Raw genomic sequence first — 275,214 nt, forward strand, 5'->3', positions numbered from 1 at the left:
TTGTTCCAGGGGTGCCGCCTGTAGCGGTGGTGCCAGGGGGGCCGCCTGTAGCGGTGGTGTCAGGGGGGCCACCTGGAGCGGTGGTGTCAGGGGGGCCGCCTGGAGCGGTGGTGTTAGGGGGGCCGCCTGGAGCAGTGGTGTCAGGGGGGCCGCCTGGAGCAGTGGTGTCAGGGGGGCCACCTGGAGCGGTGGTGCCAGAGGGGCCGCCTGGAGCGTTAGGTGGTGGCAGGGGTGCCGCCTGTAGCGGGAGGTTGTGGCAGGGGTGCCGCCTATAGCGGTGGGTGGAGGGGTGCCGACTGCAGCGGCGCCGACTGCAGCAGCGGTTGCAGGGGCCCGCCAGTAACGGCGGTGGCATGTGGCCCGCCAGTAGCGGTTGTGGCAGGGGTGCCGCCTGTAGCGGTGGTGGGAGCGGGGCCCGCCAGAAGCGGTGGTGGTAGGGGGCCCGCCAGAAGCGGTGGTGGCAGCGGGGCACGCCAGTAGCGGTGGTAGCAGCGGGGCCCGCCAGTAGCGGTGGTGGTAGGGGGCCCGCCAGTAGCGGTGGTGGTAGGAGGCCCGCCAGTAGCGGTGGTGGTAGGGGGCCCGCCAGTAGCGGTGGTGGTAGGAGGCCCGCCAGTAGCGGTGGTGGTAGGGGGCCCGCCAGTAGCGGTGGTGGTAGGGGCCCCGCCAGTAGCGGTGGTGGCAGCGGGGCCGCCGGTTGTGGTGCTGCCCCCCCTGGTACCTTACGTTGCCGGTTGTGGTGCTGGTGCACCGAGTGGTGATGCTGCCGCTGCTGCTTTGTGCCTGTGGTGCTGGTGCCCCCAGGGATTATGGGGGTGATGCTGCCACTAGGCCCACGTTGCGGGCGGTGGAAGATGGAGGAGCTCCCGGTTGCTGCTGCTGCTTTCCACGAGGTCCCGCCAGAAATGGCGCCAGTGTGATAAAATGGCCGCTGTAGCACTTCCTGCGAAATTTAAGCAGCGGAACCGCGCCAAAAACCGCAATACAATAAGCTACTGCGGATTTTATTGCGGTTTATGCTGCTATCATGGGGTCCTATGGAGGAAAGAACGCTGCGGATACGCTGAAAGAATGGACATGCTGCGTCTTTAGAAACCGCGCCACCATTGCTTATCCGCATTGCGGCTCAGCGGAAAAAAAAAAAGCCCTGTGAGAACAGCATTTTGGCCAAACTCATTTGTGCTGCATTGCACTGCAATCGCAACGGTTTGGCCGCAATGCGGATATGCAACGGCAGACCGCAGCAAATACGGGGTAAATCCGCCCTGTGTGAACCTAGCCGTACGTCATACTGCAGGAGCGATCAAAGCATCGCTGGTTGTAGTTCCCCAGGGGGACTTCAAAGTAAAGTTTTAAAAAAAAGTTATAAAAGTTTAAATCACCCCCCTTTTGTCATATCTATTATTAAAAAATCTAAATCATAAAATAAAAATATGTATTTGGTATGGCCGCATCCGTACAAGTCCGATCTATCAAAGTAGAGCATTATTTTTCCCGCACGGTGAACGTTGTCCGAAAAAAAAAATAAAGAACGCCAAAAATGCAATAAAAAGCTATCAAAAAGTCGTATGTATTCCAAATTGATACTAACGGAAACTACAGGACATCTTGCAAAAAACGAGCCCTTGCTCATATATGTCGACGAAAAAATTAAAAAAGTTATTGCGCGCACAAAATGACCGCAGAAAATAATTGAAAAAAATTAAATTTCTTTGAAAAAAAAGAGTAGTACAGTAAAAAAAAAAACCTATATAAGTTTGGTATCGTAGTAATCGTACCGACCCATAGAATAAAGTTATCATGTCGCTTTTGTTGCAGTTTGTGCGCCGTAGAAACAAGACGCACGGAAAGATGACGGAATGTAGTTTTTTTTAAATTTTACTCCACTTAGAATTTTGTAAAAGTTTTTCAGTTCATTATATGGTACAGTAAATGGCATCATATAAAAATACAAGTCGTCCCACAAAAAACAAGCCCTCATATAGCGACGCTGATGGACAACTAAAGGAGTTACGTTTTTTTTTTAAGGGAGAGGAAAAAACGAAAATGGAAAAAGAAGGGGTTAAAGGGGAACCTAGAAATAACATCTCGTTCCATTAAAGACTGACATAATGCAAAAAGAGGTTCTGGTACAGTGTTAGCCAGTAGAGCAAAATGTGCTTGTTCTCAGGAAGATAAACTAGTAATCCCGTAGATATAATACCTTTTAATTGCTAACAAAAATACATGATGCTACAGCGAGCTTTTGGATCCTTTCAGTACCCTTCCTCGGGCATAATGAAACAAATTTGAAGGGGGCATACATAAATACAAATGTGCAGACATGACAAAGGCACAGAAAACTGAGACTGATTTGTACTTAAAACAATACCAGGCAAGATGGACAGAGAGGTTATCAGTCCACTGCTAAGGAATGTGACAGCTTTATGATCTCTACATCAGTGCTAGGGAGTGAAGGCCTGTGTATTATCTCTCCTTCAGACCTGGACATAAGGAGCATGAAACAATACCTCTGCTGCGCCACCGATTGGAAGGCAGCATTCCTTCAAATCAATGTATGGCTTTTTACCGAGTTAAAAAAATTATTGGGAAAAGATCCCCTTCTGGGTGTTCCCCCGGTGAGAGACGATGCCATCTCCCGACACCCCCCAAGGAGATGGCACCCTACCCAAGGACACCCCTCCTGACCTCCTTCAGACCTTTCATCTTTTCCACAGATTCAAGAGCCCTGCTCTGAGGTTCATTCCATTCTTGAGGGTATCAAAAATGGTCATAAATTTATACTCCCAGATTCTTCTGTAACGCTGCGACTTGAAGTTGCGCTTCAGTATGATAACTCTCATCTGTTATTTGTTGTGTTCGTGACTAGAAAAAAGTTTTTCTACAGGTAATTCCATCTTTTCATCTCTAATCATGTGCATCCGACCCAAGGAAACCCCTTCTGACCTCCTTCAAATCTTTCATATTCTCCACTGATTCCGACAACCAATTGATTGACCCACATACTTGAAATGGGACAGTTTCCATCCTAAGCACATCAAAAAGTCCATCATCTACAGCCAGGCCGTCAGATATAATCAGATCTGCTCCAACCCAACAGACAGAGAGGAACATTTACACAATCTCAAAAAGCACATTTTTAAATCAGGGCTACCATCCTACCTCAGTTGATGACGAAATCACCAGAGCCACCAGGATACCCAGGAATCAACTACTCCAATACACAGAGAAGGAAAGAAATGGTTGTGTACCTCTAGTAGTGACCTACAATCTGCAGCTAGAAGTACTAAGGAAAACTGCAAGGAAACTCCATCATACCTACACAAGGATGACCATCTGACCACCATATTCCCGGACCCTCCGCTTCTGTGTTACAGGCAACCTCCAAGTCTGAGGAACTTTATAATCAGGAGTGCATTGTCCTCTGACCCAAAAAGGAACTTATCTATGTAATGTAAGGAGATGTAAGACCTGCTCACATGTACTGACCACAGGTACATTCACATGTTCCACGTCTGATGTTGTGTACATGATCCTGTGCAGTAAATGTCCTGTTGGAGGGCTTTATATTGGGGAAACGAGACACAAACTGAGAGCCAGGATGAGATCTTATCAGCACTCAATTAGAGAGGTTGGCGCCCTTTACTCTTGGGTGTGTAAGGATGGGGTTCGGCTGACCCAGGAGCTGGCACTCCTTTCCATGTTCCCAGGCTCGCTGGCACAAGCCAAGAGATCACTACTGAGGTTCTTTGAGCCTGGCCTTTTTCTATGGCTTTCTCCACCCATAAGGGGAGATAAATAGTTTCTAGCATGCGGCTAGATTATATTTAACGTATAAAGAAACGGAGAATGGTTTATGGAAATCTGTTTTATTGTTCAGATAAATGATTGTGGCGACAAATGGAAATCACTGGATTGTTATGTAAATTCTATATTGTCAAAGAAATAAAAAACTTTTTGAACCATACAGAGGGATAGACAGAATTACCCGTGGCAAAACATTTTTCTAGTCACGGACACAACATTGAACAGATGAGTATACTTGGATTAACACCATGTATTTTTGTTAGCCACTAAAATCACATTAGACTGATAGAATATCACAGAGCATCCTGGTTGGTGTCACAAATGATGGTTTATGCCAATGGATTCAAAACCAGCTTAAGGAATACCAGGAAAGGTCCAAACAAGAGCACTTTATTCAACCATTTCTGCATATGCAAGCATAAAGAGAAATTAGAAAATTGGGAAAGGGCCCTTTAAGAGCTCCTTACACTATAAACAGGAGATACATAAATCATGCAGAGATAAATGACATCGGAAGTATAATTCATCCTCATTTATAAAGTTCTCTATTGGGTTCTAGATGTCTAAGATGAGCTCAGAGCTTCTTCTCACAAACCCCATAGCTGTTTCCATAATCACAGGGAACATCATTCCACTCTCCAGAGGTCCACAACAGGGCACAATCTTCATCATTCACATCATTTGGCTCTCCTTCTGTCCAATGCCTGATAAAGAAATTGAGCATTATTAAAGATATTGCATATCACATCCATATGTCAGTGGTATACATTGAGAAGTATCCACTGGCCTCTACTGTTAATAGAATGCTATGTTTCTCCCTCAATATAAGGAGAATGGAACAATACCTCTACAGCGCCACCTATTGGAAGGCAGCATATTTGTAAATCAAGTCTTTATGACAATGACTGAGAATTGAAAACCAAAAGCCAGAAAACCATACACATACAGCTGTTCTGGTTTTTTTGCCCCTCATAAGTGTGCAATAGTTTTATGGCTTGGCTAGTGAGAAGCCTATGATGGGTCGGGAAGGGTAGAAGAGATGATACGCTTCCCAACCCACGTCATAGGCCTTTCACTAGCGAAGCCAGAAGCTACTCTCCCATTATAGGAAAAACAAATCTATACATATTGCATGGTAATGGTATACATTTTTTAACTAAATTGTGCACTCTGCTACGTTATTTCAAATGGCAATGAAGTTCTACCAATGCACACCGGCCTGGAATATGCTAATAGGACACTTATTAGAGCAGGTATTTCAGAAACCCTACAGACCTTGTACATTTCAGATAGGAATGGAGGTGAAATAGGACAACCACCTGTTGTCCTACTCTTCATTCCCCACCATTTGAAGACAACCAAAAAATCTGAGACTTTATTTTCTTCCTTAGAGGAATTTCCATTTGAATAAGTTAGGATGAATGGAAAACTCACTGATGTATTTGGTAAAAGCTAAGATCCTTTCTGCAGGATACATTTAACCCCTTGAGTGGCGGGTTTCCTACCACCCTGTCGGACCCACCAGGGCAGGTTTTTTAAATGGTCTAATCATTGAATTTCAACTAATTTTGCAGTTGCGTTCCAAGAGCCATAACTTTTTCATTTTTCCATTGGTACAGCCATATGAGGGCTTGTTTTTTGGGGGACAAGTTGTACTTTTTGATGGCATCATTTTTGGGTATATATAATGTACTGCATAACTTTTGTAAAAAAATTTGTAGGGAGATTGGGGGAAAAAAAGAAATCCTGCCATTTGTTTTTTGGATTTCATTTTTACGGCGTCCAACATGCAGAATAAATAGTGTGGTAAGATTATTCTCTGAGTCAGCTCGATTCCGGCGACACCAAGTTTATACAGTTTTTATGTTTTTGCTATTTTTGTACATTTAAAACATTTTTTTTCTTAAAGGTTTGCTTTTGTGTCGCCACATTCCAAGAGCCGTAGTAATTTTTTTTTCCCATTGCCAGAGCCCTAGAAGGCCATGTTTTTTGCAGGATGAACTCTAGTCTTCATTTATCTATTTTTTTGGAACATGTCAAATTTTGATCACTTTTTATTCCATTTTTTCTAGTGGCAAGATTAACAAAATCTGTAATTCTGGCATGTTTTTTATTTTTATTTTTCACTGCATTCTCTGAGCAGTATAAATAATATATTAAAGTAATTCTACAGGCCGGTACGATTATGCTAATACCAAATTCTAATAGTTATTTTTCTTTTTCATGACTTTTTCACACTTAAAAAAAAAAAGTTATAAAAGTTTAAATCACCCTCCTTTTGCCATATCTATAATAAAAAAATCTAAATCCTAAAAGAAAAATAATTTGGTATCGCCGCATCCGTAAATGTCCGATCTATCAAAGTAGTGTATTATCTACCCCGCACAGGGAACGTAGTGCCAAAAAATAAAATAAAGATCGCCACAAATGCACTTTTTCAGTCACCCTGTTTCCCAGAAAAAATGCAATAAAAAGCGAACAAAACGTTGTATGTATTCCGGATTGGTACCAACGTAAATTACAGGCCATCCCTCAAAAAATGAGCCCTCACTTAACTACGTTGACGGAAAAATAAAAAAGTTATTGTGCGCACAAGATGCAGCAGAAAATAATTTAAAAAAATTAAATGTCTTTGAAAAAATACAAGTACTACAGCAAAAAAAAAAACTGTACAAGTTTGGTATTGTAGTAATTGTACCGACCCATAGAATAAAGTTATCAGGTCATTTTTGTTGTAGTTTGTGCGCCGTAGAAACAAGACGCACTGAAAGATGACGAAATGTAGTTTTTTTTTTCATTTTACTCCACTTAGAATTTTGTAAAAAATTTTCAGTACATTGTATGGTACTTTAAATAGCACCATTGAAAACTACAACTCGTCCCGCAAAAAACAAGCCCTCATACAGCGATGTCGATAGATAAATAAAGGAGTTATGATTTTTTAAACTGGGGGAGGAAAAAAAGAAATGGGGAAAATAGAAAAAAAGGGGCCATGTCATTAAGGGGTTAAATAATGTACTAACTTCCTTCTCAGGGTCATTATGACGCAGGGATACCACATGTGTAATTTTATTTTAAAATTTTTACAAAGTAAAGGGAGACAAGTGTTTTTATTTTTATTTTTTTATATAACTTTTTTTACTGTTGTTTTTTTTTTACATTTTTGTCCCTTTAGGGGACTTCCACTGGGACCCATCAGGACCCCTGATCACATTCCGGGGGTCTGATGGTGACAGCCCTTTACATGCTGCAGTTACAGCTCTTAACATGCTGCAGTCACATAGACTACAGCATGTAAAGGGTTAACACAGCAGAGATCGGAGGTTTTCTCTGATCTCTGCTGTAAGAGCTGGTGCCTGGCTGTCCTCTGACAGCTAAGCACCAGCTCTCCCTGCCATAGAGACCATCAGCTTGCTTCTGACAAGCCGATGGTCTCTATGGCAACCTGTAAACAAAGCAGGACTTTAGAAGCAGGAGATTGCCGGCAGATAGGCAGTATCTTCTGCTTCTGTTGTTCAAAGCCCTTGCTTTGTTCTCTGTATGGGTCTGTGCAGGCAGAGCACAATGCCACAGCTTGTGGCATTGTGCTCTGCTGCTCCCATAGTGATACATAGCCCGGAAATCTTCCGGGCTATATCGCTACGAGCAGTGGAGCTCGTCCCGGAAAATTGCCGGGCGTGCCACTCAAGGGGTTAATGCTCTGGAGACCTTACTTGTAAGATGTTTCATAATTGGTTCCATCGATCCATATCCAGGTTCCTTCTTCATCCATATCATGGAGTCCAATCCAATAACGTTTGAATGAAGAAGCACCAGTTAAAATTGCAAGAAATATCTGAAAAAGAGAGAGCAGCTATGAGCAACGGAAGCAGACGGTCCAGACAATCAGGGGGTGAGGCCAACCACACTCTTCACACCATATAGAAGTTAATGCGCCAGTACAAAATCCAAGAGCTTTCACAGAAATTATTTATTAGCGATTCCTTCAAACTCCCAAATATGTCACTTTTGGATCTGCTTTGTTTGCTAGAAACACCCCAAAATGCCCTTAGCACTTTGGCACCAAAACCAAGTAAAATAACCACTGAAAATACTTGGTCACATGGAGATCATTGAAGTCTAACAACCACTTATTAAGAGGCTGTGGGGTATCAGGAGATGCTTTTTCATGTACTTTTTTTTGCCTCTCATAATTGAAAGTTTTTTATATGTATTATTGCAGAATGACCACTAAAGTTGCAGGTTTACATCACTGGGTGGTCATATTTCAGGAAAATCATCAGGAAGGAAAGGGTTTTCTCTGCTTTGGAGCTGGCAAACTAGGCTAATTATGCTCCACCTGAGAGGGCTTGTTAAAAAGTTTTTCTTCTAATGTAATTTAAAAAAAGTGTGAGACTCTCGGTATGGGTTCTCAACCTAGGAGAGAGACAGCTCTGGGCAAAAAGCTTGTGGGAGCCATATGATAGTGGCCGGGGTGCACGACAGGGTATGAGACGCACCCCGTGCAGTACTAATTTTTGAAGTACTGGGGACTAGGCCCGACAAAGGAATAGTAAATGTGTAGTGACTGGCCAGATGGATAGAGTTCATTTTATCTTCTTGCACTCTGATGTTTAAAATGAAGCATAAGGCTAGCAAGAAGCAGGTTTGAACATAATCCAGTGAGTTGGAAGTATTCCTTGTGTGTGCCAACGATCTTGCTATAGAAGAAGGCAATCCCAGTGAGTTGACATCTCCCAAGTGTCACAGTATTATTAGAGGAGTTAACATGAACAAACTGGATTTTGTACCCAACACACTTCACAACCAAACTGGCAAATAAACAGATTGAAGAAATATCAATTATCACACTCCAATGGATTCTAGAATGAAGTTTAGAGCCCTTTCACATTTGCATGCACTTCTTCCGTTGTTTGGTTTCTAGGATGGAGCCGATCAAGAGAAAACTGAAGGTTGAGATCCCGCATATGCCTGATACGAATGTGCTGGACAGACCCCAGTCACAAAAGTGGGGTCTGGCTGGTATTTTCCTGTATGAAACAGTACTGCACGCTGCGTTGTGTCATTCAGAATTTTATGTCTGATCTGTCCTGGAAGCTCCAAACAGCCTCCAGTACAGATGTGAACATAGCCTTAGTTTCATAGATTCAGACTTTGAAGAGTTCAGAACCAACCAGCATGATAGGACTATGGAACAGTGATGTAAGCTGATGCAATTTTGCTGTATATGCAGTTTGATCTATAAGAAGCAATGAATAAGATGGCCCTCTAAGGTTTCCACAGGGTTGCATTAAGATAGCATTTTTGAGTGCAATTAGAATGCACATAAAAACTGCTGCCTAAACACTACAGAAACGTGTAAAGAACATTGTGGAAACCCAGACTAATATTCGGCATGGCACTCACATGTTGTACCATTATCTCACCTGCTCCCGATCACTGGTGATTACAGCGAGGTCAGCTCCTTTCTTGAGACATGAATCTCTGGTCTTTGCCCAGGTAGCTTTAACTACAGTAAGGAAGTAGCAACTGTCATCAAGCTGCTTCCATCCTTGCTCACAAGTCATCTCTGAAAACCAATATATACAATTAGATTTACATGTTCCCATGAAATGCAGTACATTTATAGAATGTAGATGGCCCAGGCTCAGAACTTGAGCGCTCCTAGTTATGTGGCTGCTGACACAACTGGAGGCCAAGACACAGTATCTGAGCGTATAAACAGAGGCATAGTCAAAGGAGTCCAGGATCAAGGCAGACAGTATATACTTCAACATGAGACAGTCCAGAAGTCAAGGCACACAGAGCAGGTTCAGCACAGGATGAACAGGCCAGGAGTCAGGGCAGTTAGCAGACAGGAGGATGGTCAATACAACAAGCCAAGTGCAGAGCAGTCAGGGTAAAGCCAGAGTCGAAAACCAAGAAATTAAATCAAATAAATAGCACCTTCGGCTGGACAAAGAGAATAGAAGCTTAGTTGGAAGGTGCTTGAAATACTCATAGGAGCTCAGGAATTGGAGGGAGGACAGAAATACAGGATGCACACTGGACCTTTAAGACTACGGGCAATTTGCTTGTGCGCTCTCCATGGAGCAGTGAGATTGACCGTAGGTCAGAGCACGGCATTTGCCATTGACAGGGGGAGAGTGCATGCCATGGCCGGCAGCGGGGCAAGCTGAGGGAAGATAGTGGAGCCACTGTGACTTGTAAGACAAGTCATATAATGGCCAAATACAGTATTATTATTTTTCATGGACACACATAGTAGCTTAGTCTGAGAAGTCACTAAGAAAGTCAAGTATGCTTCAACATTAAAACATTTGCTAATATCACTTCACTTGTTGACTTACTCTTTAATGACGTATGTAGATCATCCATAGCTGAAGAAAGGTTATGTACTGCAGGGAAAAAAATGTTGGTTAGGATTTTATTGATGTGATGTGAAGAGCACCGTGCAATGTTTGTACATTATTAATGGGGGCCTAGGTCGGGTGTAACCATAGATGGTGCAAAAATTGTACATAAGCCCCAACCCTGGTGGCTAATTGGGCATGAAGTCTTTTTACCACATAGTGAAACAGCAGCACTGGAAATTAAGTGAGTGGGGGTCATTAAGAGAACAGTGGAAAAAAGCAGAGGTGGAGCAACCCCCAGAAAAAGTTAGGCAGATCCTTTTGTCATAACTGTCACGATAAGAGAGAGGACAGAAGGGTTGGCCCAATCGATCCCACCTCTATCACCGATTTGTCTCAGATTGAATAATCTGAGCACTCTCACCATTGCGAACACTTGTCACAGCAGAGCGTAGATTGATCGCTCTAGAGGAATTGCAAGCGCAGAGTCGTTAGAATACAGGCAGATCTGTACCCAGCTTTCACAGGTTTCTGCACGCAGGCAGATCGAAAGCTCAAATCATCCCCTGATCGGGTCTAATGACTCCAGAACTCTATAATACCCGCACATGCTCACTGCCACCACCAAAGTTTGTTTCCCAGGTAAGCTGAAACCCACACTTATGAATTATTAACACAATCTTCAGAGTTGAGGGTCATTTCAAAACAGACAAGGTTTGACTAATAAATTGCAGATGTATTCTAAAAAAGATTAGCAGTGCTAAATATTTATACAAAAATATACAGAAAAAGATGTTACAGTGGAGATAAGGTTTACAAATATACACAACAGACAGTACTTAAAATAAAACATTTAGGAAATAAAGAAGATACCAGATTTGGGATGTTCGGCCCAAAGTTCTGATTGTGCGGAGTCACTGGAAGCAAACGGGAAAGTCTTTACACTGTGGTGTTTCTCTGAAGATCTGACATCTGGTCACTCTGACCCCCTAGTTTTTAAAGTTTTCCCAGAGCAAACTTCCCTCCACCCTCTCTGAGGTCATTCAGAGAGGGATGGGGTAAATGCGTATGTACCTGTGAAAAAACATAATTTCCCATTTCGGCCATATCTATGGTAATATATGCCTGATTTTTCTATTCATTGATATCAAACATGACACATAAATTATAACCAGATATGCGGATACGCCATTTAGGGGTGTTCCAGGGCTTGCACCTCAATGGGATTAGATATGTTTTATTCAGCTGGCCCACCCGATTCCAAAAATAAAATTCATATTAGGATAGGACCTTTACACGACCAATAATCCTTATTAAAAGATTTTTCCCTAATTTGAATCTAGGAGCCAAAGCGTCTGTGAGAATCCAGCTTCTAGAAGGATAATTCCCTTAGACTTCATTATTAAGTAAATGGTTACACAATTTGGGTTCCTTGTGCTAATTCTAAACTAAACAGATAAGTGGAGCCAGGAGATCCAGAAGAATGGAAGAGGCTTATTCACTCTTGTCCAGGGGAATGTCAGATAATTGCCTTTCTAAATGCAAATATTTAAAAAGCAGGGAGGACTGAGAAACTTATAATTGCATTCTAACTACTCAAGGTCTGATTGAGATTGGATTAAATGGCTGTGATTGGTTCATCGAGTACTGAAGTGATTGGCTGAGCTGCGGTTCTTGAGAACCAATCAGAGCAATCACTTGCTGAAGGCGGGGTTTACAAACCCTGTTACCAGTAAGTGATCTTCTGTCGGCACTGAGAACTGCAAGGAATCGTGCTGGAACTGCAGAGACCAGCAGGAGGGACCAGACATCGCCTGCTAGATAAATATGATAAGACATTCCCAAAAAATAAGACCCTGTGCCTGTTTTGGGGCAAGAATTAATAGGAGACAGGGTCTTATTTTCAGGGAAACATGGTATCCAGGATAAACAGATGCGTTTTGAGGCTAGAACACCCTTCCTCAGTAATTGCTGGAGATAGGTAGGTGATGTCCAAGGTGAAGTTGAACAATCTTTTGGTAACTTAATTCCTGTCCATCCTTGGTGGGTCCTTTTAGGAGGACCATTTTAGTTGAAAACATGAGGCAACTGGATGAATTGGAGGGTTCTAGTACTGTCGGCCCTGAAGGCTGGAGTCAAACGCAGAGTCCTGCTACTTTATTATGAATGTGTTATAAATCCCCAGTAAAATAATGCAGCAAACGTCAGGTGTGAATGAAGCCTGATATCAGTTACCACATGCAGTATATTTATATATACATATCGTCTGTATACGATGGCTGGAGGCCCTAGGCATAGTAATCATTTTACAGCCAGCATAGTCCTTCCTTCTGAATACTATATCTCTAAACATGGTCAGCAATTTTAGTATATTTTAAACAGTGTAATATTTATTATGTGGTTATTGAAAGATCATTTAGAATGAAAGATGAAATGCCAACTGTACCGTTGGCACTAAAGAAAATAACCCACCCTAAAAGTGTCAGCCTATTTATACCAATCAGGGTCCTTTGGGGAAAATGGGATAGTGGTACGGATGTAAAATGTCTTTATGCAACATCACATGAGGGAATTGCACTCCTCTGTGGTGAAGACACAATTTTACAATATAGGCTCATTTGCTTCTGGGGTATCTTATCCTGCATTTTCATATTGAGAAAGCAGAATTGGGGACATATGAAAAAGTTGATCCACTATTCGAAGTTTCATAGTTATCTATTTGTCCTCATATTGGTCTCCAACTACTCTATCTGGCTGTGTATTACAGATTCATGATTTTATGGCCCGTTTGCCTTGCTATATTGTACATGTCTGAGAAGAGAAGGAGTCTATATCCTATATGGCTTTGTCCCTCCTTCTCCTAATATTCGGGACCTCCGCTTCTGGACTCCATATCATGTTCACCTATTTCTTTATTTAAGCAATCATCATATATATTTTTTGTCTTTAAGGATAATGGAGCAGAGACATTAAATCGTATACTATTCTCTTTATTGAAAACCAATAAAACTACTGAAAAAACTTTTTGTTACGGTTTAAGACTGTTTCTCTACTGGGAGATATAGGTGAGTGGCGTAGCTATAGGGGTTGCAGGGGTCGCAGTTGCAACCTGGATCCTTATCACAGGGAGACCTGCACTTTTAATAAACACGTTCTTCATCCCTCTGACCGCTCACATTCTTCCAGCAACAACAGCCTCTTGCTATCACAGGTTGCCAGTGCTTTTTCCTCCCCGGCCCTGTCTCCTTCACTCAAGTACTGCAGAACACCAGACAGGATGGAGGAGACAGGGTCAAAGAGGAAACGGCACTGACAGATGATGATATTAAGGTACTGCAGTTATGGAAAGGATGTCAGAGAGGTGAAGGGCTCAAAGGGTACAAAAATTATATTATATTAACCTCTCTGGCTATCCCCTGCAATCTGTTCTGGTCCGGTTCCTCCTCTCTCTAGGTAGTGGTCCTATGATAAAGGTCACATGACCACTACAGTGTCTGAGGCCAGAGATTAGAAGGACAGAAGCTGAGTAGATAAACAAGAGAAGCAAGAAGCAAGTATACTAGCCTATTGTTTTACAGCAGAAACAGGCATGTTTACACATGGGAGCATAAGAGGGCGTATTATTACAGACTGGGCCAAAAAGGGGTGCAGTATTTCAGATGGGGACATAAGGAGTGTATATTTACAGATAGAAGCATAAGGGAGTACATTATTACAGATGGGGCCATAATGGAGCACATTATTACAGATGGTGGATGCAGTGTTATAGAAGGAGTATAGGAGGGAGAATCAGTATGATATGGCATAAAGGGATGCATTATTACTGTATAGAGACATTAAAGAGGGCACTATTACTGTGAGAAGGGGACTAAAAGTGGCCCAAACTGTGTAATTACTATATTAGGCACAGTGCATGAAGAGATTGTGCAGAGCTGTGGAAAATATAGGGAAGATGCTGGAAAAGCAAGAAGCCAAAGATATCTGTATGTCAGTTTCTGTAGAGACAAATTAAGACCAGAAGTTGTCATGGCTGCCTGGATGGAATATAAAAGAGAAATTCAGAGGGAACGTCATCTGTGATCACTGGCTATAACGGCACCGTGATCACTTATACAGTCTTCACTATACAGTGTAGAGCTGGTAGTTAACCCTTTGCAATCCAATTTTGGATTCAGGGTTTCCTAGGGGGCTTTCTCTTTCTGCCATTATACAATGGCGCCATCTGCTGGCTAGAGCCAGTACTGCGGTATGGGACATGCTAAGGAGGCCCCTGACAACAGAACAGCTAGTAATCTACAGTAAGAATACCATGCCGGACGTCTTCCGACATCGGAGCGGTACAGCCTTCAATCAGAATGTCTTTAGACGTCAGACAGTGGATTGGAAAGGCTTAATAATATATGGTCACTGTATGGAGGTAATATTGGTCCTTGTATAAGTGTTTTTTCACCTGGACATTTTTTTATTCTTAATTTTTTTTACCTTTTTATTTTCTGTCTCTGCGGGGACTTGAACTGTCAGTCTATGGTTGCCAGGAGTGAAGAGAATTTGTTAAGGGAGTGGAAAAGGCCCAAGATGAACTTTCGCATCCAGGCCCATGAATCTTCAGCTACGCCCTTGATATAGGTAGAAACTCCCCAGTTTGGAGAATAAGCAAAGATAGCCATACACATTAACCCCGTAGCATGGAAAAACACCAGAAAGGTTTTGCATATCCAAGTGATTCTGACATTGTTTTTTCGCCACATGTTGTACTTAATTTAGGCAGAAAAAATAGACCGATAGAACTTGTGTTTATTTATTAAAAGCGCCAAAATTGGGAACATTTTGAAAAAATCGTCATTTTTTCACATTTCCAACTGCAATATCTTAAATATGTGCAAACATAATATAGAATTTTTTGCTAAGATATACATTTCCACCCGTTTACCTTAATTTGGGCGCACATTGGAAAAACTTTCGTTTTTTTTAACCATTTAGGAGACGTACAAATTTAGCATTACTTTTTAGCATTTTGAGGAACACTTTGTTTTCCTACACCAAGCCAAGATTGGAAAGGCTCACGAGTGTCAGAATAATAGATACCCCCACAAATGACCCCATTTTAAAAACTACACCCCTTAGTGTTTTTTTCAGGAATTAATTCAATTTAGAGGTGAAAAAGTAAAATTTCATATTTTTGCAAATCTGTCATTTTAAAGACATATTTTTTCCTATAGTTTACATGAAAATGAGGATTTACACCCCAAAAGGGTTACCCCTGTTTCTCCCGTGTTCAGAAATATACCCATTGCGGCCCTAATGTTATATCTGAGTGCACAACGGGGCCCAAAATGAAAGGAGTAGTCAGTGTCTTTCAAAACAGAAATTTGGCTTGAAGTCCTTTTAGGTCCCATAGCACACATGTAGAGTTCTTGAGCGCCCAAAACCATAGAAAACCCCCACAAATGACCGCATTTTAAAAACTAGACCCTTTAAGGAATTTATCTAGGGGTGTACTGCATATTTTGACCCCACAGTTTTTGAATGAATTCAAGCCAAGCAAAAGGAAAAAATTGTGATTTTCGTTTTTTTGGCAATGCTGTAATTTTAAAAACAGCTTTTTTTGTACAGCACACATATGAAGGAAGACTTGCACCCCAAAGTGGATACCCCTGTTTGTGCTGTTTTCAGAAATATACCCATTGTGGCCCTAATTTTATGTCCGCATGCACAACGGGGCCCAAAATGAAAGGAGCAATTGGTGGCTTTCAGAATATAGATTTTCTTGATGTCCTTTTAGGCCCCATTGCCCACTTGTAGAGTTCTTGAGCGCCCAAAACCATAGAAAACCCCCACAAATGACCGCATTTTAAAAACTAGACCCTTTAAGGAATTTATCTAGGGGTGTACTGCATATTTTGACCCCACAGTTTTTGAATAAATTCAAGCAAAAGGAAAAAATTGCGATTTTCGTTTTTTTGGCAATTCTGTCATTTTAAAAACAGCTTTTTTTGTACAGCACACATATGAAGGAAGACTTGCACCCCAAAATGGATACCCCTGTTTATACTGTTTTCAGAAACATACCCATTGTGGCCCTAATATTATATCCGCATGCACAACGGGGCCCAAAATGAAAGGAGTAATCGGTGGCTTTCAGAACAGAAATTTGGCATGAAGGTGATTTAGGCCCCATTGCCCACTTGTAGAGCCCTTGAGCGGCCAAAACGACAGAGAACCCCCACAAATGACCCCATTTTGAAAACTAGACCCCTTAACGAATTTATCTAGGGGTGTACTGTGTATTTTAACCCTACAATTTTTGAATAGATCTAAGCAAGCAGTAAATAAAAATTATGATTTTCATTTTTTGGGCTATTGCGTCAATTTAAAAACAGTTTTTTTTGTACAGCACATGTATAAATGAAGACTTTCACCTCAAAATGAATACTCTTGTTTGTCCCGTGTTCAGAAACATACCCATTGTGGCCCTAATAGACTTATAGGACACATGGCTAGGGCTACAATGAAAGGAATACCCGTTGAATTTCAGGGTACAACTGAATAAATTCCAGGCCCCATTGCCCACTTATAGAGCCATTGAGCAGCCAAAACTATAAAGAACCCCCTCAAACGACCCCATTTTAAAAACTAGACCCCTTAACGAACTCATCTAGGGGTGTACTGCGTATTTTGACCCCACAGTATTTGAATGAATCTAAGCAAAGCAGAAGGAAAAAGTTACGATTTTCAATTTTTTTGGCAATTTTTTAAATTTAAAAACAGTTTTTTTATACAGTGTACATAGGAATGAAGACGGTCACCCCAAAATGGATACCCCCGTTTGTCCCGTGTTCAAAAACATACCCCTTGTGACCCTAATTTACTTACAGGACCCATGGCAAGGCCTAGGAGGGAACACCCGTTGGATTTCAGGGCACGCCCTTTTCGGCGTTCGCAAATCTTAGATAAAAGTAATAATGTGAACTGTGTGGTATTTCCGAAGACAGGGGTAATGGTTGGAATGGGCCCATGGGGCAATAAAACCGTGTATCCCCCCTCCTCTCATGCTTTTTGGGGGTCATTTCTTGACCTCAGTGGCGGGTATGGGGTGTAAAAAGTGGTGCTCTGTGAGTCTCCGTAAGCCTGATGAGGTGTGGCGGTCTCACACAGAAGACGCTCAACAAGGTGCTCCTGGAACTGCAGGAAGGCAAGAGTTCCCGGGGCTTCTTGTAAAATACGTATTACTGGTAGCGGTCTGAATAACGCCGGGCTCACGCAGCCGTAGGCGGAATCCGTTTGCGGAGGCCCACAGCGGATCCCATCTGTGAGCCCGGCTGTGACCCTGCGTACGGCCACGTAATGTACTGCGCATAACTGCCTACTCACACAGGCGGTCATTCGCAGTACAAATTTTTTTTTGTTTGGATTTCCTGCACTGTTGCTTAGCGATGACACGGGTACCCGCAGCCCGTATACAATGTAGTTGCGTATGGGCTGCGGGTATATCCGCGACCAAGGAGCACAATAGGTTCTATGCTGCGGATAGCTGCAGTAAAATAGAACCTGCTGCGTTCTCTTTTCTGCGAGTGGATTACGCAGTTCCGACCCCACTAATGTGAGCAGATTTGTGTAATCCAATGCGATTGATCTGCGTAATACCGCGGATCAGACGCATGCGGAATCCGTAATTCCTATCCGGTCATGTGAAACCGACCTAAGGTAGATCGCTACCTTTTTATGACGTGACCGGGGACCACTCAACGAGGCCACCCGTCAGTGCTCCAGGCTCTCGGCGACCATTGGTCGCCGAGAGCAAGGAGATTTTCAATTTCCTGGGCTCCCCGACTCCTGCGCGTATGTCCGGTATTTTGCCGGCGGTCGTATGCGCAGAATCCGGGAAAGTTCACGGATGAGGATCGAGTCGGGATGCAAATACGGAGGCCTCCGGTAAAAAGTTTCATCTCCTCTCACCGATCGCATCGGTGAGGGGAGATGAAACTAACTTTTTTTAAAAACTTTTACGTGACCGCCGTTATCCATTGGATAACGGCGAACACGTGATCAGGAACCGCTCACCGCGGCCCCCCGTGAAATTTCCAGGCTCTTGGCTAAGTTTTGTAGCCAAGAGCAGGGAGATTTTAAGTTATCCTGACAATCCACGGTTTTTGCGCATGCGTCTGCCGCTTTGGCGACGGACGCGTGCGCAGAAGTTGTGGTAAGTTTCGCGGATACATCCGGGGGCCTTAGGTACGTAATTTCATCCTCCCTCACGGATATGATCCGTGAGGGGAGATGAAATGTAAGCGTTTTAAATAGAGATGAGCGAACGTACTCGTCCGAGCTTGATGCTCGTTCGAGTACTAGCGTGTTCGAGATGCTCGTTATTCGAAACGAGCACCACGCGATGTTCGAGTTACTTTCACTTTCATCTCTGAGACGTTAGCGCGCTTTTCTGGCCAATAGAAAGACAGGGAAGGCATTACAACTTCCCCCTGCGACGTTCAAGCCCTATACCACCCCCCTGCAGTGAGTGGCTGGAGAGATCAGGTGTCACCCGAGTATATAAATCGGCCCCTCCCGCGGCTCGCCACAGATGCGTTCTGACAGAGATCAGGGAAAGTGCTGTCTTGCTGGAGTTGCTATAGGGAGAGTGTTAGGAGTATTTTAGGCTTCAAGTACCCCAACGGTCCTTCTTAGGGCCACATCTAACCGTGTGCAGTAGTGTGGAGGCTGCTTTTTGCAGTGTTGCACTTTTTTTTTTTTTTGTATATCGGCCGTGCAGAGCATTGCGTCCTGCAGTAATTATACATACTCCAGGGCCAGTAGTGGTGACGCAGAGAGAGAAGACATATTTAGTGTATATAGGCAGTGAGCCTTTCCAAAAACATTTGGGAAAAAAAATCTATTTGGGCTGCCTGTGACCGTCCTCAGTGTACTGGGTCTGTGCTGGGGGTAGTTGTCCTAATTCATACGCAGCCAGCTAAGTGTTCCAGCAGGCTTGCGCAAAATTATTTCCTGGCTCTGCTGTGCGTTCCGTAAGCGAAGTCAGCCTCCAACCACAGGCCAATAAGCGACACATTTAATTACAGCATTCTGTTTCAGCACTACTGGTAATACACCATGCTGAGGGGTAGGGGTAGGCCTAGAGGACGTGGGCGAGGACGCGGAGGCCCAAGTCAGGGTGTGGGCACAGGCCGAGCTCCTGATCCAGGTGTATCGCAGCCGACTGCTGCGGGATTAGGAGAGAGGCACGTTTCTGGCGTCCCCACATTCATCTCACAATTAATGGGTCCACGCGGTAGACCTTTATTAGAAAATGAGCAGTGTGAGCAGGTCCTGTCGTGGATGGCAGAAAGTGCATCCAGCAATCTATCGAACACCCAGAGTTCTGCGCCGTCCACTGCTGCAACTCTGAATCCTCTGGCTGCTGCTCCTCCTTCCTCCCAGCCTCCTCACTCCATTACAATGACACATTCTGTGGAGCAGGCAGACTCCCAGGAACTGTTCTCGGGCCCCTGCCGAAGCCCACCTGCATTAAACATGACATTACCTCAGCTGTGATGGGCAATGCAATGGGATATATTTATGTGCCGCCGGTGGCTTCCTGGCACCCACCCATGCTGTGGGTCCACAGGGACTTCACAATAGGGAGTTGTACCTGCCTGTGTCTATGAATTAAAAAGCCCGGTCAGGTTGGGGCATGCAGTGTGGGCCGAAGCCCACCTGCATTTAATCTGACGTTAGCTCTGCTGTCCAGGGCACTGCAATGGAATACATTTATGTACAGCCGGTGGGTTCCAGGGAGCCACCCATGCTGTGGGTGCACACGGAATTCCCATTGCGGAGTTGTACCTGCCTGTGACTATTTATAAAAAACCGCGGTCTGACTGGGGCATGCAGACACCTTGACAGAATGAATAGTGTGTGGCACATAGGTTCCCCATTGCTATGCTCACGTGTGCAGCTCCTGATGGTGGTGGCACAGGATTATATTTCTCATTGCTCCTGTACAGCATTGTGGGCTATCGCCCCGCCCCTTTTAAAGAGGGTCGCTGCCTAGCTGTGCCAACCCTCTGCAGTGTGTGTTTGCGGTTCCTCCTCATGGCAGACGCACTTATAAATAGACATGAGGGTGGTGTGGCATGAGGCCAGCGTGTGGCATGAGGGCAGCTGAAGGCTGCGCAGGGACACTTTGGTGTGTGCTGTGGACACTGGGTCGTGCAGGGGGGGGGTTGGGCAGCATGTAACCCAGGAGAAGTGGCAGCGGAGTGTCATGCAGGCAGTGATTGTGCTTTGTTGGGGGTAGTGTGGTGCTTAGCTAAGGTATGCATTGCTAATGAGGGCTTTTCAGAAGTAAAAATTGTTGGGAGGGGGGGCACTCTTGCCGCTATTGTGGCTTAATAGTGGGAACTGGGAACTTGAGATGCAGCCCAACATGTAGCCCCTCGCCGGCCCTATCCGTTGCTGTGTCGTTCCCATCACTTTCTTGAATTGCCCAGATTTTCACAAATGGAAACCTTAGCGAGCATCGGCGATATACAAAAATGCTCGGGTTGCCCATTGACTTCAATGGGGTTCGTTATTCGAAATGAACCTTCAAGCATCGCAAAATTTTCGTCCCGAGTAACGAGCACCCGAGCATTTTGGTGCTCGCTCATCTCTAGTTTTAAACTTTTTTTTTACTTTTTAAACTTTTTTTTTTACTTTTTAAACTTTTCTTTTTACTTTTTTACACTTTTTTTATTTACTTTTTTTACTTTAAATGATCACTGCTATCCATTGGATAACAGTGATCATCTCTGCAGTGACATCTCTCTGCTTCTGGCTACACATGGCAGCCAGGACCAGAGGGATTTTAAATTTCTCGGGTCCTGAGCCCCTCTGTGCACGCGCCCGATGTCAATCATCGGGCGCGCATGCGCAGAAGGGGACTCCGGTCCCGGAAGACCGGGGCACCGCTGAGGACCGGGGGTGAGTATTTTCACCTCCCCTCATGGATCCGATCCATGAGGGGAGGTGAAATTAACTTTATTTTTACTTTTTTTTTAACTTTTTCGCGGTCCCCGGGGACATCTCCTGGTTCCCGGCTACCTTCAGGAACAGGAAACCAGGAGATTTTAAACTCCCTGGGGTTCCCATTCTTCTGCGCATGCGCGTGACGTCATTCGTCTGGCGCGCATGCGCAGAAGAGCCGCGCCGGGTCCCGGAGGACCCTTTTACCTGCAGCAGACATCGGGGAAGCCGGGTGAGTAATTTCAGCTGCCCTGATGGATCCGATCCATCAGGGCAGCTGTACCTTTAACTTTTTTTTTCACTTTATTGCGATCGGCGCTATCCATTGGATAGCGCCGATCGCAATGCCAGAGGGGGGTCCCCGCAGCCCAGGATGACAGCTCCATGCTGTCAGCTACCTGCGGGCACCGACAGCATGGAGCTGTCACGTCCATAGCCCACGGGGCTTAATTCTCTGCCGGACGCATGTTTTTACGTCCTCAGAGAATAAAGCCCACTTGGGCAGGACCTAAAAACACAATGGGCTGATCGTTAAGGGGTTAAACTAAGGTTGGCCAAGCCCAAGCGACTGTCTAATGTGTTTTAGATGTTCAGCTGGTGTTCGTTCAGCAGATGTCTTGGGGGAACAAAAGAAAATCGGGCATGTTGAATTTAACATGCGTAATCCTTTTTTTTTCTCTGGGGAGATAAACCGCCAGGAAATCTGGCAATGGCTTACTCCACTCTTCCTATTGAAAACACATGCATGAGTGGCCAAACTGAGCCCGCATGTGTATGAGGAGATCAGGAGGAATGGCTGTTGGATGAATGAGGGTTCAGCCCACCATTGAAGGTGTATGGCCACCTTGTAGACTTCGCTCTTACAATGATGAACACACAAACATTATATATTACCTCTCTCCCTAAAGGCATTCATCTCTTTTAAAGTAACCAAATGTTTTCTGGTACTGGAGACATTGTCTGTAAAATAAAGTATAATACTTAAATTAGTTAAGACCTCTAAGGCAGTGATTACAAACTTTATTACTATATAAAACATCTTAACAAATGTCCACCCTCAGGCTACCTTTACTCCTCTCATCAAAGAAACCTTATGTAGGGGCAGGTAAGGCATTTGATAATTCGTAGTATGGACCAATATGACAATACATGGACCAAAGACATATATCCTGTATAGTCAGCCCACGTAGCTATTATTGAAAGCTTCTAGAAAGGAGCCCCAGATTTGGTTGGCACCATGCCCTTTGTAACTTTGTGGACTCTGCAGGACTTCCTTCAAAAGGAAGAGCAATATGAGGAAAGAAGGGAATGGGGAAACTGTAGCAACCCACAAGGGCACTATGAAACACTGTTGTAACATAAAGGTCAGTGCAGACAGGTACCTCATACCCTTAGTGGAGCTATTTCTAGTCCCTATTAGGAGTAGAGGTAATCTAATGCATAAATCTGCCCGGGAACTGGCCCACTTTGATTGGCTGCCTTCACTCTACTTCTTTTCCTGTTGTCAAACATATTGTTATCGGCTGAAGAAGATGGGGTGATGTGGAGAGAGGAATGAGAGGAGTGCTGTAATCGGCCGACACATTGCTAAGGAGATGGAGAAGGCAAGTATGGAGGATGACAGAGAACGCCGTTAGGAGCAGTCAGAAAGCTGAGTCGGCAAGAGGACAGAAGGTGGAAAGAAAAGCCAGTACTTGAGAGGACCTGAGGAGAAGCAAGCCTGGACAACCTTAGTCCAGAGGGATCCTCATGACAATAGAAGTAACCGTTAACTATAAGTGGAAACGCCATATTGTTCACAGGCCTAGTCAATACCCGGGATATACACAACCCAATGAATCTAGAGCTAAACACAGTCGCGTTGGCAGCTAATATAGCAAAACTAATGGTCTAATCACTCATAGATAGATCTCCATATCACTACCAGAGCTATTGCTGTCACACAGATTCATATAAATAATTACCTAGCAGCAGTACACCAACAGTAACGATTACCTCTCCAAATCGCCCATCTTTCATCAAACCAGCGAAAGTAATTTTTTTCTATGCAAGTAAATGTCACTTTATACAGTCTGAAATTGATTCATAAAGTTATGTTCAGTGAAGATTCAAGTAAAGTGTTTCTTCTCTCCCACGACTCTCAGTCTCCTCCTGATTGCTTCTCTCTCCAAATACTGTTGTGCTATATAGCACGGGTGTCACAAGGGACAAACACTCCTATTTTTTCTGTGGTGGTAGCATGTGGGAGGTGGTAGTGAAGAGCACAGCAGCCACTGTGACAGGAGCCGCAACTACTACTCCCATCATCTCACCTCCACAGCTCGAGCATGCCACAGAAATTGGCATCACGAACAGGATATAACTCCTCTGTGACCTTACAAGAGACTGTGAATAGTACTAAAAGAGTTAATCTACAATATAGGGATTTGAAAAATTACAACTGCTATTTTGTACAAATTTGAACTGTCTGTCTGTTGCTACATATCTAACCATGTCTGATTCCAGTGTCAAGGAGCAGACCCGTGACACTGGGTCATCAGCTACCGCTTCACCTACCATGATGCCTCTCAGCATGCCATATTACTTAGAAGCCCCATGGTTACCACACTATGGGGGAGAACTGCACACGCTCAGAGACTTTAAAAATAAGTTATGCCCCACCTATACCCTATTGCTACCAAACAAAAAGCAAAAATCCTAATAGGGGAATTACCAAAGAGAAGAAGAGAAGAACTGAAAAGAAAACAGTAGTGACTCCAAAGCATTTTTGAAACACATACTGCTTCTACGGTGAAAAAGCAAATGTTAATAAAAGACAGCATGTAGAGGCGTCTTTAAGAGACTATGCATTTTCCTTCCAAGAAAGCAGTCGTCTATGCCGACCCACATGAACCAGATTGTGCAGATCAAGTTCTAAAGGCCCATTTAGACGCAACGAACGAGCGACTTTTGAGCAATCATTGTTGTGTCATTTACAGCTCAAGATGATCACTCAAGATGAGCGATTACCTTGCACTGCCAGCGGAGGATGCAGAAGACAAGCGGGGTGTCCCTGCTTGTCCTCTGTATCCAGCTGTTCCCCCGCTCCCAGTGCCTGGCTGTTATACAGCCCGGCGCTCGGAGTGGAGGATGCAGAAGACAAGTTGTCTTCTGCTTCCAGCTGTTTCCCCGCTCCGGAAACAGCTCTGCCCATTTCCGCCACATGTAAACATACCCCAGCAGTAATATTGACTCCCCCCAGCGGCCCCCAGTGTAATAGTGACACCCCCCCAGCGGCCCCCAGTGCAATAGTGACACCCCCCCCAGCGACCCCCAGTGTAATAGTGACACCCCACAGCATCCCCACAGTATAATAGTGACATCCCACAGCAGCCCCCAGAATAAAAGGGACACCCCACAGCTGCCCCCAATATAACAGGAACGCCCCACAGGGGCCCACAGTATAATAGTGACACCTCACAGCACCCCCAGTGTAATAGTAAGATAATAGAACTAAAAAACTGGCAGTGGAGAAGGCGCAACACTCCAGGTTAAAGCAAATAGGAAGTGACCAAAGGTTTGGGAAACTTCTCCGTTTATTCAATAAAGTATGTGATTAGCTTATGAAAACGCGTTTCGGGGATAACCCCTTCGTCAGTTCAGCTGGTGTTTAAAACATACAAGCAATTGGTGGGTCCCAAAAGGGTTAATGATTAGATCTGTTTGCCTGTGGGGTGGGGGTCAGCCAGGGCAGAAGCAGGAGACTAGGTCCTAAAAATTCAAAGTGGCTGTCTAAATATGTAGGACTCTGTCTAGAAGTAACTATATACTTGAACGGAGTGCCTTTCTCTGCCTTACTGGACACTGGTTCACAGGTCACCACAGGAAGCCGAATTGGAGAAATAATGGAATTATGACATCCTTGTCCAGTCTCCAGAACAGTTACTGGATATTATTGCTACTACTGGACAGTCTGTGCCCCTAGTTGGATACTGGGAACCCACTGTATATGCTGTAAGAGCTGAATTACGTCATCAAGCAGTACTGGATGTAGATGTGAAAGATAATAATGCCCCTTCTGTCATCTTAGGGATGAATGTTCTAAGGAACTCTTATGATAAAATGTTAGAAGCTCCGCAAAAATCTGTGCCCTTAGTTTCGCAAGCTCAACAGAGAGTTTTACAAAGAACCATAAAAGCTCTATCTGCTCAACAGAGATTCACCAACACCAAAGAACAAGTAGGCTAAGCATGCATCAGTGATGTAAGACCTGTTATCTTACACCCTGGAACAGAAACTTTACTTCGGTGCCAAACCAGTGACAGTGACAGGTTACTGAGGCCACTATAGGAATCATTATTATTACTGGGGTCACTGTGGGTGCTACTATTACAACAGGGGCCACTATAGGAGCGCAATTACTACTGGGGCACTATGGGAGTCATTGTTATTACTGTGGCCACTATGGGGATTATTTATAAATAGAGCTACATTAGGGGTCACTATCACTACAGGGGCCACTATGTGGGACCCTAGTACTACTGGAGCCAATATGGGGGTCACTATTATTACTGGGGTCACAATGGTGGTCACTATTAATACTGGGGCCATTATGGGGGCCAATTAGTACTGGGGCCACTATGTAGGACCCTATTAGTACTGGGGTCACTATTATTACTGGGTCAACTATGGAGGACTCTATTACTTCTGGGATCACTATTACTACTGCAGCCACTATGGGGGCCACTAATGGTTAAAATGAGTTTGACACCACTGCTCTAACCTGTCAAAAGTTTTTAAATTGTGCAGTTGGTCTTTAACAATCCCATCAGAATCCAGTAAATCAAGTTATTTAATAGCAATAAGAAACCCTTATTACCTCCAGAATATACAGTAATAAAGAGGACCAGGATGAGAACATACAGTAGGGCCAGCAGCCCATAGGAAATCCATTCTGGTTTCCGGGTGTGAGAATTGTACCACCTTCTGCCTGTAATGAGAAGACGCAGTAATGTAATATATACTGATATTTACCAGCCTGGTATATTGTGACCTGACTTCATAGTCGGCCCGGACTGTGCAGGATATCCTTACAGCCATCTATGTACAGGACTCCTCAATTACAGTCCTAATTAGTTCCAGGATGACCAGTGTAACTTTCCAGAACTCCACATAGAAAACTATTTAATTGGTTCTGAAGTTACCAAAATATCAACCCAAATACTAAATAAACTACAAGTAAAATGATCATCTATAGGACAGATACATTCTGTATATCCAAGAGTTAGAAACCACTGCCGGCCAATGGGATTGCACTTTACCAGTAACTACCGTACAGTCAGGGTCACACAACGGATTTTGGGGTGGATTTAACGCAGAATCGTTTTTACTGACTGCTGCTTACTTACAGTCGTCAGTCACTAATCTGGAGAACATAAAGTGGAAATAACATAGAAAACAGAAAATACTAAAAAAAATAAAAATAATCCAAGCAGAGAAGTTAAATGAATGTACCTGACGGTCTTTCATCATCATCATCATCATCATCATGATGAAGTGTTTCATGTTCAATGCTGCTTTCGGAGTCCATAGTCAGAGATGAAATGGTGACTGTGATCTGATGGTTTTATGCTTAGATTTGCTGAATCAGGCAGGAAGTCTTTGGAAGGACAACATGTTTGTTCCATATCCGCAGCCAGATAAGGGTACTTGTAAAAATTCTGTAACTGTATTATACATCATGTGACTTGTTTCTATGTAATATCCGTGGTGCCGATCCTGGTCGCAAAATGGCCGCCTGCACCATGTGTGGGTAGATAGAATGTCACAAGTGTGATCAGCCTAGAAAATGTATCTGTTAACATCCAGCACACAACTATTGTACAGAACATGGATTTTTGGATAAAACTTTTTATATTGTAGACTTTGTTATTATCAGTGCGCCCGTTATACGCAGTGAATAGAAACTATTGATTTGCATGGGTTCGTTCACATGAGCTTATTTTATCATGCAATGTGTGTTTGCGTTTAAAATATGCAGCATGATCTATCCTGGTGTGCAGGATATTGGAAATCAATGGTCATCGGTAAATCCGTACAGGCTTATTTTCGCAACCAAAATGCCCGTATAAATGAGCCCTTACAGCGGGATAAGAAAAAAAAATAAAAACAATGGAAGAATTGGTGTTTTTTTTTTTCTTCTCCCCAAAAATATAAATAAAGTTATACAATGCATTATCTGTACCCAAAAAATGGTAGGAATAAAAGCTACAGCTTTCCATGCAAAAAACAAGCCCTCATATGGCAACATGGAAATAAAGACGCTATCCTTTAGGAAGGCCGAGTTCGATCAGCTTAGTGATGCCTTTAACCTTGACTCAAATGTCTTTAAAAATAAGAGTAGAGAAATAAATGAGAAACGTTTAAAAATATCATAATTACTTACTGTGAGAGGTTCATACCTTACAGGAATAAAAAGGTAGTAATTGGAGAAAACCAGTGTGGCTCAATAAAGATGTACATAAAGCAGGCAATAAACAGCAAAAATAGAGCGTTTAAACTACTAAAACAAGAAGAAGAAGCACTAAAAACCTAGAAGGAAAAAAATTTATCATTTAAAAAATTAGATAAAGGCCGCCTGCAGACGGGCGGGTTGGATCCGGCTGTGAGGATTCTCGCCGCGGGACCCGACCCGAGCGCCTGCAGAGAGCGGCGCATACTCACCCGCGCTCGCGGCGCATGCACAGACTGGAGCCGACGGCGGGTGAGTGACATTTCTGTGCGGGGCTCTGCGAGCCCTGCACAGAAATAGAGCATGCTGCGATTTGTTTGCCGCGCGATATTTTGCAGCCGTTTGCATAGGATTGCGTTTGTTAACGCAATCCTATGGCAGCTTTCAGCGGCGGAAATTCCGCCGCGGAATTTCCGCTCGTGTGCAGGCGCCCAAAAGCAGGAAAGACGGAGACAGAGAGACTTATTGCCACAGAGAACAAAACTAACTACATAAATAGTAAAAAGATTAATACTAATAGAGTTGGCCCTTTAATAAATAATGTATGAGAGATTGTAGAGGGCGATGAGGAGAAAACAAATCTATTAAATGGCTTTTTTTCCAGTGTATTCACAGAGGGAAATGAAATGTCAGATGAGATGAAGAGTGATAAAATAAACTCTCCACTAAATGTTACAGTCTAACCCAGGAGGAAGTGCAGAGCCGTCTTAAAAAGATGAAAATAGACAAATCGTCGGGTCCTGATGGCATGCACTCCCAGATTTAAAGGGAGTTAAGTCATGTGATAGACAGACCCTTGTTTCTTATATAATATACATAACATGATAGGCTGAATGAAGACAATGTCCATCTAGTTCAGCCTATTTCAACCCCCTAGTTGATCCAGAGGAAGGCAAAAACCACAAGAGGCAGAAGCCAATGTACCGCATTTGGGGGAAAATTCCTTCCCGACTCCATAATGGCAATCAGAATAATCCCTGGATCAACCTTGATAGTTCCTACCTGACTGTAAGACCCGGAACTACAAACCCGCTGGTCACTTAATGTCTATATCCTGTAATATCCTTCCACTCGAGAAAGACATCTAGTTCCCTCTTAAACCCCTCTATGTACTTTGCCATCACCACGTCCTCAGGCAGAGAGTTCCACAGTCTAGCTGCTCTTACAGTAAAGAACCCTTATCTGTGTTGGTGATGAAACCTGCTTTCTTCTAGACATAGAGGATGCCCTCTTGTTACCGTCTCAGTCCTGGGTATAAACAGATCATGGGAGAGATCCTTCTATCGTCCACTCATGTACTTATACATAGTTATTTGTTCGCCCCTTAGCCATCTTGTTTCCAGGGTAAATAATCCCAATTTGGATAGCCTCTCTGGGTATTCCAGGCCTCTCATTCCGTTTATTAATTTAGTTGTCCTTCTTTGAACCCCCTCAAGCACTGCAACATCCTTCCTGAGCATCGGTGACCAGAACTGTGCGCAGTATTCCATGTGGGGCCTGACAAGTGTCTCATATAGTGGGAGGATAATGTTCTCGTCCTTCGCCCCTATACCTCTTTTAATGCACCCCAAGACTTTATTAGCTTTTGCTGCAGCTGACTGGCATTGGTTACTCCAGTTTAGTCTACAATCCACTAATACCCCCAGGTCTTTTTCCATCTCCCTTTTCCCTAGCAGTACCCCATTTAGTGTATATTGGTGACATCCGTTTCTCCTGCCCATGTGCATAACCTTACATTTATCCACATTAAACTTCATTTGCCATTTTTCTGCCCCAGCCCCCAGCTTATCTAGGTCCGTTTGTAGCTGCACATTGTCCTCCGTTGCATTAATTATCTTGTATAATTTTGTGTCATCTGCAAATATTGATATTTTACTGTGCAGCCCCTCTATCAGGTCGTTGATAAATATATTGAACAGAATGGGTCCCAATACTGAGCCCTGTGGCACCCCACTAGCGAGAGTGGCCCAATCAGAGAACAAATTATTTATTACAACCCTCTGCTTTCTATCTCTGAGCCAGTTTTTACCCAACCCGAGCTGTCTCATTTTATATATCAGCCTATTATGTGGCACGGTATCAAATGCTTTAGAGAAGTCCAGATATATGAGATCAATAGACTCTCCCAGGTCCAGCTTAAGGGTGCGTTCACACGAACGTATATCGGCTCGGTTTTCACGCCGAGCCGATATACGTTGTCCTCGTGTGCAGAGGGGGGAGGATGGAAGAGCCAGGGCCAGGAACTGTGCTCCCGCCCCCTCTCTGCCTCCTCTCCGCCCCTCTGCACTATTTGCAATGGGGAGAAGCGGGGCGGGGCGGGGCTAATTCCCGGCCCATAGCCACGCCCCCCATCCTGCCTCCTCTCATTGCAAATAGCGCAGAGGGGCGGAGAGGAGGCAGAGAGGGGGCGGGAGCTCAGTTCCTGGCCCTGGCTCTTCCATCCTCCCCCCTCTGCACACGAGGACAACGTATATCGGCTCGGCGTGAAAACCGAGCCGATATACGTTCGTGTGAATGCACCCTTAAACTTACTTCCTCGTAGAAGCTGATCAGATTGGTCTGACATGATCGACCCCTCATGAACCCATGCTGGTGAGAGGTTACTCCATTGTTCTCCTTGAGGTACTCCAGGATGGCATCTCTCAGAAATCCCTTGAATATTTTTCCAGTTATTGAAGTGAGACTTACTGGTCTGTAGTTAACAGGCTCTCTTTTGGACCCCTTTTTGTAAATTGGAACCTTGTTGGCAATGCGCCAATCCAATGATACAACCCCGGTCTTGATAGTGTCCATGAATATAAGAAATAGCGATCTAGCTGTCACATCACTTAGTTCCCCTAGAACCCTTGGGTGTATTCCATCTGGACCCTGCGATTTATCGATTTTAATTCTCTTTAACCAGCTCAGCACTTCCTCTTGTGTTAGGTATGCAATATGTAGTGGGGGGTTCGTTTTATTCCCCTGCATCTCTTGTGACATTTCCTTTTCGTTCGTGAATACACTGGAAAAGAAACCATTTAAGAAATTTGCCTTCCCCCCCATCGTTTTTTATCATTTCTCCTGCATTATTTGTTAAAGGGCCAGCGCTCTCAGTGCAAATCCGTTTGCTGTTAATATAGTTGAAGAATAGTTTAGGGTTGTTCTTGCTCTCTTTGGCAATCAGTCTTTCTGCCTCCTCCTTAGCAGTCTTGATCTTTCCTACATATTTTGCTTTTTTCCCCATATGATTTTAGTGCTTCTTCGCTTACTTCTTGTTTTAATAGTTTAAACGCTTTCTTTTTTTCGTTTATTGCGCCTCTTACAGTCTTGTCGAGCCACATTGGTTTCCTTCTGCTTGATGTTTTTTTTTTTTTTAAGGGTATGAACTGCTCACATCAGGTAATTAGAATGTTTTTAAACTTTTTCCATTTGTTGTCTGCACTGATATTTTTGAGGATGTTGTCCCAATTAATGTTACTGATAGTAGTTCTGAGCTGATCAAATTTTACTTTACTAAAGTTTGGTTTTTTTGTCGCTCCCTGATAAGGTTTCTTATTGAATGACAGCTGGAAATTAATTATATTGTAGTCACTATTTCCCAAGTGCCCCTCAACCTGCACCCCCATTATTCGGTCTGGTTTGTTGGGTTGTGCCAGTTCAGGACTGGCCTCCCTGATTCTCTTCCCTCTACCCCTCCTTCTGTCACCCAGCTAGCTGCCTGCTCCCCCTGCTCTTCTGTACTACCATGCGCCCCCGCCTCTACCACAGCAAGTGTCTGCTCGGTGAGCAGCAAACTCCTTTCCATGATGTCAATGGCTCTCAGTGTTGCCAGTCGTTCATTCAGATCCAGAATTTGGGCTCCTAAATGTGCGATGAGCATGCATCTTGTGCAACAGTATGCACCCTCGATTGGCTTATCAAGGACCGCATACATTGCACAAGTAGCACACTGGATGACATTATCAGGCATGGAGCTCATCCTAATGGGGATCTACAATTTACTTGTGGAAGTAATGATGTAGTGAAGATTTACTAGATTACACACCTCCGCCCCCGCGCAACCGCTCACACACCTCCGCTAGTGCGCAACTGCTCACACACCTCCGCTTGCTCTCGTTCAATCACCCAATTATGCTTCACTTACACCCCACACACAGACACTTACACTGTTTTTCTACACTTGCACACTCACACTCTTGCACCCCCTCACTTAGTTACAGTCACTTAGACCCCCACACACACACTAAGACACACTTAGTCGTGTTTGTGCTGCAGAGAGAAGGGCAGCAATATTGTCCTGGGCAGTTCGGGAGTCACAGAGGGACAACATCTGAGCATCTGTTCTGGTTGCAGCGGGAGGAATCATCGATGGAGACGACGATGAATGACGTGAATTGTCTCGTGCCGGCTGGTGGGCTCACAGCTCCCATGCAGCCTGGTGAGCATGTCTCTATGTTGGTTTGTCCAATACTAATTTTGCTATTTATTCTGGGGAAGACAATAGTGTTCCAGTGAGGGGGATTCCCATGGAAGGGGGTATTGTCAGGCATCAGGAGGGGGATATACAGGCATTGTCGGGTAGTGTGCGCAATTTATTGGGTCATTGCGAGCAGGGGATGGGGGTAGGGATACCGCTCTATCCATCGCCAGTGGTGGTCATTTTGTCTTCGGGAATGTCGGCTAATTTACAGGATGGGAGGTCCGTTTTGGGTAATCAGCGGGTGTCGACTGTTTTAGCAACTTCGAGGGTAACAGTAGCAGTACAAACGGAGAAGAATGGGGACGAGATTCAGTTAGACGACAAGGCAATAGGGGAAATTTGTGTGCGCTTTGATGGACCGTTGGGGACTCATTTAAAGAAGGAAGTTAAAGGGGTTGTCCCGAGGCAGCAAGTGGGTCTATACACTTCTGCATGGCCATAATAATGCACTTTGTAATGTACATTGTGCATTAATTATGAGCCATACAGAAGTTATAAAAAGTTTTATACTTACCTGCTCCGTTGCTGGCGTCCTCGTCTCCATGGTGCCGACTAATTTTCGCCCTCCGATGGCCAAATTAGCCGCGCTTGCGCAGTCCGGGTCTTCTTCTTTTCTGAATGGGGCTCCGTGTAGCTCCGTGTAGCTCCGCCCCGTCACGTGCCGATTCCAGCCAATCAGGAGGCTGGAATCGGCAATGGACCGCACAGAAGCCCTGCGGTCCATGGAGACAGAGGATCCCGGCGGCCATCTTCAGCAGGTGAGTATGAAGACGCCGGACCGCCGGGATTCAGGTAAGCGCTGTGCGGGTGGTTTTTTTAACCCCTGCATCGGGGTTGTCTCGCGCCGAACGGGGGGGGGGGGGTTTAAAAAAAAAAAAAAACGTTTCGGCGCGGGACAACCCCTTTAAAGAAAAGGTGTGGTGTCAAGATTTTTTCACTTTTTATTTTGGAAAAAATCAATTTGGATAAGGGAAAGGAGTTTGGTTTATGATTGAGGGTGATGGCTCCTGCTCGTTACTGGTATCCCTTTCAGGGTGAAGCCGGTTCCACCGTCTCAGTTAGCGACACTGGTAATGGGCAACAGTCAGGACAGGCTACGGAAAAAAAGCCAGGGGTATATTGGCTGTTCAACGAGGTAAAGTGCAAATTTGTATCTACGTGCCGATTCAAGCACGTTTGCTTGGTATGCTACGGTATGATGCACAGTTCTTCCTGTTGCTTCAAGCAAGAAAAAGGCAAAGACAGTGGGCGCACTGAAAAAAGGGATGACGCCGGTGAATCTTCAAAGTATGGTCGCTTATCAAATTAGGTACTCAAATTTGGATAAACCGCAGATGTTGTTTGGGGGTTTTAAGGGAGGTTTTCAGATCCCTCCTCTGGCACACCAGGTCCCTTTTTCGATCAAGAATTTGAAATTGGCTGTTCAACACGAGAAGGGAGTTAGGGAAAAATTAAAGAAGGAGGTTAGGTGCGGACGTATGTCGACCCCTTTTTTTACCCCTCCTTAGAGTGACCTTGTTGTTTCCCCATTGGGGGTTGTGCCTAAAAGCGAGCCAAATAAATTTTGTCTGATTCCCCATTTATCGTATGCGAAAGGGGCGTCAGTGAATGATGGTATAGACCCAGAACGTCTTTCGGTGGTTTATACGTCATTTGACGCTGCAGTAAAATGGGTACATACATATGGCACAGGGGCGCTGTTGGCAAAAAACAATATTGAATCAGCTTTTCATTTGCTTCCGGTCCATCCTGACAGTATTCGATTGTTGGGCTGCTATTGGGATGGTCTGTTTTTTGTGGATAGGTGTTTGCTAAAGGGACGTTCGATTTTGTGTGCTATTTGGAGACTTTTAGTTTGTTTCTTGAATGGGTGATTTGTGATAGTGGGGGTCAGTCGGTTTTACATTATTTGGATGATTTTTTGTGCCTTGACCCTGCAAATTCGCCCATTTGTGATTCTCTGTTAACTACAGTGCAATGGGTCGCCAAACATTTTTGTGGCATTTGCCCCTGAAAAACCAGAAGGGCCAATTCCAGTTGCCAGGGAATAAATTAGAATAATTAAGGCAGGACCTTAAAAAGGTGAACAGTTTCAACAAAATTTCCCCTCGAAAATTTGCAGTCATTGTTAGTTAAATTGAACCTTGTGTGTCAAATCATGCCTATGGATCGTGTTTTCAGCCATAAATTGGCACATGCTACAGCAAGGGTAGAATCGGCACATCATTTAATTAGGCTCACAAGGAGATTGAGGCTGATTTAGAGGTGTGACTTACATTTCTCGATAAATATAATGGGAGGTCCTTGTTTATATCTGAGGGGATAGACAGTTTTGATTGCAAACTTTTTACGGATGCAGCTGGTAGTACAGGATTTGGATCATTTTTTCAAAGGCAAGTGGTGGGCAGCTCCCTGGCCTAATAAGTGGAAGTTGGTTTAGTAAAAAATTTGGTGCTGCTGGAGCTGTTTCCAGTTGTGGTGGCGGTGACGTTTGGGGGGAGTGGTTTCGTAACAAAAAGGTTAAAATTCACTGCGACAATCTGGGCGCTGTACAAGCCATTAATTCGGTGTCCGCTCACTCTAGTAGTAGACTTATTGTGCCACCTGGTGTTGTTATGTCTGTGGCTAAATGCATGGGTGGTTGTCATACATGTTCCCGGTGTTGAGAATTCTATTGCTGATGCACTTTCTCGGTTTCAGTGGGAGCGTTTTTGATCACTGGTGCTGGAGGCAGAAATGGACGGGAGGCAGTGCCCTCTTCAACTTTGGAGTCTGGTCGACCTGTGGCGGGTCATCTGATTCAATCGTTGCTGGCGGCGGGCACATGGGCGGCTTATGAGGCTGTGTGGCATGAGTGGGAACAGTGGGTGTAAAACATAGGGGACATAAGTTCAGGTGAGGACAGGACCGGGGCGGTATTGTTGTTAATTGGGGAAGTTTCTATTGGTGGTTGGTCTACGGCAAAAGTTAACCGGGTAATGGTGGTTTTAGACTTTGGTTTGAAAATGCGGGGGATACGGGATGTCACTAAAACATTTCTGGTGAGACAGACCTAGAAAAGCTGTATCCCCTAGTACAAAATGATGGGGGGGGGGGGCAGAGGTCGCTTAGTGGGTTAAGTCCTGCAGTGGTACAAAAAATTGGGTGGTGGAAATCTAGCCATTTTAGGTAATATGTGTGGCCAGAGGAGTGGTTCAGGGGTTTGGACTGAGTTAAATTATGCTACTACATAGGGAAAGGGGGGTGTTTGGATAATGGGAGTTTAGGTTAATTATTTATCTGGAACTGTTGTCCATGGTTTTGTCTGTAACCCCTTCCCTTCCCATGACGTAAGGGTACGTCATGGGAGCAGGGTACTTCCCGCAAAATGATGTACCCTTACGTCATAGGGATAGCACGAGATCATAGCAGACCTCGCGCTATCCCGCAGCGGGAGCCGGCTGTCACTAGTAGCCGGCCTCCTGCTGCGCCACCGCTGTTAACCCCTTCCCTGCCGCGATCCAAGTAGATCGCAGCAGGGAAAGGATTCACAGACGGAGCGCACTGTGACTTCAGCCGGCTCTCGCGATGTTATTGCAGATGCCCGGCTGGTTGCTATGGCAACAGGATGCCAGATACCAGCGTCCTGTATTGCCATTGCCTAAGATTGCTGTAATAAGCTATAAGGAATGGCAGGAGAGAAGTCCTGCCATGCCTTATCGTAGCGATCATCAGTGCTGCAGTGTAAGTCCCTCAGAGGGACACAGATGGTGTAAAAAAAAATCAAAATAATGTACAAAAAGTAAAAATGTAAAAAAAATGTTAAAAAAACATTTTTTTTATGCTTTTTCTCATATTAGCATAAAAAAATGTAAAAAAATCCCATATATTTGGTATCATTGTGTCCATAAAGACCCGTACAATAAATCAAACACGCTTTTAATCCTGCATGGCAAAAAGCGTTTAAAAAAATGCAAAAAAACTGAGGCAATTTTGCTTCCCAAAAAACGCAATAAAAGCGATTAAAAAAAATTATGTACCCCAAAATGGTACCAATAAAAACTACAGCTCGTCTCGCAAAAAATAAGCCCTCAGAGAGCTCCGTCCATGGAAAAATAAAAAAGTTATAGGACTTTGAATGCAGTGATTTCAGAAAAAAATAATAATTTCCAAAAAAAGGGTTTTTATTGTGGAAAAGTGGAAAAACCTAAAAAAAATATAAGAATTTTGGTATTGTTGTAACCGTACCAAACCGCAGAAAAAAATGTATTGTGTCATTTATGCTGCATAATTAACACTTTAAAAAATAATGATCTGGGTAGTCGACCAGCAAGGGAGGTGCGCAGCGACATCCAACACAACTTTCTGAGGTTGAATAGGTTGTTTCCAGGTATGGTCATGGTATGGTCTGCGATACTTCCTAGAAAGTCGTGGAGGATGGCCAGGTCAACCCCTTTTATTTCATTGTGGTTGGGTCTGGTACTTTGGGTAAGGCCAGGGAAGGGATCCTGGGTGGCCTGGATCATTTTTTTTATATTCTAGCCTGGGGGTGGCTAGTGATGTCCCTAAGCCGGGTGTACGGTTGGAGGCAAGCTTCAGTTTTTATGGGTTAATGGTGCCTTCACACTGGCGATAAAATCGCACCATTTCCCAGCGCTGCGACATTGATTTTCGAGGAAGGGCTTGAAATATAAGGCCTTCTCTGAAAGTCCTCTCTAGCTGTAGAGAAAAGTAAAAAAAAAAAAATTAACTCACCTAGAAGAGCCATTTGGCTCTTCTCTCTGGCCCCGGCAGATGTCTTCTGTCTTCTGGAGGCCGGGATTGAAAAATCCCCACCCCCAGAAAGCACTGCCCCTGATTGGCTGAGCACTGTAACCAATCAGAGGCAGCACCCAGGCGTCATTGATTTACAGGTGAGCGCTGCCTGTGATTGATCACAGCGCTCAGTTAATCACAGGCAGCTCTCAGCAATCAATGGACAGATGGCTCTTCTAGGTGAGTTAATTTTTTTTTTTTACTTTTCTTTACAGCTAGAGAAGATTTTCAGGGAAGAACTTATATTTCAAGCCCTTCCCCAAAAATCATCACTGTAGTGCTTGCCTGCAACTCATTGCTTTCATTTAGCCTCATTGAAAGCAATGGATAGCATCGCGGACCTCTGCTACAGCTGTGACAGCTATGGTAGAGGATTCCTTTATCCCCGCAGTCCCCGCGGGGATGAAGGAATTCCCTGCCATAGCTGTCACAGCTGTGTCAGGGGAGCGCAATGTTCTCCCAATGTTTTCAATGGGGCCAGTGCTGCTGGTGCCGGCCCCATTGAAAGCAATGGGCGATAGCGCTGCTTTTTCTTAGCAGTGTGAGTGTGGAATGAAGGGATCGCTAATGAGAATGAAACCATTGAAAATCATTGGTTTCATTTTCATGCGTTTTTATTCACTCTCGCAATGCAAAATAGCATATCACCAGTGTGAAGCCGGCCTTATGGAGGGGGCCAGGAATAGATGTACTCGGCCACTACACAGAAAAGTGGCAAATGACGTTTAACACTGACAAATGTGCGTTTCTGCACATGGGCAGAGAAAATACATGTCACCATTACACACTAAATGGGAAACCACTGGGGAACACTGACATGGAGAAGGAATTGGGGGTTTAGTTAACAGTCACACTCCTGGGTATAATAAATGATGAGAGAGATCTCTGTATTTTCCCCTGATATATAATACATAGGTATTAGGTCGCCCCTTAGCCATTTTTTTCTAAACTAAATTACCCCAATTTTGATAACCTCTCTGGGTATTGTAGTCCGCCCATTCCACTTATTGCTTTAGTTGCCACCTTTGTACCGGCTCAAGCTCTGATATGTCCTTCTTGAGTACCAGTGCTCAAGAACGGTCCACAATATTCCATGTGTGATCTGACCAGTGACTTGTAAAGAGGAAGAACAATGTTCTCATCATGTGACCCTAGACCTCTTTTGATGCACCCCATGATCCTATTTGCCTTGGCAGCAGCTGCCTGACACTGGTTGCTTCAGTTAAGCTTACAGGTAACTAAAACCCATAAGTCTTTTTCCATGTCAGTGTCCCCAGTGGTTTCCCATTTAGTGTGTAATGCTGACATGTATTCCCTCTGCCCATGTGCAGAACCTTACATTTATGGATATGCAGAGGAGACCTGACAAAAGCCTCTGTCTGCCACGCAACTCAGTCTATTAGGCCCTGCCTCTGTTTGGGTCTAATTTGCTGCTGTCATAGGCTTAGCAAATTGCACTACAGTACTAAATAATGTGGTGTACTATCCTAGTGATTAAACAATTGCATCTTCAAGTCCCCTCGAGGGACTAAAAAATGTTGTCCAAAAAGCTCAATAAAGCTTAATTTAAATTTTAATAAGTCCAATTAAAAAATAAATATGTATTTTCCCCACAAAAACTCGTTTTAAATAAATAAAACACCAATTCGTAACGGCCCAAACAATTACTAAATTTTGTTTTTCATCCCGCATGCTGAACGCTGTAAAAATAATTTTAAAAGTAACGCCAGGATTGTTGTTTTTCTTTTGCTCGTCTCCCAAAAAGCATAATAAAAAGTAATCCAAAAGTCACATGTACCTCAAAGTGTTACCAATAAAAGCTACAACTCTTCCTGCATAAACACGAGCCTGTTGCCGGAAAAATTAAAAGTGTTATTTGTCTTAGGCCTTAGTCAGACGGGCGTTTTTTCGCGCGATTTGCGGATCGCATGACGGATGCGCATCCGCTAATCGCGTGACCGGTGCGCGCAAGTCGCCCGCAAATCACCCAAAAAACTGCTCCTAGCCGCGTTTCATTAGAAATAGGCCGGAGCTGTCCAGCGCATTGCATTCAATGGAGATGGCAATAGAGCCCGCTCCATTTAAAACAATGCGCTGCGGGCGAGCCCGGGATGAATTGTCGGAAAGGGCTTAAATATATAAGCCCTTCCCTGCAATGCATCCTAAAATGTGTAAAAATAAAAAATATATATATACTTACCTGCTCCCGGCAGCCAGAGTTCCGCGCGGCCGTCCTGCTGTGGGTGTGAAGGGGGTGTGAGTCAGACCTGCCCCCTGATTGGCTCAGCGCTGAGCCAATCAGAGGCATGTCTCACTCACATCCATTCATGAATTCATGAATGGATGTGAGTCAGACCTGCCCCTGATTGGCTCAGCGCTGAGAGTCAGCAGTCACTCACCCATTCATGAATTCATGAATGGGTGTGTGAGTGAAACCTGCCTCTGATTGGTCATGGCTGTGACCAATCAGAGGCAGATCATTCAGCAGGCGGGGATTTTAAAGCCCCGCCGGCTGATAGTGCCGAGAAGCAGTTCAGGAGAACTGACAGCAACCGCGGCTGGACTCCGGCTGCAGCGGAAAGGTGAGTATACAATTTTTTTTTATTTTAACACATTTTAGGATGAATTGCAGGTAAGGGCTTATATATTTAAGCCCTTCCCGACAATTAACCCCGCGCACGCCGGCAGCCCATTGCTTTCAATGGAGCGGCTGTATTGCCGGCTCCATTGAATTCAATGGGCAAAAATCGTTCTTCTCTGTCACAGCTGTTACAGCTGTGGCAGAGAAGAATGATTTGTATTCTATATGTTCTCAATGGGGTCGGCGCTGCTGCCGCCGGCCCCATTGAGCGCATATAGAGAAGAGAACAGGAATCGCAGATCGCAGAAAGGTGCGATCTGCGATTTCTGTTCTATAATTTATCGGACGAGCGCATAAAAAGCGCTCATGTGTCCGATACCATTGCAAAGCAATGGTTTTATAAAATCGCCGGACGCATGCGCAAATCGCGGCTAAAAACGCCCGTCTGACTAAGGCCTTAGAATGCAGCGATGCAGATTCAATTGCTTTTCATTTAAAACGTATTATTATTGTGCAGAATAGTAAAAAAGTTTTAAAAACTATATAAACGCGGCATTGCAGTAATCCTACTGATCTAGATAAGAAGGTTAGCATGTTACATCTGCCCAATGATGAACACTGTAAAAACAAAACCACAAAACAACGGTAGAATTTCTGGATATTTTTTCCAAATCAGTAATAAAAGTGCTATAAAACATGATATGTACCCAGAGTGGTCCCATTAAAATATACAACTCGGACCAAAAAATAAACCCTCATATAACTATGTCAACAAGTTACAGCGCTTGCAATGCAATGATGAAAATCGCTTCGTCCTTAGGGCAAAAAATAGGCTCAAAACTCAAGACTGAAGACTTTATTAAATTGTATCTTCATTCTTACAAAAACATAAAAGTAATGTGGAAAATGGGGAAGGGCCCTTTAAGAGCCCCTGACCCTATAAACAGTGGAGAGAGAAATCATGTAGAGATAAATGACATCGGAAGTATAATTCATCCTCAGTTATAAAGTTCTCTGTTGGGTTCTAGATGTCTAAGATGAGCTCAGAGCTTCTTCTCACAAATCCCATAGTGCTCATAATGACAGGGATGGTCATTCCACTGTCCAGACGTCCACAAGTGGACACAATCTTCACGATAGTCCCAATCATCTGGCTGTCCTTCCGCCCAAAGCCTGAAAAGAAATTGCACAGTATTACAGATATTGCTGGGCAGTCATACCAGTAATGCCCCATTTACACGGGACGAGCTGTCTGGCAAACGATGTCCAACAGTTCATCCCAGCGATGCTCACTCCTGTGCTGTTACACAGGAGCGACTATCTCTGGCATCGCTCAGAACACCACCAGCATGGGGTTGGAGCTGGCCATAGAGAGTTCTCCCCCCGCCTACCTCTTTAAACAGATAGCGCATCTATCAGTTTTCTGCATGAAGAAACTGAATGATTGAACACTCTCATTCAGTCACTGCAGGCCTTTGCACGGGACAAATATCATTCAAAGTCCCGTGATAGTAGAGAAATTCAATCAATTCTGAGCTATAATCATCCCATGTAAATGGGCCATAAGGCTCTGTTCTCATGTTCACATCAGTGGTATACATCGGGAGAATCGCTTCCCACTGCTTAGGCATACAATGGGATAAGTCATGAATAGGTTTCCATTATATAAGTCAACTGTCTTGTATCTTGCAGGACAGTCCTGGATTATGACGGCTTTCCCTTAGAGGCATGTCCCACCCTGCCAGACCCCGCTACTTCCTTCCAAACCTCAATTAGTAGAATGTCTACTGCAACTGTCTAGTCTGAGTTTAGACCACGTATTAGTTTACACCAAAAATTGTGCCAAAATTTGTGTGCAATTCATTGAAACTTGACGCAATTTAGCCCATGCCCTTGTTTAACATGTCAGAAAAATTATCTGAAAGCAACCAAATACAGACACTGAATTTGGCACAAAGCATGTAAGACAATTTTCTGGTGTTATCGTTTCATAAAATGGGGGCACTTTACCCAGAGCCACAGAATTGGGCATTATATCCACTTGGGTCATCACCAGTACTAAAGGGGAGGGGGGGGGGGGTACTGAGAGGTTCATTGGGTGGTAGTGGCAGAATTGGGAAAGTGTGCAGAGATGAGTAGTGGCTGGTCATGGTGGTCTGGGCCTGGATAAAGAAGAAAAAGCAGGTGTCAATCAGAGAAAACATCAATTGGCATCTATTATTTAGAGGTATACTAGTACTTTAAAGGGGGTCACTGAGGGCACTTATTTTGCCGAAGGTCACTGGAGGGCACAATTAGTGTGAGCAAGTCACTGAGAGGAAACTATTACTGTGAGATGATACAAGGGATGCAGCTAAGTGTAAAAGTGGCATAGTCTAAAAAATCTGATATGGCGCTCTCGCACACCGCACAGATTGTCTCTCTTTTTGATGCTCCAAAGTTGGAAGGTATGGTGTAGACCACTACATTTATGTTGATATAACAAAAAAGTAAGGTCAACGCATACCACCCTGGAATATGGCAAAAGGACACTCCTTTGGCATATGCCAGCCGAATGGGAACCTATAGAAACATTCTGCATATATCCCAGGAGCTTTCCCACCACACACACCAAATGTCGGGTCTAAAGGTGATGTGACCTATCCCTACATAACAATGTTACAGATACCACAGTAATGGGGTATGTGATGGAAGAGGATAAAACTCTGCATGCCTCTTTATGTAATCAGAGGCATATAGAGATGAAGTTGAGCCTGTATTATGGCTGTGTAAATGAGGCGTTACTCTGTGTCTAATACAATATCTACATTAATCTGATCTACTTTGTAAATAAGCTATGTATATAATAAGACATAACTCACAGAAAAAGAAGCCAAGAATGCACCATCTGATAAACTGCAGGGCGGGTCCAATCAGCAGTAGATCCTGGTAGAATGCAATATAAGTAAGCTAAATGTTCACGTGAAGACTAATGAGCAGTCACCCAGCTCAATCCAGCCCGGATGGGGGGAGGGGTGACTGCTAACAGAGTCTGCACATGTGAACTGATACCAAGGATGTCAGCCATAGATAAGTGCGACACACCATAGAGGATTACAAACCCTAGTGACAAAGCTGTGGATTGCCCTGTATCACCACAATGTGCCACACTGGCTGGGCATCCTGGGCTTGCTCAGCATCTATAGCAAATTGCATAAAAAAATAAATAAAACACACACTAATGCGGATATTAGTCTCACGTGAGCATTTAGGTTGCTCATATTGCAATCTGGCCCTCTGCATTTTACCAAGCCGCCCTGCAGTTTATCAGATGGTGCATTTTTGGCTTATTTTTCTATGAGTGATGTCTTTGTACATTTTTTATCTCATCTCTGTGATTTCAATTCTGTATATAATAAGGGCTTAAGCACAAGGGAGAATGTCTGATAAAAGGACAATCCCTTTAAAGGAAGTCTGTCACCTATACTATGGCCTACAAGCCGACTATACTATACAATGTGCTCTGTTATGTGGAATCAACACGTACCTTTATTTCTGTATCATTGCTTCACCTTCTAGATATAAGTCTTTAGATTTATTTCGCACCACATGCAACATGGCAGTGAGCTGTTCGATGGGTGATCCACCACTGCCTGTGGTCCAGAATCTCTCCCTCCTCATTGTTTAAGAATACCCATTCTACACATAGGACAGTCTCCAGCTCCTCCTGCTGGATACGTCATGTTTCATCTTTACTGCGCTTGTGTAGTGGCCCAGAGTTAGGGACCTTTTAGTTCTGTGCCTGTCCACCCTGTATGGATTTGTCCTTGTGCATTCACGTGTGTTTGTGTCTAAGTGGTCGTTGGTTTTGGTGTCATTTGTGGTGATCTTTCGGGGGCAATGTCTTGCGTTAGTGTCACCAATCTTGGTGGTGTCCACATGCCTGTCTTCCTAGCCTGCTCTATGTGATGTGATTGGTAAAGTGGTTGGGGATGGAGTTATGGAGTTGGAAGGAGAGAGATAGATGTAGTCGGAGGAGGAGGACGTGTGAGCAGGAGGCTCAGGCTTGTCTCATCTAGCTTTGAGATGCATCCCCTCAGGGGACCTGAAGTGAGCATCAGTTTTTGGAGTAGAAGTCAGTGGAGAATGCTACACATTTCCCTGCCTAACTACAGAGTAGAGGGGCAGTACCGATTCCGCTACTGCAAGTCGGAAGACAAGTCTGGCATGAGTGTCTTGCCCCCATGAATGTTGCTTGGTCAGCGAGGAAAGAGCATAAGAAGTAAGAAAATACTCCTTGTGTTTGTCTCTCCATGTCAGGAGAGCTCTCTCCTCAGAATCTTCCATCAGATAAATTAGACTGATGATGACTATCTCAGGAGAAGAGTGTTTGTCTAACACAAGTGTGTTGGAAGGTGGTGAAAGGAAAAAAGTGCCTGGAGTATTGTACTTAAGACTGTTGCAGTATTGTACTTGGAAAATTAAAGTTGGAAATCTTCAGTAAAAAAACGCGTGCCTCCGGTTTTAAAACTACACTTTGACTGTGGACTCTTTATGTGGTTTCATCGATTCGTTACTGAAAAAGGGGCACTGGCATCACGTGAACAGATAAGTTATCATTTCTCTACTGGAACGGCTGTTAGTTTTTACCCTCACATGCTGCTGTTACAGACTGTGCTTTGGGATGTGACGAGAGGAGATGGTACAGCAACCGTGACCCACTATTTTGTTTCCCGCTGTCTCCCTCCCCAAAGGTTTGACCCTGGCAGCTTCACTTGCACTGGACGAGTTGGCGCATGTGCTGTCTGTTCTTCTCAGCCTGGACTGATATCACACATGTGTGTCGCAAGTGCAGTGATGGTGGAATGCACAATGTCTCCAGCGAGCGTCCTTAAGCATGGAATGGGGCAGTTTTTCAAATAATGGGGAAGGAGAGATCCCGGACTGCAGTTAGTGGTGAATTGCCCATTGGATAGGCCTATTTTAGTTTGCATATGGCTCAGTTAAAGACAAAGACTGATATCTAGACAGTGGAGCTATGCTGCAAAAAAATAAAAGGTATCTATGGATTCCACATAACTGCACACATTGTATAGTATATCCATTTTGTAGTCCAAAAAATAGGTTACAAAAGAGCCCTGCCGAAAAACAAGGTTATTGTCTCAAAAAAGGCGGCCCCATGTCCTAAGCCTCGGCCAATAACTTCTTACACCTAACAGGAACAAAACAAACAAATAACTCAACTTAGCATTAACGCATTCATAAGCAAAGAAAACTGCTGAGCTTGTAGTAGCAGAGCTACAAAAGGCACAACCTCACTGCACCAGAGCTGAGACAACAATCAGTAACACCTAACTCCAGGAGCTGACTTAAATAATGACCAATACGATGTTATTTGTCAGGCAAGACTCCAGAAACATCAAGGCAACACCCACCTGCAAATTAGTGATAGGGGGAATACAAAGGGAAAACAGACAAATCACCAGGAGAAACAAAAAGGAGGGTTAAGCCCCATAAATATAACCTTAAATAGTCGGATTAACAGGATCAATACAGCCAGTCCATTAATGCGTCATGGCCGCCGCACCATGACCCTGTGGCAGTCCACGGCCTGTGATAGCACCAACCCTCTGAGGAGGGACCATCGGACTATTAAGTCCCAGTTTATCAGCGTTTCGCCAATTAAAAGCCCTAACTAAGCATTCAGTGCTAACATTGGTGGCTGGTACCCATGTCCTTTCCTCAGGCCCATATCCCAGCCAATGCAATTCCTAACCTGAACCTCCCCATCTACAATAACTGGAGGAGGAGGGGACTCTCCACTAACTGGACAAATGTACCTCTTAATCAGTAATTCATGGAAAACGTTAATTTTAAGAGAGAACCCGGAATGTCTAGTTTAAATGATAAGGGGTGAATGATCTCCTTGATCTTGTATGGACCAATACAACGCAGACCCCATTTAAAAGAAGGTTTTTACAGCTTGATATTTTTGCTAGATAACCACACCAGGCCACTAACACAGAAAGTGACCCCTCTGACCGTCTACTATCAGCCTCCCTCTTGTAGTCTTGTACAGACCTCTTAAGATTTCTCTGTACGTACACCCAAACATTCTCAAGCTGTGAAGAAAATGCATTCTCTTTAAGAACCTCAGAAAGAAATTTCTAAAAAGAACCAAAATATGGATGAAATCCATAATTACAAGAAAAGGAGAAGTGCCCGTTGACTCAATGCAAACTCTGCCAAAGATAAAAACCACAACCAATGCCCGTGAATGAAACAGAATACTCCAAAAATTGCTCAAGATTCCGATTACATCTCTCAGTTTGGCCATTGGTTGACGGATGATAAGCCGAGGAAAAAGACAGTTGAATTTTCAATCGATGGCACAGGAAACGCCAGAATCTAGACCCAAACTGGACATCCCGATCTGAGACAATATCAGGCGGTAACCCATGTGATCTGACCACAGTCAAGAACAGTTTAGCCATTTTAGCATCAGAGAGACAAGGCAAAGCAGTCAAATGACACATCTTGGTAAATCCACCATCCACTTCTTAGCACAGCAGATCGTTAATGAAATCAATGGACAGGTGGGTTCAAGTTTTCTCTAGAAACGGCAAAGGCAATAATTTCGAAGTCGATAGATTTCGGAGAGTTTTAGGTCCAGCTCAAATCTCGCAGGAAGAGACAAAACTAAATAAAATTGCATCCAATGGACAGCCACAAGACAATTCTACATATTAACCTCTTAGTACTGTTAATGATTCTCAAAAATGGAGCTATGCATTTCAGCAATAACTAGAGTCTTAAATGGATAGGAACAAAAATACTTCCCTCTGGAAGGTTTGGAGGGGCAAAGTCCTGTGCCCTACGAATCTGATTCTCCAGATCCAAGAAACTGCAGACACCGCAACCCCTCTAGACAAAATGGGCGTGGGGCTCATCAGAGACTACTGGGATAGAACTCCTAGAGAGAGCATTTGCTTTGACATTTTTATGACTAGGGTGATATGTGACAAAGCGAGAGCGATTAAAAATAGAGACCACTGAGCCTGTCTACAGTTAAGTCTCTTCGAAGACTTCAAATACACCAATAAAAACTGTCACTTGATGTTGAGCCCCCTCCAACAGATACCGCCACTCCTCAAAAGCCCATTTAATAGCCAACAGTTCCCTGTCTCCAATTCTGTTCCGCTGCAGCAAACTTCCACGAAAAGAAAGCACAGAGATGGAGATATTTCATGTCCTCAGTGCCTTGGGACAGAACTGCTCCCACTCCCATCTCCGAAACAACCACAAAAGGAATAGAAGAATCAGGTTGAATAAGAATGGGTGCAGAAGAGAAACATGTCTTAAGGGTATTGAACGCTTTCACTACGCTAGACCACCACTCAGAAGAAAAGGCACCCTTCTCGGTCATGTCTGTCAAGGGCTTTACTATCACAGAAAATCCCTGAAGAAACTTTCAGTAAAAATTAGCAAAACCCCAAACTCTTTGAAGTGCTTTCAAATTCATTGGCTGCACCCAATATACAATGGCCCATACCTTCTCCGGGTCCATTTTAAAACCACGTGGTGTGATAATGTGACCCAGAAAACAAATCTCCTGTTATGCAAAACAGTTTTCTTTTCTCGCAAGAAACTCGTTCTCTCAAAGGGCTTGCAACACCTGACAGACCTGACAAACATGCAAAGAAGAATTGTGAGAATACATAAGAATATCATCCAGGTACACCGACACAGAGCGTCCAAAAAATCATGAAGGACCTCATTGATAAAAGCCTGAAACACTGCAGGAGCATTGTTCAAACCAAAACACATCACTAAATTATCAAAATGGCCCTTTGGTGATTCAAAGCGTCATAGCAAGCAAATGCAATTACGTACACCACAACCTGAGAGGCCCCACCAGGCCCATAGGAGGCGTTGAGAGTGACATGAACATATTTTAGACTCTTGGGGGTAAGGTGGGGAGGAAAAGTTGGGGGGGGTGAGAAGGGAGGAGGGGGGGAGGGGAATAGGACTCTGATTACTGAGATAGAACGTCTAGGAGCCTCAGGTTACGACATGGATGCCATATTTTTATAAATTTGTCATGTGTATTGTTCTGCCAACTAGCCAGCTCCTCAAGGTTGTAGATCAAGTCGACCTTCTCCTTCCAGTGAATTAGGAGGGGAGGTGCCTCACCTCGCCAGTACAGCGAAATCAAGGCTTTAGCCACGTCAATCAAGTGGGCTATCAACCTATATCTCAGTGGGTGAAACGTGTTAGATGGCCTCCACAAGAAAACCATCTCAGGCGTAAGAACAAAATTCTGTTTGATCTTACTCAGCACCATACCCACTCCCCTACAGAAGGTAGCCAACTTCCCACAGTTCCACCAAATATGCAGATAAGAGCCCTCCCCTGCATCACATCTCCAGCATCTGCTATGTGGAGCCAATTTGTATGCAAAAAGCCACTGTGGTGTTTTGTACCAGCGTACGAGTAATTTATAGTGAGATTCCTGGGCTAAAATACAGGGTGAGAGGCCGGATGAGGTGACCAAGATTGATTTAATGGTAGATGATGACAAGGAAAGACGTAGCTCTTTTTCCCAGGAAATGATGAATGAGGGTTTGATTATGGTTTGGGGGACAATGAATTGATGCCGGAGCTGTGAAATTTTCCTCGCCCAGGCACCCCTTAATTGATTGAATTGGTCAGGTATGAGTGGTAACAGATATGGATTGCGTTTAGTAATCTTGTTAAGCTCTCTGAAATCCAAACATGGCCGAAGACCCCCATTCTTTTTTAAACCAAAAGGAAAATACAGCTGCTAAAGGCGACTTTAAAGGTCGTATATGTCCCTTCTTGAGATTGTCATTTATATAATCCTTGAGAGCCTGTCTCTCTGGACGCGGCAGGTTGTACATAGGACTCTTAGGTGACTTACAATCTGGGATAACATTAGTAGCGCAATCACCTCCCCGATGGGGAGGTAACTTATTAGCCCATTCATCAGCGAAGATATCTGAAAAATTGCTAATAAACTAAGGAAATCCAATTGTTTGCAGAAGAAATATTAATTGACATACAACTTTGCTAACATGACGAATTCCACTTGATAATGTTCCCCCTACCCCAATCAATTACAGGATTGTGTAACTTCAGCCAGGGCACTCCCAACACCACCGGTACAGGGAGAGACTTCATAACAAATAAATAAATCTTTTCAGTATGAAATACCCCTATCTTCATACAAACCTCCGGGACACAAAACTCCAAACATCCTTTGGAGAGTGGAGTGGAATCAATAACAGACACAGGAATGGGATAGGTTAAAAGTTTTAAGTCTAGTCCCAAACTCTTGGCCACAAAAATAGTAACCACTAGCCCACTGCCTTCCTCCATGGTCGTATCTTCTAGATAACGAACCCAATTGCATTTGGTTCCTTAGGAATAAAGGATTCAGCAGATGCTACCATAGTAAACGCAGAACTTCATTCCCTTACTCGCCGACCAATATGGATGAACAGAGACATACGGTAGCAACATTCAAAGTTTACAAACTGGATGTGAAAGCATCAAATGTTTTATGTTATCACACGAAGCAAAACCAAATTGACTCTGGAAAGCTGGATCATTCCATTGTGTTTCTGTGGCCCAATGACAAAACTCAGCACAAAAGTCTTTAATGGATAACTTTCCATTTCCTCCTAATTTTACTCTCAGCCAGGGAAGTTCTTTTAGGGTTATCATATACCAAACCCAAAGCAGAGAAAAAAATTATCCACCAATGACAAAGGCCAAGAGGTGAAAGACAAGGGGAAGACCGAAGCCTGTGGGTCACACTGTGATCTTGAGATGATGAGGCTCAAAAGATGGGAATTATAACCTGAAGAGACGGGGTGCAATTTAAAGTAAAGTTTACCGGATTCTCTGAAAGTCACAAACTCCTTTTACCCTAGAAACAATTGAGTAGATCTAATTTGGATTCCTTCACTGAGCCCCTTCTACCTGCATACTACTGTTCGATACCAGCTACCTCTAAAGAGAGGGATCTGAGCTGAAGAGATAATTCCTCTATGGTATCCATGATGAAAAAAGAAAAAAGTTAATTCACAAAGAAAAAATGGCTAGGGTGATTATTCTGTAACGTTTGTACTGGACGGTAAATGCACAACATCCAGGATAAACGTGAGGCTGTGTTCACATAGCGAGCAAACTGCAGCTCAGAGTGCAGATATAACAGGATACAAAACAAAAGGGAGGAATAACCTGGCCCTGACTTCTAGGAAGTAAGAGCCCTGCCTAAAAGCGAGGTTATCACCTCGAAAAAGGCGATAGCCTCCCAAGCCTCAACCGCTCACTTCTTACATCTAACAGGAAGAAAATGAACAGATAACTCCACTTCACATTAACACAGACATAAACAAAGAAAACTGTTTAGCTTGTAGTAGCAGAGCTCCAAAAAGCACAACCTCACTGCACCAGAGCTGAGACAATAATCAGCAACACCTAAATCCAGGAGCTGACTTAAATAATGACCAATGCGATGTTATCGGTCAGAAAGTCCAAAATAAAAAATATCCAGTGTAGCGCTTCACGGGATGAAGGATAAATGAGATGTATCTTCCTACACCATAAGGTGAAGTTTTATTGCAACGCGTTTTAACCCTATAAAGGGCCTTTTTCAAGCATGTTATCGGTCAGACAAGACTTCAGAAACATCAGGGCAACACCCATATGCAAAGAGGAAAAAGCCAAATGAAAAGGAGACACAAAAACTGGGGACAAGCCCCAGAAACAAAAACCTGAAATAGTCAGATTAATGGAACCACGTGGCCAGTCCGTTTATGCTACATGGCTGCTGCACCACGAAATCCCATTGTGCTCTACGGACCTTGACAAATCTATTTGGCACAAAGTTTACTTCCTTTCTACAGTATACATTGAAAGGTTAATTCAACCTCATCATCTTCTTGGGAAGCTTACTTGTAAGATGTTTCATAATTGCTTCCATCGACCCATGTCCAGGAGTCTTCTTCATCCATATCATGGAGTCCAATCCAAACGCGTCGGTATGCAGAAGAAGTAGATAAAGCTGTAAGGAATATCTGAAAAAGAGAGAGCAGATAGGAACAACGAAAGCAGCCGGTCCAGACAATCAGGGGGTGAGGCCAACCACACTCTTCACACCATATAATAGTTAATGCTCCAATACAAAATCCAAGAGCTTTTACAGCCATTCTTTATTTGCGATTTCTTCAAACTCCCAAATGAACCACTTTTAGAACTGTGGTGTTTGCTAGAAATACCCCAAATAACATTGGAACTTTGGCACCAAAGTCAAGTAAATGACCACACTGAAAGTATTCAGTCACATGGAGATGAGTGTAGTCTTACACCCACGGTCTGCAGTGGTGTGTAGATATGGCTGCTTCCATGTAACCGAACATAGTCATAGGCCTCCGCTTACCCAATGGAGGCCAAAAAGTATTCTTTCATGATGGTATTTGTTGTCAAACCTTTTTTAACCTGCCCACCCCAAGACACTGTCATTTTCTTTTTTTCATTTCTGTTTTTTCCCGACTTTCAAAAGGTTGTATCAATTTTATTTCTTTGTAGACATAGACATCTGAGGGCTTGTGTTTTGATGCACAAAGTTATATTTTTCAGTGGCACCATTTAATGTACCACATAATGTACAGTACCGTGCAAAAGGTTTAGTCAGGTGTGGAAAAAACACTGCAAAGAATGCTTTCAAAAATAGAAGTTATTTGATGGACTCCAAATTTGTTCTGCAGCAGGACAACAACCCCAAACATACAGCCAATATCATTGAGAACTATCTTCAATGTAAAGAAGAAGAAGGAGTCCTGGAAGTGATGATTTGGCCCCACAGAGCCTTTCATCATCATCCAGTCTGTCTGGGATTACATGAAGAGAAGGATTTGAGCGAGCCGACATCCACAGCGGCCTGGCAAGCAGTTGATCAGAGGGGGTCCCATGTGATGGACCCCCACCAATCTCCTATTGATGACCTATGCAGAAGACAGGACATCACAGCTTTACAACTGGACAACCTCTTTAAGTTTCTTCATGGCAACTTCTCTATCAATACTTAAGACATTAAAGTTATACATCGGGGCTACTATATTTCTTTATTAGGATTAGCTAAAAACACTCACACATAGGGCTGAACACATACAAGCTGTGGAGGGGTATTACACCAGAGGGACTGAATGCAGATTCCCCACAGCAAACAAGACAAGACAGCTCAGAAAGAAACAAAAAGATCAAAAAAAGAGTAACCTCCAATTGATGTCAGCATAAATCCAACCCAGTGCAGATATACACCAGGCGTGTACTCAATTCAGGTTTGCTCAGATAGAGGTTGCTTGCTGACACAATTGAGAGAACTGACTGTAATGATGCAGTACTCCCTCTGATAAAGCTCGATTAATTCCCTCTCTCTCAACGCGTTTCACTGCCAAACAAGCAGATCCTCAGAAAATTTAGAGAGCTGAATATCTGAGACAGATGGGGTCTGTCTCAGCTTAGGAGTAACAGTGCTGTATTGAATCCTTAGATTAGTATCTGAGAATAAGGTCGTTTAAGGGCTTGTGGCAGAGGGTGTGCCGTATGTAGTCACCCTTGCTCTCCAGATGGAGCTTAGGGTTGCATTCCCTGTCTGGGATCTCTTTGAGTATTAGGTACCCTCTATGTAGGTGCTCACTGCTCCAAAATTCTTTAGGAGATGATATGAGGGAGATTTCCACCTAGCTCTTTCCTAAACCTATAGTTCAGATGCCCGTGCGATCCCTGGGTTGGCCAACGAACTTCCAAAGCGGTAATAGTCTCCCTATCTAGACCCTTCCTCTCACATTAGCCCCCTAGCAAGCCCAACAAAAATAAAAAATAGCGTGACCCGTGACCTGGATGGTAGGTCTATTAATACTTAAGACATTAAAGGGGTTGTCCCGCGGCAGCAAGTGGGTCTATACACTTCTGTATGGCCATAATAATGCACTTTGTAATGTACATTGTGCATTAATTATGAGCCATACAGAAGTTATAAAAAGTTTTTTACTTACCTGCTCCGTTGCTGGCGTCCTCGTCTCCATGGTTGCCGTCTAATTTTCGCCGTCTAATGGCCAAATTAGACGCGCTTGCGCAGTCCGGGTCTTCTTATCTTCTCAATGGGGCTCCGTGTAGCTCCGTGTAGCTCCGCCCCGTCACGTGCCGATTCCAGCCAATCAGGAGGCTGGAATCGGCAATGGACCGCACAGAAGAGCTGCGGTCCACGGAGGAAGAAGATCCCGGCGGCCATCTTCAACCGGTAAATATAGAAGTCACCGGAGCGCGGGGATTCAGGTAAGCGCTGTGCTGTTTTTTTTTTTAAGTCCCTGCATCGGGGTTGTCTCGCGCCGAACGGGGGGGGGGGGGGTTGAAAAAAAAAAAAAAACGTTTCGGCGCGGGACAACCCCTTTAAAGTTATACATCAGGACTATCCCCCAATGTATACCTCTGGATGGAACTAATGCCATTGTATAGCCATACATTGATAACCAAACAAACCATTAAATTTAATACACAACGCAGTATGCAACCAAACTCACAAATAAACAAATTGCAGAAATACTAGAAATCAGACACCAATGGATTCTAGAAGTGATCGTTAGTTTCATAGGTACAATTTTTCACTTATTGACGCCAATAATAATAAAACAAAAATATATGTCATAGTAACATAGTATATTAGGCTGAATGAAGACAGTGTCCTTCTAGTTCAGCCTGTTTACACCCCCTTGTTGATCCAGAGAAAGGCAAAAAGAAAAAAAACAATTCCTTCCCAGCTCCATAATGGCAATCAGAATAATCCCTGGATCAGCGTTTCAAAATTCCTACCTGACTCCAAGACCTGGATCAACAACACTGCTGGTTATTTAATGTCTATATCCTGTAATATCATAGTGCTCTAGAAAGACGTCAAGTCCCCTCTTAAACTCCTCTATCGGTTTTGCCATCACCACGTCCTCAGGCAGAGAGTTCCACAGTCTCACTGTTCTTACAGTAAAGAACCCCCTTCTGTGTTGGTGATGAAACCTGCTTTCTTCTAGACGTAGCGGATGCCCTCTTGTTACCGTCTCAGTCCTGGGTATAAACAGATCATGGGAGAGATTCTCCAATTTTGATGCCTCTCTGGGTATTCCAGTCCCATCATTCCATGTATTAGTTTAGTTGTCCTTCTTTGAACCCCCTCAAGCACTACAACATCTTTTCTGAGCACCGGTGACCAGAACTGTGCGCAGTATTCCATGTGAGGCCTGACTAGTGCCTTATATAGCGGGAAGATAATGTTCTCGGCCCTCGCCCCTATACCTCCTTTAATGCATCCTAAGACTTTATTTGCTTTTGCAGCAGCTGATTGTCATTGATTACTCCAGTAAAGTCTACCGTCCACTAGTACCCCCAGATCTTTTTCCATATCGCTTTTCCCTAGCAGTACCCCATTTAGTGTATATTGGTGACATCCGTTTCTCCTGCCTATGTGCATAACCTTATGTTTATCAGCATTGAGCTTCATTTGCCATTTTCTACCCAATCCCCCAGCTTATCTAGGTCTCTGTACATTGTCCTCATTTGTATTAATTACCTTTTATAATTTTGTATCATCTGCAAATATCGATATATTACTGTGCAGTCCCTCTATCAGGTCATTGATAAATATATTGAGCAGAATCAGGTCTAGTACTGAACCCTGGGGCACCCCACTAGCAATGGTGGCCCAATCAGAGTACAATCCATTTGTTGCCACCCTCTGCTTTCTATCTCCGAGCCAGTTCTTTACCCAAATACACACGTTTTTGCCCAGACTGAGCCTTCTCATTTTATATATCAGCCAGTTATGTGGCACGATGTCAAATGCCTTAGAGAAATCCAGATATACAAGATCAATACTCTCTCCCAGGTCCAGCCTAGAGCTTACTTCACTGTAGAAGCTGATCAAATTGATCTGACATGATCGACCCCTCATGAACCCAGGCTGATGAGGAGTTATACTATTGTTTTCCTTGAGGTATTCCAGGATGGCATCTCTCAGAAGCTCCTTGAATATTTTTCCAATTATTGAAGTGAGACTTACCGGGTCTGTAGTTACCAGGCTCCTGTGATAGAACTAATGAATAATAATGTAAACGAATGCCTTTTGGCCGTAATGAGGACATTAGTTTGGCAATTTGAGTTGTAGAAATGAATAGCATCTCTCAATAGATAAGGTGGCCCTTTATTATTCCACTTAGCACTTCCATGTTGTACCATTATCTCACCTGCTCCCGCTCAGTGGTGACTGAAGCTAGGTCAGCCCCTTTCTTGAGACATGAATTTCTGGTCTTTTGCCAATTAGCTTGAACTGTAGTAACGTAGTAGCAACTGTCATCAAACTTCCATCCGTCCTCACAAGTCTTCTCTGAAAACCAAAATAATATAAGATTTACATGCTGGAGGACATTGTTTTCCCCATGCCATTCACAGCCCTCCCCTCCGGTCTAGAACAGCATTCAACCCATCCCAGTTACCTTCTAGGAAGGGTTTCTCAGAAGCTGGAGGCACAGTAGCCATTTATCTTCAATTCTTGGAGAAGCCTTTTTAATCTACTGGACATTCATGTGTTTGTCTGCTCATACCACTGTGTTATTACCCTGTGCCTTTATTGTTATCATCGTGTTTCTACTTACATCGGACATGTTGAACTGGCAAGGTTTCTGGTCATGTGTAAGAGAGGTATTCTGCATATCTTTCTTAGGTGGCATTTTTTTAGCTTTTTAGGCTCAGAAATTATGAATTAAACAATTCCCCAACCGTTCCCTGATGTCACTTCACTTGTTGACTTACCCATTAATGACGTATGTAGATCATCCATAGCTGAAGAAAGGTTATGTACTGCAGGAAAAAAATATTGTAGTTAGGATCTTATTGACATGAAGAGCATCGTGCAGTGTTTGTACATTACTTAATGGGGTCCAAGGTCGGGTGTAACTATAGATGGTTCAGAAATTGTAAACCTGAGGTCTAAGGGGGCACAAAGTCTTCTGTACCACATAGAAATACAGAAGTACTGTAAATGGTTTGTCACCAAGTGGATGTCCCAGCACAGGTTTTGCATTGGGGCCCCATTTGCTTCCAGGGTATGTTCTCATATATATTCACATTGGAAAGGCAGAATTTGGAGGATATTGGAAAGTTGATCCACTGCCAATAGGAAAGCTACAATGGAAGACCTTATTAGAGAGTTTCTCTTCTGGGAGATAAAGGTAGAACATCTACCAGTTTGGAAAATAAGTAAAGGTGGCCATATACATTAGATTTATGTCACCTTCACACGGGCATATTTGCATGTGCAATGCTTGGTGAATAGAATCCATTTATTTCAATGGGTTTGTTTGCATTTCTCTTTTTTCCACGTGCAAAAAAAGGCAATATGCTCCACTTTTGTGCCCAATGGAAGTATATGGGGAGTATGCAAATTTTCGCGCAATATACAAGAAGATGCACAATATGCAAATCCACAGAAAAAAGAGCACATGTGGAAGTCATTACACTAAATAGCCCTTTAAATCGAGGCTTGTTTGTCTGCCACACGTAAACAAACATGCCCTGCATGCGCAACAAGTAAAGTAAAATATGCTGCCATTCATGCAAAAAAGCCTCCTTCATAGAGGAAACACATTGCACTGAAGCGAGCACAACTGCATATACGCCCATGTTAAGCCGCCCTAAGGTTGGCCAAACCCAATCGACCATCCGATGTGTTTTAGATGTTTGTCTGACGTTGGTCCGGCATATGTATTGGGGAAATATAAAATTGAGCATACTGAATTTAACATGCCAGGTCCATTTGTTCTCATGATTCTGGGAGTAGCTTAGTCGCCTCTCATTATTCATAATACATATGTAATCGGCCAAACTACTACTTAGAGACTGATGGGGTGCAACACGAACTAGAGCCTCAGGAAGATAAATTGCTTATTCCCTGTAAATATTGTGAAGAGTAAAGAGTCGGTGAGAGTGGGATGATTGTTGCGTTTAGCGGGGTCTAGCTATTTGGAGGACATTGCCACACCATGGGCCTCACAATGCACAACTAGTAGCCATATGGTGAGCTGCAAATTATGCTATATGTTTACAGACCTACTAGAGGAAAAGTCAAACTTCACCTGTCAAAAATGCAAGCTTGTGTCTCTATTGGAAGAAATGTTGATAGCTCTTTATAGAATAGCTACATTGAAATTGATTTAAAAAAAGATGAGGATTTCTTTGACATAGCAGAAGAAAATTAAATTTTCAGTGTACCTACAGAAGCAGAGGAATGAAAGCATGTGACCCGAAGAAACAGAAGCATCTGTGTCAAGACTTGAACCGAGGAACCTCCTGTACTCCAAGCAGTAGCCCTTCTTATTGAGTCTTCAGCTCTTTGGACAGTTCCCTTACATACCTGTTGCCTTGTTCCCAGATCCTGTTAACCTAGCCCATGTCTTAGCTATGCCCATCTCTTGGTTAGACTTCCTATAAATACCTTGCCCTGCCACTGCACCAGCACATAATAATAATAATAATCTTCATTTGTATAGCTTTAACTTATTCTGCAGCACATGATTAATCTCCACGTTGCCTGCTTCTATTTCTGCAAGACCTACTGATATTGACTTCTGGCTTCTACTCTTACTCCGTAATCCTCCTCATATCCTTGTACTGCGAACCTTGTCCTGTTGATGACTTCTGACTTCTTCTCTGACGACGTTACCTGCCTCATTCATTTGTACTGCAAACTACATTTCCCAATAACAACTCCTGGCTATCCTGACTACTGACTTGCACGGCTACTTCACCCACAGCTTCTTTTCAGTGCCGATAAGACATCAGGAGTAAGTTAGCAGCCATACTGCTCAGGTGCCAGTACCAGACTCTCACGCAGGTGGACAACGAAGAGGTACATCTAGAAGTGACTTTGCCAGCAAAGAACAGTTTAGTAAGCACTCAGAATCCTCTTTTCGGATGAAGAAAAAGAAGTGCTATTGTGAGGTACATAGACAAAGTGGTTGTTGTGGGGGATTCCCTATTGAGAGGAACAGAGGCAGCTGTCTTCAGACCTGACATAACCTCATGAGAGGTGTGCTGTCTTCCAGGTGCACAAATCAAAGATGTGTTTGATAGGCTATCAAGACTGTTCATTCTACAGACAACTACCCTTTCCTACTAATACATGTAGGGACAAATGACACTGCAAAAAAGGACCTTGCAACTATCTGCAGAGACTGCAAAGACCTTAGCAGGAGAGTGAAGGAACTAGGAGCAGAGGTGGTCTTTTCTATTTCAGTGGAAAAAAAGAACAAAGATGAAAAATTTCAGAAGGAAAGTAGGGGAGCAAGAGACACCGATCACAAACTAAAATGTTTTCACACAAATGCACAGAGCATGGGAAACAAACAAGGAGAATTGGAGCTCCTAACACAGGAAGAGAAATATGATGTCATAGGCATCACGGAAACCTGGTGGAATGATACACATGATAGGAATACAAGGCTTGAAGGATACAACTTATTTATATGAAACAGACCAAAAAAAGGGGGAGGAGGTATTGCATTGTATGTTAGGAAAACATTTATCTCAACAGAGATTCAAGCTTCAGAGCATGGGAGTTCTGTAGAAACTGTTTGGGTAAGAAAACAAGGAGAGAAAAACAGAAAGGACACCATTGTAGGCATTTACTATAGGCCGCCTGGACAAGCAGACGATATTGATGAACTCTTTCTACATAAGATGGCCAAGATCTCAAAAAAGTACAGCATAGGGATCATGGGAGATTTTAACCATCCAGAAATTTATTGGGAATCTCTCTCAGGTAAAAGTAATGGATCCAACAAATTCTTATCTGCTCTTTCTGAAAATTTTATCTTCCAAAAAGTAGAAGACAAAACAAAATAATCTGTTGTCCTGGATTTATTTCTTGCTATCAGGGAGAAAATGGTCAAGGAAGTATAGGTGCCTGGGACCTTAGGAGGCAGTGATCATGCTAGCCTTGAATTTTGGATAAAAAGGTGAGGAAGACCTGAGGAAACTCAGACCTCCAGGTTGGATTTCAGAAAGGCAGATTTTAATGGACTTAGAAAAAGGGTAGGAAGAATCCAAGGGCTGGATGTTCTTCAGGACAGAAATGTCCAAGAAGATTTGAAAATATTGTGAAATAAGATTCTCAAAGCACAGTCGTTATCAATCCCTAAAATAAGGAAGAATGGGAAGCATTTACAGAAACCAGGATGGATGAACACAGAACTTGAATACATGCTAAAAACAAAGAAAAATATGTTTATCAAATGGAAATAGGGGGGAATATATAAAGAAGAAAATAATGCGGTCTGTAGAAACTGTAGGGCAAGGGTCAGAAAAGCTAATAATGAATTGATGCTTACAAAACAGGCCAAACTAAATAAAAAAGGATTTGGGGAGTATGTCAAAAGCAAAGGAAAAGTCAGAGATGCTATAGGATGCTTACAGGATGAAATTGGTGAATTGGTTAAAAACAATATTGAGAAGCCTTTTTAAAAGACTTTAAAATGTAATATTTCGTACCTGTTTTCTCTCAAAAAGTAAATGTCACATCAACTGATTTTCCCTGCTCTACTAGGTGTGAGGGTTCAGCGTTAGGACAGGTAGCAATCTGGGTGTAAACAGTCAGAGACAGTGACACTCTGGATAAAGTTCGTAGTCCAGGCTTCGCCTGGGTTTATTTCAGCACAAAACAAAAGCAAAAACAGGCCTTAACATCAGGCCAACATAAAGTAACTCCTGCTCGGATGAGCACTTACTAGACATAGACCGACCCTGTCTACTCACTTGCAAAAACAAATGCTTGCTGCGCACAGCCAGCCTGGCTCTCAGACCTGCATAGGTCTCCACACACCTCTCCTAGGACCGGCAGGTCCAGGCTTTATAAGGCCTGGTACCAGCCTCACCTGGTATGTGGGACTGGCCATCCCACCCTTCACTTTTCCCACTCAAGGTAAAGCCGGCCCGGATTATGCGGCTAGGAGCCACTTACACACTACAACGTGTCAGTAGCTTAATGTTACTGACACCATACTGCCGGCTTCCTCCACCGAGCCCAGGCTGTTCGGTGGCATGTATCTGCCCACGTGCTCCCTAAAACCTCATAGGAGAGCATCCTAGGCGAAATATATCTGCACTCCAGTACTTTGCCCGTCACTATCTCACATAGGGAAATAAAAGAATGCAGGCTATCTGTAAGTAGAGAAATGGTGAGGGAACACTTAACTAACTTAAATGAACTCGTCTTCAGGTTCAGATGAATTATATCCTAGGATACCGAAGGAAGCTGTGGATGTAATTGCCACTCGCCATAATCTTTGAAAATTCCCGGAGAACAGGAGAAGTCCCAGAAGACTGGAAAAGGGCAAATGTTGTCCCTATCTTCAAAAAACAGAAGAAGGTTGATCCAGGAAACTACAGGCCTGTGAACCTGACTTCTATACCGGATGAAGATCTTTGAAGAAATTATTAAACAGCATGTATGCAAGTACTTGGTTGAGAATGTAGAAATAAACCAGAGCCAGCATGGGTTTGTAACAAGCAAGTAATAGCACAGAATTTAATTTCCTTTTATGACAGAATCACTGACTGGGTTGATGAGGGAAATTCGGTCAGTAGATATACTGTAGTATATCTTGACTTTAGTAAAGCCTTTGACAAAGAATTTCATACTATCCTTATTGAAAAAAATGACCAAATATGGGATTAACAAGGCGGCTGTTAGGTGGATTCCCAACTGGCTGAGTGATTGTATTCAAAGAGTGGTCATAAATGGCTGCACATCTAAGTGGGAGAATGTATCAAGTGGGGTACCACAAGGCTCTGCCCTAGGCCCAGTGCTGTTCAACATTTTTATAAATGATCTAGTTGAGGGGAAACAGATCAAATTTGCAGATGACACAAAGCTGGGAGTGATAGCTAACACTAGAGAAGAGATACAAGATTCAAAAAGATCTACACAAGCTTAAACAGTGAGTGGTGACTAACCTAATGGTGTTTAATCCTATGAGTAATGATTAAAGGATCTGGGAATGTTTAGCTTGCAAAAAAGAAGGCTGAGAGGAGAATTAATAGCGGTCTACAAATATCTTAAGGGCTGTCACAGTGCAGAGGGATCAGCCCTATTCTCATCTGCACAAAGACTAGAAGCAATGGGATGAAACTGAAAGGGAGGAGACACAAATTAGATATTAGGCAGAGAGGGTGATCAGTGAGTGGAACAGGTTACCATGGGAGGCGGTGAGTTCTCCTTCAATGGAAGTGTTCAAATAGAGGCTGAACAAATATCTGTCTGGGATGATTTAGTGAATCCTGCACTGAGCAGGGGGTTGGACCCGATGACCCTGGATGAATGAGAGTTCAGCCCACTACTATTGAAGGTGTAGAAGGTGTATTTAGATTCTGTTCTTGGGATGACGAAAACACAAACATTATAAATTACCTCTTTCCCTAAAGTCATTCATCTCTTTTAAAGTGACCAAATGTTTTCTGGTACTGGAGACATTGCCTGTTAGGAAATAAAGAATCATTCTTAAATTGGTAACACATATAAGGCAGTGATATCCAACTTTATTACCATATGGAACCTCTTGATAAATATGCACCCTCAGGCTACCTTTACTCCTCTCATCACATATATCAGACATATCGAAAGAAAATGGAAAAGGTCAAATATACAAATAAATCAGTGACAATAACTGACCTCACTATTCCCTTATACAACTATAATGCTATACTTTATGGCACTTCGGTACTTTTCACATGTAACCTGATGAATGGTGCTGCTCTCTGCCCCCAAAACCAGAAGAAAAAAACTACCATTAACACAAGGCACAATACTGTATCTATCCCATTATGTAATGTTAGCATTGACTTCTGCCACACAGAAAACTGCATCTGTATGGGTAGAATAATGTGAGACTGATGTATATGTGTGTCCGGTTGCATCCTGTTTTAGGGGAAAATTGAACAATGGGCTAAATAAATAGCCAGCAATAATCTGGCGGCTGCTGCTCGGCCGGTAAAGCATTTTATAATCTATAGTACTGACCAATATGCCATTGGATGGACCAGGGCCATGTATACCATAGAGGTAGCCCATGCTGCTGCTGTAGGGAGCTTCCAGAAAGGAGGCCTTAGTTGGCAAGATACCCTTAGGAACATTGTGGCCTAATAAAGATTATTATGGGGGAGTTGGCCCAAGAGCTATGAAAAAGGCATTTTTGGGGCAAGAAACAGCAGACCCTTCTGTCCTGACCAATAATATTTGTTCCCAGACTGAGGGACCCATCTGATCTTTGCTATAGAGCCCACTCTGGTAAGACATTCTGCAGGCTATACAGGCTTCACACAGTCTGCTGTCTGCAGGACGGCTAAGGGCCAATAAATCATTCCTTACAAATGTGTACCCCGACTCAATGCTGAACGAGAATTTGTTTGCTTCTCATTCATTGTTCAGTTTCTGCATGCAGAAAAGTGAAGATAGATTGGTCCGTGAAAACAGGCAGTCATTTACTTCGTCTCCATTCACCAGCATTGATCCTTCCAGGTTAAAATCACAGGAATGATCATCGCTGGGATGACATGTCTGGCATCTGCTCCCAACAGGTTGTCCCATGTAAAATGGTCCTAAGTGTGCCTTTACGTGGCACGACTGTCGAGTTTTACACAGAAGCGATCATCATTCAAGTGAATAGAGGCGGAGGCAGAACGATCCCCGGCCGCATTCACGGCTAACAAGAGTAACTGAAATGTTCTTCATTCACTGAACTTCTGTGTGAAAGTTAAAGCCCCCAACAATTGTCCTATGTAAAAGGACCCTAATGGCACTTTTTAAAATACATTTGACATGTCAGAACATGTCAAAAGTTTGGATCACTTGGGGTTCAAAGTCCAGAGACCTCCACTGATCACTGGTACCAAGGGGTTGCAGCGCTCACACGAAAATCATGTCCCTTTTCCTGTCTGTGCTGCCTATTGGCGCCTCTCAGCAGTGAAGATGGACACATAGCTGTCTATAAAAGTCTATATGTCCATCTGCAGGTGCCAAGGGTTGCTGACAGGCAATAAAGACAGCTGAAGGGGTCATACTACTCAGAGTTCTGCAGCCCCTGGAGTTCAGAGATCAGCAGAGGTATCAGCAACATGAAACCCACTGACCAAAACCTTTGACATGATGCTGTAACTCACACGTCAAACAAAAGACCCGCAGGCCGAATCCAGCCCACCAACTCAATATAATTGGCTTGCCGGCTGTGCAGCAACTTAATAGGCACTCCACCCACCCAGCCTGCAGCTGCGGTCCGGTGGCGGCAGTGCAGAGTCTGTGACTACTGATTTCTCCAACCCCCCTCCCGGTGTCTGAGTGCACAGTCCTGTATGCCGGGCAGACGACAAGGGGAGAGGTCAGCAGTCACAGACACAGAAGTGACTGCCACTGGATCGGAGCTGCAGGCTGCTGCCCAGCCAGAGGCCAATAGGAGGATTGCTATTACTGGGACTAGTATCGGTGTCACGTATGGGGCCAATATAGGGAATACTATTACTACTGAAACCACCAATATTGGGTCACTTAATACTGGAATCACTACGGAGGTCTCTATTACTACTGGGGCCACTATAAAAGGTTACTATTACTACCAGGACAACTATGTCAGGTCACAATTACTAGTGCCATTATGGGAATCACTATTATTACTGGAGACACTATGGGGATCACTATTATTATTGGAGTCACTGTACTACTGAGCCACTATGGGGGTCACTATCCCTACTGAAGGCACTATGGGGGACCATATTTCTACTGGGACCAATAATGCTGTCATTGCTATTACTGGGGTCACTATGGGGGTCACTATTATTATTGGGTCCATTAAGGGTGACCATATTACCACTTCAGCCACTATGGGGGTCACCATTACTATAAAGTCTTACAATTACAATAGGCCCTTTGAAGGCAACCGTAAGGGTGATGTGGCCCTCGGTGAAAATGAGTTTGAAACCCCTGATCTAACCTGTCAAAAGTTTTTATAAAGTGCAGTTCGTCTTTAACAATTGCATCAGAATCCAGTAAATCAAGTTATTTAATAGCAATAAGAAACCATTATTACCTCCAGCATAGACAGTAATAAAGAGGACCAGGATGAGAACATACAGTAGGGCCAGCAGCCCATAGGAAATCCATTCTGGTTTCCGGGTGTGAGAATCGTACCACCTTCTGCCTGTAATGAGAAGACGCAGTAATGTAATATATACTGATATTTACCAGCCTGGTATATTGTGACTTGACTTTATAGTCAGCCTGGACTGTGCAGAATATCCTTACAGCCATTTATGTACAGGACTCCTCAATTACAGTCCTAATTAGTTCCTGGATGACCAGTGTAATTTGCCAGAACTCCACATAGAAAATTATTTAATTGGTCCTGAAGTTACCAAAATATCAACCCAAATACTAAATAAACTACCATTAAAGAAAAATGATCATCTATAGGACAGATACATTCTGTATATCCAAGAGTTAGAAACAACTGCCGGCCAATGGGATCGCACTTTACCAGTCACTACAGTACGGTCGTGGTCACACAGCGGATTTTCGGTGGATTTCACGCAGAATCGTTTTACTGACTGCTGCTTACTTACAGTCGTCAGTCACTAATCTGGAGAACATAAAGAGGCAATAACATAGAAAACAGAAAATACAAAAAAATATAATTAAAATCCAAGCAGAGAAGTTAAATGTATGTACCTGACGGTCTTTCATCATCATCATCATTAAGTGTCTCATGATCAATGCTGCTTTCGGAGTCCATAGTCAGAGATGGAATGGTGACTATAATCTGGTGGCTTTATGCTTGGATTTGCTGAATCAGGAAGGAAGTATCTGGGATGAAAACATGTTTATTCCGTATCAGCAGCCAGAAAAGTGTACTTATAAAAATCCCGTAACTGTATGATACATCATGTGACTTCTTTCTGTGGAATATCTGTGGTGCCGGTCCTGGTCCCAAAATAGTCGCTTTCGAGTAGATAGATGGTAGCAAGTGTGAAAAAATACACGTCATGACCTATCTTGGTGCGCATTTGTGCACTGCAAGAGCCTAATGAAATCAATGGGCATGGGTAAATGCTGACAACATATGCAGAGAGCCGGCTTATTCATTGCAATATATCTAATATAAAAAAACCTACAGGTCTCTCTGTCTGTCTCTTTCTCTCTGTTTGTCTGTCTGTCTCATTGTCTGTCTCTCTATCTGTTTGTCTCTCTCTCTATTTGTCGCTCTCTCTGTCTGCCTTTCTCTGTCTCTTTCATTGTCTGCCTCTCTCTGTCTGTTTCTGTCTATCTCTTTCTGCCTCTCTCTTTCTGTCTCTGTATCACTGTCTCTCTCATTCATTCTCTTTCTGTCTCTCTCTGTCTGTCCCTCTCTGTCTGTCTCTGTCTGTCGCTCTCTCTGTCTCTATTGCTCTTTCTGTCTATCCCTCTCTCTGTCTGTTTCTCTGTCTCTCTATTGCTATCTCTCTCTATTTGTCTTTCTATCACTCTTTCTCTCTGTCTATCACTCTCTCTGTCTCTCTACGCTCTCTCTCTGTTTCTCTGTCAGTCTCTCTCTCTCTGTCTATTTCTCTGAATCACTATCTCTGTCTCTCTATCATTCTCTGTTTCTGTGTGTCTCTCCATTGCTCTCTCTCTCTATTTCTCTATCATTCTCTCTCTTTCTTTTTCTCTATTGCTCTCTTTCTATCTGTGTCTCTGTATTGCTCGGTCTGTCTTTCCATTGCTCTCTCTAACTGTCTCTGTATCACTCTCTCTTTCTATCGCTCTCTCTGACTCTCTATCGCTTTCCCTCTGTTTCTATTGCTCTTTCTCTCACTGTCTTTCTCTCTATCGCTGTCTGTCTCTATCGCTCTCTCACTCTGTCTCTATAGCTCTCTCTCTATGTCTGTCTCTCTACTGTTGTCTCTCTCTCTATCACTCTCTCTCTCTCTATCACTGTCTCTCTAGAACTCTTTCTCTCACTGTCTCTCTCTGTATTGCTCTCTCCCTTTGTCTCTCTATTGCTCTCTGTCTCACTATAGTGCTCTCTCTCTGTCTTTCTATCACTCTCTCTCTCTCACTGTCTCTTTCTGTATTGCTCTCTCACTTTGTCTCTCTATTGCTCTCTCTGTCTCACTATAGTGCGCTCTCTGTCTCTTTCTCTATCGCTCTCTCTGTCTCTCTATCGCTCTCTCTCTCTCTATCACTCTTGGTTGGGCAGTGTATGGTGCAGCTTAGCAGTGTATGCTGTGTTGGCCTAGCAACACTTTACTCATTCCAGGTAATGCCTGAAGCACAGCAGCGCCACCCATAGACTTAACATTGTAACTTCCAACCCGCCTGCCAGTCCCTGAATGTATTAAACTCACATTTGATAATTTTACAGCAGCGGTGAGCATGTGTGTCATCTCATGACACCAACATCACACACCAAAGTTACAGCAAAGGGGTCAAAGTGTGGTGCACGAACAAGCATGTAGGCTTATTTATATTAGATATAAACATGAAAGGTAATGTAGAAAATGGGGAAGGGCCCTTTAAGAGCTCCTTACATTATAAACAGTAGAGACATAAATCATGCAGAGATAAATGACATCGGAAGTATAATTCATCCTCATTTATAAAGTTCTCTGTTGGGTTCTAGAGGTCTAAGATGAGCTCAGAGCTTCTTCTCACAAATCCCGTTGACATATTTAGAATCACAAGAAGCGCCAATCCACCCAATGAAAGTCCAGTGGGCACAAACTTCAACTTTCCCATAATTATCTTCTCCATGATATCCTTTTATCCAACGCCTGAAAAGAAATTGATCATTATTAAAGATAATGCTGGGCAGTCATACCAGTAAGGCTCTGGTCACATCTTCACATCAGTGGTATATGTCTGGAGAATCCCACCACATAGGCATACAACAGGATACGTCACGAATAGGCTCCTATTATATACGTCTCAACTGTCCTGGATCTTAAGGGCAGTCCTGGATCATGATGGCTGTCCCAGGAGGCATGTGCCGCCCCTTCCAGACCCCCGCTCTCTGCATGCAAACCTCAATAAGTAAAATATCTACTGCATCTTCTACTCTTATCCCTCTCACAGCAGCCCTCTGTGCAGTGTCCCGTAGGGTGACCCTGGACACTTGGCATACGCTGAGGAGCTGAGAGGGTAAAATGCTGACTTGTCATAGAGGCACTTACCAGGGATACACGCAGCCAAGGCCAGGGCAGCCCTGAGCCTCTTCCGGACACCTCCGGCATGGGGATGCCCAATAAATGGGAAAACAGGTGTAGGGTATGTCACGCATGACACCACCATTCCAGTACCCTCCCCCCCACGTTTCCCTCCCCCGCATGAACATCGGCGGGGAAAATAAATGACTCACAGACAATTTAAGTACCTCAGGTCACCGGGAACAGTCAGGGACTGGAAATTACTTTACTGAGAACTCCACTTTAGTAGTACGAGGCATAAATTCAAACAATACACTAGTGCAGGCAAAAAAAGAGATTTGAGGTCCGGGAGGAAACTCAGGATGACAACGGTCCTGCAGTCTATGTTTTCTGTCAGGAACCGTTCCTGGAAGGGGAACACTCCCTAGGAGGAAGGGGGTAGGGTCACTCCACAGATTCTCTAGCAGACAAGTACCTCCACTCAGCGAGACTCAGACTGCAAGACGTTTGAGTGTGAACACGAACAAGTGAGTACCTCTGCACTAGGCCTTGACTGACTGAACTTGCGCTATGCGCGCTCTCTCTCTCTTTGGGGCTCACCTATCATTTGAACTGAAGACATGTATTTAGGGAAAACCTCTCCTCTTCTTCCATCTTCAGCACATGAGGGCTGAAGGTGCCTCCATGTGCCTCTGTGTTATAAACTCACATTTATAGCCTCTCTCATACCACGTGACAGGAACAAAATGTCAGGACAGCGTCCGGGATAATGGAAGTCCCTGAGAAAACCCGCAACCCCTGTCCCTGCCTACTTGCCCCCCTGGGCTAAATCCCAGGGCGACAACTGGGCGGTGGTCCCTTCACTAAACTAGGGAAGTGGGACACGGGAACGACAAACAGACACTGGAGACAAACAAACAGTAGAATGGTCAGACTATCCGGGTCGGCAGTAGGAGGGTATGCGGTACAAAGGGGTCAGGCAAAAACTAAGTAAAGTCCAGAGAGCAGAAAGTCAGAAAGCCGGGGTCACAACAGGAGTCAAACAATACGCGAGTGCAGCTGGATGACCAAACTAACACTGGCAGCCATTTGCACACACAGACAGGTTTAAATCCTGTCAGATCTCCCATCCCAGCAGCTATAAATGGGGCGGGGAGTCTGACAGCCACCAGGAACACCCAGCCCCGCTGGGGACCCCACCCGCAGCCCTGCGGGAGACGGAGAAGAAGATGAGTGCCGGGTTACCATGGAGCCAAGGACGCGGCGCGGTGAGGAGGAGCCTGGCGGCCAGGGGAGATGACAAGGACTGGGGCTCTCCTGAGCCGCAAGGCAGCTGCCTGTGTGATAGGACTGGTGGCGAGGGAACAGACCCGCGAGCCGCCGGTCCTGACACAAAATTGATACATTCACAGGCAGACAGCTCATATTTTGCAGATATTAACCCATCACACACTGCAGCTGTGCAATACACATAAAAGAATGACAGGACATTTTGCACAGTGCATCAAGACAAGACATTACATGTATGACATTATGGAGGGGGCCAGGAAACTACATCTGTACATAGGTTCTTCCCTGTCTTCACCGAACACACTGGGACGTGTTTATTAATGCAATCTAAAGAGAAACAGTTTTAAAATGCACCAGTTTTTCATAGTGGCTTTGCTGAATGATAAATCTGTTGAATTTTAACCCGTTAGTGACCTTAGTTTCTACGTTTTGCTTTGCTGTGCTTTAATCCTCAGAGACGTTAAAACGCTTATATTCATTCAAAAGGGGTAAAAATATGCCATACACCCCTAGATGAATTCATTACGTTTTCATAATGGGGTCATTTGTGGGGGTTCTCTATCGTTTTGCTGGTTCAAGGGCTCTACCAGTGGGCTATGTAGCCTGAAACACCTTCAAGCAAAATTTCTGTTCTGAAAGCCACCGGCTGCTCCTTTCGATTTGGGCCCCATTGTGCATAGGGACATAGGATTAGGGCCACAATGGGTATACTTCTGAACACGGGACAGACAGGGGTATCCATTTTGGAGTGTAAATCCCAATTTTCATGTGCACTATAGAAAAAAATCCTGCCTTTAAAATGACACATAGGTAGAGATGAGCGAGCACCAAAATGCTCGGGTGCTCGTTACTCGAGACAAACTTTTCGCGATGTTCGAGGGTTCGTTTCGAATAACGAACCCCATTGAAGTCAATGGGCGACCCGAGCATTTTTGTATATCGCCGATGCTCGCTAAGATTTTCGTTTGTGAAAATCTGGGCAATTCAAGAAATTGATGGGAACGACACAGCAATGGATAGGGCAGGCGAGGGGCCACATGTTGGGCTGCATCTCAAGTTCCCAGGTCCCACTATTAAGCCACAATAGCAGCAAGAGTGCCCCCCCCCCTGCCAACAATTTTTACTTCTGAAAAGCCCTTATTAGCAATGCATACCTTAGCTAAGCACCACACTACCTCCAACAAAGCACAATCACTGCCTGCATGACACTCCACTGCCACTTCTTCTGGGTTACATGCTGACCAACCTCCGCCCCCCCACGACCCAGTGTCCACAGCGCACACCAAACTGTCCCTGCGCAGCCTTCAGCTGCCCTCATGCCACGCCACCCTCATGTCTATTTATAAGTGCGTCTGCCAGTGGAACCGCAGGCACACACTGCAGAGGGTTGGCACGGCTAGGCAGTGACCCTCTTTAAAAGGGGCGGGGCGATAGTCCACAATGCTGTACATAAGCAATGAGAAATCCAATCCTGTGCTACCTCCATCTGGAGCTGCACACGTGGGCATAGCAATGGGGAACCTATGTGCCACACACTATTCATTCTGTCAAGGTGTCTGCATGCCCCAGTCAGACCGCGGTTTTTTATAAATAGTCACAGGCAGGTACAACTCCGCAATGGGAATTCCGTGTGCACCCATAGCATGGGTGGCTCCCTGGTACCCACTGGCTGTACATAAATGTATCCCATTGCAGTGCCCTGGACAGCAGAGCTAACGTCAGATTAAATGCAGGTGAGCTTCGGCCCACACTGCATGCCCCAGTCAGACTGGGGTTCTTTAGAAGTGGACACATGCAGTTACAACTCCCTGTGGACCCACAGCATGGGTGGGTGCCAGGAAGCCACCGGCGGTACATAAATATATCCCATTGCAGTGCCCATCACAGCTGAGGTAATAATGTCATGTTTAATGCAGGTGGGCTTCGGCCCACACTGCATGCCCCAGTCAGACTGGGGTTCTTTAGAAGTGGACACATGCAGTTACAACTCCCTGTGGACCCACAGCATGGGTGGGTGCCAGGAAGCCACCGGCGGTACATAAATATATCCCATTGCATTGCCCAACACAGCGGATGTAACGTCAGCTGTAATGCAGGTGGGCTAAAAATTAATTGGATTACACTGTAGGCGAGGGCCCCCAAAAATTGGTGTACCAACAGTACTAATGTACCTCAGAAAAATTGCCCATGCCCAACCAAGAGGGCAGGTGAAACCCATTAATCGCTTTGGTTAATGTGGCTTAATTGGTAACTAGGCCTGGAGGCAGCCCAGTAAAAATAAAAATTGGTTCAGGTGAAAGTTTCAACGCTTTAATGAGCATTGAAACGTATGAAAATTGTTTAGAAAAATTATATGACTGAGCCTTGTGGGCCTAAGAAAAATTGCCCGTTCGGCGTGATTATGTGAGGTTTCAGGAGGAGGAGCAGGAGGAGGAATATTGTACACAGATTGATGAAGCTTAAAGGTCCCCGTTTTGAATGGTGATAGAGAACGATGCTTCCATCCGCGGGTGCAGCCTACGTATTGCTTAGGTATCGCTGCTGTCCGCTGGTGGAGAAGAGAAGTCTGGGGAAATCCAGGCTTTGTTCATCTTGATGAGTGTTAGCCTGTCGGCACTGTCGATTGACAGGTGGGTACGCTTATCCGTGATGATTCCCCCAGCCACACTAAACACACTCTCTGACAAGACGCTAGCCGCAGGACAAGCAAGCAGCTCCAGGGCATACAGCGCGAGTTCAGGCCACGTGTCCAGCTTAGACACCCAGTAGTTGTAGGGGGCAGAGGTGTCACCGAGGACGGTCGTGCGATCGGCTACGTACTACCTCACCATCCTTTTACAGTGCTCCCGCCAACTCAGCCTTGACTGGGGAGCGGTGACACAGTCTTGCTGGGGAGCCATAAAGCTGGCAAACGCCTTGGATAATGTTCCCCTGCCCGCGCTGTACATGCTGCCTGATCTCTGCGCCTCCCCTGCTACCTCGGCCGCGGAGATGCGCCTTCGGCCACTAGCGCTGTCGGATGGGAAGTTTACCATCAGTTTGTCCACCAGCGCCCTGTGGTATAGCATCATTCTCGAACCCCTTTCCTCTTCGGGAATGAGAGTGGAAAGGCTCTCCTTATACCGTGGGTCGAGCATTGTGTACACCCAGTAATCCGTAGTGGCCAGAATGCGTGTAACGCGAGGGTCACGAGAAAGGCATCCTAACATGAAGTCAGCCATGTGTGCCAGGGTACCTGTACGCAACACATGGCTGTCCTCACTCGGAAGATCACTTTCAGGATCCTCCTCCTCCTCCTCCTCCTCCTCCTCCTCCTCTGGCCATACACGCTGAAAGGATGACAGGCAAGCAGCATCTGTACCCTCAGCAGTGGGCCAAGCTGTCTCTTCCCCTCCTCCTCATGCTCCATCCCCTCCTCCTCCTCCTCCTCCTCCTCCTCCTCCTCCTCCTCCTCCTCTGGCCATACACGCTGAAAGGATGACAGGCAAGCAGCATCTGTACCCTCAGCACTGGGCAAAGCTGTCTCTTCCCCCTCCTCATCATGCTCCTCCCCCTCCTCCTCAACGCGCAGAGATATAGACATGAGGGTGCTCTGACTATCCAGCGACATACTGTCTTCCCCCGCCTCCGTTTCCGATTGCAAAGCGTCTGCCTTTATGCTTTGCAGGGAACTTCTCAAGAGGCATAGCAGAGGAATGGTGACGCTAATGATTGCAGCATCCCCGCTCAGCATCTGGGTAGACTCCTCAAAGTTTCCAAGGACCTGGCAGATGGCTGCCAACCAGGCCCACTCTTCTGTAAATAATTGAGGAGGCTGACTCCCACTACGCCGCCCATGTTGGAGTTGGTATTCCGCAATAGCTGTACGCTGCTCATAGAGCCTGGCCAACATGTGGAGCGTAGAGTTCCACTGTGTGGGCACGTCGCACAGCAATCGGTGCACTGGCAGATGAAACCGATGTTGCAGGGTCCGCAGGGTGGCAGCGTCCGTCTTGGAGTTGCGGAAATGTGCGCAGAGCCGGCGCACCTTTCCGAGCAGGTATGACAAGTGTGGGTAGCTTTTCAGAAAGCGCTGAACCACCAAATTAAAGACATGGGCCAGGCATGGCACGTGCGTGAGGCTGCCGAGCTGCAGAGCCACCACCAGGTTACGGCCGTTGTCACACACAACCATGCCCGGTTGGTGGCTCAGCGGCGCAAGCCAGCGGTCGGTCTGCTCTGTCAGACCCTGCAGCAGTTTGTGGGCCGTCTGACTCTTCTCTCCTAAGCTGAGTAGTTTCAGCACGGCCTGCTGACGCTTGCCCACCGCTGTGCTGCCATGCCGCGCGACACCGACTGCTGGCGACGTGCTGCTGCTGACACATCTTGATTGCGAGACAGAGGTTGCGTAGGAGGAGGAGGGTGGTTTAGTGGAGGAAGCATACACCGCCGCAGATACCACCACCAAGCTGGGGCACGCAATTCTGGGGGTGGGTAGGACGTGAGCGGTCCCAGGCTCTGACTCTGTCCCAGCCTGCACTAAATTCACCCAATGTGCCATCAGGGAGATATAGTGGCCCTGCCCGCCTGTGCCTGTCCACGTGTCTGTTGTTAAGTGGACCTTGGCAGTAACCGCGTTGGTGAGGGCGCGTGCAATGTTGCGGGAGACGTGGTCGTGCAGGGCTGGGACGGCACATCGGGAAAAGTAGTGGCGACTGGGAACCGAGTAGCGCGGGGCCGCCGCCGCCATCATGCTTTTGAAAGCCTCCGTTTCCACAAACCTATACGGCAGCATCTCTAGGCTGATCAATTTGGCAATGTGCATGTTTAACGCTTTAGCGTGCGGGTGCGTGGCGGCGTACTTGCGCTCGCGCTCAAACAGTGGCGCTAGCGACGTCTGGACGCTGCGCTGAGAGACATTGCTGGATGGGGCCGAGGACAGCGGAGGTGAGGGTGTGGGTGCAGGCCAGGAGACGGTAGTGCCTGTGTCCTCAGAGGGGGGTTGGATCTCAGTGGCAGGTTGGGGCACAGGGGGAGAGGCTGTGGTGCAAACCGGAGGCGGTGAACGGCCTTCGTCCCACCTTGTGGGGTGTTTGGCCATTATATGCCTGCGCATGCTGGTGGTGGTGCCTCCCCAGCTGATCTTGGCGCGGCAAGGTTGCACACCACTGTTCGTCGGTCGTCAGGCGTCTCTGTGAAAAACTGCCACACCGTTGAGCACCTTGACCTCTGCAGGGTGGCATGGCGCGAGGGGGCGCTTTGGGAAACAGTTGGTGGATTATTCGGTCTGGCCCTGCCTCTACCCCTGGCCACCGCACTGGCTCGGCCTGTGCCCACACCCTGACTTGGGCCTCTGCGTCCTCGCCCGCGTCCACATCCTCTAGGCCTACCCCTACCCCTCAGCATGCTGTATTACCAGTAGTGCAGAAACAGAACGCTGTAATTAAATGTGCCGCTTATTGGCCTGTGGTTGGAGGCTGACTTCGCTTATGGAACGCCATGAAATAATTTTGCGCAAGCCTGCTGTAACACTTAGCTGGCTGCGTATGAATTTGGAGAACTACTACACCCAGCACAGACCCAGAACACTGAGGACACTCACAAGTAGCCCAAATTTTTTCCCCACAAATTTTTTTGCAAAGGCCCACTGCCTATATTCAATCAATATGTCTTCTGTCCCTGCCTAAGCACTTCTGTCCCTGCCACAGAACTGCAAAGTGTTGCACTGTGAACTGCAATACAGCGGTGATTTCAGAGCCCAGACAGAGCCAGGAAATAATTTTGCAGGCCCACTGCCTCTATTCAATCAATAATATGTCTTCTGTCCCTGCCTAAGCGCTTCTGGCCCTGGAGTATTACTGCAGGGCGCAATGCTCTGCACAGCCGATATACAAAAAAAAAAAAAGTGCAACACTGCGAAAAGCAGCCTCCACAGTACTGCACACGGTTAGATGTGGCCCTAAGAAGGACCGTTGGAGTTCTTGAAGCCTAAAATACTCCTAACGCTCTCCCTATAGCAGCTCCAACAAGATAGCACTGTCCCTGATCTCTGTCAGAATGCATCTGTGGCGAGCCGTGGGAGGGGCCGATTTATATACTTGGGTGACACCTGATCTCGCCAGCCACTCACTGCAGGGGGCTGGTATAGGGCTTGAACGTCGCAGGGGGAAGTTGTAATGCCTTCCCTGTCTTTCAATTGGCCAGAAAAGCGCGCTAACGTCTCAGAGATGAAAGTGAAAGTAACCCGAACATCGCGTGGTACTCGTTACGAGTAACGAGCATCTCGAACACGCTAATACTCGAACGAGTATCAAGCTCGGACGAGTACGTTCGCTCATCTCTACACATAGGCAAAGATATTACATTTTATTTTTTCTCCTCTAAATTGCATTAACTCCTGAAAAAAACAGTGGGGTCAAAATACTCCTGACCCCTCAGTGAATACATTAAGGGGTGTAGTTTTTATAATAGGGTCATTTGAGGGGAAATCTATTATCCTGACACCTATGAGCCTTTGAAATCTTGGCTTGGTGCAGGAAAACAAAATGTTCCTCAAAATGATAACCCTGCCCAACAATGATTTTGTTTCAGGCTCAAACGATCATATTCTTATGTATTTCCATCTGCTGAATTCAAAAACCACCATAAAAATGACCGATTAGCTCTTGTTTTGGAGATACAGTGACATGTTATTTTTTAGAGTTTACATTTTTATTTTGCGGGAATTTTTTTTTTTGGGGGGTGGGTTGTCACACCTCTCAACTGACATGATACAACGTTCTCCATATGTTTGTAGGCTATAAACATAATAAATGTTGCTATGACTGAGTTTCATATTGTTTCTGTTTTCCTTTTTTTCAGAATTTCTGGTTTTGCAGTGCTTTTCAAGTGTAAAATTTGCTATATTAAAATGTCACAAAAATGTGCAAATTTAGTGAATAATTTTTGTTACATTTGTGGTGAAATAACATTTTAGTCACAGAAACACAATCTGATGACTCTTCTGAAGACTGCCTATCATCATTATTTTGGTATGAAGGTAGGGTACCGGGATAAGTCATGGGCTCCACATCTATGTTGCAACTCTTGCTCAGTTAAACTACGAGAATAGCTAAAAAATAAAAAATGATCTATAGCTTTTGCTGTACGTATGGTTTGGCAGGAGCCTACAAACCATACAGATGACTGCTATTTTTGCTGAACCCCGACTAAAAGGTAGGAAGGCCAATGAAGAATACAGGAACAGTTCAATACCCAAATCTTACATCTGCTATTTGACCTAAATGAAGAAAGTGTTAAAAAGAAGAACCCAACAAGCCTTCCACATCCCATGACCCTGACTTTGAGGTAATAATAAGAAGAAGAATAATAAACTTTATTTGTATAGCGCCAACATATTCCGCAGCGCTTACATAGACAGGGGGGATACAGAAAGACAAAAGTACAAACATTACAGAACCACGGTTACATAGTAATCAATTGATGGAAACAATAGGGGTGAGGGTCCTGCTCCAACGAGCTTACATACTACAAGTAATGGGGTGATACAGAAGGTAAAGGGCTGGAGATGTGCACGGTATGGTGAGGTGGAGAGTGAGTGATGTTATACACATAGACAATGGTCAGACATTTAGCCGTGTGACGGCAGAATCGGTATGACTGCAGGAGCGGTATATGGTGGCTAGCAGGGATTGCAGTCGGTAGGTCAGGGAGCATGTTATCAGGCGGCATACAAAGGGGTTTGTTTAGGGAATGCGGTATGCCAACCTGAAGAGGTGCGTTTTTAGAGCACGCCTGAATTTCTGCGAGTCCTGGATTGCTCGGGTAGCCTTTGGTAGTGCGTTCCAGAGGATCGGTGCTGCTCTGGAGAAGTCTTGGAGGCGGGAATGAGAAGTTCGAATTAATGGGGAGCTCAGTTTGGTTTCGTTAGCAGAGCGGAGAGCCCGGGCTGGGTGATGGATTGAGATGAGGGAGGCGATATAGGGGGGCACTGCGCTGTGGAGAGCTTTGTGGATGAAGGTAGCGAGTTTAAATTGAATTCTGTATTTAATGGGCAGCCAGTGCAGTGACTGGCACAGGGCAGAGGCGTCCGAGTAGCGGCTGGACAGAAAGATGAGCCTGGCTGCCGCATTTAGGACCGATTGGAGAGGGTAGAGTCTGGTGCAGGGGAGGCCGATCAGCAACGAGTTGCAATAATCGAGCCAGGAGTGGATGAGGGCAACAGTAAGCTTTTTTAACGTGTCCGCAGTGAGAAAAGAGCGGATTCTTGCGATGTTCTTGAGGTGCAGCTGACATGTTCGGGCCAGAGATTGGATGTAGGGGTTAAGAGAGAGATCAGAATCGAATATGACCCCAAGGCATGTTGTCTAGGAGTTATGGTAGCGCCACTCACTGAGATGGAGATGTCAGGAGGAGGTCGGTTAGTGGAGGGTGGAAATACCAGTAAGTCGGTTTTAGAGAGGTTTAGTTTTAGGTAGAGAGAGGACATGGTGTTAGAGACAGCGGACAGACAGTCGGTGATGTTTTGGAGGAAAGGTGCAGAGATGTCACGGGAAGAGGTGTATAGCTGGGTGTCGTCAGCATACAGGTGGTATTGGAGGCCAAATCTCCTGATGGTTTGTCCAATAGGGGCTGTGTAGATAGAGAAAAGGAGGGGGCCGAGGACCGAGCCCTGGGGGACCCCAACAGCAAGGGGAAGAGGAGGGGAGGTAGAGCCAGCAAAGGAGACACTGAAAGAGCGGTCAGATAGGTAGGAGGAGAACCAGGAGAGGGCAGTGTCCTTTAGGCCAATGGAGCGTAGCATACTGAGGAGGAGTTTGTGGTCAACAGTGTCAAATGCTGCGGAGAGGTCGAGGAGGAGGTAAAAGATGGTACACCACACAGACTAAGTCAAGGGGAATTGAGTGATCTCCTTCGAGACCTTGAATTATCAAAGGAGAAGGTAGGACTTCTAGGGTCAAGACCACAGCAATGGAATCTTCTCCAACGTGATGTCAGTGTCTCAGAGTACAGAGAACATCAGAGGGAACGGCTTCCTTTTTTTGAGAAGAAAAACAACCTGATTGTTTGCTGCAACATTAATGGCTTCATGAAATGTTTGAATTTGAACCATGATTCAACTGAATGGAGGCTATTCATAGGATCCTCCAAGCTTAGTTTGAAAGCTGTTTTACTTAAAGGGGTTGTCCCGTGAAATCAAGTGGGGTTATACACTTCTGTATGGACATATTAATGCCCTTTGTAATATACATCGTACATTAAATATGAGCCATACAGAAGTTATACACTTACCCACTCCGTTGCTGGCGTCCCCGTTTCCATGGCTATTTCTGCATCTTCTGGCTTCTTTAGACGTGCTTGCGCTGTCCGGTCTTCTGCTCTGTTGAATGGGGCCGCTCCGGCGTGCTCGCGCCGGAGAGCTGGTCTGTGCATCGTCATCGTAGCTCCGCCTCCGTCACGTGGTGCCGATCAGTCAATTAGGTGGCTGTAATCGGCAGTGGAATGCAAGACAGGAGAAGATAATCGACGGTGCACCATGGGAGAAGACCGCGGTGCATCCTTGGGAAAGGACCGGCGGCCATCTTTAAAAGAAGAAAAGAAGAAACTGCCCGAACGGGGATGCAGGTAAGCGATTTTTTTTTTAAATAACAAAGGGATTGTTTTTAACGGGGCACAATGTGGGGGTATGTAGAAAAAAAAATTTTTGATTTCGCCACGGGGCAACCCCTTTAACAACGGCAACTGTCTTCATTCTATTCCTGTTGATCATGTAGTTCACATGAAGGAGATTTATGCAAACATGACAGCCATCCTCGACTCAATCAAATATGCTGAACACAAGTGGAAAATCTGTGGCGATCTAAACGTCATCGCTGTATTCTTAGGAATGCAACTGGGGTACACTAAATACTGTTGCTTTTTATGTATGTGGAACAGTAGGGATCACATTACATTCAAGCAGATTGGCCTGCAAGAAATCTTGACTCTACCGAGAAAAATGTCATTGCCGAGCCTCTCGTGGACCCAAAAGATGTTCTTCTTCCACCCCTTCATATAAAGTTGGGTTTAATGAAAAATGTTGACAAAGGTATGAACCAGGAAGGACAGGCATTAAGTACTTAAGAGACAAATGTTCTAGATTGAGTGATGCAAGGGTTAAGGAAGGTATTTTTGTTCAAATTCGACAACTTGTAAAGGATCTTGCATTCGACCAAGATTTGGAGGGAAAAGAAGAAGAAGCTTGGCAAGCCTTAAAGGGAGTGATTCATTGATTCTTAGGCAACAAAAGAGATGATAAGTACACTCATAGTAACATAGTAACATAGTTCGTAAGGCCGAATGAAGACAATGTCCATCTAGTCCAGCCTGTCTATCCTCCTGTCTTGTTGATCCAGAGGAAGGCAAAAACCCCCAAGAGCAGAAGCCATTTAGCCCTTTTGGGGAAAAAATTCCTTCCCGACTCCCTAATGGCAATCAGACTATTCCCTGGATCAACCCCTAATAGTTCCTACCTGCCTGTAAACCCGGATTAATAGTTAACCTTAGATTTATAACCTATAATATCCTTCCTCTCCAGAAAAACATCAAGTCCCCTTTTAAACTCCTCTATGGATTTTGCCATCACCACTTCCTCAAGCAGAGATTTCCACAGTCTAACTGCTCTTACAGTAAAGAACCCCTTCCTAAGTTGGTGATGAAACCTGCTTGCCTCTAAACGTAATGGATGCCCTCTTGTTACCGTCGCGGTCCTGGGTGTAAACAGATCCTGGGAGAGATCCTTGTATTGTCCCCTCATGTATTTATACATAGTTAGTCGAGTAAATAATCCCAATTTTGATGCCTCTCTGGGTATTCCAGTCCCTTCATTCCATGTATTAGTTTAGTTGCCCTTCTTTGAACCCCCTCCAGTACTGTAACATCTTTCCTGAGCATCGGTGACCAGAACTGTGCGCAGTATTCCATGTGAGGCCTGACAAGTGCCTTATATAATGGTAGAATAACGTTCTCGTCCTTCGCCCCTATACCTCTTTTAATGCACCCCAAGACTTTATTTGCCTTTGCAGCAGCTGACTGGCATTGGTTACTCCAGTTTAGTCTACAATCCACTAGTACCCCCAGGTCCTTTTCCATATCACTTTTCCCTAGCAGTACCCCATTAAGTGTATATTGATGACATCCGTTTTTGCTGTGCATGTGCATAATCTTACATTTTTCAACATTGAACTTCATTTGCCATTTTTCTGCCCAAGCCCCCAGCTTATCTCGGTCCGTTTGTAGCCGTACATTGTCCTCCGTTGCATTAATTATATTGTATAATTTTGTGGCATCTGCAAAAAATGATATTTGCTGTGCAGCCCCTCTATCAGGTCGTTGATAAATATATTGAACAGAATGGGGCCTAATACTGAACCCTGTGGCACCCCACTAGTGACTGTGGTCCAATCAGAGTACAAACCATTTATTACCATCCTCTGCTTTCTATCATTGAGCCAATTCTTTACCCATTTACACATGTTTTCACCCAATCCGAGGTGCCTCATTTTGTACATTAGCCTATTATGTGGCACGGTGTCAAATGCTTTAGAGAAGTCCAAATATACGAGATCAATAGATTCTCCCTGGTCCAGCTTAGAGCTTACTTCATCGTAGAAACTGATCAGATTTGTCTGACATGAGCGACCCTTCATGAATCCATGCTGGTGAGGAGTTATTCCTTTGTTCTCCTTGAGGTACTCATCGATGGCATCACTCAGAATCCCCTCGAAAATGTTTCCCATTACTCAAGTGAGACTTACTGGCCTGTAGTTACCAGGCTCACTTTTGGTCCCCTTTTTGTATATTGGAACCAGGTTGGCAATGCGCCAATCCAATGGTAAAACACCGGTCTTGATAGTGTCTAGAAATATTAGATATAGCGGCCTAGCTATCACATCACTTAGTTCCCTTAGTTCACTCGGTTGGTGATAATACTTCTGGAAAATACCAACAACTCAGATGCAACATGTCCCTTAAAATCCATTTTCTCCACTCCCACCTAAACTTTTTCCCTCCTAGTTGTGGAGCTGTCAGTAATGAACACGGAGAAAGATTCCACCAGGATATTTCTGTAATGGAACAAAGATATCAGGGCCGTTGGAATGAAGCAATGCTTGCGGATTACTGCTGGTCTGTGTGCAGGGATGCTCTGGAATTCCCTTACAAGAGGCAGGCTAAAAGAAAACGATCTCATGAAGACACCACATGATTCTCTTCACACCGAACTGCCTGCCAGGAATTCTTCCATTAATTTAGAACTCTTAGAATGTAACCGTCATTAAAAAGAATTTCAAATTCCAATTTTTCTTTGTCATATTTGTTTTTCTCACCGCAAAATTAGTGTAATGGATGGGCCAAATTTATATCTGAGGGGATAGACAGTTTTGATTGCAAACTTTTTTTTACGGATGCAGCTGGTAGTACGGGATTTGGAGCATTTCAGTGGTGGGCAGCTCCCTGGCCTAATAAGTGGAAGTTGGTTTAGTAAAAAATTTGGTGCTGCTGGAGCTGTTTCCAGTTGTGGTGGCGGTGACGTTTGGGGGGAGTGGTTTAGTAACAAAAAGGTTAAAATTCACTGCGACAATCTGGGCGCTGTACAAGCCATTAATTCGGTGTCCGCTCACTCTAGTAGTAGACTTATTGTGCCACCTGGTGTTGTTATGTCTGTGGCTAAATGCATGGGTGGTTGTCATACATGTTCCCAGTGTTGAGAATTCTATTGCTGATGCACTTTCTCGGTTTCAGTGGGAGCGTTTTTGGTCACTGGTGCTGTAGGCGGAAATGGACGGGAGGCAGTGCCCTCTTCAACTTTGGAGTCTGGTCGGCCTGTGGCGGGTCATCTGATTCAATCGTTGCTGGCGGCGGGCACATGGGCGGCTTATGAGGCTGTGTGGCATGAATGGGAACAGTGGGTAAAAAGCATAGTAAAAGCCTCGCATCCAGGGCTGCGGAAGGATTGCAAGAGTGATATTGGGGCATCAATGAAATCCCAATATCGCTCCTGCCAGTGTGCAGGGGCCCTTAAGCACCAGAATTTTCTGGCCCCAAGGACCTCCTTTCTATATACATAAAGGTGAAAGCCCTCACTTACTGACTGACTGACTTCCTACTAATTCTCATGAAATTTGGAAGGAGCATTTTTTAGGTCCAAAATAGGAAAAATAAAGGGTTCTCAACTCGAAAAATTCAATGCGAAGTGTAAAAGGATTGGCACCCCTGTGTAATGTACCTAATCTAATTCTCTAACTTCCCAATATCGTACAAACATGAAATTTGGGATGATCATTCCTTAGGTCCTACATAGGAAACGTAAAGGGGTCACAACTTGATTATTTAATGCTAAGTGCAAAAGTATTGGCACCCTTGTATAATGTACCAAATCTAATTCTCTAACTTCCCGATGTCGTACAAACATGAAATTTGGCAGGAGCATTCTGTAGGTCCTAATAGGAAAAGTTAAGGGTTCAAAACTCTAAAATTCACTGCTAAGTGCAAAAGTTTTAGCACTAGAGATGAGTGAGCGTACTCGCTAAGGCAAATTACTCGAGTGAGTATTGCCATTTTCGAGTACATACCCACTTGTGCAAAAAGATTCGGGGGACAGTGGGGGAGAGCGGGGAGGAAAGAGGTGGGGGAGAGAGAGAGGGCCTCCCCTTGCTCCCCCATGCTCACTCCCGCCGGCCCCCCAATCTTTTGGCTCAAGCGGGCATGTACTCGAAAATGGCAATACTCACTCGAGTAATTTGCCCTAACGAGTATGCTCGCTCATCTCTAATTAGCACCCCTATGTAATGTACCAAATCTAATTCTCTAACTTACCGATGTTGTACAAAACATGAAATTTGGCAGGAGCATTCTTTAGGTCCTAAATAGGAAAGGAAAAGGGGTGACAACTTCATTATTCAATGCTAAGTCTTGGCACCCCTATGTAATGTAACTTCTTAGTGTCATACAAACCTCAGTGTCATACAAGCGTGAAATTTGGCGCAAGGATTCTTTAGGTCCTAAATGAGGAGAGTGAGAAGGGTTGCACATTCTGTAGAGGGACATCGGTACATGTAGCCTGAGGAGAATCTCATGCTCCTCCATGTGTATTCATATTTTATTCCTCGGTTACTTTAAAGTAACCTTGACTTCATGAAATTTTCTGTGCAAACACCACATAAAGACCTGTATCAAATTAACTCGGGTATATCATCTAGTCCTTTTATAAAGTGGTTAATGCGTATTGTTAATTTGCTTAAATAAAATGGCTGCTGTGTTTAAAATATCCCAAAATTTATATGGTCTCAATGTATCATTGTGGGTATACAATAATAGGTTGGGATGAGTCACAGCAGATGTGACTTCAGCTTACCCATCTCAAGTCTTACTTCCATTGTGGGTAAAATGTTTGAAGGTGTTTCTAACAGATGCCCTCCCTGAGGACCTCAAGGAAAATATCTGTATAACTCCGTATCAGCATCAGTTTATGAGAGATCGCTCCTGTCAAATCAACCTGATCAGCCTCTACGAGGAGGTAAGTTCTAGACTGGACTGGTGAGAGCCATTGAATATTGTGTATCTAGACTTTTCCAAAGTGTTTGATACTGTGCCGCATAAAATGTTGTATACAAAATGCGACTGCTCCATCTTGGCAAAAATGTGTGTAATTGCGTAAGTAACACGTTCAGTGATAGAAAGCAGAGAGTGGTTATAAATGTTGCATACTCTGATTGGGTCATCCTTATTAGTGGGGTACCACAGGGGGTCAGTTTTGAGGCTTATTCTTTTTTATTATATTTATTAATGACCTGGTAGAAAGATTGTACAGGAAAATATCAATATTTGCAGATGATACAAAACTATGTAAAGATATTACCACAAGAGAGGATGCAAGGAGATTGCAAGAGGATCTCGATAAATTAGGTGCAGATGCAGCATCCTGTAGGGTAACCCCAGACACAAGGCACATGTCGAGGAGCTGGGAGGGTACAGTGGTCACTAGTCACAGTGGCACTTACCAGGCTCCCTCGCAGAAGGACACATGTAGCCTCAGGCAGAGCAGCGCTGGGCTTCTTCCGGACACCCCTTGGATATGGATGCCCAATAAACTGGAGAACAGGGATAGCGGATGTCACAGGTGACACCACCATTCTGTTACCCACTGGTATGACCCTTGGCGGTAAATAAGTGGAGCTACAGACAGAAGAAACATACCTCAGGTCCCTGGGAATGGTTAGGGTCTGACAAAATCTTTCCTAGAACCACTTTTTGTAAACAAGGCACAAATTACCATGATTTGCAGTGCAGGTATTAGACAGACTTGAGAGTACCACCACCTGGTGATCCCAGACTTCAGGACGGCCAGATGTGAAAAGCAAATGGGTGTAGCTCTACATGGTGATCCCAGACTTCAGAACGGCTGCGTAGAAAAAGATGAATATAGAGCACCTCTGCACTAGGCCTTGGAGGCAGAACCTGCTTCTTGCTCACTCTCTCTCTCTCTTTGTCTCCTCAAGTGGGGCTCACTCTTCTCTCATCTCTGGAACATACACTTTCAGGGAACCTCTCTTCCTCCTCCATTCTTCACCACATGAAAGTTTAAGGTACCCCCATGTGGCTGGCACTCTCAGGAACCCACAAGAATCTCTCAGAACTCTGAAGAATGGAATCTCTTTCCAGCTCTCACACACTCCTATTTATATCTTCACTCATACCGCATGACAAGACAAATTGATAGATTGCAAGCACCACCCACACTCGTGCAAACACTTAACTCCTCACTTGCTGCAGCTGTGCAATACACATAACAGAAAGACAAGACACTTTTGCACAGCGCACCAACACAAGACATGACATGAAGTGGCAAATGATGTTTAACACTGATAAATGTAAGGGCAAGGAAATACATGTCACCATTACACACTAAATGGGAAACTATTGGGAAACATTGACATGGAGAAGGACTTGGGGGTTTCACTTAACAGTCACAATCCAGGGTATAAATAGATGGGACAGATCTCCATATTGTCCCTTGATACATTTATACATAGTTATTAAGTCGCCCCTCAGACGTCTTTTTTCTAAACTAAATTATCCTAATTTTGATAACCTCTCTGGGTATTGCAGTCTGCCGGTTCCATTTATTACTTTAGTGGCCAGCTTTGTACCCGCTCAAGCTCTGATATGTCCTTCTTGAGTACTGGCACCCAAAACTGTCCCCAATACTCCATGTGTGATCTGACCAGTGACTTGTAAAGAGGAAGAACAATGTTCTCGTCATGTACCCCTTGACCTCTTCTGATGCATCCCTTGATCTTATCTGCTTTGGCAGCAGCTGCCTGACACTGGTTGCTCCAGTTAAGCTTACAGTTAACTAAAACCCCCAAGTCCTTTTCCATGTCAGTGTCCCCCAGTGGTTTCTCATTTAGTGTGTAATGGTGACATGTATTTCCTGCCCATGTGCAGAACCTTATTTGTTTCCAAATTTTCTTTTGAGATGCAATGAATAAAAGTTAATTATTAACAGAAGTGCTGGGATTTTTACAAAGAAAGTTGGGACGACCCTTTGGGTATCTACTCTTGACCCATGTAAAAGGACACTAATTGCTGTCTCTACACTCTCCATGTACCTATTGTGTTACTTCTCATAATACTCAATTTGGATTCTAGAGCTGGTTGTATATGGCTAGATATTTCCCTGCTAATTAGTGCTGACGGACTATATGCAGTTAGTTGGCCCTTGTTATGGTGATTTTACATGGGCAGAGGATCACTAGTATGGAGATAAACCATCATTACTACGATCATTTATTCCTACATGGATGGCATTTATCTACACCACATCCCCTCTTTACACAGGTGTATGTGCTGCTGACAAGCAAGCATTCTTATGCCGCATACAAGGGCCAATCAGCCAACTAACGGCATGGGCCGATGATCAGACGAATGATCGTTAGAGCCTGATTGGCGGCCTGTTCATAAGGCGTTTAAAGGAGATGTACAAGACCCATATGTGGTATTAACTGAACTATTATAGTGACCACTAACTTTATAATAATATACTCACCATTAAAAAGTTGCTCTATTCAGCTGATCCTCGCAGTGGATCCCTCACTGTCCAAAGTCCAGAACGTCCACTGACCTCCTAAACACAGACTGGGGGTCTCTGCAGCTCAGTGTGTACATCAATATCTGCACCCCTGGTGGTGAAATACACAAGTACAGACGTTCTTCCGAAATCGGTGCATGGACATTTATAGTATTTGATATTAGTCCTAGGAATAGCATCCCATTCCATTTGGAGACTGACAGAATATCACACATCACCCTGATTGGTATTACAATTATGGTTTCTGACACTGGGGTCAGAACAATCTTAACCCCTTAGTGATGGCCAGTACAACTTTTTTTACTGACCTCACTAATAGGCTTTAAAACTGTACATAAGACTTTTTAGGGTGGTGGCTTGGCTGACTACTAACGGCCAGCTTCCTGCTCTGACTGTTGGGAGAGGAGAAACCTCAGATTCTTGCAGTTCAAACTCTTTCATGCCACAATCAATAGTAATTGCAGAATGTAAGCCGATGACAGGGGAGGGGGCTCTCATCAGCGGCCTGCAATACTATCACAAGGTACCATTGGCAGGTGGAGGCCTGACAAAAGCCTCTGTCTGCCACGCAACTCAGTCTATTAGGCCCTGCCTCCGTCTGAGTCTAATTTGCTGCTGTCATAGGCTTAGCAAATTGCACTACAGTACTAAGTAATGTGGTGTACTATCCTAGTGATTAAACAATTGCATCCTCAAGTCCCCTTGAGGGACTAAAAAATTTTGTCCAAAAAGCTCAATAAAGCTTAATTTAAATTTTAGTAAGTCCAATTAAAAAATAAATATGTATTTTCCCCACAAAAACTCGTTTTAAATGAAAAAAACACCAAAAATGTTCTGTTTTGTTTTTTTTAAAAAAAAGCAATGCCACATTCGTAACGGCCCAGACAATTACAATATTTTGTTTTTCATCCCGCATGCTGAACGCTGTAAAAATAATTTTAAAAGTAACGCCAGGATTGTTGTTTTTCTTTTGTTCTTCTCCCAAAAAGCATAATAAAAAGTAATCCAAAAGTCACATGTACCTCAAAGTGTTACCAATAAAAGCTACAACTCTTCCTGCATAAACACGAGCCCGCTGCCGGAAAAATAAAAGTGTTATTTGTCTTAGAATGCAGCGATGCAGATTCAATTGCTTTTCATTGAAAACGTATTATTATTGTGCAGAGTAGGAAAAATGTTATAAAAACTATATAAACGCGGCATTGCAGTAATCCTACTGATCTAGATAAGAAGGTTAGCATGTTACATCTGCCCAATGATGAACACTGTAAAAGCAAAACCCCAAAACAACGGTAGAATTTCTGGATTTTTTTTCTATATAACCCCGAAAAAAATCAGTAATAAAAGTTGTACAACACATAATATGTACCCAGAGTGGTGTCATTAAAATATACAACTTGTCCCAAAAAACAAGCCCTCATGTAACTATGTCAACACATTACAACGTTTGCAATGCAATGATGAAAATCGCTTGGTCCTTAGGGCAAAAAATAGGCTCAAAACTCAAGACTGAAGACTTTATTAAATTGTATCTTCATTCTTACAAAAACATAAAAGTAATGTGGAAAATGTGGAAGGGCCCTTTAAGAGCTCCTGACCCTATAAACAGTAGAGACAGAAATCATGTAGAGATAAATGACATCGGAAGTATAATTCATCCTCAGGTATAAAGTTCTCTGTTGGGTTCTAGATGTCTAAGATGAGCTCAGAGCTTCTTCTCACAAACCCCATAGTGCTCATAATGACAGGGATTGTCATTCCACTGTCCAGACGTCCACAAGTGGACACAATCTTCACCTTCCGCCCAATCATCTGGCTGTCCTTCCGCCCAAAGCCTGAAAAGAAATTGCACAGTATTACAGATATTGCTGGGCAGTCATACCAGTAATGCCCCATTTACACGGGACGAGCTGTCTGCCAAACGATGTCCAGCAGTTCATCCCAGTGATGCTCACTCCTGTGCTGTTACACAGCAGCGACTATCTCTGGCATCGCTCAGAGCACCACCAGCATGGGGTTGGAGCTGGCCGTAGAGAGTTCTCCCCCCGCCCACCTCTTTAAACAGACAGTGCATCTATCAGTTTTCTGCATGAAGAAACTGAATGATTGAACACTCTCATTCAGTCACTGCAGGCATTTACACGGGACAAATATCATTCAAAGTCCCGCCATAGAAGAGAAATTCAATCAAATCTGAACTATAATCATCCCATGTAAATGGGCCATAAGGCTCTGTTCTCATGTTCACATCAGTGGTATACATCGGGAGAATCGCTTCCCACTACTTAGGCATACAATGGGATAAGTCATGAATAGGTTTCCATTATATAAGTCAACTTGCAGGACAGTCCTGGATTATGACGGCTTTCCGTTAGAGGCATGTCCCACCCTGCCAGACCCCGCTACTTCCTTCCAAACCTCAATTAGTGGAATGTCTACTGCAACTGTCTAGTCTAAGTTTAGACCATGTATTAGTTTACACCAAAAATTGTGACAAAATTTGTGTGCAATTCATTGAAACTTGACGCAATTTAGCCCATGCCCTTGTTCAACATGTCAGAAAAATCTGAAAGCAACCAAAAACACACAGTGAATTTGGCACAAAGCATGTAAGACAATTTTCTGGTGTTATTGTTTCCACAAAATGAGGGCACTTTACCCAGAGCCACAGAATCGGGCATTATATCCACTTGGGCCATGGAGATGGATATTACTTTGTGGGGCCACAAAGGATCACCAGTACTAAAGGGGAGGGGGGTTACTGAGAGGTTCATTGGGTGATAGTCGCAGAATTGGGAAGGTGTACAGAGATGAGTAGTGGCTGGTCATGGTGGTCTGGGCTTGGATAAAGAAGAAAAAGCAGATGTCAATTAGAGAAAACATCAATTGCATTGAGCTGGCATCTATTATTTAGAGGTATACTAGTACTTTAAAGGGGGTCACTGAGGGCACTTATGGTACCAGAGGTCACTGAAGGGCACAATTAGTGTGAGCAAGTCACTGAAGGGGAACTATTACTGTGAGATGATACAAAGGATGCAGCTAAGTGTAAAAGTAGCATAGTCTAAAAAATGTGTTATGGCGCTCTCGCACACCGCAGATTGTCTCTCTTTTTGTTGCTCCAAAGTTGGAAGGTATGGTGTAGACCACTACATTTATGTCCATATCACAAAAAAATTAGGTCAATGCATACCAACCTGGAGTATGGCAAAAGGACACTCCTTTGGCATATCCCAGCCGAATGGGAACCTATAGAAACATTCTGCATATGTCCCAGGAGCTTTCCCACCACACACACCAAATGTTGGGTCTAAAAGTGATGTGATGTGTCCTTACATAACAATGTTACAGATACCACAGTAATAGGGTATGTGATGGAAGAGGAAAAAACTCTGCATGCCTCTTTATGTAATCAGAGGCATATAGAGATGAAGTAGAGCCTGTATTACGGCTGTGTAAATGAGGCGTTACTATGTGTCTAATACAATATCTAATGCACCATCTGATAAACTGCAGGGCAGGTCCAATCAGCAGTAGATCCTGGTAGAATGCAATATAAGCAAGCTAAATGTTCACGTGAAGACTAATGAGCAGTCACCCAGCTCAATCCAGCCCGGATTGGGTGAGGGGTGACTGCTAACAGAGTCTGCACATGTGAACTGATACCAAGGATGGCAGCCATAGATAAGTGCGACACACCATAGAGGATTACAACCCCTAGTGACAAAGCTGTGGATTGCCCTGTATCACCACGATGTGCCACACTGGCTGGGCATCCTGGGCTTGCTCAGCATCCATAGCAAACTGCATTAAAAAAATTGAATAAAACACACACTGCTGCGGATATTAGGCTGCATGTGAGCATTTAGCTCGCTCATATTGCAATCTGGCCCTCTGCATTCTCCCAGATTTAAAAATCTATATGATCTGACAAACCGATAAACAGACAATTAACTCTATGTGGACACCTTAGTGGGAGCACAACGATAAGAATATCTCTTGTTTATCCCATAGACTGTAGATGAAACAACCGTAGGTACCACTAGATTAAGAAATAACGAAGCCACCGAGTACAGACAGTTGTCAGAATATGTAGACCAAAGGAATACTGTACTACGAGGCTCTAGACCGCCATGTACAAAAGAGTTGTCGAGATGTGTAGACAGTAGGCTACTGTACTAGTGGGCTAGACTCTTTAGGCACGAATAATCGAACCATGACTAGTCTAGCCCGCTAGTACAATAGCCTACTGTCTACACATCTCGACAACTCTTTTGTACATGGCGGTCTAGAGCCTCGTAGTACAGTATTCCTTTGGTCTACATATTCTGACAACTGTTTGTACTCGGTGGCTTCGTTATTTCTTAATCTAGTGGTACCTACGGTTGTTTCATCTACAGTCTATGGGATAAACAAGAGATATTCTTGTCTTTGTGCTCCCACTAAGGTGTCCACATAGAGTTAATTGTCTGTTTGTCAGCCCATATAGATTTTTAAATGATTATTAATAAAATTTAGTTTTAGTTAGTCTATTCTGTGAAGGGCGTTCTTGACACGATTATAGACTATTTCCTATCCCTGTGACTTGTTCTGCATTCTACCAGGGTCTAAAGGTGATTGAGCCGCCCTGCAGTTTATCAGATGGTGCATTATTGGCTTCTTTTTCTGTGAGTGATGTCTTTGTACATTTTCTTTATCTCACCTCTGTGATTTGAATTCTGTATATAATAAGGGCTCAAGCACAAGGGAGAATGTTGTCTGATAAAAGGATAATCCCTTTAAAGGACGTCTGTCACCTATATTTTGGCCTACAAACCGACTACACTATACAATGTGCTCTGTTATGTGGAACCCACAGATACCTTTATTTCTGCATCATGGCTTCCCCTTCCAGATATTAGTCTTTAGATTTATCTTGCACCACATGCAACTTAGCAGTGAGCTGTTCGATGGGTGGCCCACCGCTGCCTGTGGTCCTGAGTCTCTCCCGCCTCACTGTAAAAAAAAAACCCATTCCACACTTAGGAAAGTCTCCAGCTCCGCCTGCTGGATACGTCATGTTCCATCTTTACTGTGCTTGTGTAGTGGCCCAGAGTTAGGAACCTTTAGTTCTGTGCTTGTCCACCTCATATGGATTTGTCATTTTGCATTCATGCGTGTTTGTGTCTACGTGGTCATTGGTTTTGGTTTCATTTGTGGTGATCTTTTAGGGGGCAATGTCTTGTGTTAGTGTCGCCAATCTTGGTGGTGTCTGTGTGCCTGTCTCCCTAGCCTGCTCTACGTGATGTGATTGGTAAAGCGGTTGGGGGGGGGGGGGAATTGTGGAGTTGGAAGGAGAGAGATAGATGTAGTCGGAGGAGGAGGACGTGTGAGCAGGAGGTTGAGGCTCGTCTCATCTAGCTTTGAGATGCATCCCCTCAGGGGACCTGAAGTAAGCACCAGTTTTTGGAGTAGAAGTCAGCAGAGAATGCTACACATTTCCCTGCCTAACTGCAGAATAGAGGGACAGTACCGATTCCGCTACTGCAAGTTGGAAGACAAGTCTGGAATGAGTGTCTTGCCCCATGAATGTTGCTTGGTCAGCGAGGAAAGAGCATAAGAAGTAAGAAAGATTCCACTGACACCCCTACGAAGTAAGTCAGCTTCCTACCAATCACTTCTTTCCAAACCTACTGGAGCACCAAGGTCTTTTTCTTTGTGTATATAAGAAGTTAGAAAAGACTCCTTGTGTTTGTCTCTCCATGTCAGGAGCGCTCTCTCCTCAGAATCTTCAATCAGATAACTGTTTGTCTGACACAAGTGTGTTGCAATGTGGTGAAAGGACAAAAGTGCCAGGAGTATTGTACCTAAAACTATTGCAGTATTTGGAAAATCAAAGTTGAAAATCTCCAGTAAAAAATGTGTGCCTCCAGTTTTAAAACTACACTTTGACTGTGGACTCCTTATTTGGTTTCATAGATTCGTTACTGAAAAAGGGGCACTGGCGTCACGGGAACAGAAAAGCTATCATTTCTCTACTGGTACGGCTGTTAGTTTTTCCCCGTCACATGCTGCCGGGACAGACTGCGTTTTGATATGTGACGAGAGGAGATGGTACAGCAATTATGACCCACCATTTTGTTTCCCGCTGTCTCCCTTCCCAAAGGTTTCACCTTGGCAGCTTCACTTACACTACACTGGACGAGCTGGCGCATGTGCTGTCTGTCCTTCTCAGCCTGCACTGACATCACACATGTACACAGTTAGCCCATTGGATAGGCCTATTCTAGTTTGCATATGGGTGTTGGTAGGTGGCGCTCACTATTCAGATCTCTAAAGATGTCGTAATGGCTTGCAGTGAAGTAATAGAGATGTAGCTCTTAATCAGGCAGATGGTGATTCTGCCCAATTTATACAGGCCACTAGTGCACTGTAGAGCAGCTTGAGGAAGCTCCAATCATAAGTATGATGGAGTAAATGCAAAGGAAAATAGAGAGAAAAGATCCTCAGCGCTCGCAGGAAGGCTTCAATTGACTGGATGATAAATGAAAGTAGGCAAAAAAGAGGCGGACTTACTTCACGGAGGCGTCCTTGCATAGACCCCAATCCCAGCAAGCGTAGCAAATTACCGTCGGCGACAGCAGTAAAGGTTCCACAATTTATTGACGCATTTCGGCCTTACAGCAGTTTAGGCCTTCATCAGATACATAAAACAATATACAGCACATACACTATTTATATTTATTTATATTAATGTACCTTCCCAAGTAATAGGTTCCCATGTACTGGATGACTTCCGGGTTACGGATGGTCACATGGGGGCGTCAGTCACGCGGCGTGATGATGCCGCGGGTCCCGGGTGGTCACATGGGGGCGTCAGTCACGTTACGTGATGACATCACGGATTTGCAGAGCATTATGGGGAAAGGTCACGTGGGTACATAACGTCGCGTGATGACGCGGCGGGCCTCCAGTACTCACATGGGGGCGTTAGTCACATTACGTGATGACGTAACGGACTTGCAAAGCATTATGGGGAAAAAGTCACGTGGGTACGTAGCGTCGCGTGATGACGCGACGGGCCACCAGTAGTCACATGGGGACGCCACGTCGCGTAGTAGCATAGGGTCATAAAGCTTGTTTGCATATGGCTCAGTTAAAGGCAAAGACTGATATCTGGACAATGGAGCTATTCTGCAAAAAAATAAAAGTTATCTATGGATTCACATAACTGCGCACATTGTATAGAATATACGGTTTGTAGGCCAAAAATAGGTGACAGAAGAGCCTTGCCTAAAAACAAGGTTATTGTCTCAAAAAAGGCGGCCCCGTGTCCTAAGCCTCGGCCTCTTACTTCTTACACCTAACGGGAACAAAACAAACAAATAACTCAACTTAGCATTAAGGCATTCATAAACAAAGAAAACTGCTTAGCTTGTAGTAGCAGAGCTCCAAAAGGCACAACCTCACTCCACCAGAGCTGAGACTATAATCAGTAACACCTAACTCCAGGAGCTGACTTAAATAATGACCAATACGATGTTATTGGTCAGACAAGACTTCAGAAACATCAGGGCAACACCCATATGCAAAGAGGAAAAAGCCAAATGAAAAGGAGATACAAAAACTGAAGACAAGCCCCAGAAACGAAAACCTTAAATAGTCAGATTAATGGAACGTCGCGGCCAGTCCGTTTATGCTACATGGCTGCTGACCACGAAATCCCATTGTGCTCCACGGACCTTGACAAATCTATTTGGCACAAAGTTTACTTCCTTCCTACAGTATACATTTAAGGGTTAATTCAACCTCATCATGTTCTTTGGAAACGTACTTGTAAGATGTTTCATAATTGCTTCCATCGACCCATGTCCAGCTTTCTTCTTCATCCATATCATGGAGTCCAATCCAAATGCGTCGGTATTTAGAAGAAGTGGATAACGTCGCGAGGAATATCTGAAAAAGAGACAACAGCTAGGAGCAACGGAAGCAGCTGGGCCAGAGAATCAGGGGGTGAGGCCAACCACACTCTTCACACCATATAAAAGGTAATGCTCCAATACAAAATCTAAGAGCTTTTACAGCAATTATTTATTAGTAATTTCTTCAAACTCCCAACTAAACCCCTTTTAGAACTGTGGTGTTTGCTAGGAATATCCAAATAACCTTGGAACTTTGGCACCAAAGTCAAGTAAATGACCACACTGAAAATATTCAGTCACATGGAGATGAGTGTAGTCTAACACCCACGGTCTGCAGTGGTGTGTAGATATGGCTGCTTCCATGTAACCGAACATAGTCATAGGCCTCCGCTTACCCAATGGAGGCCAAAAAAGTATTTTTTCATGATGGTATTTGTTGTCAAACCTTTTTTTTAACACCCCACCCCAAGACACTGTCATTTTCTTTTTTTCATTTCTGTTTTTTCCTGACTGTCAAAAGGTTGTATCAATTTTATTTCTCTAGTTTAGTTGCCCATCTGTGGACCCCCTCAAGCTCTGCACCATCTTTCCTGCGCACCGGTGTCCAGAACTGTACACAATATTCCATGTGGGGCCTGACAAGTGCCTTATATATTGGAAGAATAATGTTCTCGTCCTTCACCCCTATACCTCTTTTAACCCCTTGAGTGGCGGGTTTCCTACCACCCTGTCGTGCCCACCAGGGCAGGTTTTTTAAAATGGTCTAATCATTGAATTTCAACTAATTTTGCAGTTGCGTCTCAAGAGCCATAACTTTTTCATTTTTCCATTGACATGGCCATATAAGGGCTTGTTTTTTGCGGGACAAGTTGTGATTTTTTTAAACAGGAGGGAGGAAAAAAAGAAATGGGGAAAAAAGAAAAAAAGGGGCCATGTCATTAAGGGGTTAAATAATGTATTAACTTCCTTCTCTGGGTCATTACGACGCACGGATACCACATGTGTGATTGTATTTTTGATTTTTTACAAAGTAAAGGGAGACAAGTGTTTTTATAATTTTTTTAAAATAATTTTTTAACTTTTTTTTAAACTTTTTTTTTTTTTTTTGTCCCTTTAGGGGACTTCCACAGGGACCCATCAGGACCCCCTGATCACATTCCGGGGGTCTGATGGTGACAGCCCTTTACATGCTGCAGTGACAGCCCTTTACATGCTGCAGTCACATAGACTGCAGCATGTAAAGGGTTAACACAGCAGAGATCGGAGGTTTTCTCTCTGATCTCTGCTTTAAGAGCTGGTACCTAGCTGTCCTCTGATAGCCAAGCACCAAGCTCTCCCTCTCATCTGACAAGCCGATGGTCTCTATGGCAACCTGTAAACAAAGCAGGAGATTGCCGATATGCCGGCAATATCTTCTGCTGGTTTTTCAAAGCCCTTGCTTTGTTCTTTGTGGGTCTGTGCAGGCAGAGCACACTGTCACAGCTTGTGGCATTGTGCTCTGCAGCTCCCATAGTGATACATAGCCCGGGAATCTTCCGGGCTATGTCACTATGAGCAGTGGAGCTCGTCCTGGAAAATTTCCGGGCGTGCCACTCAAGGGGTTAATCTACCCCAAGACTTTATTTGCTTTTGCAGCAGCTGACTGGCATTTACTGCTCCAGTGAAGTCTACAGTCCACTAGTACCCCAGTTCTTTTTCCAGACACTTTTCCCTAGCAGTACCCCATTTAGTGTATATTGGTGACATCCATTTCTCCTGGCCATGTGCATAACCTTACATTTATCAATACTGAACTTCATTTGCCATTTTCTACCCAAGCCCCCAGCTTATCTCGGTCACTATACATTATCCTCCTTTGTATTAATTGCCTTTTATAATTTTGTATCATCTGCAAATATTGATATATTACTGTGCAGCCCCTCTATCAGGTCTTTGATAAATATGTTGAGCAGAATCAGGCCTAGTACTGAACCCTGTGGCACCCCACTAGCAATGGTGGCCCAATCAGAGTACGGTCCATTTATTGCCACCCTCTGCTTTCTATCTCTGAGCCAGTTCTTTGCCCAACTACACACATTTTTGCCCAGACCGAGCTGTCTCATTTTATATATCAGCCAGTTATGTGGCACAATGTCAAATGCTTTAGAGAAGTCTAGATATACAAGATCAATAGACTCTCCCAGGTCCAGCCTAGAACTTACTTCATTGTAGAAGCTGATGAAATTGGTCTGACATGATCGACCACTCATGAACCCGTGCTGATGAGGAGTTATACTATTGTTTTCCTTGAGGTATTCCAGGATGGCATCTCTCAGAAGCTCCTTGAATATTTTTCCAGTTATTGAAGTGAGACTTACTGGGCCTGTAGTTATCAGGCTCCTGTGATAGAACTAATGAATAATGATTAGAGATGAGCGAACACCAAAATGTTCGGGTGTTCGTTATTCGGAACGAACTTCCCATGATGCTCGAGGGTTCGTTTCGAACAACGAACCCCATTGAAGTCAATGGGCGACCAGAACATTTTTGTATTTCGCCGATGCTCGCTAAGGTTTTCATGTGTGAAAATCTGGGCAATTCAGGAAAGTGATGGGAATGACACAGTGACGGATAGGGCAGGCGAGGGGCTACGTGTTGGGCTGCATCTCAAGTTCACAGGTCCCACTATTAAGCCACAATACCGGCAAGAGTGGCCCCCCCCCCCTCCCAACAACTTTTACTTCTGAAAAGCCCTCATTAGCATGGCATACCTTTGCTAAGCACCACACTACCTCCAACAAAGCACAATCACTGCCTGCATGACACTCCACTGACACTTCTCCTGGGTTACATGCTGACCAACCGCCCCCCCTCCCCCCCCACAGCGCACACCAAAGTGTCCCTGGGCAGCCTTCAGCTGCCCTCATGCCACACCACGCTCATGTCTATTTAGAATTGCGTCTGCCATGACGAGGGACCGCAGGCACACACTGCAGAGGTTGGCACGGCTAGGCAGCGACCCTCTTTAAAAGTGGCGGAGCGATAGCCCACAATGCTGTACAGAAGCAATGAGAAATAGAATCCTGTGCCACCGCCATCAGGAGCTGCACACGTGGGCATAGCAATGGGGAACCTATGTGCCACACACTATTCATTCTGTCAAGGTGTCTGCATGCCCCAGTCAGACCGGGCTTTTTAATTCATAGACACAGGCAGGTACAACTCCCTATTGTGAAGTCCCTGTCGACCCACAGCATGGGTGGCTCCCTGGAACCCACCGGCGGTACACAGAAATATCCCATTGCATTGCCCAACACAGCTGAGGTAGTAATGTCGTGCTTAATGCAGGTGGGCTTCGGCCCACACTGCATGCCCCAGTCTGACTGGGGTTCTTTATAAGTGTACAGATGTAGTAAAAACTCCGTGTGCACCTACAGCATGGGTGGGTGCCAGGAAGCCACCGGCGGTACATAGAAATATCCCATTGCATTGCCCAACACAGCTGAGGTAGTAATGTTGTGCTTAACCCTTTCCAATCCAATTTGTATATGGTTTTCCTAGGGGGCTTACTCTTTTTCTGCTGTTATACAGGCTGTTTTTCTGGCTAAAGCCAGTACTGCATGAGCTGACACGTAGGATAGGCTCCGACAGCAGAGAGGCTGGCAATATACAGTAAGAGAACCCCGACGGACGTCTACCAACAACGGAGCTGTACAGCCTTAAACCCTAATGTCTTCACAGGTCACACAGTGGACTGGAAAGGGTTAATGCAGGTGGGTTTCGGCCCACACTGCATGCCCCAGTCAGACTGGGGTTCTTTACAAGTGGACACATGTAGGTTAAACTCCCTGTGGACCCACTGCCTGGGTGGGTGCCAGGAAGCCACCGGCGGTACATAGAAATATCCCATTGCATTGCCCAACACAGCTGAGGTAGTAATGTCGTGCGTAATACAGGTGGGCTTCGGCCCACACTGCATGCCCCAGTCAGACGGGTTCTTTAGAAGTGTACAGATGTATTAAAAACTCAGTGTGCACCTACAGCATGGGTGGCTCCCTGGAACCCACCGGCGGTACACAAAAATATCCCATTGCATTGCCCAACACAGCTGAGGTAGGAATGTTGTGCGTAATACAGGATGGCTTCGGCCCACACTGCATGCCCCAGTCAGACTGGGGTTCTTTACAAGTGGACACATGTAGGTTAAACTCCCTGTGGACCCACTGCCTGGGTGGGTGCCAGGAAGCCACCGGCGGTACATAGAAATATCCCATTGCATTGCCCAACACAGCTGAGGTAGTAATGTCGTGCGTAATACAGGTGGGCTTCGGCCCACACTGCATGCCCCAGTCAGACGGGTTCTTTAGAAGTGTACAGATGTATTAAAAACTCAGTGTGCACCTACAGCATGGGTGGCTCCCTGGAACCCACCGGCGGTACATAAAAATATCCCATTGCATTGCCCAACACAGCTGAGGTAACGTCAGCTGTAATGCAGGTGGCCTAAAAATTAATTTGATTACACTGTAGGCGAGGGCCCACAAAAATTGCTGTATCAACAGTACTAATGTACATCCCAAAAATTGGCCATGGCCAGCCAAGAGGGCAGGTGAAACCCATTAATCGCTTTGGTTAATGTGGCTTAAGTGGTAACTAGGCCTGGAGGCAGCCCAGTGTAACGAAAAATTGGTTCAAGTTAAAGTTCCAATGCTTTTAAGCGCATTGAAACTTATAAAAATTGTTCTGAAAAATTATTTGAGTGAGCCTTGTGGCCCTAAGAAAAATTGCCCGTTCAGCGTGATTACGTGAGGTTTCAGGAGGAGGAGCAGGAGGAGGAGGAGGAGGAATATTAGACACAGATTGATGAAGCAGAAATGTCCCCGTTTTGGATGGTGAGAGAGAACGTAGCTTCCATCCGCGGGTGCAGCCTACGTATTGCTTACGTATCGCTGCTGTCCGCTGGTGGAGAACAGAAGTCTGGGGAAATCCAGCCTTTGTTCATCTTGATGAGTGTTAGCCTGTCGGCACTGTCGGTTGACAAGCGGCTACGCTTATCTGTGATGATTCCCCCAGCCGCACTAAACACCCTCTCCGACAAGACGCTAGCCGCAGGACAAGCAAGCACCTCCAGGGCATACAGCGCTAGTTCAGGCCACATGTCCAGCTTCGACACCCAGTAGTTGTAGGGGGCAGAGGCGTCACCAAGGATGGTCGTGCGATCCGCTACGTACTCCCTCACCATCCTTTTACAGTGCTCCCGCCGACTCAGCCGTGACTGGGGAGCGGTGACACAGTCTTGGTGGGGAGCCATAAAGCTGGCCAGGCCCTTAAAGACGGTTGCACTGCCTGGGATGTACATGCTGCTCGATCTACGCACATCCCCTGCTACCTTGCCCTCGGTACTGCGCCTTCTGCCACTAGCGCTGTCGGCTGGGAATTTTACCATCAGCTTGTCCGCAAGGGTCCTGTGGTATAGCAACACTCTCGAACCCCTTTCCTCTTCGGGAATCAGAGTGGGCAGGTTCTCCTTATACCGTGGATCGAGCAGTGTGTACACCCAGTAATCCGTAGTGGCCAGAATGCGTGCAACGCGAGGGTCACGAGAAAGGCATCCTAACATGAAGTCAGCCATGTGTGCCAGGGTACCTGTACGCAACACATGGCTGTCTTCACTAGGAAGATCACTTTCAGGATCCTCCTCCTCCTCCTCCTCAGGCCATACACGCTGAAAGGATGACAGGCAATCAGCCGGTGTACCGTCAGCAGCGGCCCAAGCTGTCTCTTCCCCCTCCTCCTCATCCTCCTCATGCTCCTCCTCCTCCTCCTGTACGCGCTGAGAAATAGACAGGAGGGTGCCCTGACTATCCAGCGGCATACTGTCTTCCCCCGCCCCCGTTTCCGAGCGCAAAGCAGCTGCCTTTATGGTTTGCAGGGAATTTCTCAAGATGCATAGCAGAGGAATGGTGACGCTAATGATTGTAGCATCGCCGCTCACCACCTGGGTAGACTCCTCAAAATTACCAAGGACATGGCAGATGTCTGCCAACCAGGCCCACTCTTCTGAAAGGAATTGAGGAGGCTGACTCCCACTGCGCCGCCCATGTTGGAGTTGGTATTCCACTATTGCTCTACGCTGCTCATAGAGCCTAGCCAACATGTGGAGCGTAGAGTTCCACCGTGTGGGCATGTCGCACAGCAGTCGGTGCACTGGCAGCTTAAAGTGATGTTGCAGGGTGCGCAGGGTGGCAGCGTCCGTGTGGGACTTGCGGAAATGTGCGCAGAGCCGGCGCGCCTTTACGAGCAGGTCTGACAAGCGTGGGTAGCTTTTCAGAAACCGCTGAATCACCAAATTAAAGACGTGGGCCAGGCATGGCACGTGCGTGAGGCTGCCAAGCTGCAGAGCCGCCACCAGGTTACGCCCGTTGTCACACACGACCATGCCCGGTTGGAGGCTCAGCGGCGCAAGCCAGCGGTCGGTCTGCTGTGTCAGACCCTGCAGCAGTTCGTGGGCCGTGTGCCTCTTATCGCCTAAGCTGAGTAGTTTCAGCACGGCCTGCTGACGCTTGCCCACCGCTGTGCTGCCACACCGCGCGACACCGACTGCTGGCGACATGCTGCTGCTAACACATCTTGATTGCGAGACAGAGGAGGAGGAGGAGGAGGGTGCTTTAGTGGAGGAAGCATACACCTCCGCAGATACCACCACCGAGCTGGGGCCCGCAATTCTGGGGGTGGGTAGGACGTGAGCGGTCCCAGGCTCTGACTCTGTCCCAGCCTCCACTAAATTCACCCAATGTGCTGTCAGGGAGATGTAGTGGCCCTGCCCGCCTGTGCTTGTCCACGTGTCCGTAGTTAAGTGGACCGTGGCAGTAACCGCGTTGGTGAGGGCGCGCACAATGTTGCGGGAGACGTGGTCGTGCAGGGCTGGGACGGCACATCGGGAAAAGTAGTGGCGACTGGGAACTGAGTAGCGCGGGGCCGCCGCCTCCATGATACTTTTGAAGGACTCAGTTTCCACAACCCTATACGGCAGCATCTCAAGGCTGATGAATTTTGCTATGCGGACGGTTAACGTTTGAGCGTGCGGGTGCGTGGCGGCGTACTTGCGCTTGCGCTCGAACACTTGCGCAAGCGACGGCTGAACGGTGCGCTGAACTACACTGCTGGATGGGGCCGAGGACAGCGGAGATGAGGGTGTGGGTGCAGGCCATGAGGCGGTAGTGCCTGTGTCCTGAGAGGGGGGTTGCATCTCAGTGGCAGGTTGGGGCACAGGGGGAGAGGCAGGGGTGCAAACCGGAGGCGGTGAACGGCCTTCGTCCCACCTTGTGGGGTGCTTGGCCATCATATGTCTGCGCATGGTGGTGGTGGTGAGGCTGTTGGTGTTGGCTCCCCGGCTGAGCTTTGCGCAACAAAGGTTGCACACCACTGTTCGTCGGTCGTCAGGCGTCTCTGTGAAAAACTGCCAGACCTTAGAGCACCTCGGCCTCTGCAGGGTGGCATGGCGCGAGTGGGCGCTTTGGGAAACACTTGGTGGATTATTCGGTCTGGCCCTGCCTCTACCCCTGGACACCGCACTGCCTCTTGCAACCTGCCCTGCTGATGCCCTTGACTCCCCCTCTGAAGACCTGTCCTCCTGAGTAAGCGTTGCACACCAGGTGGGGTCAGTCACCTCATCGTCCTGCTGCTCTTCCTCCGAATCCTCTGTGCGCTGCTCCCTTGGACTTACTGCCCTTACTACTACCTCACTGCAAGACAACTGTGTCTGATCGTCATCATCCTCCTCACCCACAGAAAGTTGTTGAGACAGTTGGCGGAAGTCCCCAGCCTCTTCCCTCGGACCCCGGGAACTTTCGAATGGTTGGGCATCAGTGACGATAAACTCCTCTGGTGGGAGAGGAACCGCTGCTGCCCAATCTAAGCAGGGGCCCGAGAACAGTTCCTGGGAGTGTTCCCGCTCCTGAGCAGGTGTCATTGTAGTGGAGTGAGGAGGCTGGGAGGAAGGAGGAGCAGCAGACAGAGGATTCGGATTTGCAGCAGTGGACGGCGCAGAACTGCGTGTTGACGATAGGTTGCTCGAAGCACTTTCTGCCATCCTGGACAGGACCTGCTCACACTGCTCATTTTCTAATAACCGTCTCCCGCGTGGACCCATTAATTGGGCGATGAATGTGGGGACGCCAGAAACGTGCCTCTCTCCTAATCGCGCAGCAGTCGGCTGCGACACACCGGGATCAGGAGCTCGGGCTGTGCCCACACCCTGACTTGGCCCTCCGCGTCCTCGGCCGCGTCCACGTCCTCTAGGCCTACCCCTACCCCTCAGCATGCTGTATTACCAGTGATTTGATTTAACAGGCAGGAAATAAATTGGCGCAAGACTGCAGGCCAAATATAATTTTTGCCCTTTTGGGAAAACGAAAGGCCCCACTGCCTCTAGTGAATGAATAATCTAAGTTTAATAACTGTGCTGTGTCCCTGCTTATGTGTCACAGAACGTGAGGGTAGCAGAGTTATTATAACTCTGGCAGAGCAAGTATTTTTTTTCCCAATTAAGGAAAGCAAATGGCGAAGCCAGCAGTAAAGCGTAGCTGGGTGCGTATGATTTAGCAATGTTTTTCACGCAGCTCACACGTGTCCACAGGCGTTAGGACGGACAGAGGCTGGACAAATAGATTTGTTTTCAGTTTTTTCCCACCAAAAGGCAGCACTGCGTATATTCTATGAACATGAGAAGTTTAATAACTGTGCTGTGTCCCTGCTTATGTGTCACAGAACGTGAGGGTAGCAGAGTTATTATAACTCTGGCAGAGCAGGTATTTTTTTTCCCAATTAAGGAAAGCAAATGGCGAAGCCAGCAGTAAAGCGTAGCTGGGTGCGTATGATTTAGCAATGTTTTTCACGCAGCTCACACGTGTCCACAGGCGTTAGGACGGACAGAGGCTGGACAAATAGATTTGTTTCCACTTGTTTTTCCACCAAAAGGCAGCACTGCGTATATTCTATGAATAATAACTGTGTTGTGGCCCTGTCTATACAATTCTTTCCCTGCAGTATCAATGGAGGGTGGAATGCTCTGCAGAGGCGATTTTGAGAAGCCCAAAAAAAATGCAGCACAGCTAACAGCAGCCTGGACAGTACTGCACACGGATAAATATGGCCCTAGAAAGGACCGTTGAGGTTCTTGAAGGCTACACTCACTCCTAACACTCTCCCTGCCTATGCAGCACTTCTGTCCCTAATGCCAGGTGCAACGCTCTGCAGAGCCGATTTTGAGAAAAAAAAAAATTCCACTGCTAACAGCAGCCAACACACAGCTATCAGTGGCCCTAATAAGGACCTTTGGGGGGTCTTGAAGCCTACACTAACTACCAATTCTTTCCCTACAGCAGCTCCGGTATAAACAGCACTGTCCCTCATCTAACTCACACCGCATCTGAGGCGAGCCGCGGGAGGGGCCGACTTTTATATTAGGCGAACACCTGATCTCGCCAGCCACTCACAGCAGGGGGGTGGTATAGGGCTTAAACGTTGCAGGGGGAAGTTGTAATGCCTTCCCTGTCTTTCAATTGGCCAGAAAAGCGCGCTAACGTCTCAGGGAAGGAAGTGAAAGTAACCAGAACACCGCATGGTGTTCGTTACGAATAACGAACATCCCGAACACCCTAATATTCGCACGAATATCAAGCTCGGACGAACGCGTTCGCTCATCTCTAATAATGATGTAAACTAATGCCTTTTGGCCGTAATGAGGACATTAGTTTGGCAGTTTGAGTTGTAGAAATGAATAGCATTATCGATGAGCGAACGTACTTGTCCGAGCTTGATGCTCGCTCGAGTATTAGGGTACTCGAGACGCTTGTTACTCGAGACGAGCACCACGTGGTACTCGAGTTAATTCCATTTCCTTCCCTGCATGTTTTGCGCCATTTTCTGGCCAATAGACATGCAGGGAAGGCATTACACTTTCCTCCTGTGACGTGCCAGCCCTATCCCACCCCCCTGCAGTGAGTAGCTGGTGAGATCAAGTGACCGCCGAGTATATAAGGCAGCCCCGCCCGCTGCTCGCCTCAGACACACGCTGGCAGAGATTAGGGAGGGTGCTGCTGGTGCTATAGTGAGAGTGTTGGCGTCTTCAAAAACCCCAACGGTCCTTCTTAGGGCCACATCTGACCGTGTGCATTACTGTTGTGGCTGCTAGGAGCAGTTTTGTTCCAATTTTTTCTTTTTCATCTTGGGCTCTGCAGACTATTGCGTTCTCAGTCTGCAGCCAATTATACAGAGTATAGGGGCAGTACTGGTGAGGCAGGGACAGTGCTAGTGTAGAATCCTGTCAACAAGTACCCCAAAAAAGCTCCTTCTTAGGGCTACCTGTGACCGTGTGCATTACTGTTGTGGCAGCTGGGAGTTGTAGTGGCTCACTATTAGCCAGCTTGGCCTTTCTGCAGGCAAGCGTATAATTTTTTTCGGCCTACAGTGTGCTTTACAGTACCGCTATCAGCCTCCAAGTGCAGGCCAATAATTGCCTAATTTTTTAAAACACTCTGTGTCTGCTGTATTCTAAATACACCATGCTGAGGGGTAGGGGTAGGCCTAGAGGACGTGGCCGTGGATGCGGGCGAGGACGCGGAGGTCCAAGTGAGGGTGTGGGCACAGGCCGAGTTCCTGGTCCAGGTCAATCGCAGCCGGCTGCTGCGGGATTAGGAGAGAGGCAAGTTTCTGGGGTCCCCAGCTTCATATCACAATTTATGGGTCCACGTGGTAGACCTTTATTACAAAATGAGCAGTGTGAGCAGGTCCTGTCGTGGATGGCAGACAATGCATCCAGCAATCTATTGACCACCCAGTCTTCTACACCGTCCACTGCTGCAACTCTGAATCCTCTCGCTACTGCTCCTCCTTCCTCCCAGCCTCCTCACTCCATGAAAATGACATATTCTGATGAGCAGGCAGACTCCCAGGAACTGTTCTCGGGTCCCTGCCTTGATTGGGAAAAAATGGTTCCTCTCCCACCTGAGGAGTTTGTCGTGACCGATGCCCAACCTTTGGAAAGCTCCCGGGGTCCGGGTGATGAGGCCGGAGACTTCCGGCAACTGTCTCAAGAGCTTTCAGTGGGTGAGGAGGTCGATGATGATGAGACACAGTTGTCTATCAGTAAGGTAGTAGTAAGGGCAGTAAGTCCGAGGGAGGAGCGCACAGAGGATTCGGAGGAAGAGCTGCTGGACGATGAGGTGACTGACCCCACATGGTTCGCTAAGCCAACTGAGGACCGGTCTTCAGAGGGGGAGGCAAGTGCAGCAGCAGGACAGGTTGAAAGAGGCAGTGGGGTGGCCAGGGGTAGAGGCAGGGCCAGAGCGAAGACTCCCCCAACTGACTCCCAAAGCACCCCCTCGCGCCAAGCCACCCTGCAGAGGCCTAGGTGTTCAAAGGTGTGGATGTTTTTCAGTGAGAGCGCGGACAACCGACGAACAGTGGTGTGCAACTTGTGTCACGCAAATATCAGCCGGGGAGCCACCAGTACCAGCCTCACCACCACCAGCATGCGCAGGCATATGATGGCCAAGCATCCCACAAGGTGGGATGAAGGCCGTTCACCGCCTGCGGGTCGCACCACTGCCTCTCCCCCTGTGCCCCAACCTGCCACTCAGATCCAACCCCCCTCTCAGGACACAGGCACGAGCGCCTCGCCGCCTGCACCCACACCCTCACCTCCGCTGTCCTCGGCCCCATCCAGCAATGTCTCTCAGCGCAGCGTCCAGCTGTCGCTAGCGCAAGCGTTGGAGCACAAGCGCAAATACGCCGCCACGCACCCGCAGGCTCAAGCAATAAATGTGCACATTGCCAAATTAATCAGCCTGGAAATGCTGCCGTACAGGCTTGTGGAAACAGAGGCTTTCAAAAACATGATGGTGGCGGTCCCACGCTACTCGGTCCCCAGTCGCCACTATTTCTCCCGGTGTGCCGTCCCAGCCCTACACCAGCACATCTACCGCAACTTCAATCGTGCCCTCACCAACGTGGTTACTGGGAAGGTCCACTTAACCACGGACATGTGGACAAGTACCGGCGGGCAGGTCCACTATATCTCCCTGACAGCACATTGGGTGAATTTGGTGGAGGCTGGGACCGAGTCAAAGCCAGGGACCGCACACGTCCTACCCACACCCAGAATAGCGGGTCCTTCCCCGGTCTGGTATCAGCGGCGGTCTATGCCACCTCCTCTAAACCCTCCCCCTTCTCCTCCTACGCAACCTCTACCTCTCAGTTAAGAAATGTGAGCAGCGCGTCGCCAGCAATCGGTGTGGCACGGCGCGGTAGCACAGCGGAGGGCAAGCTTCAGCAGGCCGTGCTGAAACTACTCGGCCTAGGTGACAAGAGGCACACGGCCCCCGAGCTGTTGCAGGGTCTGACTGAGCAGACCGACCTCTGGCTTTCACCGCTGAGCCTGCAACTGGGCATGGTCATGTGTGACAACGGCCGTAACCTGGTGGTGGCTCTGCAGCTCAGCAGCGTCACACACATGCCATGCCTGGCCCACATCTTCAATCTGGTGGTTCAGCGGTTTCTGAAAAACTACCCGCACTTGTCAGACCTGCTCGGCAAAGTGCGCTGCATCTGCGCACATTTCCGCAAGTCCACCATGGACGCTGCCACCCTAAGGACCCTGCAACATCGGTTTTATCTGCCAGAGCACCGGCTGCTGTGCAACGTGCCCACACGGTGGATTTCTACGCTCTACATGTTGGCCAGGCTCTATGAGCAGTGTATAGCAATAGTGGAATACTAACTCCAACATGGGCGGCATAGTGGGAGTCAGCCTCCCCAATTCTTTACCAAGGAGTGGGCCTGGATGGCAGACATCTGACAGGTCCTCAGAAACTTTGAGGAGTCTACCCAGATGGTGATCGGCGATGCTGCAATCATTAGCGTCACCGTTCCTCTGCTATGCCTGCTGAGAAGTTCACTGCAAAGCATAAAGGGTGACGCTTTGCGGTCGGAACAGGAGACGGGGGAAGAGACTATGTCGCTTGATAGTCAGAGCACCCTCATGTCTATATTTCAGCACGTTTCGGAGGAGGAGGAGGAGAAGGGGGAGAAGCAGGAGGGGGAGGGGGAAGAGACAGCTGGGCCCACTGCAGAGGGTACCCATGCTGCTTGCCTCCCATCCATTCAGCGTGTATGGCCTGTGGACGAGGAGGAGGAGGATCTTGAAAGTGATCTTCCTAGTGAGGACAGCAATGTGTTGTGTACTGGTGCCCTGGCACACATGGCTGACTTCATGTTAGGCTGCCTTTCTCGTGACCCTCACGTTAGACGCATTCTGGCCACTACGGATTACTTGGTGTACACCCTTCTCGACCCCCTGGTATAAGGAGAACCTTTCCACTTTCATTCCCGAAGAGGAAAGGGGTTCGAGAGTGATGCAATACCACAGGGCCCTGGTGGACAAACTGATGGTAAACTTCGCATCCGACAGCGGCAGAAGGCGCAGTTCCAAGCGCCAGGTAGCAGGGGAGGTGCGGAGATCAGGCAGCATGTTCAGCGCAGGCAGGGGAACACTGTCCAAGGCCTTTGCCAGCTTTATGGCTCCCCAGCAACACTGCATCACCACTCCCCAGTCAAGGCTGAGTCGGAGGGAGCACTGTAAAAAAATGGTGAGGGAGTGCGGAGCCGATCGTACCACCATCCTCTGTGATGCCTCAGCTCCAAACAACTATTGGGTATCAAAGCTGGACACGTGGCACGAACTTGCGCTGTATGCCCTGGAGGTGCTTGCTTGCCCTGCCGCTAGCGTCTTGTCAGAGAGGGTGTTTAGTGCAGCTGGGGGAATCATCACGGGCAAGCGTACCCGCCTGTCAACTGCCAGTGCCGACATGCTTACAATTATAAAGATGAACAAAGCCTGGATTTCCCCAGTCTTCTCTTCTCCACCAGCAGAGAGCAGCGGAACCTAAAGAATCTTTTCGCTGCAACCGCACATAAAAGCACTCTTCTCTATCACCGTGAAAATGGGCCATTTATCTTTGTCAATCTGTCTCTGACATTAGTCCTCCTCCTGCTACTCCTCCTCAAGAAACAACATGTCATCGCGCTGAACGGCCAATTTTTCTGCGGCCCAAAAAGCTCATTTACATCTACCAATTTTTTATTTTTTTTTTCAAACTTTCAAAAGTATTGAGACTGTAACATGAACCAATTTTTTCAACAGGGCTGCCTCCAGGCTCTGTTACAAATTAAGCAACAGTGAGCTGTATCTTTAAAAAAATGTTAATGGGTTTCACCTGCCCTCTCGGTTGATAAATTTTTCAGAGGTACACTTGTACTCTTGGTACACTAATTTTTGGGGCCCACGCCTACACTCTTATCCAACTAATTTTTCTGGCATTCACCTACGCTCATGGTTGGCCTCAGAGGTTGGCCTATACCATTACTACAAAAATTTTACTGGGGTCTGCCTATATTGCTGCCACTTACATGTTACAGGGGTCTGCCTATACTGCTGCCACTTGAATGTTACAGGAGTCTGCCTATACTTCTGCTACAAGAATGTTACTGGGGTCTGCCTATACTTCTGCCACGTAAATGTTACAGGGGGTATGCATATACTGCTGCTACACAAATGTTACAGGGGTCTGGCAATACTGCAGCTACATAAATGTTACAGGGGTCTGCCTATACTGCTGCTAATGAAATGTTACTGGGGTCTGTCCATACTGTTACTAGGACATGGCGTGTGGGCCGCAGCCAACATGTATTTCCTCTAACGTAACCGCAGCTATCCGGGGCACAGAAATGGGATTTATTAATATTCCTCCTAGCCACCCATGCTGCGGGTGCACACAGACTTCCCACAGCGTAGTTGTACCTGCCTGTGACTATGAAAAAAGGCCAGACTGACTAGGGCATGCAGTGTGGGCCGAAGCCAACCTGTATTTGATCTCACGTTAGCTCAGCTATCCGGGGGAACTGCAATGGGATTTATTAATGTACCGTCAGCGGCTTCCTGGGACCCACCCACGCTGTGGGTCCACACAGACTTCCCATAGCGGAGTTGTACCTGCCTGTGACTATTTAAAAAACCCAGTCTGACTCGGGCATGCAGTGTGGGCCGAAGCCAACCTGTATTTTATCTCACGTTACCTCAGCTATCCAGTGCACTGAAATGGGATTTAATAATGTACCGTTGGTGGGTTCCAGGCAGCCACCCATGCTGTGGGTGCACACAGACTTCCCATAGCGGAGTTGTACCTGCCTGTGACTAAGAAAAAAGGCCAGACTGACTAGGGCATGCAGTGTGGGCCGAAGCCAACCTGTATTTGATCACATGTTTGCTCAGTTATCCGGGGCACTGCAATGGGATTTATTAAAGTACCATGGGTGGGTTCCAGGCAGCCACCCATGCTGAGGGTGCACACAGACTTCCCATAGCGGAGTTGTGCCTGCCTGTGACTATGAAAAAAGGCCAGACTGACTAGGGCATACAGTGTGGGTCGAAGCCAACCTGTATTTGATCTCACGTTAGCTCAGCTATCCAGGGCACTGCAATGGGATTTATTAATATACCGTCGGTGGCTTCCTGAGACCCACCCATGCTGTGGGTCCACACAGACTTCCCATAGCAGAGTTGTACCTGCCTGTGACTAATAAAAAAACCAAGTCTGACTCGGGCATACAGTTTGGGCCGAAGCCAACCTATATTTTATCTTCCGTTACCACAGCTATCCAGGGCACTGCAATGGGATTTATTAATGTACCATCGGTGGGTTCCTGGGAGCCACCCATGCTGTGGGTGCACACACACTTCCCATAGCGGAGTTGTACCTGCCTGTGACTATGAAAAAATGCCAGACTGAGTAGGGCATGCAGTGTAGGTCGAAGCCAACCTGCATTTGATCTCACAATAGCTCAGCTATCCGGGGGACTGCAATGGGATTTATTAATGTACCGTCGGTGGCTTTCTGGGACCCACCCATGCTGTGGGTCCACACAGACTTCCCATAGCGGAGTTGTACCTGCCTGTGACTATGAAAAAAGGCCAGACTGACTAGGGCATGCAGTTTGGGCCGAAGCCAACCTGTATTTGATCTCACGTTAGCTCACCTATCCGGGGCACTGCAATGGGATTTATTAATGTACCGTCGGTGGGTTCCAGGGAGCCACCTATGCTGTGGGTGCACACAGAATTCCCATAGTGGAGTTGTACCTGCCTGTGACTAAGAAAAAAGGCCAGACTGAGTAGGGCATGCAGTGTGGGCTGAAGCCAACCTGTATTTTATCTCACGTTAGCTCAGCTATCCAGGGCACTGCAATGGGATTTATTAATATACCGTCGGTGGCTTCCTGAGACCCACCCATGCTGTGGGTCCACACAGACTTCCCATAGCAGAGTTGTACCTGCCTGTGACTATTAAAAAAAAACGAGTCTTACTCGGGCATGCAGTGTGGGCCGAAGCCAACCTGTATTTTATCTTCCGTTACCACAGCTATCCAGGCCACTGCGATGGGATTTATTAATGTACCATCGGTGGGTTCCTGGGAGCCACCCATGCTGTGGGTGCACACAGACATCCCATAGCGGAGTTGTACCTGCCTGTGACTATGAAAAAAGGCCAGACTGACTAGGGCATGCAGTGTGGGCCGAAGCCAACCTGTATTTGATCACAGGTTTGCTCAGCTATCCGGGGCACTGCAATGGGATTTATTAATGTAGCATTGGTGGGTTTCATGGAGCCACCCATGCTGTGGATGCACACAAACGTCCCATAGCGGAGTTGTACCTGTCTGTGACCATGAAAAAATGCCAGACTGACTAGGGCATGCAGTGTGGTTCAAAGCCAACCTGCATTTGATCTCACGTTAGCTCAGCTATCCGGGGCACTGCAATGGGATTTATTAATGTACCGTCGGTGGGTTCCAGGGAGCCACCTATGCTGTGGGTGCACACAGACTTCCCATAGCGCAGTTGTACCTGCCTGGCACTATGAAAAAAACCCAGACTGACTAGGGCATGCAGTGTAGGCAGAAGCCAACCTGTATTTCATCTCACGTTAGCTCAGCTATCCGGGGCACTGCAATTAGATTTATTTATGTACAGTCGGTGGCTTCCCGAGACCCACCCATGCTGTGGGTGCACACAGACTTCCCATATCGGAGTAGTACCTGCCTGTGACTATGAAAAAAGGCCAGGCTGACTAGGGCATGCAGTGTGGGCCGAAGCCAACCTGTGTTTGATCTCATGTTAGCTCGGCTATCCGGGGCACTGCAATGGGATTTATTAATGTACCGTCGGTGGGTTCCAGGGAGCCACCTATGCTGTGGGTGCACACAGAATTACCATAGTGGAGTTGTACCTGCCTGTGACTAAGAAAAAAGGCCAGACTGACTAGGGCATGCAGTGTGGGCTGAAGCCAACCTGTATTTTATCTCACGTTAGCTCAGCTATCCAGGGCACTGCAATGGGATTTATTAATATACCGTCGGTGGCTTCCTGAGACCCACCCATGCTGTGGGTCCACACAGACTTCCAATAGCAGAGTTGTACCTGCCTGTGACTATTAAAAAAAAACGAGTCTTACTAGGGCATGCAGTGTGGGCCGAAGCCAACCTGTATTTTATCTTCCGTTACCACAGCTATCCAGGCCACTGCAATGGGATTTATTAATGTACCATCGGTGGGTTCCTGGGAGCCACCCATGCTGTGGGTGCACACAGACTTCCCATAGCGGAGTTGTACCTGCCTGTGACTATGAAAAAAGGCCAGACTGACTAGGGCATGCAGTGTGGGCCGAAGCCAACCTGTATTTGATCACAGGTTAGCTCAGCTATCCGGGGCACTGCAATGGGATTTATTAATGTACTGTCGGTGGCTTCCTGGGACCCACCCATGCTGTGGGTGCACACAGACTTCCCATAGCGGAGTTGTACCTGCCTGTGACTATGAAAAAAGGCCAGACTGACTAGGGCATGCAGTTTGGGCCAAAGCCAACCTGTATTTGATCTCACGTTAACTCAGCTATCCGGGGCACTGCAATGGGATTTTTTAATGTACCGTCGGTGGGTTCCAGGGAGCCACCTATGCTGTGGGTGCACACAGACTTCCCATAGTGGAATTGTACCTGCCTGTGACTAAGAAAAAAGGCCAGACTGACTAGGGCATGCAGTGTGGGCTGAAGCCAACCTGTATTTTATCTCACGTTAGCTCAGCTATCCAGGGCACTGCAATGGGATTTATTAATATACCGTCGGTGGCTTCCTGAGACCCACCCATGCAGTGGGTCCACACAGACTTCCCATAGTGGAGTTGTACCTGCCTGTGACTATGAAAAAAGGTCAGACTGACTAGGGCATGCAGTTTGGGCCGAAGCCAACCTGTATTTGATCTCACGTTAGCTCAGCTATCCGGGGCACTGCAATGGGATTTATTAATGTACCGTCAGTGGCTTTCTGGGACCCACCCATGCTGTGGGTGCACACAGACTTCCCATAGCGCAGTTGTACCTGCCTGGCACTATGAATAAAACCCAGACTGACTAAGGCATGCAGTGTGTGCAGAAGCCAACCTGTATTTCATCTCACGTTAGCTCAGCTATCCGGGGCACTGCAATTAGATTTTTTTATGTACAGTCGGTGGCTTCCTGAGACTCACCCATGCTGTGGGTGCCCACAGACTTCCCATATCGGAGTAGTACCTGCCTGTGACTATGAAAAAAGGCCAGGCTGACTAGGGCATGCAGTGTGGGCCGAAGCCAACCTGCATTTGATCTCACAATAGCTCAGCTATCCGGGGCACTGCAATGGGATTTATTAATGTACCGTCGGTGGCTTTCTGGGACCCACCCATGCTGTGGGTCCACACAGACTTCCTATAGCGGAGTTGTACCTGCCTGTGACTATGAAAAAAGGCCAGACTGACTAGGGCATGCAGTTTGGGCCGAAGCAAACCTGTATTTGATCTCACGTTAGCTCAGCTATCCGGGGCACTGCAATGGGATTTATTAATGTACTGTTGGTGGGTTCCAGGGAGCCACCTATGCTGTGGGTGCACACAGAATTACCATAGTGGAGTTGTACCTGCCTGTGACTAAGAAAAAAGGCCAGACTGACTAGGGCATGCAGTGTGGGCTGAAGCCAACCTGTATTTTATCTCACGTTAGCTCAGCTATCCAGGGCACTGCAATGAGATTTATTAATATACCGTCGGTGGCTTCCTGAGACCCACCCATGCTGTGGGTCCACACAGACTTCCCATAGCAGAGTTGTACCTGCCTGTGACTATTAAAAAAAACCGAGTCTTACTCGGGCATGCAGTGTGGGCCGAAGCCAACCTGTATTTTATCTTCCGTTACCACAGCTATCCAGGCCACTGCAATGGGATTTATTAATGTACCATTGGTGGGTTCCTGGGAGCCACCCATGCTGTGGGTGCACACAGACTTCCCATAGCGGAGTTGTACCTGCCTGTGACTATGAAAAACGGCCAGACTGACTAGGACATGCAGTGTGGGCCGAAGCCAACCTGTATTTAATCACAGGTTTGCTCAGCTATCCGGGGCACTGCAATGGGATTTATTAATGTTGCATTGGTGGGTTTCATGGAGCCACCCATGCTGTGGGTGCACATAAACTTCCCATAGCGGAGTTGTACCTGCCTGTGACTTTGAAAAAATGCCAGACTGACTAGGGCATGCAGTGTGGGTCAAAGCCAACCTGCATTTTATCTCACGTTAGCTCAGCTATCCGGGGGACTGCAATGGGATTTTTTAATGTACCGTCGGTGGCTTTCTGGGACCCACCCATGCTGTGGGTCCACACAGACTTCCCAAAGCGGAGTTGTACCTGCCTGTAACTATTAAAAGAAAAATAGTCTGACTCGGGCATGCAGTGTGGGCCGAAGCCAACCTGCATTTTATCTCACGTTACCTCAGCTATCCAGTGCACTGCAATGGGATTTATTAATGTACTGTCGGTGGCTTCCTGGGACCCACCCATGCTGTGGGTGCACACCGACTTCCCATAGCGGAGTTGTACCTGCCTGTGACTATTAAAAAACCCAGTCTGACTCGGGCATGCAGTGTCGGCCGAAGCCACCCTGTATTTTATCTCACGTTAGCTCAGCTATCTGGGACACTGCAATCGGATTTATTAATGTACCGTCGGTGGGTTCCTGGGACCCACTCATGCTGTGGGTGCACACAGACTTCCCATAGCGAAGTTGTACCTGCCTGTGACTATGAAAAAAGGCCAGACAAACTCGGGCATGCAGTGTGGGCCTAAGCCAACCTGTATTTTATCTCATGTTACCGCAGCTATCCGGGGGACTGCAATGGGATTTAATAATGTACCGTTGGTGGGTTCCAGGGAGCCACCTATGCTGTGGGTGCACACAGACTTCCCATAGCAGAGTTGTACCTGCCTGTGACTATGAAAAAAGGCCAGACTGACTAGGGCATGCAGTTTGGGCCGAAGCCAACCTGTATTTGATCTCACGTTAGCTCAGCTATCCGGGGCACTGCAATGGGATTTATTAATGTACCGTCGGTGGGTTCCAGGGAGCCACCTATGCTGTGGGTGCACACAGACTTCCCATAGTGGAGTTGTACCTGCCTGTGACTAAGAAAAAAGGCCAGGCTGACTAGGGCATGCAGTGTGGGCCGAAGCCAACCTGCATTTGATCTCACAATAGCTCAGCTATCCGGGGGACTGCAATGGGATTTATTAATGTACCGTCGGTGGCTTTCTGGGACCCACCCATGCTGTGGGTCCACACAGACTTCCTATAGCGGAGTTGTACCTGCCTGTGACTATGAAAAAAGGCCAGACTGACTAGGGCATGCAGTTTGGGCCGAAGCCAACCTGTATTTGATCTTACGTTAGCTCAGCTATCCGGGGCACTGCAATGGGATTTATTAATGTACTGTCGGTGGGTTCCAGGGAGCCACCTATGCTGTGGGTGCACACAGAATTACCATAGTGGAGTTGTACCTGCCTGTGACTAAGAAAAAAGGCCAGACTGACTAGGGCATGCAGTGTGGGCTGAAGCCAACCTGTATTTTATCTCACGTTAGCTCAGCTATCCAGGGCACTGCAATGAGATTTATTAATATACCGTCGGTGGCTTCCTGAGACCCACCCATGCTGTGGGTCCACACAGACTTCCCATAGCAGAGTTGTACCTGCCTGTGACTATTAAAAAAAACCGAGTCTTACTCGGGCATGCAGTGTGGGCCGAAGCCAACCTGTATTTTATCTTCCGTTACCACAGCTATCCAGGCCACTGCAATGGGATTTATTAATGTACCATCGGTGGGTTCCTGGGAGCCACCCATGCTGTGGGTGCACACAGACTTCCCATAGCGGAGTTGTACCTGCCTGTGACTATGAAAAACGGCCAGACTGACTAGGACATGCAGTGTGGGCCAAAGCCAACCTGTATTTAATCACAGGTTTGCTCAGCTATCCGGGGCACTGCAATGGGATTTATTAATGTACTGTCGGTGGCTTCCTGGGACCCACCCATGCTGTGGGTGCACACAGACTTCCCATAGCGGAGTTGTACCTGCCTGTGACTATGAAAAAAGGCCAGACTGACTAGGGCATGCAGTTTGGGCCGAAGCCAACCTGTATTTGATCTCACGTTAGCTCAGCTATCCGGGGCACTGCAATGGGATTTTTTAATGTACCGTCGGTGGGTTCCAGGGAGCCACCTATGCTGTGGGTGCACACAGACTTCCCATAGTGGAATTGTACCTGCCAGTGACTAAGAAAAAAGGCCAGACTGACTAGGGCATGCAGTGTGGGCTGAAGCCAACCTGTATTTTATCTCACGTTAGCTCAGCTATCCAGGGCACTGCAATGGGATTTATTAATATACCGTCGGTGGCTTCCTGAGACCCACCCATGCAGTGGGTCCACACAGACTTCCCATAGTGGAGTTGTACCTGCCTGTGACTATGAAAAAAGGTCAGACTGACTAGGGCATGCAGTTTGGGCCGAAGCCAACCTGTATTTGATCTCACGTTAGCTCAGCTATCCGGGGCACTGCAATGGGATTTATTAATGTACCGTCAGTGGCTTTCTGGGACCCACCCATGCTGTGGGTGCACACAGACTTCCCATAGCGCAGTTGTACCTGCCTGGCACTATGAATAAAACCCAGACTGACTAGGGCATGCAGTGTGTGCAGAAGCCAACCTGTATTTCATCTCACGTTAGCTCAGCTATCCGGGGCACTGCAATTAGATTTTTTTATGTACAGTCGGTGGCTTCCTGAGACCCACCCATGCTGTGGGTGCACACAGACTTCCCATATCGGAGTAGTACCTGCCTGTGACTATGAAAAAAGGCCAGGCTGACTAGGGCATGCAGTGTGGGCCGAAGCCAACCTGCATTTGATCTCACAATAGCTCAGCTATCCGGGGGACTGCAATGGGATTTATTAATGTACCGTCGGTGGCTTTCTGGGACCCACCCATGCTGTGGGTCCACACAGACTTCCTATAGCGGAGTTGTACCTGCCTGTGACTATGAAAAAAGGCCAGACTGACTAGGGCATGCAGTTTGGGCCGAAGCCAACCTGTATTTGATCTCACGTTAGCTCAGCTATCCGGGGCACTGCAATGGGATTTATTAATGTACTGTCGGTGGGTTCCAGGGAGCCACCTATGCTGTGGGTGCACACAGAATTACCATAGTGGAGTTGTACCTGCCTGTGACTAAGAAAAAAGGCCAGACTGACTAGGGCATGCAGTGTGGGCTGAAGCCAACCTGTATTTTATCTCACGTTAGCTCAGCTATCCAGGGCACTGCAATGAGATTTATTAATATACCGTCGGTGGCTTCCTGAGACCCACCCATGCTGTGGGTCCACACAGACTTCCCATAGCAGAGTTGTACCTGCCTGTGACTATTAAAAAAAACCGAGTCTTACTCGGGCATGCAGTGTGGGCCGAAGCCAACCTGTATTTTATCTTCCGTTACCACAGCTATCCAGGCCACTGCAATGGGATTTATTAATGTACCATCGGTGGGTTCCTGGGAGCCACCCATGCTGTGGGTGCACACAGACTTCCCATAGCGGAGTTGTACCTGCCTGTGACTATGAAAAACGGCCAGACTGACTAGGACATGCAGTGTGGGCCAAAGCCAACCTGTATTTAATCACAGGTTTGCTCAGCTATCCGGGGCACTGCAATGGGATTTATTAATGTACTGTCGGTGGCTTCCTGGGACCCACCCATGCTGTGGGTGCACACAGACTTCCCATAGCGGAGTTGTACCTGCCTGTGACTATGAAAAAAGGCCAGACTGACTAGGGCATGCAGTTTGGGCCGAAGCCAACCTGTATTTGATCTCACGTTAGCTCAGCTATCCGGGGCACTGCAATGGGATTTTTTAATGTACCGTCGGTGGGTTCCAGGGAGCCACCTATGCTGTGGGTGCACACAGACTTCCCATAGTGGAATTGTACCTGCCAGTGACTAAGAAAAAAGGCCAGACTGACTAGGGCATGCAGTGTGGGCTGAAGCCAACCTGTATTTTATCTCACGTTAGCTCAGCTATCCAGGGCACTGCAATGGGATTTATTAATATACCGTCGGTGGCTTCCTGAGACCCACCCATGCAGTGGGTCCACACAGACTTCCCATAGTGGAGTTGTACCTGCCTGTGACTATGAAAAAAGGTCAGACTGACTAGGGCATGCAGTTTGGGCCGAAGCCAACCTGTATTTGATCTCACGTTAGCTCAGCTATCCGGGGCACTGCAATGGGATTTATTAATGTACCGTCAGTGGCTTTCTGGGACCCACCCATGCTGTGGGTGCACACAGACTTCCCATAGCGCAGTTGTACCTGCCTGGCACTATGAATAAAACCCAGACTGACTAGGGCATGCAGTGTGTGCAGAAGCCAACCTGTATTTCATCTCACGTTAGCTCAGCTATCCGGGGCACTGCAATTAGATTTTTTTATGTACAGTCGGTGGCTTCCTGAGACCCACCCATGCTGTGGGTGCACACAGACTTCCCATATCGGAGTAGTACCTGCCTGTGACTATGAAAAAAGGCCAGGCTGACTAGGGCATGCAGTGTGGGCCGAAGCCAACCTGCATTTGATCTCACAATAGCTCAGCTATCCGGGGGACTGCAATGGGATTTATTAATGTACCGTCGGTGGCTTTCTGGGACCCACCCATGCTGTGGGTCCACACAGACTTCCTATAGCGGAGTTGTACCTGCCTGTGACTATGAAAAAAGGCCAGCTGACTAGGGCATGCAGTTTGGGCCGAAGCCAACCTGTATTTGATCTCACGTTAGCTCAGCTATCCGGGGCACTGCAATGGGATTTATTAATGTACTGTCGGTGGGTTCCAGGGAGCCACCTATGCTGTGGGTGCACACAGAATTACCATAGTGGAGTTGTACCTGCCTGTGACTAAGAAAAAAGGCCAGACTGACTAGGGCATGCAGTGTGGGCTGAAGCCAACCTGTATTTTATCTCACGTTAGCTCAGCTATCCAGGGCACTGCAATGAGATTTATTAATATACCGTCGGTGGCTTCCTGAGACCCACCCATGCTGTGGGTCCACACAGACTTCCCATAGCAGAGTTGTACCTGCCTGTGACTATTAAAAAAAACCGAGTCTTACTCGGGCATGCAGTGTGGGCCGAAGCCAACCTGTATTTTATCTTCCGTTACCACAGCTATCCAGGCCACTGCAATGGGATTTATTAATGTACCATTGGTGGGTTCCTGGGAGCCACCCATGCTGTGGGTGCACACAGACTTCCCATAGCGGAGTTGTACCTGCCTGTGACTATGAAAAACGGCCAGACTGACTAGGACATGCAGTGTGGGCCGAAGCCAACCTGTATTTAATCACAGGTTTGCTCAGCTATCCGGGGCACTGCAATGGGATTTATTAATGTAGCATTGGTGGGTTTCATGGAGCCACCCATGCTGTGGGTGCACATAAACTTCCCATAGCGGAGTTGTACCTGCCTGTGACTTTGAAAAAATGCCAGACTGACTAGGGCATGCAGTGTGGGTCAAAGCCAACCTGCATTTTATCTCACGTTAGCTCAGCTATCCGGGGGACTGCAATGGGATTTTTTAATGTACCGTCGGTGGCTTTCTGGGACCCACCCATGCTGTGGGTCCACACAGACTTCCCAAAGCGGAGTTGTACCTGCCTGTAACTATTAAAAGAAAAATAGTCTGACTCGGGCATGCAGTGTGGGCCGAAGCCAACCTGCATTTTATCTCACGTTACCTCAGCTATCCAGTGCACTGCAATGGGATTTATTAATGTACTGTCGGTGGCTTCCTGGGACCCACCCATGCTGTGGGTGCACACCGACTTCCCATAGCGGAGTTGTACCTGCCTGTGACTATTAAAAAACCCAGTCTGACTCGGGCATGCAGTGTCGGCCGAAGCCACCCTGTATTTTATCTCACGTTAGCTCAGCTATCTGGGACACTGCAATCGGATTTATTAATGTACCGTCGGTGGGTTCCTGGGACCCACTCATGCTGTGGGTGCACACAGACTTCCCATAGCGAAGTTGTACCTGCCTGTGACTATGAAAAAAGGCCAGACAAACTCGGGCATGCAGTGTGGGCCTAAGCCAACCTGTATTTTATCTCATGTTACCGCAGCTATCCGGGGGACTGCAATGGGATTTAATAATGTACCGTTGGTGGGTTCCAGGGACCCACCTATGCTGTGGGTGCACACAGACTTCCCATAGCAGAGTTGTACCTGCCTGTGACTATGAAAAAAGGCCAGACTGACTAGGGCATGCAGTTTGGGCCGAAGCCAACCTGTATTTGATCTCACGTTAGCTCAGCTATCCGGGGCACTGCAATGGGATTTATTAATGTACCGTCGGTGGGTTCCAGGGAGCCACCTATGCTGTGGGTGCACACAGACTTCCCATAGTGGAGTTGTACCTGCCTGTGACTAAGAAAAAAGGCCAGACTGACTAGGGCATGCAGTGTGGGCTGAAGCCAACCTGTATTTTATCTCACGTTAGCTCAGCTATCCAGGGCACTGCAATGGGATTTAGTAATATACCGTCGGGGGCTTCCTGAGACCCACCCATGCTGTGGGTCCACACAGACTTCCCATAGCAGAGTTGTACCTGCCTGTGACTATTAAAAAAAAACGAGTCTTACTAGGGCATGCAGTTTGGGCCGAAGCCAACCTGTATTTTATCTTCCGTTACCACAGCTATCCAGGCCACTGCAATGGGATTTATTAATGTACTGTCGGTGGCTTCCTGGGACCCACCCATGCTGTGGGTGCACACAGATTTCCCATAGCGGAGTTTTACCTGCCTGTGACTATGAAAAAAGGCCAGACTGACTAGGGCATGCAGTGTGGGCCGAAGACAAGCTGCATTTGATCTCACGTTAGCTCAGCTATCTGGGACACTGCAATCGGATTTATTAATGTACCGTCGGTGGGTTCCTGGGACCCACCCATGCTGTGGGTGCACACAGACTTCCCATAGCGGAGTTGTACGTGCCTGTGACTATGAAAAAAGGCCAGACAAACTCGGGCATGCAGTGTGGGCCTAAGCCAACCTGTATTTTATCTCATGTTATCGCAGCTATCCTGGGCACTGCAATGGGATTTATTAATGTACCGTCGGTAGCTTCCTGGGAGCCACCCATGCTGTGGGTCCACACAGACTTCCCATAGCGCAGTTGTACCTGCCTGGCACTATGAAAAAAACCCAGACTGACTAGGGCATGCAGTGTGTGCCGAAGCCAACCTGTATTTCATCTAACGTTAGCTCAGCTATCCGGGGCACTGCAATGGAATTTATTAATGTACCGTCGGTAGCTTCCTGGGACCCACCCATGCTGTGGGTCCACAAAGACTTCCCATAGCGCAGTTGTACCTGCCTGGCACTATGAAAAAAACCCAGACTGACTAGGGCATGCAGTGTGTGCCGAAGCCAACCTGTATTTCTTCTCACGTTAGCTCAGCTATCCTGGGCACTGCAATGGGGTTTATTAATATACCGTCGGTGGCTTTCTGGGACCCACCCATGCTGAGGGTCCAAACGGACTGCCCATAGCGGAGTTGTACCTACCTGTGACTATTAAAAAAAACAGTCTGACTCGGGCAAGCAGTATGGGCCGAAGCCAACCTGTATTTTATCTCACGTTACCTCAGCTATCCGGGGCACTGCAATGGGATTTATTAATGTACCGTCGGTGGGTTTCAGGGAGCCACCCATGCTGTGGGTGCACACAGACTTCCCATAGCGGAGTTTTACCTGCCTGTGACTATGAAAAAAGGCCAGACTGACTAGGGCATGCAGTGTGGGCCGAAGCCAACCTGTATTTGATCTCACGTTAGCTCAGCTATCTGGGGCACTGCAATGGGATTTATTTATGTACTGTCGGTGGGTTCCAGGGAGCCACCCATGCTGTGGGTGCACGCAGACTTCCCATAGCAGAGTTGTACTTGCCTGTGACTATGAAAAAAGGCCAGACTGACTAGGGCATGCAGTGTGGGCCGAAGCCAACCTGTATTTGATCTCACGTTAGCTCAGCTATCCGGGGCACTGCAATGGGATTTATTTTTGTACCGTCGGTGGCTTTCTGGGACCCACCCATGCTGTGGGTGCACACAGACTTCCCATAGAGGAGTTGTACCTGCCTGTGACTATGAAAAAAGGCCAGACTGACTAGGGCATGCAGTGTGGGCCGAAGCCAACCTGTACTTGATCTCACGTTAGCTCAGCTATCTGGGGCACTGCATTGGGACAAACAAGAGCAGCGATACAGCGCTAGTGAGACGTTCACAGCTACGCTAGCATTGGAGTCCGCTGTAGGCCCGTGATTGCTGAGGGTTTGTGCAGAGGCCTATGTCCTGGGTGCAGTGAAAGTCCGCTTCCTGCCTACGATTGCTGAAGCTGTTGGCCGAGGCCTATGTCCCGGGGGAACTGCAACTGTGCCAGGTTGGGGCTGTGCAACTTTTTTCTGGTTAATCCAGTCTTTGGAGCGGTGAAAGGAAAGGTAACTGATTTACTGAGTCCGTTGCAGATGAACTAGCATCGAAGTCCGCTTCATGCCTGCGTTTGCTGAGGGTGTGGGCTGAGGCCTATGTCCCGGGGGAAGTGCAAGTACGCCAGGTTGGGGCTGTGGAGCTTTTTCCTGCTAATCCAGTCATTGAAGCGGTGAAAGGAAAGCTAACTGCTTTAATGAGCCCGTCGCAGATGAACTAGCATCGAAGTCCGCTTCATGCCTACGATTGCTGAAGCTGTGGGTCGAGGCCTATTTCGTCGGCGTGGTGCAAGTCTGCCATGTTTGGCCGCTCTAAGTTTAATTATTGTTCATGTCTTGGGTTGCCTAGGACCCACCTATGCTGTTGGTGCACACTTAGTTCCCATCGCGGTGTATGACCTGTCTGGCACAAAGACACTGACTGACTTGGGTAGGGGGCAGAGTGCAAATGGCTTTCCCCTTGCGGTATCGATTGAGCTATGCGACACCTAAACATAATGAATACTGTGTGGGCACATGGATTCCCCATAGCTATGTAACTCATGCCCACGTTTACAGCTCCTGAGGGAGGTGGCACAGGATTGGAATGAAGATCGAATGTCAATTTCTCGTCGATTCTCTACAGCATTGTGGGCTATCGCCCCGCCCCTTTTAAGGAGGGTCGCTACCTGGCCCTGCCAACCCTCTGCAGTGTGTGCCTCCGGTTCCTCCTCATGGCAGACGCACTTATAAATAGACATGAGGCTGGTGTGGCTATGAGGCCAGCGTGTGGCATGAAGGCAGCTGAAGGCTGCGCAGGGACACTTTTGTGTGCGCTGAGGACGCAGGGTCGTGCAGGGGGGGGGGGGGGTTGGGCAGCATGTAACTCAGGAGAAGAGGCAGCGGTGTGACCCGCAGGCAGTGATTATGCTTGGTTGGAGGTAGTGTGGTGCTTAGCTAAGGTGTGCCTTGCTAATGAGGGTTTGTCCGAAGTAAAAATTGTTAGGCGGGGGCTCACTCTTGCCATTATTGTGGCTTAATAGTGAGACCTGGGAACCTGAGATGCAGCCCTGCATGTTGCCCCTCGCCTGCCCTATCCGTATCTGTCTTGTTTCCAGCACTTTCATAGGTTTTGAAGTTTTACACAAATGAAAACCTTAGCGAGCATCGGCGATATACAAAAATGCTCGAGTCGCCCATTGACTTCAATGGGGTTCGTTACTCGAAACGAACCCTCGAACATCGCGGAAAGCTCGACTCGAGCAACGAGCACCCGGGCATTTTGGTGCTCGCTCATCTCTAAATAGCATCTGTCAATACATAAGGTGGCCTTTCACTACTACACTTAGCACTCCCATGTTGTACCATTATCTCACCTGCTCCCGCTCACTGGTGATTGAAGCTAGGTCAGCCCCTTTCTTGAGACATGAATCTCTGGTATTTTCCCAAGTAGCTTTAACTACAGTAACATAGTAGCAACTGTCATCAAGCTTCTTCCATCTGTCCTCACAAGTCTTCTCTGAAAACCAAAATAAAATAAGATTTACATGCTGGAGGACATTGTTTTCCCTGCGCCATCCACGGCCCTCCCCTCCGGTCTAGAATAGTATTCAACCCATCCCAGTTACCTTCTAGGAAGGGTTTCTCACAAGCTGGAGCCACGGTAGCCATTTATCTTCAATTCTTGGAGAAGCCTTTTTACTCTACTGGACATTTATGTGTTTGTGTTTTCATATCACTGTTATTACCCTGCGCCTTTAAAGTTATCATCGTGTTTCTACTACTTACATTGGACATGTTAAACTGGCAAGGTTTTTGGTCATGTGTAAGAGAGGTATTCTGCATATCTTTCTTAGGTAACATTTTTTTAGTTTTTTAGGCTCAGAAATTATGAATTAAACAATTCCACAACTGTTCCCTGATGTCACTTCACTTGTTGACTTACCCTTTAATGACGTATGTAGATCATCCATAGCTGAAGAAAGGTTATGTACTGCAGGGAAAAATATTGTAGTTAGGATCTTATTGACATGAAGAGCATTGTGCAATGTTTGTACATTATTTAATGTGGTCCGAGGTCGGGTGTAACTATAGATGGTGTAGAAATTGTAAACCTGAGGTCTAAGGGGGCACAAAGTCTTCTGTACCACATAGAAAAACAGAAGTACTGTAAATGGTTTGTCACCAAGTGGATGTCCCAGTACAGGTTTTGCATTGGGGCCCCATTTGCTTCCAGGGTATGTTCTCATATATATTCACATTGGAAAGGCAGAATTTGGAGCATATTGGAAAGTTGATCCACTGCCAATAGGAAAGCTACAATGGAAGACCTTATTAAAGAGTTTCTCTTCTGGGAGATAAAGTTAGAACATCTACCAGTTTGGAGAATAAGTAAAGGTGGCCATATACATTAGATTTATGTCCCCTTCACACGGGCATATTTGCGTGTGCAATGCTTGGTGAATAGAATCCATTTATTTCAATGGGTTTGTTCACATTTCTCTTTTTTCCACGCGCAAAAAAAGGCAGTATGCTCCACTTTTGTGCCCGATGGAAGTACGAGGGGGTGCTGATAAATCTTTGACATTGTGTTCTTTTTTTGTTCCTATGGTAACGAATGTTACATCAAATGAAAGCCTTATGTGTCTAATATAGGTTTTGAAAATTTTGTGTTTGTAGTTTATGGCAACAGTGATCTCGGCACGCAGGAAAACAAAACGGCGGAGTCTAAGGTGATATTCACAGCAAATGAGAGCAGAGGAGTGATAAAATTCTTGTTTCTGCAAGGAAAGTCGGCGAAGGATATTCATGGTGATATGTCGCAGACGTCGGGGGATCAATGTCCTTCATATTCTACAGTTAAGAACTGGGTTGCCAAATTTAAAACGGGCCACTTCAGCACCAATGATGAGGAACATCCTGGATGACCGAGAGAGGTTGTTGTTCCGGAGATCGTCGATGCTGCGCACAACCTCATACTGGAGAATCGGCCAATGTCAGCTGCAGGAATAGCAGACATCATGGGGATTTCTGGTGAACGTTTGTGTCATTATCCATGAACATTTGGACATGAAGAAGCGATCTGCAAAGAGGGTCCCCAAATGTTTGACAACAGATCAGAGAAGCATGCAAGTGAAAACTTCCCGGTCCATTTGTCAGCGTTTCCGGACTGATAAGAACTTCCTGGATCGACTGGTCACTATGGATGAGACCTGGATTTATTTGTATGACCCTGAAACCAAGGAGCAGTCAAAAGAGTGGAGGCACAGTGGATCTCCTCGCCAAAAGAAGTTCAGCCACTAAGGTGATGGCGTCTGTGTTCAGCAGCCCCTCGTATATGGAGAGTGTGCAAATTTGCACGCAATATGCAAGAAGATGCGCAATATGCTGTGCAAATCCGTGGGAAAAGAGCACATGTGGTATTCATCAAACTAAACAGCCCTTTAAATCAAGGCTTGTTTGTCTGCCACACGTATATGAACATGCCCTGTATGCGCATAAAGTAAAGTAAAATACGCTGACATTCATGCAAAAGAGCCTCTTTCATAGAGGAAACACGTTGCACTGAAGCAAGCGCAACTGCATATACGCCCATGTTAAGCTGCCCTAAGGTTGGCCAAACCCAATCGACCATCTAATATGTTTTGGATGTTTGTTTCATGTTGGTTTGGCAGATGTATTGGGGAAAGATAAGAAAATTGAGCATACTGAATTGAACATGCCAGGTTCATTTCTTCTCATGATTCTGGCAGTAGCTTAATCGCCTCTCATTATTCATAATACATACATAATTGGCCAAACTACTACTCAGGGACTGACGGTGTGCAACAGGAATTAGAGCTTCAGGAAGATAATTTGCTTATTCCCTGTATATATTGGGAAGAGTAAAGAGCTGGTGAGAGTGGGATGATTGTTGGGTTTAGCAGGATCTAGCTACTTGAAGGACATTGCCACACCATGGGCCTCTCGGTGCGCAACGTTTTACACTTATTACTATCTTATAGGTTATGTATCATTACGGGAATTAGTGACTTTTAGAAGTTTGGAGGGGGACATCAACTGACCATGTGCATAGTAGCCATATGGTAAACTGCAAAGTATGCTATATGTTTATAGACCTGCCAGAGGAAAAGTCAAACTTCACCGGTCAAACATGCAAGCTTGTGCCTCTATTGGAAGAAAAGTTGAAAGCTCTTTAAGAGATAATAGCTACATTGAAATTCATTAAGGAAGATGAGGATTTTCTTGACAGAGCAGAAGTAATGTTGAAGTAAAATAAATTTTCCGTGTACCTACAGAAGCAGAGGAATGGAAGAATGTGACCCAAAGAAGCAGGAGTATCAGTTTCAAGATTCGAACTGAGGAACCTCCTGTACTCCAAGCAATAGCCCTTCTTATTAAGCCTTCAGCTCTTTGGACAGTCCACTTACATACCTGTTGCCTTGTTCCTAGATCCTGTTAACCTAGCCCATGTCTTAGCTATGCCCAGCTCTTGGTTAGACTTCCTATAAAAACCTTGTCCTGCTACTGCACTAGCACCTGGTAATAATCTTTATTTGTATAGCTCCAAGTTATTCTGCAGCACAAGATTAATCTGCTTCACGGCACAGTCTAATCCATCTCCACGTTGCCTGCTTCTCCGCTATTTCTGCAAGACCTACTGATATTGACTTCTGGCTTCCTCTCTGACTCCGTTACCTGCCTCATATCCTTGTACTGCCAACCGAGACTTCCCGTTGATTACTTCTGGCTTTCTCTCTGACGATGTTACCTGCCTCATCCATTTGTACTGCAACCGAGATTTCCCAATAACAACTCCTAGCTATCATGACTACTGACTTGCATGGCTACTTCACCCACAGCTCCTTTTCAGTGCCGGTAAGACGTTACAGTCAGGAGTCAGTTAGCAGCCATATTGCTCAGGTGCCGGTACCAGGCCTCTCACACAGGTGAACAATGAAGAGGTACATCTAGAAGTGACTTTGCCAGCAAAGAACAGTTTAGTAAGCACTCAGAATCCTCTTTTCGGATGGAGAAAAAGAAGTGCTATTGTGAGGTACATAAGGAAAGTGGTTGTTGTGGGGGATTCCCTATTGAGAGGAACAGAGACAGCTGTCTTCAGACCTGTCATAACCTTACAAGAGGTGTGCTATCTTCCAGATGCACAAATCAAAGATGTTTTTGATAGGCTATCAAGACTCGTCATTCTGCAGACAACTACCCTTTACTACTAATACATGTAGGGACTGTCTGCAGAGACTGTTAAGACCTTAGCAGGAGAGTGAAGGAACTAGGAGCACAGGTGGTCTTCTCTATTTCAGTGGAAAAAAAGAACAAAGACGAAAAATTCAGAAGCAAGGAGGGGAACAAGAGACACCGATCACAAACTAAAATGTTTTTACACAAACGCACAGAGCATGGGAAACAAACAAGTAGAATTGGATCTCCTAACACAGGAAGAGAAATATGATGACCTAGGCATCACTGAATCTTGGTGGAATAATACGCATGATTGGAATACAAGGGTTGGAGGATACAACTATTTACAAGAAACAGACCTAATAAAAGAGGAGGTATTGTGTTGTATGTTAGGAAAACATTAATCTCCACAGAGATTTAAGCTTCAGAGCATGGGAGTTCTGTAGAAACTATTTGGGTAAGAATACAAGGAGAGAACAACATAAAGGACACTATTGTAGGCATTTACTATAGGCCGCCTGGACAAGCAGAAGATATGGATGAACTTTCTACATCAGATGGTCAAGGTCTCAAAAAAGCATGACATAGTGATAATGGGAGATTTTACCGATCCAGACATTTGTTGGGAATTTCACTCAGGTAAAAGTAATGGATCCAACAAATTCTTTCCATCCTTAACTGCTTTTGCTGGCAACTTTATCTTCCAAAACGTAGAAGAGAAAACAAAATCTGTTTTCTTGGACTTAATTCTTGCTATCAGGGAGGAAACGGTTGAGGAAATAAGGGTGGCTGGAACCTTAGGAGGCAGTGATCATGCTAGCCTTGAATTTTGGATAAAAAGGTGAGGAAGACCTGAGAAAACTCAGATCTCAAGGTTGGATTTCAGAAAGGCAGATTTTAAAGGACTCAGAAAGAGAGTAGGAAGAATCCAATGGCTGGATGTTCCTAAGGACAGAAATGTCCAAGAAGGTTGGGAAATATTGTGAAATGAGATTCTCAAAGCACAATCGTTAACAATCCCTAAAAGAAAGAAGAATGGGAAGCATTTAAAGAGTCCAGGATGCATGAACACAGAACTTAAATACATGCTAAAAAGGAAGAAAGATACATTTATCAAATGGAAAGTCAGAGATGCTATACGATGCTTACAAGATGAAAATGGTGAATTGGTTAAAAATGATGTTGAGAAGCCTTTTTAAAAGACTTTAAAATTTAGTATTTCATACCTCTTTTCTCTCAGAAAGTAAATGTAACATCAACTGATTTTCCCTGATCTATTAGGGAAATAAAAGAATGTAGGCTATCTGTAAGCAGGAAGATGATGAGGGAACACTTAGCTAACTTAAATAAACTCAAGTCTTCAGGTTCAGATGAATTACATCCTAAGATACTGAAGGAAGCAGCAGAGGTAATTGCTGAACCACTTCAGCCATAATCTTTGCAAATTTTTGGAGAACAGTAAAAGTCTCAGAAGATTGGAAAATAGCTAATATTGTCCCTATCTTCAAAAAACGGAAAAAGGTGGATCCAGGAAAGTACAGGCCTGTGAACCTGACTTCTATACTGGGTATAGATCTTTGAAGAAACTATTAAATAGCATGTATGCAAGTACTTGGATGAGAAAGTAGAAATCAACCAGAGCCAGCATGGGTTTGTAACAAAAAAGTAATGGCACATGAATCTAATTTCCTTTCTGACAAAATCACTGACTGGGTTGATGAGGGAAATGCGGTGGATATAGTATATCTTGACTTTAGTAAAGCCTTTGACAAAGAATTTCATACCATCCTTATTGAAAAAAATGACCAAATATGGGATTGACAAGGCAACTGTTAGGTGGATTCACAACTGGCTGTGTGATTGTATTTAAAGAGTGGTCATAAATGGCTTCACATCCAACTGGAAGAATGTATCAAATGGGGTACCACAAGGCTCTGTCCTAGGCCCAGTGCTGTTCAACATTTTTATAAATGATCTAGATGAGGGGAAACTCAAATTTGCAGATGACACAAAGCTAGGAGTGATAGCCAACACTAGAGAAGAGATACAAGATTCAAAAAGATCTACACAAGCTTAAACAGTGAGTGGTGACTAACATAATGGTGTTTAATCCGATGAGTAATGCTTAAAGGATCTGGAAATGTTTAGTTTGCAAAAAAGAAGGCTGAAAGGAAACTTAATACAAATATCTGAAGGGCTGTCACAGTGCAGAGGGATCATCCCTATTCTCATTTGTACAAGGAAAGACTAGAAGCAATGGGATGAAACTGAAAGGGAGGGGATACAGATTAGATATTAGACAGTGAGGGGGATCAATGAGTGGAACAGGTTACCACAGGAGGTGGTGAGTTCTCTTTCAATGAAAGTCTTCAAACAAAGGCTGGACAGACATCTGTCTGCGATGATTTAGTGATCCTGCACTGAGTAGGGTGTTGGACCCGATGACCCTGGAGGTTCCTTCCAACTCTACAATTCGATGATTCAAACTGAGTGTGCATATATATGGCGAGAACAAAGAAGTAGCTGTTGGATGAGAGTTCAGCCCACTACTATTGAAGGTGTAGAAGATGTATTTAGATTCTGTTCTTGGGATGACGAACACACAAACATTATAAATTACCTCTTTCCCTAAAGTCATTCATCTCTTTTAAAGTGACCAAATGTTTTCTGGTACTGGAGACATTGTCTGTTAGGAAATAAAGAATCATTCTTAAATTGGTAACACATATAAGGCAGTGATATCCAACTTTATTACCATATGGAACCTCTTAACAAATGTCCACCCTCAGGCTAGCTTACCTCCTCTCATCACATATATCAGACATATCGAAAGAAAATGGAAAATACCAAAATATACAAATAAATCAGTGACAATAACTGACCTCGCTATTCCCTTATACAACTATAATGCTATACTTTATGGCACTTCGGTACTTTTCACATGTAACCTGATGAATGGTGCTGCTCTCTGCCCCCAAAACCAGAGAAGAAAAAAACTACCATTAACACAAGGCACAATACTGTATCTATCCCATTATGTAATGTTAGCATTGACTTCTGCCACACAGAAAACTGGATCTGTCTAGGCAGGATAATGTGAGCCCCATGTATATTTGCGTCCGGTTGCATCCTGTTTTAAGGGCAAATTATAAAATGGGCTAAATAAATAGTCGGCAATAATCTGGCGGCTGCTGCTCGGCCGGTAAAGCATTTTATAATCTATAGTACTGACCAATATGCCATTGGATGGACCAGGGCCATGTATACCATAGAGGTAGCCCATGCTGCTGCTGTAGGGAGCTTCCAGAAAGGAGGCCTTAGTTGGCAAGATACCCTTAGGAACATTGTGGCCTAATAAAGATTATTATTATTAGTGGAATTTTCATATTAGCAGGCCATGGGTGGGGAGTTGGCCCAAGAGCTATGAAAAAGGCATTTTTGGGGCAAACAAACAGCAGACCCTTCTGCCCTGACCAATAATATTTGTTCCCAGACTGAGGGACCCATCTGATCTTTGCTATAGAGCCCACTCTCTTCTATGTACATCTCTGCTATAGGCATACTGCAGGCTATACAGGCTTCACACAGTCTGCTGTCTGCAGAACGTCTAAGGGCCAATAAATCATTCCTTACAAATGCGTACCCCAACTCAATGCCGAATGAGAATTCATTTGCTTCTCATTCATTGTTCAGTTTCTGCATGCAGAAAAGTGAAAGATAGAGTGGTCCGTGAAAACAGGCAGTCATTTACTTCGTCTCCATTCACCAGCATTGATCCTTCCAGGTTAAAATCACAGGAATGATCATCGCTGGGATGACATGTCTGGCATCTGCTCCCAACAGGTTGTCCCATGTAAAATGGTCCTAAGTGTGCCTTTACATGGCACGACTGTCGCCTTTTACACAGAAGCGATCATCATTCAAGTGAATAGAGGCGGAGGCAGAACGATCCCCGGCCGCATTCACGGTTAACAAGAGTAACTGAAATATTCTCCATTTCGCCTCCATTCACTGAACGATTATCGCTTCTGTGTGAAAGTTAAAGCCCCCAACAATTGTCCGATGTAAAAGGACCCTAATTGCACTTTTTAAAAAACATTTGACATGTCAGAACATGTCAAACGTTTTGATCAGTGGGGTTCAAAGTCCAGGGACCTCTACTGATCACTGGTACAAAGGGGTTGCAGCGCTCACACGAAAATCATGTCCCTTTTCCTGTCTGTGCTGCCTATTGGCGCCTCTCAGCAGTGAAGATGGACACATAGCTGTCTATAAAAGTCTATATGCCTATCCGCAGGTGCTAAGGGTTGCTGACAGGCAATAAAGGTCTGCCGGAGCCGGAAGCCCGCAGGGTGGTAGGAGGAAGGCAGCATGATAGGGTTAACGGGGAGGAGGGGGTTAATTAGAGTAGAGAATGCCGGGAGGAGGCGGGGCCTAGTAAGAGGGATTAAAAAGAGCGGTAGAGCAGGAAAAGGCCATTACAGCGAAAAGAAGAAGAGGAAGCAGAAGTTAGAAGAGTGAAGAGTGAAGAGCGAAGAGCAGAAGTTACCCCCAAAGTACCAGCAGACCTGAAGACCCCAGCGGACCTGAAGAGCACAGCGGACGTCAGGAAGGCAAAGAGGACCGAAGACCCAAGGTGCCCGGGAGAAGCAGCGGGAGCAGCCCCGAAACAACCAGCAAGAAAAGAAGAGCCCGAAGACCAGCCACTTACCGGGAGAAGATGGAGGCGATCCTCGCGAAGATCCGGGCAGAGGCAGAGGAAAGGGGTCTGGACTGGCTCGTGCAGCTCTCCGGTGAGGCCCTGGGAGCAGCGGCGGGGTCCCCATCAGCGGCAGCAGAAGCGGGAGCGGCAGGAGCCCGAGCGGAGGCGGCGGGAGATGCTGAGGCAGCTGGAGAGGTCCGGACCGCGGACCGGAGGCGGAGGACGGGTGCGGGGCCGGCGGCGGCAGCACCAGCAGGGCAAGCAAAAGAGCGGCCGCGGAGGGCGCGTGCACCCAAAAGACTGAGCCCCGAGCACGCTCCCTCATGCAGGCAGAGGCTGCGGAGTGCCTCTCCGGTCCCCCCACGTAGTAGGCTCCCCCCGGCAACTCCAACAGGCAGGGGGAGCAGGGCGGGGAGGACTCCCGCCAAAAGACGAGGTGCAGCGTGCAGCGCGAGGTCCCGTGCTGAGAGGGGGCGGGGCCAAGCGCTGCACAGAGAGCAAAGAGCCTGGAAAGGGTCGGGGGCTGCTCACCCGGAGGTGCTTCGGAGGAACAGTTCCAGAGATGGGCGGCCCGCGGTATCTCGGGGTCCGGTAGCGGAGTCATCCGGAAGGCGTGTGACAATGACAGAGGTGGCCTATGTTCCTTCGGCACCAAGAAGATCAGCGGCGGTTGCAGTCCCAGCGGAGCGGTCACAGCCCGGCGTTAGCGGAGTCCAGGAGGAACAGCGACATGGCGGGACGGCGGCTGGTGGGTCCACAGCCCCTACGCAGCCAGGCGAGTCATGCTCTATGTCTGGTGTGTCCAGCAATGTTAGCCGCCTAGCGCATGCGGGGAGTAGTAGTGGGCAGTTTGCGGGGGGTAGCGCAGCGTTAAGTAGCGCGCTAGGCGTAGGCGGCGAAATAGGGGCATTGCTGGGGGTCGTGTTACAATTATTGAGGAGGCAGGGGGTAGGCTACGCTCCGTCGCCTGTCACAGCATGGAGCTCGCCATGCAGCGCGTCGTCCAGCATGGGGGACGGTGCGGGAGGTCCGTTGGCTGGTGGCTCTGGGGTAGGACAGGCGGTTGGGGTGATGCAATCTGCCCCGCTTGCAGGACAGCTGTCCACGGGCGGTTCACAGGCGGGTGCACAATCCACTGGGGAAATTTCCCAAGTGGGGGGTGCGGCGGGTACTTTGGAGTTAGGTGGGACGGCCGGGGTGGCAGTGGCGGTCCAGACAGAAAAGGATGGGGAGGGGGTCCGGCTAGACGATAAGGCCAAAGGTGAGGTCTACGTCTGCTTTGAGGGCCCGTTGGGGGCCCACCTAAAAAAAGAGGTTAGGGAGAAGATTTGGAGGGACAAATATGTCGAGATATTCTCCCTCCTACCCTTGGAGAAATTTAATTTAGACAAGGGAAAGCGGACAGAGTACAAAAAAGAGGAGGAGGAGAAGCGTAGGTGGCGCCTTATACCCCAGACGTTCGCGAATTGGCTGCAGGCGTTTGCCATTCTAGCGAGCGTAATCAGAGAAAAAGCGCCGGACAATTGCTCCGGCCTTTTCTGTTACATGGACTCCTTTGGAGAGGCCTATCGGGTGTGTGGAGGGCAGACTTGGCTGCGATACGATGAGCAGTTCAGGCAGCGGAAGGCAGTGCGCCCATCTATCAGATGGGATCACAAAGATATAGGGTTATGGTTGAGAGTAATGGCCCCCGCACGTTTCGGTCAGCCCTTTCAGGGCTGTGGCGGGTCGTTCGGCTCGGCCTCCAGTTCAGCGGGGGGACAGGGTGGTTCAGCAGGGGGGAGTAGGACCGGGTACTGCTGGCAGTACAACGAGGGTCAGTGCAAATTCGGAACAACATGCAAGTTCCGTCATGCCTGCTCCCACTGCGGCGCGGGGTCCCATGGGGCTGCCAGATGTTTTAAGAAGGGAAAGGGAAAAGGTCCAGGGGGTTTTACAAAAAGGGATGACCCCAGTGATTCTGGAAGAGATGGTACCTTACCTAAGTAGGTACCCGGATAGAGAGAAGGCGGAGTTATTGTTTAAGGGTTTTAGGGATGGTTTTCACATCCCGCCTCCAGTTCATGGGGTCCCCTTTTTGTTAAAAAATTTACGTTCGGCGTTAGAATATCCGGAAGTGGTGACAGAGAAACTAACGAAGGAGGTTAGGTTAGGGCGCATGGCGGGGCCGTTTAAAGAGCCACCTGTGCAAGATTTTGTGGTGTCACCTTTGGGAGTGGTACCTAGGAAGGAGCCGAATAAATTTCGGCTAATTCACCATTTATCATACCCAAAAGGGGGCGTCTGTAAACGACGGAATAGACCCCGAGCTATGCTCGGTTGTGTATACATCGTTTGACGCTGCGCTTCAATGGGTTCGGAAATATGGAAGGGGGGCGTTGATGGCAAAGGCGGACATAGAGTCAGCCTTTCGCTTGCTCCCGGTAACACAAGAAAGTGTGAGGTTGTTGGGGTGTTTTTGGGCAGGGAGTTATTTTGCGGATCGTTGTTTGCCCATGGGATGTTCCATCTCATGTGCGTACTTCGAAGTGTTTAGTTCGTTTTTAGAGTGGGTAGTGAAGGACACGGCGGCAGTGCAGTCGGTCATTCATTACCTGGACGATTGTCTGTGCGTGGGGCCGGGGGGTTCGCCGGTTTGTGCGAACTTGCTGGGAACCTTGCAATGGGTGGCAAAACGGTTTGGGGTGCCTCTGGCACCTGAGAAGACGGAGGGGCCCACAACTGGTTTAAGTTTTTTGGGCATCACTATTGACTCTGAGGCAATGGTGTGCCGGTTACCAGAGGAAAAATTAAGAAAATTGCAGGAGGAAGTAGTTGCAGCACGGCTGGCAAAGAAAATCACGCTAAAAGGGCTGCAGTCACTGCTGGGCAAGCTGAATTTTGCCTGCAGGATCATGCCCATGGGCCGGGTTTTCTGTAGACGTTTGGCGGCGGCAACGGCAGGGATTCGGGCCCCCCATCACTTTATCCGTTTGGGAGTTAGTCACAAGGCGGATCTGGCAGTCTGGTCCGCCTTTTTGGAAAAGTACAATGGCAGGTCGGTAATTATGGGGGAGGTCACTAACAACGTGGACTGGGAGCTCTATACAGATGCAGCAGGAAGCGCAGGGTTTGGGGCCTATTTTCAAGGTAGATGGTGTGCGGGCGAATGGCCGGAGCAGTGGAAGCAAGAAGGATTAGTGCGGAACTTAGTACTATTGGAATTGTTTCCAATAGTGGTGGCTATCACACTGTGGGGTAACCACTTCCGTGATAGAAAAGTAAGATTCCACTGCGACAACACGGGGGTGGTGCAAGTAATTAACAACCTCTCGGCGTCATCCCCCCCGGTGGTCAACCTGCTGCGTCAGTTAGTGCTAGAAGCCTTGTCATTAAACATGTGGGTGGTAGCGGTGCACGTTCCAGGTGTCAAGAATTCAATTGCGAATGCTCTCTCTCGCTTTCAGTGGGAGCGGTTCCGGACTCTGGCGCCTGGCGCGGAGAAGGAGGGGAGGAAGTGCCCGCTTCGAATCTGGAACGTGGTAAGCGAGCAGTGGGGGGTCTGATAGAGCGGTCACTGGCTCGGCGGACTAGGGCGGCATATTGCGCAGCGTGGAGCGAGTGGGAAGAATGGTTGAGGCAGTGTGGGGGGGAGCGTTCAGAGGAGGATAGAGTGGGCTTACTGTTGAGTTGGTTGGGAAAGAGTGCAGAGTTGGGTCAGTCGGTGGCAAAAGTTAATCAGTTTATAGCAGGGGTGGCCTTCGGGTTTAAATTACGGGGGGTAGGGGACGCGACGAAGAATTTTCTGGTAAAACAGGCGCTGAAGGGTCTGAGGAGAGGGAATGGGAGACAGGACACTAGGCGACCGGTATCGTTTGATGTCTTGGAGAAATTAGGGGAGGCGGTTGACGTTATTTGCGGGAAAGAGCTCGAGCGGCGGTTGTTTAGGGCGGCTTTTTCATTGGCATTTTTCGGGGCCCTACGGGTAAGCGAATTGGTGTCACCTAGCAAGACCGCGGGGGGGCGGCCTGCAGGCGGAAGACGTAAGGTTGGTAGACGGGAGGTTGGAGTTGCTTATCCGTCGGTCTAAGACGGATCAGCAAGGACGCGGCCAGGTGATCCAATTGGGTGAGGTGCCGGGGGCCAGTATGTGCCCGCTGAGTGCTTGGGAGCAGTATAGTAAAGGGTTAAATTTTCGCACGGGCCCATTGTTGCGGCACGAGAATGGGCTGTTTCTATCGCGTTTTCAGTTTATAGCAGTGTTCAAGAGGGCCTTGGAGGTGGCGGGGTTTAATAATACACAGTTCGGGTCGCACTCATTTCGGGTGGGGGCGGCGACGGAGACGTCAGTAAGAGGCATGGGGAGGAGGCAGTGAAGAGAATAGGTCGTTGGGAGTCAGGGCGTTTTAAATCATACGTGCGACCCCACCTGCTTTAAGTTCAAGGCGGGGTCGTCTGGAGGGTGGGGGGGACATATTGGTGGTTTGTTAATAGTAGTATTGTTGTTGTTTATTTTGCAGATTGTCATCCAGCCTTAGTTTGGATCTTGGGAGACTCCTATGTTTTTTGGGGAGCAGAGAGAGCGGGGGTACGGCCGAACGGTAGGCAATTGCGTTTCCAAAAGAGCGAGGCGGTAGTTAGATGGATGGGGATTAGAGGTATGACTTGGGGCAGCGTATTGGAGGAAGTTGAAAGGAGGGTTAGGTGGGATAGGGCGCCAGATGTTTTGGTCATACACACGGGGGGGAACGATTTGGGGAAAAGGAGGTTTAGGGACCTGTCAAGGGACATAAGGTATGACTGTCTTAGACTTCAAGCGTCATACCCGGGAACGGTCGTGGTGTGGTCCGAAATTGTGCCAAGGAAAGTTTGGAGGGGGACGCAGTCTGAGAAGGGCCTGAACAGAGCAAGGGTGAAGCTCAACAGGGAAGTGTCGCGATTCCTGGGAAGCAAAGGGGGAATAGCGGCGCGGCATATAGACTTGGAGAAAGGGGTCGGCAATTACTGGAGGTCAGACGGCGTCCATTTAAATGATATTGGCATTGACCTATGGACGGAGGGATTACAGGAGGGCATTGAGCGTGCGCTATTGGTGTGGGGGGGCGGCGCAGGCTCAAGAGGGTCGAGCCTCACTTGCTGTGGCAGGGGAAGGGGAGGGGCCCTTGGAGCCTGTGTAGAAGGTTAGTGGGGGAAGGCAGGGGCTACATAGCCCCTTCCCCCCTTTTTTGTGTTTGGAATCATGGCCTGTCGCCTCCTGGGTTACAGGGCGGAGCCCTGATAGTCGGTGGGAGAGGCTAGCCAGGAGTGGCTAGCCGGCCTCGGGGTCGGAAAGAAACGGCGGCCGGAGGTTAATTGGGAGTTTGGTTGGTCTTCCGAGTCTGCCACCTGCGGGGGGAGGAAAAAGGTTTATGGAAATAGCGTCGCCTGAGTCAGCCAAGTTGCGGCGCGGGTGACCGGGACAGCTATTTCCTTGTTGGTTTGAGGCGACAGGATATTTTAGAGGTGGGAGGGGCTCCAAGGTCCTCTTCTCAGGTTTTCATTGGGGGAATGTTTAGAATGTTTATAATGTTTAGGATGTGTATAATGTTGGGATATATATTTTAAAAGGAAAATGCGTTTAAAATGTATGTTAATGTTGTTTGTTTCAATAAATGGCTGCTGTGGCCAAATTTTATCCAACAGATGGTGTCGGTGGTCTGTACGGGTAATGGTAGGTGGGGGGGGATGTAATGGGAGGGTCATAGCAGCGACGACTCCGTTATACCCGGGTCAAGGTCTGCCGGAGCCGGAAGCCCGCAGGGTGGTAGGAGGAAGGCAGCATGATAGGGTTAACGGGGAGGAGGGGGTTAATTAGAGTAGAGAATGCCGGGAGGAGGTGGGGCCTAGTAAGAGGGGTTAAAAAGAGCGGTAGAGCAGGAAAAGGCCATTACAGCGAAAAGAAGAAGAGGAAGCAGAAGTTAGAAGAGTCCTGCCCGCCCGCCCTAGAGGAAATCCGGGGGGGGGGGAGCACGGGAGACGGTTTTCGTCATAGCAGCAGGAGAAGGGGAGGGGCCCTTGGAGCCCGTGTAGAAGGTTAGTGGGGGAAGGCAGGGGCTACATAGCCCCTTCCCACCTTTTTTGTGTTTGGAATCGTGGCCTGTCGCTTCCTGGGTTACAGGGCGGAGCCCTGATAGTCGGTGGGAGAGGCTAGCCAGGGGTGGCTAGCCGGCCTCGGGGTCGGAAGAAACGGCGGCCGGAGGTTAATTGGGAGTTTGGTTGGTCTCCCGAGTCTGCCACCTGCGGCGGGAGGAAAAAGGTTTATGAAAAAGGTTTATGGAAATAGCGTCGCCTGAGTCAGCCAAGTTGCGGCGGGTGACCGGGACAGCTATTTCCTTGTTGGTTTGAGGCGACAGGATATTTTAGAGGTGGGAGGGGCTCCAAGGTCCTCTTCTCAGGTTTTCATTGGGGGAATGTTTATAATGTTTAGGATGTGTATAATGTTGGGATATATATTTTAAAAGGAAAATGAGTTTAAAATGTATGTTAATGTTGTTTGTTTTAATAAATGGCTGCTGTGGCCAAATTTTATCCAACACATGGTGTCGGTGGTCTGTACGGGTAATGGTAGGTGGGGGGGGATGTAATGGGAGGGTCATAGCAGCGACGACTCCGTTATACCCAGGTCAAGACAGCTGAAGTTGGCATACTGCTCAGAGTTCTACAGCCCTTTCAGTTCAGAGATCAGCAGAGGTATCAGCAACCTGACTCCCACTGACCAAAACCTCTGACATGATGCTGTAACCCACACGTCAAACAAAAGGCCCGCAGCTCGAATCCAGCCCACCAACTCAATATAATTGACTTGCCGGCTGTGCAGCAACTTAATAGGCACTCCACCCACCCAGCCTGCAGCTGCGGTCCGGTGGCAGCAGTGCAGAGTCTGTGACTACTGATTTCTCCAACCCCCCTCCCGGTGTCTGAGTGCACCGTCCTGTATGCCGGGCAGACGACAAGGGGAGAGGTCAGCAGCCACAGACACAGAAGTGACTGCCACTGGATTGGAGCTGCAGGCTGCTGCCCAGCCAGAGGCCAATAGGAGGATTGCTATTACTGGGACTAGTATGGGTGTCACTTATTACTACTGGGGCCAATATAGGGAATACTATTACTACTGAAACCACCAATATTGGGTCACTTAATACTGGAACCACTACGGAGGTCTCTATTACTACTGGGGCCACTATAAAAGGTTACTATTACTACCAGGACAACTATGTCAGGTCACAATTACTAGTGCCATTATGGGAATCACTATTATTACTGGAGACACTATGGGGATCACTATTATTATTGGAGTCACTACTACTACTGGGCCACTATGGGGGTCACTATCCCTACTGGAGCTACTACGGGGGACGATATTTCTACTGGGACCAATATTGCTGTCATTGCTATTACTGGGGTCACTATGGGGGTCACTATTATTATTGGGTCCATTAAGGGTGACCCTATTACCACTTCAGCCACTATGGGGGTCACTATTACTATAAAGTCTTACAATTACAGTAGGCCCTTTGCAGGCAACCGTAAGGGTGATGTGGCCCTCGGTGAAAATGAGTTTGGCACCCCTGCTCTAACCTGTCAAAAGTTTTCTTAAAGTGCAGTTCGTCTTTAACAATCCCATCAGAATCCAGTAAATCAAGTTATTTAATAGCAATAAGAAACCATTATTACCTCCAGCATAGACAGTAATAAAGAGGACCAGGATGAGAACATACAGTAGGGCCAGCAGCCCATAGGAAATCCATTCTGGTTTCCGGGTGTAAGAATCGTACCACCTTCTGCCTGTAATGAGAAGACGCAGTAATGCAATATATACTGATATTTACCAGCCTGGTATATTGTGACTTGACGTCATAGTCGGCCCGGACTGTGCAGAATATCCTTACAGCCATTTATGTACAGGACTCCTCAATTACAGTCCTAATTAGTTCCTGGATGACCAGTGTAATTTGCCAGAACTCCACATAGAAAACTATTTAATTGGTTCTGAAGTTACCAAAATATCAACCCAAATACTAAAAAAACTACCATTAAAGAAAAATGATCATCTATAGGACAGATACATTCTGTATATCCAAGAGTTAGAAACAGCTGCCGGCCAATGGGATCGCACTTTACCAGTCACTACAGTACGGTCGTGGTCACACAGCGGATTTTGCGGTGGATTCCATGCAGAATCGTTTTTACTGACTGTTGCTTACTTACAGTCGTCAGTCACTAATGTGGAGAACATAAAGAGGCAGTAACATAGAAAACAGAAAATACAAAAAAATATACAAATAATCCAAGCAGAGAAGTTAAATGTATGTACCTGACGGTCTTTCATCATCATCATCATCATCATTAAGTGTCTCATGATCAATGCTGCTTTCGGAGTCCATAGTCAGAGATGGAATGGTGACTATAATCTGGTGGCTTTATGCTTAGATTTGCTGAATCAGGAAGGAAGTATCTGGGATGAAAACATGTTTGTTTCGTATCCGCAGCGAGAAAAGTTTTCTTGTGAAGTACCCAGTAGCTGTAATATACATCATGTGACTTGTTTCTGTGGAATATCTGTGATGCGGGTCCTGGTCGCAAAATAGTCGCCTGCACCATGCGTAAGTAGATAGATGGTGACAAGTGTGAAAAAATACACGCCATGACCTATCTTGGTGCGCATTTGTGCACTGCAAGAGCCTAATGAAATCAATGGGCATGGGTAAATGCTGACAACATATGCAGAGAGCCGGCTTATTCATTGCACATATACACACAAGATCACAATGCAAATAAGTGATGCATTTGTGCACAAAAAAAACCCCAGAGCAGCCAAACACGCGGGGGTAAGCGATGTACACCCGTGGGAATGAGCCCCAATGCTGTAGTAAAAAAATGAAAAGCCAAAATTGGTATTTTTTTCTCTCTCCCCCACCCAAAAAATGTATTAAAAATGTATACAATATATTATACGTACCCAAAAAATGGTACAAATAGAAACAAGCACACATATGGCGGAAAATAAAAAAGCTTGGGCTTTTGTAAAGTAGGGATGAAAATCCCCCCAAAATCACTGCATTCTTTAACCCAAAATAGGCCTTGTCCTTAAGGGGTTAAAGACTGGCAGAATATCACACAGCACCCTGATGATGGTGTATATCACGGGATTCAAAGCAAGTTGAAGAAACACCAGGAAAGGTCCAGACAAGAAGACTTTATTCAACTTTTTCTTCATTTTTACACAACTAGATTGACTCGATGTTCGCTACGCGACCATAAAATGTTTCAGATGTGGTGGAGTGGTGGCTGTGAACCTCTACATCTGCTCGGTTAGGTGATTATTTAGAGGGTCACTTTGTATTTGGAGCAGATATCTAATATAAAAAAGCCTACAGGTCTCTTTCTATCTGTCTCTATATCGCTCCGTCTATCTCTTTATTGCTCTCTCTTTCTTTCTATCACTGTCTCTGTCTGTCTATTGCTTTCTCTCTGTGTTTCTATCGCTCTTTCTCTCTCTGTCTCTCTCTACCGCTGTCTGTCTCTATCACTCTCTCACTCTGTCTCTATAGCTTTTTCTCTATGTCTGTCTCTCGATCGTTGTCTCTCTATCACTGTCTCTCTCATTATCACTGTCTCTCTATAACTCTCTCACTGTCTCTCCCTCTATTGCTCTCTCAATAGCTCTCTCTCCCTGTCTCTCTTTCTCTTAGGGCTCCCACCCACTGGCGGTTTTTTCTCCACTGCGATGCAATTCTAAAGTTAAAGTCTCGCATCGCAGTGCGAGAAAAATGCTGAAGATAACTGAAAATCTCTGGGATATCGCTGCGACATCGCCAGTCTTTTCAATGGGGCCAACGGCAGCAGCGCTAGCCCCATTGAAAAGATATGGAGAATGCCGCGGACTTCTGCCACAGCTGTGACAGTTGTGGCAGGAGTTTCCTACATCCCCTGCCGATCCCATTGCAAGCAGTGTTTTCTGACAAGCCCCGCAGAATGATTATCGGAGAAGAGCTTGAAATAGAAGCCCTTCACCGATAATCATGAAAAAGTGGTTAAAAAAATTAAAAAGTTACTCACCTCTCCTGCTGTCAGCCGCGTCCTCCGGCTGGCTCCCCGGCACTGCTGTCCAGCACTTTCAGCAGACGGGGATTTAAAAATCCCCGCCTACTGAAAGGGCTGTGCAGATTGGCTGAGGCCCCAGCCAATAGCAGCTACTGCTTAACTATTGGCTGAGTGCTCAGCCAATGACAGATAGCTCTTAGCTATTCATTCATGAATAGCTAAGATATTGCCGCTGGCCCCATTGAAAAGACTGGCGATGTCGCAGCGATATCCTAGCGATTTTCTCGCACTGCTCTGTGAGAGTTTTCACTTACTCTCGCAGCGCAGTGGAGAAAAAAACGCCAGTGGGTGGGAGCCCTTACTGTCTCTCTCTATAGCGCTCTCTCTGTCTCTTTCCCTATTGCTCTCTCTGTCTCACTATAGTGCTCTCTCTGTCTCTTTCTCTATCGCTCTCTCTGTCTCTCTATCGCTCTCTCTCTCTCTCTCTCTGTCTCTCTATCACTCTTGGTTGGGCAGTGTATGGTGTAGCTTAGCAGTGTATGCTGTGTCGGCCTAGCAATGCTTTACCCATTCTAGCGCATGCCTAAAGCACAGCAGTGCCACCCATAGACTTAACATTGTAACTTCCAACCTGCCTGACAAGTCCCTGAATGTATTAAACTCACATTTGATGATTTCACGACACTGGTGAGCATATGTGTCATCTAATGACATCAAAATCATCCACCAAAGTTACAGCAAAGGCGGCAAAGTGTGGTGCAAGAAAAAGCATGTAGGCTTATTTATATTGGACTAGCTTACCCGTCGCGCGTTGCTGCGAAGACAGACAGACATACATACATGCATTTTTATATATCTAGATAACAACCAATGACAGCGCAGCTTTCATGTTACCTCAGTGGTATAATATATAACAACCAATCGCAGCGCAGCTTACACGTTACCACAGCTTTATAATATATAACACCCAATCACAGCACAGCTTTCATGTAACCTCAGTAGTATAAGAAGTAGCAACCAATCACAGCACAGCTTTCATGTAACCTCAGTAGTATAATATATAGCAACCAATCACAGCACAGCTTTCATGTTACCTCAGCGGTATAATATATAGCAACCAATCACAGCACAGCTTTCATTTTACCTCAGCATTCTCAATATCCAGCAATTGTCTTGCGAAACGTTCGGCGGATGCATCATTTTGTAGTTGAACACGCATCCCGTTGCTCGTAATGCCTTTTGCTTTTGTGCTTGAAATGGGAATCAAACGATCTTTGTCTGGGGGGCATAACTGCCGACGATGCTCGCACGCGCGCCACCTATCATAGGATGGATGTACTATGCCAGTAATCTTCCCAGGAGTGTACTCAGCAACTTCCCAAAGTTTCATGGCAATTGGATGAATGGTGTAGTCATGCATAAAGGACAGACAGACAGACATTCATTTATATATATATAGATGACATCAGGAAGTGAGAGAATTAGATTCCGTACGTAAAATTTGGACACTAATTCTTTTGCACTTAGAAATGAATAATCGAGTTGGGACTAGAGATAAGCGAGCGTACTCGTCCGAGCTTGATACTCGTTCAAGCATTAGGGTGCTCGAGATGCTCATTACTCGAGACGAGCACCAGGCAGCACTCGACGCAATTACATTTCCTTCTCTGAGAAATTTGTGCCCTTTTCTGGCCAATAGAAACACAGGGAAGGCATTACAACTTCCTCCTGTGACGTTCCAGCCCTATCCCACCCCCCTGCAGTGAGTGGCTGGCGAGATCAAGTGACCCCTGAGTATTTAAATCTGCCCCTCCCGCTGCTCGCCACAAACACACGCTAAGAGAGATCAGGGACAGTGCTGCTGATGCTGCTATAGGGACAGTGTTAGCGTCTTCAAGAACCACAACGGTCCTTCTTAGGGCCACAGCTCACCTAGTGCATTACTGTTGTGGCTGCTGTGAGCAGTTTTGCACTTATTTTTTTTTTTTATGTATATCGGGCGTGCAGGCTGTAGCGTTCTCAGGCTGCAGACTGTACTTGGGTATAGGGGCAGTATTGGTCAGGCAGGGACAGTGGTAGTGTAGAATCCTTTCTACAAGAACCCCAACGGTCCTTCTAAGGGCTACCTGTGACCGTGTGCATTTAACTCTGTGGTTGCTGGGAGTTGTAGTACCTCAGTATTGCACAGCAGAGCCAGCGTGCAGCCTTCATGTAAATATTTTTTGGTCCGCAGTTAGTGTAACGTCAGCGCTGTCTGCCTCTTAGTCTACGCCAAGAAACCACAAATTTTTTACACCGCTCTGTGTTACACGCGTGCTGTCTCAGAAGTGCGCGGCGTGTCAGACGCCCATAGATTGAAAGTGCAATACACACTGCATAGCCTCAGCCTGCATTGCATAGAAAAAAAAGGAAATTTTAAAAAGAAATCCTTTTTACGGCTACCGGTGACCCAGTGCATTTGCCTGCGTGGCCTGTGGGACTTCACGTCCATCCAAACTGCATAGTGCACAGCAAGGCCTGCGTGCAGCCTTCATTTAAATATTTTGTGTCCGCAGTTAGTGTAACGTCTGCGCTGTCTGCCTCCAAGTGTACGCCAAGAAACCACCAATTTTTTACACAAGTGCACGGTGTGTCTGACACCCATAGATTGAAAGTGCAATACACACTGCATAGCCTCAGCCTGCATTGCATCGAAAAAAAAGGAAATTTTAAAAAGAAATCCTTTTTACGGCTGACGGTGACCCAGGGCATTTGCTGGCGTGGCCTGTGGGACTTCACGTCCATCCAAACATTTCTACTGCTCTGTCTCTGCTTGATTCTTAATCCACCATGCTGAGGGGTAGGGGTAGGGGTGGAGGGCGGGGACGCGGGAGAGGATGCGGAGTTCCAAGTGAGGGTTTGGGTATAGGCCAAGTTCATGGTCCAGGCGAATCATAGCCAGCTGCTGCGGGAGTAGGGGAGAGGACAGTTTCTGGGGTCCCCAGCTTCATATCACAATTTTTGGGTCCACGTGGTAGACCTTTATTAAAAACCGAGCAGTGTGAGCAGGTCCTGTCGTGGATGGCAGAAAGTGCATCCAGTAATCTATCGACCACCCTGTCTTCTACGCCGTCCACTGCTGCAACTCTGAATCCTCTGGCTGCTGCTCCTCCTTCCTCCCAGCCTCCTCACTCCATGAAAATGACACATTCTGAGGAGCAGGCAGACTCCCAGGAACTGTTCTCGGGCCCCTGCCCAGATTGGGCAACAATGGTTGCTCTCCCACGGGAGGAGTTTGTCGTGACTAATGCCCAACCTTTGGGAAGTTCCCGGGGTCCGGGGGATGAGGCTGGGGACTTCCGGCAACTGTTTCAAGAGCTTTCAGTAGGTTAGGAGGATGATGACGATGAGACACAGTTGTCTATCAGTGAGGTAGTAGTAAGGGCGGTAGGTCCGAGGGAGGAGTGCACAGAGGATTCGGAGGAAGGGCCGCTGGACGATGAGGTGACTGACCCCACCTGGTGTGATAAGCCAACTGAGGACACGTCTTCAGAGGAGGAGGCAATTGCAGCCGCAGGACAGGTTGGAAGAGGCAGTGGGATGGCCAGGGGTAGAGGCAGGGCCAGAGCTAAGAATCCACCAGCTGTTTCCCAAAGCACCCCCTCGCGCCAAGCCACCGTGCAGAGGCCAAGGTGCTCTAAGGTGTGGCAGTTTTTCACTGAGACCGCGGACGACCGGCGAACAGCGGTGTGCAACCTTTGTCGCGCCAAGATTAGCCGGGGAGCCACCACCACCACCATGCGCAGGCATATGATGGCCAAGCACCCCACAAGGTGGGACGAAGGCCGCTCACCACCTCCGGCTTGCGCCACTGCCTCTCCCTCTGGGCCCCAACCGGCCACTGAGATCCAACCCACCTCTCACGACACAGGCACGAGCGTCTCCTGGCCTGGACCCACACCCTCACCTCCGCTCTCCTCGGCCCCATTCAGCAATGTCTCTCAGCGCAGCGTCCAGCTGTCGCTAAGAGAATCGTTGGAGCGAAAGCGCAAATACGCTGCCACACACCCGCACGCTCAAGCTTTAAATGTCCACATAGCCAAATTGATCAGCCTGGAGATTCCCCCCTACAGGCTTGTGGAAACTGAGGCTTTCAAAAACATGATGGCGGCGGCAGCCCCGCGCTACTCTGTCCCCAGTCGCCATTATTTTTCACAGTGTGCCGTCCCAGCCCTGCACGACCACATCTCACGCAACATTGTACGCGCCCTCACCAACTCGGTTACTGGCAAGGTCCACTTAACAACGGACACGTGGACAAGCACAGGCGGGAAGGGCCACTATATCTGTATGCCACCTCCACTAAACCTTCCTCCTCCTCCAACGCAACCTCTACCTCGCAATCAAGACTTGTCAGCAGCAGCACGTCGCCAGCAGTCAGTGTCGCGCGGAAGCACAGCGGTGGGCAAGCGTCAGCAGGCCGTGCTGAAACTACTCAGCTTAGGAGAGAAGAGGCACACGGCCCCCGAACTGTTGCACGGTCTGACAGAGCAGACCGACCGCTGGCTTTCGCCACTGAGCCTGCAACCGGGCATGGTCGTGTGTGACAATGGCCGTAACCTGGTTGCGGCTCTGCAGCTCGGCAGCCTCACGCACGTGCCATGCCTGGCCCATGTCTTTAATTTGGTGGGTCAGCACTTTCTGAAAAGCTACCCCCACTTGTCATACCTGCTCGGAAAGGTGCGCCGGGTCAGCGCACATTTCCGCAACTCCAACACGGACAGCACCCCCCTGCGGACCCTGCAACATCGGTTTAATCTGCCAGTGCACCGACTGCTTTGCGACGTGCCCACACGGTGGAACTCTATGCTCCACATGTTGTCCCGGCTGTATGAGCAGCGTAGAGCTTTAGTGGAATACCAACTCCAACATGGGCGGCGTAGTGGGAGTCAGCCTCCTCAATTCTTTACAGAGGAGTGGGCCTGGATGGCAGATATCTGCCAGGTCCCTGGAAACTTTGAGGAGTGTACCCTGATGGTGAGCGGGGATGCTGCAATCATTAGCGTCACCATTCCCCTGCTATGCCTGTTGAGAAGTTCCCTGCAAAGCATAAAGGCTGACGCTTTGCGGTCGGAAACGGAGGCGGGGGAAGACAGTATGGCGCTGGATAGTCAGAGCACCCTCATGTCTATATCTCAGCGCATTGAGCAGGAGGAGGAGGAGAAGGAGGAGGGGGAGGAGCCTGAGGAGGAAGAGACAGATGGGCCCACTGCAGAGGGTACCCATGCTGCTTGCCTCTCATCCATTCAGCGTGTATGGCCTGAGGAGGAGGAGGAGGATACTCAAAGTGATCTTCCTAGTGAGGACAGCCATATGTTGCATACAGGTACCCTGGCACACATGGCTGACTTTATGTTAGCATGCCTTTCTCGTGACCCTCGCGTTAGACGCATTCTGGCCACTACGGATTACTGGGTGTACACACTGCTTGACCCACGGTATAAGGAGAACCTTTCCACTCTCATTCCCGAAGAGGAAAGGGGTTTGAGAGTGATGCAATACCACAGGGCCCTGGTGGACAAACTGATGGTAAACTTCCCATCTGACAGCGCAAGTGGCAGAAGGCACAGTTCCGAGGGCCAAGTAGAAGGGGAGGCGCGGAGATCAGGCAGCATGTTCAGCGCAGGCAGGGGAACCCTCTCCAAGGCCTTTGCCAGCTTTATGGCTCCCCAGCAAGACTGTGTCACACCTCCCCAGTCCAGGCTGAGTCGGAGGGAGCACTGTAAGAAGATGGTGCGGGAGTACGTAGCAGATCGTACCACAGTCCTCCATGACGCCTCTGCTCCGTACAACTACTGGGTGTCAAATCTGGACACGTGGCTCCTCCTCCTGAAGCCTCTCGTAATCACCGCGAACGGCCAACTTTTCTGTGGGCCAAAAGGCTCATATAACTTTTCTAAATAATATTTATCTGTTTCAATTCTCATTAAAGTATTGAAACTTCCACCTGAACCAATTTTTATTTTGACTGGGCTGCCTCCAGGCCTAGTTAAAAATTAAGCCACAGTACGCTAAGCGATTAATGGGTTTCACCTGCCCTCTGGGTTGGGCATGGGCAATTTTTTGTGGGGTACATTTGTACTGTCGGTACACCAATTTTTCGGGCCCTCGCCTACAATGTAATCCAAGTAATTTTTATGGGCTTCGCCTGCACTCATGCTACACCAATGTGTCAGGGGTTGGCCTACACTTTTGCTACAGAAATGTAACTCTGTTCTGCCTACCTATACTTCTGCCACAGCAATGCTACAGGGGTCTGACTATACTTCAGCAACAGAAATGTAACTTCGGTCTGCCGATACTTCTGCTCCTGAAATGTTACCTTGGTTGGTGTATACAGTTACTACTGTAATTTTACTACTGGGCTCTGCCCATATTGCTTTAATGGAAATGTTACTGGGGCATGTCTATACTGCTATAACAGAAATGTAACTAATAGTGGGCTCTGCCCATACTGCTTCTACGCAAATGTTACTGGGGCCTGTCTATACTGCTACTACTGAAATGTTACAAATACTATGCTCTCCCTACACTGCTGCCAGGGAAATGGTTTTCTGCTGCTTTGCCCATACTGCTTCTACGTAAATGTTACCGGGGCCTGTCTATACTGCTACTACTGAAATGTTGCAAATACTATGCTCTCCCTACACTGCTGCCAGGGAAATGTTTTTCTGCTGCTTTTACCATACTGCTTCTACGTAAATGTTACTGGGGCCTGTCTATACTGCTACTACTGAAATGTTGCAAATACTATGCTCACCCTACACTGCTGCCAGGGAAATGTTTTTCTGCTGCTTTGTCCATACTGCTTCTATGTTAATGTTACTGGGGTCTGACTATAGTGCTACTACTGAAATCTTACCAATACTATGCTCTCCCTACACAGCTGCAAGGGAATTGTGAATCTGCTGCTTTGTCCATACTGTGTCTACGTTAATGTTACTGGGGTCTGAGTATACTGCTACTACTGAAATGGTAAAAAAAATATGCTCTCCCTACACTGTTGAAAGGGAAATGTGAATCTGCAGCTTTGCCCATACTGCTTCAACGTAAATGTTACTGGGGTCTGTCTATACTGTTAATACTACTGAAAAGTTACTGCACTCTGTCAATATTGCTGCAAATGAAATGTTACTGGGCTCAGCCTACACTGCTGCAACGGAAATGTTAAAGGGGTGTGTCTATTCTGTTACTACTACTGAAATGTTACTGGGGTCTGTCCGCACTGCTGGAACTGAAATGTTACTGGGGTCTGTCAATACTGCTGTAAATGAAATGTTACTGGGGTCTGTCTATACTGTTATTACTACTGAAAAGTTACTGCACTCTGTCAATACTGCTGCAAATGAAATGTTACTGGGCTCAGCCTACACTGCTGCAACGGAAATGTTAAAGGGGTGTGTCTATACTGTTACGACTACTGAAATGTTACTGGGGTCTGTCCGCACTGCTGGAACTGAAGTGTTACTGGGGTCTGTCAATACTACTGTAAATGAAATGTTACTGGGGTCTGTCTATACTGTTGCTACTGAAATGTTACTGGGGCCTGTCCCTAATGATACTACTGAAATGTTACTGGGGTCTGTCTGCACTGCTGGAACTGAAATGTTACTGGGGTCTGTCCGCACTGCTGGAACTGAAATGTTACTGGGGTTGTCTACACTGCTGGAACTGAAATGTTACTGGGGTCTGTCTAGACTTATACTACTGAACTGTTACTGGGGTCTGTCTATACTTATACAAATGAAATGTTACAGGGGTCTGTCGATACCGTTACTACTGAAATGTAACTGATACTGTGCTCTGCCTATACTGCAGCTACTGAAATGTTACTGGGGTCCGTCTATACTGTAACTACAGAAGTGTTAATAGGGTCTCCCTAGACTTCTGCAACATAACTGTTAGTGGGGTGTGCGTATACCTTAGCTACAGGAGTATTACAGGGGTCGGTGCATACTATGGGTGCACTAAGTATTCCCATCGTGGTGTTCCACGTACGTGGCCCAAAAAAAAATAACCCAGACTGACTAGGGCATGCAGTGTGGGCCGAAGCCCACCTGCATTTAATCTGACGTTACCTCAGCTGTGCTGGGCAATGCAATGGGATTTATTTATGTACCGCCGGTGGCTTCCTGGGACCCAGCCATGCTGTTGGTCCACAGGGACTTCACATAGGGGAGTTGTACCTGCCTGTGTCTATTTATAAAAAACCCCAGTCTGACTGGGGCATGCAGTGTGGGCCGAAGCCCACCTGCATTTTATCTGACGTTACCTTAGCTGTGCAGGGCAATGTAATAGGATTTATTTATGTACCACCGGTGGCTTCCTGGGACCCACCCATGCTGTTGGTCCACACGGAGTTGTACCTGCCTGTGTCTACTTCTAAAGAACCCCAGTCTGACTAGGGCATGCAGTGTGGGCTGAAGCCCACCTGTATTTAATCTGACGTGAGCGCTAATATCCGGGGCACTGCATTGGGACAAACTACAGAAGCAATACAGCGCTAATGAGACGTGCACAGCTATGCTAGCATTGGAGTCCGCTGTAGGCCAGCGATTGCTGAGGGTTTGTGCAGAGGCCTATGTCCTGGGTGCAGTGAAAGTCCGCTTCCTGCCTAGGATTGCTGAAGCTGTGGGCCGAGGCCTATGTCGTGGGCGTGGTGCAAGTCTGCCATGTTTGGCCGCTCAGATCAATTTTTTGTTCATGTCTTGGGTTACCTAGGACCCACCTATGCTGTTGGTGCAAACTTAGTTCCCATCGCGGTGTTTGACCTGTCTGGCACAAAGACACTTGGGTAGGGGGCAGAGCGCAGACGGTTTTCCCCTTGCAGTGTCGATTGAGCTATGCGACACCTTGACAGAATGAATACTGTGTGGCACATGGATTCCCCATTGCTATGCTCACGTTTGCAGCTCCTGACGGAGGTGGCACAGGATTGCATTTCTCATTGCTTCTGCACAGCATTGTGGGCTATCGCCCCGCCCCTTTTAAAGAGGGTCGCTACGTGGCCCTGCCTTCTGCAGTGTGTGCCTCCGGTTCCTCCTAATCGCGGACACACTTATAAATAGACATGAGGGTGGTGTGGCTATGCAGCCAGCGTGTGGCATGAGGGCAGCTGAAGGTTGCGCAGGGACACTTTGGTGTGCGCTGTGGACGCTGGGTCGTGCGGGGGGGTTGGGCAGCATGTAACCCAGGAGAAGAGGCAGCGGTGTGTCCCGCAGGCAGTGCTTGTGCTTAGTTGGAGGTAGTGTGGTGCTTAGCTAAGGTGTGCCTTACTAATGAGGGTTTGTGCGAAGTAAAAATTGCTAGGGGGGGCACTCTTGCCGCTATTGTGGCTTAATAGTGGGACCTGGGAACCTGAAATGCAGCCCAGCATGTTGCCCCTCGCCTGCCCTATCCGTTTCTGTGTCGTTTCCATCACTTTCTTGGGTTTTGCAGATTTTCACCAATGAAAACCTTAGAGAGCATCGGCGATATACAAAAATGCTCGAGTCGCCCATTGACTTCAATAGGGATCGTTACTCGAAATGAACCCTCGAGCATTGCGGAAAGTTCGACTCGAGCAACGATCGCACCCGAGCATTTTGGTGCTCGCTCATCTCTAGTTGGGACCCATTAGCTTTTCCTATTTATGACATAATCAATGCTCGTGCCAAATTTCAAGTTTCTATGACATTGGGAAGTGAGAGAATTAGATTCCGTACGTAAAATTTGGACGCTAATTCTTTTGCGCTAGAATTGAATAATCGAGTTGGTACCCATTAGCTTTTCTTATTTATGACATAATCAATGCTCGTGCCAAATTTCAAGTTTTTATGGCATCGGGAAGTGAGAGCATTAGATTCCGTACGTAAAATTTTGACGCTAATTCTTTTGCGCTGGAATTAATAATCGAGTTGGGACCTGTTTACTTTTCCTATTTATGACATAATCAATGCTCGTGCCAAATTACATCGGGAATAGAGATGAGCGAACGTACTCGTCCGAGCTTGATGCTCGGGCGAATATTAGCGTGTTCGGGATGCTCGCTACTCGTAACGAGCACCACACGGTGTTCGGGTTACTTTCAGTTTCATCTCTGAGACGTTAGCGTGCTTTTCTGGCCAATTGAAAAACAGGGAAGGCATTACAACTTCCCCCTGTGACGTTCAAGCCCTATACCACCCCCCTGCTGTGAGTGGCTGGGGCGATCAGATGTCACCCGAGTATAAAAGTCGGCCCCTCCCGCGGCTCGCCTCAGATGGCGTGTGAGTTAGCTGAGGGAAAGTGCTGTTCTATTGGAGTTGCTGTAGGGAGAGTGTTTGTAGTGAGTGTAGGCTTCAAGAACCCCAACGGTCCTTCTTAGGGCCACATCTACGTGTGTGCAGGCTGCTGTTAGCAGTGGAGAATTTTTTTTTTTTTCTCAAAATCGGCAGTGCAGAGCATTGCACCCGGCATTAGGGACAGAAGTGGTGCTTAGGCAGGGAGAGTGTTAGGAGTGAGTGTAGCCTTCAAGAACCTCAACGGTCCTTTCTAGGGCCACATTTAACTGTGTGGAGTACTGTGCAGGCTGCTGTTAGCTGTGTTGCTTTTTTTTTTTTTTTCTCAAAATCGGCGGTGCAGAGCATTGCACCCTGCATTGATACTACAGGCACAGAATTGTGTAGGCAGGGCCACAACACAGTTATTAGTCATTGAATAGGCACAGTGGGCCTTTCCTTTTAAACAAAAGGGAAAAAAAGTATATTTGCCCTGCCTCTGTCAGTCCTAAGGGCTCTGGGTACGTGTGTGCTGCGTGGAGAACGTAAAAAAATCAGACGCAACCAGCTACGGTTGAGTGCAGCCTTGCGCCAATTTCTTTTCTGCCTGGGAAATACCTGCTCTGCCACAGTTAATAACTCTGCAACAGTAAAGTTCTGTGACACTTTTGCAGGGCCGCAACACAGTTATATTAGTCATTGAATAGGCACAGTGGGCCTTTCCTTTTAAACAAAAGGGAAAAAAGTATATTTGCCCTGCCTCTGTCAGTCCTAAGGGCTCTGGGTACGTGTGTGCTGCGTGGAGAACGTAAAAAAATCAGACGCAACCAGCTACGGTTGAGTGCAGCCTTGCGCCAATTTCTTTCCTGCCTGGGAAATACCTGCTCTGCCACAGTTAATAACTCTGCAACAGTAAAGTTCTGTGACACTTTTGCAGGGCCGCAACACAGTTATATTAGTCATTGAATAGGCACAGTGGGCCTTTCCTTTTAAACAAAAGGGAAAAAAGTATATTTGCCCTGCCTCTGTCAGTCCTAAGGGCTCTGGGTACGTGTGTGCTGCGTGGAGAACGTAAAAAAATCAGACGCAACCAGCTACGGTTGAGTGCAGCCTTGCGCCAATTTCTTTCCTGCTGGGAAATACCTGCTCTGCCACAGTTAATAACTCTGCAACAGTAAAGTTCTATGACACTTTTGCAGGGCCGCAACACAGTTATATTAGTCATTGAATAGGCACAGTGGGCCTTTCCTTTTAAACAAAAGGGAAAAAAGTATATTTGCCCTGCCTCTGTCAGTCCTAAGGGCTCTGGGTACGTGTGTGCTGCGTGCAGAACGTTAAAAAAAATCAGACGCAGCCAGCTACGTTTTACTGCAGGCTTGCGCCAATTTTTTTCCTGCATGGGAAATCCCTGATCTGCTGGAGCCAATAACTTTGCATCACTGCAGTTCTGTGACACATTTGCAGGGCCACAACACAGTTATTAAACTTAGTAGTATTCATTGAATAGACGCAGTGTGGCTTGTCCTTTGAAAAACAAGGGAAAAAATTCTATTTCGCCTGCCTCTGACAGTCCTCAGGGCTCTGGGTACGTGTGTGCTGCGTGCAGAACGTTAAAAAAAATCAGACGCAGCCAGCTACGTTTTACTGCAGGCTTGCGCCAATTTTTTTCCTGCATGGGAAATCCCTGATCTGCTGGAGCCCATAACTTTGCATCACTGCAGTTCTGTGACACATTTGCAGGGCCACAACACAGTTATTAAACTTAGTAGTATTCATTGAATAGACGCAGTGTGGCTTGTCCTTTGAAAAACAAGGGAAAAAATTCTATTTTGGCTGCAGGCTTGCGCCAATTTCTTTCCTGGCTTGGAAATCACTGGTAATACAGCATGCTGAGGGGTAGGGGTAGGCCGAGAGGACGTGGACGCGGCCGAGGACGCGTAGGCCCAAGTGAGGGTGTGGGCACAGGCCGAGCTCCTGATCCAGGTGTGTCGCAGCCGACTGCTGCGCGATTAGGAGAGAGGCACGTTTCTGGCGTCCCCACATTCATCGCCCAATTAATGTGTCCACGCGGGAGACCTTTATTAGAAAATGAGCAGTGTGAGCAGGTCCTGTCGTGGATGGCAGAAAGTGCTTCGAGCAAACTATCATCCACCCAGAGTTCTGCGCCGTCCACTGCTGCAAATCCGAATCCTCTGTCTGCTGCTCCTCCTTCCTCCCAGCCTCCTCACTCCACTACAATGACACATGCTCAGGAGCGGGAAGACTCCCAGGAACTGTTCTCGGGCCCCTGCTCAGATTGGGCAGCAGTGGTTCCTCTCCCACCAGAGGAGTTTATCGTCACTGATGCACAACCATTGGAAAGTTCCCGGGGTCCGGGGCATGAGGCTGGGGACTTCCGGCAACTGTCTCAAGACCTTTCAGTGGGTGAGGAGGACGATGAGACACAGTTGTCTTGCAGTGAGGTAGTAGTAAGGGCAGTAAGTCCGAGGGAGGAGCGCACAGAGGATTCGGAGGAAGAGCAGCAGGACGATGAGGTGACTGACCCCACCTGGTGTGCAACGCCTACACAGGACAGGTCTTCAGAGGGGGAGGCACGGGCAGCAGCAGGGCAGGTTGCAAGAGGCAGTGCAGTGTCCAGGGGTAGAGGCAGGGCCAGACCAAATAATCCACCAACTGTTTCCCAAAGCACACCCTCGCGCCATGCCACCCTGCAGAGGCCGAGGTGCTCTTAGGTCTGGCAGTTTTTCACCGAGACGCCTGACGACCGACGAACAGTGGTGTGCAACCTTTGTCGCGCCAAGATCAGCCGGGGAGCCACCACCAACAGCCTCACCACCACCAGCATGCGCAGACATATGATGGCCAAGCACCCCACAAGGTGGGACGAAGGCCGTTCACCGCCTCCGGTTTGCACCGCTGCCTCTCCCCCTGTGCCCCAACCTGCCACTGAGATCCAACCCCCCTCTCAGGACACAGGCACTACCGTCTCATGGCCTGCACCCACACCCTCACCTCCGCTGTCCCCGGCCCCATCCACCAATGTCTCGCACCGCACAGTCCAGCCGTCGCTAGCGCAAGTGTTGGAGCGCAAGCGCAAGTACGCCGCCACGCACCCGCACGCTCAATCGTTAACCGTCCACATAGCCAAATTTATCAGCCTTGAGATGCTGCCGTATAGGGTTGTGGAAACGGAGGCTTTCAAAGCTATGATGGCGGCGGCGGCCCCGCGCTACTCAGTTCCCAGTCGCCACTACTTTTCCCGATGTGCCGTCCCAGCCCTGCACGACCACGTCTCCCGCAACATTGTACGCGCCCTCACCAATGCGGTTAGTGGCAAGGTCCACTTAACTACGGACACGTGGACAAGCACAGGCGGGCAGTGCCACTACATCTCCCTGACGGCACATTGGGTGAATTTAGTGGAGGCTGGGACAGAGTCAGAGCCTGGGACCGCTCACGTCCTACCCACCCCCAGAATTGCGGGCCCCAGCTCGGTGGTGGTATGTTCGGCGGTGTATGCTTCTTCCACTAAAGCACCCTCCTCCTCCTCCTCCTCCTCAACCTCTGTCTCGCAATCTAGATGTGTCAGCAGCAGCAGGACGTCGCCAGCAGTCGGTGTCGCGCGGCGTGGCAGCACAGCGGTGGGCAAGCGTCAGCAGGCCGTGCTGAAACTACTCAGCTTAGGAGATAGGAGGCACACGGCCCACAAACTGCTGCAGGGTCTGACAGAGCAGACCGACCGTTGGCTTGCGCCGCTGAGCCTCCAACCGGGCATGGTCGTGTGTGACAATGGCCGTAACCTGGTGGCGGCTCTGCAGCTCGGCAGCCTCACGCACGTGCCATGCCTGGCCCACGTCTTTAATTTGGTGGTTCAGCGCTTTCTGAAAAGCTACCCACGCTTTTCAGACCTGCTCGTAAAGGTGCGCCGGCTCTGCGCACATTTCCGCAAGTCCCACACGGACGCTGCCACCCTGCGCACCCTGCAACATCGGTTTAATCTGCCAGTGCACCGACTGCTGTGCGACGTGCCCACACGGTGGAACTCTACGCTCCACATGTTGGCTAGGCTCTATGAGCAGCATAGAGCTATAGTGGAATACCAACTCCAACATGGGCGGCGCAGTGGGAGTCAGCCTCCTCAATTCTTTTCAGAAGAGTGGGCCTGGTTGGCAGACATCTGCCAGGTCCTTCGAAACTTTGAGCAGTCTACCCAGGTGGTGAGCGGCGATGCTGCAATCATTAGCGTCACCATTCCTCTGCTATGCATCTTGAGAAGTTCCCTGCAAACCATAAAGGCAGCCGCTTTGCGCTCGGAAACAGAGCCGGGGGAAGACAGTATGTCGCTGGATAGTCAGAGCACCCTCCTGTCTATATCTCAGCGCGTTCAGGAGGAGGAGGAGGAGCATGAGGAGGATGAGGAGGAGGGGGAAGAGACAGCTTGGCCCACTGCTGACGGTACCCATGCTGCTTGCCTGTCATCATTTCAGCGTGTATGGCCTGAGGAGGAGGAGGATCCTGAAAGTGATCTTCCTAGTGCGGACAGCCATGTGTTGCGTACAGGTACCCTGGCACACATGGCTGACTTCATGTTAGGATGCCTTTCTCGTGACCCTCGCGTTACACGCATTCTGGCCACTACGGATTACTGGGTGTACACACTGCTCGACCCACGCTATAAGGAGAACCTTCCCACTCTCATTCCCGAAGAGGAAAGGGGTTCGAGAGTGTTGCTATACCACAGGACCCTGGCGGACAAGATGATGGTAAAATTCCCATCCGACAGCGCTAGTGGCAGAAGGCGCAGTTCCGAGGGCCAGGTAGCAGGGGAGGTGCGTAGATCGAGCAGCATGTACAGCCCAGGCAGTGCAACAGTCTTTAAGGGCCTGGACAGCTTTATGGCTCCCCAGCAAGACTGTGTCACCGCTCCCCAGTCAAGGCTGAGTCGGCGGGAGCACTGTAAAAGGATGGTGAGGGAGTACGTAGCCGATCGCACGACCGTCCTCCGTGACGCCTCTGCCACCTACAACTACTGGGTGTCGAAGCTGGACACGTGGCCTGAACTAGCGCTGTATGCCCTGGAGGTGCTTGCTTGTCCTGCGGCTAGCGTCTTGTCGGAAAGGGTGTTTAGTGCGGCTGGGGGAATCATCACAGATAAGCGTACCCGCCTGTCAACCGACAGTGCCGACAGGCTAACACTCATCAAGATGAACAAAGCCTGGATTTCCCCAGACTTCTCTTCTCCACCAGCGGACAGCAGCGATACCTAAGCAATACGTAGGCTGCACCCGCGGATGGAAGCTACGTTCTCTCTCACCATCCAAAACGGGGACATTTCTGCTTCATCAATCTGTGTCTAATATTCCTCCTCCTCCTCCTGCTCCTCCTCCTGAAATCTCACGTAATCACGCTGAACGGGCAATTTTTCTTAGGGCCACAAGGCTCACTCATCTAATTTTTCTAAACAATTTTTATATGTTTCAATGCTCTTAAAAGCGTTGGAACTTTAACTTGAACCAATTTTTAGTTAAACTGGGCTGCCTCCAGGCCTAGTTACCACTTAAGCCACATTAACCAAAGCGATTAATGGGTTTCACCTGCCATCTTGGTTGGGCATGGCCAATTTTTACTGAGGTACATTAGTACTGTTGGTACACCAATGTTTTGGGGCCCTCACCTACAGTGTAATCATAGCAATTTCTATGTTCTTCGCCTGCACTCATGGTACAGAAGTGTGTGTGGGGTTGGCCTACACTTTAGCTACATAAATGTAACTTGGGCCTTGGCTATACTGCAGCTACTGAAATGGAACTAAGACTGCGCTCCCACTATACTGCTGCTTCGGAATTGTTCCTGGGGCCTGTGTAGGCTGCTACTATTACTGAAATGGAACGAAGACTGCGCTCCCACTATACTGCTGCTTCGGAATTGTTACTGGGGCCTGTGTAGGCTGCTACTATTACTGAAATGGAACTAAGACTGTGCTCCCCCTATAATGCTGCTAGTGATATGTTAGTGGGGCCTGTCGCTAATGCTACGGCTGAAATGTTACTAATTCTGGGCTCTGCCTATACCGCTGCTAATGGTATGTCTCTGGGGTGTGGAAACAGAGGCTTCCCAAAGACATGATGGCGGCGAGGCCATTTCCCACCAACGCTGTTACTGTTAAGGTGCATATAACCACGGACACGTGGAGAGGACACGTAGTGCCTCCAAAACATCGCCCGCCACGGCCCACTTAATCCTGGCCACATTCCGAAAACCAACAAAATAAAACCGCGCTACTAGGTCCGCAGTCACCACCACATTACCACCAACGCGGTTACTGTTAAGGTACATATTACCAGTCTGACTGGGGCATGCAGTGTTGGCCGGAGCCCACCTGCATTAAGCACGACATTACTACCTCAGCTGTGTTGGGCAATGCAATGGGATATTTTTGTGTATCGCCGGTGGGTTCCAGGGAGCCACCCATGCTGTAGGTGCACACGGAGTTTAACCTACATGTGTCCACTTGTAAAGAACCCCAGTCTGACTGGGGCATGCAGTGTGGGCCGAAGCCCACCTGCATTAAGCACGACATTACTACCTCAGCTGTGTTGGGCAATGCAATGGGATATTTCTATGTACCGCCGGTGGCTTCCTGGCACCCACCCATGCTGTGAGTCCACAGGGAATTATAAATGCATTTGTTTCCACTTGTAAAGAACCCCAGTCTGACTGGGGCATGCAGTGTGGGCCGAAGCCCACCTGCATTAAGCACGACATTACTACCTCAGCTGTGTTGGGCAATGCAATGGGATATTTTTATGTACCGCCGGTGGGTTCCAGGGAGCCACCCATGCTGTCGGTCGACAGGGACTTCACAATAGGGAGTTGTACCTGCCTGTGTCTATGAATTAAAAAGCCCGGTCTGACTGGGGCATGCAGAGACACCTTGACAGAATGAATAGTGTGTGGCACATAGGTTCCCCATTGCTATGCCCACGTGTGCAGCTCCTGATGGCGGTGGCACAGGATTCTATTTCTCATTGCTTCTGTACAGCATTGTGGGCTATCGCCCCGCCCCTTTTAAAGAGGGTCGCTGCCTAGCCGTGCCAACCCTCTGCAGTGTGTGCCTGCGGTTCCTCCTCATGGCAGACGCACTTCTAAATAGACATGAGGGTGGTGTGGCATTAGGGCAGCTGAAGGCTGCGCAGGGACACTTTGGTGTGCGCTGTGGGGGGGAGGGGGGGCGGTTGGGCAGCATGTAACCCAGGAGAAGTGGCAGCGGAGTGTCATGCAGGCAGTGATTGTGCTTTGTTGGAGGTAGTGTGGTGCTTAGCTAAGGTATGCCATGCTAATGAGGGCTTTTCAGAAGTAAAAGTTGTTGGGAGGGGGGGGGGCCCACTCTTGCCGCTATTGTGGCTTAATAGTGGGACCTGGGAAATTGAGATGCAGCCCAACATGTAGCCCCTCGCCTGCCCTATCCGTTGCTGTGTCGTTCCCATCACTTTCTTGAATTGCCAAGATTTTCACACAAGGAAACCTTAGCGAGCATCGGCGAAATACAAAAATGCTCGGGTCGCCCATTGACTTCAATGGGGTTCGTTACTCGAAACGAACCCTCGAGCATCGCGAAAAGTTCGTCCCGAGTAACGAGCACCCGAGCATTTTGGTGCTCGCTCATCTCTAATCGGGAAGTGAGAGAATTAGTGGCAATGATGGAAATCGAACGATCTACGTGGGGGGGACGTAACTGTCGACGACGCTGACACGCGCGCCATTTATCATAGGATAAATGTACTATGCCTATAATCTTCCCAGGAGTGTACTCAACAACTTCCCAAAGTTTTATGGCGATCGGATGAATGGTGTAGTAGCGCATAAAGGACAAACAGACAGACAGACACACACACACACACACACATACATTCAATTTTATATATATAGATCATGATGGTATCTGATATTTAATAATTTGCACTGGAGACAACCTTTTGAACTGAAAGAATTTGTCAGATGATCAAAATTTATCTGAATAATCATTCTGACTAACCAGTATTATGGGATCTTGCCCTTTATGTTAACCATCTTTGCACTTTTACTGTGGATTCGATACAGTAAGTCCTCCTGGACTTGCTGGCTGTTAATGATTGAACATCTGATTGCCCTAGACCGGGGGAGAAAAGAGGGATGCAACTGACCGGGGTTGCTGGGCAACAAACCCGTAGGATCTAGCATTCTCAGAATCCTTCCCGATCATGTGACGGGATGACACAAGCAGTATGTGTCCGGTGCTGTGGGCTATGGTTACCTAGCGACGTCCTCACATAACTTGGCGTCATCAGGGACTCTGTCCAATCATGTGACAGGATGACACAATCAATAGGCCTCCGGAGACACGAGCATTCAAGGCAGCCTGGCATTGCCAAGCGACGGCCGCATATTGCCCGATGTCACAGGACAAGCCTCTCTGTGCCTCCTATGAGCACTGAGGGGGAGCTTCCATAGCTATCTAATCCGCCCTCTTATGAGTGATCAGGAAGATATGAGTTTACCATCGATAGGGGAATATTATGTCTAGATGAAGTGCATAAATATATTGGGGAGGAATTGCAAACATATGCCTTGGTAAATGGATAGCAGGAAGGGGTTACTGATGATGGGTGTGATATTCTTCACACCTCCCACGATTTGATTGGATAGATAGCCTGCATTCTTTTATTTCCCTAGTAGAACAGGGAAAATCAGTTGATGTTACATCTACTTTCTGAGAGAAAACAGATATGAAATATTACACTTTAAAGTCTTTTTAAAAGGCTTCTCAACATTGTATTAAACTAATTCACCATTTTCATCTTGTAAGCATCCTATAGCATCTCTCACATTTTCTTTGCTTTTGACATACTCCCAAAATCCTTTTTTAATTACTTTTGGCCTCTCTTGAAAGCATCAATTCATTATTAGCATTAGCTTTTCTGACACTTGTCCTACAGTTTCTGCAGACCGCATTATATTCTTCTTTAGATATTCCCTGCTCTTTCCATTTGATAAACATATTTTTCTTTGTCTTTAACATGTGTGCAAGTCCTGTGTTCATCCATCCTGGTCTCTTTAAATGCTTCCCATTCTTCCTTCTTTTAGGGATTGATAACGATTGTGCTTTGAGAATCTCATTTCGCAATATTTCCCAACCTTCTTGGACATTTCTGTCCTTAAGAACATCCAGCCATTGGATTCTTCCTACCCTCTTTCTGAGTCCATTAACCCCTTAGTGACCAAGCCTGTTTGCGCCTTAATGACCAGGCCAAATTTTGCAAATCTGACATGTGTCACTTTAACATGGAAAAACACCAGAAAGGTTTTGCATATCCAAGCGATTCTGACATTGTTTTTTCGCCACATGTTGTGCTTCATTTAGGCGGAAAAAATAGACCGATAGAAATTGTGTTTATTTATTAAAAGCGCCAAAATTGGGAAAATTTTGAAAAAATCGTAATTTTTTCACATTTCCAACTGCAATATCTTAAATATGTGCAAACATAATATAGAAATTTTTGCTAAGATTTATATTTCCACCCGTTTACTTTATTTTGGGCGCACATTGGAAAAACTTTCGGTTTTTTTTAACTATTTAGGAGACGTACAAATTTAACATTACTTTTTAGCATTTTCAGGAACACTTTGTTTTCCTATACCAAGCCGAGATTGGAAAGGCTCATGAGTGTCAGAATAATAGATACCCCCCCAAATGACCTCATTTTAAAAACTACACCCCTTAATGTATTCACTGAGGGGTGTCATGAGTATTTTGACCCCACAGTTTTTTTTCAGGAATTAATTCAATTTAGAGGAGAAAAAGTAAAATTTCATATTTTTGCAAATCTGTCATTTTAAAGACATATTTTTTTCCTATAGTTTACATGAAAATCAGGATTTACACCCCAAAATGGATACCCCTATTTCTCCCGTGTTCAGAAATATACCCATTGTGGCCCTATTGTTATATCTGAGTCCACAACGGGGCCCAAAATGAAAGGAGTAGTCAGTGTCTTTCAAAACAGAAATTTTGCTTGAAGTCCTTTTAGGCCCCATAGCACACATGTAGAGTTCTTGAGCGCCCAAAACCATAGAAAACCCCCACAAATGACCCCATTTTGAAAACTAGACCCCTTAAGGAATTTATCTAGGGGTGTACTGCATATTTTGACCCCACAGTTTTTGAATGAATTCAAACCAAGCAAAAGGAAAAAATTGTGATTTTCGTTTTTTCGGCAATTCTGTCATTTTAAAAACAGCTTTTTTTGTACAGCACACATATGAAGGAAGACTTGCACCCAAAAATGGATACCCCTGTTTGTCCCGTGTTCAGAGACATACCCATTGTGGCCCTAATCTTATGTCTGGATACACAACGGAGCCCAAAATGAAAGGAGTGACCGGTGGCTTTCGGAACACAAATTTTGCTTGAAGTCCTTTTAGGCCCCATTGCCCACTTGTAGAGTTCTTGAGCGCCCAAAACCATAGAGAACCCCCACAAATGACCCCATTTTGAAAACTAGACTCCTTAACGAATTTATCTAGGGGTGTACTGCGCATTTTGACCCCACAGTTTTTGAATAAATTCAAGCAAAGCAAAAGGAAAAAATTTGGATTTTTGTTTTTTTGGCAATTCTGTCATTTTAAAAACAGCTTTTTTTGTACAGCACACATATGAAGGAAGACTTACACCCCAAAATGGATACCCCTGTTTGTGCTGTTTTCAGAAATATACCCATTGTGGCCCTAATCTTATGTCCGCATGCACAACGGGGCCCAAAATAAAAGGAGTAATCGGTGGCTTTCAGAACATAGATTTTGCTTGAAGTCCTTTTAGGCCCCATTGCCCACTTGTAGAGTTCTTGAGTGCCCAAAACCATATAGAACCCCCACAAATGACCCCATTTTGAAAACTAGACCCCTTAACGAATTTATCTAGGGATGTACTGCATATTTTGACCCCACAGTTTTTGAATAAATTCAAGCAAAGCAAAAGGAAAAAAATAGGATTTTCATTTTTTGGGCTATTGTGTCAATTTAAAAACAGTTTTTTTTGTACAGCACACATATAAATGAAGGCTTTCACCCCAAAATGGATACCCCTGTTTGTCCCGTGTTCAGAAACATACCCATTGTGGCCCTAATAGACTTACAGGACCCATGGCTAGGCCTACAATGAAAGGAATACCCGTTGGATTTCAGGGTACCACTGAATAAATTTCAGGCCCCATTGCCCACTTATAGAGCCATTGAGCGGCCAAAACTATAAAGAACCCCCTCAAATGACCCCATTTTGAAAACTAGACCCCTTAACGAATTCATCTAGGGGTGTACTGCGTATTTTGACCCCACAGTATTTGAATGAATCTAAGCAAAGCAGAAGGAAAAAGTTACGATTTTCAATTTTTTTGGCAATTTTTTCAATTTAAAAACAGTTTTTTTGTACAGTGCACATAGGAATGAAGACGTTCACCCCAAAATGGATACCCCCGTTTGTCCCGAGTTCAGAAACATACCCATTGTGGCCCTAATCTACTTACAGGACGCATGGCAAGGCCTATAAAGGACGGAACACCTGTTGGATTTTAGGGCACAACTGAATAAATTCCAGGCCCCATTGCTTATTTGTACAGAATAAAGATTGACTCCCTAAAAATTCCCCCCCTCCCCCCCCCCCCCGCCCACACAGACACTCCGCGCCCTTTTTGGCGTTCGCAAATCTTAGATAAAAGTAAAAATGTGAACTGTGTAGTATTTCCGAAGACAGGGGTAATTACGGAGGCTGGTTGGAATGGGCCCATGGGGCAATAAAACCGGGTATCCCCCCCCCCCCTCCTCTCATGCTTTTTGGGGGTATTTCATGACCTCAGTGGCGGGTATGGGGTGTAAAAAGTGGCGTTCCGTGAGTCTCCGTAAGCTTGATGAGGTGCGGCGGTCTCACACAGAAGGCGCTCAACAAGGTGCTCCTGGAACTGCAGGAAAGCGAGCGTTCCCGGGGCTTCTTGTAAAATATGTATCACAGGTAGCGGTCTGAATAACGCCGGGCTCACGCGGGTGCAGGCGGAATCCGCTTGCGGAGGCCCACAGCGGATCCCATCTGTGAGCCCGGCTGTGACCCTGCGTACGGCTGCGTAATGTACTGCGCATAACTGCCTACTCACACAGGCGGTCATGCACAGTACACCTTTGTTTGTATTTCCCGCACCATTGCTTAGCGATGACGCGGGTACCCGCAGCCCGTATACAATGTAGTTGCGTATGGACTGCGGGTATATCCGCGACCATGGAGCACAATGGGCTCTATGTTGCCGATATCCGCAGTAAAATAGAACCTGCTGCGTTCTCTTTTCTGCAAGTGGATTACGCAATTCCGACCCGCTAATGTGAGCGGAATTGTGTAATCCAATGCGATTGATCTGCGTATTACCACGGATCAGACGCTTGCCGAATCCGTAATTCCTATCCGGTCATGTGAGACCGGCCTAAGGTAGATCGCTACCTTTTTATCACGTGACCGGGGACCGCTCAATGAGGCCACCCGCCACTGCTCCAGGCTCTCTGTGACCGTTGGTCGCTGGGAGCAAGGAGATTTTAAGTTTCCTGGGCTCCCTGACTCCTGCGCATGTGTCCGGCTTTTTGCCGGCAATCGCATGTGCAGAATCCTGGAAGGTCCACGGAGGAAGATCGCGTCGGGGTTCAAATACGCAGGCCTCCGGTAAAAAGATTCATCTCCTCTCACCGATCGCATCAGTGAGGGGAGATGAAACTTCAAATTTTTTTTTTTACTTTTACGTGATCGCCATTATTGGATAATGGCGAACACGTGACCAGGAACCGCTCACCGCGGACCCCCATTAAATCTCCATGCTCTTGGCTACGTTTTGTAGCCAGGAGCAGGGAGAATTTAAATTATCCTGGCAATCCACAGCTTTTGCGCATGCGCCCGCCATTTTGGCGACGGGCGCGTGTGCAGAAGCTGTGGTAAGGTCCGCGGATAAATCTGGGGGCCTTAGGTACGTACTTTCATCCTCCCTCACGGATATGATCCATGAGGGGAGATGAAACGTACGCTTTTTAAACTTTTAAAAACTTTTTTTTACTTTTTTTTTTTTTAACTTTTTTACACTTTTTTTTCACTTTACATGATCACTGTCATCCATTGGATGACAGTGATCATGTCCCCGGTATAATCTCTCTGCTCCTAGCTACACATGGCAGCCAGAAGCAGAGGGATTTTAAATTCCCCGGGGCTCGAGCCCGTCTGTGCACGCGCCCGATGTCAATCATCGGGCGCGCATGCGCAGACGGGGATTCGGGTCCCGGGACATCGGGACACCGCTGAGGACTGGGGGTGAGTATTTTCACCTCCCCTCATGGATCCGATCCATGAGGGGAGGTGAAACTGACTTTTTTAAAACTTTTTTTTAACTTTTTCGCGATCGCCGCTAACCATTGGATAACGGCGATCGCGGTACCGGGGACCGCTCACCGCAGTCCCCGCTGACATCTCCTGCCTCCCGGCTACCTACAGGAGCCGGGAGCCAGGAGATTTTAAATCTCCCGCGCCGCCGGGCCTTCTGCGCATGCGGCTGACGTAATGCCGCCTGGCGCGCATGCGCAGACCGGCTTCGGGCCCCGGAGCGGCAGGAGAGCGGGGAGCAGCGTGCCAGACCTCGGTGAGTAATTTCAGCTGCTCCGATGGATCCGATCCATCAGAGCAGCTGAATCTTTAACTTTTATGTACTTTTATTTACTTTTTTTGCGATCGGCGCTATCCATTGCATAGCGCCGATCGCAATGCCGGGGGGGGCTCCGAACAGCCCGGGATGACAGCTCCATGCTGTCAGCTACCTGCGGACACCGACAGCATGGAGCTGTCACGTCCACAGCCCGAGGGGCACTATTCTCTGCAGGAAGCATGTTTTTACGTCCTCAGAGAATAGAGCCCACTTCGGGAGGACGTAAAAACACTATGGGCTGGTCGTTAAGGGGTTAAAATCTGCCTTTCTGAAATCCAACCTTGAGGTCTGACTTTTCTCAGGTCTTCTTCCCCATTGTTATCCAATTATATTAGATTCCGTACGTAAAATTTGGATGCTAATTCTTTGGCGCTTAGAATTGAATAATAGAATTGGGACCTATTAGCTTTTCATATAGCGAGACTCAGACTTCAAGACGCTTGAGTGTGAACACGAACAATTGATTACCTCTGCACTAGGCCTTGACTGACTGAACTTGCGCTCTGGTCACTCTCTCTCTCTCTTTGGGTGTCACTTACAATTTGAACTGAAGACACGTATTCCAGGAAAACCTCTCTTCCTTTTTCCTTCTTCAGCACATGAGGGCTAAATGTGCCCCCATGTGCCTCTGTGTTCTCTCTCAGCTCCAGAAGATGGACCTCAGATGAAAGACCTTTTCCCGCTCTCATGCACTCACATTTATAGCCTCTCTCATACCACGTGACAGGAACAAAATTGATACATTCACAGTCAGACAGCTCATATTTTGCAGATATTAACCCATCACGCACTGCAGCTGTGAAATACACACAACAGAATGACAGGACAATCTGCACAGTGCATCAAGACAAGACATTACATGTATGACATTATGGAGGGGGCCAGGAAAGCATGTACTGGACCACTACATCTGTACATAGGTTCTTCCCTGTCTTCACCGAGCACACTGGGACGTGTTTATTAATGCAATCTAAAGAGAAACAGTTTTAAAATGCACCAGTTTTTCATAGTGGCTTTGCTGAATGATAAATGTCTTGAATTTTAACCCCTTAGTGACCTTAGTTTTTACGTTTTGCTTTGCTGGGCTTTAATCCTCAGGGACATAAAAACACGCTCCCTCTGGGAATTAAAACCCTACAGGATGTAATAGCTCCATGCTGTCAGCTACCGGAGGTAGCCAACATCCTGGAGCTGTCATATGGGGCTGTGGGAAGGTCACACGCTCAGCGCTTTTCAATGCACATAAAAAGGTTTAAAAAGTTAGATTTTCAGCTCCCCCCATGGAACGCATCCATGAGGGGGGCTGACACTACTTGCCCCACCCACGTGATCTTCTGCGTTGATCTGGACTGGAACGGACCCTCCGGTGTCTTTTGCGCATGTGCGCCAAAAGGAAAAATGACACCGCATCCGCAGAAGACCTGATCGGCCCCGTCTGTGGTGACATCTCCTGCTTCCCAGCTACTGAGGGTAGACGGGAGGCAGGAGATGTCACCAGGGACTGCGGTGAGCGCTCCCTGGGCCCGTGATCGCCGGTATGCAATGCAAAGTTAAGAGATCTTTCTCTCTGGGCCTTTTCTAGCTTTGACACAATGCACCCGTCAGCAAAATGGCAGACACATGCGCAAAAGTCAAGGATTACCTTGGAAATTTTAAATTTCCCTGCTGCTGGCTACCAAACGTAGCCGAGAGCCTGGAGATGTCACGTGTCATGGCAATAACATAAAAGTTAAAAAAATTGAAGCTTCATCTCCCCTCACTGATGTTATTGGTGAGAGGAGATGAAACGTCTTACTGGAGGCCTCTGCATTTGAACCTTGAAGCAATCCTCCTCCACGGACCTTCTCCAGCTTCTGCGCATGCGCCCACTGTCAAAATGCCGGGCACATGCGCCAGAGTCAGGGAGCCCGGAAAATTTACAATCTCCTTGTTCCGCTACCAAAAGTCACCGATAGCCTGGAGCAGTGATCGGTGGCCTCGTTGAGCGGTCCCCGGTCACGTGATAAAAAGGTAGCGATCTACTTTAGGCCGGTCTCACACAACTGAATAGAAATTGCGGATTCCGCATGCGTCTGATCGGCTGTATTATGTGAATCAATCAAATGCTTTGGATTACACAATTCCACTCACATTAGCAGGTCGGAATTACATAAACTGCTTGCAGAAAACAGAATGCAGCAGGTTCTATTTTACCATGGATATCCGCAACAAAGAGCCCATTGTGCCCCATGGTCGCGGAAATACCCACAGCCCATACGCAACTACATTGTGTATGGGCTGCTGGTACCCGCGTCATCGCTAAGCGACGGTGCAGGACATACAAACAAAAAAGGTGTACTGCGCATGACCGCCTGTGTGAGTACGGAGTTATGCACAGTACATTACGCGACCGTACGCAGCGCCATGGCCAGGTTCACAGCCGGGATCCGTTGCGGGCCTTCGCAAGCGGATTACACATATGGCCATGTAAGCCCGGCATTATTCAGATCACTACTTGTAATACGTAATTTACAAGAAGCCCCGGGAACGCTCGCCTTCTGCAGTTCCCGGAGCAGCTTGTTGAATGCTTTCTGTGTGAGACTACCGCACCTAAGCAAGCTTATGAAGCTTCATGGAGCGCCACTTTTTAAACCCCATTCCTGCTGCCGGGGTTAAGAAATAGCCCCCCAAAAAAGTGTTGGGTTTTATTTTCCCATGTGCCCATCCCAACTGGGCCTCCGTAATTACCCATGTTTTCGGACATGCCACACAATTTACATTATTACTTTTATCTAAGATTTAGGGAATGCCAAAAAGGGGGTGAGGGGATTATTTTTAGGGAGTCTATATTTTTTCTGCACAAGTGAGCAATGGGGCCTGGAATTTATTCAGTTGTGCCCTGAAATTCAATGGGTGTTCCCTCCATTACAAGCCTAGCCATGTGTCCAGTAAGTAGATTGGGGCCACAACGGGTATATTTCTGAACCCAGGACAAACACGGGGGATCCATTTTGGGGTGCAAGTCCTCATTCATATGTATGCTGTACGGGAAAAAAAAAACAGTTTTTAACTTGACACAAAAGCCAAACAAATGAAAATAGTAATTTTTTTCCTTCTGCTTTGCTTAGATTCATTCAAAATACGCAGTACACACCTAGATAAATTTGTTACGTTTTCAAAATGCGGTCATTTGTGGGGGTTCTCTATCATTTTGGCTATTCAAGGGCTCTAGCAGTGTGCTATGGAGCCTGAAACACCTTCAAGCAAAATTTCTGTTCTGAAAGCCACTGGCTGCTCCTTTCGGTTTGGGCCCCATTGTAAACACGGACATAATATTAGGGCCACAATGGATGTGTTTGCGAACACAGGACAAACAGGGTTATCGATTTTGAGGTGTAAATCCCCATTTTCATGTGCACTATAGAAAAAAATCCTGCCTTTAAAGTGACACATTTACAAAAATATGACAGTTTATTTTTTCGCCGCTAATTTGCATTAAAGGGGTTGTCCCGCGGCAGCAAGCGGGGGTATACACTTCTGTATGGCCATAATAATGCACTTTGTAATGTACATTGTGCATTAATTATGAGCCATACAGAAGTTATAAAAAGTTTTATACTTACCTGCTCCGTTGCTGGCGTCCTCGTTCCCATGGAGCCGACTAATTTTCGCCCTCCGATGGCCAAATTAGCCGCGCTTGCGCAGTCCGGGTCTTCTGCAGTCTTCTATGGGGCCGCTCGTGTAGAATGCCGGCTCCGTGTAGCTCCGCCCCGTCACGTGCCGATTCCAGCCAATCAGGAGGCTGGAATCGGCAATGGACCGCACAGAAGCCCTGCGGTCCACGGAGACAGAGGATCCCGGCGGCCATCTTCAGCAGGTAAGTATGAAGACGCCGGACCGTTGGGATTCAGGTAAGCGCTGTGCGGGTTGTTTTTTTAACCCCTGCATCGGTGTTGTCTCGCGCCGAACGGGAGGGGGGTTTAAAAAAAAAAAAACCTGTTTCGGCGCGGGACAACCCCTTTAACTCTTGAAAAAAACTGTGGCGTCAAAATACTCCTGACCCCTCAGTGAATACATTAAGGGGTGTAGTTTTTATAATAGGGTCATTTGAGGGGAAATCTATCATTCTGACACCTATGAGCCTTTGAAATCTTGGCTTGGTGTAGGAAAATAAAATGTTCCTCAAAATGATAACCCTGCCCAACAATGATTTTGTTTCAGGCTCAAACGAGCATATTCTTATGTATTTCCATCTGCTGAATTCAAAAATCCCCATAAAAATGACCGATTAGCTCTTGTTTTGGAGATACAGTGACATGTCATTTTATAGAGTTTACATTTTTATTTTGCGGGAATTTTTTTTTGGAGGGGGGAGTTGTCACACCTCTCAACTGACATAACACAACATTCTCCATATGTTTGTAGGCTATAAACATAATAAATGTTGCTATGACTGAGTTTCATATTGTTTCTGTTTTCCTTTTTTTCAGAATTTCTGGTTTTGCAGTGCTTTTCAAGTGTAAAATTTGCTATATTAAAATGTCACAAAAATGTGCAAATTTAGTGAATAATTTTTGTTACATTTGTGGTGAAATAACATTTTAGTCACAGAAACACAATCTGATGACTCTTCTGAAGACTGCCTATCATCATTATTTTGGTTTGAAGGTAGGGTACCGGGATAAGTCATGGGCTCCACATATATGTTGCAACTCTTGTTCAGTTAAACTATGAGAATGGCTGAAAAATAAAAAACACTCTATGGCTTTTGCTGTGCCTATGGTTTGGTGGGAGCCTACAAACCATACAGATGACTGCTATTTCTGCTTGACTGCACCTATAAAGGCAGGATTGTCAATGAAGAATACAGGAACACTTCAATACCCAAATCTTCCATCTGCTATTTGACCTAAATGAAGAAAGTGTGTAAAAAGAAGAACCCAACAAGCCTTCCACATCCCATGACCCTGACTTTGAGGTAAAAGATGATACACCGCACAGACTGAGTCAAGCGGAATTGAGTGATCTCATTCAAGACCTTGACTTGTCAAAGGAGAAGGCGGAACTTCTAGGGTCAAGACCACAGCAATGGCATCTCCTCCAACGTGATGTCAGGGTCTCACAGTACAGAGAACATCAGAGGGATCTGCTTCCTTTTTTTGAGAAGAAAAACAGCCTGATTGTTTGCTGCAACATTAATGGCTTGATGGAATGTGTGAATTTGAACCATGATCCAACTGAATGGAGGCCATTCATAGACTCCTCCAAGCTTAGTTTGAAAGCTGTATTACTTCACAACGGCAACCGTCTTCCTTCTATTCCTGTTGGTCAAGCAGTTCACAGGAAGGAGACTTATGCAAACATGACAGCCCTCCTCGACTCAATCAAATATGTTGAACACAAATGGAAAATCTGTGATGATCTAAAAGTCATCGCTGTACTCTTAGGAATGCAACTGGGGTGCACTAAATACTGTTCTTTTTTATGTATGTGAGATAGTAGGGATAGAAAATCACATGACATTCAAGCAGACTGGCCTGCAAGAAATCCTGACTCTACCTAGAAAAATGTCGTTGCCGAGCCTCTCGTGGACCCAAGAGATGTTCTTCTGCCACCCCTTCATATAAAGCTGGGTTTAATGAAAAATTTTGTGGCAAAGGTATGAACCAGTAAGGACAGGCATTTAAGTACTTAAGAGACAAGTTTCCTAGATTGAGTGATGCAAAGGTTAAGGGAGGTATTTTTGTTGGGTCACAAATCCGACAACTTGTAAAGGATCCTGCGTTCGACTTGGAAGGAAAAGAAGAAAAAGCTTGGCAAGCCTTAAAGGGAGTTATTCATGGATTCTTGGGCAACAAAAGAGATGATAACTACACTCAGTTGGTGACAGTATTTCTGGAAAATACCATCAACTCGGATGCAACATGTCCCTTAAAATCCATTTTCTCCACTCCCACCTAGCCTTTTTCCCTCGTAGCTGTGAAGTTGTCAGTGATGAAAGATTCCACCAGGATATTTCTGTAATGGAGAAAAGATATTGTCAGGATGTGCTGCTGGGATCTGTTGTACTATGTACTCCTAGCAGCACAGCTACAGGTGGTTGAGGGTTAATTGAGCTGGCTGGGTGTGGTACTTCCTGCTAGCCAATCTCCTGGGTCTGTACTCACATATAAACCCAGCTCCTGGTCAGTCTGGCTGGGTCCCAAGGTGAGCAGTCATGTTACTTCTGTGGTCTATAACTTGTTATCAGTCATGTTCAGCTAGTTCCCACTCTGATCTGTGTTTGCAAGTAGGTCTATTGTCTCTCTGCTTGCCCAAGACAGTTTGGACACCTGTAGTCCTTTTCTGTGTTCTATGCAGTTTCCCTTTTCAGATGCGGCCTTCCAAACGTTTAATGTCTCTCTGTGTGTCTGCTGGTGGATCCCTGACACAGTTCCCTATGTCAGCCTGGTTGGCTGTCTATCCCCTGGTATGAGGACATATGGACTTGCCCCTTTTTCGCCCGAGCGATGTGATTTTCGAGTACTTCCGTACTCGGGCGAAAAGATTCGGGGGGCTCCGTGGGTGAGTGGGGGGTTGCAGCGGGGAGTGGGGGGGGGGGGGAAGAGGGCTCCCCCCGAATCTTTTCACCCGAGTACGGAAGTACTCGAAAATCGCAGTGCTCGATCGAGTAATTACTCGAAACGAGTATATTCGCTCATCTCTAAAAACGATCTCATGAAGTCCCCACGATTCTCTTCACACCAAACCACCTGCCAGGAATTCTTCCATCAATATAGAACTCTTAGAATGCAACTGTCATTAAAAAAATTTCAAATGCACTTTCAATGTTGTTAACAAATGGAATTAAAATGTATCATTTTCTCTTAATCCGTTAAAATAACATACTTCCACCTATTGTATATCACAGAAACTAAAGCTAATAAAAAATTTTCTTTGTCATTTCTGTTTTTCTCACAGCAAAATTAGTAAGATTCGACTCTTGATGAAGTTAAGGAAACATTCCAAAATATTTTTTTTGTTGGCCAGTGTAATTAACCCCTTAATGACATGGCCTATTTTGGTGTTGAGGACCAAGCGATTTTTTGGTATTTTTCCATCTCCATTTTTCAAAAGCCATAACTTTTTTATTTTTCCGTGGACGCGGCCGTATAAGGGCTTGTTTTTTGCGTGGCGAGCTGTAGTTTTTATCGGTGCCACTTTTGGGTACATAGACAATATCGTAAAATTTTTTAATTTTTTTTTTATGATAACAGGGAGAGAAAACGCATCAATTCTGCCATAGATTTTTTTTTTTTTTTTTACAGCGTTAATCATGCAGCATAAATGACACACTAAATTTTTTCTGCGTGTCGGTACGGTAACAACGATACCAAAATTGTTATATTTTTTTTTAGGTTTTTACACTTTTTTGCAATAAAACCCCCTTTTTTTTGGAAATCTTTTTTTTCCTCTATAGCTGCATTCAAAGTCCTGTAACTTCTTAATTTTTCTATGTACGGAGCTCTATGAGGGCTTATTTTTTACGAGATGAGCTGTAGTTTTTATTGGTACCATTTTGGGGAATGTACGGCTTTTTTGATCACTTTTATTGCATTTTTTGGGAGGCAAAATGCTAAAAATTAGCATTTTGCCTCTGTTTTTTAGCGTTGTTTTTTACGCTTTTTATCGTACAAAATAAAAAGTGTGTTCAACTTTTTGTACACTTCGTTACGGACTCGTCAATACCAAATATGTGGGGTTTTAATTTTTTTTTCCCTTTTTTTATGCTAATATTAGAAAAAGCATAAAAAAAGGGTTTTTTTTTTGTTTTTTTTTACATTTTTCTTTTTTTACACTTTTCTTTTCTTTTTTTTTATACTATTTGAGTCCCTCTGAGGGACTTACAACACTGTGCCTATGATCGCTGTTATAAGGCATGGCAGAGCTACTGCTCTGCCATGCCTTATCGCTTATACAGCGATTATAGGCACAGGCAATACAGGACGCCAGTGTCTGGCGTCCTGTTGCCATGGCGACAGGTCGGGCTCTCGCGATGACATCGCGAGTTGCGGCCGGAGAAACAGAAGGAGCGCGATCCCTCTGTGAACTCTTTCCCTGCCGCGATCTACTTAGATCGCGGCAGGGAAGGGGTTAACAGCGGGCGGCGCATCTCCGATGCTCCCCCGCTGTTGCAGCGAGATGCCGGCTGTGACTGACAGCCGGCTCCCGCTGCGGGATAGCGCTGGATCTTATGTGATCCCGCGCTATCTCCAGGACGTACCGGTACGCCCTGTTGCAGGAAGTACCAGGCTGCCAGGACGTACCGGTACGCCCTGGAGCGGGAAGGGGTTAATGTTAAATTTGTACATCTTCTAAATGGTTAAAAAAAGTAACATTTTTCCAATGTGCCTCCAGAATAACGTAAACACATTGAAATATATATCTTATCAAAAATTTGTACCATATGTTTGCATATATTTGAGATATTGCAATTGAAAATGTGAATAAATGACAATTTTGTCAAAAGTTTCCCAATTTTGGCCCTTTTAATAAACATACACAAATTCAATCAGTCTATTTTTACTATATAAAGGAAGTACAATATGTGGCGAAAATAACTATGTCAGAATCACTTGGGTATGCAAAACCTTAACAGAGTTATTCTATGACAAAGTAACACGTCAGATCTCCAAAATTTGGCTTGGTCATTAAGGCACAAACAGTCTTCATCACTAAGACCGTCTAGTTAAAGTTTAGACCAGCTATTAGTTGGCTTGGAAAGTGAAAGAAAACCCCACCTCACTTGCGATCCTCAGTTCTCAGTTGTTCAAGTGCAGTAATACTCACAGACCTCTTCAACCGCCCAGTCCCAGCGGCAATCATCATGCAGAACAAACAGTTGGGAGCACGAGGTTATCTTGTGAAAGTATTCTGCTTTTATTTGTAGTGCTTGCTTACAGGATATACATCGGAGCCGGTTCCGACTCTGATGTATATCCTGTAAGCAAGCACTACAAATAAAAGCAGAATATTAGTTGGCTTGGTTTACACCCAAAAGTGTGCCAAAATCCCATCAGAATCCAATGAATCATATCATCTAATAGCCATAAGAAAAACATTATTACCTCCAGAATATAGAGTAAGAAGAGAACCACTGGGGGAGTCACTTACTACTCGGGCAACTTTGAGGGACCCTATTACTATTGGGGCCACTATGGGGTCGCTGTTACTATGAAGTCTTACAATTACAATAGGCCCTTTGGAGGCAATCATAAAGGTGATGTGGCCCTCGGTGAAAATGAGTTTGACACCCCTGATCTAACCTGTCAAAAGTTTTTATAAAGTGCAGGTCATCTTAACAATCCCATCAGAATCCAGTGAATCGAGTTATATAACAGCAATAAGAAACCATTATTACCTCCAGCATAGACAGTAATAAAGAGGACCAGGATGAGAACATACAGTAGGGCCAGCAGTCCATAGGAAATCCATTCTGGTTTCCGAGTGTGAGAATCGTACCACCTTCTGCCTGTAATGAGAAGACGCAGTAATGTGATATATAGTGATATTTACCAACCTGGTATATTGTGACTTGACTTCATAGTCGGCCCGGACTGTGCAGAATGTCCTTACAGCCATTTACGTAATTACAGTCCTAATTAGTTCCAGGATGACCAGTGTCATTTGGGTAATTTATGCTTAGAGTTGCTAAATTAGGAAGGAAGTTCCTGGGATGAAAGCACGTATCCACAGTCTGATAAGTGTACTTGTTTTATTTTTAGTTATTGTATTATGCATTATGAGGTCATACAATGGCAGCATCCGCTTAGTGTTGGTAGATAGATGGTCACAAGTGTGAACAGCATAGGAAATGTATTTGTTATATTCAGCACACAACTATTGTGCACAACAGCGACATATAACAATCATCCATGGCCCATACACAACCTGACCTGGTTACAAATACCCCACAATTTTAACTGAACTAACCAGGGCCAAATTATCACTAGAACATTATGAGCACTGGCTCCAGTTCCTGCGAAACCTGATATTCTGGGGGGCTCCTGGCTGGATTATGGGAGCAGAAAAATTAAGCATTGTTAATGATGGGAGCGGAATAGACAGCATTATTTGGGGGAGGGGGAGAATTGGGGGGGGGGGGCAGAAAAAAGGGGAATTATGACTGATGGGGGCAGAAAATGGGGCACTTTTACTGTGTGGTGAGCACTAAAAGCAGCACTTATTGTGTGGTGCCTACTTGCTATCTGGTGCACCACACAGTGTAGAGGTATGCAAAACATAGGGGGGGGGGGGTAATGGAAAAGCAAAGAGCCAAAGATGTCTGTGTGTCAAATGTTGCAGAGACAATATGTGGCTGGGAGAAGTCATAGTGGCAATCTGGGCTCAGATAGAGAAGAAAAAGGTAAGAGAATGACACCAATCAGAGATTACTCCATCAGTGATTAGTAGAGGTAATTGCACTGTAAAAACTATCACTGTGTAGAGCTGGTAGCTGACTATTTTTAGAGATATGCTAGTATTGTGCGGGATTTACAAATGGACACTATCGCTTTAAGGGGACACAAAGGACTTGGCTTATTTCTACTTAGGGAAAGCTCCCAGGTGGTATGTGGAGACTTATAAAGCCATCCATGCTCCTCTAGGAAATATGCAAATGGAAGATAGAACAACACCTCTGCAGCGACACCTATTGGAAGGCAGGTTTTCTGCAGGTCAGTGTCAGACCTTTTAACAAGCCTTGTAATAATGACTGGGAATTGTGAGCCATAGGTATACAAGATGAATGTCACACGTGGCTCTGCGATCTCCCCCCTAACAATGGCAGCAAAGGGCCTAGCTCAGTTGCGCGCAGTGGAACAGGGGCAATAACTATAAAAGTTTGTTTGAATGGGATTTTTGTCACGGTGATGCCAGTACCTTTTTGGGGTGGACTCCAGTTGACGATGATGAAATAATTTACATAAGTCCACGTAGCTTTGTTGTAAACCGAAGGTACACAGTTTACTTAGTACTTAGTAGAAAACATGAATAACAAGTACAGTTCACAGTGGTGCAGTCTTGCTTTGCATTGAATAAACGTTGCTCTGGACACATGAATACTAGAAGAGATTTATCTTAAATGCCCTCTCTGTTTAAAGGTAACTTATTAACAAATTCCAACAGTCTTAGTTATCTGGGGGTTATTATCCACAGGTTTAAGTTTAGCAAGTAATGGAGTAAGTGTGTTAGGACCGCTTGTACTTCCCTGGCTTTGTATCTAACTGGGGCTCTTACAACTTACTGTTGTGTAGACGGTTGCCAGCCTTGTTTCCCCCACTCTGTACTTAATTCTGTAGCGTTTTGTACTTCTTCTCTCCACTCCATCAACATTACTTCTCCAGCCCGCCTGCACGCCTCCTCTCTCGTTCACCTCTCGACGACCACCTCTAACTCCTCCTTCACTTCCTGCTGCTTTCCTCACTAACTACCTCCCCCACTTCCTGCCTCACCCTGCTCCCTTTCCCGGGCTTGTCTCAACTCCTCCTTCCCCTACCAATGAGAGAACTCTATGGCAAGTAGCCAATGATGAGTAAGCTGTTAAAGAGCAGAACAGATTTAGCCCGTGAAGTAGGGAAGAGACAAGGCCTCTCTCCTCCCGTACTACATCTCCCATGTCTCTGCAGGAACACATAGCCAGGTATTTCAGGACTCCTGAGTGTGTGACTATCCTGTAGAACCCTCCAGACCACTACACAGAACCCTAAAGGTCCAGCAGAAGAAAATTGCATTTGGGACTGACTTTGGAGCCAATCAATTGTCACCAGGGTCTATTTCTTATGGGCAGATTTACAAATGACCTATGGCTTATTGATATGTCCTGATTGTGCACTGATAATAAAAATGTCCGCAACAGTGTAAATAGTTGTGTGCTGGATGTTAACAAATACATTTCCTAGGCTGTTCACACTTGTGACTGACCATCTACCCACACATGGTGCAGGTGGCCATATTGTTACCAGGACCTGCATTATGGTTATTCCACAGAAACAAGTCACATGATGTATCATACAGTTACGGGATTTTTACACGTACACTTTTCTGGCTGCGGATAGGGAACAAACATGTTTTCATCCCAGATACTTCCTTCCTGATTCAGCAAATCTAAGCATAAAGCCATCAGATTATAGTCACCATTCCATCTCTGACTATGGACTCTGAAAGCAGCATTGATCATGAGAGACTTCATGATGAGGAAAGACCGTCAGGTACATTCATTTAACTTCTCTACCTTGATTACTTTTTTTTAGTATTTTCTGTTTTTTATTTTACTGCCTCTTTATGTTCTCCAGATTAGTGACTGACGACTGTAAGTAAGCAGCAGTCAGTAAAAACGATTCTGCGTGAAATCCAGCTGTTTCTAACTCTTGGATATACAAAATGTATCTGTCCTATAGATGATCATTTTACTTTAATGGTAGTTTTTTTAGTATTTGAGTTGATATTTTGGTAACTTCAGAACCAATTGAATAGTTTTCTATGTGGAGTTCTGGCAAATTACACTGGTCATCCAGGAACTAATTAGGACTGTAATTGAGGAGTCCTGTACATAAATGGCTGTAAGGATATTCTGCACAGTCCGGGCCGACTATGAAGTCAAGTCACAATATATCAGGCTGGTAAATATCAGTCTCAGGACCGACGGTGCGCAGGGCTTCTATGCCCGCACCGCCGGTCCTGCCACTCAGGTTATGGGGGTGAGGTGCAAGGGAGCCCCGGTCCTGGTGACCCCCCCTGGCCGCCGTTACACTGGTTGCAGGCTCCGGGCACACGCGTCCAAGCTCAGAGGCCGGGCGCCAAGGCAGACCGGTTGTTGGGGACACGGCGGGTGCCGCACCGCGTTTCCGTTGCAATGACACCCAGCCGCGCTCTCCGTCCCTGCTTCTATAGTGACGCCGGGGGCTGTATTTCCCAGCGTCTCCTGATTTGCCCCTGCCGCTGTCAGACTCTCCGCCCCAATCAGCTGCTGGGGCGAGAGTGATGACAGCATTTAAGCTGCTCAGTTGCATGCATAGATTAACAGTGTTTGCTAGGTCTTCTGCTGCACTCGCATTCCTTGGTTTTGACTGACTCCCTGTTTGACTTACTTGCTTGGACCCCGACTTTGCTTTCGCTTGACCCCTTGTGATGCATACTTTCCTGTTGCTGACCCAGATTACTTGACCAGCCTCTGTGTTTGTTTGTCACAGTGTTTGTTTGTAGCCTGACTCCTCGCCCCTCCTCCCTAGAGAGTCTAGGGTCTGTTGTTCAGTTGTTGCCCTGGGGCTTAGTCCAGGGGGGCAAGTAGGTAGGGACAGCGGTTGCGGGCAGTTTCAGGGACTTTCAGTACCCGGACCCAAGTTACCTGACAATCAGTATATATTACATTTATGCGTCTTCTCATTACAGGCAGAAGGTGGTACGATTCTTACACCCGGAAACCAGAATGGATTTCCTATGGGCTGCTGGCCCTACTGTATGTTCTCATCCTGGTCCTCTTTATTACTGTATATTCTGGAGGTATTAATGTATTCTTATTGCTATTAAATAACTTGATTCAGTGGATTCTGATGGGATTGTTAAAGCGTTCCTCCAGTCCTGGACAAACCAATACGACCGCACCGCTATTTAAACTATGTGATGTACATAGTGCATTGTATTTTAAGACACTCCATATGGTTTTGAGTGGCAAGCAGTACTCACAAGAGCAGTGCTGGCCAATTAGATCAGAGTCTTAAATGATCAAAACACTAGCAATGCACAACGTGAATCAGATAGTCACAGAAGTGGTGTGGCCAGCCTGACTTATCCAGTAATGGAGGTGCGGCGTCCCGAGCAGAAGATCCACCATCGTGGGGGAGACCACAGTGAAAGTATGATGGTGGTCAGGGGTGGCTTTATGATCTCTCCTAACAGCGGCATTTGTATGGCCTAGCTCAGTCATGCGCACAGTGAACATGAACAGAGCACCAGGGCTTCTGCTATTCCTGATTAGGGATGACCGAGTATACTCGCTAAAGCACTACTCGTTTGAGTAATGTGCTTTAGACGAGTATCTCCCTGCTCGTTCCTGAAGATTCGGGGGCCGCCGCGGAGCGGGGAGCGGCGGGGAAGAGCGGGGAAGAACGGAGGGGAGATCTCTCTCTCCCTCTCTCCCGCCCGCTCTCCCCTGCTCCATGCCGCAACTCACCTGTCAGCCGCAGCGGCACCCGAATCTTCAGGGACGAGCAGGGAGATACTCGTCTAAAGCACATTACTCGAACGAGTAGTGCCTTAGCAAGTATACTCGCTCATCCCTATTCCTGATCTTCACCATAATTGTCACGTGATGCCAGCACCTCTTTTAGGCCACCATTCACATGATGTGAAATAAAGAGTCCGCAGTCCAAAGTTTAAATTCAAAGAAACAACTGGAGGTGTTCGGCTGTACTTTACTCACACTTTTCCAGTTTTGACTTTCTCCAGCATAACACTTTTGGGAACTTGGGAACTGCGAGAATTGGGGTCACTACTTTGCTTTCTGGTGAACAAAAGTTTGACCTTGTCAAAGCTGTGACGTCTGAGGGCTCACACCCACTTGTGTTTTTTTTAGCGCTGTGATATCGCTGTGTTTTTTTTTTAAAGCGATTGTCAATGGGACTTTCTAATGTTAAAAACCAATCGCAAGTTGGTGCTTCGCAATTTTTGTGCGATGCGTTTTTAATATTAGAAAGTCCCATTGACAATTGCGTGAAAAAAACGCAGTGCCATCGCGTGAAAAAAAACGCCAAAGAAAAACGCAAGTGTGCAGAAGCCCTTACACATCATACAGACAGAGGACTTTGTGGAATCTGTATGGTACCAGAGATGTACAGTACTGGGTACAAGCTTTAGACAAGTGTGGGAAAAAAAGGTGCAAAGTAAGAATTAAAAAAAAATAGGTGTCTTAGTTCTTAGTTCTCCAAGATGTTTGGAACAACTTCCCTACTGATTTCCTTCAAAAACTGTGTGCAAGTGTACCTACAAGAATCGATGCTGCAATGAAGACAAAGGGCGTCACACCAAATATTGATGTGATTTAGATTCCTTTTTTGTTCAGTCACTTCGCATTTTGTTTATTAGCCAAAAACTATTAACACTTTTATTTTTGAAAGCTTTCTTACTTTGCAGCATTTTTTCTGCACCTGCCTAGATTTTTTAACACAGTCCTGTAGATAAAGGAAAGTGGGCAAAGACAAGATGGGCCCCTCATTAGTTTTGCCCCTTAGTACAGAAGGGTCTTTGCTTCTCCCCAAATGCCGTTTTCATGTCCCTTGGGCCACTACCCCATCCTTTTGTTTTCTAATATTCCACTTACTCTAGAAGGAAATCCTCCAGAGGCCGCAAAGTTGCAAAGTGGGTAATGCCAACCAGGGTTGTACCTCTTTTTGGAAGCTCCCCATAGAAGCTGTATGAGCTCGCTCTACAGCTGGCATGCCCTTGGTCTATGCAATGGCAAATTGGTTTGTACTATGGATTGTCACTAGAGATGAGCGAACACCAAAATGTTCGGGTGTTCGTTATCCGGAACGAACTTCCCGCGATGTCCGGGTGTTCGTTTCGAATAACGAACCCCATTGAAGTCAATGGGCGACCCGAACATTTTTGTATTTCGCCGATGCTCGCTAAGGTTTTCATGTGTGAAAATCTGGGCAATTCAAGAAAGTGATGGGAATGACACAGTGACGGATAGGGCAGGCGAGGGGCTACATGGTGGGCTGCATCTCAAGTTCACAGGTCCCACTATTAAGCCACAATAGCGGCAAGAGTGCCCCCCCCCCCACTGTCAGCATAAAGATCGTTCTCCTCTGCCACAGCTGTAACAGCTGTAGCAGAGAAGAACGATGTTTGCCCATTGAATTCAATGGAGCGGCAATACAGCAGGTTCCACTGAATGCAATGGGCTGCCCGCGATCGCAGGATGAATGGTCGGAAAGGGGTTAAATATATAACCCCTTTCCTGCAATTCATCCAGAAATGTGTTACACTAAAAATATATACCGGCGTATAAGGCGACGGGGTGTATAAGACGACCCCCCAACTGTCACCTTATACGCCGGTAATACAGTGGAGCAAAGAATAAAAAGCATTACTTACGTTTTTAGATGATCTGCGGCGCTCCTGCAGGCTGTCACTCCCTCCTAATCCACGGCAGAGTATTGCTTTCTGGAGGCAGGGCTTGAAATCCCTGCCTCCAGAAAGACACGTGCCTTCAGCCAATCACAGCCAATGACAATGATGTCATTGAATGGCTGTGATTGGCTGTGTTTCTGGAGGCGGGGATTTCAAGCCTTGAAATCCCCGCCTCCATAAACACAGCCAATCACAGCCATTCAATGACATCATTGTCATTGGCTGTGATTGGCTGAAGGCACGTGCGCTTCTGGAGGCAGGGATTTCAAGCCTTTCGTGGAGAAAGGAATACTTTGCCGTGGATTAGGAGGGAGTGACAGCCTGCAGGAGCACCGCAGATCATCTAAAAACGTAAGTAATGATTTTTATTCTTTGCTCCACTGTATTACCGGCGTATAAGGTGACAGTTGGGGGGTCGTCTTATACGCCCCGTCGCCTTATACTCCGGTATATATTTTTAGTGTAACACATTTCTGGATGAATTGCAGGAAAGGGGTTATATATTTAACCCCTTTCCGACCATTCATCCTGCGATCGCCGGCAGCCCATTGCATTCAGTGGAACATGCTGTATTGCCGCTCCATTGAATTCAATGGGCAAACATCGTTCTTCTCTGCTACAGCTGTTACAGCTGTGCCAGAGAAGAAGGATTTGTCTTCTATATGTTCTCAATGGGGTCAGCGCTGCTGCCGCTGGCCCCATTGAGCGCATATAGAATGCATCCATAGCGAACCGCGGGAGGGGCAGACTTTTATATCAGGCGGACACCTTATCTCCCCAGCCACTCACAGCAGGGGGGTGGTATAGGGCTTAAACGTTGCAGGGGGAAGTTGTAATGCCTTCCCTGTCTTTATATTGGCCAAAAAAAAGCGCTAACGTCTCAGGGAAGAAAGTTAAAGTAACCCGGACACCGCATGGTGTTCGTTACGGATAACGAACATACCGAACACCCTAATATTCGCACGAATATCAAGCTCGGAAGAACACGTTCGCTCATCTCTAATTGTCACATACATAAAAAACAAATACGTCCAGTGTCACAATAGAGTCCCAATAAAATATCTTGCCTTTATTGGTAATGGATAAAAAATGTCTCTCCAGTGGCTTACGTGTTTTGGCAGTTCACCTTACTCATAGCCTCAAAGTCTTGGTTATCAAATGCTTTACCCGTCCCCACTTTACCCGCCCCTACATAAGGTTTCTTTGATGAGAGGAGTAAAGGTAGCCTGAGGGTGGACATTTGTTAAGAGGTTCTATATGGTAATAAAGTTGGATATCACTGCCTTATATGTGTTACCAATTTAAGAATGATTCTTTATTTCCTAACAGACAATGTCTCCAGTACCAGAAAACATTTGGTCACTTTAAAAGAGATGAATGACTTTAGGGAAAGAGGTAATATATAATGTTTGTGTGTTCGTGATCCTAAGAACAGAGTCTAAAAACACCTTCTACACCTTCAATGGGCTGAACTATCCTTCGTCCAAGAGCTGTGCCTCCTATTTTTCCAATACGTGTGCGAGTATGTGTTCTGAAGAAGAAGAAGGGAGTAAAGCGCTGCCAGACACCCCTGGAGGCAGCTTATCTCTATCACGTTCCCATAGCACCATAAACTAAAGGCCCATTTAAACGCAAAAATATTCTTTCAAACGATCTTTTTGCATAAAGTGTTAATGGCCACTGATGGTCATTAACACTTTATCGTCTTCATTTGCATGTAAATGGTCTTCCAGGAGCTGATTGCTGAATAATCACACACCCAGCTGTGTGCACAGCTGCATTGTTCTCATCAGGGGTGCCAGCAGAATACAATGTTAACTGCCAACTCCCCATGGAGATAACAGCCTGGGGTCTACTGACAGATAAAGCAAACTGCTTTATCTCCAGTAGCTGAGTGATGAATTTTAAGTTCACCTTAAAATCATTGTTCAAATGAAAAGTGCCCGATACCCGTGTTTACATGTAACAATTATCGCTCAAAATTGGTTGTTTGAAGGAATTTTAAGCGATAATCGTTGCCTGCAAATGGGCCTTTAGAGCCCTTTTAGATGAGCCGATTCTTGTTTGAACGAGTGAGTGACATCACCACTAGCTCGTTCGCTCTCATGCAGCCGGTTTAGACAGGCAGATACATTGTTGGCTTGTTTAAAGGAGCATCGTTCAGTATTGTTCACTCTTTCACTTTCGCTGTATGAGTGACTGAGAAGGACTGATTGAGCACTGCTTAAACTGAACGATAAGTGAACAGGCCAACAATGAATGATTTCCATGTGTGCATAAAATGAACGACGAGCGAAAAGCAAAATGATTCTCTTTTGTCGTTTAGTCATAGGCTCGCGTTTGGACTAAATAATTATCACTCGCTTTCGCTCATTTGAACGATTTTTTAAATAATCGTTTCATCTAAAAGTACCCTTAGGCCGGCTGCACACGGCCGTGATGGGCTCCGCCGCGGAATATTCCGCGGCGAAGCCCGTCACGGCGCCCCCCAGAGACCCCATACCTACCTGCGGATCCGGCGTCCTGGGTCCCGCATGACGCTTCGGCGTCACGCAGCGTCATGTGACGCGCCGGCCACGTCACAAGACACGCCCACAGCGTCACATGACACGGCGGCGGTAGGCGGAGAGGCGATTTCACGCTATCTTCCGCTGTGCTACAGCGGAAGATAGTGTGAACGGATGGCTTCCATTGACTGCAATGGAAGCCGCCGCGTGTACACCCACGGCAAATAGAGCATGCTGTGGGTGAGGATGGGTGGTTTCACGGTGCGGAATTCCGCGATGGAATTCCGCACCGTGAGCCCTGAGCTATTAGGTTCAACAGAACCTAATAGCTGCGGGTAACGCGGTGGATTTTCGCCGCGTATTACGCGGCGGAAATCCGTTAATGGGAAGGAGGCTTTAGTTATAGTTCTGTGAGGGCAGATGATAAGAAGCTGGGTGATGTTTTTATACTCATCTGCTCATTGGTTGTTGCGGTCCACCCTGAAGTCAGCGTATGACATGAAAATCTGACTTTTTCCAGAGTCCCATGTGCAAGCTCTTCTATACAAGTCTACGGGCTACAGGACTTTGAGAAGAGTCAGACTTTCATGTCACGCACCATCTCCAAAAGAGGAACACTACTAGATTGCGGGAGCAGTGGAATCTAAAAAAAAACACATCACCGCCTTCCAGTCACCTACCATAACAGAATCATAACTTAGTTTATGCTGCTGTGGGAATGTCACAGGTTACACTGGCGTAACTATAGGGGATGTGGTTACACCCAAGATCAGGAGCCTTAGGTGGACCATAAGGCCTCTCTTCTTCATATAGAGAGCTCAGTACTATAAATAAAGCACTATAGTTAGGGGCCCTGTTACAGATTTTGTATTGGGGCCCAGGAGGCCTCTGGCCTGTATTGGGGCCTCTGACAGGTTCCCTTTAAATTTAACATGCCCAACTATCTTTTCTTCCTCCATATCTGCAGAATGAATGTTAGCCAAATATCTAATGCACCTTAGGTGATCACTTGGGTTTGGCCAACCGTTGCCTACTGTGTATTGCCAACATTTCCTTAGTTTCCAAACTAGTAGATGTTCTACCTATATATCCCAGGAGATAAATCATCTAAGGGTCTTACATTGTAGCTCTCCCATACGCAGTGGATCAACTTTTTAATATGCCCCAAAGTCTCCCCCATGTGAAAAATACATGAGAACATACCCCAAAAGCAAATGGACCAACTGTGTAATGTAAAATTACCCTTTAACCACAAAGGAGTGCAATTCCTTCATGTGATGTCTACTACAGACATTTACCATTCATACCATTACGTCAATTTTACTCCCGAAGGGCCATGATTTGTACTAGCGGGCAAAAACAGAATAACTCCATTACTGCTTGTAGAGCTGTTTTTTTTATTAAAGTTTAAGTTTCCTGTAAAGTTAACATGATTTGTAGTCAGCATTTAATCCTTCATCCTAAATGAATAATCACAGAATAAAGATATATCTAAGGTCCTTTAACATGGGCCCACTCCTAGATAGCTAGATAGATAGTCCTTCTGAATTAACCTATGCTCACTGTAAAATGCTTACCATGTATTGGACCTACAGGCATCACTTGAATACGTGGCACCTCAATCAAAAATCTGTAGCAGGACCCCTTTACAGTCTACTATTTTACTATGTGGTAGAGAAGACTTTGTGGCCCCGTAGACCTCAGGTTTCAGGTTTATTACAATTTCTGCACCATCTATGGTTTCACCTGACCTCAGACCCCATTAGTAATATTCAGGTCATGCACGGTGCTGTTCACGTCAATAAGATCCTAACCACAATATTTTTTCCCTGCAGTACATAGCCTTTCTTCAGCTATGGATGACCTACATACATCACTAAAGAGTAAGTCAACAAGTAAAGTAACATCAGGGAACGGTTGAGGGATTGGGAAATTGATAAATACTCATTTCTGAGCCAAAAAAACTGAAAATGGTGGCTAAGAAATATATGCAGAATAGCTCTCCTGTAGAAGAAAGAAAAGTGTCTCTTCATTGCCACCTATAAGTGGCTGCTCTGTAAGACAATGTCCAACCCTAATGACTCGAGTTATTAGTCAACCCTGAGACATCGTACCTTCTACTGATGAAGAGCGAAGCTCCACACACTCTGGGACCAACTAAATTATAGCAAGCAAAGATCTTGAATTTACGTTCCACAACCAGTCCTGATCGGTACCAGTAAAGTCTCCCATGCCAAATATTAACATTATCTCTCCCTGGTAAGAAGGTCTTCCATAAGATGGAGATGCCCGTCTGTGAAATAGGTGGAAGTCAAACCTTGAAACACTGAACACCAAATGATCTAGCACAGTGGTTCACAAAGTGCGGGTCAGGACTGTGAAGAGCTGGGGGGCGGGGGTAGTGTGAGGATTTAAGAATGTAGGCATCTTTAACCCCTTAACGCCATATGACGTGAGATTACATCCTTTGCGGTTGGTACTTAAAGCACCAACTCATAAACTTACTGTGACTGACAGCCGGCCTCCCGCGACAATAGCAGAGATTGGTGAGAATACTGTTAACCCCTTACATGGTGTGATCAATATTGATGTTATCACGGTAGGCCGATGGGTTGCTATGGCAACCGGACAGCATTTTCTCACGTCAGGGTCTGCCATGGCATATGATTACTGCAATTCCTTATCGCTATTGCTAGCACAGAAGTACTGCAATGTATTATCATTGAGATCGAATAATTTCAGGTTCAAAGTCGCCTACCGGGACATAAAAAGAGCAAAAAAAAAATTTTAAATAGTGGTTAAAAAATGCCTTTTTTGTCTACTTTTCCCATTTTGCTTTTCCCGGTTTATTTACACGAGCGTATATTGGTCTGGATTTCACGCCCGGCCGATATACGCTTCCGTTTGCAATGGGAGGGGGTGGTGCGGAGCTAAGCTCTGCTCTGCCCCACCCACTCCCATTGCTGGCTGTGGACAAGGGGTGGGGAGAGAGCGGAAGCTTAGCTCCGCTCCCATCGCGCCGCCCTCCCATTGCAAACGCTGGAGTAGAGGAGAGAGGCAGAGAGCCGGTAGGGGGAGGGAAGGGGGTAAAACTGCTCTGATGGAAGCGTATATCAGCCAGCTGTGAAAACACCGGGTGATATATACGCTCGTGTAAATAAGCCCTTAACCACTTAAGGATATGGTCTATTTTGGCCCAAAAGATGCAACAAATTTGGGGGGAATTTTCATCTCTACTTTTCAAAAGCCATAACTTTTTTATTTTTACTTTGATATCGCTGTATGAGGGCGTGTTTTTTGTGTGGCAAACTGTAGTTTTTATAGGTACCTTTTTTTGTTTACATATATATATATATATGTAACATATATATAATTATATTATAATTTATTGTAAAACTTATATTTTTAAAGCTGGGGAGAAAATACATTAATTCTGGCATTGGGTTTTTTTTTCAGCATTAATCATGCAGCTTAAATGACAGGATGAATCTTCTGTAGGGTCAGTACAATTACAATAATACCAAAATTATATGAATTTTTTTTTTCGTTTTTCACACTTTTGCACAATGAAACACCCTTTTTTTGTTAAAAAAAAAAACATATACATGGTTGCCTTCAAAGTCCCATAACTTTTTTTTTTTTTTCAAGGACGGAGCTCTGTGAGGGCTTTGTGTTTTGTGTGATGAGCTGTAGCTTTTTATATGTGCCATTTTGGGTTACATACAGCTTTTTTGATCACTTTTTTTGCATTTTTAGGAGGCAAAACAAACAAGATGAGCATTTTGCATCCTCTTAAGTTTTTTTTCTTTTTACAGTTTTTGTCATGCAGGATAAATAGTGTGTTGCATTTATTATATAGGTCGTTACAGATACAATGATGCCAAATATGTGGGGTTTCTACTATTTTTATTTTTTATGCCCTTGTAGGGGATTTCAACCATAACAGCTATGATCGTTATGACAATACATTGCAGGACTTCTGTACTGCAATGACATTACTTACAATAGCGAGCATAGGCCATGGCAAGTCGAGACACCAGTATCTGGCGTCTGCTCGCCATGGCAATCTATCGTTCCTCTGCGATTACATCACAGAGGGCCATTGATGTCACAGATGAAGTCACAGAGGAAGCACGCCCCAAAATGGTTCCAACAAAAACTACAGCTTGTCACACAAAAAACAAACCATTGCAGAGCTTCGTTGATAGAAATCTAAAAAAAAAAGTTATGGGTTTTTGACTGCAGCGATGCAAAGAAAAATTATAATTTCCAAAAAAAGGATTTTTATTGTGCAAAAGTTGAAAAATCTAAAAAAAAAAAAATTTAATTTTCTATTGTCGTAATTGTATCAACCTGCAGGAAAATAATCATCATGTCATTTATGCTGCATGATTCACACAGTAAAAAAAATGCAAAAGATAATGGCAGAATTGAGGTATTTCTATGCCACATAGAGGCTTTAAAGGTGGCTTCCAGGACTGTCTACTGTGGCCTGTGAGGCTCAGCCTCTGGATGAACTCCATAGACACTATATTACATTGCTATACTTAAGTATAGCAGTGTATTATAAGAACAATTAGGCTAGGTTCCCATGGGTCGTATTCCCGGAGAAAATCTCACGGTTTTGCCACAGGAAAGGGCAGATTGTCAAGAACGCACGTACACTGTTTTGCATAAAACGCCTTCATTTCTTTAAAATGGTATATAAGACTGAAGGTTCTGCAATAAATCAGAAATTTCTAGCATACAGCCTGTTGCTGTGTCGCATTGATTTTTCTCCAAGCCGGCTTGATACTGTAATTTGGCAATCGGTAACATATTGGAAGAAAACCCTTAGCTTTTCGCCAACAGATAGTGACAAATCAACTCAGTGGATTGTCTATAATGCAGGACAAGTAAGGTCCTCCCGAGCAAGAGATGTTGTTTGTAGACTCTCTTCTCCTGAGCCGAGAGATGAGGATGCTGAACCAAAGACCCCCCTCTATTTACACTGAATGCCACCGGTCGATAGCAGAACATAAAATCCTCCCGCTTATATATCTTACTTTATCTTTGTTTCAGAGAAGACTTGTGAGAAAGGATGGAAGCAGCTTGATGACAGTTGCTACTCCCTTACTGTAGTTAAAGCTACCTGGTCAAAGACAAGAGCTTCATGTCTCAAGAAAGGAGCTGACCTAGCTGTAATCACCAGCGAGCGGGAGCAGGTGAGATAATGGTACAACATAGCAGTGCTTAGTGGAATAGTAAAGGGCCACCTTATCTATTGACAGATTCTTCTCATTTCTACAGCTCAAACTGCCTACATGGCCAAAATGTACATTATTCATCAGCTCTCTCTTATATCTTAGCTATTCATGAATGAATAGCTAAGAGCTATGTGTGATTGGCTGAGCGCTCAGCCAATAGCTAAGCAGTAGCTGCTATTGGCTGAGCCCTCAGCCAATCTGCACAGTCCTTTCAGGAGGCGGGGATTTTTAAATCCCCAACTGCTGAAGGAGCTCAGTAGCAGTGCCGGGGAGCCAGCAGGAGGACGCGGCTGAGAGCAGGAGAGGCGAGTATAATTTTTTTTAAAAAATTTCACACTTATTGATGATTATTGGGGAAGGGCTTATATTTCAAGCCCTTCCCCGATAATCATTCCGCAGGGCTTGCTGAAACCATTGCCGATCTTATTGAAAGCAATGGAATAGAATGCCGCGGACTTCTGCCACAACTGTGACAGAGGATTCCTTCATCCCCGCGGTCCCCACGGGGATGAAGGAAACTGCTGCCACAGCTGTCACACCTGTGGCAGAAGTCCACGGCATTCTCCCTATGCTTTCAATGGGGCTAGCACTGCTGTCGCTAGCCCCATTGAGACCATTTGCGATATGCCGGTTCTATACCGGCCACTTTCTTGTGCAGCGATGCAAGATTTTTCTCGTGCTCTCGCAGCGCAAGAAAGAAAATATCGCCAGTGGGTGGGAGCCCTCAGAAAGATTTTTTCTAATATCTAATCTGCCTCCATCCTTTCAGTTTCATCACATTGCTTCTAGTATAAATGACAATAGGACTGATCCCTCTGCAGTGTGACAGACCTTCAGATATTTGTAGACAGCTATTAAGTCTCCTCTCAGCCTTCTTTTTTGCAAGCTAAACATTCCCAGATTCTTTAACCCCTTAGTGACGGCCCTATCGTAAAACTACGTCCTGCTGTTGCAGGACGTGTATGGAGGGAGGTAGCGGCGCTATCTCTCTCCATACAGCGCGGGCATCAGTTGTTTATTACAGCTGACACCCACGGGCAATAGCTGCGCTCGGCCGTTCGGCCGATCGCGGCTATTAACCCTTTAAATGCCGCTGTCAATTCTGACAGTGGCATTTAAATCCCCCAAACGCTGTCCAGGGGTCCCGCACGGCCCCCCCGCGGTGAGATCGGAGGAGCCGTGCAGGTGTCATGGCAGCCGGGGGCCTAATGAATGGCCCCAGGGCTGCCTTAGCAGACTGCCTATCAAGCCATCCACACAGGGTGGCTTGAAAGACTGCCTGTAAAAAAGCAGTATGCATTACGTCATACTGCAGGAGTGATCAAAGCATCGCATGTTAAAGTCCCCCAGGGGGACTTCAAAGTAATGTAAAAAAAATAATCAATAAAGTTTTTTTAATTGTTAAAAAAAAAAAGTTATAAAAGTTTAAATCACCCCCCTTTTGCCATATCCATTATTAAAAAAATCAAAATCATAAAATAAAAATATGTATTTGATATCGCTGCGTCTGTAAAAGTCCGAACTATAAAAGTAGTGCATTATTTTTCCCACACGGTGAACGTCGTCTGAAAAAAAAAATAAAGAACGCCAGAAATACACTTTTTTAATTACCCTGTCTCCCAGAAAAAATGCAATAAAAAGCGATTAAAAAGTCGTATGTATTCCAAATTGATACTATCGGAAACTTCAGGACATCCCGCAAAAAATGAGCCCCTGCTCAACTACATCGACGGAAAAATAAAAAAGGTATTGCGCGCACAAAATGACCGCAGAAAATAATTGAAAAAAATTAAATATCTTTAAAAAAAAAAATAAAAGTACTACAGCAAAAAAAGTACTATACAAGTTTGGTATCGTAGCAATCGTACTGACCCATAGAATAAAAATATCAGGTCGTTTTTGTTGCAATTTGTGTGCTGTAGAAACAGGACGCACCGAAAGATGGTGGAAAGTCGTTTTTTTTCCATTTCTCTCCGCTAAGAATTTTTTAAAAGTTTTCAGTAAATTATATGGTACAATGAATAGTGCCATTGAAAAATACAACTCGTCCCGCAAAAAAACAAGCCCACATACAGCGACGTCGATGGATAAATTAAAGAGCTACGATTTTTTAAAAGGGAGTAGGAAAAAACAAAAATGGAAAAAAGCAAAAAAGCTCCGTCACTAAGGGGTTAACAGTTTCTCACAGGACATAATTTACAGACCGCTCACCATCTTGGTAACTCTTCTCTGAACTTGCTCCAGTTTGTCAATGTATTTTTTTTAAATTGTGGTGCCCGGAACTGGACGCAGTATTCCAGGTGAGGTCTGACTAAGGAAGAGTAGAGGGGGATAATAATCTCAGTTTATCTAGAATCTATGTTTTCCTTAATACATCTCAGAATTGTGTTTTTTTGCTCCTGCATCACACCATTGACTCTTGTCTTTTTCACATGTGCTGCTGCTTAGCTCAATCCCTCCCATTCTGTATGTACTTATTTTCATTTTTCTTGCCCAGATACAGGACCTCGCATTTCTTCTTGTTAAATACCATTCTGTTAGCCGCTGCCCACTGCGCAAGCTTGTTCAGATCTTTTTGAATTCTCTCTCTTCTTTAGTGTTCACTATCTCTCCTAGCTTTGTGTCATTTACAGATTTGATCAGTTTCCCATAAATTCCCTCCTCCAGATCATTTACAAAAATGTTGAACAACACTGGGCCTAGGAGAGGGCCTTGTGGTGCCCACTTGAGACATTCTTCCACTTGGATGTGCAGCCATTTATGTCCACTCTTTGAGTAAGATCACTCAGCCAGTTGTGAATCCACCTAACAGTTGCCTTGTCAATCTCATAATTGGTCATTTTATTCAAGAAGTATAGTATGAGCTACTTTGTCAAATGCTTTACTAAAGTCAAGATATACTATATCTACTGCATTTCCTTGATCAACCCAGTCTGTGATTATGTCATAGAAGGAAATTAGATTAGTCTGGCAGGATTTGTTTTGTTACAAACCCATGCTGGCTCTGGTTAATTACTCCATTCTCAACCACGTACTTGCATTTATGCTGTTTAATAATTTGTTCAAAGATCTTTCCCGGTATAGAAGTCAGGCTCACAAAACTGTTGTTTCCTGGATCCACCTTCTTCCTTTTCTTGAAGATAGGGATAACATTTGCCCTTCTTCAATCTTCTGCGACTTCTCCTGTTCTACTTGAATTTTCCAAGAATACAGCGAATGCTTCAGCAATTACCTCCACTGCTTCCTTAAGTATCCTAGGTTGTACTTCATCTGGACCTGCAGACTTGAATTCATTTAAGTTGATCCCTCCCCATCTCTATGTTTATAGATAGCCTGCATTCTTTTATTCCCCCAATAGCACAGGAAAGATCAGTTGATGTTACATTTACTTTCTGAAAGAAAACAGATACAAAATAGGAATTTAAAAGTTTGGTCTTCTCAACATACTTTTTAACCAATTCACCATTTTCATCTTGTAAACATCCTATAGCATCTCTGACTTTTCTTTTGCTTCTGACCTCTTCTGCAAGCCTCAATTCATTAGTAGCTTTTCTGACACTTGCACTACAGTTTCTGCAGACCACATTATATTCTTCTTTAGATATTCCCCCCACTTTCCATTTGATAAACATATTTTTCTTCCTTTTTAACATATGTGCAAGTTCTGCGTTCATCCATCTTGGTCTCTTTAAATGCTTCCCAGTCTTCCTTCTTTTACGAATTGTTAACAATTCTGCTTTAACCCCTTCCCTCCCCATGATGTAAGGGTACGTCTTGGGAGCGGGGTACTGCTCACAAAATGACGTACCCTTACGTCATAGGGCTAGCGCGAGATCATAGCAGATCTCGCGCTATCCCACAGTGGGAGCCGGCTGTCACTAGTAGCCGGCCTCCCGCTGCGACAGTGGGGGGCATCGGAGATGCGCCCCTCATTGTTAACCCCTTCCCTCTAAGTAGATCGCAGCTCCCTCTGTGACTTCAGCCAGCTCTCGCGATGTTATCGCAGAGAGCTTGGCTGGTTGCTATGGCAACAGGACACCAGATACCGGCGCTGTAATAAGCGGTAAGGCATGGCAGGAGAGAAGTCCTGCCATGTCTTATCGTAGCGATCATCAGTGCTGCAGTGTAAGTTCCTCAGAGGGACACACATGGTGTAAAAAAAAAAAAAAAATCTAAAAATAGTGTACAAAAAATAAAAATGTAAAAAAAATGTTTAACAACTCCTTTTTTTTAATACTTTTTCTCATATTACCATTTTAAAAAACCCACATATTTGGTAATGTGTCCATAAAGACCCCTACAATAAGGGCTCCCACCCACTGGCGATATTTTCTCCAATGCGATGAGATTCTAAAAGTTAAAGTCTCACATCGCAGTGCGAGAAAAAAAAAATAAAAAAATTTAAAAAAAATAAAAAAAATAAAAAATCGGCATCACGCCGACATATCGCCAGTCTTTTCAATTGGGCCAGCGGCAGCAGCGCTAGCCCCATTGAAAAGACATGGAGAATGCCGGGGACTTCTGCCACAGCTGTGACAGCTGTGGCAGGAGTTTCCTTCATCCCCGCGGGGACCGTGGGGATGAAGGAATCCTCTGCCACAGCTGTCACAGCTGTGGCAGAAGTCCCCGGTATTCTATTCCACTGCTTTCAATAGGATCGGCACAGCTGCCGATCCCATTGAAAGCAATGCTTTGGCAAGCCCTATGAAATATAAGCCCTTCCCCAATAATCATCAATAAGTGTGAAAAATTTTTTTTTTTTAAATTATACTCACCTCTCCTGCTCTCAGCCGCATCCTCCTGCTGGCTCCCCGGCACTGCTACTGAGCTCTTTCAGCAGTTGGGGATTTAAAAATCCCCACCTCCTGAAAGGGCTGTGCAGATTGGCTGAGGGCTCAGCCAATAGCAGCTACTGCTTAGCTATTGGCTGAGCGCTCACCCAATCACACATAGCCCTTAGCTATTCATTCATGAATAGCTATATCTTAGCTATTGGCAGCGCAAGAAAGAAAATATCGCCAGTGGGTGGAGCCCTAAATCAAACACGTTATAAAACCACTAAAAAACTGAGGCAAAATGCTAATTTTTAGCATTTTGCCTCCCAAAAAAACGCAATAAAAGTGATTAAAAAAAGTACGTACCCCAAAATGGTACCAATAAAAACTACAGCTCGTCTCGCAAAAAATAAGCCCTCCCAGAGCTCCTATAAGAGAACTTATAGGACTTTGAATGCAGTGATTTTAGAAAAAAATAATAATTTCCAAAAAAAGGGTTTTTATTGTGGAAAAGTGGAAAAACCTAAAAAAAATATAAGAATTTTGGTATCGTTGTAACCATACCGACCCTCAGAAAAAAATGTAGTGTGTCATTTATGCTGCATAATTAACGCTTTAAAAAAAAATTCTATGGCAGAATTGATGTGTTTTCTCTCCCTACGATCGTAAAAAAAATAATAATAAAGTTTTACAATATAGTTTATGTACCCAAAAATGGTACCAATAAAAACTACAGTTCACCACGCAAAAAACAAGCCCTTACATGGCTGTGTCGACGGAAAAATAAAAAAGGTATGGCTTTTGAAAAATGGAGATGAAAAAATACCAAAAATCGTTTGGTCCTCAACGCCAAAATAGGCCATGTCCTTAAGAGAATAAGGGGTTAAGAATCTTATATCACAATATTTCCCAACCTTCTTGAACATTTCTGTCCTTAAGAACATCCCACCATTGGATTCTTCCTACCCTCTTTCTGAGTCCATTATAACCAGTCTTTCTGAATTCCAACCTTTATGTCTGAGTCTTCTCAGGTCTTCCTCCCCTTGTTATCCAAATTTAAGGATAGTATGATCGCTGCCTCGTAAGTTGCCAGCCACCCTTAGTTCCTCAACCATTTCCTCCCTGTTGGTTAGAATTAGGTCAAAAATAGCAGATCCCCTTGTTTTCTCTTCTACCTTTTGGAAGAGCAGATAAGAATTTGTTGGACCCATTACTTTTACCTGAGAGACATTCCCAACAAATGTCTGGATAGTTAAAATCTCCCATAATCACTATGTTGTACTTTTTAAAGAACTTGGTCGTCTGATGTAGGAAAAGTTCATCCATATCTTCTGCTTGTCCAGGTGGCCTATAGTAAATGCCTACAATGGTGTCCTTTCTGTTTTTCTCTCCTTGTATTGTTACTCTAACAGTTTCTACAGAACTCCCATGCTCTGAAGCTTGAATCTCAGTGGAGATGAATGTTTTCCTAACATGCAACGCAATACCTCCTCCCCCTTTTTTTAGGTCTGTTTCTTATAAATAAAATTTAGACTTCAAGCCTTGTATTCCAATCTTGTGTACCATCCCACCATGTTTCCGTGATGCCTATGGCATCATATTTCTCTTCCTGTGTCAGGAGCTCCAATGCCCCTTGCTTGTTTTCCATGCTCTGTGTATTTGTGTAGAAACATTTTAGTTTGTGATCGATGTCTCTTGCTCCCTTACTTTCCTTCTTAATTTTTTGTCTTTGTTCTTTCTTTCCTCTTCTAATAACAAGCATATCATTTGTATTAATTAGCTGTATATTTTTACCTGGCCATTCACTTCCTTTCCCATATTTTTCTAATTTAAAGATCTCCTGATGAGTGTAGAAAGGCATCTGTCAAATATATGCTTATCTGTCTTTGTAAGGTGCAACCCTTCTCTAGCAAGCAGTTCATCATATAGGTATAATTCACTCCATGGTCTAGAAATCCAAATCTTTATTAATGACAACAGCGACATAGCCAGTTGTTCACCTCTAGAATCCTGTTCCATCTCCTTATTCCATGGCCATCCACTGGGAGGATGGATGAGAAGACTACCTGTGCTCCTAGTTCCTTCACCTTCCTGCCAAGGTCTTCAAAGTCTCTGAAAATTGTTGCAAGGTCCTTTTTTGCAGTGTCATTTGTTCCTACATGTATTAGTAGGAATGGGTGGTGTTCTGTAGGACTGAAGAGTCTTGACAGCCTATCAGACACATCTTTGATTTGTGCACCTGGAAGAGGGCACACCTTTTGTGAGGTGTCAGGTATGCAGACAGCGGACTCTGTTCCTCTCTATAGGGAATCCCCCACAACCACCACTCTCTTTTTCTTCTTTACAACACTTCTTTTTCTCCATCCATATGTATACAGGCCAATAGTCACCCAAATAATCATTCAAAAGAATGATTATGGGGGACTGTCAGCATGTGTACACATGGCCTGCAGCAGGGCACTAAGTGAGAAATCGCTCAACAGTTGCTAATCGGTTGTTCCAGTGAGCTGAAACTGAATGACTACTTAGTGAATCCTCGTTTGGTGTAAACAGGAGTTGCTCAATCTCTGAGTGACTGCCTGTTTGAAGTGAATAGAGGCAAGCTGTGGGAAGAGTTTTCTTGCACATTCTGCCGCAATTCTTTGAACTACTATCACTCCTGTGTGAAAACATAGGAGCATTAGTCACTGGAATGGATGTCGGGTGCTTATCCATTCAATAGTCGCACAGTGTACCTTTAGTCAGTAGAACAAAATGTTACTGTCTCCTCCATACACACCCTCTTACTAACTACCATTTTCCATCATAGACATTGTTCACATCAGAGCTATGTCCGGACTATTTCTCAACATATACCTCCAACAAAAGGCTCATTTTTTTCCCAATGGGATACCAACAGTATGTATACGTAATAAGGATCTCATATAGCTCTACCCTCGCGTTCCCCACTGGCAACACTGGTCTCCACTGTGTCTTTTGCTTACAGGCTGCAGTCAGCCTGTGACGTCCCGTAAACTTGCCACTGCAGCCAATGACAGAGATGATGCCTGAGCTCTGTCACTGGCTGCAGCAGCTTGTTTGGAGGCAGCTCAGGCTGATTGTGCAGATTTTGAGGGGCGGGCTCCAGCCTAGGAGACGGTGGGGATTGGATGTAGGCCTTGTCACGGTGGCTCTACTGTCTCCCACCCAGAGGGTAACCAGGGAAACGTCCAACGGGCCAGGGGCAGGCTATTAAAGTTACGTTAGCCTAAAAAGGGTTTACCTTAGTCCACTTGTGTCACAGGTGATGCCACCGTTCCTTCCTCTGCGTTGATCTCTCAGTGAAAGAATAAAGAGTCCACACACAGGGTGAAGTTTTTAAGGCAGAACCGGGAACGGTCAGTAAAGCCATTTACTGAGAACACAACTTGTAACAACTTCAATATAGTCCACGCTTAACATCCACCGGCAGGACAGGTAGTACAGGAGAACACGTGATGTGACTGGGAGGAAACACAGGAGGACAGAGTGACTTACACAGGCAGAGTTATCTGTGAATGTCTGGTCCCAGACATCTTCTCACAAACACTTCACTGACTCTCTACCGATACACACTCAAGGAGTAGTATACTTGCACTCCACACTGCACAGCAGGAACTCTCACTTCTTGCAGCTTGTCACACTTCTTGCTCTCCATACAGGGAAGAAGAAGGGCATTCACAGCACCAGTATTCTATCCGCTCAGCCTCCTCCATAACCCCTACACACAGACTAAAGGTGTCTGCGTGCAGGCCAATAACGGTCAGGACAGACAGGTGAATAGAACTAGCCAAGACCAACTCCAACAGCCACTCTCTCACTCATGCCCCTTGCAACCACATATATAAAACAAAGTCCCATGACAAACAAATAGATACTTTTCCAGACATAACCCAGACTGTAATCCATTCAGTGCTGCAGCTATGCAATACACATCATATTCACTCACATGGAACACAATGACAATATACATGAGCACAAGACAACATAGATCATCCAGAAACATCCAGAAACTTCCACACATTGATTTCTGTACACTACAATTGCAGCCTGCAAAGATCACAAGAATTCATTTGTCATTCAGTTTCTGTGTAGTGGCCCAGTACATGCTTTCCTGGCCCCCTCCGTAATGTATACAGTACATAGTATGAGAGAGGCTATAAATGTGATTGCTTGAGAGCAGGAAAAGGTCTTCAATCTGTGGTCCATCTTCCAGAGCTGCTAGAAAAAACAGAGGCTCATGGGGGCACCTTCAGCCCTCATGTGCTGAAGATGGAAGAGGAAGAGAGATTTCCCGAGTGTAAGAATCAGCATGGATTGTAAATGAGCCCCAGAGAGAGAGGGAGATTGAGCAGAGAGAGCAAGTACAGTCTTTCAAGGCCTAGTGCAGAGGTACTCAATTATTTGTTTGTCACGTCTGCGCATCCTGAAGTCTGGGACCGGCGGTGGAGGTACTCTACAGGTATTGTTCACACTCAAGCATCTTAAAGTCTGAGTCCCGCTGAGTGGAGGTACGCATCTTTAGTTAGTGTAAGGACTGTGGATGTGGAACCACTGTGTCAACCTACCGGGTAGTTGAAGATCCGATCCAGCACGGCTGACAGCCAACCCCAGCGTGGGAGGTAAGATACTACATGAGCAGCCGCGTATATGGATGGAAACTAGGGAAGGTATCTTGCCCTAAACTGATAACCAGGACCGGGAGACCCCTGCCTATAAGCGGAGCACTCATCCCACTAAGGATGACCCCACAGTCTTCCTCTAGGCGCTAACTTACCCTGGCGGACCAGAACACCTATAGGACAAAGATAGAACAACAGCGGGGAGTACAGAAACAAAAGAGGAACAAGCGGACAAAGATTTACAGAGAAGCTGACTATGGGAATAACAGACCACAGTACGTGAACGAAAAACACAGAACAAAAGCATACAGCAAGGTAGCAAGGTAACTGCCGAAGCAGCTGCTGGACATGAAGGCATAGGAACAAACTCTTATCAACACTGTAGCAAGGTCTGAAAGGCCCAAGGCAGCTGTATAGGGCAGTGATTAGAAAAGGTGTCTCAGCTGAACAGGAGACCTGAAGCTAGGAGTGCTGGAAGAGAGTGAATATAAGCTCAGGGAACAGATCGAATGAGACAACAACGATGTTTGCCAGACACAGAAGCAGAAGATTGTGTCTGAACAGTGCACCTAACAGTTAGTCACGCACGGGTGGCCTGAAGTCTGGATCTGCCAAGTGGAGATACTCTAGTTTCTCTAATTCCTGCACTATTTAAACCTATGATTTGTGCCTTGCAATGCTAAAGTTTCAAGTGAAAGTTATTCCAGGCCCTGGCCGTTCCCGGGGACCTCAAGTACTATACTACTGTCTGTGGCTCGTTTATTTCCTCGCCGATGTTCATATCGGTGGGTACGAGAATGGTGGGGTCACCCGTGACAACTCCTTCTCCTGTCCTAACGTTTATTGGGCATCCCCACGCCAGGGGTGTCCGTAAGGGGCCCAGCGCTGCCCTGGTCTTGGCTGCGTGCGTCCCTCCAGGAGGGAGCATGGTAAGTGCCGCTGTGACAAGCCAGCATCTTGCCCTCTTAGCTCCTCAGCGTATGCCATGTGTCCGGGGTCACCCTATGGGATGCTGCATCTGCATACATAAAAATTTAATGACGATCAGCTCATGTAAACCTTCATGAATAGAGGTGAGCGGGTTAGAAGATTTCCAGCCTGCTCCACCTCAATTCCCTGAGCAATGATCGTTCCTGTGTAAAAGCACAAGAACAATCAATCATCGCTGGGATGATCGCTCGGGCTTCTGCACCTGACAGGTCGTCCTGTGTAAAAGGGCCCTTAATTAACAATAGATCATAGACTTACCTCTTCTGCTGTGTCCCATTCTACAACTTTTGGTCTTCCCTGTGAAGTAGTGTGTACAGGCTGCTGCAGCCAATTCCAGGGCTCAGCTCTTGATAGGTGAGCTCTGTGATTTGCTTCAGCAGGCTGCGATGTTCCGGAACTACAGCCTGCAAACACTACATTACAGGGGAGGTCAATGGCTGTAGTGTGGGACACAGTGAAGATCCAGAAAAGGTTGTTGTTTTTGCACATGGGGAGACTATTTAGAGTAAAATTAATTAATTCGGCCACCCCATTTTATTAGGGTATGAGGCCAACCACACTCTTCACACCCTGATTGTCTAGACCAGTTGCTTCCGTTGCTTCTAGCTGCTCTCTCTTTTTCAGATATTCCTTGCAACTTTATCTGATGCTTCTTCATACAAACGTTATTGGATTGGACTCCATGATATGGATGAAGAAGGAACCTGGACATGGATCGATGGAACAAATTATGAAACGTCTTATAAGTAAGTTCCCCAAGATGATGAGGAGGTCAAATAAAGCATAAAATGTATGCTGCACAAATAGATCAGAGACTTTTGTATTCTGCAAATAGTCTATGGCATTCTAGATGGATACAAATGTTGGGGAATCAGAGTGCGACAACAGGTGGTTGTCCTATTTCACCTCTCTTCCTATCTGATATGTACAAGGTCTGTGGGGTTTCTGAAATACCTACTCTCCAGGCAAGCATTAAAGGGTTTTTCCAGGCAGTGCCCTCTATCAGTGCCGAGATACACTGGGGTCGGAGCGGAAGCCACTGGTCTGACCCCGGTATAGTGGCCGGCGCTCGTAATTGCAGGCTGGGGTCCCATTGAAATCAGTGGGAGCTGCACCTGCAATTAGAAGTGCAAGCCACTACATGGAAGTTACATCAATGGCTTCCGCTCCAACCCCCGAGTATCCCAGCATTGACCGTGTGTGCCCTTTAACCCTTTCCAATCCAATTTTGGATTCAGGGTTTCCTAAAAGGCTTTCTCTTTTTGCTGTTATACAACAGTGCCATCTGCTGACTAATGCCAGTGTGTGCGCCAGAGAGGCTCTGACAGCGGCTGGCAATAGACGGTAAGAATACCCTGTCAGACGTCTTCTGGCATTGGAGATGTACAAGCTTCAATCAGAATGTAGGAAGACGTCAGACAGTGGATTGGAAAATGTTAATAGAGTTTATGTAGATTGCTAAACCACTTGCACTAACGAGGCACCATTTTCTCTCCTAGAAGCAATGTTGTTAATGAAGGATACCTCCATAATAGGATGTATGTTGAAGCATCCCACAATTTTTTAATATGGATGATTAGAAACATAAATGAGTTTTTCTAGAGTTTGTGAGCACCATATGACGAATCAGTAGAATATGGATGTGTAATATGGGAATGTTCCTGAGCCATTATTTACAGATATTACTTGGCACGCAGAGCTCTGGATAAGATTAACATTGGTATTTTATTAGACAAAATAAAATTACCTTCACAAGGGACGACTGTCGGGTGCATTTTTCCCAGGACTGAAGTTCCTAACTTTTGCAGACCGGTTATAGACTCTGCTCTGCACCTCTTGCGCCCTCTACAGATATTCTCTTACTATTGGCTGCTGTTCCACAGACTACCGCCCGACTATCATTCCTGTGCTTTACACAGAAGTAATAGTCCTTCAAGTCAATGGAGGCAAAGTGGCCAGAGCCCATTCCAGACCACCTGCCTCCATTCATAGCATACAGAAGTCACTCAGATTGAGCAGCTCCTCTTTACACGGCCTAGCAGTTGCTTGGTTTTCAGTTTTGCTCAAAACCAAGCAACTACGACAGGTGAGTGATTTCTTGTTCAATACCCTTTTGGCGGCTGCGTGTACATGGGACTATCGACCGAATTTGCTGGCATTGCCTAAGTCAGGTGATGAAGTCTCACCTGTCTCCAGAGGGAGACGAAAGGCCTAGCATGTTACTAGCAGTGTGAGTCCCAAATCTCCCAAAGTGACCATGGTTTCCCTTTCTACATAACTAGGAGGCGGTGCTAGTAGACCATTTACAGCCTGGATCGGGCTACACCAGGTCGGTCATAGGCTGAGATGTAAACTGGTCCGTAGATAAAGTGAGAACCTGCAGGTAGCAATCATAGGTAATATAGCCTTAAGACATCATGATGATTCTTGCAAAACATTTAATGCCAACAACAGCAATCTAACAATAACTGGCAAGCAGACAAGTTCTGGTTTGTGGAATATAAAGCCCTTCCTGGTTAGCAGGGTAGTCACTAGCCTGTTGAGTAAAAGAAATGTCTCTAGATGCCCTGCTTTGATGGGAATTAATGACTCAAGGTCCAATATTTGTGCCCGTTTCTTGGGCTGATGCTGCTGCTGTCCTTGTAGAAGTTGGTAATGGAAGGGAGCACAGCAAGCCCAGTCTCTGTACAGTTTTGCTTTCTGTTGTTCTACCTGCTGTTGTCACAGGTAGTTTTGCTCCTCTGAACCAGAAGCTCACTGCCTATAGGGCTACAACCTTCCAAATGCAGCTCTTCCGCAGAGTATCCCCTGATCCTGGACTAGCAGCATAGCCTCCTCCCCATGCCTACTTTCTGTTCCCGCTTAGAGACTCACTCGTTTTGCTCCATTTCTTTCTTAAAGGGTACAGACACCCAATTTCAAAACTCTATATGGCATACAGCATAACAACAACAATTAAACAGTATCCCAGTTACACTGGTAAAACTGTGTTCGGCTATATATTTTAAAATATTCTATTTCTTTTCAGGCATTGGAAAACAGGACAGCCTAATGATTGGCAGGACAGTGAAGACTGTGCCCATTTGTGGACCTCTGCAGACTGGAATGATCATGACTGTGATGCTTCAGATGCTTATGGAATATGTGAGAAGAAGCTCTGAGCTTATCTTAGGGCCCTTATACAGATTCTCGCTGGAACGTGGGAATCTAAACGATGATCATTCAGTGTAAATGCAGACAGCGACTCAACGACCAATGAGAATATTTGCTTACAGTTTATTGTTCAGTTTATGCACGCAGAAAAAGCGAACGCCGATCGTCCTGTGTAAACAGGCAGCTGTTCATCTATTAATGACTGCCTGTTTACTGTGAATGGAAGTGGGTGGACCGGAATGATCCTCGCCTGCTCCACCTCCATTCATTGAGCGATCCTAGCACAGGAAGGATTGTCGCTGGGACTGCTGATGGGTGCTTCTGCACCCGATAAACATCCCATGTAAAAGGGAAATAGAACTCTAGCTAGAACTCAACAGAGCCGACTAGAAAATAATTACAGGTTTTATCTCATTTATCTCTGCACAATTTGTCTTCAATGTTTATAATACAAGTACACTTAAAGGGGCCATGTCCCATTTTAAAATATTCTTTTGTGCTTGCATTTTGTAAAAAAGAAAAGACGGTTAAATAAAGTCTTCCTGTCTGGACCTTTCCTTTTTTTTTTAAGCTGCTTTTGAATCCATTGGCATAAACGATCATTGTGACACCAAGTAGGATGCTGCGTGATATTCTGTCAGTCTATTAAGGAATAAGATGCCATTTTTGGATAAATCTGAAACTATAAAAATAGAGCTGCACCTTTAAAGATCTTCTAATTAGTCGGTGACACCCGTAGAAATATATAAGCGTGCATGAGCAACTTCACATCTATGTTGGAGGTTCTGAGAATCCCAGATAAAGTAGAGCAGCATGTTGTGCTGTTTGGTATGGTAAAATGCCAGTCAGACCATGTTACAGACAATGGGATATATTCAGCCCCGTTTGGCTCTGGCATGTGCTGGATCCGACAGCTCCAATAGTTTCTTTATTTGGACCCAAAAATCCATGTTCTGTACAATAGTTGTGTGCTGGATGTTAAATACATTTCCTAGGCTGATCACACTTGTGACATTCTATCTACTCACACATGGTGCAGGCGGCCATTTTGCTACTAGGATCGGTACCACAGATGATCCACAGAAACAAGTCACATGATGTATATTACAGTTACTGGGTACTTCACAAGAAAACTTTTCTCGCTGCGGATAGGGAACAAACATGTTTTCATCCCAGATACTTCCTTCCTGATTCAGCAAATCTAAGCATAAAATCACTGAATATAGTCACCATTCCTTCTCTGACTATGGACTCCGAAAGCAGCATTGATCATGAGAGACTTCATGATGAGGAAAGACCGTCAGGTACATTTATTTAACTTCTCTATTTGGATTATTTTTATTTTTTTTTTAGTATTTTCTGTTTTCTATTTTATTGCCTCTTTATGTTCTCCACATTAGTGACTGACGACTGTAGATAAGCAGCAGTCCGTAAAAACGATTCTGCGTGAAATCCACCGCAAAATAGCTGTGTGACCACAACCGTACGGTAGTTACTGGTAAAGTGCGATCCCATTGGCCGGCAGCTGTTTCTAACTCTTGGATATACAGAATTTATCGTCCTATAGATGATCATTTTTCTTGGTATTTGGGGTGAAATTTGGGAACTTCGGAACAAATTAAAGACTCTTCTATATGAAGTTCTGGTAAATTACACTGGTCATCCTGGAACTAATTAGGACTGTAATTGAGCAGTCCTGTACATAGATGGCTGTAAGGATATTCTGCACAGTCCGGGCCGACTATGAAGTCAAGTCACAATATATCAGGCTGGTAAATATCAGTATTAGAGATGAGCGAACGTACTCGTCCGAGCTTGATATTCGTGCGAATATTAGGGTGTTCGGGATGCTCGTTACTCGTAACGAGCACCACGCGGTGTTCCGGTTACTTTCAGTTTCCTCTCTGAGACATTAGCGCGCTTTTCTGGCCAATTGAAAGACAGGGAAGGCATTACAACTTCCCCCTGTGACGTTCAAGCCCTATACCACCCCCCTGCTGTGAGTGGCTGGGGCGATCAGATGTCACCCGAGTATAAAAATCGGCCCCTCCCGCGGCTCGCCACACATGCCTTGTGAGTTAGCTGAGGGACAGTGCTGCTGCTGCTGTAGGGAGAGCGTTAGGAGTCAGTGTAGGCTTCAAGAACCCCAACGGCCCTTCTCAGGGCCACATCTACTAGTGTGCAGTACTGTGTTAGCACAGTATTTTTTTTTTTTTTTGTCCAAAATTGGATCTGCAGAGCATTGCGCCCTGCAATAGGGACAGAAGTGGGGGTTAGGCAGGGAGAGTGTTAGGAGTTAGTGTAGGCTTCAAGAACCCCAACGGTCCTTTCTAGGGCCACTTCTATCCGTGTGCAGTACTGTCCAGGCTGCTGTTAGCAGTGTTGCATATTTTTTTTTTCTTCTCAAAACCGGCTGTGCAGACCATTGCACCCGGCATTAATACTACAGGGATAGAATTGTGTAGACAGGGCCAGAAGACATACATTATTCATTGAATACACGCAGTGGGGTCTTTCCTTTGCTAAAAAGGAAAAAAATGATATTTTGCCTGCCTGTGTCAGTCCTAAGGTCTCCGTGTACGTGTGTGCTGCGTGTACAACGTACAAAAATCAGACGCAACCAGCTACGCTTTACTGCAGCCTAGCGCCATTGTCTTTCCTGACTGACAAATACCTGCTCTGCTAGAGTTAATAACTCTGCTACACTATAGTTGTGTGACACTTTTTGAGGGCCACACCACAGATATTAAACTTCTTGTTCATTGAATATACGCAGTGGGATCTTCCCTTTGCAAAAAAGCGAAAACATTATATTTGGCCTGCAGGCTTGCGCCAATTTATTTCCTGCCTGGGAAATCAAATCACTGGTAATACAGCATGCTGAGGGGTAGGGGTAAGCCTAGAGGACGTGGACGTGGACGTGGCCGAGGACGCGGAGGGCCAAGTGAGGGTGTGGGCACAGGCCGAGCTCCTGATCCAGGTGTGTCGCAGCCGACTGCTGCGCGATTAGGAGAGAGGCACGTTTCTGGCGTCCCCACATTCATCGCCCAATTAATGGGTCCACGCGGGAGACCTTTATTAGAAAATGAGCAGTGTGAGCAGGTCCTGTCCTGGATGGCAGAAAGTGCTTCGAGCAAGCTATCATCCACCCACAGTTCTGCGCCGTCCAGTGCTGCAAATCCGAATCCTCTGTCTGCTGCTCCTCCTTCCTCCCAGCCTCCTCACTCCACTACAATGACACCTGCTCAGGAGCGGGAACACTCCCAGGAACTGTTCTCGGGCCCCTGCTTAGATTGGGCAGCAGTGGTTCCTCTCCCACCAGAGGAGTTTATCGTCACTGATGCCCAACCATTGGAAAGTTCCCGGGGGCCGGGGGAAGAGGCTGGGGACTTCCGCCAACTGTCTCAAGAACTTTCTGTGGGTGAGGAGGACGATGACGATGAGACACAGTTGTCTTGCAGTGAGGTAGTAGTAAGGGCAGTAAGTCCAAGGGAGCAGCGCACAGAGGATTCGGAGGAAGAGCAGCAGGACGATGAGGTGACTGACCCCACCTGGTGTGCAACGCCTACTCAGGACAGGTCTTCAGAGGGGGAGGCAAGGGCATCAGCAGGGCAGGTTGCAAGAGGCAGTGCGGTGGCCAGGGGTAGAGGCAGGGCCAGACTGAATAATCCACCAAGTGTTTCCCAAAGCACACCCTCGCGCCATGCCACCCTGCAGAGGCCGAGGTGCTCTAAGGTCTGGCAGTTTTTCACAGAGACGCCTGACGACCGACGAACAGTGGTGTGCAACCTTTGTCGCGCCAAGATCAGCCGGGGAGCCACCACCAACAGCCTCACCACCACCAGCATGTGCAGACATATGATGGCCAAGCATCCCACAAGGTGGGACGAAGGCCGTTCACCGCCTCCGGTTTGCACCGCTGCCTCTCCCCCTGTGCCCCAACCTGCCACTGAGATCCAACCTCCCTCTCAGGACACAGGCACTACCGTCTCCTGGCCTGCACCCACAGCCTCACCTCCGCTGTCCTCGGCCCCATCCACCAATGTCTCGCACCGCACAGTCCAGCCATCGCTAGCGCAAGTGTTGGAGCGCAAGCGCAAGTACGCCACCACGCACCCGCACGCTCAATCGTTAACCGTCCACATACCCAAATTTATCAGCCTTGAGATGCTGCCGTATAGGGTTGTGGAAACGGAGTCCTTCAAAGCTATGATGGCGGCGGCGGCCCCGCGCTACTCTGTTCCCAGTCGCCACTACTTTTCCCGATGTGCCGTCCCAGCCCTGCACGACCACGTCTCCCGCAACATTGCACGCGCCCTCACCAATGCGGTTAGTGGCAAGGTCCACTTAACTACGGACACGTGGACAAGCACAGGCGGGCAGGGCCACTACATCTCCCTGACGGCACATTGGGTGAATTTAGTGGAGGCTGGGACAGAGTCAGAGCCTGGGACCGCTCACGTCCTACCCACCCCCAGAATTGCGGGCCCCAGCTCGGTGGTGGTATCTGCGGCGGTGTATGCTTCTTCCACTAAAGCACCCTCCTCCTCCTCCTCAACCTCTGTCTCGCAATCTAGATGTGTCAGCAGCAGCAGGACGTCGCCAGCAGTCGGTGTCGCGCGGCGTGGCAGCACAGCGGTGGGCAAGCGTCAGCAGGCCGTGCTGAAACTACTCAGCTTAGGAGATAGGAGGCACACGGCCCACGAACTGCTGCAGGGTCTGACAGAGCAGACCGACCGTTGGCTTGCGCCGCTGAGCCTCCAACCGGGCATGGTCGTGTGTGACAACGGCCGTAACCTGGTGGCGGCTCTGCAGCTCGGCAGCCTCACGCACGTGCCATGCCTGGCCCACGTCTTTAATTTGGTGGTTCAGCGCTTTCTGAAAAGCTACCCACGCTTGTCAGACCTGCTCGTAAAGGTGCGCCGGCTCTGCGCACATTTCCGCAAGTCCCACACGGACGCTGCCACCCTGCGCACCCTGCAACATCGCTTTAATCTGCCAGTGCACCGACTGCTGTGCGACGTGCCCACACGGTGGAACTCTACGCTCCACATGTTGGCTAGGCTCTATGAGCAGCGTAGAGCTATAGTGGAATACCAACTCCAACATGGGCGGCGCAGTGGGAGTCAGCCTCCTCAATTTTCAGAAGAGTGGGCCTGGTTGGCAGACATCTGCCAGGTCCTTCGAAACTTTGATCAGTCTACCCAGGTGGTGAGCGGCGATGCTGCAATCATTAGCGTCACTATTCCTCTGCTATGCATCTTGAGAAGTTCCCTGCAAACCATAAAGGCAGCCGCTTTGCGCTCGGAAACAGAGCCGGGGGAAGACAGTATGTCGCTGGATAGTCAGAGCACCCTCCTGTCTATATCTCAGCGTGTTCAGGAGGAGGAGGAGGAGGATGATGAGGAGGATGAGGAGGAGGGGGAAGAGACAGCTTGGCCCACTGCTGACGGTACCCATGCTGCTTGCCTGTCATCATTTCAGCGTGTATGGCCTGAGGAGGAGGAGGAGGAGGATCCTGAAAGTGATCTTCCTAGTGCGGACAGCCATGTGTTGCGTACAGGTACCCTGGCACACATGGCTGACTTCATGTTAGGATGCCTTTCTCGTGACCCTCGCATTCAACGCATTCTGGCCACTACGGATTACTGGGTGTACACACTGCTCGACCCACGCTATAAGGAGAACCTTCCCAGTCTCATTCCCGAAGAGGAAAGGGGTTCGAGAGTGTTGCTATACCACAGGACCCTGGCGGACAAGCTGATGGTAAAATTCCCATCCGACAGCGCTAGTGGCAGAAGGCGCACTTCCGAGGGCCATGTAGCAGGGGAGGTGCGTAGATCGAGCAGCATGTACAGCCCAGACAGTGCAACAGTCTTTAAAGGGCCTGGCCAGCTTTATGGCTCCCCAGCAAGACTGTGTCACCGCTCCCCAGTCAAGGCTGAGTCGGCGGGAGCACTGTAAAAGGATGGTGAGGGAGTACGTAGCCGATCGCACGACCATCCTCGGTGACGCCTCTGCCCCCTACAACTACTGGGTGTCGAAGCTGGACACGTGGCCTGAACTAGCGCTGTATGCCCTGGAGGTGCTTGCTTGTCCTGCGGCTAGCGTCTTGTCGGAGAGGGTGTTTAGTGCGGCTGGGGGAATCATCACAGATAAGCGTACCCGCCTGTCAACCGACAGTGCCGAGAGGCTAACACTCATCAAGATGAACAAAGCCTGGATTTCCCCAGACTTCTCTTCTCCACCAGCGGACAGCAGCGATACGTAAGCAATACGTAGGCTGCACCCGCGGATGGAAGCTACGTTCTCTCTCACCATCCAAAACGGGGACATTTCTGCTTCATCAATCTGTGTCTAATATTCCTCCTCCTCCTCCTGCTCCTCCTCCTGAAACCTCACGTAATCACGCTGAACGGGCAATTTTTCTTAGGGCCACAAGGCTCACTCATAATTTTTCTGAACAATTGTTAGATGTTTCAATGCTCTGAAAAGCGTTGGAACTTTAACTTGAACCAATTTTTCGTTAAACTGGGCTGCCTCCAGGCCTAGTTACCACTTAAGCCACATTAACCAAAGCGATTAATGGGTTTCACCTGCCCTCTTGGTTGGCCATGGCCAATTTTTTTGATGTACATTAGTACTGTTGATACAGCAATTTTTGTGGGCCCTCGCCTACAGTGTAATCAAATAAATTTTTAGCCCACCTGCATTAAGCACGACATTACTACCTCAGCTGTGTTGGGCAATGCAATGGGATATTTCTATGTACCGCCGGTGGCTTCCTGGCACCCACCCATGTTGTAGGTGCACACGGAGTTTTTACTACATCTGTACACTTGAAAAGAACCCCAGTCAGACTGGGGCATGCAGTGTGGGCCGCAGCCCACCTGCATTAAGCACGACATTACTACCTCAGCTGTGTTGGGCAATGCAATGGGATATTTCTATGTACCGCCGGTGGCTTCCTGGCACCCACCCATGCTGTAGGTGCACAGGGAGTTTTTACTACATCTGTACACTTGAAAAGAACCACAGTCAGACTGGGGCATGCAGTGTGGGCCGAAGCCCACCTGCATTAAGCACGACATTACTACCTCAGCTGTGTTGGGCAATGCAATGGGATATTTCTATGTACCGCCGGTGGCTTCCTGGCACCCACCCATGCTGTAGGTGCACAGGGAGTTTTTACTACATCTGTACACTTGAAAAGAACCCCAGTCAGACTGGGGCATGCAGTGTGGGCCGAAGCCCACCTGAATTAAGCACGACATTACTACCTCAGCTGTGTTCGGCAATGCAATGGGATATTTCTATGTACCGCCGGTGGGTTCCAGGGAGCCACCCATGCTGTAGGTGCACACAGAGTTTTTACTACATCTGTACACTTGAAAAGAACCCCAGTCAGACTGGGGCATGCAGTGTGGGCCGAAGCCCACCTGCATTAAGCACGACATTACTACCTCAGCTGTGTTGGCCAATGCAATGGGATATTTCTATGTACCGCCGGTGGCTTCCAGGGAGCCACCCATGCTGTAGGTGCACACAGAGTTTTTACTACATCTGTACACTTGAAAAGAACCCCAGTCAGACTGGGGCATGCAGTGTGGGCCGAAGCCCACCTGCATTAAGCACGACATTACTACCTCAGCTGTGTTGGCCAATGCAATGGGATATTTCTATGTACCGCCGGTGGCTTCCTGGCACCCACCCATGCTGTGGGTGCACACGGAATTCCTATTGCGGAGTTGTACCTGCCTGTGACTATTTATAAAAAACCGCGGTCTGACTGGGGCGTGCAGACACCTTGACAGAATGAATAGTGTGTGGCACATAGGTTCCCCATTGCTATGCCCACGTGTGCAGCTCCAGATGGAGGTGGCACAGGATTGGATTTCTCATTGCTTCTGTACAGCATTGTGGACTATCAGCCCGCCCCTTTTATGGGGGGGTCGCTGCCTAGCCATGCCAACCCTCTGCAGTGTGTGTCTGCTTTTCCTGTGGCAGACGCACTTATACATAGACATGAGGGTGGTGTGGGATGAGGGCAGCTGAAGGCTGGGCAGGGACAGTTTGGTGTGCGCTGTGGACACTGGGTCGTGCGGTGGGGGGGGGTGGCAGCATGTAACCCAGGAGAAGTGGCAGTGGAGTGTCATGCAGGCAGTGATTGTGCTTTGTTGGAGGTAGTGTGGTGCTTAGCAAAGGTATGCCATGCTAATGAGGGCTTTTCAGAAGTAAAAGTTTTTGGGAGGGGGGGGGGGCCCCACTCTTGCCGCTATTGTGGCTTAATAGTGGGACCTGTGAACTTGAGATGCAGCCCAACATGTAGCCCCTCGCCTGCCCTATCCGTTGCTGTGTCGTTCCCATCACTTTCTTGAATTGCCCAGATTTTCACACAAGGAAACCTTAGCGAGCATCGGCGAAATACAAAAATGCTCGGGTCGCCCATTGACTTCAATGGGGTTCGTTACTCGAAACGAACCCTCGAGCGCTGTTTTCACGCACTTTAGCCGCGAGAAAAGATTGCTGTTATAGTGATGTAAAGATCGCATGAAAGGGCTACTACCTGTAGGAGCACGATTCCAGAGAGCAATAGCTGGAGGACCACTTCAACCACTTGTAATCTTCTATATTGATTAAAAGAGCACTGTGCTCACAGACATGGTACTCTCCTACCCGTTAGAGCCTATGGAAAGCACGCAGCGAAGATAGAACCGGTCCTGTCTTTGTACGCACCTCGTCCTGTGTAAATGGGCCTTTGGCCCAGCACAGTGGATGAGTGTTGGAGCACACGATAGACCAAATTTGGCCACGTGTATATTCGCTCCCGTGCTGGTAAATAAGAGCAAGTATCGCTGACAGCGCGGTCAGCAGGGATGCTTTGCGGACAGTTCTGCCCCTGCCACTCGCCATTTAGTGCAAACCGTTGTCGTTGAGTACTGAACGACTGCTGCTTACAGTGAATGGAGAGGGGTGGGGGGGAGAGAGCAGTTCTCCAGCCACACAGCATCCAAGGTAGCCGCTCTGGTAGTGATACTGCACTGCCTGCTCCTGTGCAGAGCGAGCAGACACGTGTGTCAAGCGTATTTTGCCATGGACGCAAACATAAAACGACCATTGTGCACTGGATGAGCATTGGTTAAAAAACCTGCAGGAGTGCAGTGTTTAATACATACGACTTTCATCCAGTGCGAAAGGGCCTTCCCATGGTCATCTCATTGTGTGTGGGGCAGAATGAAAACTACACACTACATTTGTAATATTGCAACATTTTAGTAAATAAATAAATAAATAAATAAATAGAGAACCACAAAACTTTTCCAAGGCCTAAGATCATACAGATTGTTTCTCTACATTCCGCTGTTTTGCATATAATAAACAAATTTGAAAACAAAGATTTTGTTAACATAACTGTAACAACAAAAAAGGCTCTCACCCGAGAGTATGATATTGCGACCCGGTGTCTGCCCCTGGTTGACTTGGGGGGGTTCCCCGAGCACTCTGCACTGGTGCGGTGTACTGCGGGGCAATAGGGGAGACTCGAGGAAAGACTGTTCACCTTGAGCGTACCACGGCTGGCACTGCGGGGGTGTGGGTGGTTTACAGCTCCCTGTGTGCTTGTCTGTGGCAATAATTTTCCATCAAGCACTGGACCTCAGATGGGCAATTGGGTGGCATTGCCAAGCGCAGTAAATACAGCATGTAGTCCTATATTGGCAACTGCCTTTCTGCTGGGACGGCGTGCATTAAGGATGCGAAAAGCTGGCCAAAAGTGTTGCAGGGATCCCTTGGGGCAGCCTACCGCTGCAGCAGGTGCATTACCTCCTGCTGCATTTCAACCGTGACACTGGTAGCTTCGGATGACACGGAACGGTCCCTCTTCCGACTAGGCATGACCAGCGCCGCTGATGCTGGCAATTCCTGATGGGTGTGTTGGCTGCTGCTGGACGTTACAGTCTCAGCGGCATCAGAATCCACCACTGGTGATCTCACTGGCTCCACATCACGCTCAGTTGCCGTCGTCTCCATGTTGTCTGAAGATCTATTTTTAAAAGCATAGATCTTGTATGAATATACAGAACGTTGCTCCTACAGTCATCATCAGGAAAGCTGACAATCTGCCCAGAGACAGGCCATGCAGGGTTTGGGTGGTGGTTAAGGCCCATGTACACACAACAATGATGGCTCAAAATGAGTGATCATTTTGCATAAACTCTTAAGTAGCTACTCAGCTACTTAAGAATTTATTAGTGTGCAAATTTGTGAAGCGCAACTCTGGTATTCTGAACGCGACAACAAACTCTCCCATACTGTGCGGCTGCTACGCACTGTGCCGCAGCTCAATTCTGCTGTCATACACGCGACGTAGCAATCAGCGCAACTGGGTTGCAACGCACATTAGCCCTGTGCCCGAGCACGTTTTGTGCTCGCGTGCAGTTAGCAGATTTGTGCTGTGCAAATGTCCGTAGCCACAGTAAAGTCGAGCAGATATTAACGTTGCGTGAATACTGAACGTGACATTAATATCCGCCCGAATGTAATGTGGGCACAGCGCAAATCCGTTAACTGCACGCGACCACAAAATGTGCTCGGGCAAAGGGCTAATCTAAGTTGCGCCTACCTAAAACTACGCTACACTGTACATTACACTAAACAAATATGCTACACCACAAGGAGAGGTAAACTGAACTCAGCTGAGCAAAAGTACTTACTGCCGTGTTCCCATGGTGGGGGCCAGGTACATGAGCTGCTGCAGGTACATGTAGGGCTTCTTGGGCCTTCCTCCTGCACCACTGCGCGGCTGTGTATTCCTTGCGGAATTTGTCTCTAGCTGACCATCACTTCTTCTTAAAGGGGTTGTCCCGCGCCGAAACGTTTTTTTTTTTTTTTTTCAATAGCCCCCCCGTTCGGCGCGAGACAAACCCGATGCAGGGGTTTAAAAAAAAACAGATAGTACTTACCCGAATCCCCGCGCTCCGGTGACTTCTTACTTACCTTGCGAAGATGGCCGCCGGGATCTTCACCCACGGTGGACCGCAGGTCTTCTCCCATGGTGCACCGTGGGCTCTGTGCGTTCCATTGCCGATTCCAGCCTCCTGATTGGCTGGAATCGGCACACGTGACGGGGCGGAGCTACGAGGAGCAGCTCTCCGGAACGAGTGGCCCCATTCAGAAGGGAGAAGACCGGACTGCGCAAGCGCGTCTAATCAGGAGATTAGATGCTGAAATTAGACGGCACCATGGCGACGGGGACGCTAGCAACGGAACAGGTAAGTGAATAACTTCTGTATGGCTCATATTTAATGCACGATGTATATTACAAAGTGCATTAATATGGCCATACAGAAGTGCATAACCCCACTTGCTTTCGCGGGACAACCCCTTTAAGGTCACGAACTGCAATGGGAATAAAGTTAATGCAGTGCTAATACATACAGCATATAATGCATAGCCATACCAACAGAAAGCATACTTACGTAACTCTGCTTTGCACGGTACTGGGGCAGATGCCCATGGATCGCCATACACCAGCGCTGCCAACTGCGCCCAGGTGCGTTTTTTCACATTTTCGTATGCATATTCGGCATTGTTGCTGGGAAATCCTGCATGAGGGCTATGAGCTTGGGCACGTCCACCATGGCTGCTGCTGTGCTGTGTAAGGTCTTCAGCTTCTTCTTCACTGCCTGCTTCCCGCCGTCAGCCCGTCTCCTAGCAACAGCTGATTACTCCTTCCCACAAAATGCAATGAATTCGCAATGACAATTGCAGATTCATTGCGATCAAACGCTTCCATTGACTTCAACTATGAGCTATCGCCCGTGGACAGGCAGCCTAAAGCTCCCAAAGCGGGGAGAGGTGACTCCTGCTAGGAAGGCTCTTCGTAAGAACATGCGGTACATATAATAGCTGGTGAGGGATTAGCTGACAGCCAGATGACATGCTAATTACCTCTACAACCTCCCCTTCATAAGACAACATTGTCAACAATCACAAGCTTATAGGAGTTTCTGTCCCGCGGCGGCACCCGAATCTTTCGGGACGAACGGGGAGATACTCGGCTAAGGCACATTACTCGAGCGAGTAGTGCCTTAGCGAGTATACTCGCTCATCCCTATTCAAAATCCATCTCTGTGTTACGTAAAAAAAGTGATGTTTTGGATCTACAGATTGATCACACTACTACCATTTGGTTTAAATGAAATGCTGGAGAAAATTGTTTTTTGATTCAAATAGATTTTATTGCATATATCAGACAGTGTTAATTTTCTGCATTAATCATGAAAAAATCAGATATAACTTTCGTAAACTTTTGAAAGAATATAAAGATCGAAGGGAGAAGTAAGGTAGGTCTGGGGGAGGAGCGTTTATCCTTGGTGGGGCTTGGCGAGACAATTATGTCTCGTGCTAGCTACTTCTTTCGCGTTCTCTCTACCTCGGCTACCTTTGGGATTCATGGTGGCAAGGCTTGTTACGGCCCCCACCTTGAGTATAGCGAGTTGTTCTCCCTTCGACTATGTGGAACATAATTCTCTTAAGACACTGAAGGGGGGGGGCTAGAGGAGGGGGGGGGGAGAAACGAGAAGAGCTGCTCTGTGGGGCCACTGGGGTTCTGCTTTCTGGTCTCGTCTGCTTGTCCCTTGGCCTATTGCCTAGTGCTGGAGAAAATTTAATGTAGTCTATGCGCTTTTACTTTTAAACGTAATTTTATTATTTTAGTTTTTGAATTTATTATAAAAAATTCATTCCTTGTATTATATATTTATTGTTCTATAATGTTCACTAATTTTGTTATAAATATTCACTTCCTTCTGCATATTTTACAATAATTTATATCTATACAAGCTACTCGAGTAAAATGAATCTCGGTAGCCTGTGAAACGAGATACAGGTCGCTTGTTCATTCAATACAAGTGTTAATAAAGTTTTTTAAAAGACTTGGTACGCATCGTGCGTTCCAAGGGGCGACGTGATGACGTTCTCTATTCATCGTTGGTAGCGGAGATCCCGCCCGGACTCTTTGATTATGGCATGCACCGCTAACGCACGCCTAAACCACAAGGACATGTGGGTTTCATTATTGTCATTTAGACATGTGTATAAATATGATGTATTGTTGTAACATAGTGAGCTTGAAAAAGGCGATGGGACATCGCTGAAACGCGTCGCTCAGCATGTATTTAGGATTATTAAAATATATCGCTTTTCATTGACGTCACATGCTTGATTCCCATGAGCGCAGATACATTCTTTTCTCTTTATGTTTATTACAAAAGAGAAAAAAGTGTCTATGCTGGACACTGGACAGTGCCAAGGGATCCTTATAAGCCCTGACAAGCACTGATTACACTCCTGGGGTCCTTACAATTAGTTCAATGATGTCATTACCAACAGGACATTAGTGTTTACTATTCATTTGCATTACCTGTATACAATCCCCTCCCCACTGCTGACCATCCCTGCGGGGCTCCAACCCTGCACATTGTCCAGTCTTCTATAACTAGGACTCCTAGAAGTAATGTTCCTGCTCAGGCTCAAATTACCATTCCTGTGGAAATCACTTTATACTACCGTGTTTCCCCGATAGTAAGACACCCCCGATTGTAAGACGTATCGGGGGTTTCAGGGGGGTCGGCCAATGTAAGCCGTACCCCGAAAGTAAGACATATGTCTTACTTTCGGGGAAACACGGGGGTATTGCCGCCTCCCTCTCATCTAGCTGCGCGCCACCTCCTGCCCACCTCCTGCCCACGTCCCCCTCTCCATACGTCGCCGCGTCTGCCACCTCCCTCTGATCTTAATGAGCGCCGCCTCCTGCCCACTTCCGCGCCGCCCCCCCTCCATACGTCACCGCGTCTGCCGCCTTTGGCCTCATGTCCACGGGGAAATTAATTAAATCAGAATTAACTTACCTCTCACACGCTCCGGATACTTCCTTCGCTGCGGCGTCATCTTCTCTCGTCGCGGCCGGATCTTCTTTCTTCGGCTCGGCGGATGTGCATGATGACGTCGGTGACGTGCCCCGCGCATGCGCCGGGCTGAAGCAAAATGATCCGGCCGCGACTGAGAGAAGATGGCGCCGCGGCGAAGAGAAGAACCGGAGCGTGTGAGTAAAATCTGATTTTTGTGTCCCGCGGATCCGGACGGCTTCCATAGGCTTCAATAGAAGCCCGCGGGAGCCGTCCCCGCGGGAGCCCCGCATGAAAATGGAGCATGGTCCAGATTTTTTCATGCTCCATTTTTGATCCAAATGAGCGCCGCCTCCTGCCCACTTCCGCGCCGCCCCCCTCTCCATACGTCACCGCGCCAATATAAGACATACCCCGAAAGTAAGACATAGTGGGGCTTTTGGGGATAAAAAGAAAGTAAGACACTGTCTTATTTTCGGGGAAACACGGTAGTGCCTAAACCACTGCTGGGAATATTCATTCACTAGCAATATATCTCTCCCTTAGTATTTTTCCTTGTTTTATAATTTAATTTATAAAAGGTACAAATATTCTGCTCCTCTGCTTCGTCGCCTTCTGTTTTTATCATCATTTTATGCTCTCCCCATTACATTATAATATGGGCATTATATCATTTTATTATATTAATAACGATCCCGGATTCTATTATGTTCCAGGGATTTACTAGATCTGTTTTTTACCAGAAGGAAATATATTTATTGTACTTTATTTATTGTTCTATTATACATCAATATCACTAATAATTTGGTATTTATGCTTTAATGTAGACATTAATTGTTCTCCGCTAGTTTTCTTTTTATCACTATATTTTATTTAATTACTATATTAAAAAATATATTCTTTTAATATATTCTATTTCTTTTACCGATCATATTTTAATGAATTTATTGTATCTAGTTGCTTATTCGAGGTTTAAATCTATTTTGTTTATTATCGCTCTTAATTATTAATTTTGTTTTTGTCTCTTCATTTTTTAAATTTCTCTTTCCACCCTCTACTTTCCATTTGTTTTATTAGCATTCTTTCTGGTCATTTCTGAAGAAGGGTCTGCGTCCCCAAAACGTGTTATTTGTGCTGGCTATGAATTAATTAATAAAGAAGAAATTGGGTTAATCCCTTTGCTTTTATACGCTTTACATTACAAGGGTTACAAGGGTTGCGCCCATGGTTCATCATTTTCTCCTTTTTACAATTAAGCATATTCTGCATACAGGCCCTCAATAATTCACAACCTGGACAACCCCTTTAAATGGATATCTTGTAATACTACTGCATGCAGCTTTCCCTGACTGTTCATTGCAGCTAGACCCACAGTGATCAGATAATTGAGAATTGCGCTTCCCTTCGGGAAGTTGTTTTCCAGTTAAGAATTGTGGAGTGCTGACAGGACGGCTATGGGCTCCCTAAATAAACTGTCTGTGCCTCAATACATCATGAACACAGCAATCAGGCTGATCTCCCTGTCTAGGGGCTGTGGCTTTACAGTTATGTAGCGATCTCCGCTGAATTTAAAACATGGCTGATCTTCCTTAAAGGAGATGTCTCGAGGAAGCAGTTAAATTTTTTTTTTGCCCAGTCCCCCCCATTAAACATACATTACTAATTACCCCTGTAAATGACATTTCTAGCTGGTTCGTACTTACCGTTCCAGCGTTTCAGCAACTTATAAAAGTTTCCTCAAGATGGCCGCCGGCTCTTTCCCCGTCGCTCGCTGCAGCCCGACGTGCGCGCTCCCGAGACGCCGCCAGCTGTGTCTCCATGGCAACCGGACGCATCGCAGCCGCCGACCAGACGCCCCGCAGCCGCCGACCAGACGCCCACCGCCAGGCAGCAGGTAACCGGCGCTAGCCCCCGGCTCCCCAGCGCTAGACCCTCAGCCCAGGTGAAGGCCCCGGAGCCCAGCGCTAGGTTCCGGAGCCCAGCGCTAGTTCCCCCGGCCTAGCGGCAGCCCCCCCCGGCCTAGCGACAGCCCCCCCCGGCCTAGCGACAGCCCCCCTATCGCAGCGACAGCCCCCCCGGCCTAGCGCTAGTTCCCCCATCACAGCGGCAGCCCCCCCCGGCCTAGCGACAGCCCCCCCATCGCAGCGGCAGCCCCCCCCCGGCCTAGCGACAGCCCCCCCATCGCAGCGGCAGCCCCCCCCCCGGCCTAGCGACAGCCCCCCCATCGCAGCGACAGCCCCCCCGGCCTAGCGCTAGTTCCCCCATCACAGCGGCAGCCCCCCCCCGGCGCAGCGACAGCCCCCCCCGGCGCAGCCCGGCGCAGCGGCAGCCCCCCCCCCCGACAAATCACTTACCTGGGAGGCTTCTCGGGACAGCTGGACAGCTGGGCTGGGCTTCTCCGCTGGGCAGCTCCAGTTTCTGCACCTTCCTCTAACAGAGGAAGGTACAGAATGGCCGCTGCAGCGCGCTCCCGAGCAGTGACAGCTCGTCTGCGCATGCGCAGAAGAGCTGTAGCGGGGAGCACACTGAAGCGGCTCGTGCTGAATGGAGAAGACCGGACTGCGCAAGCGCGTCTAAAAAAGCAAGCTGCCAGCGAATTTAGACGGAACCATGGAGACGAGGACGCTAGCAACGGAGCAGGTAAGTGGAATAACTTCTGTATGGCTCATATTTAATGCACAATGTACATTACAAAGTGCATTAATATGGCCATACGGAAGTGTATAGACCCACTTGGTTTCGCGAGACCACCCCTTTAACGTCAAAATTCTACCATTGTCTGAAAAGCCCTCTACAAGGTACATGTCATCAGTCTCTGCTCTCATCTCCATCTACCAACCCACTCATTACACCCAATACACCCATTGAGATCTGATCCTGGAGCTCCAGGACCTTTCTATTTTTTGGCTCCGTCTTCGGGTCCAAACAGCAAAAATACTGGAACAGCCAGATCTGGTACATGCTGTAGCCGAACTGTGCCAAATGGACCCCATTGACTATAATGAGGTCCAACTGGCATTTTACTGTATGAAATAGTGCAACATGCTGCTCTATTTTGCCTGAGAAACTCCGATCAGAACCACCGATAGAGATGACAAGTTGCTCATGCATATCCATTAATATCTTTCTACATGTGTCAAATACTGATTAGAAGATCTTTAAAGGTGCAGCTACATTTTTATACCCTTAGAAGCACCTAACATTCGTCCCAACGATAATAGTTTCTGTGCTTTTACACAGGAGCAAGGGATCGCTCAGTGAATTGAGGTGGAGCGGGCTGGGGATCATTCAGGCCAACTCCTTTCCATTCACAGTAAACACATTGACCACAGAGATAGAATGACTGCAGGAAGTTAAAGGGGTTTTCTGAACCCCAAACATTACAGTGGAGGGACACATAACTATTATTAGAAAAAACCCTTCTATACTTCCCTCCCAGGGCTGCGCTGATCCTCTGTCACTGGTCGCTGCTCCGGTCTCTACTTACATCAGGTGGAAGCGGTGACCGGGGTTATCACCCACGTGGCCGCTGCAGCCAATCGGATGACAGACAGGCACGTCATCAGTAATGTCTCATAAGGCTGTCTCAGGGCTCATCAGACCTTCTGGTCAGATGACATCACCTGTCAGATGCCATAGCACCATACTGCCAAAACAGCGGGGAGCCCAAAACTATATAAAAGAAATAACTCAGAAAACACCTTTTTATGCAGACACACAAAACTTACTGTGATGCTCTTTGGGGGAACAGCACTGTCGCCTGCTGGAGATGTAGCTGCCAAGTGGTGCGTGAGTCATGGACAGTAACAACTTCACACTGGGGGAGTAGCTACTGACACACACACCAGCCAAGACAGCAATTGAAAATTGGTATTGCCTTTTCAGATTCGAGACAGTTGGGACATATGGGTTTACAGGACGTCACCAGGCCAGAAACCTGGGGATGTCACTTGTCAGATGCCGTGGCGCTGAAGCACTTAAATGGCATTCCAGCACCACAGTGAACATATTGCATTTATATAGGTTTGGGAATGGGTGCAAAATTATGCGCAAAAATAAGTTGGACAAACCCTTTAAGCCCTTGATGCCACAGAACATACGGTAACATCCTAGTGGTTTGGGGTTTGTATAGATTGGGATTTGGAGCCAATCTTGCTCCATACAATGCAGGTGCTGTCTGACTTCAACAGCTGAAACCTTCGGCAACCCTTTCAGTTACCCCGTCAGCCTGGGGCCTTCTGAAGACTATCTGTCAGAACACGGTATATTGCAATACTATGGTATTGCATTATACTCTATGAGCGATCAAATGATCACAAGTTCACATGCCCTATGCTACGGGAACTAAAGAGAAAATGTAAAAATGAGTTTAAAATTTTGAAAAATTAACTATTAAAAAAAATGTAAAGTATTAAAAGTTTTAATTCTACACTTACTACCTTCATATGTGGCTTGTCCCGAGCAAAGGTGAAATTAACCACATTACAAAGACCTAAAAACCAGGCAGATATGGCCCTCCCAGATTTCAAACTTTATTGCCAGGCGGGACAGCTAAGGAATCTAAGATCATGGTTTCTGAATGAAGAACTCCCCATTACAGATCACTTCCTAGCTGAAACAGTAAATGAGAAAAACTTGGTGAGCTATCTGGAAGGACCGGAACACACTAAGGCTCAGGGCATACTTCCGTTGTATAGGTTGGCCCTGTCTGTTTGGCACTTGGCTAATTCTGTGCAACATTTTACAGATACAATAGCGGAAATACCATTATGGAATAACCCTGTTCTCCCTGCCCTGGGTTTGGTACCAGATCCCCAATACTGGGTAGGCTTGTGGGTAGTAACTCTGGATTATATATATAGGACCAATATGTTCATCTCATGTACTCAATTACGAGATGAGCTGCAAACACCCCACCTGCAACTATTTAGATATTTTCAACTGCGACATGCTGCTAACGCCCAATTCCCTGCTGCTACGTTCCAAATTTCTAAATACCCCTTCATAGGAATTTTCAAATCCCAAGGCCCTAAAGGACCGATTTCTGCATTATATACGCACCTGCTGTCGGCCAAAATTAGCCATACCCCACTAACAAATCAAGATAAATGGTAGGCACTCATCCCAGAAGTAACGTCAGAAGAATGGCAGAATGTATATACTAGAGTCCCATCTATGGGTATCCCCAGCAGTAAATAATAGATTAATACAATTATATATAATACATCAATCTTATCTCACACCCATACGACTACAGAGGATGGGCAGAACTCAGACATCAGAATGTCATAGATGTCATTGTGCGAGTGCTGATTTCTGGCACATGTTATGGGATTGCTCATATATCAGGGACTTCTGGAGGGAGGTGATAGCATTTGTATCAGCTTTTGCCCTCCACATATGCAATCACTCTGGATCCCAAAATAGCACTAATTGGCTTAATAAATGGAGAACAATGGCCTCACTGCATGCAAATCTTCGTAAGGGAGGTGCTGTTTTGGGCTCAGAAAGCAGTTGCTCTAAAATGGATGGCTGGCGAGTCTCCATCCGTCTCGGGATGGATAAGCCTGGTTACCATATATACTTGAGTATTAGCCGACCCGAGTATAAGCCAAGTCAATAAGTTTTACCACAAAAAATTGGTAACATTAATTGACTTCAGCATAAGCCTAGCTATACTCGAGTATATAGTAGGTTAAAAAAAAAAAGCAATACTCACCTATCAGCCTTCGCCTGTGTCCCCGGCGAGATGCTCTCCCCAGCGGTGCGGCCAGCTGCTGCAGTCTTCTCCCCACTGTCTTCTCCCTGGCTTGGTTTTAAAATCCCCACTGTCAGCTCTGAGATTGTATCGAGCGCCGTCCAATCACAGACAGCGCTCGATAAACCAATCACAGCCATTGAGAATGACATCACTGAATGGCTGTGATTGATTTATTGAGCGCCGGCTGTGATTGGCCGGCGCTCGATTCAATCACAGCGCTGACGGCAGGGTTTTGAAAGCAAGCCAGGGAGAAGACAGTTGGGAAGAAGACTGCAGCAGCTGGCCAAACTGCCGGGGAGAGCATCGCGCCAGGAACACAGATGCCGGCTGAGAGGTGAGTATTGAGGTTTTCTTTCTTTTTTTTTTTTTACCCCTCTCGAGTATAAGCCGAGGGGGCTTTTTCAGCACATTTTTTGTGTGCTGAAAAACTTGGTTTATACTCGAGTATATACGGTAATACTATACTGCCGTATGAAAAAGTTGTCTATCAGCATAGAGGCTGTCTGGCTAAATTTCAAAAAATTTGTGGTCTTTGGGTAGACACCTTTACTACCACTTTATAGCCACAACAGCAAGCGACTACTAATGCAGACTTGTTCATTGTTTACTGCTTATTCCTCATTTGCAGATTGGAGAAGATTCTATTGTTAATAAAATGGTGTATGAGATACATGCAACAGGCAACGAATGCTGTTTTTGATACTCTAACGAATAAGAACTATGTCATTGAATTTATTGTCATAATACCAACAATGATATATGGAATGTATTTGTATCCCAAATTAATTAAGTGATCAATAAAACGAAGTTAAAAAAAGTTTTAACCTCCTTTTTTTTACGATATTTATATAAAAATACAATAAAAAAACCCTCAAAGCATATTTGGTATCGCTGCTTCCATAAAAGTCCGATCTATCAAAATAATGCATTATTTATCCCGCACAGTGAATGTCATCTGGGAAAAAAGAGCAACATCAGAATTGCACTTTTTTTGGTCCAGTCACCAAGAAAACATTTAATGAAAAGCTATCAAAAAGTCATATGTACTCCAGAATCTTAGCAATTGAAACCATAGGACGTCCCACTGAAAACGAGCCTACATACAATTATGTCGATGGAAAAATAAACGTTCTGGCTGCCAGAAGATGGCGGCAGAAGATCTCTTTATGTTCTTCCAAAAGATATTTTATTTTTTAAAAAGATGACAAAGCAGAAATTAGGGAAAAAGATGCATAAAGGATAATATTATTATTATTACTGATATGATGGTTTACTTCTACAAGGGAACTTTGACAGCTATGCAGCATCCTTGTCAAATACTTACGGACTCACTGACTTTAACCCCTTCAGGACCTTACAATAATTGGGGATTATTTTTGGGGGGGTCTCAACATTCCAGGAGGAACAAGTTTTAGGAACCTTTCACAAAGGACTGAATATTCCACAGCAGCGCTGCAGGATACGCCGTCCCAGAATTCCACACTGTTAACTTCAGATTTTGATGTAGAATTATCAGCCAAATTCTGATATATTCAATTCTGCATCAAAATCCGCACATTAGCAGTACGAACTTTAGGGCTCAACCGTAGCGAAATATTCTGTTGTGTGTGAAAGTTCCATCATTGTAGCAATGTGGTACCTTGGGCAAAATTTGCACTGATTTCAGTGGGTTCATTCACACTTCTGTAGTTTGCGTGTGCCTTTCGGTCACATAATAGAATATAGAACCTGTTCTATTTTTCTGTGAATTTGCTCACCAAAGGTCCCCATAGAAGTCAATAAGGATGCACAAATGTGCAAGTAATACGCAAGGAGATGTGTGAAAGACTGCGTAATCGTGCAGAACAAAGAACACATCTGTAGAAGGGAATAAAAATTTAGAGGGTCAAATAGAATGAAATAAAACATCTAGCAGAGGATGGTTTCGATCCATCGACCTCTGGGTTATGGGCCCAGCACGCTTCCGCTGCGCCACTCTGCTGCCTGGGTTTATAATGGTGACCTGAATGCTAGAGGATTAGTGAGCGCTGCTTGGGGATCAGGTTACTCTGGCCTCCTGGTATTGTCTTTGTTGCTTTAAGACTAATTTGCCATTTCAATCAGAGTTTGTTTGCCGCGTGCAAATGAGCATGTCTTACAGGTGCAAGAAAAGGACAGTAGAATGCGCCGCAGTGCGCACAAAAAGGAATGGCTCATTTCGCAGAAACGCTCCGCTCATGTGAAGCTGGCCTTAGCAGTGTGGAATTTAGAGTTGTTTGCCCAATTCTGGCCGGTGTGAAGGGTCTCATTTCGGGCTTAAACAGATGTGCATAATTTTGTCCCATTTTGAAAATCATATCCACGTAGCGGGACGAAACAAAACCACTGATTTCAATGCTTTTGTTTCTACTATCGGGATTCTCGTGCGTTAATACTACGAAAAATGAAAAACAGGATCGGGGTTAGAAATCAGAATATCTCTTACTGTAATTTAGTTAGCATTAACTGTAGAATTCTAACGATATTCTGTATCTCTGTGAAGAATCAATGAAGTCAATGCAGAGTAATAAAATAACAGTAATACATCTGAGAAATACAAAAGTGTTTCTGCCCGGTTTCGAACCGGGGACCTTTCGCGTGTTAGGCGAACGTGATAACCACTACACTACAGAAACTGCTGTGAGCCAGTTCTGGTTTGCAATATTGTCTTATGGAGAGGTAGTAGAGGTAATTAGCATGTCCACTTAAATCGCTAAAACTATTATGTGACTACTGAGCTGTCAGCTAATCCCTCACCAGCTCAGTTAATGTACTGCATGTTCTTACCAAGAGGCTCCCTAGGAGGAGTCACCTCTCCCCGTTAGGAGTACTGCAGCATGCATGCAAATGACTGGCGTCTGATTTTTAGACTATATGAACATTCTAGGAAGAGCGTGGCTGAGTGGGACTACGTCTTGTATAGCAGATGTCAAACTCATCTTCACTGAGGGCCACAGCAGTCTTAAGCCTCACGTCCACGGGCAAAAGAAGAATTAAAATCCGCAGCGGATTTTAACTCTTCTCCTGCCTGCGGATCCGCATCCCATAGGGATGCATTGACCACCCGCGGGTAGATAAATACCCGCGGATCGTCAATAAAAGTGATTTTTTTTTAAATGGAGCATGAAAAAATCTGGACCATGCTCCATTTTCGTGCGGGTCTCCCGCGGGGACGGCTCCCGCGGGCTTCTATTAAAGCCTATGGAAGCCGTCCGGATCCGCGGGAGACAAAAATCGGAATTTACTCACCCGCTTCGGATCTTCCCTTCGCCGCGGCTCCATCTTCTCTCCGTCGCGGCCAGATCTTTCTTCTTTGGGCCGGCGCATGCGCGGGGCACGTCGCCGAACAAAAAGAAGATCCGGCCGCGACGCAGAGAAGATGATGCCGCAGCGAAGGGAAGATCCGGAGCGGGCGGGAGGTAAGTTTATTCTTATTTTTATGCCTCATGTCCGCGGGGCAGGAGGGACCCGCTACGGATTCTCCATGGAGAATCCATAGCGGGCCTGATTTTCCCCGTGGACATGAGGCCTTAGGGTTTCCTCAAACGCTGATGTGTTTAAGCCCTCATGGTTGCCCTCAAGTGGGTTGTTTGTAATTGTATAGTAAGGGCTCATTTACATAAGTGCATTGGTGTAGCATATTACACGCGCAATTTTTGCATGCGTAACATGCAGTGAATAGAACCCAATTTCAATAGGTTTGTTCACAAAAAGCGTATTCTTTCACGCAATGTGCAATCGTGCGAAAGAATGTGCGGCATGACCAATTTTGGTGCGTACAGGCCATTGAAGTGGATGGGCGAGCGCAAATGCGCAGTGAATACATAGGAAACTTGTGTATTTGGACACCATTTCAATGGACATGTCTGTGTTCCTTTCGTGCACTATAGTGACATCCCTAACATTACAATTATCCAGGGACATGGTCACCCATTAAATTAAGGTGGGTATGCGGTTGTAAACTATTGATAGCCTATCCTTAGGAACTCCCACTGATCATCTGTTCTCTGGGCCAGTATGTTCATGCACTGAGCTGATTTCTGCAGGAAGCAGACAGCTCTGTTTTCCCTGCAGTGGCCAGGCATGTATTAGCATTAAAAAAATCCCACATTTATGGTATACTCGTGTCCATAACCACACATACAATAAGTTGAACATACTTTTCATCTTGCATGGCAAAAAGCGTTTAAAAAAATGCTAAAAAACTGAGGCGAAATGCTAATTTTTAGCATTTTGCCTCCCAAAAAACGCAATAAAAGTGATCAAAAAAGCTGTATGTACCCCAAAATAGTACCAATAAAAAGCTCTGTCCATAGAAAAATAAAAAAAGTTATAGGACTTTGAATGCAGCGATTTAGAAAGAAAAAAGATTTCCAAAAAAAGGGTTTTTATTGCAGAAAAGTGGAAAAACCTAAAAAAATAAGAATTTTGGTATCGTAACCGTACCGGACCGCAGAAAAAATGTATTGTCACATATGCTGTATAATCAACGCTTCTAAAAAAACCCCCAAAAATCTATGGCAGAATTGATGCATTTTCTCTCCCTGCAGTCTTAAAAAAAATTATAAGACTTTTACAATATAGTCTATGTACCCAAAAATGGCACCGATAAAAACTACATTCAAAAAACAAAACCTTATACGGCCGCGTCAACGGAAAAATAGAAAAGTTATGGCTTTTCAAAAATGGAGATGAAAATCTGCCAAAAATCGTTGCGTCCTTAAACCCGAAATAGGCCGCGTCATTAAGGGACAATATGAAAACCGCTCTCACCTTCACAGTTAATGCAAATAGTAAACACTATTGTCTTATTGCTAATGACATCATTGAACAAAAGGCCCATTTAAGCACAAGGATTATCGCTCAAAAGATGTCTTTTGAATGACTTTTGAGTGACAATCGTTCTCATTTACAGCACAAGATCACCTTGTGCTGCCAGCGGAGGATGCAGAAGACAAGCGGGGTGCTCCCGCTTGTCTTCTGCATACAGCTGTTCCCCGCTCACAGCGTCCGACTGTTATACAGCTGAGTGCTGCGAGCGGAGGATGCAGAAAACAAGCGGGGTGTCCCAGCTTGTCCTCTACATCCAGCTGTTTTGTGCACGGAGCGCCCGGCTGTTATACAGGGAGTGGGATACAGCTGAAAGAATAGTATCCCGCTGTGAATCCTTGATAAGGCTCATCTTTGTCTTTTGGCACGCTGAAAGACAACGATGAGCGACGGGATAACGAGGACTGCATGATGTCAGTGCAGTTACACACAACGATTATCACTCAAAAGACGGCTCTTGGGCGAATTTTGAGCATTAATCGCTTTGTCTAAATGGGCCTTAATTGTAAGGACCCCAGGAGTGTAATTAGTGCTTGTAGATATAGGGGCTGATAAGGATCCCTAGGCAGAGCACTTTTATAATGTAGTAAGCTGTTGCTATCAACTTTTTTGAAAACTGTTTTTCTGGTAATTTTATTATGTTCTTGGCTCAGAGTAATTCAGACGGGATGACTTGTACAGAGCATTTAGACAGTCAGAGAACACTGCTGGATCGCGGGCCTCTAGATGGCTTCTCCCTCAGCGCTTTATTGTGACGTGCTGAGCAGGGAGCCTTTACACTCAGCAAGAAACCAGCAATGTTTTGTTTTTTTGATGACTAAAGGCCCATTTAGACCCAACGATTATCGCTCAAAATTCACTCAAAAGCCGTCTTTTGTGCCCATCTCTCACTTTTCTGCCGAACAATGGACTTCAGTTCGGCATGAAATCCATCCTTTGGCAGAACAGCTGATAAGAAGGACCGCATGCTGTGTTCTGCCCAGGAAGCGCTGATAACAACTGATTACATTGTCTCCGCTGTCAGCCCCATGGCAGAACAAAGGGAATGTATTCAGTGAACAGCGGGTGGTCTGTTCCCTGCATACAGGTCCCAGTGACTCACAGGCTACTAATTGGTACTAATAGGCATTAGTACCAAGAAGTAGTTTTATGCAAAATGATCGCTCAAAAAACATCTTTTGAGTGATCATCTTTGTGTCTAAATGTAAACTATTTTTTTTTTGGCATTTACACAGGACAATTATTGCTCAATTTCGTTAGTTTGAACAATTTTTGAGCAATAATCGCACCATGGAAATGGCTCTTTAGATCCAGGTATTCAATGAAGAGGTCAGAATCATGGCCAGTGAATGTAAGGTTTCAATCGTTCCCTTTGAGGTAAATGATAAAAGCATGAAATTTAACAGGTAGCTCCTCCCATATAAAAATCAGATGAATGTATGGTTTATACAAACAATATTGCGTGAGCATTGATGTTGGGAGAGTATTTTTTTTTTTTTCACCCACATTCAAATTTGCAAAACTGGGCGTGAACCACATGCCCATCGCTGTACCCTCAGTTGGTTTAAATAGCTGGGAATCGAATAAGAAGGAGTTATTTTTCAAAGTGAATCTTGTGCAGTCAGTGATAAACTGTTTCTGAAAATGTGCTATGGAGTGGTCCTTTTCCAGTATTGATACAATGATGGTAGTACCAGTATCATGGGGAATATATGAATGTTAAGAGGTGATGGTGAGTGTGGCCCATCTGTAGGAGGGCTGCCATTTAATATTTACTAGAATTGTCAAAAGAGAAAAAAGAAAGAAATACAAATGAGGAGTCCGCCAAATAGACAAAAATAAAAGATTTTTAGGTGAAGTAGAAGAACACTCACCGGGTGCATAAGTGAGAGAAAACCTGCTGGAATTATCTCACTAGCACATTAAATCCAGGATCGCATATACAGATGGCAGGATTCCTCATCCGAAGAGAGCTGCAGAATAATATAACTGGCTGCACCACCACAGGGGGGCGGTATCACAAGTAATAAACGTAAAGAGAAAAGAATGTATCTGCACTCGTGGGAATCAAGCATGTGACGGTCAATGAAAATCGATATATTTGAATAATCCTAAATACATGCTGAGCGACGCGTTTCAGCGATGTCCCATCGCCTTTTTCAAGCTCACTATGTTACAACAATACATCATATTTATACACATGTCTAAATGACAATAATGAAACCCACATGTCCTTGTGGTTTAGGCGTGCGTTAGCGGTGCATGCCATAATCAAAGAGTCCGGGCGGGATCTCCGCTACCAACGATGAATAGAGGACGTCATCACGTCGCCCCTTGGAACGCACGATGCGTACCAAGTCTTTTAAAAAACTTTATTAACACTTGTATTGAATGAACAAGCGACCTGTATCTCGTTTCACAGGCTACCGAGATTCATTTTACTCGAGTAGCTTGTATAGATATAAATGATTGTAAAATATGCAGAAGGAAGTGAATATTTATAACAAAATTAGTGAACATTATAGAACAATAAATATATAATAATACAAGGAATGAATTTTTTATAATAAATTCAAAAACGAAAATAATAAAATAACGTTTAAAAATAAAAGCGCATAGACTACATTAAATTTTCTCCAGCATTTCATTTAAACCAAATGGTACCAGTGTGATCAATCTGTAGATCCAAAACATCTCTTTTTTACGTAACACAGAGATGGATTTTGAATCCATATATACTAATGGTGTTACTATCATTTTTGAGACGTCTCCAGCATGAAAATCATAAAAATGTTTTGTCGGTGATTGTTTATTCTAGTTTTTATTAATTGTTCTGCCCACGTATTTTGGTTTACATGGACATTCTACTAGATAAATGACTTCAGTGGTGTTGCACGTCAATTTTTGGAGAATTGGAAATTTAATGGTGTCAGAATTGATTTCCGTTCTTTTATGAGCAATTATGGAACGACATTTACATTTTTTGTGATAGCATTTGAATACTCCAGTTTTTTAGAAGTGACAGATTTTAGTTTACGTTTATTATCAGGATTGGAAGGGGCGATCAAATTTTGAAGTGTCATGTTTCGTTCAAATATTAGTGTCGGGTTATTAAATAAATAAATAATGGTATTTGCATAGCGCCAACTTATTCCGCAGCGCTTTCAGGTAATTATTACACATTACCCCCCACCAAGCTGGGTTCTCATTTTACCGACCTCAGAAGGATGGAAGGCTGAGTCAACCTTGATCCGGCTACCTGACGCATGCAGGGATTGAACTTGCAACCTCTGCGCCACACGAGGCTCTATTATTGTCTAATTGACGAGACAGAAAGGGGTCATTATGCAAAATGGGCCAATGTTTTTTAATAATTTTGCGGATCCTCGCATTATCATGATTATATCTATATATATAAAATTGAATGTATGTCTGCGTGTCTGTCTGTCTGTCTGTTTGTCCTTTATGCGCTACTACACCATTCATCCGATCGCCATGAAACTTTGGGAAGTTGTTGAGTACACTCCTGGGAAGATTATAGGCATAGTACAACTATCCTACGATAAATGGCGCGCGTGCGAGCGTCGTCGACAGTTACGACCCCCCCACGTAGATCGTTCGATTTCCATCATTGCAACTAATTCTCTCACTTCCCGATGTTGTAGAAACTTGAAATTTGGCACGAGCATTGAATATGTCATAAATAGGAAACGCTAATGGGTCCCAACTCGATTATTCATATCTATGCGCCAAAGAATTAGCGTCCAAATTTTACGTATGAAATGTAATTTTCTCACATAGAAACTTGAAATTTGGCACGAGCATTGATTATGTCAAATAGTAAAAGCTAATGGGTCCCAACTCGATTATTCAATTCCATGCGCCAAAGAATTAGCGTCCAAATTTTACGTACGGAATCTAATTTTCTCACTTCCCAATGTCATAGAAACTTGAAATTTGGCACGAGCATTGATTATGTCATAAATAGGAAAAGTTAATGGGTCCCAACTCAATTATTCGATTCTATGCGCAAAAGAATTGGCGTCGAAATTTTACGTACGGAAAGTAATTTTCTCACATAGAAACTTGAAATTTCGCACGGGCATTGAATATGTCATAAATAGGAAAAGCTAATGGGTCCCAACTCGATTATTCAATTCTTTGCGCAAAAGAATTAGCGTCCAAATTTTACGTACGGAATGTCATTTTCTTACATAGAAACTTGAAATTTGGCACAGGCATTGAATATGTCATAAATAGGAAAAGCTAATGGGTCCCAACTCGATTATTCAATTCTAAGCGCAAAACAATTAGCGTCCAAATTTTACGTACGGAATCTAATTCTCTCACTTCCTGATATATATAAATGAATGTCTGTCTGTCTGTCTGTCCTTTATGCATTACTACACCATTCATCCGATCGCCATGAGACTTTGGGAAGTTGCTGAGTACACTCCTGGGAAGATTATAGGCATAGTACAACTATCCTACGATAGGTGGTACGCGTGCGAGCGTCGTCGACAGTTATGCCCCCCAGACAAAGATCGTTTGATTTCCATCTCAAGCACGAAAGCAAAAGGCATTACGAGCAACGGGATGCGTGTTCAACTACAAAATGATGCATCCGCCGAACGTTTCGCAAGACAATTGCTGGATATTGAGAATGCTGAGGTAAAATAAAAGCTGTGCTGTAATTGGTTGCTATTTCTTATACTGCTGAGGTAACATGAAAGCTGTGCTGTGATTGGTTGTTATATATTATACTGCTGAGGTAACATGAAAGCTGCGCTGTGATTGGTTGTTATATATTATACTGCTGAGGTAAAATGAAAGCTGCGCTGCGATTCGTTCTTATATATTATACCACTGAGCTAACATGAAAGCTGCGCTGTGATTGGTTGCTATATATAATACCGCAGAGGTAACATGAAAGCTGCGCTGTGATTGGTTGCTATTTTTTATATTGCTGAGGCAGAATAAAAGTTACGCTGTGATTGGTTGTTATTTCTCTTACTGCTGAGGTAACATGAAAGCTGCGCTGTGATTGGTTGTTATATTTTATACTGCTAAGGTAACATGAAAGCTGCGCTGTGATTGGGTGTTATATATTATAAAGCTGAGGTAACATGAAAGCTGCGCTGTGATTGGTTGTTATATATTATACCACTGAGGTAACCTAAAAAAACTGCGCTGTGATTGGTTGTTATCTAGATATATAAAAACGAATGTATGTCTGTCTGTCTTCGCAGCAACGCGCGACGGGTAAGCTAGTTTAGTAATAAAAGCAGGAATTTTTTTATCATGTTTTTGTTTAGTGGTGACTAGAGATGAGCGAGCGTACTCGGGCGAGCTTGATACTCGTTTGAGTATTAGGGTGTTCGAGATGCTCGTTACTCGAGACGAGTACCACGCGATGTTTGAGTTACTTTCACTTTCATCTCTGAGACGTTAGCGCGCTTTTCTGGCCAATAGAAAGACAGGGAAGGCATTACAACTTCCCCCTGCGACGTTCAAGCCCTATACCACCCCCCTGCAGTGAGTGGCTGGGGAGATCAGGTGTCACCCGAGTATAAAAATCGGCCCCTCCCGCGGCTCGGCTCAGATGCGTTGCGAGACAGCTGAGGGACAGTGCTGTTGGTGCTGGAGCTGCTATAGGGAGAGCGTTAGGAGTATTTTAGGCTTCAAGAACCCCAACGGTCCTTCTTAGGCCATAGAAAATCGCAGATCGCACCTATCTGCGATCTGCGATTCCTGTTCTCTTCTCTATATGCGCTCAATGGGGCCGGCGGCAGCAGTGCCGACCCCATTGAGAACATATAGAAGACAAATCATTCTTCTCTGCCACAGCTGTAACAGCTGTGGCAGAGAAGAACGATGTTTGCCCATTGAATTCAATGGAGCCTGCAATACAGCAGGTTCCACTGAAAGCAATGGGCTGCCGGAGTGCGCGGGATGAATTGTCGGGAAGGGCTTAAATATATAAGCCCTTCCCTGCAATTCATCCAGAAATGTGTTAAAATAAAATATATATATATACACACACACACACACACACACATATACATACTTACCTTGTCCCGGCAGACGGAGTTCAGCCATGGCGGCCGGCAGTGGGTGTGGAGGGGGTGTGAGTCAGACTCAGCGCTGAGCCAATCAGGGGGCAGGGGATTTCAAGCCCTGCGTCCAGAAAGCAATGCTCTGCCGGGGACCAGGAGGGAGCGACATCCTGCAGCAGCGCCGCAGAACGCCGGGGGAAGTGAGTAATGATTTTTATTTTTTGCTCCGCTGTATTCCCGGCGTATAAGGTGACAGTTGGGGGGTCGTCTTATACGCCCCGTCGCCTTATACGCCGGTATATATGGTATATTTTTTTTATTTTTACACATTTCTGGATGAATTGCAGGGAAGGGCTTCTATATTTAACCCCTTCCCGACAATTCATCCTGCGATCGCCGGCAGCCCATTGCTTTCAGTGGAACCTGCTGTATTGCCGGCTCCATTGAATTCAATGGGCTAACATCGTTCTTCTCTGCCACAGCTGTTACTGCTGTGGCAGAGGAGAACGATCTTTCTGCTGACAGTGTGGGGGGGGGGGGCACTCTTGCCGCTATTGTGGCTTAATAGTGGGACCTGGGAACTTGAGATGCAGCCCAACATGTAGCCCCTCGCCTGCCCTATCCGTTGCTGTGTCGTTCCCATCACTTTCTTGAATTGCCCCGATTTTCACAAATGAAAACCTTAGCGAGCATCGGCGATATACAAAAATGCTCGGGTCGCCCATTGACTTCAATGGGGTTCGTTACTCGAAACGAACCCTCGAGCATCACGATAATTTCGTCCCGAGTAACGAGCACCCGAGCATTTTGGTGCTCGCTCATCTCTACTGGTGACTGAATTTTCTGAGGGTTTTGGACTAATTAATTTGTTGTATGCGTCTTCTATAATTTTTTGGGGTACTTTTTTTCTTTAAATCGTTTTATAATGGTGGCCTGTTCTTTAAAATCTTTATCATGAAAACAATGTCTTCTTATCCTTTTTAACTGACTATAAGGAATATTCCGTTTTCAATTAGTTGTGTGGCAGCTCTGATAGTCTAGATAAGAAAAATTATCTACTTTTTAAAAATGGGTTTTACTAATTGGACAATAACCCGACACTAATATTTAAACGAAACATGACACTTCAAAATCGCCCCTTCCAATCCTGATAATAAACGTAAACTAAAATCTGTCACTTCTAAAAAACTGGAGTATTCAAATGCTATCACAAAAAATGTAAATGTCGTTCCATAATTGCTCATAAAAGAACGGAAATCAATTCTGACACCATTAAATTTCCAATTCTCCAAAAATTGACGTGCAACACCACTAAAGTCATTTATCTAGTAGAATGCCCATGTAAACTAAAATACGTGGGCAGAACAATTAATAAATTAAAAACTAGAACAAACAATCACCGACAAAACATTTTTATGATTTTCATGCTGGAGACGTCTCAAAAATGATAGTAACACCATTAGTATATATTGATTCAAAATCCATCTCTGTGTTACGTAAAAAAGAGAGGTTTTGGATCTACAGATTGATCACACTAGTACCATTTGGTTTAAATGAAATGCTGGAGAAAATGTAATGTAGTCTATGCGCTTTTATTTTTAAACGTAATTTTATTATTTTAGTTTTTGAATTTATTATAAAAAATTCATTCCTTGTATTATTATATATTTATTGTTATATAATCACTAATTTTGTTATAAATATTCACTTCCTTCTGCATATTTTACAATAATTTATATCTATACAAGCTACTCGAGTAAAATGAATCTCGGTAGCCTGTGAAACGAGATACAGGTCGCTTGTTCATTCAATACAAGTGTTAATAAAGTTTTTTAAAAGACTTGGTACGCATCGTGCGTTCCAAGGGGCGACGTGATGACGTCCTCTATTCATCGTTGGTAGCGGAGATCCCGCCCGGACTCTTTGATTATGGCATGCACCGCTAACGCACGCCTAAACCACAAGGACATGTGGGTTTCATTATTGTCATTTAGACATGTGTATAAATATGATGTATTGTTGTAACATAGTGAGCTTGAAAAAGGCGATGGGACATCGCTGAAACGCGTCGCTCAGCATGTATTTAGGATTATTAAAATATATCGCTTTTCATTGACGTCACATGCTTGATTCCCACGAGCGCAGATACATTCTTTTCTCTTTACGTTTATTACTTGTGATACCGCCCCCCTGTGGTGGTGCAGCCAGTTATATTATTCTGCAGCTCTCTTCGGATGAGGAATCCTGCCATCTGTATATGCGATCCTGGATTTAATGTGCTAGTGAGATAATTCCAGCAGGTTTTCTCTAACTTATGCACCCGGTGAGTGTTCTTCTACTTCACCTAAAAATCTTTTATTTTTGTCTATTTGGCGGACTCCTCATTTGTATTTCTTTCTTTTTTCTCTTTTGACAATTCTAGTAAATATTAAATGGCAGCCCTCCTACAGATGGGCCACACTCACCATCACCTCTTAACATTCATATATTCCCCATGATACTGGTACTACCATCATTGTATCAATACTGGAAAAGGACCACTCCATAGCACATTTTCAGAAACAGTTTATCACTGACTCACAAGATTCACTTTGAAAAATAACTTCTTATTCGATTCCCAGCTATTTAAACAAACTGAGGGTACAGCGATGGGCATGTGGTTCACGCCCAGTTTTGCAAATTTGAATGTGGGTGAAAAAAAAAAAAATACTCTCCCAACATCAATGCTCACGCAATATTGTTTGTATAAACCATACATTCATCTGATTTTTATATGGGAGGAGCTACCTGTTAAATTTCATGCTTTTATCATTTACCTCAAAGGGAACGATTGAAACCTTACATTCACTGGCCATCATTCTGACCTCTTCATTGAATACCGGGATCTAAAGAGCCATTTCCATGGTGCGATTATTGCTCAAAAATTGTTCAAACTAACGAAATTGAGCAATAATTGTCCTGTGTAAATGCCAAAAAAAAAAATAGTTTACATTTAGACACAAATATGATCACTCAAAAGATGTTTTTTGAGCGATCATTTTGCATAAAACTACTTCTTGGTACTAATGCCTATTAGTACCAATTAGTAGCCTGTGAGTCACTGGGACCTGTATGCAGGGAACAGACCACCCGCTGTTCACTGAATACATTCCCTTTGTTCTGCCATGGGGCTGACAGCGGAGACAATGTAATCAGTTGTTATCAGCGCTTTCTGGGCAGAACACAGCATGCGGTCCTTCTTATCAGCTGTTCTGCCAAAGGATGGATTTCATGCCGAACTGAAGTCCATTGTTCGGCAGAAAAGTGAAAGATGGGCACAAAAGACGCAAGAAAAATCCAATTGCAGGAATACAGCTTATTGTGGAAAAAACGTGCTTTTTATTTTCTTTTTGGTGCTTGAATAATACAGAGAACGCGTTTCGGTTATGAAACCTTGTTCACCTCTGACTAGACAAAACAAAACAATTGTTGATCAAAAGAGAAAATTTTTTTATTATTTATTATTATTTATTAGCCATAATAAAAATAACATCCATTATTATAACACATACTGAATATAATGTGATTTTGTTATACTATAAATGTATAATGTAACGTTTCTAAATATTGCATATTACTGTCTACATTATTTCATAGTAGTAATCTAAGATTTATTTTGCTGCTGCTGTCAGGGGAATTGTTTTGTTTTGTTTTGTCTCTGTAACTACGATGTATTGATTTCATGCTTCATTCTATTTAGCGGAACATATAATGTTTTGACATCCTATTCTATATACCATTTGTTATATTATGCATGATAGAGTAATCAGAGCAAGTTCCTGCAGGAGGGACAGGCTTTGGAAACAGAAGTAACAGATTGCCATGGGTTAATTGCACATTTGTTTTTAATTCACTGATTGTCACTAAGTCTTTTTAAGGTTTGCATAATAGCTTTGCTAGTCAGAGGTGAACAAGGTTTCATAACCGAAACGCATTCTCTGTATTATTCAAGCACCAAAAAGAAAATAAAAAGCAAGTTTTTTCCACAATAAGCTGTATTCCTGCAATTGGATTTTTCTTGCGTTTATCAAAGCCAGAAGTAGCCGGATGGCAACAGCTTGTGAGTATACTTGTCTGCGGGACTGAGGTGTGCAGCACATGAAGATAAGGTGGGACCTTTTGTTTTGTTTCTTATGGGCACAAAAGACGGCTTTTGAGTGAATTTTGAGCGATAATCGTGTCTAAATGGGCCTTTAGTCATCAAAAAAAAACAAAACATTGCTGGTTTCTTGCTGAGTGTAAAGGCTCCCTGCTCAGCACGTCACAATGAAGCGCTGAGGGAGAAGCCATCTAGAGGCCCGCGATCCAGCAGTGTTCTCTGACTGTCTAAATGCTCTGTACAAGTCATCCCGTCTGAATTACTCTGAGCCACGAACATAATAAAATTACCAGAAAAACGGTTTTCAAAAAAGTTGATAGCAACAGCTTACTACATTATAAAAGTGCTCTGCCTAGGGATCCTTATCAGCCCCTACATCTACAAGCACTAATTACACTCCTGGGGTCCTTACAATTAAGGCCCATTTAGACAAAGCGATTATTGCTCAAAATTCGCCCAAGAGCCGTCTTTTGAGTGATAATCGTTGTGTGTAACTGCACTGACATCATGCAGTCCTCGTTATCCCGTCGCTCATCGTTGTCTTTCAGCGTGCCAAAAGACAAAGATGAGCCTTATCAAGGATTCACAGCGGGATACTATTCTTTCAGCTGTATCCCACTCCCTGTATAACAGCCGGGCGCTCCGTGCACGAAACAGCTGGATGTAGAGGACAAGCTGGGACACCCCGCTTGTTTTCTGCATCCTCCGCTCGCAGCACTCAGCTGTATAACAGTCGGACGCTGTGAGCGGGGAACAGCTGTATGCAGAAGACAAGCGGGAGCACCCCGCTTGTCTTCTGCATCCTCCGCTGGCAGCACAAGGTGATCTTGTGCTGTAAATGAGAACGATTGTCACTCAAAAGTCATTCAAAAGACATCTTTTGAGCGATAATCCTTGTGCTTAAATGGGCCTTTTGTTCAATGATGTCATTAGCAATAAGACAATAGTGTTTACTATTTGCATTAACTGTGAAGGTGAGAGCGGTTTTCATATTGTCCCTTAATGACGCGGCCTATTTCGGGTTTAAGGACGCAACGATTTTTGGCAGATTTTCATCTCCATTTTTGAAAAGCCATAACTTTTCTATTTTTCCGTTGACGCGGCCGTATAAGGTTTTGTTTTTTGAATGTAGTTTTTATCGGTGCCATTTTTGGGTACATAGACTATATTGTAAAAGTCTTATAATTTTTTTTAAGACTGCAGGGAGAGAAAACGCATCAATTCTGCCATAGATTTTTGGGGTTTTTTTTAGAAGCGTTGATTATACAGCATATGTGACAATACATTTTTTCTGCGGTCCGGTACGGTTACAACAATACCAAAATTCTTATTTTTTTAGGTTTTTCCACTTTTCTGCAATAAAAACCCTTTTTTTGGAAATCTTTTTTCTTTCTAAATCGCTGCATTCAAAGTCCTATAACTTTTTTTATTTTTCTATGGACAGAGCTTTTTATTGGTACTATTTTGGGGTACATACAGCTTTTTTGATCACTTTTATTGCGTTTTTTGGGAGGCAAAATGCTAAAAATTAGCATTTCGCCTCAGTTTTTTAGCATTTTTTTAAACGCTTTTTGCCATGCAAGATGAAAAGTATGTTCAACTTATTGTATGTGTGGTTATGGACATGAGTATACCAAATATGTGGGATTTTTTTATGCTAATACATGCCTGGCCACTGCAGTGAAAACAGAGCTGTCTGCTTCCTGCAGAAATCAGCTCAGTGCATGAACATACTGGCCCAGAGAACAGATGATCAGTGGGAGTTCCTAAGGATAGGCTATCAATAGTTTACAACCGCATACCCACCCTAATTTAATGGGTGACCATGTCCCTGGATAATTGTAATGTTAGGGATGTCACTATAGTGCACGAAAGGAACACAGACATGTCCATTGAAATGGTGTCCAAATACACAAGTTTCCTATGTATTCACTCCGCATTTGCGCTCGCCCATTTACTTCAATGGCCTGTACGCACCAAAATTGGTCATGCCGCATATTCTTTCGCACGATTGCACATTGCGTGAAAGAATACGCTTTTTGTGAACAAACCTATTGAAATTGGGTTCTATTCACTGCATGTTACGCATGCAAAAATTGCGCGTGTAATATGCTACACCAATGCACTTATGTAAATGAGCCCTTACTATACAATTACAAACAACCCACTTGAGGGCAACCATGAGGGCTTAAACACATCAGCGTTTGAAGAAACCCTAAGGGCTCATGTCCACGGGGAAAAGAAGAATTAAAATCCGCAGCGGATTTTAACTCTTCTCCCGCGCGCGGATCCGCACCCCATAGGGATGCATTGACCACCCGCGGGTAGATAAATACCCGCGGATCGTCAATTAAAGTGATTTTAAAAAAAATGGAGCATGAAAAAATCTGGACCATGCTCCATTTTCATGCGGGTCTCCCGCGGGAACGGCTCCCACGGGCTTCTATTGAAGCCTATGGAAGCCGTCCGGATCCGCGGGAGACAAAAAAAAAAAAAAAAAAAAAAAAAAAATCACATTTTACTTACCCGCTCCGGTTCTTCTCTTCGGCGCCGCGCCATCCTCTCTCAGCCGCGGCCGGATCATTTTGCTTCAGCCCGGCGCATGCGCGGGGCACGTCACCGACGTCATCGTGCACATCCGCCGAGCCGAAGAATGAAGATCCGGCCGCGACGAGAGAAGATGACGCCGCCGCGAAGAGAAGAAACGGAGCGGATGGGAGGTGAGTTTATTGTCATTTATTCTTATTTTCAGCGCTCATGTCCGCGGGGCAGGAGGGACCCGCTGCAGATTCTACATGTAGAATCCGTAGCGGGCCCGATTTTCCCCGTAGACATGAGGCCTAAGGCCTCCTGTCCACGGGGAAAATCAGGCCCGCTATGGATTCTCCATGGAGAATCCGTAGCGGGTCCCTCCTCCCCTGCGGACATGAGGCATAAAAATAAGAATAAACTTACCTCCCGCCCGCTCCGGATCTTCCCTTCGCTGCGGCATCATCTTCTCTGCGTCGCGGCCGGATCTTCTTTCTTCGGCCCGGCAGATGCGCGGGGCACGTCGGTGACGTGCCCCGCGCATGCGCCGGCCCAAAGAAGAAAGATCTGGCCGCGGCTGAGAGAGGATGGAGCCGCGGCGAAGGGAAGAACCGGAGCGGGTAAGTAAAATGTGATTTTTTTTTTTTTTTGTCTCCCCGCGGGAGACCCGCACGAAAATGGAGCATGGTCCAGATTTTTTCATGCTCCATTTTTTTTTTAAATCACTTTTATTCACCATCCGCGGGTATTTATCTACCCGCGGGTGGTCAATGCATCCCTATGGGGTGCGGATCCGTGGGCAGGAGAAGAGTTAAAATCCGGTGTGGATTTTAATTCTTCTTTTGCCCGTGGACATGAGGCTTAAGACTGCTGTGGCCCTCAGTGAAGATGAGTTTGACATCTGCTATACAAGACGTAGTCCCACTCAGCCACGCTCTTCCTAGAATGTTCATATAGTCTAAAAATCAGACGCCAGTCATTTGCATGCATGCTGCAGTACTCCTAACGGGGAGAAGGGACTCCTCCTAGGGACCCTCTTGGTAAGAACATGCAGTACATTAACTGAGCTGGTGAGGGATTAGCTGACAGCTCAGTAGTCACATAATAGTTTTAGCGATTTAAGTGGACATGAGAATTACCTCTACTACCTCTCCATAAGACAATATTGCAAACCAGAACTGGCTCACAGCAGTTTCTGTAGTGTAGTGGTTATCACGTTCGCCTAACACGCGAAAGGTCCCCGGTTCGAAACCGGGCAGAAACACTTTTGTATTTCTCAGATGTATTACTGTTATTTTATTACTCTGCATTGACTTCATTGATTCTTCACAGATACAGAATATCGTTAGAATTCTACAGTTAGTGTTGACTAAATTACAGTAAGAGATATTCTGACTTTTAACCCCGGTCCTGTTTTTCATTTTTCGTAGTATTAACGCACGAGAATCCCGATAGTAGAAACAAAAGCATTGAAATCAGTGGTTTTGTTTCGTCCCGCTACGTGGATATGATTTTCAAAATGGGACAAAATTATGCCCATCTGTTTAAGCCCGAAATGAGACCCTTCACACCGGCCAGAATTGGGCAAACAACTCTAAATTCCACACTGCTAAGGCCAGCTTCACATGAGCGGAGCGTTTCTGCGAAATGAGCCATTCCTTTTTGTGCGCACTGTGGCGTATTCTACTGTCCTTTTCTTGCACCTGTAAGACATGCTCATTTGCACGCGGCAAACAAACTCTGATTGAAATGGCAAATTAGTCTTAAAGCAACAAAGACAATACCAGGAGGCCAGAGTAACCTGATCCCCGAGCAGCGCTCACTAATCCTCTAGCATTCAGGTCACCATTATAAACCCAGGCAGCAGAGTGGCGCAGCGGAAGCGTGCTGGGCCCATAACCCAGAGGTCGATGGATCGAAACCATCCTCTGCTAGATGTTTTATTTCATTCTATTTGACCCTCTAAATTTTTATTCCCTTCTACAGATGTGTTCTTTGTTCTGCACGATTGCGCAGTCTTTCACACATCTCCTTGCGTATTACTTGCACATTTGTGCATCCTTATTGACTTCTATGGGGACCTCTGGTGAGCAAATTCACAGAAAAACAGAACAGGTTCTATATTCTATTATGTGACCGAAAGGCACACGCAAAATACAGAAGTGTGAATGAACCCATTGAAATCAGTGCAAATTTTGCCCAAGGTACCACATTGCTACAATGATGGAACTTTCACACACAACAGAATATTTCGCTACGGTTGAGCCCGAAAGTTCGTACTGCTGATGTGCGGATTTTGGTGCAGAATTGAATAGATCAGAATTTGGCTGATAATTCTACATCAAAATCTGAAGTGAACAGTGTGGAATTCTGGGACGGCGTATCCTGCAGCGCTGCTGTGGAATATTCAGTCCTTTGCGAAAGGTTCCTAAAACGTATTCCTCCTGGAATGCTGAGACCCCCCCAAAAATAATCCCCAATTATTGTAAGGTCCTGAAGGGGTTAAAGTCAGTGAGTCCATAAGTATTTGACAAGGATGCTGCATAGCTGTCAAAGTTCCCTTGTAGAAGTAAACCATCATATCAGTAATAATAATAATATTATCCTTTATGCATCTTTTCCCCTAATTTATACTTTGTCATCCTGTAGCAGAATCCCTCGAGCTTCTCCTGAAGGAGGATATAAGACAATACCAGGATGGAGTAACCTGATACCCGAGCAGCGCCCACTAATCCTCTTGTAGTCAGATGAACAGTCCTCACAGAGGCAGCAGAGTGGCGCAGCGGAAGCGTGCTGGGCCCATAACCCAGAGGTCGATGGATCGAAACCATCCTCTGCTAGGTTTTTTTTGGTTCATTCTATTTGACCCTCTAAATTGTTTCCCACATATACAGTAATTAAATAAATGCTCTGTGTGCAGGATACAGGCTGAATAACCATAAGTTACTTAGTCACAAGTGTTTACTTTACTTATTGACATTAGTGCTGATGATGCCGGATCAGAGTCATTTCCAGTAGACCTACATACTAGTCATTCAGGGCACATTGTGAGGGAGCTAAATGCCTTCCCATTGTAAGGGCTCTCTCACACGAGCATTTGCAGCAAGCATGCAGCAGCAGCAGCACACAAATCCCCATACACTATATTGATGTGTATGCACACTGATGAAGGGCAAATACTCTGAAACAGCTGTCTGTGCATGAAGTCTGGCTTTGCTTTAAATTCTCTTTCATTGTTACAAGGCTTGTATAAAGAGTCTAACTTTGACTTGAAGAAATGCTGCCTTCCAATAGGTGGCACTGTGGAGGTATTATTTCAGAGCAAGGCATCACGGTAACTACCCGTATGGCTTTACAAGAAGAAGATAAGGAATAAAAAGGTTAGCAGAATATTTTTTTTTATGTGTAATGCTGTATTGTATGATGCTTTTACTCTACAGGGCATTAATGGTAAACCCCTTTAAACTGAATGTAAGCCTTAAAGGGGTTGTCCCGCGCCGAAACGGGTTTTTTTTTTTTTCAATAGCCCCCCACCGTTCGGCGCGAGACAAACCCGATGCAGGGGTTAAAAAAGAAAACGGGATAGTGCTTACCTGAATCCCCGCGCTCCGGTGACTTCTTACTTACCTGATGAAGATGGCCGCCGGGATCTTCTCCCTCGGTGGACCGCAGGGCTTCTGTGCGGTCCATTGCCGATTCCAGCCTCCTGATTGGCTGGAATCAGCACACGTGACGGGGCAGAGCTACAAGGAGCCGCTCTCCGGCACGAGCGGCCCCATTCAGAAAAGAAGAAGACAGGACTGCGCAAGCGCGTCTAATCCGGCGATTAGACGCTGAAAATTAGACGGCACCATGGAGACGAGGACGCCAGCAACGGAGCAGGTAAGTGAATAACTTCTGATAACTTCTGTATGGCTCATAATTAATGCACAATGTACATTACAAAGTGCATTAATATGGCCATACAGAAGTGTATACCCCCACTTGCTTTCGCGGGACAACCCCTTTAACACCACAAGACATAGGATTACATCCTGGCTGGGGACAATGCAACAGGACATAAACTTACATTGTATGGATGGTGCAGGTTTAGAAGTGGGCCTGCACCATCCCATCATAGAGGAAGCCAGCTGTGATTGCTAGCCAGTCTCTCACTGTAACAATGCAGATCAATAGGAACATTGCTCTCTGCTCTTAACCCCTTACATGCCATAATCAATGTACATCATAAAGGGTTCACAGAGGGAGCGTGCTGGGGCCAACTCGTGTCCGTGCCTGCAATCACTATTGTAAGCAATAATGCACTGAAGTACTGTAGTGCATTACCATAGTGATCAGAGGTTCTATGGTTGATGTCCCGTTAAAGTTTTTTGGAAAAACCCACATATTTGGTATCCATAACCTACTATTTATCCTCTATGGCAAAAGCCGTAAATAAAACTAAAACAACGTCTGTCCTCCAAAAAAAAATAATGCAAAACAATTTTATTAATATGTACCCAAAAATGGTACCAATAAAAACTACCATTTGACACACAAAAAAAACAATCCCTCATACGGTCATGTCAATGGAAAAATAAAAAAAAGTTATGGCTTTTGAAAAGTGGAGATGAAAATCCCCACAAAAATCGTGGCTAAAATAGGCCATGTCCTTAAGAGGTTAAAGGGAGTCTGCTAGCTAAACACGCAGTCCAATCTGTGGGCATCATGTTATAGAGAAGAAGGAGCCGAGCAGATTGATATACAGTTTTATGGGGAAACGTACAGTATGACTTGTATTATATTCATTTATACCCCTGCTCATTCTGAGCTAAACAGTCCAATGGGCGGTCCTATCAGTGATTGGCAGCTTTCTATGTATGATTGTACATAGAAGCAGCTGCCAATCACTGATAGCTCCGCCCACTGGACTATTCAGCTCAGAATAGTCATAGATATAAATGAATGTAATGCAAGTTCTACTGAATCTTTCCCCATAGAACTATATATCAATCTGCTCGGCTCCTACTGCTCTATAACATGATGCCTGCAGTTTGGACAACAAGTTCGAATTGACAGATTTCCTTTAAAGAGTTAACAGCTGCAATCAGCTTATAGTGGCCATATATGGAGTGGGCTCAACTCCCGTTATTGCTCCATATAAACCAAATGCATCCAGGACATGTATACAACCTGGGGAGATAAAGGGTTAATATTGTTTGAACTATAGACAGCATAATCCTAGCAGCGACCAGGAGATATACCAAATGGTGTATGCTGTGTGATAGAATCGGCGCTTCATGATAGGCATGTTATATGCTTTCTCTTCTGACACTTTTGCTCACCAGTATTTTGCACCAAAATTGTGGTGCACGTCCTTAATAAATTTGGTGCATTTTAGCATTCTACTCAGCCGTGGACCCTTAAAACAGGTGTAAAGCATACAGCAGTTCTGCAGATGGTGGGTACGTCAGCATTTTTTGCGTAATTCCTGCCAGAAATTTGGAGTAGATCTGCCCGAATATTTGTAATTTTGGTGTATGTAAGGGGCTTATAGAAGACATCATAGTACATGGCTAGCATAAGGTGCAAATATAGCTGCCTCGTTAGCGCAGTAGGTAGCGCGTCAGTCTCATAATCTGAAGGTCGTGAGTTCGATCCTCACACGGGGCAGGAGATTTTTATTTCTTCCCTTTTTGTGCTTTCAGCAGTAGCATCAGACATAACTGTTTTCAGCACATCAGACAGGACTTTAACCCTCGGCACTACTTGATCCATAAATACAGTGCTGTGAGCTTATAGTCAGCGCTCAAAGCCATACATGTATGGGGCTATGATTGCAAGATAAGGGACTCTGACTGATAGCTGCAACTTGGATCATAATCGCAATTTTGCAAGTGTAATATCGATCTGAGTTCTGTTTTTTTTCGTGCATAATATGCTGCAGAAATACACTGGTATGAATCCAGCCTTATGTTCAGGAAGGTGCATGTACTGACAGCGGGCTGGGCAATCAGCTGATGAACAGGGGGCCCGAGCGGTGGACCGTAAGATAAGTCATTAGTTCAAAAATACCCCTTTAAGAGGAGTTTGGAACATGTTTCATCTATACTACTGCCGCGGTTCATGATTTTCAAGGAGACTTGAAATATAAGCCATACCCAAAAATAAGCCCTAGCTACACTACATAAAAAAAAATAAAAATAAGAATGCATTACCCAGCAGGCTCAGTTCAGGTCCCTCTCCAATGCAGCGCTCGAATAACCAATCACAGCGATCACTTAGTGGAGGCGGGATTTATAAATCCCATAACAAGGAAGTGATCACGTGCGGGCAGCCGAGGCCTGGAGAAACCGCGTTGGGGTCTCTGGAGAGCAGCAGGAAGGACCTGGGCCGAGCCTGCTAGGTAAGTAAAATAAGACATTCCCCAAAAGTAAGCCCAGCGCCTCTTTTGGAGCACAAATTTATATAAGACAGTGTCTTATTTAAGGGAAAAAGAGTAGCAACTTTCCTGGTGGTCTAGTAGTTTGGTTTCGGCGCTCTCAACGATTTGATTCATGGTCAGGGAACATGTGTTTTTGTTTTTTTTTTACTTTAATGTTTTAGGTCAGGAAGGGCTTCCTTATGGAGAGCAGCTAGTGAAGAGACTTCTGCTTATGGCCGTGTCGGACTCCGCCAATGGAATATTGCAACGGAGTCCGACACGGCACCCCACAAAGACCCCATACTCACCTCTCCAGATCCACCGCGAAAGTCCCATTCGGTGAGCCAATGCGCATGTGCAGTGCATGACACGCTGGCAATGGACGGTGACACGTGAGCATGCGATACTTTCACTGTACTCCGCCGGACATATTGCATGACGAACAGCTTTCATTGACTACAATGTAAGCTGGCCGCGTGTTTTTCAGTGGCAAATAGAACATGCCACGATTTCTTAAATGCTGCGGAATTCCGCGGTAGAAATTCACAGCGTGAACATTGCAGGGCAAACAGCTATTAGGTTCAATAGAACCTAATAGCTGCGGAATAACACGGCAGATGGAACAATGCCTCTACAGGGCCACCTACTGGAAGGCAGCATTACTGCAAGTCAATGTCAGACAAGCCTTGTAACAGTGATTGGGAATATAAACCAGAACCACAGTCTTCTCCAGAAGGAAGTAATAACCATTTACCAAGAGGCTGTTTGGGGTTTTCTGCCGCTCATCAGTGTGCAGTAAGTTGTTGGCTTTATTTTTACTGCATCAATAAACAACTAAATCCTGAGCTGCAGAGGCTTCATTGGCATTCTTGTATCTTGTCACCATAAGAAGTGTGGGTGGTGACAAGATACAGGCTGCTTGACAGGCCGGCCAACCCGCCCTCTCAGGTCCTGGCAGTCATTAAGAGCGGCTTACCCAGTGTTCCAACAGCTTCTCCCAGCGGCACAGCACCTTATTCTCCGTTGGCAGCCTGTCTGCACTGGGCAGAGGCAGCAGACAGTGAGGGAATGGCAGTAGCAGAGTGGCTTCTCCGGCGGCACAGCACCATCTTCTCCATCAGCAGCCTCCCTGCACTGGGCAGCAGCGGCGGACAGTGAGGGAGGCACGGCGGCAGAGTGGCTTCCCCAGTGTTCTCCCTGCACTGGGCAGTGGTGGCGGACACTGAGGGAGTGGCGGTGGAAGCACAGCGCTGGGTGACAGTGAGTGAGTGAGGGGGACGGGGCGGCTGTGCGGAAGGCTGCAGGGGAGCCAGGACACAGTATGAGCGGGAGAGCAGCAACATAGCGCTGGGTGAGAGTGGGTGAGGAAGGGAGGGGGACGGGTAGGCTGGAGAGGAGCGGGAACGGTGCAAGAAAACTCCGGTGATAGTGTGACTGGCATGGAGGGTTAGGGTGAGGGGTCGTTTCAGTGTTGGGGTTATATTATTAGCTGTAAATACTTGCATGTTCATAAAGCCAGCTCTGACATGAAAGGATTAACAGCTACTAATGTAATCCCTAACACTGAAACAACCCCTTACCCTAAACCACTATCCCAACATGAAGTTAATCCCCATGCTGCTAGGACCTTTGAGGGCCTGGCTGCACACAGCCAATCAGCAGCATGTGGGTGTGCACTGGGCGGATACAGGCCATCACTAGGTCTCCACCCATTCTGCTGGTGGTGACAAGATACAAGAATAGGGCGGTCTTACACGTATGGTCACTGCGTATTAAGCCCATGGTTTTTGTGTGTGTAATATGCAGTACCAATTACCTGTACACTCCCATGTTGCCTCTCGCACAAGCTGTGTGAAATATGTGTGCAAAACAAATAAAACGCATATGGATTGGTGGCACACAGGAAGTATGCATGTCATTCCATACTTGCTGCATGCGATCTACATCTTATTACAGCAGTGTGAGCCTGGCCCAACTTTAGCTGCACGCTGAAAAGGATATAGTGTAAACATCACATGGACACTTCTGTACCATTATCCTAGCCCCAAAAACTTGAAACTACTTAAGTTTCTGTAATGTAGTGGTTATCACGTTTGCCTTACATGCAAAAGGTCCACAGTTCAAAACTGGGCAGAAACAGGGTTGTTTTATTAAACCTTTATATTTCACATATACGGACAGACAGTAACCAGACCACAGGACTATGCGCATCTCTAAGAGACATAGTAGTTTAGATTTAAAGGGTTTATGGTATGACATCCCCTTCTCTTCCTTTTGGGGGATTGCAATTGTCATATGTGCTAGTCGTCTTTATGCCACTGCTAGGTCATATATGAGACACGTATGTTCAGAGAAGTTATAACATTAAAAAATATTGCTGGTTTTTCACTTCTGATCTCAGTATTTGTGTCCACTTAAAGGGGTTGTGCAGGGTGAGAAAAACATGTCTGCTTTCTTCCAAACACAGCACTACCCTTCCTTGTCCCTAGGGTTCTGTGTGTTATTGCAGCTCAGCTCCATTGAAGTGAATAGGAGCTGAGCTGCAATACCAGACACAACCCACGGACGAGGGTGGCGCTGTGTTTGGAAGAAAGCAGTCATATTTTTCTAACCCTGGGCAACTCCTCAATGGCTGCACTTTGGAAGCATTAGTCAGTGAAGTTACAGATAGCTTCAGCAAACAGATTCCCTGGTAGTCTAGTGGTTAGGGTTCCCAGTCGGGGACTGTAGTTTTTTTTCCCCCTGTCAAATGTGCTACCGGACAGCAACCATGGTCCTATTCATTGAAAAGGACAATTATTGTAATTAATTCAATATGTGCCTTTGATGCAAATGGGTAGGGAAATTGAACATGCTACATCTTTTTTGCATGAAGAAAATGTGCATGCAAATTAGGTTTATGTGAACACACCCATTTAAATCAGTGGGTTTACGCAAATTTTTGTGCGTAACACACTGCGCAAATACGTTTGGCCTTTGGGTCAGCACCGCATGTGAATGGACAGCTGGCAGGACAAATAGCTAATAGACGGGGATCCTGAGAGGAGGACCAAAGAATAGGTAATCAGTTCAAAAAGCCTGGTATGACACCCCCTTCCTTGCTATGGTATATGTTTTACAAAATTAGTAAAGAAGTCCCTGGTGGTCTAGTGGTTAGGATTCGGCGCTCTCACCGCCGCGGCCCGGGTTCGATTCCCGGTCAGGGAACATGATTTTTTTTTCCTTGTTATTTATTTTATTATTATTGTTTTACTAGGTCTGGAAGGGTATAATTTCTCCTTAGTGAGGAGACTTATACAGCCATGCATGCTCCTCTGGGAAATATGCAAATAGTAATATAGAACAATGCCTCTACAGCGCCACCTACTGGAAGGCAGCATTACTACAAGTCAATGCCTGACTTTTTAACAAGCCTTGTAATAATGACTGGGAATACAAACCAAAGCCAGCGTCTTCTTCAGAGGTAATAACCTTGCACAGAGAGGCTGTTTTTTTGGTTTTTTTTTGCCCCTCAGCAGTGTGCAGTAGGTTGTCGGCTTTATTCTTACTGCATCGATAAACCGGAGACAACTAAATCCCGAGCTGCAGCAGCTTCTTTATAAGAGCAGTCTCACAAGTAATGCGAGTCAAAATATTTCATACACTCATGTTGTCGCTCACACAAACCGGGTGAAAAATGTGCGTTAAAAAAATTTCAGCAGGTCTTATGTTTGTGCATAATTCATGTGGATTGACAGTATGTAACAAATACAAAGGTCATGAACTACACTCTCCCAGCCCCATGGACAAAGCTCCAGTTAAGTTTCTGTAGTGTAGTGGTTATCACGTTCGCCTAACACGCGAAAGGTCCCCGGTTCGAGACCGGGCAGAAACATTTTTCTTTATTGAGCTTTTATATTTTATATAGACAGTAACCAGGAATACCACGGACAAGGGTGGCGCTATGTTTGGAAGAAAGCAGCCATGTTTTCTAAACCTGGACAATCCCTTTAATACATAACAATGGCTACACTTCAGAGCACTCATCTTTGGAGTTACAGATAGCTTTGGCAAACAGAAGTCGTCCGACCCGTGTCCTGTCCGCAATTAACATTGCGGACAGGTCACAGATTCCTCATCATCGCCTAGCAACAGTGTGGAAAAAATAAACATTTGAAAAAAAAAATCTGCATTGCACATGTCCAACACTGAGCCACTGGGTACATTAGCAGTAAAGATAAAGCAAAATTACAGGTACGCGTGGATTTCGGCTGTGTTCAGGGTCAGATTCCGCTGTGGGCTCCCACATGCGGATTCCGGCTTTGCAATGTGCATTACGTAAATATTAATTAGAATGTTTCTTTTGTGTGTTTAATGTCATATTTCTAGTAACAACTACACAGATTGCAGCATAGCATCCTAGAATGGTAGAGTTGGAAGGGACCTCCAGGGTCATCAGGTCCAACCCCCTGCTCAGTGCTGGATCACTAAATCATCCCAGATAGATGTCTGTCCAGCCTTTGTTTGAACACTTCCATTGAAGAACAACTCACCACCTCCCGTGGTAACCTGTTCCACTCACTGATCACCCACACTATCTAACATCTAATTTGTGTCTCCTCCCTTTCAGTTTCATCCCATTGCTTCTAGTCTTTCCTTGTGCAGATGAGAATAGGGCTGCTCCCTCTGCACTGTGACAGCCCTTCAGATATTTGTAGACAGCTATTAAGTCTCCTCTCAGCCTTCTTTTTTGCAAGCTAAACATTCCCAGATCCTCTAACCGTTCCTCATAGGACATGATTTGCAGACCGCTCACCATCTTGGTAACTTCTATGAACTTGCTCCAGTTTGTCTGTCTTTTTTAAAGTGGGGTGCCCAGAACAGGACCCAGTATTCCAGATGAGTTCTGACTAAGGGCGCCTGCTCACGAGCGGAAATTCCGCGGCGGGATTTCCCGTGGAATTTCCGGCCCTGGAAGCTGCCATAGGATTGCATTAAGACACGCAATCCTATGCAGACGGCCGCAAACAAATCGTGGCATGCTCTATTTCTGTGCGGGGCTCGCAGCCGGCACATGAAAGAGCCGGGGCCGCGGGAGAGGTGAGTGCCCGCGCTGCTCTCTGCAGACGCTCGGGTCGGGTCACGCTGCGAGAATTCTCGCAGTCGGATCCAACCCGGTCGTCTGCAGGCGGCCTAAGAGTAAAGAGGGATAATTACCTCACATGATCTAGACTCTATGCTTCTCTTAATCCATCTCAGAATTGTGTTTGCCTTTTTGGCTGTTGCATCACATTGTTGACTCATGTTCAGCCTATGATCTATTAGTATACCCAAGTCTTTATCAAATGTGCTGCTGCTTAGCTCAATTCCCCACATCCTGTATGTGTTTTTTTTTCATTTTTCTTCCCCAGATGTAGGACTTTGCATTTATTCTTGTTAATTACCATTCTGCTAGTCACCGCCCACTGTTCAAGTTTTTCTAGCTCTTTTTGAATACTCTCCCTCTCCTCCTAAGGCCTCATGTCCACTAGAAAAATACAATCTGCAGCAGATATCGCGCGGATTTGCTTTAAATGGTATTTTTTCTTGCATGCGGATATCCCCACCTATAGATAGCAATGTGGCCGATCTGCGCAGAATCGGCAGTAAAATGGAGCATGCTGCATTTTTTTTCCGCACGTGAAAAACGCAAATCGATTAAAATGTCATTTGTGGGTGCAAAATTCAATTTAATTGACTACAGATGGCCAATGATATTCCTATAGGAAAAATTTCACCCGCGGAATCCGCATGCAGAATCCGCAATTCTATTTTGCTACTGGACATGAGGCCTCCATGCCGACGTCTGTGTAGTCGCCGGCGCTTGTAACTGCAGGTACAGCTTTCATTGCCCGCAGTTACAAGCGCCGGCCACTAATCAGAGGTCGACGCAAAGGCTTTGACTGCTTGTGCTCCGGAGTTGACAGCATGCGCCTGCTCAGCTGATCGGCCGGGGTCCTGAGCGATGGACTCCAGATGATCAACTATTGATGAGGATATAATATCAATAATAGTCTCTCTGGAAAACCCCTTTAACTACACTGTTCCAGCCCCAGGAATTTAGCCTCAGTTAAGTTTCTGTAGTGTAGTGGTTATCACGTTCGCCTCACACGCGAAAGGTCCCCGGTTCGAAACCGGGCAGAAACACTTTTCTTTATTAATCCTTTTATTTCACATATACAGGTAGAAAGTATTCGGACTACAGGAATCTCTGAGAAATATGGAACTGAAAGATATAGTTTAGATCTAAAGGGTTAATGATACCTTCTCTACCTTTAGGATGATTGCAATTGGCTGAATGAACCCATTTTTGGGAATGATGTAGTTGTCATAGATGGCAGAGTCATCCTTATGCCACTGCTAGGCCATATATGAAACATTATAAAATATTGCTGTTTTTTCGCTTTTGAGCTCAGTATTGGTGTCCACTTAGGCTAACTTCACATAGGTGAGTGCAATATGAGGCCATGAATCCCAGCTCCATATTGCGCTCGCCAACATGTGAATTCCCTGTGGGTACGAGGCATTTTTTATGTCAAGGCAGCCTCACATCGCTTTGGGGATAGATCGACCCTGCTGTAGCTGTCAGCCACGGTGAAGGATTGCAGACTTTCCCCCATTGTTTTCAATTTAAGACCTTGCATTACTTTGCGCGCATGTGTTGCGATGCTGCAGCCAACCCCTATTTGAAAACAATGGGCGATGTAATGTGATAGCACGCAGAAAGGTAGAACATGATAGATCTAATACTGACTGCGCTTGAGTGTACTAACCAACACTACAATTAGCTTTGGCAAACAAATTCCCAAATTCCCTAGTGGTCAGTGGTCCTCGCTCTCCCCCGCCCCTCTCCATTCACTTAACATGGCGGCCGTTCAATACTGAACAGCTGTCATTTACACTCATTGCTTCAGGATTTTAAGCTGCATAAAATTCTGAACTATGAGTGATGAGTGTAAATAGTATAAATGCTTGCATAACTCTGCAGTTAGCATTCAGGATCCTGGAAGAGCTGAGTGACAATGTAATAAGGATTCCATTAGTTGTCACCCAACTTTTCAGGAACCCTGCATGGCACTTCTCATTATGGTGATGTATACATTTTCAGCACAACTAGGCACCAATCAGACCGGGAAGCAGCAGTTTTAATCAGATATTTGTACCGGCGGGCAGATTCTCATCGCACTGTCAGCTCCAAAGCACAGACAGGAGAACTGCTGACAAGAACAGCTGATTGCTGAGCACCCTGCTGCTCCCCCGCCTACACCAATCAGCTGCTGTACAGACACTCCATGTATGTGTACCCCTGCTATGTATGTGGTCCCAGCCGGCAGCTGTGCGAGAAGGACTTGTGATCCTTTTCAGCTGCCGGCTGGGTCCGAATTTTAGCACATTAGCTTTATCCCCCCACTTTGGAGGTGGGGGGAGTGCATCTTATAAAGCAAAATATGGAAATTATAGTGTGTGGCAGAACTGTTAGGTGGATTCACAACTGGCTGAGTCTTCGTATTCAAAGAGTGGGCATAAATGGCTGCACATCCAAGTGGAAGAATGTAACAAGTGGGGTACCACAAGGCTCTGTCCTAGACCCAGTGTTATTCAACATTTTTATAAATGATCTGGAGAAGGGAATTGCTGGGAAACTGATTAAATTTGTCGACAACACAAAGCTAGGTGGGATAGCTAACACTAGGGAAGAGTATTCAAAAAGATCTAGAAAAGCTTGAACAGTGGGTGACGACTAACAGAATGGTATTTAACAAGGTGAAATGCAAAGTCCTATATCTGGGCAAGAAAAATGAAAAGAAGCACATACAGAATGGGAGGAATTGGGCTGAGCAGCAGCACATGTGAAAAAGACTTGGGTATACTAATAGATCATAGACTGAACATGCGTCAACAGCAGGGCCATATACTAAAGGCTCATGGGCCAGAGTGCAGAAGTTCATCTTGGGCCCCCCAACTTCTCTTAGGGCTCATGCCCATGGCCGTATGTGTAAAACGCTGAGGATCTCTATATATTACAGCCCATACGCTCTGCTGGAAGAGCATGTGATTTATTTCTCTTGCGTATCGATACGCAGTGTCTACACGCCGGTGTGCATGGAAGAATGAGAGTCCATTGACTTTCATTGCCTCCATTCGCCACATCGCATACCTGCGTGCAGTGGTGAAAACACAGCTGTGGAGATGAGTCCTTACAACTACTAAAGTGGGTAAATAGGAAAAACATAACGAAAGGGAGACATTGATTTTCGGGTTTTGTTTTTATGGTGCTGTAAGTGCAGTAAACAGGACAGGTTCACTCTATTCTGCAATCCAGTACAATTAGGACAATATCAAATTTATAGAATTTATGGTTTACTACTTTTAAAAAATAAAAACCTAATTTTAAAAAATACTTTGTCGCCATATTCTGAGACCTATAGCTTTTATGTTTTTGCATGGATTGGGCGGTATCAGGTCTTGTTTTTGCAGTGTGGGCTGTAGTTATTATTGGCACCATTACTGGGTACAAATAGTTTTTTGATCACTTTTTGTTCTACTGTTTCTGGGACACCAGGTGCCCTTGAGGCCGCTCGCACGCAGGCTATAGTAAATGCAGTGTGTAACTAGGACGGAGTCGCTTTGTGCAGCGTCCAGTGTGAGCGTTCACCTGCTTTCAGCGCAGTAATGCCGGCAAAGCCAGTCGATGACATTACCACATTCCCTCCCGGTGACATAGAACGTTGTGTTCAAAAACGTGGTGCACAGCGTACTACAGCTTTTTTTTTATAGGGTTGAAAACACTCTCCATTAAGCAATGCATTGCATTTAAAAACAATTAAAAGCGGAACATAGACTAGATAGTGCTAAACGCTGTACAAACCGATGAGAGGCCGTCCAACATCCAGGATACAGACACATTATATACTTACCGTTCCTGCAGATGGCCGCGTCCTGGAGGAATCACATGTTCTCCGGGCAGCTGGAGGAGCACAGGCCCTGCTGTCTTTGTGTCTTCAGCCTCCTCCTTCTCTCCGTCCCGGCAGCGGAGCCGCTGTCAGTGCAGGAGGAGGGTCAGCAGGTCTGATGCAGCAGAACTGTAACCACAGCCTCACAGCCAGGTGTCACCAACCAATCAGTGATAGAATCTCTAACCGCAGCCTCGCAGCCAGGTGTCACCAACCAATCAGTGATAGAATCTCTAACCGCAGCCTCGCAGACAGGTGTCACCGACCAATCAGTGATAGAAGCTCTGATTGATCAGTGAAACAACTAATGAGCGTTTCATTCAGCTGATGCATTTTATCAGTAGCAGCAAATGCATAGAGGACTACAGAAAGTAGTCTTGGATATTCATGAGCTGCAGGCTAACTACACCTAGACCACCCTCCAGTCACTGACTGACTGATGTCTGCTTATTAGGGTGCATTCCCACGAACGTGTATCGGCTCGGTTTTCACGCCGAGCCGATATACGTTGTCCTCGTGTGCAGGGGGGGGGAGGATGGAAGAGCCAGGAGCAGGAACTGAGCTCCCGCCCACTCTCTGCCTCCTCTCCGCCCCTCTGCACTATTTGCAATGGGGAGAGGCAGGGCGGGGGTGGGGCTAATTCTCTAAACTAATCCCCGCCCCTGTTCCACCTCTTTTCATTGCAAATAGTGCAGAGGGGCAGAGAGGGGGCAGAGAGGAGGCAGAGAGGGGGCGGGAGCTAAGTTCCTGCTCCTGGCTCTTCCATCCCCCCCCCCCCCCTGCACACGAGGACAACGTATATCGGCTCGGCGTAAAAACCGAGCCGATATACGTTCGTGGGAATGCACCCTTAATCTGCATGGAGAGAGAGAGAGAGCTGCCAATCATCGGCTGGAGGGTGGTTGTGACTAGACTGCAGTTCATGAATATGCAGGACTACTTCTGGGTCTGGCTGCTACTAAGTAAATGGAAGTTTCCTCTAAACTACTGCACAGATCCACACAGCAGACATATCACTGCAATCAGTGTGACTAGCACTACCTTATGGGGGTCTCGGTGAGGGTTGCTAAAAGATGGTGACAGGTTCCCTTTAAAGGGGTATTCCGGGCTTTTTGAACCTATCCTCAGTCCATCAGCTGATTTTCCAGCTTACTGTTAGTGTAGCAGGATGGACATTGTCATCAGTGGTCAGGGCAGGCATTGGGTGTGCCGACTTCACTACAATTGAAATCAATGGGAGCAACACTGTTCTCTTTCACTTCCTGCTTCTCTTAGGCCGGTGTCACGTGAGCGTAAGTGCATCTATGTGCGCAATAGGCGTGTTTTACTGTACCTTTTGCATGCAAAAAAACCATGTGACCATGCTCCCATCCATTGAAATGGGCAATTAGTTTAAGTAGTTCAATATGTGTTCTTTCCTGCACAAATGCGCAGGAAAATAGAGCATGCTAGTATTTTTTAGTGTGAACAAAATGCACACGTGAAATAAGCTCATGGGAATTAACCCACTGAAGTCAGTGGATTCTATTCACTGCATGTGAATATTTTTCGTGCGTAGCACTCTGCACAAATACGTTCAGCCCTAGGGCTTATTCACCGGAGCGTATATCGGCCTCCGTTTTCATGATATATGCTACCATCTGAGCTGTGTTCCCCCTTGCTGTCTCTCTGCCTCTCTCCTCCCCTCCGACTGTTTGCAATAGGAGGGGGCAGAGTGGAGCTAAGCCCCCGCCCCTCTCCGCCCCTCTCCGCCCCTTGTCCACAGCCAGCAATTGGAGAGAGAGAGAGGGAGGGACAGAGCTTAGCTCCACCCTACGCCGCCCCTTCCCATTGCAAACAGTCAGATGGGAGGAGAGAGGCAGAGAGTCAGCGAGGGAGACGGAAGGGGGAAGACAGCTCAGATGGTAGCATATATCAGTTGGCCTTGAAAACGGTCAGGATGGCATGTGCACTGACACAGGGCTGGACAATCAGCTGATGGACAGGGGTTACGAGTGGCAGAACCATTTTCATTATTGAAGACAACAACTTCCCTGGTGGTCTAGTGGTTAGGATTCGGCGCTCTCACCGCCGCGGCCCGGGTTCGATTCCCGGTCAGGGAACATGACCTTTTTTTAATACTATTCTAGGTCTGCAAGGGTATAGTGACTCCTTAGGGAGAGCAGCTAGTGAGAAAACTTATAAGGCCATCCATGCTCTTCTGGAAAATTTATGCAAATGGAACAATGCCTTTACAGCAGCACCTATTGGAAGGTGGAATTGAAAATGATAAAAAATCCTGCGCTCATAGGAAGGTCAAGTGACACTTAACTAGAAACATAAATAGTGTTTCAAGGCAAACAGTGGAGACTTACTTTGAAGGAGGGGGATATGATAGACACAGAAGCCCGCTCCTGGTGATGGTGTTCCAAGTATAGATAGAATCCTCCAATAGTTCGATGAACTTCAGTTGATCGTTTATTTCTGGCAACGCATTTCATTGCACGGCGGCATCTTTATCAAGCCTTAAAAACATAGAAAATGACAAACCATTTATTTATCATAGGGTAGTTTATCTATTCCATTCCTGTACCTGTTGGCGTGAGTCGCTTCTGAGCGTCTTCCTCTCACTACAGAGGGGAAGGGGCGGTCCTACGACGACATTGTGTGATGATGTCATCACAAGGGCATGCCTTTACTATCACTGCGGGTCAACTCCTGGAACACACGACTTGCGAGCTTACTGAATGGTGGTGGGCGCTGCAGAATAAGTTGGCACTATACAAATAATTATTATTATTACTGTGACATTGCATAGGGGGCGTTATCCTGCATCTAATGATAAATGAATTAGATGATGTGTACGTCAGCGCTCCAGGAGATTCGGGGCTAATGACGCCAATATGGGGAGAGCGCTTCGTTAAGTTTCTGTAGTGTAGTGGTTATCACAGTCGCCCAACACATGAAAGGTCCCCGGGCAGAAACACTTTTTTTTTTTTTAAACTTTTTTTATTAGGAACACAAGAATATAAATCATATTACTCAGTGACAAAGCTGAATGTAACATGGAATAGATTATATAAAACATGGTATAATGTAACACGCTTGAATAAGGTATTTGGTAGAGCATTCTTTAGGTTCTAAATAGGAAAACTAACGGGGTCACAAGTCGATTATTTAATGCTAATTGCAAAAGTAAGTGCACCCCTGTGTAATGTAACTTTCCGGTGTCGTACAAGCGTGAAATTTGGTGCAAGCGTTCTTTAGGTTCTAAGTGATGAGAGTGGGAAGGGTGGCATGTTCTGCAGAGGGACATCGCTACATGCAGTCTGAGGAGACTCCTCTATGTCTATACATATTTTATGCCTTGGTACCTATAAAGTAACCTTGACTACATAACATTTTCCATGTGAACAACATGTAAACTCCTGTATCAAAATAACTCAGGGGAGGCCGGGTATGTCCGCTAGTAGATAGATATATATTAGATAGATAGATGGATAGATAGATAGATAGATAGATAGATAGATAGATATGAGATAGATAGATAGATAGATATGAGATAGATAGATATGACATAGATAGATAGATAGATATGAGATAGATAGATATGACATAGATAGATAGATAGATATGAGATAGATAGATAGATAGATAGATAGATAGATAGATAGATAGATATGAGATAGATAGATAGATATGAGATAGATAGATAGATAGATATGAGATAGATAGATATGAGATAGATAGATATGAGATAGATAGATAGATATGAGATAGATAGATAGATAGATATGAGATAGATAGATAGATATGAGAGAGAGAGATAGATAGATAGATAGATAGATATGAGATAGATAGATAGATATGAGATAGATAGATAGATAGATAGATATGAGATAGATAGATAGATAGATAGATATGAGATAGATAGATAGATATGAGATAGATAGATATGACATAGATAGATAGATAGATATGAGATAGATAGATAGATAGATAGATAGATATGAGATAGATAGATAGATATGAGATAGATAGATAGATATGAGATAGATAGATATGAGATAGATAGATAGATATGAGATAGATAGATAGATAGATAGATAGATATGAGATAGATAGATAGATATGAGAGAGAGAGATAGATAGATAGATAGATAGACAGATAGATATGAGATAGATAGATAGATAGGAGATAGATAGATAGATATGAGATAGATAGATAGATAGATATGAGATAGATAGATAGATAGATAGATATGAGATAGATATGAGATAGATAGATAGATATGAGATAGATAGATAGATATGAGATAGATAGATAGATAGATAGATAGATAGATAGATAGATAGATAGATAGATATGAGATAGATAGATAGATATGAGATAGATAGATATGAGATAGATAGATATGAGATAGATAGATAGATATGAGATAGATAGATAGATATGAGATAGATAGATATGAGATAGATAGATATGAGATAGATAGATAGATATGAGATAGATAGATAGATAGATAGATAGATAGATAGATAGATAGATATGAGATAGATAGATAGATATGAGATAGATAGATAGATAGATAGATAGATATGAGATAGATAGATAGATATGAGATAGATAGATAGATAGATATGAGAGATAGATAGATAGATAGATAGATATGAGATAGATAGATATGAGATAGATAGATAGATATGAGATAGATAGATAGATAGATAGATATGAGATAGATAGATAGATAGATAGATAGATAGATAGATAGATAGATAGATAGATAGATAGATAGATAGATATGAGATAGATAGATAGATATGGGATAGATAGATAGATAGATATGGGATAGATAGATAGATAGATAGATAGATAGATATGGGATAGATAGATAGATAGATAGATAGATAGATAGATAGATAGATAGATAGATAGATAGATTAGATTACAACTCTTTTAAAAAACACACATTGTTTTCTGTCACCGTACTCCGACTTTGTTCATTGTTTTATCAATTGGGCCTTGGGTGTAGGAACACTGTAGCCTTTATTAGTTTTATCTGTTTTTGAGCATTTATTCAATTTCTTTGGGAGCAAATGTAACTAAAAAAATACCTGCAATTCAGACCTTCTATATCTTTTTTTACAGGACTCAGCATGCAGTGATATTTTAATAGTTCGCATTTTTACAAACATGGCGATACTAAGTATGTGGGGTTTTTCATTGTTTCAAATTTTTTGGGTGAAAAATAAGGGAAAGGTTTTGTTTTGTTTGTTTTCTTTACTTTTACTATTTTTTTAGCATTTACATTTTTTTCTTTTATTGAACTTTTTCTACATTGTTATTTAGTTCCTATAGTAGATTTGCACAGGTGAGCATTTGATGGCTTGTACTATATAATATCATACTTAAGTACGGTAGTATATAGTGACTGTTCAGACACATGGTCAGCTTTGATGGCAGCATCTAAATAGTTAACTGCCACAATCAGAGCTAGCGCCAATCATCGCAGTTGCCAGCTGCTGTAAGCTGTCAATCACCGAGTATGGAATGGACTTGGCTTCCAAGGCTGCTCCATACACCCTTAACAACCACATGACCCGTGCGTTGTATGTGTAGATATATATATATATATATATATATATATATGTATATAGATAGATAGATAGATAGATATATGTATAAATGTGTGTGTGTATATATATATATATAAAAAATAAAATAGTAAAAGTAAAAAATATATATATACTCGTGGTTTAAAATTCTTAATTGCTCCAGTATTTGTTGCCTGGTGTTGAAGAGCGCTAATTCTAAATTTTACTCAAATCGGACCAGAACTGCGAATTTGTATATAACACAAAAAAACAAGTGGATTTTGCGTTTTACATATAAGATTTATGGCATTCAGGGCTCCCAAACACTTACTTTTGCGTTTTCTGTTAACGCGATTGGCAATGAAATTTTCTAATGTTACAAAACGCGACAATGCACCAAAAACGCAATAGCATTGTGTTGCGTTTTTTACATTAGAAAGTCCCATTGACAATCGCGTTAACAGAAAACGCAAACGTAAGTGTGTGGGAACCCTTATACTGTAAAAATATGCAGTAGATGTGTAAAATGGGAATATGGACAAGGGTGCTGCTGTGTTTGGAAGAAAGCTGATATTTTTCCAGCCCTGGACACCCCTTTAAGGTGGACACAAATGCTGAGCTCAGAAGTGAAAAACACTGAACTACGTGTCTCAGCCAATTGCAATCACCCCAAAACGAAGTGAAGAGTTGTTGTACCATCAACGCTTTAAATCTAAACTACTACATCCGTCTACATGAAATATAAAGAATGATATCCCAAATTCCACCAAATACGTTATTCAAGTGTCTTACATTATTCCATGTTTTATATAACCTATTCTTATACGTGAACCATGTGACCTTCAGCTTTCTCACTTTGTCAATGAATATGATTTATGTTCTTTCGTTTCTTAAAGGGGTTGTCCCGCGCCGAAACGGATTTTTTTTTTCAACCCCCCCCCGTTCGGCGCGAGACAACCCCGATGCAGGGACTTAAAAAAAAAAAAACGCACAGCGCTTACCTGAATCCCCGCGCTCCGGTGACTTCTTACTTACCGGTTGAAGATGGCCGCCGGGATCTTCTCCCTCGGTGGACCGCAGGGCTTCTGTGCGGTCCATTGCCGATTCCAGCCTCCTGATTGGCTGGAATCGGCACGTGACGGGGCGGGGCTACACGGAGCCGGCATCCTGCACGAGCGGCCCCATTGAGATAAGAAGAAGACCCGGACTGCGCAAGCGCGGCTAATTTGGCCATTAGACGCCGAAAATTAGACGGCTCCATGGAAACGAGGACGCTAGCAACGGAGCAGGTAAGTGAAAAACTTCTTATAACTTCTGTATGGCTCATAATTAATGCACAATGTACATTACAAAGTGCATTAATATGGCCATACAGAAGTGTATAGACCCACTTGCTGCCGCGGGACAACCCCTTTAATAAAATAAGTTTAAAAAACTGTTTCTGCCCGGTTTCGAACCGGGGACCTTTCGCGTGTTAGGCGAACGTGATAACCACTACACTACAGAAACTTAATTAGAGTAAAAGCTTTGGGGTTGGGAGGGTGTAGTGTAGAAGTGCCCCTGTCATGTTTGCACTATGTCTGCGATGGTGAACCTCCTAGAGGCCAAGTGCCCAAACTGCAACCCAAAACCCGCTTATTCATCAAAAAGTGTGAACACGGCTGTTTACACGGGACAATTATCGCACAAAATTTTTGCAATAATTTTGCAGTGTAAATGCAAAAAAAAATCACTCACTACTCGCTTGCAGCTCGTTATCGCTGACTTTCAGAGCTTAAAGAGATGGGCGTGAGTGTAACGATGGTCGTCGCTACAGAGCACAGTTGCGCAAGAACTATTGCTGGATTGCTGGCTTATTGTTCCGTGTATACGCTCAGCGCTTCACATAGAAGGTGAATCGCTGGGCAAGAAGCCTAGGATCCAGCGATGAAAGGGCCATTTACACGACACAGAAGCGGGCATCACTGGGATGCGCTGTTGGGCATCATTTGCTGACAGCCCGTCTACATGGGGCAGAACTTTGTCTGTGTTAACGCTCTGTACTAGCGCTAACGACCTTAGCGGTGAGATCAGCGCTCATGCAGTCATTTGCCCGACTGTTATCTGTGCTGGGGTGATGGCACGCATGCCCACAGAGAGGGCTCTGAGTGCCCCCTTTGGCACACATGCCATAGTTTTGCCACCACATTATGATAGCATTTTCAGCATGTAGCTGAAGTTAGGGGTACACCACTCTCCAATATGTCCTGAATGAAGCGGCACCCCCCCATGATCCAAGCCACCTGATGCAGACCTCGGCAACCATGGCTCATGCCTCAAGCACACTTCATCCAGCGGTGCTCTAGGTGTGCTGAACGGATATAGAGAAAGTTTCAAAAGTCCGCAGACTTTCTCTATTTCAAATTCATGTTGAGAACCTACAACCTAGCCCTACACTATGCCAAACAAGCCTACTTCACCTCTCTCGCCTCCTCACTATCGCATAAGCCTAAACGACTCTTTGATACTTTTCACTCCCTTCTTAGCCCTAAACCGCAGACCCCTGTGACGGATCTCAGTGCTGAAGAGCTGGCTGCTTACTTCAAAAAGAAAATTGACAACATCCGTCAGGAAAAAAACTCCCAATCCCAGACTAGCCCTGACCCATGTCTAGTCAGTACTCCATCCAGCTCCTGCTCACTTTCAGTACTCAGACCATCGACAGAGGAAAAAGTTTCCAGATTGCTTTCCTCTGCTCTCCCCACCACCTGCACTAGCGACCCTCTTCCTTCACACCTCCTCTGATCCCTCTCCCCGGTCATCTCCCACCTCACTGCTATATTCAGTCTTTCTCTGACCTCTGGCATTTTCCCCTCCTCATTCAAACACGCCATCATATCCCCACTGCTAAAGAAACCGACTCTTGACTCGACCAATGCTGCCAACTACCAGCCTATCTCCAATCTCCCCTTCATCTCCAAGCTATTAGAACGCCTGGTTTACTCTCGCCTTATAAGCTATCTGTCAGAAAACTCTCTTCTTGACCCCTAAAGTCCGGCTTCCGATCTCCACACTCGACAGAAACCGCACCGACTAAATAGTCAAATGACCTCCTGACTGCCAAATCAAGGGGCAACTACTCCCTACTGATCCTCATCGATCTCTCTGCAGCATTTGACACTGTTGACCATAAACTCCTTCTCAGTATGCTTCGCTCCATTGGACTTAAAGACACTGCTCTCTCCTGGTTCTCCTCCTACCTATCCAACCGCTCCTTCAGTGTCCGCCTTGCTGGCTCTACCTTTCCTCCTCTTCCCCTTGCTGTTGGGGTCCCCCAGGGTTCAGTCCTTTGCCCCCTCCTCTTCTCCATCTGCAAAGCCCCCATTGGACAAACCATCATGAGATTTGGCTTTCAGTACCATCTCTATACTGCTAACACCCAGTTATACACCTCCTCTTGTGACATCACAGCAACATTCCTCCAGAACGCCACCAACTGTCTGTCCGCTGGCTCTAACATTATTTCATCTCTCTACTTAAAACTGAACCTCTCAAAAACTGACCACCTCCTGTTTCCACCTTCTACTAAACAACCTCATCCTGACATCTCCATCTCAGTGTATGGTACCACCATAACTCCCAGCACACCCGCTACCTTGGGGTTATATTCGATCTCTCCTTTACCCCCTGCATCCAATCTCTGGCCTGAACATGTCAGCTGCACCTCAAGAACATCGCAAGAATCCGCCCTTTTCTCACCGTGGACACGCTAAAAACGCTCACTGTTGCGCTCATCCACTTTCGGCTTGATCATTGCAACTTGCTGCTGATTGGCCTCCCCATACTAGGCTTTCCCTTCTCAAATCCATCCTAAATGCGGCAGCCAGGATAATCTTCCTGTCCAGCCGCTACTCGGATGCCTCTGCCCTGTGCCAGTCACTGCACTGGCTGCCCATCAAATACAGAATCCAATTTAAACTCACCACCCTCAACCATAAAGCCCTCCACAGCACCGTGCCACCCTACATTGCTTCTCTCATCTCAATTCACCACCCAGCCCACGTCCTCCGCTCTGGTAAAGAAAATCAGAATATGTGCCCCTTTAATTCAAACCTCTCATTCCCTCCTCCAAGACTTCTCCAGAGCAGCACCAGTCCTCTGGAACGTGCTACCCAAAACTATCCGGGTAATCCCTGACACACTAAACTTCAGGCGTGCTCTAAAAATGCACCTCTTCGGGGAGGCATTTCATATTTTCCAAACCAAACCCCTCTGTATTCTGCCTGATAGCATGCTCCCTGTCCTACCGACTGCAACCCCTGCTAGCCGCCATCAACCGCCCCCCTGCAGTCATACTGATTCAGCCACTATACGGCTCAATTTGACTCTTGTCTATGAGTATAGCACCCCTCATTCTCCACCTTGCCATACCATGCACATCTCCAGCCCCTTTACCTTCTGTATCACCCCATTATTTGTAGTATGTAAGTTCGTTGGAGCCCTTCATCCCTACTGTTTCCATCATCTGATTACTTCACGTAACCATGGTTTTGTTTTTATTCCCCGTCTTGTAAGCGTTACGGAATATGTTGCCACTATATACAAATAAAGATTCAAAAAGTTCAAAAGACATGGAATATCCCTTTAAGAAGAGCTTGATACTTGCTTCATTACAACGGTGTACAACTTCCCTGGTGGTCTAGTGGTTAGGATTCGGCGCTCTCACCGCCGCGGCCCGGGTTCGATTCCCGGTCAGGGAACATTTGTTTTATTTTTAGTCTTTAATATTATTTTAGGTCAGGATGAATATTGTTTCCCCTTGTGGCGAGTAGAAAGTGAGGAGACTAGATATGTATGTACAGAGAGGCAGTTTGGGGGTCTTTCCCCCTCATCAGTGTGCAGTAGGTTGTCGGCTTTATTCTTAATGCATCAATAAACAGGAAAGAACTAAATTCCGATCTGCAGGGACTTCATTATAAGGGCTGCATACACAGTAAGCTAGTGCATGTGGATTGGTGGCAGGCAGCATGTACGCATGTCATTGTGTACTTGCTGCATGTTCACATGTGCGACTCGCAGCTAATTACAGCCGTGTGAGCCGGCCTAACTTCAGCTGCATGCTGAAAGTGTAGTGCAAACAGCACATGGACACTTCTGTACTACACTGTTCCAGCCACAAGGGTCTGCATTTACTTAAGTTTCTGTAGTGTAGTGGTTATCACGTTCGCCTCACACGCGAAAGGTCCCCGGTTCGAAACCGGGCAGAAACATTTTTCTTTATTAGTCCTTTATATTTTATATTTCACATATAACAACCAGGACTACAGGAATATGTGTATCTCAAAGGGTAGTTTCACACCGGCAATCGTGATCTTTTTTCCTGCGACTTTTGAGCATCAGCGGTTTTTTCTCGCAAAAACATCACTGCTGCTTGCGATTTTCTCATATGATTTTTTTGGCGCGATCGTACTGCAATTTTTTTGGGCAAAAGTTAATAGGACTTTTTAATGTTAAAAACACATAGCATCGCACAAAAATTGCAAGTTTGCGCTTTGCGATGCGATTAAAAGGAGATTTTAAAAAAACGCACATCACAGAAAGGACAAGCCGCAAGTGAAAATATCACACATGTGAAGGAAACCATTGAAAATCATTGCTTTCATAATTTTTCATGCATCTTTACTCACTCTCTCATCGCACGAAAATAGCATGATTTTATCGTCCGTGTGAACATCATCACAAAATCGCGCAAAAAAAGAACACAGAGTCTTGCAAATCCTCCTGACTTATAGAGGTTCTATTCTTGTCAGTACAGCTTACAACCAGAAGGTGTCGCTAGAACTGTTCTTATCGGCTTCGATAGGAAAAGTGCGAAATGGTTTTGCGTGAACAGTTTTTACTTTCCTTTAGCTTTTGGTACTTTACACTTTTGATTCCTATCTTCCTCTAGCAATCAGATTTGTTTTAAAGGGGTTGCACCAAACCATAATGCCGTCCCCTCTACCTGCATGACAGGAGCAGGTGTGCCATATGCCTGCTGTCCCTCCATTGCCTTTATTGGGAAGTGCTAGAAATTGCAGAGTACAGTGTGAATCCCCCTCTAAGAACTGCTACGGATTTCTGCCACAGCTATGTAAATAATTGGCCACAGATCCGCACGTGGCTTTGGCCCTTTTCAATGAGCATAACCGCATGCGAAATTCCCGAAGTGGATTCTGCATGGAAATGGTAAAGAATCCGTGTCAAGAAGTTACATGTTACTTCATTTTTTTCCCTGTACATAGATTTAAAATCTGTCTGTGAAAAATTGCGCACTATATAGACTACGGAATGGATGAGCATTAAATGCAATGGGATGAGCATCTGCCGTGGAATCAACGTGAAATCTGTCAAAATCCACAGCAAAAAGTGGATCTTTCACACAGCGACAAAATTGCATCTGTGTTCTGTGCGATATCGCTGCGTTTTCTCGTGGCGATATCATGATTTTGTAGCGCTCTTTTGCCCGGATTTTCGGGGGGGCTTGAAACATTAGCCCTACTCTGAAAATAAGCCCTGGCTGCATTAAGAAAAAAAACAAAAACTACCAAACTACTAACGACCACATGTCTGTAAGTATGTGAGTGAGTGATTCTCATGCTCCTACTCCCTGGCAATGTCATAGCCCTGCCCCTGGCAACATCATAGCTCCACCGTCTGGCGCTGTTATGGTAGGTCCTAACACACTAATAATACAACAAAGCCGTTATTATGTCAGACACAACTTAGTGGTCCTGACAGGAGACACTGACCTACTGTCACCACAGAGATCCGGCGTGCTGAAGAGGATGTCACTGCAGTGATATCATGGCTGTGGGAGGAGCCATTCTGGAGTTTGGTTTTACTGTATACTGGATAAACTGACAGAAAGTACCAGGACCTGTGATGATGTCACCATCATGTGATCAACTGTGTGGGTGGATCACATGACCAAGGGCTCATCACTGGATTCCAGGAGCTGTGTGTGTCATGTGTGCAGTCAGCATAAGACCTCATGTCCACAGGCGGGTCGGGTTTCGTGGGCAGGAGCCCCGCCCTGGGATCCCACCCTGCCAGCGGCATGCAGACATTATTTACTAGTTTGCATGCATGCGGGTCATTCAGTGTCTCATCCATGTATGTGGATGGGAGCGCCGACATGTGGGTGCGCCGGCCGGGACATCCCCGCACAATGCGCAGTGGAGATTTTTTTTTTTTTAACCTCCTGCTTTCCCGTGGGACCTGAAGTGACAGTTCCGGGTGTGCTGCAGATCGGACGGCTTCCATTGACTTCAATTGAAGCCGTTCCTGTGGGATTCGCGACAAAACGGAGCATGCTGCGATTTGTTTTATGAAATGGAAGGTCCGGAAAACAAACCTTTAACTAAGCTGTGGGCGCCCATGATTGTCTATGGGCAGCTTGAATTCTGGATCATCTGCGCAGGTGCCTCACATGGATGCCAGAATTCAAACCCGCCCGTGAACATGAGCCCTAAATGTAGTAGAGCTGCGAGTGGCTGTTTGTCTAATGTTCTGTGCGTGTAATATGTATAGTCAGCATGGATAAATGTCATGTAGCACAGTTGTGTTTGTGACGTGCATGTCAAGTAACAAAGCAGAGTTTGTAACATGCACATGTACTGTGGCACAGCTGTGTCTGTCACGCGCATATAATGTAGTAGAACTGTGTTTGTACCATGCGCATGTCATGTCTGTCAGGCGCATGTCGTGTACCAAAGCTGTGTCTGTGATGCCCATGTCATGTAGCAGAGCTGTGTCTGTCAGGCACATGTACTGTGGCACATCTGTGTGTGTAATGTGCATGTAGCAAAGCTGTGTGGTGTATCGCAGCACCAGAAACACTGGTACTATAATTTCCTAATAATTACTAGTACATTACCTAGCAGGTGCTGTCCGCTCCGCCACACATCTTCTCTGCAGCTCCGGCATACTTGCTTGTAGTTTTCAAGTGCCACGGCTCAGCCAATCAGAGGCAGTGCTTCCTGGAGGCGGGGTTTTTGAACCCCTGACCAGAAAGCGCCATGGAAAAACGATAAGCAAGTGCGCCAGGGACCTGTGAGGAGACGTGCGGCGGAGCAGGCAGCGGCTGCTAGGTGATGTATTGTGTTTCGTTTTTTATAATGCAGCTAGGGCTTATTTTAGGGACAAACACCGCGATATTGTGCAATATGATGCAACACATAAGAAGGCTCCATAGGGAAACCTGAGCTACAACACAGTACAAATCGCGGCTGTATAGGGAATGCCACAATTGTGTATTCTCGCAATGTAGGAGCCTACAAAACATCGCTAATGTGAAGAAACTCGCTGAAAAGCATGGGTTTCACATACATGCAATTTGTAGCGCCGTCGCATCACCAGAAAATTGAGTTTTTTTCTTTTTTTCATTCATGTGAAACCGGCCTAAGGCATCCTTGCTTGCGGGTTCAATATCTTACAATTGTGCACGCTTCAGCACAACGCATTTGCGCTGCTTTTAGGCGACTTTGTGCAGATATCGGTGCATTTTACTGTACTTTATGCGCTCACAGGCACTATTCACATGGGCGAAGGATAGACCTTTAAAAAGTTATTTAGCCTGATGAGGTCCAGATCCGTTATTTTTTCATGGACTTGCGCACGTACTGAATGCACATTTGCGCATCACCTATAGACGTCTATGGGGACTTTTGGTGCACAAATGTGCACAAAAAGAGGTTAGTGCTTTTTTTTTTGTTTTTTGCACACACAAAAAAGGAATTGAGAACAAACCCATTGATATCAATGGCTTCTATTCTCTGCATATTACAGGGTTGGCGTAGGGAGTCCCTGTCCATCTGCCCTGGCCAGCCCTAACACTATAAGAAACATCATTAACTAAATCAATAAACCAATCCCTCCCCTAGAAGTTGTCAGATAGGATGAAATTTTCTCTGTTGGGCAGCCACGAGCTTGGATACAAGATGTGATACGGGCAGGCATGGAGGCTCTAGTACCCTATTGGGCTGCCTCTAGCTTGGATACAAGATGAGATATGGGCAGGCTCCAATATCCTGTTGTACTGCCTCTAGCTTGCATACAAGATGTGATAAGGGTGGACATGGAGTCCTCAGTATCCTGTTGTACTGCCTCTAGCTTAGATACCAGATGTGATACGTCGGGCATGGAGACTCTAGTACCCTGTTGTACCGCCTCTAGCTTGGATACAAGATGTGATACAGGAGGGCATGGAGTCTTTAGTACCCTGTTGTACCGCCTCTAGCTTTGATACAAGATGTGATACGGGCGGGCATGGAGGCTCTAGTATCCTGTTGTACCGCCTCTAGCTTGGATAGAAGATGTGATACAGAAGGCCATGGGGCCTCTAGTATCCTGTTATACCACCACTATCTTGGATATAAGATGAGATAAGGGTGGACATGGAGGCACTAGTACCCTGTTGTACCACCTCTAGCTTCGATACAAGATGTGATAAGGGTGGACACGGAGGCTGTAGTATCCTGTTGTACTGCCTCTAGATTGGATACAAGATGTGATACAGTCAGGCATGGAGCCTCTACTACCCTGATATACCGCCTCTAGCTTGGATACATGATGTGATACGGGTCGGCATGTTGCCTCTAGTATCCTGCTCTACCGCCTCTAGTTTAGATACCAGATGTGATCCGGGTGGGCATGGAGATTTTAGTACACTGTTGTACCACCTCTAGCTTGCATACAAGATGTGATATGGGCGGGCACGGAGGCTCTATTATCCATTGTACCGCCTCTAGTTTGGATACAAGATGTGCTACGGGCAGGCATGGATGCTTTAGTAACCTGCTTTACTGCTTTAGCTTGCATACAAGATGTGATACAGGTGGGCATGAAACCTGTAGAACCCTGTTGGGCTGCCTCTTGCTGAGATACAAGATATAATATTGTTGGGCATGGAGGCTATAGTACCCTGTTGGGCTGCTTCTAGCTTGGATACAAGATGTGATAAGGGCAGGCATGGAGGCTCTATTAAAGGGGTTGTCCCGCGAAACAAAGTGGGGGTATATACTTCTGTATGGCCATATTAATGTACTTTGTAATGTACATTGTGCATTAATTATGAGCCATACAGAAGTTATTCACTTACCTGTTCCGTTGCTAGCGTCCTCGTCTCCATGGTGCCGTCTAATCGCCCGATTAGACGCGCTTGCGCAGTCCGGTCTTCTCCGTGTTGAATGGGGCTGCTCGTGCTGGAGAGCGCTCCTCGTAGCTCCGCCCCGTCACGTGTGCCGATTCCAGCCAATCAGGAGGCTGGAATCGGCAATGGATCGCACAGAAGACCTGCGGTCCACCGAGGGTGAAGATCCCGGCGGCCATCTTCGCAAGCTAAGTAAGAAGTCACCGGAGCGCGGGGATTCGGGTAAGTACTATCCGTTTTTTTTTTCAACACATGCATCGGGTTTGTCTCGCGCCGAACGGGGGGGCTATTGAAAAAAAAAAAAAAACGTTTCGGCGCGGGACAACCCCTTTAAGGGTGGACATGAAGGCTCTAGTATCCTGTTGTACTGCCTCTAACTTGCATAGAATATGTGATATGGATGGGCATGGATGCTCTATTACCCTGTTGTACCGCCTCTAGCTTGAATACAAGATGTGATACAGGCAGGCACGGAGCCTCTAGTACCCTGTTGGGCTGCCTCTAGCTTGGATCTAAGATGTGATACAGGTGGGAAGGGAGGCTCTAGTACCCAGTTGTACCACCTGTAGCTTGTATACAGGGGGTATGTAGGCTCTAGAACCCTGTTGTACCGTCTCTAACTTGGATACAAGATGTGATACAGGCAGGCATGGAGCCTCTAGTACCATGTTGTACCACCTCTAGCTCGGATACAAGATGTGATACAGGTGGGAAGAAGGCTCTAGTACCCTGTTTAACTGCCTCTAGCTTGGATACAAGATGTGATATGGGTGGAAATAGAGGCTCTAGTATCCTGTTGTACCACTTCTAGCTTGGATACAAGATGGGATACGGGCAGGCATGGAGGCTCTAGTACATTGTTGTACTGCTTCTAGCTTAGATACAAGATGTGATACAAACGGACATGGAGTCTCTAGTACCCTGTTGTACCACCTCTAGCTTGAATACAACATTTGATAGGGGGGGGGGGGCATGGCGACTCTAGTACCCTGTTGTTCCAGCTCTAGCTTGGATGCAAGATGTGATATAAGTGAATGGGGGCTCTAGTAACCTGTTGTACTGCCTCTAACGTGAATACAACATATGATACAGGTGGGCATGGAGGCTTTATTATCCTGTTGTACCACCTCTAGCTTGGATAAAAGACGTGCTACGGGCGGGCATGGAGATTCTTGTAACCTGTTGTACCGCCTCTAGCTTGGATACAAGATGTGATACTGGTGGGCATGAAATCTCCAGTACCCTGTTGGGCTGCCTCTTGCTTAGATATAAGATATGATATGGGTGGGCATGGAGGCTCTAGTACCCTATTGTACCACCTGTAACGTGGATACAAGATGTGCTACAGGCAGGCATGGAGCCTCTAGTACCCTGTTGCACCGCCTCTAGCTTGAATACAAGATGTGATACGAGCGGGCATGGAGCCTCTAGTACCCTGTTGGGCTGCCTCTAGCTTGGATACAAGATGTGATATCGGTGGGCATGGAGGCTCTAGTACCCAGTTGTACCACCTGTAGCTTGGATACAAGATGTGATATGGGCAGGCATGGAGCCTCTGGTATCCTGTTTTACCGCCTCTAGCTTTGATACAAGATTTGATATGGGCAGGCATCGAAGCATGCAGCTTGCATATTATATCCTGCAGCATATCGCTCCGTATTTGCTGTAACTGAGCCTCCTCGATCGTACAAACTTGTTGGCTGTTGGAATCTGGTGTCCCAGATGGTCCAATACATGTTCTATTGGTGCTAAATCTGGTGACCAGACGGACCACGGAAGTGTGACAAAGTTGTGGTCCTGTGACACCCGTGTGTGCGGCCGAGCATTATCCTGCTGGAAAATGCCTCTTGGAAGCCGCTATGAGATGCAACACATATGTCTGCAGGATGTCCTGAACATATCGCTGAGCTATCATTATCTGTCATAGCACTACTAGGGGTGACCGACTCCACATTTGCTGTAATATAGCCTCTAGATTGTGAAAACTCGTAGGTTGTGGAAGTTGGCGTCCAAGATGTTCCCATACATGTTGCATTGGCGATAAATCTGGTGACTGAGCAGCCACAGAAGTGTGACAATGTTGTGGGGGCTCCTGTGACCCCCTTGTGTGTGCAGCCGAGCATTATCGTGCTGCCTTGTGGAAGCCACCATTAGAGGAACACATGTGACTGCAAGACGTCCTGAACATATCGCTGAGCTGTCATTGTCCCTCATACCACTACTAGGGGTGACCGACTGTCGTATGCGATGGCCCCACAGACCATCACACCAGCAGGGGGCAGTGTGCCACTACACACCAAAGGCAGGATTGAGGCGCTCATACCTAGGTCTCCGGGCACAAACACGACCGTCGTCAGGGACCAAACTAAACTTTGGTTTCATAGGTGAAGACAGCCCGGTTCCACTCCGAAGCAGTCCATTTTTGGTTGCTCACAATACCATTGCAAACGGAGGCCATGATGGGTGGTTGTCAAAGGCAATACATGCAATGGGCGCTGTCAGACTATATGACATTCATCCAAGTGCCTGGAAATGGTTCTGATAGACACAGGGGAGTAATGATGGTGCCACCTGTCTCTGGATAGTGGACAAGAAAACTGTTGGAGCTGCTGGTGCTTGTCGGACGATCAGACGTTCCTCTCTACTGCTGGTCTGTCGGGAGGTCCTGAGCTCAGTCACCTTGTGGGTCCTCATGCATCCACTGGTCCCAAAACCTCCTAACAGTCTGGTCAAACGCTTCTCTCTACTGGTGGTCTATAGGGGGCGTCCTGAGCCTGGTCACCTTGTGTGCCCCCATCCACTGGTCCCAACACCTCCCAACAGTCTGGTCAGACGCTCCTCTCTATTGGTGGTCTGTCGGGGGTCTTGAGCCCGGTCACCTTGTGTGCCCTCACACATCCACTGGTCCCAACACCTCCTAACAGTCTGGTCAGAGGCCCTCTCTACTGGTGGTCTGTAGGGGGCGTCGTGAGCCCAGTCACACATCCACTAGTCCCAACACCTCCTAACAGTCTGGTCAGATCTGCCCGGTGGGGACAATTCATCAATAGGACCATCCAGCTTCTCACATCCCAATAATGCGCCCCTCTCAGACTCTGGTAATGGGGTGAAATCTCTTCTCTGCATCGTAGAGGCGTCTAGCGGTCAACAAGCTGTACACAAGCAGAAAAAGAGGTCACTACACACAAGGAGCCTCCAAGAGCCACTTATAGGCCAAGGCTCGCACTTTTAGGGCCCCAGGTGACAAGACCGTTCATCTAATCACCACAACTCTCATCATTTACAAATCTGCCTGAGATGGGACTGCATGCCGAGTTCTGCAGGAAAACGAAAACGTCTTCTAAGGGCCCAATTTTCTGTGACAAAGAGTGTATATAAATTATTTATTATCATTTTTTTTGTTTTTCAAGGTGGTTTTGATCAGCTTTCATCAGATAAAAGCTGTGAGTAAATGGCAAAATAAGATATACCTTTCATACATTTGGAAGAAACCGGTGACATTTTTAGTGCATCATGTGTGTGTTTTTTTTAGTTTGAAGCATAGCACTGTAAATAGAGTGCTTCTTCCTATGGACTTCAAAGAGAAGAACTATACAAGCTGCGGCAAAACTATGAATGAGCAGAGCCTAATGTATCATATGACTAATGAAAGTCTAAAATACCCATGTCAATGATAGCCTATACTCGGCACGGTTCCCCCACGCCTTTTTTTCTCTCCCACCAAGATCCAGCTGGCTAGGAATTTAAGCAAGTGTCAGTCATCATTAGGAAGAGACATGAGGGAAGGTTGACAAATGCAAAAGCTGTAAGTTTCCACCTGTGGGATGGGTCCTAATTCACACACAGTTCAACTTTTGTGGTGCAATTAAGAACTGTATCCTTAGGTGAGATATTAACCCCTTAACGGAATTGGTCTATTTTGGCTATAAGGGCGCAATGATTTTTGAGGTATTTTCATCTCCACTTCTCAGAAGCTGTAATGCTTTTATTTTTCCGTCGGCATGGCCAGCCAGGCGCTATATTGGCCGGCCGGGCGCTTTTACTTCGTGGGAATACGCCCATGTGATCTGATGCATTGGAATCCAATGCATCAGATCACAGCGTATAGTGCCCAACTGCGAAAACGGTGGGCCGATATACGCTCGAGGGAAAATGCCCTTACGCTGGATTCACACAGGCGTATATCGTCCGGGTCTTCACGTCGGCCGATATACGCTGCCCCTCTGATGTATTGGCCTACAATGCATCAGTGCATATGGGCATATTTCCGCGGTGTAAAAGCGCCCAGCTGGCCAAGATTGCCAAGTGCATTTCGGCCAGGCACTTTTACACCAGCGGCGGATGCATAGACTCCTATGGGAGCCTATGATAGC

General features: G+C 45.8%; 4 protein-coding genes and 11 non-coding genes across 17 annotated transcripts; 10 read left to right on the top strand and 5 right to left on the bottom strand.

Annotated features, from left to right (window-relative positions):
- Positions 1 to 4,288: 4,288 nt before the first annotated feature.
- Positions 4,289 to 26,724, bottom strand: LOC136610260 (hepatic lectin-like). Its single transcript, XM_066589497.1, has 7 exons — positions 26,649 to 26,724; positions 26,014 to 26,124; positions 22,050 to 22,115; positions 10,155 to 10,202; positions 9,231 to 9,373; positions 7,518 to 7,639; positions 4,289 to 4,508 (listed from the first exon to the last, which is right to left on the bottom strand). Exons 1-7 carry the CDS (start codon positions 26,722 to 26,724, stop codon positions 4,379 to 4,381), a joined length of 696 nt encoding a protein of 231 aa, XP_066445594.1. The 3' UTR covers positions 4,289 to 4,378.
- A 13,639-nt stretch (positions 26,725 to 40,363) lies between these two features.
- On the bottom strand, positions 40,364 to 64,422 carry LOC136610262 (hepatic lectin-like). The gene is made up of 7 exons (XM_066589498.1): positions 64,303 to 64,422; positions 63,665 to 63,775; positions 60,997 to 61,062; positions 55,344 to 55,391; positions 54,779 to 54,918; positions 50,442 to 50,563; positions 40,364 to 40,652 (listed from the first exon to the last, which is right to left on the bottom strand). The coding sequence occupies exons 1-7, from the start codon at positions 64,364 to 64,366 to the stop codon at positions 40,523 to 40,525; spliced, it is 681 nt and encodes a 226-aa protein (XP_066445595.1). The 5' UTR covers positions 64,367 to 64,422; the 3' UTR covers positions 40,364 to 40,522.
- Positions 64,423 to 86,686: 22,264 nt separating this feature from the next.
- On the bottom strand, positions 86,687 to 173,805 carry LOC136610863 (hepatic lectin-like). 3 transcript variants are annotated; one of them, XM_066590062.1, is made up of 9 exons: positions 173,782 to 173,805; positions 170,959 to 171,019; positions 139,259 to 139,399; positions 138,619 to 138,729; positions 128,845 to 128,910; positions 122,971 to 123,018; positions 122,402 to 122,544; positions 92,966 to 93,087; positions 86,687 to 86,987 (listed from the first exon to the last, which is right to left on the bottom strand). In XM_066590062.1, exons 3-9 carry the CDS (start codon positions 139,326 to 139,328, stop codon positions 86,858 to 86,860), a joined length of 690 nt encoding a protein of 229 aa, XP_066446159.1. In that variant the 5' UTR covers positions 139,329 to 139,399; positions 170,959 to 171,019; positions 173,782 to 173,805; the 3' UTR covers positions 86,687 to 86,857. The 3 variants fall into 3 exon arrangements, with proteins under 3 accessions (XP_066446159.1, XP_066446158.1, XP_066446160.1); XM_066590061.1 differs by lacking the exon at positions 170,959 to 171,019 and having other exon boundaries at positions 173,782 to 173,801; XM_066590063.1 differs by lacking the exons at positions 128,845 to 128,910; positions 170,959 to 171,019 and having other exon boundaries at positions 173,782 to 173,801.
- Positions 173,806 to 177,185: 3,380 nt separating this feature from the next.
- LOC136610864 (hepatic lectin-like) lies at positions 177,186 to 203,033 on the top strand. The gene is made up of 7 exons (XM_066590064.1): positions 177,186 to 177,249; positions 178,430 to 178,540; positions 182,501 to 182,566; positions 185,514 to 185,561; positions 188,740 to 188,882; positions 199,954 to 200,075; positions 202,358 to 203,033. The coding sequence occupies exons 1-7, from the start codon at positions 177,192 to 177,194 to the stop codon at positions 202,488 to 202,490; spliced, it is 681 nt and encodes a 226-aa protein (XP_066446161.1). The 5' UTR covers positions 177,186 to 177,191; the 3' UTR covers positions 202,491 to 203,033.
- Positions 203,034 to 224,731: 21,698 nt separating this feature from the next.
- TRNAV-AAC (transfer RNA valine (anticodon AAC)) lies at positions 224,732 to 224,804 on the bottom strand. Its single transcript has one exon. It is a non-coding gene; the product is annotated as a tRNA-Val (tRNA).
- A 16,108-nt stretch (positions 224,805 to 240,912) lies between these two features.
- Positions 240,913 to 240,985, top strand: TRNAV-AAC (transfer RNA valine (anticodon AAC)). Its single transcript has one exon. It is a non-coding gene; the product is annotated as a tRNA-Val (tRNA).
- A 4,315-nt stretch (positions 240,986 to 245,300) lies between these two features.
- On the top strand, positions 245,301 to 245,373 carry TRNAM-CAU (transfer RNA methionine (anticodon CAU)). The gene has a single exon. It is a non-coding gene; the product is annotated as a tRNA-Met (tRNA).
- A 2,817-nt stretch (positions 245,374 to 248,190) lies between these two features.
- Positions 248,191 to 248,263, top strand: TRNAV-UAC (transfer RNA valine (anticodon UAC)). Its single transcript has one exon. It is a non-coding gene; the product is annotated as a tRNA-Val (tRNA).
- Positions 248,264 to 249,259: 996 nt separating this feature from the next.
- On the top strand, positions 249,260 to 249,331 carry TRNAE-CUC (transfer RNA glutamic acid (anticodon CUC)). Its single transcript has one exon. It is a non-coding gene; the product is annotated as a tRNA-Glu (tRNA).
- Positions 249,332 to 249,925: 594 nt separating this feature from the next.
- Positions 249,926 to 249,998, top strand: TRNAV-AAC (transfer RNA valine (anticodon AAC)). The gene has a single exon. It is a non-coding gene; the product is annotated as a tRNA-Val (tRNA).
- A 2,218-nt stretch (positions 249,999 to 252,216) lies between these two features.
- Positions 252,217 to 252,289, top strand: TRNAV-CAC (transfer RNA valine (anticodon CAC)). The gene has a single exon. It is a non-coding gene; the product is annotated as a tRNA-Val (tRNA).
- A 4,837-nt stretch (positions 252,290 to 257,126) lies between these two features.
- On the top strand, positions 257,127 to 257,198 carry TRNAE-CUC (transfer RNA glutamic acid (anticodon CUC)). The gene has a single exon. It is a non-coding gene; the product is annotated as a tRNA-Glu (tRNA).
- Positions 257,199 to 262,106: 4,908 nt separating this feature from the next.
- TRNAV-AAC (transfer RNA valine (anticodon AAC)) lies at positions 262,107 to 262,179 on the bottom strand. The gene has a single exon. It is a non-coding gene; the product is annotated as a tRNA-Val (tRNA).
- Positions 262,180 to 265,337: 3,158 nt separating this feature from the next.
- TRNAE-CUC (transfer RNA glutamic acid (anticodon CUC)) lies at positions 265,338 to 265,409 on the top strand. The gene has a single exon. It is a non-coding gene; the product is annotated as a tRNA-Glu (tRNA).
- Positions 265,410 to 265,846: 437 nt separating this feature from the next.
- Positions 265,847 to 265,919, top strand: TRNAV-CAC (transfer RNA valine (anticodon CAC)). Its single transcript has one exon. It is a non-coding gene; the product is annotated as a tRNA-Val (tRNA).
- The last annotated feature ends 9,295 nt before the right edge of the window (positions 265,920 to 275,214 follow it).

This window comes from Eleutherodactylus coqui, chromosome 2 (assembly GCF_035609145.1).
Source record: "Eleutherodactylus coqui strain aEleCoq1 chromosome 2, aEleCoq1.hap1, whole genome shotgun sequence".
NCBI classification, from domain to species: Eukaryota; Metazoa; Chordata; class Amphibia; order Anura; family Eleutherodactylidae; genus Eleutherodactylus; species Eleutherodactylus coqui.

Bases quoted from the DNA above. Each gene is read 5' to 3' on its own strand.
- LOC136610864 (XM_066590064.1), top strand. From the start codon at position 177,192: ATGGACTCTGAAAGCAGCATTGATCATGAGAGACTTCATGATGAGGAA. The intron at 185,562-188,739 runs GTAAGTCAACAA...TCTTTGTTTCAG, and splicing joins CCTACATACATCACTAAAGA to AGAAGACTTGTGAGAAAGGA. The intron at 200,076-202,357 runs GTAAGTTCCCCA...ATTTCTTTTCAG, and splicing joins AATTATGAAACGTCTTATAA to GCATTGGAAAACAGGACAGC.
- LOC136610863 (XM_066590062.1), bottom strand. From the start codon at position 139,328: ATGGACTCCGAAAGCAGCATTGATCATGAGACACTTAATGATGATGAT. The intron at 123,019-128,844 runs GTAATTTATAAT...TTTTCCCTGCAG, and splicing joins GAATGACTTTAGGGAAAGAG to TACATAACCTTTCTTCAGCT. The intron at 93,088-122,401 runs GTGAGATAATGG...TCTCTTTTTCAG, and splicing joins TCACCAGTGAGCGGGAGCAG to ATATTCCTCGCGACGTTATC.
- LOC136610262 (XM_066589498.1), bottom strand. From the start codon at position 64,366: ATGGACTCCGAAAGCAGCATTGATCATGAGACACTTAATGATGATGAT. The intron at 50,564-54,778 runs GTGAGATAATGG...TCTCTTTTTCAG, and splicing joins TCACCACTGAGCGGGAGCAG to ATATTCCTTACAGCTTTATC. The intron at 40,653-50,441 runs GTAAGCTTCCCA...ATTTCTTTTCAG, and splicing joins AATTATGAAACATCTTACAA to GCTTTGGGCGGAAGGACAGC.
- LOC136610260 (XM_066589497.1), bottom strand. From the start codon at position 26,724: ATGGACTCCGAAAGCAGCATTGAACATGAAACACTTCATCATGATGAT. The intron at 10,203-22,049 runs GTAATATATAAT...TTTTCCCTGCAG, and splicing joins GAATGCCTTTAGGGAGAGAG to TACATAACCTTTCTTCAGCT. The intron at 9,374-10,154 runs GTAAGTCAACAA...ATTGGTTTTCAG, and splicing joins TCTACATACGTCATTAAAGA to AGATGACTTGTGAGCAAGGA.